Source organism: Cervus elaphus, chromosome 9 (assembly GCF_910594005.1).
Source record: "Cervus elaphus chromosome 9, mCerEla1.1, whole genome shotgun sequence".
NCBI lineage: Eukaryota > Metazoa > Chordata > Mammalia > Artiodactyla > Cervidae > Cervus > Cervus elaphus.
The window spans coordinates 18,660,407-18,941,903 of NC_057823.1; the positions used below are offsets into that span (position 1 = coordinate 18,660,407).

General features: G+C 47.3%; 2 protein-coding genes and 1 non-coding gene across 8 annotated transcripts; 1 reads left to right on the top strand and 2 right to left on the bottom strand.

Moving 5' to 3' along the window:
* Positions 1-461: 461 nt before the first annotated feature.
* On the bottom strand, positions 462-141,963 carry INSR (insulin receptor). 4 transcript variants are annotated; one of them, XM_043911642.1, is made up of 22 exons: positions 141,362-141,963; positions 122,801-123,352; positions 56,302-56,623; positions 50,452-50,600; positions 49,407-49,551; positions 48,018-48,232; positions 46,905-47,031; positions 45,662-45,912; positions 43,661-43,828; positions 37,949-38,150; positions 35,993-36,028; positions 29,827-30,101; positions 28,763-28,902; positions 22,396-22,555; positions 16,527-16,626; positions 15,111-15,178; positions 12,247-12,491; positions 10,414-10,524; positions 10,161-10,320; positions 8,710-8,839; positions 8,258-8,392; positions 462-5,424 (listed from the first exon to the last, which is right to left on the bottom strand). In XM_043911642.1, the coding sequence occupies exons 1-22, from the start codon at positions 141,459-141,461 to the stop codon at positions 5,070-5,072; spliced, it is 4,146 nt and encodes a 1,381-aa protein (XP_043767577.1). In that variant the 5' UTR covers positions 141,462-141,963; the 3' UTR covers positions 462-5,069. The 4 variants fall into 4 exon arrangements, with proteins under 4 accessions (XP_043767577.1, XP_043767576.1, XP_043767579.1 ...); XM_043911641.1 differs by having other exon boundaries at positions 16,527-16,629; positions 141,362-141,931; XM_043911644.1 differs by lacking the exon at positions 35,993-36,028.
* TRNAR-GCG lies at positions 34,630-34,701 on the bottom strand. The gene has a single exon. It is a non-coding gene; the product is annotated as a tRNA-Arg (tRNA).
* A 46,546-nt stretch (positions 141,964-188,509) lies between the features above and the next one.
* Positions 188,510-281,001, top strand: ARHGEF18 (Rho/Rac guanine nucleotide exchange factor 18). 3 transcript variants are annotated; one of them, XM_043911638.1, is made up of 30 exons: positions 188,510-188,755; positions 194,032-194,117; positions 205,961-206,082; positions 212,915-213,180; positions 214,193-214,343; positions 214,997-215,111; positions 216,120-216,177; positions 216,510-216,554; positions 217,114-217,191; positions 219,033-219,135; positions 219,276-219,417; positions 259,711-259,849; positions 261,595-261,707; positions 261,851-261,991; positions 263,640-263,890; positions 264,609-264,734; positions 266,683-266,800; positions 267,652-267,900; positions 269,356-269,432; positions 270,817-270,995; positions 271,983-272,062; positions 274,296-274,478; positions 275,575-275,664; positions 275,974-276,095; positions 276,698-276,754; positions 276,852-276,899; positions 277,033-277,503; positions 277,874-278,207; positions 278,850-278,966; positions 279,043-281,001. In XM_043911638.1, the coding sequence occupies exons 3-30, from the start codon at positions 206,068-206,070 to the stop codon at positions 279,195-279,197; spliced, it is 4,023 nt and encodes a 1,340-aa protein (XP_043767573.1). In that variant the 5' UTR covers positions 188,510-188,755; positions 194,032-194,117; positions 205,961-206,067; the 3' UTR covers positions 279,198-281,001. The 3 variants fall into 3 exon arrangements, with proteins under 3 accessions (XP_043767573.1, XP_043767572.1, XP_043767575.1); XM_043911637.1 differs by lacking the exons at positions 188,510-188,755; positions 194,032-194,117 and adding an exon at positions 197,353-197,468; XM_043911640.1 differs by lacking the exons at positions 188,510-188,755; positions 194,032-194,117; positions 205,961-206,082; ... (6 more) ...; positions 219,033-219,135; positions 219,276-219,417 and adding an exon at positions 229,187-229,323.
* Positions 281,002-281,497: the final 496 nt, after the last annotated feature.

Consider the following 281,497-nt stretch of genomic DNA (forward strand, 5'->3'; position numbering starts at 1 on the left):
ACACCCTCAATCAAAACCCTCAGACAGACCTCCCTCCCCTGAGGCTGACTCTGGGCTCATCTCTGTGACTTCCTTTGGGTAAGCGGACAGTAGCAAACACTGAACTGGCCACCTACTCCACATCTAAGTCTCCAGCATGGTGGAATGGAGCAAGATCTTGGGGTTCCCTGGTATTCTTAGGGTTAGTGTTTGGAACCTGGGGAGGTTTGGGGTCCCTGAGGTCGTAGGTACTTACCAACTAGTATGGAAATAGTTCAGTATGTAAAGGGTTGATTCAACTGTACAGGTATGGATCAGTGAATTATCACTAACCCTGATGGCAACAATATTTAACCTCCTGATTCACTGTTATGAAGAACCTAGGGATTTGTCTTCTCTCATAACAAATACCCACAACACCCCAGGGATTTGCCTTAACACAGTTCACAAGTCCTGGCTTGGACACCACACAGGAACAAGAGTATTCTCAGATAATTTATTCCGAATTTTCATATAAACAGGTAATTATCCCATATTTTACATGCAGAGCAATTTTGATATTCAAAAAAAAAAAAAGGCATATTCTGTATATGGTGCTACTTGGCTCTTGTAGGAAAACATTGAAAATTCTAAGAATTGAGCTCTCGGTGGGTCTTGTGTCTCTGAGTTGATTTCCGCGTAAGCCGAGGCACAGGAGGTGTCTGCTGCTGACGGGCAGGGCTTGGACCCCCGGCCCCACCCCATCGGGGACACAAGGTAGACAGACAAGCCATTCCTGAATGGGTGTGGACACGCACGCTTTGGGGGCGGGGGAGGGAATCCTGTTTCCTTTCTTCTCAAATGGGACCAAGAGCCCTGGGTTCCTGATTTGAGTTTTAACAAGGATTTTTAGGGCCCAAACCCAAATAAAAATGTGGCCAGAGCCTGGTTCTGGACCTTGACTGGTATGAGAAGATGACAGTGAGCTCAAGAAGTCTTTGGTTCCCTCTGTCTCTGGGGGACCCCTAAGGAAACATTCACCTCCAGGTACAGCCTCGGAACGTCCATTGCATTCCTTTACAAAGTCTTTTAAAGAACAAATGCCCATCCGTACTTTCTATTCCCAACCTCAATATTCTCAAGAACATTCCAGAAGGTTTTCTGAAGGGATATCATTCTATGGGCATCATTCATATATAATCAGCGCAACCCCATCCCCCAACTCCGAACAAAATCATCATTTCTGAATCACCTGTGGTGTCAAGTGGCACTTGAACCCCAACCTCTACCAACCACAAAGAAGAAAAAGATTGTCATTTGGGGGACTACAGCACATCCACTCATGTACCCAGATGGAGAGCATGGGCCAAACCCTGCCCACTGATCAATCCTATGGCTGTTTCAGATAAACACCTCCCAACCCAACAAGCGCATTTCACGGCAGATCATCTGCTCCGGTTGGAGAGACAGAGATCTGCCTAGCAATTGGAGGCAGTCTCCAGTGGTCTCAGATTGTTTGTGCAGACCTTTGCATCAATTCCCACATTTTCTTTCAGTTGTGCTCAACATCTATCCAGAGAACCAGCAACACTTCTCGCTTCTTACTAGCTTAAAAGGACAGAAAAGCACCCAGGACAGCTCCCAGAATACAAACATTTCCAGACGTGCGTTTGACATCACTGATCCAGGGAGGAACTACTATATGTTTATTTTTGCCACACAAATAAAAAGGGGTTTTTAAAATAATGAGACACCTTTAAAAACAAAAACAAAAAATTCAACCAAAGCTGGCTTTTGTTGCTTAAAAAAAAAATAATCCATCACTACAATCCTCCAGGACATCCGTTTCGAGGACTGAATTCTGTTGTGACAGAGTCCACATTATCTGATGCAAAAGGAGGCTATGATCCAAGCCTGCTTGTTCTTTCACTGCTGCAGCAGAGATAGCTAAATGAAGTCAGGGGAATTCCATTCACAAAGGGCAGACCCAGCACTTTACAGTACCTCTCCAGGGCAAGTGGAGAAAGGTGACTCTGCTGGGGTGGTGCCTACAGGTATGGGAAGGGCAGTGAGGTCTGGTGCATATAACAGCATTTCTGCTGGCCCCATCTAGGCTTACACATGGGTTGTCAAAGTACCTAAGGTCAAATAGCATCATCTTGAAGTCAACCAAACCAAAATGAGAGGGTCCAAGGTTTTGTTGCTAAAAAAATGTGCTTAGCCTCTCAGTGGGTTTAGGGTTGAGATTTCTCAACATCTCCCTTCCCACTCAGAGAATGACAACAGACACTGCATTGAGTGCTTGTGTGTGAAGTTCCTAAGACAATGATATGTTCCCCAAAGCATCTCAGCCTAAAAAGAGAGGAAATAAACCATGGAGAGCCTAGGGCACCTAGATGCTTACACCACGGAGATTCTAAGGGGAAGGGAGCATGCTGGCTGGATCAAAGACTGTCTCTGTCTCAACACTGCAGCTTCCCTCATCAGCTAAGGGTAGCTCAGAACTGGATACATCAGATATATCGTGATGGCCTGAAACTTGCTTCATTCTTAAAGGCCACGGTGTCAATGGATGGAGGATCAAACAAAAAAAAAAAAAAGGAAGATTAAATTCAGAGGCGAATATTATCAGCCAGGAAAAGGATCTATGCTCACATGAAAGCCATACTTCAGCCCCACTCCCTCCCCTCAAAATTCTTACTGGTCCCTGGCATTCGGAATCAGCTGATATGAATCTTCCCTGATTCAGATCGGATCCAGACAGAATTCTGAAGTCTCAAAGATGTCCGTTATTGAACCACATCCTAACAATACACTGAGGTAGACTGTGCTGGGAAAAAAAATCATTACCCCACATTCACCTGTTTATTTTTCTTTGAAAAAAAATTTTTTACATGCTCACCATTTCTTATGAAAGTGATTTTTTTTACAGTGATTTTTATATATTAAAATAAATAATTTCCCCCTAATATAAGAAAACCTTTCTGAATTAGAAAAATGTGAAAATTGCTGCTACCGTTGTATATGGCCACTACAAATTTACTACGAAAAGAACAAAATACCTAGATCTACGTGTTTCGTTCCTTTTTGACTTACATACAGATCCTTGTCTATGTACAAAATAAATTTGGCGAAAATAATTTCTGTGCTCCTTGTACCCAATCACTGAGGCTCCCTGGAAATATACTGACATGCTGTCATTTCTGAAATTGTATAAATAAGATAGCCAGAGGCAACTGGGATGCGTGTCTACCTGTGTTCTTCATCAAGAACTGAGAAGGTTTGGAGGTCACCATGGCATCCCAGGTGTTCTGAAGCCCACAGTTCTTGAGAAGAGAAGGAAAGCAGTCTAAGACTTGTGAGAAAATGCACTCGAGAGATAACCTGTGGGTGATGATTTGGATGAACCATGGCAATGAGTCCATCATGTCCTGTATTTGAGCAGCGGTCATTCGTCCCCCAGAAGGGAAGCAACTGTGGCATCGCGCCCATTCTCACGTTCTCCGTAGTGTGAAGGTCCTTAGCGATTTCTCCTCCGGACTTGACTCTCTTAGGGACTGCACGATCGTTAAGTACCTGAGAATTCAGCTCAGGCTCCACACCTGGTCCAGTTGAAGTCACTGGGCGCAGAGCAGCTTCTGGGAGCTCAGTTCTGAGGACGGTCGGATGCCCTGAGGGCGGAGGGGACCGACAGGCACGTCTTCATATTGCTAGTGTTTTCAAAGTCCACTCGTGCTATCCCACTTTGAGATCTGATGGTGCCGAATTTGCACAATCCCTGTGGGACATGGACACCCCGCTGAGGAAGCTTGAGAAGTACACACAGGGAACCAGAAGATCCAGGAGCCACAAGTGTGTTCGAAGGCAGGGCTCAGCTTTTCAGAGCGGAAACCAAACCATCCATCAAACCCCATCGCCCACACGCTCAGCGTGGCCTCACCATGATGTCCAGAGGATTAGCAGCTAATGTGGCTTTAGTCCCAGAAAAAATGGATGCCTTGAAGACCAAGCAAAGAGGCCACCGGTGCCTGGCTCCTCCTGCCCCACACAGGCAGACAAACCCACACGCCCTACCTCCCACCCCAGGAAATGGTCAATAATTTATGAGGCGGATGCTGGAGATTCTTTTTAAAAATTAAATATGTTACAAATATATTCTCAAAACTCTTCATCATCTCAGTTCTTGTTTTTCTTTTCTTCTTTTTTAAAATCTTTGCTATGTCCTGGCTTTGTTTGGTCTTGAAAAGATCCATTATCACTCCAATGACTCCCACGGCTCCCAGAAAACATTTTTCACCAAAGTTAAGGGAGAGAAGAATCCTGAGGCTCCATTTGGGACAGAAGAATTTGTTGAGGGCACAGTCTCCCAGTAGAAAAGAAGGAAGGGGTGGGGAGGGAAGCAGGGACTCACGTACTCCAGAAGAGCTGAACCTTCATGGGCTGATCCCCAAAGTGTCCACTCAGCACACATGATTTGTGCACGTGCACACACACACACACACACACACACAAGTGCACACAGGAACCACACATCGGGACTGCAGACCCATATCCAAAGTACAAAAGCAGCAGCTATTGGTCAATTTGAGGAACTGGTTTTGTGAAGGAAAAAAACAAAAAACAATCCTTCAGCCTGGATGAAAAAACACTTTCCTGAAGCCCACTCAGTAAAGCTTGGAATTCTACTAGAACTGGGTTTGTTTCTTTCTAACTTTTGCTTCATAAACAAGATTTATGTTTTCTACTGTAGCTCAGACACCAGCAAAAAAAAAAAAAAAAACTTTGTAAAAATAGGTGCTTTCTTTCAAACTACTAGGGAAAATAATAATAATAATAATAACATCTGGGCTTGAAATCTCGGTGGCCCAAAAGGACAGCAGCCGTGGAAACCCCTTCCCCATCCAGGTTCACAGTTAAGTGCTCAGATGACAAGTCAAATAGGCAATGGAACCACTGCGTTTGAAGTCAGAAGAGGAACAGAAATGGATAGTCGTGATCTCTGAGCTCTGTTTGACACTGTGGCAGAGTTAGGTGGAAATCCTGAGTTTTCTGGAGGCCTTCGAACCAGAAGGAAGTGAATTCAGGAACCCTTCCCCCACTAGCAGGGGTCGTTAGGAAGGATTTGACCGGGGCAGAGTAAGAATCCGTCCATTTTTCTTGCCCCCGTTCATGTGGGTGTAGGGGATGTGCTCGTCATAGTTTCGCTTTAGCCCCAGCGCCGACCCTCCATCCCGGCCCCCGGCCTCCTCTCTCTGCGCGTGCGAGGACCGGTCCAGGGGCACGCTCTCCATGTCCTCAAACTCCATTTCCAGCTCCTCGCTCTCGGGCGCCTTGTTCTCCTCGCTGTGGAAGAAGGACACTTCAGGAAAGCTGGGGTGCAGGTCGTCCTTGAGCAGGTCCACGATCTCCAGGAAGGTCGGACGCATCTTGGGGTTGAACTGCCAGCACATTCGCATCAGGTCGGTGCTGCGGGACAGAGAGGGGCACGTGGAGGGTGAGGACCCGGGGCGCCGCCAAGCGACCCTCCTTCCCCCACCCCGCGCCTGTGGGGCGCTCACTCCCATGCGGACAAGTGCTGACCTCCAGGGTCAAGCAGAAGCAGCCATCCGAAGGGCGCGAAAGATGGTTTTAAGAAGAGAGCCAAGGGTTTCCCAAACCAGATCCACAAGGGCCTCTCCTGATATTGCCACTTGGTGAAGACCAGCCAGGTCCATCAGTTTTTTGTTTTTTTTTTTTAATATTAGAGTTGATTTACGATGTTGTGTTAGTTTCAGGTGTATGGCAAAGGGATTCAGATATATATTTTGTTGTCGTTGTTGTTGTTCAGTCTCTAAGTCATGTCCAACTCTTTGGGATGTCCAACATCCCACAACTACAGCCTCCCAGGCTCCGCTGTCCACCCACGTCTCCAGGCAAGAATACTGGAGTGGGCTGCCATTGCCTCTTTCAGGGAATCTTCCAGACCCAGGGGTTGAACCTGCATCTCCTGCATTGGCAGGCAGATTCTCTACCACTGAGCCCCCAGGAAGGCCCTCAGATAGATTGGGTTGGTCAAAAAGTTCATTCAGATTTTTCTGTAAGACGTTATGGAAACAAACACTTTGGTCAACCCCGTGTATATATAATCATTTTTCAGATTCTTTTCCCTTATAGGTTATTACAAAATATTGAATATAGTTCCCTGTGTTATGCAGTAGGTCCTTGTTTATCTATTTTATATTCAGGAGTGTGAAGCTATTAATCCCAAACTCCTAATTTATCCCTCCCCGCCTCCTTTCCCCTTTGGTAAGCATAAGTCTCTTTTCTGTGTCTGTAGGTCTGTTTCTGTGGGTTCATCATTTTATATACACATTGATGCTCAGAATGAGGGCAGCTGGGTGGGCCCATCGTAGAGGGCCAGCTCTGAGCAGCTGTCCGCAAGCCCAGGCCCCACTCTCTGGAGAGGGAAGGAGAGGAGGGGTCAGGGGACGATGACTTTACTTAGGATAGGACCCAGGGGCTCAAGATTTCCATTTTACCTCTTCCTTTCACTATTGTAACTTCTTCCAGGGCAGGAGTTGGCAAACTTCACCCCCTGGACCAAATCTGGTCCTCCAAGTGTTTTTGTAAATAAAGTTTTATCGGCACGTAGCTATACCCATTCAATTATGCATTGTCCCAGGCTGATTTGAACTACAAGGCAGAGAACTGCCAGGCCCACAAAGCTGAAAATACCATATGGCCCTTTAGAGGAAAACTTGGCAGGTCTCCACCCTAGGGGCACTAATTTCCTCCTGACATAGCCATGAGAGAAACTTCATGGAGCAATGTTTAGAAATATTTTGCTCCGACTTTCCAAGGAGCTCTGCTTCATACTTTTTTGCATGTGAGATTTCTTCAAATTAGGTTTTCTAAACTGATACCTTATTCTTTTGAGCATCAAAATGGCCTTCTTCCATGCATTTTTTTCAGGAAGGCAAACTTTTTTTTTTTCCCCAGAAACACTAGTAAAGAAATATTACATGCATTAAGCAATGCATAGTAAATGCTTATTGTAGAGAGGTAGAAAACACCCACCAATATAGTGAAAATACAGCTTGCACATAACTCTCTTTCAGATATAATCTCGTCTTTTCTGTCTGGATACATTTGGAAATGCAATTTATACACATTTACTACCCTTAATATTTTAACATAACCTAGACCACTGAGTTACAAAATATTTCATAAGCATCATCTGAAATGTCAATTGCTATAGTGTATTATTTTATCAAATTACTTTATTGATTATTTTATCAATTTACTTGCCAATTCTCATATTGTTGGATGTTTAGATCATTTCTTTCTTTCTTTTTTTTTGGGAGACTTAAAATAAAATTTCTGTGAGTAGTTATTATTACCATGGGCTTCCTTGGTGGCTCAGTGGTAAAGAATCTGTCTGCCAATGCTGAAGACTTGGGTTTGATCCCTGGGTCAAGAAGATCCCCTGGAGAAGGAAATGGCTACCCACTCCAGTAATATTGTCTGGGAAGTCCCGTGGACAGAGGGGCCTGGAGGTTCATGGGTCATGAAAGAGTTGGACACAACTTAGCAACTGAAGGACAACAAACATTCTTACAATTCTTACAATAGAGTGACATGAATGACTATCTAGCCATACCACTGAGAGCAGTGAATATCATAACTCTTCCTTCTTTCCTTGTCTCCCTCCCTTCTTTTTATTGCTAATTTAGGAAGATAGTACTTTCCTTTATTTTACTTTACATTTATTGGACTATTACGATGCTGGACAATTTTGCAAGTGTTTATTGATGTGCATTTGATGTTTGTGTTGTACATCTGCTCCTGCAACAAAAATTTAAGACAAATATTGGAAGGGGATATGGTGTATGTACCCCTGAAGCTTTAGTGTTTACAATTTGTGATTTCTTTTTTCCACTTTCAATGAGATATAAGAAGAAAATGTAGTTAAATGTAAGTCTCCACCCCAGCTCTCCAGTTTTATTCCCCAAATAACCACTGCTCTGCAGTGTCCTACACAACCTTCTGAAGATATGAAAGGCAATAAAGCACACATGTAATGATATAACACACAAGCATGTAGTAATATGTAGACACAATATGCAAATCCAAGTGTGCATGCAAAAGGCAAGCAAAAACACACATACAGACATCATATAAAACACAAGTGTGTATTCAAAGATAAAACTTGCAAACACAAACACACATAGACATACAATATGCAAACATGAGTATCCATGCAAAAGGCACAGACTTTTGAACGAGCACCCCACACACTACACCACCTTTCTACACTTACACTCTCTCTGGACAATTGTCAGGTTGATCCAGGTACCCTCCATCCATGACAAATTTCAGCACCTGCTCATTTGATAGACCTTGGTAAGGCTGTTCTGCCAAGCTGGTGATTTCCCAAAGGACCACACCAAAAGACCTGCCAATGACAGTTGGGAGTAGTAACAATGAAGCCATTCAAATAAACACACACGCCCTTTCTTGGCTTACTAGACCTGGTTGGCCAGTTCTGTAACCAGCTGATGCTGCAGTTCAGAGATTCCTATGAGACTAATCTTCATTGGAATGTCATAGTAGTTGTGCAAGGGTCCCCCCGACATGCTATCCCTTCCTTTTCTTGATGGAGAAGCCATGAAGAAGTCTGTTTTTAAGTGACTCCTCTCTTACTGGTCATACTAGCAGAGCAACCTGGAATTCAAGTGCAGTGTTCCTTCCGCCAGCCCACACATAACTCACCACATGTCCGAAGAGGTGGTGAAGACTCCGTCCTTCAGGGATTCAGGTGCCATCCACCGCACGGGGAGCAGACCTTTGCCCCCTTTCCGGTAGTAATCCGTTTCATAGATGTCTCTTGTCATTCCGAAGTCTGACAACAAACAGTTCACATGCTCTTAGCCTTCAGCTGCGCCCCAGCTGTCTGCCGTCTTTACTCCCCCACCCTTGGCAGAGCTCTTGAGTTCACCTGCTCCAGGGGTGAGCTCACCTGCTTCAGGGGTGTGCTCACCTGGGTCACAGCCAAATTCAGTGAGAATGGATTCTGAGGGTACTCAAGGGGTATGGAGGGGGAGGGTGGGTCACCATTTAAAAGGAAAGAAAAGAACCACCAAGCAGCAAAGCAGTGATGTTCTGACCTGCAACTTGGGGATCTCAGTCTCAGCAAAACTCCCTTCCTACCTGCGACCTCACAGGCCACCCATGCAGACTTTTCACCCTCTGCAGCCAACCTACTGCTCCCCGTTGGATCTGGCCCCACTATCCACCTAGCTGCGCAGCCAGAAACCGAAGGCAGGGTCCTCCCTTCACAACCCCTTGTCCTCACACCCCACAGACAAGACAGAGTCTCAGCCTCCTCATGTGTGAGTGCTAAGTCTCTTCAGTCGCATTGGACTCTTTGTGACCCCACAGACTGTAGGCTGCTAGGCTTCTCTGTCCATGGGATTCTCCAGGCATAAATACTGGTTTGGGTTGCCGTGTCCTCCTCCAGGAGATCTTCCCAACCCAGGGATTGAACCTGCATCTCTTATGACTCCTGTCTTGGCAGGTGGGTTCTTTACCCTGAGTGCTACCTGGGAAGTTCTAAATTAGTTCACTGAATTTTAATTATTTTATTTTACTGAACTAATTTTATTTTATTTTACTGAATTAACCTCATTCTATTGTACTGAATTTAAATTAATTTAAATTAGTTCACTGAATTTTAATTATTTTATTTTATTGAATTAATTTTAATTTTCCTAAATTTAAAAATTTTGTTTTACCAAATTTAAATTATTTTTATTTACTTTTACTGAATTTGTTTTATTTTACTGTGCTGCATGGTGCAGATAAAAACTACAAGCTGCAGGGAATTCCCCTGGGGTCCAGTGGTCAGGACTCTGAGCTGGGAACCAACATCCCAGAAGCCATGTGGCCAGGCCAAAAATTGCAAGTTTCTCAAGGGCAGAAAAATTATGGTGACTTACTCAACTTTGCCCCTGTAACACCTCCTGCAGCCACCAGCACAAATACTACTTAAAGAAGTGAATGAATGAAGTAAAGGACAAATGCAATTAAACTACAGTATGAGGGTGAGCCCCCATCCCTAACCCTGCCCCTTCCCACTACTAGAAAAGATTGAAGTGCTCGCTATAGACAACTGAAGCCAAAAAGCCTGGGTCACCCGTTTCAAGGCAGAAAGCCAGACGCACCTCCAATTTTGACAGTAAAGTCGTGGGCGACCATGCAGTTCCGGGCTGCGAGATCCCGGTGCACGAACTTCTTAGCGTTCAGGTATGCCATCCCGTCGGCGATCTCTGCCGCCATCTGAATCATTTCTTGCAGGGTAGGGGGAGGGCGGCCGGGGTTATTCTAAAGTTGAAACAGGGAGGGTGTGTTCAGCCACACAGGTGCCCAAGGCCCGTGAGCGCTGGGCGCCCTGCCAGGTAGCTGGAGACAGCTCACCTCAGCCTCAGGCCGCAGGGAACGGAGGTAACTCTTCAGGTCTCCGTGAGCCATCAGCTCCATCACCACCAGCGTTGGCTGGCCTTTGGACACCACCCCCAGGAGGCGGACCTGTGGAATAAGCAGGGGTGGGGGAGATTCTTGAAATAAGGGTCTGTGAGAAGATGTCCACCCACCTGGGTCTTTCTGTGTGGTACCTACATCACACCCAGCACCCTGGTCCTGAGCGGCCTGTAGGAAGCCCTGGTCTGTTCCAAAGAAACACCAAGGTCAACATCTTGTTGGATTTGGGGTGGGGAAGTGAGTGGCCACTGTCCTGGATGAAAGTGAAAGTGAAAGTTCCTCAGTCGTGTCCATCTCTTTGCGACCCCGTGGACTACACAGTCCATGGAATTAATTCTCCAGGCCAGAATACTGGAGTGGGTAGCCTTTCCCTTCTCCAGGGGATCTTCCCAACCCAGGGATCGAATCCAGGTTTCCCGCATTGCAGGTGGATTCTTTATCAGCTGAGCCACAAGGGAAGCCCAAGAATACTGGAGTGGGTAGCCTATCTCTTCTCCAGCGGATCTTCCCGACCCAGGAATTGAACCGGGGTCTCTTGCATTGCAGGCGGATTCTTTACCAACTGAGCTATCAGGGAAGCCCCACTGTCCTGGATGGTACAGATGAAAATTGCAAGCTACGGGGAATCCCTGGCAGTCCAGTGGTTAGGACTCTGTGCAGGGAACCAAGATCCCATAAGCCATGGGGCGAGGCCAAAAAAAAAAGAGCAAGCTGCACAAGGGCCAAAAGAATCACAGTGGTTCATTCAACCTTGTCCTTGCAACATCTCCTGCAGTGGCCTGCACAAATACTACTTAAAGAAGTGAATAAATGGCTGCTCCCAAACAGCAACATGCCAAGGCAAACCCTTGTCTCTCTGAGCCCACCTCCAGAACTTTGCATTAACTGTTCCCTCTGCCTGATGCTCTGTCCTCTCACCTGTCCCTCAACCCAGTCCCTACATCCTGGAGCCTTTGCTCAAATATACCTTTGCCACTGCTGCCTTCCCAAATTCCCAGCTCCGCCCTTCTCTCCCCTGTTGCCATAGCATCGTCTCCTCATGGGATGACATCATTAACTTGCTGGGCTTAGATTCTGTCCCCACCTCTGGATTGGGAGCTCCAGACAGACATCCGCTGCATTCCAGAGAGGAGAATGGAGCTCATATAGAGCAGGTGCTCCAAGAATATGCTTGGGGCAAGGATGAAAGGACACAGGCTCAAGGGGAAACTAAAGGAGTAGAAAGGCAGGGAGAGCCTGTGCCGACTGGGGAGTGGGGGGCAGGGATCGGGTGGACCACAGTGTTTAAAGGTTACATAGGAGCCAGGAAGAGGGAAGAGATAGAAGATTCTAGAAAGTGATGGGAGAGCGAAAGGGTCTCACTCTAGGTGAGGTGGGAAAGGATGGGATTGGAGAAATGAGAAGGGAAGGGCCACCTTTGGGATGCTCAGCAGAGTGGGGGCTGGGCAGAAGGTCCACACTCAGCATCCTCAAGCTCTATGCATTAAGAGGAAGGATGGAGGAGACGGGACGAGAGAATGTGTGTTAAGGAAGCCTTTGCACTGTTGTGTTGGTTTCTGCCACACAACAAGCAAATCAGTCATAAGTATATATAGGCTCTAGGTCGTCACAAAGCGCTGGGCTGGGCTCCCTGTGTTATATAGCAGCTTCCCACTAGCTATCTATTTTGCACATGGTAGTGTATTATCCTCCAACTAAAATTTAAAAAACTAAGATAAAAATTAAAAAATAAAGCCTTTGTCTGCTCCCGGAGCCAGCAGGGGGACTCACCACATGGTGGCAGGTGAAGCCCTTCATGACCGAAGCCTCGTTGAGAAACTCGATCCGCTCTCGCAGGCTGGCCGACTCGTTGACCGTCTTCACTGCTACACGGGTCTCCGCCTCACCCTTGACAATGTCCCTGGCGTTGCCCTCGTACACCATGCCAAAGGAGCCTTGCCCCAATTCTCGCAGGAGCGTGATCTTCTCTCGAGGCACCTCCCACTCGTCCGGCACATACACAGAGCATGGAAATACTACTCCTCACTTATCTACACAGCACTCTCAGCAGATCCCTTGGGGGTCCTGGCCACCTCCCACCCAACCTCCTCCTTGTAAATGTTCACTAAAGTGGTTCCTGTGGCCCAGACCTTGTGCTGGGCAGTGGGCACAGGGCCAATAACAGGATGGACAGAGGTTCAGGAAGGAGCCATAATCAGTCCATGGTCCTGGCCAGTAACGTGCCGAGCTGAGCCTGCATCCTGTCTGATTTCACAGTCCCCTTACCAAAGGATGCTACTTCCCTTCTAAGCCTGTTGTTTCTGCAAAGTACCAAAAGGAAGGGGGAACACCCAGCCTTGCCTGCCACCAGATAGGTGAGTGAGCTGATTCAAGACAACTCAGTGCCAGTGGATCTGCAAAAGGGCTACAGCCATGTGAGTGAGACCAGAAAAACCACCCAGCTGAGCACTGCCCAGGTGGCAAACCCACCAAATTTTGAGCCAATAGATAGTGGTTGTTTTAAGCCCCTAAGTTTGTAGTGGTTTGTTACACTGCAGCAAATAATTTGCAGACAAATACACAGTCTTAAGAAAAACCATGATGCTTCCTGCTCTCCTCTGCACCTGTTGCGTGCTAAAATTGTATCTTTCACCAATGTATATGTTGATGTCCTAACCCAAGTTTTTTCAGAATGTGACTGTATTTAGAGGTGGAGTCTTTACAGAGATGATCAAGGTAAAATAAGGCCATTAGAGTGGCCCTAATCCAATCTGACTGGAGTCCTTGAAGAGATTAGGATACAGACACAGAGGGAAAACCATGTGAGGACACAGGGAGAAGATGGCCATCTACAAGCCAAGGAGAGAGGACTCAGGAGAAACCCATCCTGCTGACACCTTGATCTCAGAGTTCCAGCCTCTAGGACTGTGAGGAAATCAAACTGTTTTCTAAGCCACCCAGCCTGAGTACAGAAGTCCAAGCAGCACAACACCATCACCAATGGCTCTTGCAAGGACATTGGATCATACAAGAGCTCTGAACCCAAATGAACTTACACATACTCACTGGGGAGTCCCTCCCCCACCCCCCCGAAAGCCCTGAGCTTCGACCTTTCCCTCTGTGTACCTCTTGGCCCAGAACTTCCTGGCCTTAAAGACCCACGAGCTGCAACTTCCAGCTTTCACTGAGCACCCCCGTGCCCTCCGCCGCTGCTGCAGCCCCAGAAGGAAGCAGGATAGTAGAGCGGATGCACAGTACTGAGGGAGCTGATGGCAGCCCTGGGGCTCAGCTTTCCCGTCTCTGACATGGTTAACAATGCCACTCCCCAAACAGAGAGAGGAAGGCTCTGGATCAACACTCACCCCTTCTTACTCCTGGACTCTGTGCCTAGTCCCACCTGGAATAACTCCCTTGTCTAGTTTCTCTATTCTGATGCTTTGAGGTCTTGCTGACCCTGGAAGGACTGCCCTTCGCAGGGGTGGCCAATTCACAGATAGTAAATGAAGTGCCTGTGAGTCCACCTTTCATATGCAAACCAGCCAGTCCAGAGCCCACATCCTAATCCCCTCCATCATCAGGCTTTCACACTCTGGGTCACCATCCCCCTGCCCTGATCATCCCAGGTCCAGTTAGGAGACAACCAGGGACAGTTCCTATGCCCCAGATCCTGCTGAAATAGTTTAGCTTGAATTAGCCCCTCCTAGGTCTTACTTCCCCTTTCCCATGGAAAAGACAATAAAGCCTCTTGCTCATATTTTTCTCTCACTCCCTCTGCCTGCTGACCAACCCTGGTGCTTCCCCGTGTGGCCCTGCCTCCTGTTTTTCCAGGCTCCGTGAGTCTACACTTCTTCCTCATGACAGTTACTTCCATGTCTGCATGTCTTATCAGACTTCTTTGAAATGAATCCCAGGTATCCTTAAAAACACCACCCCTGTCTCCCAAAGCAGCATCCTGCCACGCAATAGTGTTCATGCCTTGAAAGTCGCTCTTTGATTTTTTTTGCTGCATGAAGCATTTTAGAAGGTTGTAATGCAATAGCTGCCTTCATGTCTAAAGGAACAGTCAAAGCTTTATCTACAAGGGTCACTCACTGCCCTTTGGTACAATCAAGGGAATATGGTCATCAGTCCTATGCTCCTGTCACCAGCATCAGCATTTCACCCATGTTCATTGGCCACCAACGGCAGAGGTGCTGGTGGTACCCACCCAGCCTCCCATATTCCCCATCTGGTCCTTGCTTCTTGTCTGCCCCATCCCTCATCTCCAGTCTCCCATCTTGGCTTCTGACCCCACCTCCCAGCCTGGATGGCCTGTTTTGTCACCACTTTCCGGCTCTGACCCTCGGCACGCTCTCTAGCATAGGACCCATGCTCTATATCTCTACCTGCAGCACCAAGTTCAGGGTGTCTCAGCCCAGCCCAAGCACATCTAGACCATCTACATCAGCCCATCCAAACAAGTGCCAGACGGCAGGTGTCTAATTGCTCCTGGTAACAGGGTTTCTGCACAAGGGGCAGGTGTGCCGACTCAAGGGAACAAGAAGACTCTTCTCAGCCCCCCAGGGTACCAACCCTTGACTATCAATTGATGGAGATGGCACAGGAAACCAAACAGAGGGGTTCCGGTCACCCATAGGCAAAGGGATAGAACTCACCATCGCTGGCACTGAGGTACTCTGGGTTTGAAGAAGCATACAGTGGTCCCAGTGGCCCATCTGGCTGCCTGGATGAGAAAAATGGAGACACTCCTTCTTGATAAACTCACAGGACTCTGTGGGTATCTAGCAGGAGGATATAACCTCCCCAGAGCAAACAGCTACCCTTATTAGCAGAAGCCACATAATCCTGGATACAGTCTGCGGTGAAGATGGGGGATCCTAATTTTTTTTTAGCAGAAGCCCATCAGATGGCTACTTAAGTGCATCAGCATGGAACAGCTTACCCATAAACTATAATTTATGGTTGTCATTATAACATCTAAAAACTATTCACCCGCTGCTGTTCTGAAACCATCTCATTCCAGCTTATGAGAAACAACTGTTAAATTTTCAGGAAATTTGCAAGCCAGTTGTTAAATACAACCACCGCTTAAAATTAAATTACATAAGCCTACAGTTAAATATATTATCTTCAAAGCAAATGTAACACATACTCAAAACTGACCCTTCCTAATTATCACACTGTATCTTACTATATTGGACACTCTTCTCTCCATCTCTGTTATCTTATTTATTTAGATGATTGCATACATATGGCAGAAATACTATAGGTTCATGAGTGACTGCATTGTGATAGTTATTTAGTTGCTAAGCTGTGCCTGACTCTTTTGTGACCCCATGGTCTGTAGCCTGCCAGGCTCCTCTGTTCATGGGATTTCCCAGGCAAGAATACTGGAGTGGGTTGCCATTTCCTTCTGCAGGGGATCTTCCTGATCCAGGGATTGAACCTGCATCTCCTGCATTGGCAGGTGGATTCCTTACCACTGAGCCTCTGGGGAAGCCCCAGTAGAAACATGTCATTGTATTATTTGTCCAAATCCATACAACGCACATCACCGAGAGTGAAGCATAGTATAAATTGTGGACTTTGGGTGATAATGATGTATTGATGTAGGTTTATCAGTTATAACAAATAACCACTCTGATGGGGGATGTTGATAATAGGGGATCATGCATGGGTCAAGGGGTGTATGGGAAATTCTTATACTTTTGCCTCAGTTTTGCTATGAACTGAAAACTAAGAAATCAAGTCTATGTTTAAAAAAAATGGATAAATTAAATCCTATCATAATGCATATGGCTTTCCCTGTTGGCTCAGATGGTAAACAATCTGCCTACAATGCAAGAGACCTGGGTTTGATCCCTGGGTCAGGAAGGTTCCCCTGGAGAAGGGAATAGCTACCCACTCCAGTATTCTTGCCTGGAGGATTCCATGGACAATGCAGTCTGCCAGGCTACAGTCCATGGGGTTGCAAAGAGTTGGACACGACCATGAGACTAACACACATGTAGACATACTTTTCCCCAAGAGAGCTGGTTGTTAACCACTTACCAGCATATCACCACACTCACCTCTTTCTCAGGAATAGATAAATACTTCCAATCACAACACTGAAGAGAAAGACAAAGATGAGGGGACCGATGATGATTTTTGCAATATTTGATGGCACGTCTACTGAAATAGAATAAGAAAATGTAGGGTTCTCATCAAAATGTGTTCACATCAAAGGTCACGCCAGAAAGCATATCTATACATCTAATGGGCCACTCACCCTTGTTCCCCTTCTCTAGTCCCTGAGTCAGTATCCCCTGCAGTGACCCCAGACCACTGCCCAGCGCCAGCTTTCTCCCTTCACCACCAGCTTCATAGACATGCAACCCAAGCCATCAGCTAGGTCCCCTACTCAGAAGGTCCTTGTTGATTTTCAGTCACTAAGTCATGTCTGACTCTTTGAGACCCCGTGGACTTTAGCCTTTCAGACTCCTCTGTCCATGGGATTTTCTGGGCTAGAATACTGGAGCAGGTTGCCATTTCCTTCTCCAAGGGATCTTCCCAGCCCAGGAATTGTACCTGGATCTCCTACATTGGCAGGAGGATTCTTTACCCCTAAGCTACCAGATTAGAGATATTAGAGATACCAAGAGATACCAAGGGAACATTTCATGCAAAGACAATAAAGGACAGAAATGGTATGGACCTAACAGAAGCAGAAGATATTAAGAAGAGGTGGCAAGAAGAATTATACAAAAAAAGATCTTCATGACCCAGATAATCACGATGGTGTGATCACTCACCTAGAGCCAGACATCCTGGAATGTGAAGTGAAGTGGGCCTTAGGAAGCATCACTATGAACAAAGCTAGTGGAGGTGATGGAATTCCACTTGAGCTATTTCAAATCCTGAAAGATGATGCTGTGAAAGTGTTGCACTCAATATGTCAGCAAATTTGGAAAACTCAGCAGTGGCCACAGGACTGGAAAAGGTCAGTTTTCATTCCAATCCCAAAGAAAGGCAACGCCAAAGAATGTTCAAACTACTGCACAATTGCACTCATCTTACATGCTAGCAAAGTAATGCTCAAAATTCTCCAAGCCAGGCTTCAACAGTATGTGAACCATGAACTTCCAGATGTTCAAGCTGGATTTAGAAAAGGCAGAGGAACCAGAGAGCAAATTGCCAACATCCACTGGATCATCGAAAAAGCAAAAGAGTTCCAGAAAAATATCTATTTTTGCTTTATTGACTAAGTCAAAGCCTTTGACTGTGTGGATCACAACAGACTGAAAAATTCTTAAAGAGATGGGAATACCAGATCACCTGACCTGCCTCTTGAGAAATCTGTATGCAGGTCAAGAAGCAACAGTTTGAACGGGACATGGAACAACAGACTGGTTCCAAATTGGGAAAGGAGTACGTCAAGGCTCTGTATTATCACCCTGCTTATTTAACTTATATGCAGAGTACAACATGCAAAATGCCAGGCTGGATGAAGCACGAGCTGGAATCAAGATTGCTGGGAGAAAAATCAATAACCTCAGATACACAGATGACGCCACCCTTATTGCAGAAAGCAAAGAACTAAAGAGCTTCTTGATGAAAGTGAAAGAGGAGAGTGAAATAGTTGGCTTAAAACTCAACATTCAGAAAACTAAGATCATGGCATCTGGTCCCATCACTTCATGGCAAATAGATGGGGAAACAATGGAAACAGTGAGACACTTTATTGTCTTGAGCTCCAAAATCACTGCAGATGATGACTGCAGCCATGAAATTAAAAGACGCTTGCTCCTTGGAAGAAAAGCTATGACCAACCTAGACAGCATATTAAAAAACATTGCTTTACTAACAAAAGTCCATTTAGTCAAAGCTATGGTTTTTCCAGTAGTCATGTATGGATGTGAGAGCTGGACTATAAAGAAAGCTGAGCACCAAAGAATTGATGCTTTTGAACTATGGTGTTGGAGAAGACTCTTGAGAGTCCCTTGGACTGCAAGGAGATCCACCAGTCAATCCTAAAGGAAATCAGTCCTGAATGTTCATTGGAAGGACTGATGCTGAAGCTGAAACTCCAGTACTTTGGCCACCTCATGTGAAGAACCAACTCATTGGAAAAGACCCTGATGCTGGGAAAGACTGAAGGCGTGAGGAGAATGGGATGACAGAGGATGAGATGGTTGAATGGCACCACTGACATTGTGGACATGAGTTTGAGTAAGCTCCGGGAGCTGGTGATGGACAGGGAAGCCTGGCATGCTGCAGTCCACGGGGTTGCAAAGAGTCGGACACAACTGAGCAACTGGACTGAACTGAAGCTACCAGGGAAGCCCTCAGAAGGCCCTGCTCTCTGTTCAATGCTCTGCTCGTCCTGTCTTGAAAATCTTGACACTTTTTAAACAAGGGATCACGTCTTTTCAGTTTGCACTGAACCCTTCAAATTAAATAGCTTATTTCAATCCCAGCAGCATCTCTGGCAGATGAAAAATCCATCGGAAGTGCCCTGTGTGTGCCAGGGGGTCGTCCCAAAGAACTAAACCAACTGAAGAAACGTTATGCAGCCTTAATTCTTTCTAATTCTCATGCAAGGCTGAATTGTCTGTAATTGCAAATGCACCCATGTATTCAGATGCTTCCAAGCCAAGGAAGAAAGTGAGTCCTGGGAAACCAGAGAAGGAACCTGGTCCTTCGGGTCTTTAATAATAACAGTTTACTGAACACTTATGAACATACCAGGCACTGTTTGAAGCATCCTGTCTGGGAGATCTTAGTTAATCATTCCATAAGCCAAAGTGGCAGGGATGGGGTGGGGGTGGTGTTAACATCAATGCCAGTTAACAGAATGGGACACAGAGGCTCAGAGAAGTGAGAGTTCTTGCCCAAGTCTAACAGCTGATTCATGGTGGAGCAGGGATTTGAACCCAGGCCATCTGAGCAAGTTTTTGACCACTGTTCCATGCTGCCCTTAGGGGTCAGCTCTATCTGGAGACATCTTGTCCTCCTGGACCTCCCTGAATTGACAGCAAACTGCCTCCTTCCACATGGAGAAAGCCTCTCTAAATATTTGATGATTGGATGTTGTTCAGTTGCTCAGTCATGTCTGACTCTTCGTGACCCCATGAACGGCAGCACGCCGGGTTTCCTTGTCCTTCACTGTCTCCCAGAGTTTGCTCAAATTCATGTCCATTGAGTTGGTAATGTCATCCAATCATTTCATCCTCTGTTGCCCACTTCTCCTCTTGCCCTCAGTCTTTCCCAGCATCAGGGTCTTTTCCAATGAGTCGACTCTTCACATCAGGTGGCCAAAGGAATGGAGATTCAGCTTCAGCATCAGTCCTTCCAATGAATACTCAGGGTTGGATGGGACATGAAAAATGGAAACCATCTGGTCACGTGCTGTGGTGGGCACATCCCTCCTCCTTTTTCTTAGGAGGCAGAAAGGTGGAGGCTACTGATTGCCCAACACCCGGCACACCTGGGAGCCACGCTGCCCACCCCACCCCACCTCTGCTTCCCAGACCCACAGACCAGTTCACTCCTGAGATTCCAGTGGCCACCAGAACTAGGATTCAGGAAGGGAGGCAGCCAGGATGCAAAATTTGAGAGGAACTCTTGCTTTGGGCCATGCCAGGGCAGAGTCACCCCCAGAGGGTGAATGCCTCTTTAAATTTTACATCCTGGGTGCCATGTCAGCTTCCTTATTATTTAAGAAAGAGTTGTTAATCGAATGTGTTGAATATTTAATTCTCCATTGTTAGCTACTGTTAGTAAGCTGTGCTGAATTTCCTCAATCATTTATCTTTTGGTGACATCTCTGATCATTTCCTTAAGATGAATTTCTAGAGGCACCATTGCTGGTTGAAACAGTAAAACCTTCTAGAAACTTTTTTTTTGGATATACATTATTAAAGGACTGTGGTTTAGGACTCACCCACCATGAAAAATAACATCCATGTGTCCTCACTCTTGGACAACACTGTGTGTAACTAAGTAACAGAAACAAGCAAAACACTTGCCAATTTGATAAGTTAAAAATTCTATTTCATCTTGATTTGCTTTTTTTCCCCTTTTTGGTGTGGTTTTGAGTGAAGTTGGTAATTTTTTCCCTTATGTTTTCTATTTTTTTATTTCTTTTAAAATTGGCTATTTATATCCCTTGCTGATTTTTGTGTGAGGACATATATCTTTTACTCATAGGAGACATAGATACATATTCATTTTGTATTAAAGATATGATCTCTTGGTCAATGAGGTCACAAATATTTTCCTCATTTTTCATAATTTCTTTCGAATTCTGTTCATGGTTTCCCTCTAAATCCTTGAAAAATCCGTGTTAGCAGTGTCTTTGTTATTGATGAAGTCCTTGGAACACACTTGAGTTTATGCTAAGAGATAAGATAGTTTGAGATGGGGTTGGCCACCGGAAGACCACGTGTGTGATTAGAGGGGTTGGACTTTCAGCCTGGCCTCCAGACAGGGGAGAGGGTTTGGAGATGGAGTTCAGTCATGTGGTTAATGACTTGATCAATCTCACCGATATAATGAAACCCCAATAAAAACTCTGTTCACCAAGGCTCAGAGAAGCTTCCTGGCTGGTGGGCACATTGATGTGCCAGGATGGTGCTGTGATGTGTCCTGATTCCACGGAGAGAAGACACAGGAGCCATGTCTTCCAGTCCGCCCATGTCCTCCATGCTCTTGGCCCCCGCCCTGTGTGGCTCTTTATCTGAGTGGTCCTGACTTACATCTTTTATAATAAAGCCGTCACTGTCCCACAGCATTTTCCTGAGTTCTATGAGCCATTAGGTTGTCATTTGGTCATTTAGTCGTGTCTGACTCTTTATGACCCCATGGACTGCCAGGCTTCCCTGTCCTTCACTATCTCCTGGAGTTTGCTGAAACTCATGCCCATTGAGTCGATGATGCCATCCAGTCATCTCATCCTCTGTCGACCCTTCTACTCCTGCCCTCAATCTTTCCCAGCATCAGAGTCTTCTCTAGCAAGCAACTAAATCTGAGTGGGTTGTGATAACCCCCAAATTATAGCCAGCCAGTCAGAAGTGCAGGTGGCGTGGAGAACCCCCAAGCTTGCATCTGGCATCTGAGGTGAGGGTAGTTTTGGTGGGAACCATGCTCTTTAACTTGTTGAGTCTGAGCTAACTCCAGTAGAAAACATCAGAATCATACTGCTGTGTGCCTGGTTATGTCAGAACACTCATCCTGATCCTGACATTGGCCAGAACCAGCCCAGCAAGAATCCCTTTCCACTTTCCACAGTCTCACCAAGCCTGGTAGATGAAAATCCAGCCAACTAAGCAGAAGCTCTATCTGCCCCTCTCCCACCCAAGTTTCCATTCCTCCTGGTCTAGAATTGCCCCTCCTTCTAAGTGTCTGGGTTCCTACTCTCACTGGTCTGTCCCCTCTTATACATTCTTCCAGGTTTCAGCCACGATGTCACCGCCTCCAGGAAGCACTCCCTGGCCAGCTCAGCTCTCCCCATCTCTCCCTATTCTACTGTCCATAGTGTGTCCAGCTTGCTCAGTGGCAGCATTTCCTGCCAGCACACCCAAGGCTGAGTAGATAAGCTTCCACATACTCCATTGGAGGACATGACCCATCTGAAGACAAAGATGGAGACCCCAATAACAGGAGCGAACGTGCTTATCTCACGTGCCCTGTGCCAGCCACTTGACATTCATGATGTCACCGAAGCTTCCCTTCACCTCCAGTGGTGGTCCTAGTATCATACCCATAGTCGGATGAGGAAGCATGGGCTCAGAGAGGGCAAGCATCTTGCCCTGGTGGACAAGACAGCTGGTGGACCCCAAGGTCAGGTCAGAGGCAGTACCCACAGCCTCCAGGCTTCCCCAAGCATCCTCTGAAATGCCCTGCCAGGCCCAGCGCCAAGCACAGACTCTACCAGTCGAAGTGGCCGTGCAGACTTACAATAGTCTGTCACGTAGAAATAGGTGGCTTCCGTCCAAGACCCGTTGCCTGCCAGGGACGTGGCCCGAACTCGCACGCTGTAATTTCCAGGCGGCAGCCCGCGTAACCGGCAACCGCGCTCCAGAGCATAATGCCGGCGGGAGACGCAGAGGTGCAGCTCCTGAAAGACAAAGATCCCACTCAAAAACGACATGGAGGGAGTGAGGCATAAACACTGCAACATGTGAGCGACTCTGAACCTCGTGGGATTCCAGAACCATAGCTCTATGGATAAGGCACCGATAGAGAGGTTATCGGGCTTCCCTGGTGGCCCTGAGGGTAAAGAATCCACCTGCAATGCAAGGGACCCAGCTTCGATCCCTGCATCAGGAAGATCCCCTGGAGAAGGGAATGGCAACCCACTCCAGTATTCTTGCCTGGAGAATCCCATGGACAGAGGAGCCTGGTGGGTTACAGTCCAAGGGGTTGCAAAGAGTTGGACACGACTGAGTGACTTTCACATTTTCACTTTCAGAAAAGTCATTGTTGTTGATAATAGCCAATATTCCAAAACCATAACCAAGCACATGGCTTAGCTCATGGCACTTAACCCTTATGATGTCACACTTAGCTTAGTTAGAAACAAGGAAAGTGAGGCTTAGAGCAGAAGTCAGTGAACTTTGGCTGTAAAGGGCCAGAGAGTAAATTATTTTTAGCTCCAAGGGGGCCAGGTGGTCACTGTTACCAATTCAACCTTCAACAGCTCAAAAGCCGTCAGAACCAGATCCTGAATCTCTAATTCCGTAGACAAACAGGCGTGGCTGTGTGCCCATAAGACACAGTGGATGCTGAAAGCTGAACCTCGCAGAAATTTACACATGTGAGATACTAGGGCTTCCCTGGCGGCTCAGACAGTAAAGAATCTGCCTGCAATGCAGGAGACCCAGGTTCAATCCCTGGATCAGGAAGATGCCCTGGAGAAGGGAATGGCAACCCACTCCAGTATTCTTGCCTGGAGAAATCCATGGACAGAGGAGCCTGGCAGGCTACAGTCTATGGGGTCACAAACAGTTAGACACAACTACGTGACTAACACACACACATACACACACATGAACTACAGTTTTTCTTTTGAATTTTTTTCAACTGTTTGAAGATGTGAAATTGATTCTTAGCTCTTGAGCTGTACAAAAACAGGCATTGCATAAATAGTTTGTCTTCCGCTGCTGGGGGAGTTGAAATGATTTGTCCCAGATCTCATAGCTGGTCATTGGCAAGGCAGCCCTTGAACCCAGAACTGTCTGGCTCCAAAACCACCAACTGTCTGGCTTCCTTGAAACCACCACAGAGTATTTTCACCAGGACTCCAGGAGGGCAGGAAAGAAGGAACCCAGATCTCCTAAATCACCTAAGAACCAAACAGATACATGGACTTAATGTCTTAAGGACAAATTTTAAAACAGCTTCCTTGTCACAATGTAGCCTTTTGATTTATTTATTAAAAGAGTTTGTGTGTGTGTGTGTGTGTGTGTGTGTATATATGTGCGCACACATGCACATTCAGTCATGTCCAACTCTTTGTGACCCCATGGACTGTAGCCTGCCAGGCTTCTCTCTCCATGGGATTTCCCAGGCAAGAATACTGGAGTGAGTTGCCAATTCCTTCTCCAGGGGATCTAAAAGAGTTGGGATCTACTTAAATGTCTGGCAAGAAGGGTAGAGATAAGTAAGTATACATACCCCAGCAATAAACATGTAAAAAGAAAGAAACCCAGGGCTTATTAGGAGAAGCATAAGGCTCACTGGGAAATATGATCATGAAACTTCTAAGCATCAGCCAGTTTTAAAACTTTCCAAAACAGCTCCAAGTTCATAGTGCATGCAGGGAACTGGACTGGAAAATTTCAGGAGGGAGTGGGAGGAGGGAGAGAAACGTAAAAACTCCCGTGCTTATCATGTGATAATAACAGCAAGAAAACAGATCAGGCTAGTGGTAGGGGTGGGGAAGTCTAGTCCAAAGGTTCTTCCAAGTCGAATGAGTCACCAAGTGGAAAGGGACAAATAAGCAAATATAGAAACCAAAGGGAGCTGCTATCCGGGGAGAAAGGGAAAATATAGCCTCCAGTGCTGATCGGGTACCTCGAGGGGTGAGGACAGAGAAGGGAGCCTGCTAGAAGGACCTAGACACACCAAAAACAAAAACAAAAACAAAAACAAAAACGAAGAAGCAAGTCTGATGAAGAGTGAAGAAGCCAATTACAGAAAAGTTTGTGCAAACAGGGGGAAAAAAAAAAAACAGCTCAAAACTGCAAAAACATGCTGAAGCAAAGATGTTAAGTGCACAGAAACTGAAAATTGATGCTCTTTCCAAGGAGATGGTTCCTGGGTCCAGGGTGTCCCAGGATGGGAGGGGAAGAGGCGAGGGGAGAAATGACTGATGCGAAGTTCAAGGAGAGGCAGAATCAAAAACAATGGTGATTTTGGCTGTTCAACTAGCAAATAAGGGGAAAAAATTACCTCCCACCAAATGCTGGAGAGAATTTTGTAAACCTGGCAAAATTACATCCCAACAGTACAATTGGTGTAATAAAACTTTTTTTTTACTTTACTTTTTACCTTATCAAGGGTTTTCCAGGTGGTACAGTGGTAAAGAACCTCCCTGTCAATACAAGAGTTGCCAGAGTCATGGGTTCAATCCCTGGGTGGGGAAGATCCCCTGTAAGAGGAAATGGCAACCCACTGCAGTATTCTTGCCTGGAAAATCCCATAGACAGAGGAGCCTGATGGGCTATAGTCCACAGGGTCACAAAGAGTCAGACGCAACTGAGCATACACACACATTATTCAAAGCAATGCTAGACAATTAAAGAAAATGGAAATAACAGACCAGTTTTGTTCATGAAGAGTTTTTTTTTTTTTCTTTTAAGGTATTACAACCTCTCCCTCCTAACCTTCCCTCCAACTCCCTGTTCCCCTAAAGAGCAAATAGGGCTGGTCTGTCTGGGATCAGGGTCAGGCAGAGATTTCGATGGGGACTGGTGGTAGGGATTCCTACTGGTGACCCTTGGGTTCCAGAAATGAGAGAGGCAGGCCAGCGACGGTGGCTGGGAGAAGTTAGGGTTGGATCCAGTGCCAATAGGGTAACCCAAGTTATATTGGGATGCAGGAATTTAGTGTTCAAACCTGGGAAATTCCAGGCAAATGAGGATGAGATGGCCACAGTAGCAGAGACCTGTCTCCATAGAGACAGAAAGCAGATTAGCGATTGCCAAGGGCTGGAGGGAAAGGAAGTAGGAAAGACTGGGGGTTTAATGGCTGGAGGTGGAGGTAGGCTTTCTTTGAGAAGTGATGAAAATATTCTGGAATTGTGGTGATGGTAGCACAACTTTGTAACTATATTACAAATCACTGCATTGTATTAATATGTGTTCAGTTCAGTTCAGTCACTCAGTTGTGTCCGACTCTTTGCAACCCCATGGACTGCAGCACACCAGGCCTCCCTATCCATCACCAACTCCCAAAGTCCACTCAAACTCATGTCCATTGAGTCAGTGATGCCATCCAACCATCTCATCCTCTGTTGTCCCCTTCTCCTCCCACCTTCAATCTTTCCCAGCATCAGGGTCTTTTCAAATGAGTCAGCTCTTCACATGAATATATTAAGTGGTTGTGTTTCACCATGTGTGAATGTATCTCAATTTAGCTGTTATTTAAAAACCCTTATGCCTAAGCCAGTCAGCACACTGTCCTGGTTGTGTGACTAGGTGTCATGTGACCTCAGCCTGGCTGGAAATGCTGGGACACAGACTCTCTTCTTCCAGGCTTGGTGCTGAGAGAACATGAGTGTTGGAACCTCTAAAATCACAGCACAGCCAGGAGCTACTGGGCTCACTGCAAGGACCCTTGAGACACAAAAGAGCCAAAGGAATCTGGATCCAGCTGTGCCTGAACTCCATCAGCTGGTTGTGGAAGCCAATAAGCTTCCCTTTTGTCATAAGTTACTTTCGTGGCTGCTGGTGGAAGATGAAGTGTAATGGCTTAGAGAATCTAAAATCCAGAGCTGGAAATCCCAGTCTCCTCTTTCTACTGGACCATGATCACCCCCAACATAAAAACTTTAAAAGGCTGTATATCCACCAGTTTTATGTATGCACCATCTTCTATGTATCCATTCTTCTTCTAGTGGCTTGCACTTTTTGCTAGTGGTGAAATTTTTATGCATAAAGCTTTGCTACCAACCCAAATCTGAACTATTTCTTTAGAGCAAATGGGATTAATATATATGGGATGAGATATTAAATTTCACTAAAATCACTAATGGCTCCCTGTGAATTGTGCCTCTCTTTATATACCCCTGAAGGCTCCTCTCCCACACTGATTCTGGGCTCGGCCACTAGACTCACACTGGTGCATATTTTTCCTTGACAAATGTTTCTTTTGACAACTGTCTGCAGGACATACAAAAACAGGCCAGGGGCCAGTTTGGCCCGTAGATCATAGTTTGCTGATTTCAATTCGAAATCATCATCAAAGCTGAGTATCTGGGCATCCAGAGATGTGGTTCCAGGAAGGATCAACAGATGGAGGTCCATTTGTCATCTCTGGCTTGGGGAAGCTGAGCTGTGCCCACCAACCTCTGTTGCGTGCGTGCTAAGTCAGTTGTGTCTGACTCTTTGCGACCCCATGGACTGTAGCCCACCAGGTTCCTTTATCCATGGGATTCTCCAGGCAAGAAATCTGGAGTGGGTTGCCATGCCCTCCTCCAGGGGATCTTCCTGACTCAGGGATCGAACCCACATCTCCTGCAGCTCCTGCATTGCAGGCAGATTCTTTACTGCTGAGCCACTGAGGAAGCCAACAACCTCTGTTAGTGGTTGGCAAACTAGAGCCCACAGGCTGAATCTGGTTCATTGCTTGATTTTGTAAATACAGTTTTATTGGCAAATGGCCATGCCCATTCATTTTCATTCTGTCTGTGTCTGCTTTGAAGCTATGATGTCAGTGTCAAGCAATTGACCCAGAGACTGTATGGCTCCAAAAGGTGAAAATATTCACTTTCTGGCCCCTTATAGAAAATTACCTCTGATCCACGTGATCACCCTCAATGGCAGATGGCAGGTGCCAGAGTCCAAGGGTCTGGGTTTGAGTGTTGGATGTGTAACCTTGAGAAAGTCTATTTGGCTCCCTAAATTTCCATTCTCTCAGCCATAAAGGGAGACACTCACCAGCAGATTCTACCTTGTAGGGTCATTGTGAGGTATAAACGGATCCTTGCAAAGGGCTCAACTGATGGCAGGGTATACCCCCTGGGTCAACTCAGGGAGGTGACCTGACATCCACCTGAAGTCATCCAGTAAATGGGAGAAGTGGCCCCAATCAGGCCAAGCCTCAGCAGTGCCTCTCTGGCGTGCGTGCGTGCTTAGTCATTCAGTCGTGTCTGGCTCTTTGCAACTCCATGGACTGTAGCCTGCCAGACTCCTCTGTCCATGGGATTCTCCAGGCAAGAATCCTGGAGTGGGTTACCATTTCCTCCTCCAAGGAAACCTTCCAGACCCAGGGATCATGCCTGCATCTCCTGTGTCTTCTACTTTGGCAAGCGGATTCTTTACCACGGAGCCACAGGTAGACAATAAGCCACATCTGAGGATAGAGACTTGCCCCACAGTGGTTACTAGCTTAGAATGGGGGCCAGCAAATCCAGCCTGCTTGCTGCCTGTTTTTGCAAATAAAGTTTTAATGGCACACAGCCATCCCCCTTCATTTACATATTATCTGCACATGGCTTTCACAATGCAAAGGCAGAATTGAATAGCTGCAGACACCATCTGACCACAAAGCCAAACATGTTTTGGATCTGGACCTTTACAGAAAGAATTGCCAACCCCTGGATTAGAACATCAGATAGCCTTGGGTTCAAATCCTGATTCTATTCTTATAAACCTTGGATGCAATTTAAATTCTGGGTGCCTCAGTCAGTACTAAGCTCACTGGGTTTTCTGAGGATTTATTGTATTTCATTGATCCCAAGAGACATAGTATTTCTACATTTGATGTCTCTGAAATCTGAATGCATCTTATAGTTAGAATGGGCAGCACCTTTTTCTTTCCAAGCAGTCTGTGAGAATAACAGGGCTTCTTATCACATGTTAGATGTGGTAAAATTGGATAAATGAGATACCATGTACAAAGCATTTAGCATGCATGGGGCACATAGTCCTGGGGAGAGTTTAGCTACAATAAAATGTTGGACCTGACCCATCTCCCTGGAAAGTCATATATCAAGGCCTTGAGTCTTCATAACAAAGCATCTAATGAGAGAAGCATGGGGGCCAGAATTTACGAAAAGGAAGGAGGTACCAATAACATCCCCGGGCATTAAGGATCTTACCTCTTCGCCGTATCGTCGATAACTCACTTCATACAGCACAATCAGGCCATTGGGTTCCTTGGGCTCCTGCCACATCAAGTGAACGACGTTGTTCTCGAAGATTTCATGGGTCACGGGGCCAACAATATCGTCTGCCTTGGCTGTAAGGAGCAGTGATTAGTGTTGGGGACTCCATCCCTGGATCAAACCCCGCCTCCACCACTGAGCAGGTGAGCGACCTTAAACTGGTTGTGTAACTTTCCTGTGTTCCATTTCCCTTATTGGAGAATGGACATTCTCGTGGAATTCTTTACATATTTATGTCTATCTATCCATCTATCTATCTATTTATGTATCTATTGATCTATCTTACATACTGTTGGTTAGGTTTCTCTGGAAAACCCTAACATACTATATATATACATATATATATAGTATATATTATATATGTATGTATTTCTTAATTTCACTTTATTTTTCTTATGACTCACATACTGAAAAAGAGTCAGACACAACTTAGCAACTAAACAACAAGAAAGATGATTATAGTTAACAATGTATGTGTGTGTCGCTCAGTTATGTGTGACCTCTGTGAGGCCATGGACTGTAGCCCACCAGGCTCCTCTGTCCATGGGATTCTCCAGGCAAGAATACTGGAGTGGGTTGCCAGTCCCTTCTCCAGGGGATCTTTCCAACCCAGGGATCGAACCCAGGTCTCTTGCACTGCAGGCAGACTCTTTACTGTCTGAGCCACCAGGCAAGCACAAAGTTAATAATACTGTGTTTTATACTTGAAAGCCGCTAAGAGAGTAGATCTGAAATCTTCTCACCACAAACAAGAAATGGTAATTATGTGCCTTGATGGAGATGTTAGCTAATGCTATTGTGGTAAAGATTTTGCAATATATAAGTGGAGCAAATCAACACATTGTACACCTGAAATTTACACAATGTTTTATGTCCACTGCATCTCATGGGAAAATGAAAAATGATGAAGGCAAATAAAGTCTCATGTATGCTGCCTAGAGAGTGGAGAGCTTCCTTGGTCAGCCTGCAAATCTTGGCTCTGCGATGAGTCGACCTACCTTCAGGCATGGTCCTGGCGCTGACGTAGGCAGCCACGCTACACCTCTCCTCGGGAGAATCTTGGTTGCAAGCCTGAAGCTCGATGCGATAGCCAGTAAAGTGACGCAGGCCGGAGATGACCAGCGACTCCTTGTTCACCACTTTCTCGAAGGGTCTGTGCTCCTCCGAGCTCGTGGGCGTGCTGGTGGAGGAGGTATTGGGGAACCCCAGAAAGGTGGGTATGGCCGCTGTCACATTCCCCACATCACCAAGGGCTCTGCGTTTCCTTGATGGCCTGTCATGACAGGGGGACACACCTGGTCATACAATCACCATCTTTGAAAAAATGCTGCTGGAGAATAAAAGGCTTAAAACCAAAGACTGAGATGCAGTGAGATTCAAGGGGAGGAGCGTGTAGATTACAACGTAAATTTCCAGGAATTATAGCCCAGAGTCACTTTTAAAGAAGATGCCCTCCTAGGCATCATGTCAGGCAAGCCCGCCCCAAGAGAGGAGTGGGGAGGCTCTGGGACCACCCATAGTAGACACACCAATATTCCCCTCAACATGCTTAATTTCAGATTTTCATTTTGCAGATGAACAGTCCAGCCAGAGTCAGTGTCAAAAGTGAGATGCCAAAAGTGTATGAATCTAACCCTGCCAAATGGTTCAAGCTACTTGACACCATCACCAGTTTAACCAGGAGAAATACATCTTCTTATTCTTAGGACCCTTTAGGACAATGGCATAATCTAAGTGATTAAACTTCAATCCTTGGTAAAAAAAAAAAATCTTAACACTCAGGTTGCTAAGGGTAACTCCCAAAATTGCCTATGCGATTGGCACGTTTTCTCCCCTTTAAAAGACGAAGAAAAATGTTCATAGCCTAAAAAAATTATAAATCCAAAAAGAAAGGTGTAAAGAAAATTTGAATTCCTCAGCATTCCACTGACTGCTTTGTCCTTTGGGCAATTATTTTTTCTGTGAATGTTACATATGGGTATAATGGGAGGATCAAGCTAGTTCTATAATCCACTTGGCTCACTTGTATTAGAAACAATCTCAAATATTTTCCTGAAAACATAATGTCTCAAGTAGGAAGGAATTTACTTTTTTTTTCTTCTTCAACATGAAGATATTCCCTGCTTGTTATGAAAGTGCCACATGCTCATTGCAGAAAACTTGGAAACCTGTAGAATATTCCATTTAATGCAAGAACCATAATTTACTTAGTCATTCTCCAATTTTTAAAATATAAGCATATTCCCCATTTTTTTTTGCTATTATAAATATTACTGTGATCACTGTCCACATGTCTCATCAGTTCCTAAAAGTAGTTTCTAAGAAATTGTTAGATTATGCCTCTTCATACCTATGGCTAAATTGCTATCCTCCAGACCCTTTAAACTGACTTGTGGTCTCACCCATAAAGGGGCTTCCCAGGTGGCAATCGTGGTAAAAAAACCTGCCTGCCAACGCAGGAGATGAGACGTGGGTTCGACCCCTCAGAGGAGGGCATGGCAACTGGCCCCCAGCATTCTTGCCTGGGGAATCCCAGGGACAGAGGGGATTGGCAGGCTACAGTCCATAGGGTCCCAAAGAGTTAGACTCGACTGAAGCAGCTTAGCACACTGATATATCTTGTCTCTTTGTTTATTTATATTGTACCTACTTTCTGAAACTCATTCTAAGAGTTTCAGGGTTGATTTTCTTAGGTTTTCAAGGAATACTCTTGGATAAAGGGTCAGTAAACTTGTCCCATAAATGCTAGATAGTAAATATTTGGGGTTTTGCCAGACATGTGTTTTTTGTCACAGCTGTTCAACTTGCAATGGCTTTCAAGCCATGGCAGCTTGGAAATAGCCAGAGACATGATGTAAACAAGTGGGCGTTGGCTACATTCCAATAAAACTTGTTGACAAAAACAGGCAGTCTGTCTACTCTTGAATAAGAATACCTGAAAATGTCAATGCTTTTGTTTCCCACAATCCATTCCAATTCTCATTTCTGCATTACTGCATTGGCTAGATACGCAGAGAATTGTTAATTAGTTATGATGAGATTGGCTTCCTTCCAAAGTAAACAGGAATAATTTTAAGAAAGATGTTACTTTGGATGTTGGTTTCATCTAAATAATATTTATCTTGTTGCTGAAGTTTTCTAGTCCTAGCTTTATAAAAGGCCTCTCCCCCACCGCCTTTCTTTAAGTTCAGTTCAGTTCAGTCACTCAGTCACATCTGGCTCTCTGAGACCCCATGGACTGCAGCACACCAGGCTTTCCTGTCCATGACCAACTCCTGGAGCTTACTCAAACTCGATAGTCAGTGATACCATCCAACCATCTCATCCTCTGTCGTCCCCTTCTCCTACCACCTTCAGTCTTTCCCAGCATCAGGGTCTTTTCAATGAGTCAACTCTTTGCAACAGGTGGCCAAAGTATTGGAGCTTCAGCTTTAGCATCAGTGCTTCCAATGAATAGTCAGGGTTGACTTCCTTTAGGATTGACTGGTTGGATCTCCTGCAGTCCAAGGGACTCTCAAGAGTCTTCTCCAACACCACAGTTCAAAAGCATCAATTCTTTGGTGCTAAGTTTTCTTTATAGTCCAACTCTCACATCCATACGTGGCTACTGGAAAAACCATAGCCTTGACTAGACGGACCTTTGTTGGCAAAGTAATGTCTCTGCTTTTTAATATGCTGTCTAGGTTGGTCATAGCTTTTCTTCCAAGGAGAAAGCATCTTTTAATTTCATGACTGCAGTCAACATCTAAAGTGATTTTGGAGCCCCCCAAAATAAAGTCTCTCATTGTTTCCATTGTTTTCCCATCTATTTGCCATGAAGTGATGGGACCAGATGCCATGATCTTAGTTTTCTGAATGTTGAGTTTTAAGCCAACTTTTTCACTCTCCTCTTTGACTTTCATCAAGAGGCTCTTTAGTTCTTCTTCACTTTCTGCCATAAGGGTGGTGTCATCTGCATATCTGAGGTTATTGATATTTCTCCCAGCAATCTTGATTCCAGCCTCTTTAGGTTAGTAATTTAAAAAATCTTAGTTCCCCAGCCAGGGGTTGAATCTACATCACCTGCAGTGGAAGCACAGGATCTTAACCACTGGACACCCAGGGAACACCACCCCCCCCATAATTTTTAATAAATGTTATTTAATGAGATTATTATGACTTTCCTTATTGAATCTCTTGATTAATTAGATTCTACTATCAGAACACCTGATCTTGAACCATCCTTACACTTATAAGATTGATGGTATTGCAAGCAGAGTGCTTTGTTTAGGACATTTGGATCTAAAATCCCATATTAGTTGGTCCTGGGGTTTTCTTTCAATGTAGAATCTTCATCAGGTTCTGCTTAGGGATGTTGTTTTACAAAATGAATTGGGAAGATTTCCATATATTTATATGCTCTGGAAAAATTTCTGAAAATAGTTTCTCTTTGAGAGTGTGAAAGAATGCATGTAGAAAACTCTCCAAACCTGGGGCCTTTTTGTGAAGAAATTCATTGACACTTTTTTTTTCCAGTATTTTCCTGAGGTCATTAGGATAGTTAATATTTCCGCTGCTTCCTGAATTAGCTTAGACAAGTTAAAATTTTCACCTCTCTGAAACTTTCAAATTGGAGAGCTCATGGTTATCCAGAGAATTTACCACAAATTTAGCTATATTAATTTTCCCTCCCTCCCTAACACATTATATTTTACATTTTATAGTTTTATTTTAATTTAAAAAATCATTTAAGTCTACTAATTTACAACAAAGTCCAGGTTTGGCAATATTCTACAAGTGAAGGTATATGATGGTCATGTCTCTGATATTTTCCAAACAAATCTTTTCTTTTTTGCCTGCACCATACAGCATGCATGGGATCCTAGCTCCGAGATCAGGGATCAAACCCAGGCCTCCCTGCACTGGAAGCATGGAATCTTAACACTGGACCACCAAGGAAGTCCCTCCAAATGGATTTGTATGAAAATTTCCATTTCAACTTCCACCCAATAGAAATCTAAGTGATCCACTTTTAATCACCAGGAAGTAGAGTTTTCTGTTTGAGCTCTTGAAGTTTACCTTTAGTTTTTGTTGTGTTGTCATCAGCAAAAACAAACCTTACTTTGGGGGGTACTCACTAAGATTTTCTTTGTGGTCCTTTTGTCTGAAAAGACCATTGACATTCCTGAATGGAAACCAAAACTAGTAAGCCAAAGATACACCCATGCTAGCAAGATTCAAAACATTGCTATACAAGCACAGATGAGCTTTCCAGAAATGATGGAGACCCTGGGGTCTCACAAATAACTACTGAAAAATTGATTATCTAATAAAAAAGAAACACAAATGGCCTCTAACAGGCCAAATATGCATACACCAAAAGGATTATATCCAATAGGACAAGACCACCACGTGGTCACAGAAAACCCCCATGATTGGATCAAGGTCTCACATTTCTAGATCTTTGTGTGTGGGTGTGTGTGGGTGTGTGCGGGTGTGTGCCTTGAATGCTCAGGTGTGTCTGATTCTTCAGACCTGTTGGAATTTTAGCCCTCCAGGCTCCAGTCTGTGGGATTTTCCAGGCAAGAATACCGGAGTGGGTTGCCATTTCCTCCTCCAGTGGATCTTCCCCTCCTAGGGATGGAACCTTCACCTCCTGTCTCCCGCATTGTAGGTGGATTCTTTAGCCACTGAGCTATTGTGCTACAGTCGTGTCTGACTCTTTGCAACTCCATCAACTGTGACCTGCCAGGCTCCTCTGTCCACAGGATTTTCCAGGCAAGAATACTGGAGTGGGTTGCCATTTCTTGCGCCAAGGGATCTTCCCCACCCAGGGATCGAACCTGGGTCTCCTGCATCGCAGGCAGATTCTTTACCATCTGAGCCATCAGGGAAGCCCAGATCTTTCTTTACTACAGATTATATTCCAAATGGCCACTAGAGGGCAGACTGGGGTCGAACATTGCCTGAAAATAAATAAACCCTCCCTTGGAAGAATAATCGTTTTTCATAGCTCTTACCCTGCCTTTCCAGTCTCCCCTCCTGTTCTTCCCAAGAGTCCAGGATTCTTTCCACCGACTTGCCTTTCGCCACTTTCTCTCTGCCTGTCCTCTCCTCCAGGACACCCCCTCAGCCTTCAATCCCTCTCTCTCTTTTTTTAAAAAATTGAGACGTGCTGTAATTAGTTGGTCAGTCGTGTCTGACTCTTTGCAACTCCATGAACTGTGGCCCACCATGCTCCTCTGTCCATGGGATTCTCCAGGCAAGAATACTGGAGTGGGTAGCCATTCCCTTTTCCAGGGGATCTTCTCAACTCAGGGATCGAACCCAGGTATCCCGCACGGTAGGCGGATTCTTTACCGTCTGAGCTACCAGGGAAGCCCATAAATCCTGGAGTGGGTAGCCATTCCCTTTTCCAGAGGATCTTCTCAACTCAGGGATCGAACCCAGGTATCCCGCACCGTAGGCGGATTCTTTACCGTCTGAGCTACCAGGGAAGCCCATAAATCCTGGAGTGGGTAGCCTATCCCTTCTCCAGCGGAATGTTCCCGACCCAGTAATCAAGCCGGGGTCTTCTGCATTGCAGGTGGATTCTTTACCAGCTGAGCCAGCAGTTTCCTCACATTGAAGCATAGTTGACTCTCTAAGACACACGTCAAAGGGGAGCATCCCTGACTGTCCTCAGCGGAATACAGGGACATAGCACACCTGTGCTCAGGCCTGCTCGTCATCCCGCACTAGTCACCCCAGATAAAAATGTTCCTCTCCCGGATCAGCTTTCCCCACGCCCTGCCGCTAAGTGGTTTCGCCTGACTGGGTGCCCCGCACAGTTCTGCACAAACGGCAGGCTTGATAAATAAATGTGTCACGGCATGGAGGAAGAATGGGCAGCATCTTGGAAGCCCCCTAGGAAGTACACCCTCGATTCTATGTTTTAGTAAGAGTGTGTTAGTTAGGATATTCCCCCCCACAATCATGCCCAGGTTCCATCTCAGGGTGAAGGTGTTTAACGTGTGAATTTGTGAAGCGCCCCCTCTCGGCAGAACGGCGCGATGCATGCATCAAACCACAGAAGGCCCCCGTGGATCTCAAAGGGGCTCAACATGCTTCCTGCCCCGCGAGCCCACTGGCCCTGCACTGTGCAGCCACCAGGGGCCACGCGGACGTCCCACAGGTGAGTCGTACCTAGCGTCCTCGGCAACAGGGCCTGAAGATGATTTTCTGTGAAAACAAAACCAGCCGCTTTGAGGACAGACAGAACTTCAGACAGACCTCTTCCTTCTGACAGCCTGTGCCAGCAGCCCGAGGGCGCTTGCCCCAGACCACGGGTCACTTGTTCCCATCACTTGAACCACATCTTCCCCAGCAGGTGTAGGACACGGCAAGCAGTTGGGAGGAGGGAGTCAAGAAAACACCCCCGAGACCTAGTCATCAGGGGTTCCCATGAGATGTCAAAGGTAACACTACTTTTTTCTTTTGGGTCATGCCATGGCTTCCCCTGTGGCTCAGTGGTAAAGAACCCGTCTACAGTGCAGGAGATGCAGGTTCGATCCCTGGGTGAGGAAGAACCCCTGGAGGAGGGCACGGCAACCCACTCCAGGATCCTAGCCTGGAGAATCCCCTGGACAGAGGAGCCTGGTGGGCTACAGTCCATGGGGTCGCACAGAGTCGGACACGACTGAGTGCCTGAGCACATAAGCACGCAGCACGTGGGGTCTTCCCCGACCAGGGATTGAACCCGTGTCCCCTGTATTGGAAGCCAAGAGTCTTAATCACTGGGCCACCAGGGAAGTCCAGACTAGTTTTAAACCTCATGATTGACACTGCCACTATCCTTGAGTCTGGTGGAGTTTTAATGGGTGTAACAATAACTGTCTCCACACCTGGTCTGTGCCATTCAGTGTTCTTTTGGACTCAGGGTCAGATAAGAAGGCAAGAAAGAGAAAAGAAATGTTATATATTGACAGTTCTGGTGAAGTCTCTAGCAGGAGCAATGCTGAGCCTCTGAAGAGACCCACTTTCGAATCTTGTTTTATCTCAGTGCAACCTTTGGGGGCGGGAGGTTGATCCACTTTGGAAATGACTTGGAAATGTATTGGACACTTCTGGGTAGCCATCTGGTGAAGTCCGTTAGGGGGAAGGGTCAAGAGTGGAGCAGGTGGGGGCAATTGAAAGCTCCCAGCACATTTGCTTTGTAAACCTGGGCAGAGTTAGGGGGGATAAAAAAGGCTTTGGACCCATAAAAGGGAGTTGGCAAGCGCTTCAGTGGGTTAGCAGACTCATGAGCTTATTAAGATGCAGACAGTGCTACTGCCACCTACTGGCTGGAGGCCCAGGATGCAGCTCAACATCCTACCCTGCGCAGGATGGTCCCACCCCAGAGAATGAGCTGGCTCTTCATGTCAACAGCAGCAAGGCTGAGAATCCTTGTGAGACTCGTGTAATCTCACAGCCGTAAAATATAGGAACCACTTTTCTCTCCATTCCTCAGGTGAATAAACTGAGGCACCGAGAGAGGTAGAACAACCTGTGACCCACAGAAACTTGCCTTCTACCTAAGTGTCTCAGCTTGCAGGAGGGATAAAGAGGTATGAAAAAACCAAGAGTCATTTTTACTGCAGACCCTCTGTTTACTTCCCCTTCACTCACTAAAGGAAACACGTTTAAACAGTGAAGACGTTGGGGTTTTGACGAGGCCATGGAAAGTTCTGGAAGGATGAGAAGTTTCCTTAGATTAAAAAAAGGGAATGCACTGAGCTTGAGATTCAGCCATAAATCAAGCATTGGGCTGGGCACGCAGCTCTCTGTCATCTAATCTAATAATTGAATTTATTATCTATAATCAATTGATTAGGTAATAATCAACGATAATCTAATGGAATTCATCAGAACTCAGACTGAGACCAGAGGTTGGGTTCATGAGATATCAGAGAGCAAAGGCTGAATTTTTTAAACACTCCTCCTTTTGAGTGGGGAGGGGGAGCAATTCCTCTTCCTGGTAAGGCACTTGTTATAATCTCAAAATCTCTTCCTGCATCCAGGGAAGTGGCTCAGCGTGGACTCTACCTATCCTCTGAGTCTGCCCCCATTTTGTCTTGTTCCCTAAAGACCTGAGACCCCAAGCCAGTAACACATCCTGACCTGGGGATGAAAACCACGTTGTGCAGGTAGTCTTCAAACGTTTTCCTGAACGAGGACTCCTCCAGCTCTTTGAGGATCTGAGAGTCGGTCTTCGGGCAGGAGCAGCATTCGCCAGCAGATTCCTCATACTCACTCTGGTTGTGCTTCTGGGACCCCTCCGCCTCGAACGGCGGAGACCAGGTCCGGGAGGGCAGCTTCAACCCTAGGGAAAGGCAGAGCAGGGCTCAAGACCCCATCCCGTTCCCCCCACCACCACCTACACACACATGCAGAGCAAGGGGGACCTTTTCAAAGCGGCTGGTCACATGGACAGAGCTCAGCGCAGAGATTCTGCAGAGAAGGTGCCCGTCAGCATGCAGCCCCGTCAGCATGCAGCCGGACACTGTCGGACACCACAACCCCACAAGGCTGGAGGCAAAAGGTAACTGTGCGTGTCCCTGCCCTTGGGGAACTTAACATTCCAGCCGATGAGGTGCATGGGAGTGGGAGGAATATACAGTAAACTAAGAAATGCATATGCTGTGTGTCAGATGGCAGGGGAAAAGGACAGAGGGTCTCTGGGGCGAATGTCTCAGAGAAAGTGATGCTAAGCAGTCCCCAAGTAAGTAAAAGGATGATCCATGCACATGTCTTGTGTGTGTGCTCACTCAGTCTAGCCCAACTCTTTGTGATGCCATGGACTGTAGTCCGACTGGCTCCTCTACCCACGGGATTTCCCAGGCAAGAATACTGAAGCCGGTCGCCACTGCCTCCTTCAGGGGATCTTCCATCTCCAGCACCGGCAGGCGGGTTCTTTACCACTGAGCCAGCTGGGAAGCCCATGGAAGATGCAGGCTACTCTTTAAAGGCTTAAAACCATGCCCTTGATACCGGGTGCCTACTTGTGTCTATTGAGCAAGGGAAATTCCATCTCTTCCTCTCCCTTTCAATGGCTCCGGGAGACAATGAGCTCTAAGTATCTTCCTGTGAATGCTGAGTACCCACTTGGAAGCTTTGCAAATCCTTAAACATACCTCTTAATGTTTATTAATAGACACAGAATAGCCTATGTAGGTTTTAGCTGTTAGAGGGGTTATTGATGGCATTATAGACAGAAAATAAACTTAGGATTTCCTTAGTAAAGGGTGGTGGGGGCAGGCTCCTGATTTTTTCTGGGGAGGAAGGGACTTTTGATTGGACACAGACAGTGCTCCTGACACTTGTCACCCTTTCTGCATGCCACTTGGTGCCCTGTGGGTTTCTGTGACACATCTAGTCAAGTCCACAGGGTCAAAGTGGGAAGGTGGGGAGTGGGGGAGTCAGTGTTTCACAGGGACAGAGTTTCAGTTTGGGGAGATGAGAACGTTCTGGAGATGATGGTGGCGATGGTTGCACGGCAGTGTGAATGTGCTTAATGCTGCTGAGCTGTGCGCTTAAAAGTGGTTCAAATGGTCAATTTTATGTTATGAAAGTTTTACAATTAAAAAACCGTATAGTTGATAAGACTGTACTGTATAGTTGAAATATACAATTCAATGTCAGCGTAGAAGCTAAAAGTTCTCAATAAAAAAAAGAGGGGACTTCTCTGGTGGCTCCGTGGTAAAGAATCTGCCTGCCATTGCAGTACACGCAGGTTTGATCTCTGGTCCAGGAAGATTCCACGTGCCAAGGGGCAACCAAGCCTGTGCACCCCAGCTACTGAGGCTACACTCTGGAGCTGGTGCTCTGCAACAAGTGAAACCCCCACCATGAGAAGCACCACAAAGAAGAGTAGCCCCCATTTGCCGCAACTAGAGAGAAGCCTTTGAGTAGCAATGAAGACCCAGCACAGCCAAAACTAAGTAAATAAACAAAGATTTCTTTAAAAAAAAATAATAAATATGTGAAGTGATAGATGTATTAACTAGGTGGGAGGAATTCTTTTCCAGTGTGTATGCACAAAAAAGTCATCACAATTTACATTTGAAATGTCTTACAATTTTACTTGTCAATTATATCTCAATAAAACTGAAAAAAAAAACCCCACTTCTGATTCTAAAAGAAACTACTACTGATCACAGTTACTAAATTATTTGTCTCGTGTGTCTTATCAAGTTTATTTATTTGTGTGTGTACTGGGGTTTTTTCTTTGTGGCAAAATACACATAACAAAAAATTCACCATCTTACTCATTTTTAAGCACTGTGATTCAGTGTCATTAAGTATATTTACATTATTGTGCAACCATCCCCACCATCCATCTCGAGAACTTTCTCATCTTCCCAAACTGAAACTCTGTGCCCATGAAACTGACTCTCCATCTCCTGCCCCACCCCTGGCCCCCACCATCTGCTTCCTGTCTCTATAGATCTGAATCCTCCAGGGACCTCCTATAAGTGGAATCAGACAATATCTGTCCTTAGTAAGTTTTTTTTTTAATTCCATAAACTTTGGGCATCATGACAAATAAAATCATGTCAAATCATCACCTTCTAATGACAGACTGACTTCCAGAATAAAAGTTGTTGCTTTAAAAAAAAAAGAAAGAAAGAAAGAAAACACTGCCTGCCCCGATGATGGTGGCAGTTCTAGTTGGTGGTTTCAGTTACTCGAATGCAGGGCCAAGAGTGCACATCTGAGCCCATGACTTTGCTTGCTCTCGAGTTATATAAAGCATCCGAGGAGATAAATCACGTTTGCAACCCTCTGCTCAGGCGGGGGATGAGGTCACAGGCATACATATAGCACATGATCTTAGAGCTGGGACAGCTCCCGGAGATCATCTGGCCTCCTGCCCCTTTTCCCCAAAAGGAGGCAGCCAGTGACAAGCTGGGTGACTTGCCCAAAGCCCTACATCAGGGCAGAGAAAACCTTAGTTTCCCAACCTCAATCACATGTCATCAGCTGCCCCAAGGTAGGAGGATACCAGTAACTCACAACATCTAAAGGAAAATAAACTCAGACCAGAAAGCAGAGACATCACTTTGACAACAGAGGTCCATCTAGTCAAAGCTACGGTTTTTCCAATAGTGATGTATGGATGTGAGAATTGGACTATAAAGAAGGCTGAGCACCGAAGAATTGATGCTTTCGAATTGTGGTGCTGGAGAAGACTCTTGAGAGTCCCTTGGACTGCAAGGAGATCAAACCAGTTAATTCTTAAGGAGATCAACCCTGAATGTTCACTGGAAGGACTGATGCTGAAGCTGAAGTTCCAATACCTTGGCTACCTGATGTGAAGAGACAACTCATTGGAAAAGACCCTGATGCTGGAAAAGATTGAGGGCAGGAGGAGAAAGGGGTGACAGAGGATGAGATTGGCTGGATGGCACCACTGATTCAATGGACATGAATCTGAGCAAACTCCAGGAGAGAGTGAAGGACAGGGAAGCCTGGCACGCTGCAGTCCGTGGGGTCGCAAAGAGTCGGACACGACTTAGCGACTGAACAACAACAAAGCAACAAACAACAACAAAACAACTACAGGATAAATCAGGAGCTTGGGATGAACATACACACATGATTATACGTGAGCGATAACCAACCAGGACCTACTGCCTAGCACAGGAAACTCTACTCAATATTCTGTAATAACCTATATGAGAAATTAATCTGAAAAAGAATCAGTCTAGGGACTTCCCTGGCGGTCCAGTGGCTAAGACTCTGAGCTCGCAGTGCAGGAGGGCTGGATTTGAGTACTGGTCAGGGAACTAGATCTCACATGTTGCAATGAAGACCCGGAGCAGCCAAATAAATAAATATTTTTTGAAAAGAATGAATCTATGCATGTGTATAACTGAACCACTTTGCTGCACACCCAAAACTAATACTAAATTGTAAGTCAACTATTTTTTTAATACTCAGTCGTGTCTGACTCTTTGCGACTCCATGGACTGAAGCCCACCAGTTTCCTCTGTCCATGGGATCTTTCCCGGCAAGAACACTGAAGTGGGTTGCCATTTCTTATTCCAGAGGATCTTCCCAACCCAGGGATCAAGTCCCCATCTCTTGTGTCTCCTGCATTGGCAGGCGGATTCTTTAGCACTAGCGCCACCATACTCCAATAATTTTTTTTTAAATAAATAATAAAACAGTCTAGGGATTGGGGGGAAAGCCTTTTATATAGACTCAAACAAAACAACTAAAGGGGGGAAAAAGACTTCCGTTTCTTCAGTTTGATGGACTTTCTTACAACCCAGTTTTAAAATAACGTAAGATTAATTTATACACACCAGTTTGAGGCTTCAAATATTTTTTTCCTTTTTCTGTAGATGGATGCAAGCCCATTAAGTAAATGAGATTAAAGACTGGAAAATATATGTCATTCATATACATTTTTAATGGAAAGCCTAGGGAGGAAGAAATTGGAGACTCTTTGCTGTCTCCAATCCTTAAAACTTAAGGGTCTAAAATTAGGGGCCAGGTCTTCCCTGGAGGTCCGGCAGTTAGGACCTTTCCAATGCAGGGTGGGGTGGATTTGGCCCCTGGTCGGGGAGTTAAGATCCCAAATGCCATGTGGCCAAAAAAATTAAAAGTAAAAAATAAAAATAAAATTAGAGACCAAAAAAGTCGATGTATGTATAACTGATTCACTTTGCTATACACCTGAAACTAATAAAACACTGTAAACTACACTTCAATAAAAATTTTTAAAAATAAGGGACCAAAATTCTTCCCTGACTTTGTCAATCACCACTCCACACATTAGTTATGTTTCTAGCTAAGCAGGGAAGTCTTGCGTGGGTTAACACAGCTACATCCCCACCAGGTGGACAAGCAAGGGGAAGAGGAGAAAATTCCAGAATGCAGTGATGCCAAGACATGGGGAGTGTCAGGTTTCAACATGAGTCTTCAGAGCTTGTCCGCACCCTGTGATGTTTAGAAATGTGAAAAGTCAGACAGACCTCCTCTTACTGTGCTTTTTACAAATCAAAGGTTTGCGGGAACCCCACGTCCAGCAAAACTATTATCACTGTTTTCCCAGCAGCATTTGATCACTTTGTATCTCTATGTCATGCTTCAGTAATTTTCACAATATACCAAACTTCTTCATTTTTGTTCTACTTGTTATGATGATCCATTGTCAGTGATCTTAGATGTTACTGTTGTAATCATTTGGGCATTTTTTTAAAGCAATAAAGTATTCTTTAATTAAGGTATGTGCACTTTTTTTTTAGTCTAGATTTCTTCTTTTTAAAATTTTTATTGAAATAGAATTGATTTATAATGTTGTGTTAGTTTCCAATGTACAGCAAAGTAACTGTCATATATACATATATCCTTTTTCAGATTATTTTCCACTATAGATTATTATAAGATATTGAGTAGAGTTCCCTGTGCTATACAGTAGGTCCTTATTGATTATCTATTTGGGGTAGCAACGAGTCAGATATGACTGAAGTGACTTAGCATGCATGCACACATATATTTCAAGCATATTTTTTCTTAAACATAATGCTATTGTACACTTAATAGACTATAGTAGAATGTGAATATAACTTTTATAGGCACTGGAAACCAAAAAATTCATGTGACTTGATTTACTGCAATGTTTGCTTCGTTTCCAGAGTCTGGAACTGAACCCTCGGTATCTCTGAAGAATGCCTGTGTGTGTTTTCATGTGAGATAAAATGGAGTGTGTGTTCCCACAAGCACATGCTGGAAATGGGAGGGGAAAGATGTGTCCCAGAAAACAAGAACATAGTGGATCTGGTATGGAAAACCAGCCCCTCCCTGACCCCTGTCTGCACTCACCTTTGAGGCAATAATCCAGTTCATACAGCTCACTGTCTTCCGCCTGCCTCTCCCAGAACACCAAGTAGTGTGTGATATTGCCATTGGGGTCGGAGGGAGGCTTCCACTTCAGAATAATCTGGGATGAGGAGTTAGAAACTGAGATGGGATCCAGGGGCACGGAAGGATCTGCCAAGGAGAAAGGAGACACAGATCCACCGTGAGGGTGAAGGTGCAAGTGGTCAGGTGGGCATGAGAGGGAACAGCCAAGTTAAAGAAATCCTGAGGATGTTCTCTGCAGTGTTATTTAACATTAGAGACAACTGGAGACACCAGGACATGTGGAACACTTGCCTAATAAGAGCATGGGTTACAAAACTACAATCCATGCAATACCACAGACTTTATAGATTTCCATGTTCCACCATTTTTGCCACAAACATTTACAGAGCTCTAAGAAAAGGCAAGCTTTCTTTTTTCCAGGCACTGGAAAGGTGGTGGGGAAAAGGAGGGTGGTGGGAATAGATAAAGTCACATCTTCCAGTTAACATTAGCCCCAAACCGAACCCAGTCATGGGGCAAATTTTGGCAATGGGATGCCATTCAAACCTATCACTGAGCTGGCAGTCCATTTCACATCCCCCCAAAGGCATGAACTTTGGGCTCCACAAAAGCTTCTCCTGGAGAACGGAGGTGGCTGAGAGTCAGAAAGGGGTAGGGGTAGGGGTAGGAGTCTCCAGACAGAAGACACAGTGTGTACAAAAGCCTGGAAGCTGCAAGTTTCCGGAGCTCTAAGTCCTTTGGTTTTGCTGGAGGATACACGACAAGAAGGCAGTAGTCACAAGAGCTGGTTCATAAAGCCTGGGCTCTGTCCTATAGGATGGGACTTCTCTCTGCTGATTTTGTGAGGCTGGATAATTGCCGTGGGCACTGTGCTGTGCATTGTTGTATATTGAGCAGCATCCCTGGTCCCACCTTCTAGAAAATACTCCAGTGGCCCACTCCTCCCCAAAGAAATGGAGATGTGGGGGAGATTTCCCTGGTGGTCCAGTGGTTAGAACTTTGTCTTGCAATGCAGGAGGTGCAGTTTGACCCCTGGTCAGGGAGCTAAGATGCCACATGGCTTGTGGCCAAAAAACCAAAACATAAAGCCAAAGCAATATTCTAACAAATTCAATAAAGACTTTAAAAATGGTCCACACCAAAAAAAAAAAACCAAAAAACAAACAAACAAAAAAACCTAGAGCCTATTACACAGAGTGAAGTGAATCAGAAACAGAAAACATATCATAATTAATGCATATATAAGGAATCTAGAAAGACGGTACTGATGAACCTATTTGCAGGTCAGCCGTGGAGATGCAGACCTAGGGAACAGACTTGTGGACCCAGGGAGAGAAGGGGAGGGTAGGATGATTCCCGAGAGTAGCATGGAAATATGTACATTACCATACGTGAAACAGATAGCCAGCGGGGATTCGCTGTAAGTCTCGGGGAGCTCAAACTGGTGCTCTGTGACAACCTAGGGGATGGGATCGGGTGGGAGGTGGGAGGGAAGACCAAGAGGGAGGGGACATATGTATACCTATAGCTGACTCATTTGATGTATGGCAGAAACCAACACTGTAAAACAATTATCCTTCAATTAAAAATAAATCAATTAAAAAATTTTAATTTCAAAAAAATGGAGAAGAGGAAAGAAACAGAGATGAAACAAAAAATGGCAAAATATTGATAATTATTGAAGGTAAGAGATGATTACATAGGGAGGGGGGCTATTTTTTCCCTACTTTGTAAATATTTGAAAATTTTCCACAATGGTAAGAAGAAATATATGTTCCTCTCTGATGTCTTGTTGCTACTGCCTCATCTTCTGAAATTGTAAATCTCAATGCCTGGCTCTTTTAGAAACCAATGACCATGCAGGAAAAAAAAAAAAAAAAAAAAACGACACAAGCATTTCATATGAAAGGCAAGATGTCTGAGTTCACGCATAAGTTCACATTCACAAGAAATGCTTACTAGTGGCATCTGTCTGGACATAGATGATGTCACTCTTGGCCCCGTATGTACGGCGTTCATCAGAAAAAGTGACCAGGGTCTTGACAAAGATGGCATACTGGGTCCAGGGCTTGAGACCACGCATCAGCCACCCAGGATGGTTCTGTGACTTGGGGTCGTTGGACCTTGTAGGCGGGTCAATATCCACCACTGTCCAGCTATTGGAGCCGCACGCATCCTGCCCATCGAATTCTGTCACGTTCTGGTAAGGGCTGTCAAGACCAAACAGGCAAAGATGGTTACCACTCCTTGACTGTAGCTCTAAAGACCAGAGCGATGTGACTGGGGGAAGTTACCTCCTACAGGCTTGCACCCTGCTCACCAACAATCTTCTGCCACAAGGAGAAAGGACAAGGAAACAGTCAAAGAGAAAGGGATTGCTTCCCCTATGTCTCAATTTCCCAGTAATAATAATAATAGTGATCATGATGATGATACTATCCGAGTAATTGATAAGATCACATGAGAGGATGTGGGCTGACTCCTCCACACACAGCCTGACACATAGTAAATCATAAGGGATGGAACAGTTATCCATGTTAATATGATCACCACTTTCACTGTTTCCTTTTAAAACTCCAGCACAGTCATATACTCAAGATGACTAGGTGTCATTGAATGACGACACTGTTTCAGCATAAGATGATGAATAAATTGTGGGGAGGGACAGTGATGATGGTCACAGAACATCATGAATATACTTAATGCCACTGAGCTGTACATTTAAACATTACTAAGATGATCAATTTCATGTTTGTTTTACCATAATTATTTGTGTTGGAAAAAATCCAAAATAGATTTTAAAATAAACTTAAAAAAAAAAAGACACCTACTAAGTAGATACCTACTAAATAGAAATACATACTAAGACACATACTAAGTAGACTTTTTAAAAAGACACCTCCTAAGTAGACTCGGTGACTTTTTGTTGAGAATGTCTGGTGAGATGTACATACAAGGTGCAAAATGGAATATTTCTATAGGAGATTGCCCAATCTAGACCTTCAAAAGAAACCTGCCTGCTTCAATTTCTGGCTTTCGACAATAAGAAATGTTATTGATGTTATACACCATCAACTGGTGAGATCCCACCAAGGGATCTGTGATATTTATTCCACAGATAAGAAGGAGATAGAAAGGAACCTCAGTGGGGGAACCTCTGAGCACAGATGTAACACACACACCTCTTTATCTTTCTACTTACGCCTCTTTGTAGAACAGCATGAACCCCAGGAGGTCTCGGAAGTCAGGAGGCCAATACGGCTCCCATTTCAGCAAGATCTTGTCGTAAGATGTCCGAATGTAAGAAAATTTAAGTAATTCATTTTCACCTAGAAAGGTTTAAAAAAAAAAATCCAAAACACCCAGTATCAGAATTTTAAATAATTTGTTTCAGCCCAAAGTAGGTGATCCCATACTTCCAAGAGAATCCACAAGAAGGAAGATGGCAATCTGCTGTTTCCTGGTGAGGTCTCATGTCCACGTGCCTCTCCCTTGTTCAGAGGCAAGAACAGATCATATAGGTTGGCCCCAACTGCAAGTCAATTACTTGAGCAGATGCTCAACTAAAGAACTGGCACCGACAGGGAAGGACAAGTGGCCAATTGGTGCTGGGAAAAGGACACTTTCAAGATTAACATTTGTCCTAACACAATTTGTCTTACATGTGGCTTTTCATGCCTGACATGTCAGAAAAAGTAACTCCAGTGCAAATGGATACAAGCTAACTGGGTTTAGAGAGAGTGCAGATCATTATATCTTGGAGGGAACACTTTTTGGAAAGACAATGCCTTGGAGACAGTTAATTCCCTCTGCCTGGAATATAAGCCCTCCCTTAAGCTCCACCCCAACCTTGCTCTCTCCTTTCCCTGAATTCCCACAGTTTGGACCAAATTGTCTCATAACAAAATAGCTTCACATGAGGGTATCATGGAAGCCTTTGCACCTCAACGCTCAGCTATTTCTTCAAGAGAAATCTCGTCTTAGGAGGGTGGTCACCTCCCAGTCTCCAATTGTAGCAATTGCAGAACTTTGCTGTAGCATTTGAGTCAAGGCCATATATAATAAGGGAGATGACATTCATTCATTCATTCAATGTTTATGTGGCATCTTCCAGCATCAGGCATTGCATTTGGTATTTGGCAAAGAGATTAACGTGTACAACACTTGTCCTCAGTGTTTCAGAAAGTCTAACACACACTTAGCTGTTTTAGCTCATTGGGGGTAAGTGACACCCACCCTGGGTACCAGTGTGATGGGGGAGGCAGAGGAAGTCACATTATCTAGCCCATGAAAGGATGAGAGCATTGCCACTTACAGGACGCCTGGTCCCCATTGGTCTTTAGAGCAATGTCATTTCTCTCCTGGCGCCCCTTGGTTCCTGAAACTTCCTCCATCTTGTGAATTTCCGACAGGCAGAGTTTGGGGTTATAGTGGAAGAAGAGTTTCCCCTGAGTGATGGTGAGGTTGTGTTTGCTCCAGTCCCATAGTTGCCTTAGGTTCTGGTTGTCCAAGGCGTAGAAAGAGTAGTTCCTATGGAAACACACACATACTTAATCATTCATCAGCTCGTCATCTCCACCTTCAAAATGGTGGGACCATGGCTGGAATTGACCTCATTCAGTGCTCCATCCCCAGTTCTAACCACTTGCTTGACACATACTCATCACGTGTTGAACGGAGGGTGAGGGGTATAGGGGAAGCTGAGGAGGTCTTCAAGGCCAGGAAGATACATGAGATCAGTCTTGTAGGGGAGGAGGGCAAGACTGTGATGGATTGAGATATGCAATCCATATCTCATAAAGGAAAGATTGAAGACACAGAGGCACCTGAGCTGGTCCCAGGGAAGAGCAAAGTAGCTTGTTCTGAACAACAGGTGAGAGGCAATCCTGAAGAGATACCTGGGCCAAACCCTCAAGTATACTGCATGCTAGACCAAGACCAAGAACACATGTGCCTCCTCGGCAGACAGAGGGGGGCCACTGAAGGTTTTATAACAGCTCAGTAACTCAGGTAGACCTATGCCTTAGAATTACGAGTGGGCCACCAGGACACGATGAATGGGAAATGGACAGCAGCTTGACCGGCGTTATCCAACACAGAAACCACCAGCCACGCTTGCCTGTTGAGCCCCTGAAGCGTGGCCTTTCTGAACTGTATCAGAAGTAAAAACAACCCCCCCACACAGATTTCAAACACTTAGCGTGAAATAAAAGGATGTAAAAGATCTTATTTATCATTTTGTGATATTGAGTCCATGTCAAAATAACATTTCAGATTTAATGGGTTCAGTAAAATGCATTATTAAAGTTCATTCCACCTATTTCTTCTAAAATTTTTAAAATGTATCTACTAGAACATTTAAAGTCTCATATGTGACTTGCATTATATTTCTGTGGGATGACCCTAGTAGTTCTAGAACCAGCAAGGAGGTCATTGGAATAATCCAAATGAAAGGTGGGACCTTTGGCAAAAAAGGTAGTTTTATGGTTATATAATATTCTGTTACATATATATATACATATACACACACACACACATATATATATGTGTATATATATATATATACACACATCATGTTTTCTTTACCCATTCATCTATCAGTGGATACTTACATTGTTTCCAAGTCTTAACAGAAAAAAACCCAAGATTTTCTAACTCACAAACTTCCTAGTAAGGCCACAGATACAGCATCAGGCCCACATACCCAATTTCCAAGGTCTCCCCTCGAATCAGACGTAACTTCCGGAAGAAGGAAAGTGACACCAGGGCGTAGGACCGGCGGATTTTCAGATATCCTGAAATTTCTTCAATGAGTCCAAGGTTGGCCTCTAGCTCGGCTGCCAGGTTGTCTAAGGAAAAGAGAGAATGAATATCCAGTGGGTTGCTACCAAAATATTTTAACCTTTCCAGAATTCCCCATGGTCAAGAGTTAACTTCCAGGCTGAAAATGATTTTTGCGAGCCCAGCTCCAAACACATTCATAAGGCAGTGTGTTTATGACAGAGGTTGTCCTGCCTTAAAAGCTGAATGTATTTATTACATGTCCGACCCCCGCTCCCTCCACCCCCTGTTTTGTTTCCCTTCATAGCAGGAACCACTGCCTGGGTTTATATTATACATTCATTTGTTTATTTGCAAGATCCACCACGCATGGACTTGGCCTTATTCACTGTGAGTATTCAATAAACGTTTGCTGAATAAATAAACAGAGGAATACTTTTTGCCTGTGACAGAATTTCTGGAAACATAGTCCCCAGACCTGCAAAAGAGGTCATGCTATCTGCTTGGGATGGGATGGGGAGGGAGGTGGGAGGGGGGTTTGGGATGGGGGACACATGTACACCCGTGGCTGATTCATGTCAATGTATGGCAAAAATCATCACAAAATTGTAAAATAGTTAGCTTCCAGTTAAAATAAATAAATTAATGTTAAAAAATGGAAATGCCTGAGGTCCCAGCTCAGTCCTGGACCCACTTCCCTGGCCCTCTCCCTGTCCCCACTCCAAGATTCTTATTTTCCAAGCTGAGAGTTGGGACATCAGGCATTTCCATTTTTAAAAAATTTATTTATTTTCATTGGAAGCTAATTACAATATTGTGATGGGTTCAGGACTGAGCTGTGAACCCCAAGTTTGGAAGCACATTATTCCTTGCATGACTCCACTGATGGGTCTCCAAGTGTTGTTCTGGTGTGCTCACAGGGAGAGTGGATCCCAGGAGGCGGCAACCCCTCCCCCCAGAGCACTCACTGCCCCCTCGAATGTTGATGATTAAGCTTCCGTTGATGATGGTGCAGCCACGGAGCTCCTGGGCAGATGTCACTGAATCGATGGTCTTCTCGCCTTCCAGGAGGTGGCATACCTTGGGACAGGGGCCCAGGCAAGGGGTACACATCAAGCTGCATAAAGGGTGGAGAGAAAGATCAGGAAACGTGCGCGCGCGCGCGCACACACACACACACACACACACACATCAGGAAACGCGCGCGCGCGCGCGCGCACACACACACACACACACACACACCAGAGAGCGTGCTGCACAGGGTCCCAAGTGACCATAAGGCAGAACGCTTCAACCACAGCACTGCTGACACTGAGGCTGGAGAATTCTCCATTGTTGGGGGCTGTCCTGCACATGAGGGGTGTTAAGCGGCATCCCCGCACTCCCATACTATGCTAACACCACCTCCCATCCAAGGCATGACAGCCAAAAATGTCTCCAAACATTGTCCCCTGGGGAAGGAGGTGCAAAAAACCCCTCCAGATAAGAACCACTGTCTAAAGGCCTAGGGCATTTCTCCAGGTGACAGGTTCTACAGCATTACCCCAAGGTCAGGGTACTCATGCCAAAATGATGGGGCTCCTACCTTACCCCAAAGAGAGGGGCTTCCCACTGTACCCCATGGAGAATCATGTTCTACCCTGGAGACAGAACTCACACTATTACAAGGAACTAATGGGACTCCTGACATAACCGTAGTGACCAATTATGCAGAGCTAATGATTTTACCCCAGCTAGTGGTAGTCAGGCTGCTACTGCAAGGTGGTGGAATATCTGCTGTTTTGGGTGGGGTTTGACCTTCCCTGGTGGCTCAGCTGGGAAAGAATCCACCCGCAATGCAGGAGACCTCGGTTTGATTCCTGGATCAGGAAAATCCACTGGAGAAGGGATAGGCTACCCATTCCAGTATTTTGGGGCTTCCCTGGTGGCTCAGTTGGTAAAGAGTCCATCTGCAATGAAGGAGACTCCCTACAGTGCAGAAGACCTGGGTTCGATTCCTGGGTTGGGAGGATCTCCTGGAGGAGGTCATGGCAACCCACTGCAATACTCTTGCCTGGAGAATTCCATGGACAGAAGAGTGGTAGGTTACTGTCCACTGGATTGCGAAGAATCGGACATGACTGAAGTGACTTAGCAGGCACACACGCTGTGCAATAGAGACGATAAGAATGTCTGCTTCACAGGGCAGGTGGTGATGAGAACTTAATGACTGAATGATACATGCCATCTAAAGTACTTGGCACATAGAAAACAAAAACCATTAGTCCTTTGCTATGATGATCACTTTTTACTAGTGGTTATCATTGCTACCCTTGTTATTTCTACACTGCTTCCTACTCAATTTTGCAGGAGGATCTTTGTCATGGTGGTATAATAAAGAACACATCTGGTGCCCAGCTCCTGGCACAGAGCTTCAACAGCCTTGGAATTTCCTGAGTGATAGAAACATCTTTGTTGTGCTAATGAAGCAGTGACCCCTAGTTGCTTCAGGATGAGGGCTGGTCACAAGAAAGATCAAATGTGTGATTTGGAGGGTTGCCTCATCGCTTTGACCTCCAGAGAGAGAAGGAGGCTGGAGATGGAGCTCAAATCCATGGCCAGTGATTCAGTTGATCATAGCTACATAACAAAATCCCAAGAAAAACTCTGGACACCAACTCAGTCCATTTTTCTGGCTGGTGAGCACACAGCTGTGCTGTAAGGATGATGCTTCTGATTCCACGAGGGGATGGGAGCCCTGCATCTGGAACTCTCCCAGCCCTCATCCTCTGTGCCTCCTTAATAATAAAGCTGTAATTGTAAGTGCCTGACATGAAGCGTTTTGACTGCTGAGGCATCTATTTCAAAAGACATCTGTCTTGAGTAAAATGTAATGAAAACAACTAGATAAGGAACAAGGCTGCCCCCACCCCTGAAGGTCCCTCTTTCAGAAAGCCCTGAGGAACCTAGATAACTGACCACTTGACGGACACTGCCTCTCTCTTCCTGTGCCCCAATTCCCACTCTTGAGCTTTAAATTCACCAGAGTGAAGCCATCAAACCCCAGACACTCCGCCCTCAGACCCTAAGAAAAGCAGACCTCCCAAGGGCCACTTCCTCTCTTTCCCTTCCTCTCTCCCCCTCTTTTCCTCTCTCTCTCTGACTCTCTGTCTCTCTCTTTCCCCCTCTCTCTTTTCCTCTCTGTGTGTCTCTCTCCCTTCTTCCTTCCCCCTTCCCATAACCTCACTGTGTGGCCCTCCAGGACCTGTGAATAACAAACCTTGTTCCTTAAAGTTCCCTGATGATTTCTTGCTGAAGCAAAACAAGAGTTGGCCCGGCCATAAATAGGGCCCCCTCTGGGGGCAATGTCTGCAGAGCTTGCTACAGGTGATGTGTGCTTAGGTGAGCTCTGTAGGCATCCCTAACCCAGGGTGCTACCATCCATAGGCTTGAACCAACAGCCTTTTTCTTTTAGCTCTGTGAGTTGCCCCAGCAAGTTATTGAACCCAGTGGGTTTGTGGGAGCCTCAAAATTTATAGCCAACCAACCAGATGTGTGGGTGCTCTTGCATGCGTGTGTGCTAAGTCGCTTCAGTCATGTCTGACTCTTTGCGATCCCGTGGACTGTAGCCCACCATGCTCCTCTGTCCATGGGATTCTCCAGGCAAGAATACTGAAGTGAGTTGCCATGCCCTCCTCCAGGGGATCTTCCCAACCCAAGGATCAAACCGGCGTTTCTTACGTCTCCTGCATTGGCAGGTGGGTTCTTTACCACTAGTGCCCACGTGGCTGCCCTGGGGACCCCAAAACTGTGGCTGGCATGTGAAGTAAATTCAGTCTGGTGGAGGACCAAGCCTTTAACTTGTGGGTCCGATGCCAACTCCAGGTGGTTGATGTTGACATCTATTGTAGTACACCCAGCTGGTGTCAGAGCAGCTGGGGTGGAAACAGAATAATGAGCAAATGTTTGGGTTCTTTTGTTGGTTCTACAAATATTCACTGAGCACTTATCATGTGACAGATGATCCTCTGGGCCAGGGATAAGCAAACTACGGCCCACGGGTCAACTCCAGCTGGCCACCTGTTGTTGTTACTTGCAGTGTATCAGAACACACCCATGGGTTTGAGTACCATCTATGACCATTATCACTCTATAAGGCTAGAGTAGCCGCAACCATATGGCCCTCAGAGCGGAAAATATTTACTATCTGGCCCTTTGCCAATGCCGGTTGTAAACCACAGGCACACACAAGTGAACAAACAACCGACTTCCCCTGTAGGAAATCCACACATCCTTTTCCAGCCAAGAAGTGGAGTCTGCCTCCTCATCCATGGAATCTGGGCGTGGCCCTCTGAATTGCTTTGGCTGATGAGGCATTAGCACATGCGACACTGCAGTGGCTGAAGAACTTACACAGTTTAAAGCCTGCTGTTCCTGGCTACACATGGAGAGAGGCCCCAGCTGCCCATGCAGGGTACGAGAGGCTAGGCTGTACCATCCCATCAGAGCCGACCCATGCCGAGCCAGATAAACCTCTGGTCAACCCACAAAATCAATAGAAACCATAAATGAGTGCTGTTACAAGTTACAAAGTACTGGAGAGGTTTGTTACACAGAAAGAGCTAGCTGATACATCTCTGAAGCATATGGTCTCATTGGCGAAAATTAACAAACGGATGATGAAAATATCAGCTAGTGGTAAAGAGCATGAAAAGTGTTAAAATGGAGAGATGTGCCAAAGAGTAGCCAGATGGTTAATTCGGGCAGGGTGGTCACACAGGAAAGAAGTCTCAAAGGAAGTGAATTTTAAGTTGTGATGCCCTGGGTGACCAGGAGAAACCAGCCATGCAAAGATCAAGAGGCAGAGAATTCTAGAAGGTGGGCAGGGGGTGGGGTGGTGGGACGGACAGGGATGCCCCATACCCATCACACCCTTAATATGCACCCCAAATATCTAATACTCCTCATCTCACTAAAGTGCACCCTACCAGGTATCTTGGAGTGACCATGGATGGAATATAATGAACCCACATGGGTTCACAGTCCTCTGCTATAAAAACATCAAGAACGACTTCCCAGATAAAGCCACAAGAAAGAAAGAAAACATATCTGGCCCCATTTGATATCAAACCACATAAGAAAACATGACAGCACTGAAGTCTTCCACAAAATAAAAGCTTCAGAAGGAAAAAAACTTTTTTTAACTGACAAAGTAACATACTGCCATGTTGCGACTGCTAGGTCGCTTCAGTCATGTCCAACTCTTTGCGACTCCATGGACTGTAGCCCGCCAGGCTCCTCTGTCCATGGAATTCTCCAGGCAAGAATACTGGCCTGGGTTGCCATGCCTTCCTCCAGGGGATTTTCCCAACCCAGGGATCAAAACCAGGTCCCTTATGTCTCCTGCATTGGCAGGCGGGTTCTTTACCACTAGCAACACCTGGGCAGCCCTCAGCTACTGCCAGAATGGGTCATCATTAACATCCCTCTCTTTCCCCTCTTTCATTCAGTAGAGGTCCCAAGCATCATGGGACAAGACATTAATTTCCTGGGGCTTCAATCCTGGGGCCACTCCCATCAGGAAAACATCAAAGGAAGTTGCTCTATTTTTCATATCTTTGTTATGATCAGAAAAAAAAAAAAAACAACAACCTTCTTCTATTTAAAGCCAGTGTCTTTTAGTGGAAGATGTTGATATCGTTGCTTTATTTCAAACATGAAAAAAAAAATAAATCATGAGGAACATGGTCATTTTCCCAATCTTACTGATAAACTGGCCCCCAAAAAGAAAAAAATAGCTCTGTCTGGAATGCAAAGGTGATTTATAGGAGCCTATTTTTGGTCCACAAAGCCACTTGATAGGTTTTATCAAAAACAGTGAAACAAAACATATTGTACTTGCAGGTTTCACAAACACTCAGAGAGCAGCTCCTAGGATCCAGAATAAAGGTTGTTTTCCTTCCCACCCTCCCCACCCAGGGAAAGAAAATTTCCCACCAGAACACTCTCACTTGGCTCATTTCCAAGTCTGAAGAGGGAAGATGTTTTACGTAAGCAGGTCAGCTCAAGGCCCCTCGACGTGCATCTATCTCTGATTTGTTTTTGTGTTGTTTTGTGGCTTTTTTTTTCTCAGACCCTCAACACAAAAACCAGGAAACGGATTTTTTTTAAACTCTGTTCCAGCCCCAAGCCCCCAAAATAGCTCATCTGAAAAGCTAACAGTGTGAACAAAAAGTCTGAGGTGTGGGGAGGAAATCTGACTCACCCCTGGGGAGAGAAAACCCTGCTTTTTCTCACCCAAATAGTAGGAAATGGTTTGATGGTATTGTCCTTCAAAAGACAACAAAGCCTTGAGAATAATCTAGAATTGAGTCCTTCTTCCTTGCACTCCAGGCTAACCTCAGGATACGATCCAGATCCAGTTTGGAGAAAACATTTAAAAAATCTGAGCTCTGACCTGGGTTGTGATGGACAGTTCCATCAGTGGGAGCAATCAGGCCATATAAAGGACTGTATATGAAACTAAGGACTTCTGTTTCCAATGATAAGCACAGAAAGCTTTCAATTTTTGGTATGCAAGATGCCAAAAATATTTACTATCTGGCCCTTTGTGACAGAAAGGTCATTGATTTCCTCTCCAAAGGCCAGTGCCCAAAACCAGGAGGCCAGAATGGCATCTGAGAGACCCAACTGTGTCACTCATCATCAGCAGCTTCCTTGCTCATAGCCAATCAACTCTAGCTTCTCACACAATTTTAACAGGTGGTGCTACCAGCCATGCTCCTTTCCCTCTTGACAACCTGCCCTCCACCCCCTTGGAACCCACACTCAGGACTCACTTGCTGGAATTCATCGTGTAGCCAGAGGGGCACTCAGGGACGCACTTGTTATTGTGAATGACATACTGGTGGCAGCCTTGCCTCCGAGAGTTCTTGCATTTGTTGTGCAGGTCCTGGCAGAAGCTGAAGTTCACGCAGCGCCAGTCTTGGAAGTGGTAGTAAGGGGGCGGGCAGGTCTCCACGCACCTGCCGTCCAGGTAGAAGTTGCGACAGGCCACGCACTTGGTGGGGTCGTCTGGCTCTGAGCAGTTGCCCAAGCACTCGCTGTGGCAGCAGAGACCCTCAGAGGTGCAGCCATGTGACTTACAGATGGTCGGACACACTGGAGAGAGAAAGAAAACAGCGGGTCAATGGCTTTACCCAACGCCGCGACAGCAACTCGAGAGGAGGAAGTGCAAGCCAAACAAAATCATGTCAGCTCCGGCTCACTTCTATAGCACATGTTGCCTGCTGATTAAAAATACAAATTTATGGACTTCCCTGGTGGCTCAGTGGTAAAGAATCCGCCTGCCAACGCAGGGGACTCGGGTTCCATCCTTGGCCCAGGGAGATCCCACGTGCCAAGGAACAACGAAGTCTGCACTCCACAACTACTGAGCTAGTGCTCTAGAGCCCAGGAGCTGCAACTACTGAGCCCGTTTGCCACAACTACTGAATCCGGTGCGCCCCAGAGCCCATGCTCTGCAACAAGAGAAGCCACCACAATGAGAAGCCGATGTAGAACAACTACAGAGGAGCCCCCGCTTGTCACAACTAGAGAAAAAGCCCACACGGCAACAAAGACCCAGCACAGCTCAAAATAAATAAATATGTGTTTTAAAAAATGCTAGTTTCTGATGTCCCAACTCCCAGGCATAACTATTAACTCGTTTCAGCCCCCAAACCAGTGATGTGCTCTTAAACGTTTAACAACTTCTTCGTTGAGTGGGGCAGAGAACCTCTTGCTTTAGAGCACTGGCCAATTTCCATGGTGTAAATATTCTCACCAGGGTCCTTTTCAAGCTACCCCACCTAAAGTTACTGCATGTGAAGCCAGAGAGAGATCTACAACAGCACAGCATTAAATAATACATCCAATCACATAGAAACAGTAGTAGCAAACAACCTCAAAAACACAATCATAGAAAAAGGTACTGAGATGATTAGGAAGTGGTAAGTACAAAGTATTTATTTTCTTTGCTTTTTAACATAATTTAATTATAAGTTGATGTTATTTAAATTTTAATACCAGCTTGCTGGGAGACTGGGATTGACATATATACACCAGGGCTTCCCTGGTGGTTCAGATGGTAAAGAATCTGCCTGCAATGTGGGAGACCCGAGTTCAATCACTGGGTTGGGAAGATAACCTAGAGGAGGAAATGGCAACCCATTCCAGTATTCTTGCCTGGAGAATTACATGGACAGAGGAGCCTGGCAGGCTACAGTCTATGGGGTCTCAAAAAGTCGGACATGGCTGAGTGACTAACACTTTCACTTCCACACGATTGATATTGTGTATAAAATAGGTAACGCATGAGAACCCACTATGCAGCGCAAGGAACCCTACTCAGGACTCCGTGGTGACCTTAATGGGGAAGGAAATCCATGAAAGAGGGCATATGTGTATATGTATAGCCGATTTATCTTGCTGTACTGTAGAAACTAACATGACACTCTAAAGCAACTGTACTCCAATAAAGTTAAAAAAAAAAAAAAAGGCTAGAAACAAACAGAATTACCAGCTTGTTTAAGAAGCAGTCTGCACATTTCCTGAAAATTACACAATTGCCTCGAGCAAGTCTGCTCCTGCACGTAGCTGCCATACTGGCACAAACAGATATATCCTGATCTACATTTTCTCCATTTTACAATGAGGAAACTGAGGTGAGAGGAGATTAAGCAAATGTCCCAAAGGTTCATTTGTGCTTCAACACACATTTGCTTACACTGATCCAGATATTTACAACCCCTGTGGGAACACATTGGCCACAGAGTTTGCCTTTAGGACCACGAGTCTAATGGAGAAGGCATATTCATTATTTAAAAGTATAACTGCAGGGACTTTCCTGTCGTCCAGTGTTTAAGAATCCACCCTCCAGTGCAAGGGATGCAGGTTCAACCCCTGGTTGGGGAATTAAGATCCCACACGTGGTAAGGCAACTAAGCCTGTGCACTGCAACTAGAGAAAGCCTGCACTCCACACTGAAGATTTAGCATAGCCCAAAAATAATAATAACAATTTTTAAATTAAAAAAAAGAAGTATAACTGCATACACAGCAAGCACTGTGCCGAAGGTAAGTGGAGGTGGTATTTCTGCTGTGACCTGCAGGAGGTGATGAACGGGGCAGGAACTGTACTTGGATTTCTATGCCTGGAGTTTCTTATTTGATGCAACTGAACTTGTCCACTGAAGGCTGGACTCCACTCTGGCGTTCTCCAGCAGCTTGTAACACACTCTTTCTCCTGACATCTCACTACTCATGACTTCATGATTGCCCCTGATTTTAGTCCCTCAGTATCTGGCCTGGACCTCCATGACCAGCCTTCCCTTCCCAGGCTGCCAGCAAATTTGTCCCTGGACCGATGGTTCCCCTGAGGCCACAAGCAGAGCCTGTTCCCCAAGGATGCCTTCTTTGCTCACTTCCTGCATAGCTCAAAACACGGTTTGGAAGCTGGGACATGTTCTTCACCCCCAAATCCCCAGGCCCCTTGAGAGCTGCAGTGAACATTACGGCCCACGTGGACACCGACCAGACCCAGGAAACTTAAAAGGCCTCTGAAGCTACATTTCCACGTAAGGATCAGTGTCGGGTGGAATTTTCTGCGTTGACGGAAATCATCTTGATCTGTGCTGTCCAACACGGTAGCCACTTCCCTGTGGCTGCTGAGTGTGGTGAGTGCAACAAGGAACAATTTTTTTTTTAAATCGTGGCAAAATATGCATAAAACTGACCATCTTAACCAATTGCAAGCACACAGCTCAGTAGCATTAAGTACATTCACACTGTTGTACAACTATCCCCAGAACGTTCTCGCCTTTCCAAACTGAAACTGTCTCCAAGAAACACAGACCCCCCCCCCCATCCCCTCCCCTAGCCCCTGACCCTCACCATCTACTTCCTGTCTCTATAGATCTGACTCTTCTCGGGACCTCCAATGAGCAGGATCAGACAGTGTGTGTCCTTTTGTGTCTGGCGTATTTCACTGAGCATCACGTCGTTAGGGCTTCCCTGGTGGCTCAGTGGTAAAGAATCCACCTGCCTATGCAGGAGATGGAGTTTCGATCTCTGGGTTGAGAAGAACCCCTGGAGAAGGAAATGGCAACCCACTCCAGTATTCCTGCCTGGGAAATCCCATGGACAAAGGAGCCTGGTGGGGCTTCAGCCCACGGGGTTGCAAAGAATCAGACGTGACTTAGCAGCTAAACCACAACACATCCTCAAAGTTGATCCATGTTACAGCAGGTGTCAGAATCTCCTTTTTAACAGAGGCAGAATTCCCACTGACAGCATCACCAATAGGTGCTTGCGTGCGTGTGTGCTAAGTCACTTCAGTCGTGTACAACTCTTTGTGACCCTACGGACTGTAGCCCACCGGGCTCTTCTGTCCATGGGATTCTCTAGGAGTGGGAGTGGGTTGCCATGCCCTTCCCCAAATGGGTGCTTGACTACAACTGAAAAAGGAGGAAAATGTCTATACACAATAAGATGAGCTTGAATAACTGTAGCTGCTGAAGTTTATACAATGAAAATCAATCCTATAGGTCAAGAAGGGGGAAAATACAAGCTTTGCAAGGGGTTCTTAGGCAAATTTTTATGGAATTTTAATTCTTCCCAAGATTGTCACAATCCAAAGATGTCGAGGGGGAGGGAAGCCATTGAATAAGAGATGTGAAGGGACTTCCCTGGTGGTTAAGAATCTGCCTGCCAGTGTAGGGGACACAGGGTTGATCCCTGATCGGGGAAGGTTCTACATAACTCGAGGCAACCAAGACAGTGCACCACCACTGCTAAAGCCCATGCACCCCGGAGCCCGTGCTCTGCAACAAGAAGCCACGGCAATGAGAAGCTTGTGCACTGGAGCTAGAGAGTAGCCCCCACTCACTGCAACTGGAGAAAGCTCATGAAGCAGTGGAGACCCAGCACAGTAAAGAAAAAATAAATAAATATTATTATTTTTTTAATTACATGGAAAATTTGGAGCATCTGTGCCCAGGTGCATCATCTGATTTTTCTGTGTGGATCCAGAAAGAACTAAGAAACTGTAACAGGAGCAGGATGGAGTTAACCCACCAATGTCTATGGAGGCTCTTTAGGGTTTACATACCCCCCATTAGATTCTTTGTTATTGTTCAGTTGCTCAGTCCTGTCCAACTTTTAGGGACCCTATGGACTACAGCATGTCAGGCTTCCCTGTCCTTCACTATCTCCCTGAGTTTGCTCACACTCATGTCTATTGAGTTGATGATACCATCCAACCATTTCATCCTCTGTCGTCCCCTTCTGCTGTCAGTCTTTCCCAGCATCAGGGTCTTTTCCAATGAGTTAGCTCTTTGCATCAGGTGGCCAAAGTATTGGAGTATTAGAGTCTTACTTAATTATAATAAAGACTCCAGCAGGGAGAGCAGGTAAGTAACATTATCTCCATCTCACAAAGGAGACTTTTACTCAGCTGAGCCCCAGCAGGGCGAAAGCCATAACTTCGATCTTTTGGCTCTGAACACGATACTCCTAGGTTTAAACAATGAAACAGGCATCCACAGGGTCCACCCAGTCAGGAGTGACCCTCATACAGTTCTCCACCCACAGGCATGCTACAAAGGTTTTTGTAAAGAACCCATGACAGCCTCAGTTTTCTTGTCTGTCAAATGGGGATGATAACAACCTCTTAACTCTTTCTCACACCTAAAAGAAGGGATGTGGGCAAGGCACTGGATTATTTGATAGGCAAGTGTAGATTTGATAGCAGTTATTGTGGGCAATAGTATTCTCATCATTATTAATAATCTGTCCACAGGAACCGAAGGAACTCAATGGCAGGAAGCAATACAGAAGGCAGACAATTGTCTAGGATCCATGAAGACTCCACCCTCTGGAAAAGCACACGTGTGAGCAGGAAGGAGTCTGTCTCCTGGGCTGGGGCTGCCTCTGAGGGTCAGCACTTCGGCTCAAAAGAGCTGTCGGCAAAGACCTACCAAAAACTTCCCAGACACATAAACCTTCCTGCCTAGACAATGCTCAGAAAAAAATGACCCGAAGCTCACACACAAGGCCAGAGGCTGCCCACAGAGCCATTCAGTCTTCTTCTGGAGCCCTGCCTACGAGGTCCACCTGAGAACAATTTCCTTCTCCAGCAAAAGAGCTGGCAAGATTTTCCCACAGAAGGTCACAAAGCAAATGTTTGGGCCATATGTTCCGGCCACAACAAGTGCACTCTGTGAAGACAGTCTCAGAGGAGACCTATGGGTACAAACACATTGTGTCCAATAAAACTTTATTTACACAAGCAGGCAACGTGCTGGATCATTTGCCAACCCCTTCCCCCGTGAAACTTACCTGTGATTGATTTACTATTTCTGTTAGGGCCTCAACTCCAAAGCCAGATGTTACCTTAGAGATGGATATATTGTAAATCATTCTTATCCCAGAGAAGAAATAATCTGCAATGATGACAGGTTTATTGCCCCTAGGACATTAACGTCCTCATATCTACCTTTGTGATCCTGGTTTAGTGATGACAAATGCTTTGGCTTTACCATCCCGGCTAGTGCCCTTGCTAAAGGGTTAAAAGTGCTGCCTGGTATTCTTTTTCGTTTGTTTGACTGGTTGGTTGGGGGATTTGTTTGTTTTTTTGCATAAGAGTTGTGTTTTTTAACTTTTGAAGACTATATTCTGATAATAATAAGCCAGCTCTGGGTGTCTTCCATTCTGTTTCCAAGTACTTTATCTTATTTAACAGAAGTGCCACTGGTGATTCCCCCCACCCCCATCCCCCGACCCAGGTTGAATTATGAAAACCAGGCATTTGGCAAGATGGGAATGGAGGAGGAGTCTGACTGTCGGCTCCCTGTGCCCCTTGCCCGGCCCCCGTTCATAGATACCAAATGAGTCCGCAACACACAGCAGCCCTGGCTCAAAATGTCATGCCCTCCCCTCCAGGCTGCTCCTTCCAGAGAGGATGGCAGGCTTTTCAAGAAAATGCCAAGAAGCCCAGGAGCTGTGGACCTTCCCAGGACAGGTTCATGACTCGTGTGTAATGGAAAATCCACCCAGAACTCCCCCTTCCAAACACACAGGTTCCTTGTTCACCCATCTCCCGTCCCCCACCCTCCCACCCTAGCTGCCTCGGGCTGCTGGCCCCAATATCCTCCCAATTCCCCCTAAAATTTCCAAAAGCTCCTGGCCTCCAACTTCACTAGAGCAGAAACAGCCACTACCTTCCTGAAACTTTCACCTCAAGTGGCTTTTTCACTCCACCCCACTGAGAAGGTTGAAAAGTGAATTCTAAACAAACCGCAAGAGGGCCTCCTCCGGTTGAACTTCCTGAAGTAAAGTGGAAGGCTCCTGACCAAATGACTCTTTCTCCAGAGAGAAATCTACAGAAATCTCAGTTGGGTTAAGACAGGTGATATGGGGGACTGCCCTGGTGGTCCAGTGGTTAAGAATCTGCCTTCCAATGCGGGGGATGCCGGTTCAAACCCTGGCCGGGGAACTAAGAGCCCACATGCCATGGGGTCAACTAAGCCCATGTGCCACAACTGTGTGCTCAAAGCCCTCACGCCACAACTACACCCCACAACGGGAGAAAAGCCCCCATGACACAACCAAGACCCAGAGAAGCCAAAAACAGAAAAAGGGAGAAAGAGAGAGAAAGGGGTGGTATGAAGCAAAGGAGGCAGGTGCAATTTGACCCCAGTATACCTACTGCTAGTAATTATCCTGCAGACATATGTGCACCTAGACACCCAGACAAGGATATTCTGTGCCCCACAGGACATCAGCCATTGGGCTTTACAACAGCAAAAGCCTGTAAGCAACATAAAGGTCCAAGACAGGAGACTGTGTAGACAAATTAATGTGGATCAAAGAGGTGGAATAGTACACAGCAGTGAAAATGGAGTCAGCTTGATGTATTTTAATGTTGGAATCACTTCCAAGATAGCATTAAGGGGAAAAAATCATCTAAAGAATATAGCTTGTTAGTGGAAAAAAGAAAGAGACATACATTGTGGGACTCTGAAATGGACAGCTAGTTTGGGAAACAGTTTGGTTATTTCTTATAAAGTGAAACATATACTTCTGATCCTTACCACAGAACCTAGGGGTTTACCCAGGTGAAGTGAAGAACAAAGCAGAACATTTAGGTTCACAGAAAGACCCACGGGAATGTCTACGGTGGCTACATTCGTCATCACTGAAAGCTGGAAACCAAACTAAATATCCCTCACAACTGGGGAACGGATAAACATTGTATCTCCATACAATGAACTCTAGAGAGCAGTCAAAGAAGAATCAAATCCAAATCTCCCACCATCACCACCCGTTTTCCCCCTGGTGTCCATACATTTGTTTTCTGTTTCTGCTTTGCAAATATGTTCATCTGTACCATTTTTCTAGATTCCACATACATGCGTTAATATCTGACATTTGTTTTTTTTTCTTTGGGATTGACATATAAACACAATTAAGTATAAAATAGGTAACTAATGAGTACCTACTGTATACTACAGGGAACTCTACTCAGCGCTCTCTGGTGACCTCAACGGGAAGGAAATATAAAAAGAAGGGGGAATATATGTATACATGGGGCTTCCCAGCCGGCACTAGTGGTAAAGAACTCACCTGTCAATTCAGGAGATGTAAGAAACACAATTTCAATCCCTGGGTCAGGAAGGTCCCTAGAGTAGGAAACCCACTTCAGTACTCTAGCCTGGAGAATTCCATGGATGGAGGAGCCTGGCAGGCTACAGTCCACGGAGTCGCAAAGCACATGACTGAGCACACACGCGCGCACACACACACGCGTTCATATAGCCGATTCACTTTGTTGTAGAGCAGACACTAACACACCATTGTAAAGCAACTTTCCTCCAAAAAAATATATTGTTTAAAATTTAACTGCTGATTCCCATGGCACGGAGATGAATTTCAACTGCATCATTTTGAGTGTAAAATGCTAGTCTCCAAAGGTATACATTCTATGATTCCCTTTATGTGACATCCTGGAAAAAGCAAAACTATAGGGGCAACGAACACATCAGTGGTAACCAGGGGCTGGAACTGGGGAAGGCTGACTGCAAGCAACAGAGAGAAATTTGGAGTGGGGGAGTGACCAGACCGTCCCACATCTTGACTATAGTGGTGGTTACATGACCATAAAGAAAAAAGTCTTAGTCGCTCAGTTGTGTCCGACTCTCTGCCACTCCCTGGACTGTAGCCCACCAGGCTTCTCTGTCCACGCAATACTAGAGTGGGTTGCCATTCCCTTCTCTAGGGGATCTTCCTGACCCAGGGATCGAATTCGGGTCTCCTGCAGTGCGGGCAGACTCTTTACCATCTGAGCCACCAGGGAAGCCCAATAACCAGTCAAAATGAGACTTCCCTGGAGGTCTAGTGGTTAAGACTCCAAGACTTCCAATGCAGGGGGCACGGGTTTGATCCCTCGTCAGGGAACAAGGATCCCACAGAACATCACACTGAAACACATGAATTCTGCTGCATGTAAATTACATTTTCAAATGAGGGGGAAAGAAAAGGATGAATGTGACATATGTACCCCTGGAAGGGACACAGGAAATGAGCCCCATGACTTCTTGTGGAAAAGGAAATGTGGATGAAGTAGAGGGTGGGTAGCGGCATACTCACATATAAGCACAAGTTGATTTTTCATTTTTCCTATGTATGGGTACGCCCTTCTGAAATTGCCAACTATTTAAAAATACATTTTTTAGTATAATTGAATCACTTTGCTGGACACTTGAAACTAACACAACACTGTAAATTAACAATACTTCAATAAAAATTTAAAAATAAAAGTACATTAAAAAAAAACTCTGCTAGATGATTAAGAAAGGGTTTTGATCCATTATATCATTCTACTCCCAAATATTCCGCTAGTGACTATCAGAATAGCTGACAGACATCTGAGAGAGCTTTACAAAGTTTTCTCTTAGGATCTTTTTTTTTTTTTTGCCTTAGTACAAAATCAACAATCAAAGTAACTGACTACCAAGTGTTTTCCAAGATTGGAATCTGGACTAGGAACAGGAAGTAATATTATTGAGGACAGGCAACACTGGGACAAGGGATGAAATTTATTTAATAGATTGTGGATTCAAATATTGCATCAGTGTTAATGTCCTGATTTTAAACATTGTACCACGGTTGTGTAAGAGCGTTTTCTTGTTCTTAGAATATAATCCCCAAGGAATTAAAGGCAAAGGAACACTGCACCTGCCTGCCTCTGACTCTCGGTTGATTCAGGGAGGGGTAATCTCTGTTTATTTATTTATTTATATATATATAAATCCACGAGACAGATAATAAAATCAAAGAAGTAAAACTAGTGGATTTGGTACAATTCTTGAGACTTTTCTGTCAACTTGTAAACTACATCAAATTAAAAGTTACCGATTTATATCCAAGTAAGGTTAAAAGCTGAAATAGTGGGACAAAAACCAAGAGGTAAATGACATACTTATAAAAATACAGCCACTTTTGGTTTCTTTGCCTTTTTAAGTTCAAATCGACTTGGTTTTTCTCAATTAAGACGTTATATGGTAAAAAGAAAACTTAAAAAAAAACCCACTATTAAATTTTTCCATATCACATCATATGTTAATAGCATTTTGCTACATTGCCCTCCTTTCCAAAGCCTATAGTTAAAAAAAAAAAAAAAAACTCGATTTATTATTCCAAAAATTACTGCTTTCCAGAAATTTCCAAAGGGAAGAGTGGCGTCATAGACCGGCGGACACATTAACCACAGGGCCCCGTGGCCCTCCCTGAAAGTGTGAATTTTATAAACTCCTTAAAGTCCATCCTACGACGTTCTCCCTCGCGTCCTCCCCAGACTCTGACAGCGGAGGTTCGAGTCTCCGAAGCCCCCGGGCGCGGGCAGCACCTTCTCGGTAAATTCCTCCCTTGGAATCCAGTTAATTTAACGGTGGGATGGGGGAACTGAGTGACTTTTGACAGCTAGATGGTCAACTGTCCAGACGCCCTTTCGGGTCTGCGCTTCTTGAGAAGCCGCGACCGGCAGGAGCTAGCGTTCTTGAAGCAAAGCAGCCCCCCACCCCGCAACCCGCTTCACTTTCCTCCTCCGACAATGCCGCCCCCGCCCGCGCGAATATCTTCCCAGATGCGTTTGGAATTGAGTGGCGGAGCTTGTCGCAGAAATGCGGCGCCTGCAGAGGAAGGCGGAGCCTCAAGGGGCGGGCGAGGTGGCGGGGGCGGGGGGGGAGGGGCTCCCCGCTACGGCAGCCTCAAGATTGGTTGGTTCCAAACAGCTATGTGTGTGTGTGTTCATGAGGGGTGGAACCACGGTGGGAGAAGCCCCGCCCCCCGCAAGCTGGCCCTAGCAGAGAAGCACAAAGCCCGAGGTGAGCTCCGCTCCGTGGAATCCGGGCCGGGCGGTGGCGGCAGCCTCAGCGCCGCCCTACCGCTCAGCCAATGGGCGGGCGTGCTGCTGGGGCCCTGGCCCCGCCCCCCGGGCGCGCGGGGCTCGGCTAGCCCGACTGGCGCTCTGGCTGTGACCGCCGCCGGGCGGTCAGCGCCGGGGGCCCCAGGAAGGGGACCCTTTCGAGGGTGCAAACCTTCCAGGGCAGGCCCGCAGAGGATGGAAGTTTGGAAGAAATTAAAGAAAAGGAGAAACCGAGTGTGCGGACCGCCTCAAGCGGCCGCCGGGTGGCTTGGGCCGCGCGCTGAACTGGGCGTGTGCCCGGGAGGAGATCGGGTCACCGCGTGGCAGGCAGCGCCCGGGGCCGAGGGGAGCCCTGGCCCCAGGCCTCACTTGGGAGGGGCCCAGAGAGGGGCATCGGCTCTCCAGGGTCCAACAGTAAAATCTGCCAAATTGGGGGCTAGGGGGTGTGGCAAGGAGAGTCCGCACTCTTCTCGGACCCTACCCTCCACGCGCCCAGAATACCAAACACCATGCTCATAAATTACATTCCTAAGAAAACTTACAAGGTTTGTTTTCGGAGTGTCCTCCAACCAATGTTCCCTCTCGCCCCCACATTTGAAGATGTCCACCTACGCTTGCTTGGGCTTCCTCGGTGGCTCAGAATCCTGCAACGCGGGAGACCTGGGTTCAATCCAAGGGCTGGGAAGATCCCCTGGAGGAAGGGCATGGCAACCCACTGGACTATTCTTGCCTGGAGAATTCCATGGACAGAGGAATGGAAGGCTGGCAGGCTACAGCCCATTGGGTCGCAAAGGGTCAGACATGACTGAGCAGCTAAGCACGCAGCACACCTTTGCTTGCGATACCTGTAGACCCAAGCGGTGAATGGGCATTCTCTAATGTCCCCCCACCCCCACCCCATTCCACGTGAATACACTTTAAGATGTATATTCCATTCAACCTATATCAGTTAATAAGCTCTTATTAACACTATTATTCGAACAACCACCACCATTATAGATGGAGACACTGAAGCACATAAACGCCAGTTCAGCTAGCAAGCAGCAGGACCCGTTGGAACCCAGGTCTCCCAGGGAGACTAGGACCAGATGCGGCAGCATGGATACACTGCGGGTTTAATTCATGGTGTTTCTTACTCTGGCCCACCTGAATGTGGGCCCTTCCTGGCACTGGGTTGCAGAAAGGGATGGAGACATTATCGCTTCTTTCCTAGGATACACAAAAGAGACAGGCAAGCCACAAGAAAGTGAAAAGTGAAAGTGTTATATAGTCAGTTGTGTCCAACTCTTTGGGACTCTATGGACTGTAGCCCACCAGCCTCCTCTGTCCGTGGGATTCCCCAGGCAAGGATACTGGAGTGGGTTGCCATTCCCTTCTCCAGGGGATCTTCCCGACCCAGGGATCGAACCTGGATCTCCTGCACTGCAGGCAGACTCTTTAGCTTCTGAGACACCGGGGAAGTCCTGAGAAGGGGAGGTTTATTACTGCATCCCAGTACCATGCACACACAGTAGGTGCACAGAAAAACTCACAGGGAGAAAAAAAAAAGAGGGAATCAGGTGACTGGTTTTACCCAGCAGGAGAGGGACAGTACGTGCAAATGTGTGAATCATCAGGGCTGCCTTTAAGTATAAAGAGTTCAGAGCTGATGAAGGGCAAAGTACAGAGGAAAAGGTGTGGGACATCGGGCCAGACAGGACGGTTAGGGAGCCGAGGGGCTTGGACTTCGCATCGCGGGAGGAGCCAAAGAAGCCCTCCTGGGCTTCAGCCAGAAAAAGGTACCACCAGATGCACATTCGGGCTTCCCTGGTGGCTCAGATGGTAAAGAAGAATCTGCCTGCCAATGCAGGAGACCTGGGTTCGATCCCTGGGTCGGGAAGATCCCCTGGAGAAGGGAATGGCTACCCACTCCAGTATTCTTGCCTAGAGAATTCCATGGACAGAGGAGCCTGGAGGGCTACAGTCTGTGGGGTTGAGTGACTTTCACTTTCATATCCACATTCAGGGTCAATATTTTGGCTCTCTGGTAGCTGGATAAAGAAGACAAGAGAGAACAGGGAGAAAGAGGCTGACTTCTGAAGCCATCAGGGGAGGTGGGGTTATCAGGCTTATCAACATGGATAACTCCCAAGTCTCCACCTTGGGCAGGTGCAGAAGACTCACAAGAAGAACTAAGAAAAGAAGCTAGGTACTCAGACATGGACCATCTGGATCTGCAGTGTGAGTCCAGGATGTCAGGGCTTCTGTACATGATTGACTGTGTCTCCCGTTGCTAACCCGCACCTCAACTCCCCGCCCCTCCCCCCCACAACCTGCTCCTTAAAACTACTCTTGTTAAAGTGCCTTGTTTGTTATGGATATTTTGGAAAATTTCCCTCATGTATATATGAAATCCATATACATTTTAGGCAATTAACTGTAGCAATGACTTTTTAAAAGTTACTGAGTTTTAGCCTACTGCTTCTTGAGTCAATGTAACTTTTACAGGCTATTTAGAAATTAACAACAAAAGAGCACAACTTATGAGATTCAAGCATAGCTGTTCTTAGGGGCAAATTCAGAACTTTAATTTCTTGTGAAAGGAAATGACTAACTTAAATTCCTGGTGGCTCAGAGGTAAAGAATTCGTCTGCCATGCAGGAGACACAAGTTCAATCCCTGCATTGGGAAGATCCCCTGGAGAAGGAAATGGCAACCCACTCCAGTATTCTTGCCTGGGAAATCCTATGGGGTCACAAAAGAGTCAGACACAAACTATCAACTAAACTAAAAACTTAATCTAAATAAGATAAGCACTTAAACCAGTAAATGGTTATTTTAATAATATTCTGCAAGTTATTTATTACCAGAGTTGGCTTTATAATCTTTTCATGGGTTTCGTTACATTTCCATGTTCTGTCTTTATTTTATTAATATATATTTATTCCTCCCACATATTTTTCCCTTAGTTACACTATAGTCTTCCTGCTAAGATAGCACTGCCCAATAAACAGTCTTCACTGACAGAAAAGATCTGTATTTGTACTGTGGAATTTGGTAGTCACTAGGGGCTTCCCTCTTGCCTGGAGAATCCCAGGGACGGCGGAGCCTGGTGGGCTGCTGTCTGTGGGGTCACAGAGTCGGACACGACTGAAGTGACTTAGCAGCATCAGCAGCAGGGGCTTCCCTGGTGGCTGAGACAGTAAAGAATCGGCCTACAATGCAGGAGCCACAGGTTTGATTCCTGGGTCAGGGAGATCCCCTGGATAAGGGAATGGCAGTCCACTCCAGTATTCTTGCCTAGAGAGTTCCATGGATGGAGGAGCCTGGCCAGCTACAGTCCATGGAGTCGCAAAGAGTCAGACACAACTAAGCAACTAACACTACTACTGCTAGTCATATGTAGCCACCAAGTGCTGGAAACCAACTGATGTGACTGTGAATTAATTTTGCTGTGGCTAACGGCTACCCTATTGCATATTGCAGCTCTAAAAGATCCAGTTTTGAAATTGTCAGTTCTGTTTGTTTTCCAATCACTGAGTCCCCACTAATTTATTATTTCCTTCTTCCTGTGTAGATTTGTTTCATTATTCGTTGTCTCGTTTCTCTGATTTCTCTATTTAATCATTTAAGTCTGTATTCACATCTCCTCTGTCTTCTAAAACATCTATCCTTGCAGTGCTGAGTTCTGTCTTTGACCAAAGTTAAAAGAGTTATGTATTGTTTTTAATTATCACATGGTAGGAGCTTGTCTTGAGTGTTTGTTTGGTTAAGCTTTTAAAAATTAATTTCCAGTTATGTTTACTTACAGCCAGAGATTAGACAGTTCAATGTCTGCTTTTTGGAAAGTATTGGGGTTTTTTCCCCCTTGAGATTTAACAGATGATTGGTTTTTCTAAATATTCCAAGAGCACTTTAAAATGTGTATTGTTTGCAGAATACGAAGTCCAGCCCATATCTGTTACCATGATCTTATTAACCATATTATTCAAACTCCTTGTTGCTTAATTGAGGTTTATCTACATGATCAAGGCTCTGTTTGTATCTCCCCTGAGGTTTCTTAATTCTCTTATTTCCTGCAATTTGTTCTCTGAAGTTGGTTCTATGCATACCTGACCCTCATTTAAAGATTGTCCCTTCACTTAATGCAAAACCTCTTTCCTTTCCTTGATAATGTCTGCTGCCTTGAATTCCATGCATATTTTTCTCGTTGATATTTGCCCACATGTTTACATTTTCTGTGTCATTTTTGGGATTAGGTATAACCATTTTTCTTTTTTTTAAAAATCAAAGTAGAGTTAATTTACAATGTTGTGTTAATTGTTGCTGTTGGTCAGTCGTTAAGTCGTGTCTGACTCTTTTTCAACCCCATGGACTGCAGCATGCCAGGCTTCCCTGTCCTTCACCATCTCCCCGAGTTTGCTTGTCCATTGAGTCCATGATGCCATCCAGCCATCTCATCCTCTGTCGCCCCCTTCTCCTCTTGCCCTTAATCTTTCCCAGCATTGGGATCTTGTATAACCATTTTCTAGTGGGGAGAGGTGAGAGAGAGAACCATAGCATCCATGGGAACAACAGAGTGGGAATGAGAAATGTCAGAGTCTGAAATCTGTCACCATGGAAGGTCTGAATTGCAAGGAGGGTTTCCCTGGGGACAGTCTCAACTATAAAAAGGTCCATTCATATGACTGATGGCTTCCCAGTAACAAGAACACGGTGGTCTTGAATAATGTACAGGTCACCAGAAGCCAGTTTCCCGGGAGCTGCTACACCCACGGGCTGGCAGGGTCTAAGCAGAGTGACAGGGAACAGATAAAATATCCTCAACTCCTGAAGGACGAGAGTAAACAGGAGAACGTCCTGCCTTTCTGTGGAGACACCGTGAAATGGACTCATTCGTCAGAATGAAAAAACACCTATTTGAAATTCCATCGTGACCAAAGAGACACAACACTCGACTCATTTCCTTATTGAGTTGGTTCTTGAAGCCAGCCTGGCTGCTTTATTTTTCCATCTAGAAGAAACGAGAAGCTCCATGTGGCGTGTCCATTCCAGGAGCCCAGCAGGTATTCCTGGGCGCCCCCTCCCCCGCCCCCCCCATGCATAAACTTCAGACACGGCTCTTCTATTACAAAAAGATGGAGTTCTCCAATGCGGATTGGGGGGCACCCATTTCCTGCCCACGTTTATTTTGACTTATGAAAAGAATGTGTTTGTCCCTTTGCCATTGGACCCTCAGACTTTACTGGCTCTCTGGATCCACTTTGCAGCCCTCCGTCTACCTCAGTAAACACTTTGTACACCTGGAACTTCCTGACTCTGCTTCTGTTTATGCTGCCAAGCCCCGGCACACACTTGGGAGAAACGCATGAAGGAAATTAAAGCTGTGTAAATGCTTGTCTGACTCGGTGGACGGGAGTTGGAGCAAACTCCGGGAGATGGTGACGGACAGGGAAGCCTGGCATGCTGCAGTCCATGGGGTCACAAAGAGTCAGACATGACTGAGCGACTGAACAACAACAGCAAAATGCTCGTCCATCTGACTGGATGCAAGGTATCTTCTAAGACCATTCTAAGAAAGATGAGTAGCATTTCCGCTCTCAAACGAAGTCCCCTTTTGGGGGGAAAGCTCATTGATAAGAAGTCTCTTTTACATGCATACAGGACCATGGAGGAATTTTCTTTCCCCACCAGGATCAACAGTAGCCACACCAGCTCTCCAGCCAGTATTTACTCACAGGTAGATTGTTTTCCGCACCCTGGAGATGTCCTAGAAAACCCTTTGACCTTTACAGACAGGCTCTCTGACTACCAATTCTTAGTTTCTCAATTAAAAAGTTGACTAGGGAGCAACACCCACCGTGTTGCCAATCCTATCACCATCTTCCTTCTAGGTCCCTGGATCAACAGCTTTGAGCTCCTGCAGAGAGGCAGGCAGCATCCAGAGCTCTGAACAGGAGACTGTGAATAGAACACACACAGTTCCACCGCCTCCTGGGGAGACAGACAGAAATCAGTGCACCAGCACAAGAACGCTTAGTTACAAATCAAGAACATTTTGTAACAAATTGTGCTGATATTCCAAGCAAGTTCATGGTGGGGGGGAGGGGGGCTGGAACACGCCTAACCTGTTAATTTCCTCAGATTATTCTGCAAAAGCTAAAGTGTTTTCTTTCTTGCACTGAACAGCCAGAGAGCCAAATGCCTTCTGGCTGAGCCTTCTGCCTTGCCTTAGTCCTTCCAGTTCTCCCTTCTCCATCTTTGTCGAGTGATCAAGCTGATAGACAGATGGACCGTCCACCAAGCACCCTGGTCCCTCAACCTCCAGGCCTGGGATGGGGAAGGTGTGATGTGCTCAGATTGTCTCAATCTGGTCTCTCAAGGCTCTTCCATCAGACCTGGGATCGACAGCTTCACATCACCCTGCATGTGGAGCACAACGAAGCATGGAGTCAGGCAGACCTGGGTTTGGAGCGGAAGCAGCCACTTCCTGGTCACGTGACTCCATTTTCTGTGCTTTGGTCCCACCATGCATACATAGGACAGTCATAGGACCTTGGGCTCTCTTGAGCATCAGACAGGATAATACATGAAGTGTGCTTGGCCCAGCAACTGGTCCCTTGGAGGGTATTCAAAGGTGTCATCAGCTCTAGCCACAATTCAGCAACAATTTCAGCTATCTGATCACTCAGTCTCCTTTGTAAAATAGCTATAACAATCTCCAACATGGGATGGGGGAGGGGCATTAGAGGGATTCAGTTCAGTTCGGTTGCTCAGTCATGTCCGACTCTTTGCAACCCCATGAACCGCAGCACGCCAGGCCTCCCTGTCCATCACCAACTCCCAGAGTCCACCCAAACCCATGTCCATCGAGTCGATGATGCCATCCAACCATCTCATCCTCTGTCATCCCCTTCTCCTCCTGCCCTCAATCTTTCCCAGCATCAGGGTCTTTTCCAGTGAGTCAGCTCTCTGCATCAGGTGGCCAAAGTATTGGAGTTTCAGCTTCAACATCAGTCCTTCCAATGAACACCCAAGACTGATCTCCTTTAGGGTGGACTGGTTGGCTCTCCTTGCAGTCCAAGGGACTCTCAAGAGTCTTCTCCAACACCACAGTTCAAAAGCATCAATTCTTTGGCGCTCAGCTTGGATGGATTAAGTAACCACATTTTTTATTGTTTATTTATTTATGTGACTGGGTGTTAGTTGTGTCACAAGGGATCTTTAGTTTTGGCCCTGAAACTCTTAGTTATGGTGTGTGGGCTCGAACCCAGGCCCCCTACATTGAGAGCCCAGAGTCTTAGTCACTAGACCACCAGGGAAGTCCCCAAAGTGATCAAATTTAAAGCCCCCAGAACATTTGTCTCCTCCCCCTTGAGGTGTTCTTGGGGAAACTGTGTTCATCATCATGTTTGCATGTTGCTCCTCAAATCTGCCAGGTATGGGGGGAGGGACAGATTGGGACTTAGTATCACTGTTGAGCTTGACTGATGGTTGACCCTGCAAATCCAGCTTGTCACCTTGCTTCATCCAATTCAACAAATGCAAATGCATACATACCTGCTCTTCGCCAGGCAGCCCCAGGCCAGACATGGGAGGTAGCAAGGAATGGGCTGTCCCTGCCCTCCTGGAGCCCCATAGCTGAACTCAGAAAGGTCTCAGCTGAACACCTTTACATGTCCATACAGATCCAAACCCACAATTTCTGCACATTCCCATCAACCCCACACTGACCTCTTCCTCCAAAGGAAATAGACTAAAATAATTGTGCAGGGCTCGAAATAAAATATTACTCAGCCACAAAAAAAGAAAAGAAAAGAAATTGTGCCATTTGCAGAGACATGGATGGACCTAGAGACTGTCATACAGAATGAAGTAAGTCATTAGGAGAAAAACAAATACCGTATATTAACACATATATGTGGAATCTGGAAAAATGGTACAGAGAATCTATTTGTGAAGCAGAAATAGAGACACAGACATAGAGAACAAACATATGAGTGTCAAGTTGGGAAGGGGAGAGTGGGATGAATTGGAAAATTGGGACCGACATATATACATTATTGATACTATGTTGTTATTATTCAATCCCTAACTCCTGTCTGACTCTTTGTGACGCCATGGACTGCAGCACGCCAGGCTCCTCTGTCTCCTCTGCTATCTGCCGGAGTTTGCTCAAATTCAGGTTCACTGAGTTGTGATGCTATTTTACCATCTCATCCTCTGCTAACCCTTTCTTCTTTTGCCTTCAATCTTTCCCAGCATCAGGGTCTTTTCTAATGAGTCAGCTCTTCATATCAGGTGGCCAACGTATTGGAGTTGCAGATACTAGGTATAAAATAGGTCACTAATGAGAACCTATTGTATAGCACAGGGAACTCTACTCAATGCTCTGGGTGACCTACTTGGGAAGGAGATCCAAAAAAAGAGGGGATATATGGAAATGTGTAGCTGATTCACTGTGCTATACGGCATTGTAAAGCAACTATACTCCAATAAAAATAATAGAGAAAACACTCCCTATGCTGTTTCTAAAGCCCAGCTCCATCGTAAAATAACTGCACTTCCCAGTGATATCTCGATGGCCTCTGAAACCACTTGGAAGTTTCTAAAAAGGCTTACCCACAGTAGCAGAACACTAGGGCTTGAAAGGGAAAACACGGGATGCCCAATTTTCCTCTCAGAAATCAAGATTTAATAGCCTCCTAAGGAAACCATAATTGGAGGGCAATGGGATGCATTCCTCCCCAAGGCCTGTGATTATGGAACGCCAGGAAAGGTTGAGAATTTGGGCCACGAGCAACTTCGGGCTCAAACTAAGACGAATCTGACCCAACACAAGAAGTATAGCTTAGTCACTTCACGTACACACACAGACACCAAAAGAAAGCTGGATGGGGGGCCTGGAGCTTGCGAAGAAAGAAATTCTCATGCAGAGGATCAAAGCTGAGCTAAAGTACAGGTCTACCAGTTATGGGTCCTCACCCTCTGCTAAGGAAAAGAGCATTACAAGGAGTTGGGCCTTGAACGTGGAAAGGGATTTATGATGAAGACCTGCCTCCACCCTCTTCCTGCCCTTACACACCCTAGAAAACCACCACCGTGTTTGGCTTGCAAACTTTTGCTTCTTGGGACTGATCTAAGGGAAAGACAACACACCCCACCTCTGAGACATTGCTGATCCTGGCCATGTGAAGCTAGTGTAGCTGCCAGGAAGAACTGTGCACTTGACCTTCTTGGGTTTACTCCTCACCCCTGCTCCCACATCACCTTGACTTTCCCACTTTGAAATCTCAAGATCAAAAGTGCACCTTTGTGCTCAAATAGACATCCCCCACCCAACACAGCCTGAATTTCCTTCCTATCTGTTTCCTTGGCAATCCTCATCCCCAGTTGCCCATTATTCACAGAGTTCCACAGGATGCAAAGATAAAATGTAGTGCATTTTTTCATTTTGTGGTGGCGGGGAGCCGACCTTGAAAAATTAAACAGCCGATATCCAAATAGAAACTTTGTATTCAAATTAGGGGGACACACACACACACATATGCATATTCACAAACGTCTTACCCTTGACCAGCTTTGGAAGACAAGTCTCAAATGTATGAAAAACTAAGGGTCAGAGCCATGGAAATGGTGGTGGGTGGGAGGCAAGATAAATGCTGGCCCACTGGTACCAGACACAGCCACCCCTCCCAGAGCAAGGCAGAGGAGGCAGCTGCCAAGCTGAGGGAGGGTGGTCTAACAGAGGGATGGAAGACAAATGGTCTTTATATCCCACTTGGGATTCTACCAATATTTAGGGCTGGGCATGCCAGTGGTTAGAAACTAGGCCATCGAGTAAGATCCAAGGTAGGTTCTGTGGCTCCCAGGCTCCAAGCTCTTGGGTAAGTGTCTTAGCCTCTCCAAGCTTTGGTTTCCCCTTTAGAACTGATAAAATGGAAGATCCCTAGGCACTCACTTTATAGAGTTGCTATGAGGTCCATTCTGTGCCTCAGTCATGGCACAGAAAAACCAAGCAATAAAAACCTGTTCCAGCGAATTCCCTGGTTGGTCTAATGGTTGGAACTCTGCACTTTCACCACCAAGGGTCCAAGTTCAATCCCTGGTCAGGGAACTAAGATCCTACAAGCTGTCCAGCACAGACAGAAAAAAGAAAATATATTCCTTCAAAATCCCCAGGCAACCTCAGGGCCTTTGCACATGCTGTTCTGAGCACCTAGAATTCACTCTGCTCCCCAGGACTCCCATGACAGCTTCCCCTTCCTCCTACTGGTCTAAAGCTCAAAGCTTAGTCTCAGACTTCTTTATTCTAAAGAATAAAGAGGTTCCATTCCCCAACCTCTATATTCTAAAGGAGACGCCTCTCAGCTCACCCCATCTTGTCACCCCAACATAATTCCTTCCAGGACTTACTGCCACCTGAAGTTATAATACCATGTCCATCTCTCTGTGGATGTGTTTACTACCACCAGATCCATGGGAGTGTGGGCTGTAGGAGAGCAGGTACCTTGCATTTCTGAATTCACTGCCAGACCCCAAAGCCCTGCACAGATGACGCACTGCACAAACAGTGGCTACTGCTTCTAACGATGTCCTCATGTGGGCTAAGTGTTCTCCTCGGCCATGGGCTGGGCCATGGGGTGATGCCACATCATGACTTGTTGTCACTAGTATCTGAGAAGTGAAGGGTAGCCCCTTCTGTGCCAGAGTGACAGAAGCATTCCTAAAACCCACCACACTTATGGGAAAAACGAGGTTAGGACCAGAGCGGGCAAGGACATCATCAGTGACACATAAGAAAACAAGAATCTAATTTTTTTTTTAAAAAAAGAGTAACAGTTTTACACATGTTAAGAAATATACAACCAGGCTTCCCTGCTGGTCTAGTGATTAAGAATCCATCTGCCAATGCACGGGACGAGTCTGATCCCTGGTCTGGGAAGATCCCACATGCCGGGGAACAAGCAAGTCCATGTACCACAATTACTGAGTCCTCTCTGTAGAGCCCACGAACTACAACTACTGAAGCCTGCACATGCCCTAGACCCCACGACCTTCACACTGCACTGAAGACCCAGCAGAGCCAAAAATAAATCAATATATCTTTTTTTAGAAAAGCAAAGAAATACACAACCACAGCAAGATATAAGACGCTTAACCTTGAAAGGGCCTGAAGTTTACTTGTGCAGAAGTGGGTGTTGGAGGTTTGTAGCCTGTGTTGTTCAGTTGCTAAGTTGCGTCCAACTCTTTGTGACCCCATGGACTGCAGCACACCAGGCTTCCCTGTCCTTCACCATCTCCCAGCGCTTGCTCAAACTCATGTCTACTGAGTCAGTGATGCCATCCAACAATCTCATCCTCTGTCACCCCTTTCTCCTCCTGCCTTCAATCTTTCCCATTATCAGGGTCTTTTCCAGTGAGTCAGCTCTTTGCATCAGGCGGCCAATGAGTGATGGTGAAAGATGGAGGGTTGCCTGAAACTGGATGCCAAGTCAGAACCTCAGATGCGATCAGTGGTGGCTCATAACCCAAGAAGGGAAACGAGGGAGCTGGTGGATGTCTGAGGTGCGTGCTTGTGTTTTGTGTCAGCTGAATGCAGTTTTCAGAGTCCAGCTCCTCTAGTGTTTCTTGGAGACAAGATGGCACAGAAGCAAACTCAAAACCTGCAATGTGGACTTCCCTGGTGGTCCAGTGGTTGAGTCTGCCTGCCAATGCAGGAGTCACAGGTTCAAGCCTTGATCCAGGAAGATCCCACATGCTGCAGAGCAGCTAAGCCTGTGGACCACAACTATGAACCTGTGCTCTAGAGCCTGGGAGCCGCAACTACTGAAGCCCGCGTGCCCTAGAGCCTGTGCTCCACAACAAGAAAAACCACTGCAATGAGAAGCCTGTGCACCGCAACTAGAGAGCAGATCACACACACCAGTGAAGACCCACACAACCAAAATAAATAAATAAAAATAAAATTTAAAAAAATCTGCCGTGTGCTCAATTCGGTCCCTTAAATTGTGTTAGAGTGAATTCAGGTCTTCACATGGAGCCTTAGAGCAAGGCTGACTGTACAATCTTGGAAGCAGCTCAGACCAGGAGAGAGCGTGGATGGGAATGTGATCCACCTGGAGCTCAGATGCATGGCCCACCCGAGATCCGTGTGGTCTCAGCACCAGCCTGGCATCGCCTTCATAGTTAAGGCTTAATTCAAGCACACTGTGCAGAGAGCAATGAATGTGCAACACACCTCACCTGAGATGTGTGCAGAGGCCGGGCGTTCATTCGGCATCTCTGGCTTCCACTCTTAAATGCATGCAAATATTGACTCTGCAGAAGTCGTATATTTGACGCCATGAAAGAGCCACGTGGATTTGAGGATAAAAATAAATAACTCCAGGTTAAGATACAGAAAGTCCTAACCCTCTGCTTTGAATACAACTTCCCTTGCACTCCTCCAGTCCAAGAGCAAGGGCTCGGGATGCTGGGAGCAGTCCCAAACAAAACCCTACACTGCTCACGTGTACCTGGACAAAACTGTAATTCAAAAAGATACACGCACACGAATGTTCACTGCAACACTGTTTACAATAGCCAGGTCACGAAAACAACCTAAATGTCCATCAACAAAGAAATGGATAAAAAAGGTGTAGTACATATATATGATGGAATATTACTCAGCCTCAAAAAGGGATGATATAATGCCATTTGCAACAACATGGATGGACCTAGAGATGATCATACTAAGTGAAGTAAGTCAGACTGAGAAAGACAGATACCATATGATATCATGTGTATGTGGAATCTAAAATATGGCACAAATAAGCCTATCTACAAAACAGAAACAGACTCACAGACATAGAGAACAGGCTTGTGGTTGCCATGGGGGCGGGGAGTGGGGGAGGGAAGGACTGGAAGTTTGGGATGAGCAGACAAAAGCTGATATGGATAAACAAGAATGGATAAACAATAAGGCCCTAATGGACAGCACAGGGAACTATATTCAATATCCTGTGATAAACCATCATGGAAAAGAATGCCTTTTTAAAAAAGGAATATATGTGTATAACTGAGTCACTGTGCTATGCAGCAGAGTTTGACACAATATGGTAAATCAACTGCACTTCAATTTAAAATTTTTTTTAAATCCTGTGCCTTTCTCAGCAGCTTCACCATTGATAATAACAAAGATCTGGAAATGTCCATTGTGTGAGTTTGATAAGCACGTTACCAATGACTGTGGGCACATAAGAAAAAGATTCAGATGACTTCCAGGAAATGTTATTAAGGGAGAAAGCCGAGGCACAGAGCAACAGAGAAAGTGTCTTTGTGTCAAAGACGGGCAGGCAGGTGTGTGTGACGTTCACACATGTGTACACATCCAATTCCTTTCTGGGGTGAACAAGAAACTCAGACTGGTGGTTGCCTCTGGGGAGAGAGTGGACATGGAAAAGCCTTACTTTTCCTTGTAAATCTCTTTAAAATGGTCTTAACCGTTGTATATATGATACTCTTTAAAAAAAAAATAGGTTGAATGGGGATTTCTCTGGTGGCCCAGTGGTTAAGAATCCACCTTCCAATGCAAAGGGCATGCATTCAATCCCAGGTTGAAGAACTAAGATCCTACATGCCTCAGGGCAATTAAGCCTGCCTGTCACAAACTATGGGCTTCCCAGGTAAGCGCTAGTGGTAAAGAACCCACCTGCCAATGCAAGAGACTTAAGAGATGCAGGTTTGATCCCTGAATTGGGAAGATCCCCTGGAGGAAGACATGGCAACCCACTCCAGTGTTCTTGCCTGGAGTATCCCATGGACAGAGGAGTATGGTGGGCTACAGTCAATAGGGTCTCAAAGAGTCAGACATGACTGAAGTTACTTAGCATGCACATGTGCCACAAACTACAGAGCCCACGCACTGTGGAGCCCAAGATCTGCATCTAGAGAGAAGCCCACACACTGCATCAAAGATCTCACGTGCCATAACTAAGACCTGATGCAGCCAAAAATAAATAAATATTAAAAACAGGTTGAATGGAGGGAAAGAGAAGGGATAACAGAAGGAGAGGGGATTAAGAGGTACAGAGTATTGTGTATAAAATAAGATACCAGGAGAATTCTCTGGCAGTCCAGTAGTGAGGACTCCATGCTTTGACTGCTTGGGCCCGGGTTTGAATGCTAGTTGGGAAACTAAGATCCCGAAGGCCAAGTACTGCGGCCAAAAAAAAAAAACAAAAAACACCTTTAAATTAAGACACAAAGATATCTTACATATCAAGGCTTCCCTGGTAGCTCAAACAGAAAAGAATATGGCTGCAATGCAGGAGATCTGGGTTTGATCCCTCGGTCAGGAAGATCCCCTGGAGGAGGGCATGGCAACCCACTCCAATATTCTTGCCTGGAGAATCCCATGGACAGAGGAGCCTGGCAGGCTACAGTCCATGGGTTCACAGAGAGTTGGATATGACTGAGTGACTAACACTCACCCATATATATCACGGGAAATATAGCCAATATTTTACAATAACTCTAAATGAAGTATAACTTTTAAAAATTGTGAATTATGATATTGTACACCATTTGTTGTTGTTCAGTTGCTCAGTCGTGTCGGACTCTTTGGAACCCCACAAACTGCAGCACACCAGGCTTCCCTGTCCTACACCATCTCCCAGAGCTTGCTCAAACTCACGTCCATTGAGTCAGTGATGCTATTCAACCATCTCATCCGCTGTCGTCCCCTTCTCCTCCTGCCCTCAATCTTTCCCAGCACACCAGTAACTTAATATAGTATTATACATCAACTACACATCAATAAAATTTGTTAAAAAGAAAGAAAAAATACTATATTAAAGTACTGAGGTGGTTTTTTTCCCTCTGATGCTGCCTTATATTTTGTGCCCCAAGGTCCCCCATCCAGAAACTTTCATCAAACTGCCCTTGAAACAACTGGGTAATTCTAGAATAATTGACCCCTTTGGGATCAAGTTGTTTCTTTGTTTAGAAATACGCTGAATTCCACTTTCAGGAGTTGGTCCTGCCAACCCTTGTGTCCCCGAGAAGAATTTCACTCCATCCTCTACCTAGTTCACAGGCAGCCTTTGAGAAGGACGTGTGTACCAAGCTTCTTCAATGAATGACCCGTGGCTTCAGGGCCAGGTAAGTTCCAGATTTTATTATTAGCAACAAATTAAGTTAACTGAGGACAAAGCAAAGCACACAACCCACTGACCGTCAGAACCAAAACATGCACAAACGCATGTACACAGGAGGCCCAAGCAGGGAACAGCTGTCTCCTCTCCCACGGAGGGAGAGCTACAGGGCGGATGGTCATGCAGCCAGAAGCTGTCCCCATGGACGTGAGCTGGACCAATCTGCTTATCGAGGGAGCAGCCATGGGCAAGAGGTGGCAGACACCTCTTCTGCAAACAGGGCTCTGGAGGGGATAGTGGATCACGGAGGAGGGACGGGACCCCTGCTAACACCCTCTCCCTTTATTCTTGCCAGTTTTACACCTGGTGATTTTCCCAAGTCACAGACTTGGACCAGTCTCTCAGACTGATGATGCCATCGCTGCGGTCTTAGAGTGCGGTTTCTTAACTTGGGTTGACATGTGGGGCTGGACCATTCTCTGGGATTGGAGGTGGAGGTGGGCATTGCAGGATGTGGAGCAACATCCCTGATCTTCCACCCCTCACCACCAAATGCCAAGAGCACCCTGTCGCCCCCAGTTGTCACAACCACAGACATCCCCAGACATTTATTTCCATGATCACCCTCTGGTGAGAACCAGAATCACCCTCTGTGCCCCCGGCCTTGGAGCCTAACCAGAGGTGTGCATGCGTGCTAAGTTGCTTTAGTCGTGTCTAACCCCATGGACTGTAGCCCACCAGGTTCCTCAGTCCATGGGGATTCTCCAAGCAAGAATGCTGGAGTGGGTTGCCCTGCCCTCCTCCAGGGGATCTTCCTGATCCAGGGATTGAACCCAAGTCTCTTACGTCTCCTGCATTGGCAGGTGGGTTCTTTACCACTAGTGCCGTCTGGGAAGCCCCACCAGAAGTAAAGACAGAGGGAATTCAGAGCAGCAGATGGGGCTGAAATGGCTGTGCTTGTCCACCCCTGACTGACAGTTCAGAGATATCCTTCCCCCAAGCCTCCCTGCAGTCACACCCCAGTTTCTGGTTGTCCGCTCACCCCACGTCTTGCAACTCCAGCTCAGCTCGCAACTTGCACATATTTGTGAAGCACCATTCACTCGTCGGAATTTGGAGTTGCCCACAGGACATCTGTGGCCACTGCCCTCATGATGCTTCCAGCCTAGCAGACAGGCATGCAGAATCAGAGAGAAGTTTCTGTATTTAACACGTGAGGCTTGGAATGAACATTGAGAATTCCTCAAACCACTACAGGGCACTGAAAGAACCCACTGATGAGGAAGTAGGCAGAGAATTATTATCGGGGCTTCCCTGGGGGCTCAGTGGTAAAGAATCTGCCTGCCGATGGAGGAGTCACATGTTCCCTCCGTGATCCGGGAAGATCCCACAGGCTGTGAAGCAACTAAGCTTGTGCACCACAACCACTGAAGCCCAAGCGCCCTAGAATCCGGGAGCCACAGCTACTGAGCCCATGCGTAGCAACTACTGAAGCCCGTGAGCCCTAGAGCCCATGCTCCACAGCTAGAGAAGCCACCACAATGAGAAGCCGGAGCACTGCAATGAGAAGTAGCTCCCCCACCGACTCTCCACAAACAGAGAAAGCCCACGTAAAGTGCCAAAGACCCAGCATGGCCAAAAATAAGTAAATGAATAATCTAAAAAACAGAAGCTATATTGTAATAAATTACAATAAAGGCTTTTTAAATGGTCCAAATAAAAACAATAAATAAATACAATCCAAGGAGCACCATCGACAGATGACCAAGTAAACCCAGCGTGGTCCATTCATGCCAAGGAATATTATTCAGCCTTAAAAAGGAAGGAGGTTCTGACACCTGCTGCACCATGGGTGATCCCTGAGGACATGATGCTCAGTGAAAGAAGACAGACACAAAAAGAGGAGTCAGAGCCGTAGAGACAGAAGTTTAGATGGTGGGGGCCAGGAGCTGGGGGAGGGCTGAGAAGCTTATTAATGGGGGCAGACTCAGTTTGGAGAAGATGAAAATGTTCTAGAGATGGATGCTTGCACAACCGTGTAAATGGAGTTAATGTCACTGAAATGGACACTTAAAATAGTTAAAATGATATCATTCTCATTACATGTATCTTACCACCATTAAAAAAAAAAATAACTCGGGGAGCAATGATGGTAGCCAGCCGTATGCCAGGCATTGTAATAGGAGAATCTGCATCCTCTCATTCACATCAGGTCTAAAATTATCCTCACATCAAGGTCATGGTGGATGGAGCCAGGAGTTGAACCCAGGCAGTCTGGCTCTGGGGCTGGAATTTTTAATTGTAGAGTCTTCACACTCAGCCTTCCTGATTCTTCACATCCACCAATCCCTGGTGTGCTCCAGTCGTTTCTGACTCTTTGCGACCCCATGGACTGTAGCCCGCCAGGCTCCTCTGTCCGTGGGACTCTTCAGGCAAGAATACCGGAGTGGGCTGCCATGCTCTTCTCCAAGGGATCTTCCGACCCAGGGATGCGTCTCTTGCATTTCCTGCGTCGGCAGGCAGATTCTTTACCACTGAGCCACCTGGGAAGCTGCCTTTCAGTAAATTCCTTGCATTTCCTCGAATGAATCCCCGATGGTTGCTTTCAGCCTGTAACCTTCTCAACAACACATGGGAATTGTGACAACCAGAGGACCCTAGCCAGACCTCACATACTTCTTTCGTTCAATTGGCCTTGAGCTGAGCCCTATGACATACAGGGGGAATAGGGGCCCCCAGTGCAGTGGGGAGCAGGACAGAACTGCCACCAATTAGGGCTCAGAGCTCAGACTGAGGTCAGGCAGATCTGGGCTCAATAAACAACTCTACCTGCCCTTCTGTGAGGTCCTACAAATTCTCGTGCCTCAGTTTCTTCACCTGTAAAACAGGGGTAATGACTAACCCTCTCTCCATAGCAACTGATTAGCAAATTGAACATTCATAACCATGGAAAGCAACTAGCTCAGGTCCTAGAAAAATCAGAAACCCTCGATCAACAGAAGATGCTACTGTTTTATATCATATTACAAAATGTAAAATCTCCAACAGACTTCCCCGGAGGGTCAGTGGTTAAGAATCTGCCTGCAAATGCAGGGGACATGGGTTTGATCCCTGGCCAGGGAAGATCCCACATGCTGTGGAGCAATTAAGCCTGTGTGCCAACAGCTACTAAATCCATGATCACTACTGAAGCCCCTGTGCCCTAGAGCCTGTGATCTGAAACTAGGCAAACCACCACAATGAGAAGCCTGTGCACCTCAAATAGAGAAAACCCGTGAGTAGCAACAAAGACCCACTGCAGCCAAATAAATAAAATTAATTTTTTAAATATCTAAACAAAAACAAAAACAATCTCTAACAATACTGCTTAGAGTCAACAGGAAAAACCTATGAACTCAAACAGGACCCAGAGTAAAGAAACGGAATTCTTTACCTCTGAGGAGGCGTCCTGAAGGAGGTACATATGAATGTGGGTTTTTAAAGGAAACCATGGCTAGTACAATGCTTTCCTGGTGGCACTAGGGGTAAAGAACCCACCTGCCAACGCAGAAGATAAAAGAAAACACGTTCGATCCCTGGGTCGGGAAGATCCCCTAGAGGAGGGCTTGGCAATCCACTCTGGTGCTGTTGCCTGGAGAATTCCATGAACAGTGGAGCCTGGTGGGCTACAGTCCATAGGCAGTGTAGAGTCAGATATGACGGAAGTGACTCAGCACTCATGCATGCATGGCTAATACATAGGACAGAGGTACTTGAACTTCCTAAGACCCAGTGAAAGTGAAAGTCGCTCAGTAGTGTCTGACTCTTTGCGACCCCATGGACTATATAGTCTGTGGAATTCTCTAGGCCAGAATACTGGAGTGGGTAGCCTTTCTCTTCTCCAGGAGATCTTCCCAACCCAGGGATCGAACCCAGGTCTTCCGCATTCCAGGTGGATTCCTTACCAAATGAGCTATCTAAGACCCAGGCCGGTCAGCTATTTAATATCTTCACCAAACATTCTACGAATCAGCTCCTTTCAAGGATGGCAACCTGGGGAAAGTGTTTTCTCATGGTAATTAAACAGTGTGCTCATCCAAAGAGGGGAGTTCAGTCTCAGAAGTGAACCACCTAAGACAGAAACAAATCTCTCCCTTCCCCCATCCCCAACTCACTCCTTCCAAGACCTCATCATTTACATCCACTGCAAGGCCTGAGAAAGCAAGGCCTGGGTCAGATTTCCTCCTGTGCCCACCTTCCACACACGTTTACTGAACAAATACGCCAGTGGGTTGGAGGCAACAGAAACCTCAAGACCTGGGTCGCTAGCCGCCTGACCCGAGGGAGCCAGTTGTAAGCACTCAAGTTAAAAGTGAAAAACCTCCCCAAGGTCATGAAGCCAGGTCTCAATCCTAGCCTGAGGTCCTTGCTCCTTTCCTCTGGGCTTATACCCAGATTAGACAAGGATCTTCACTGCAGGTAGGCAGACTTCGGAGGTTTTAAACCCACCATAGCTAGAGCCCAAGGAACCGTAATGGAGGCCAGCTCCATGCCGGACACTGCATCAGGGAATTTTCAAATACTGTCTTGTGAAATCCATTTGACAACCATACATGGTGGGTGTGATTTTTAATACATCAAGACAAAGACTGTTTCAATGGGCAGATGTCAGGGCCAGAGCAAGAGGGGTGGGGACTTAGAGTTTAATGGGGACAGAATTTCAGTTTAGGAAGGTGAAAAATTCAGGAGATGGATGATGGTGAGAATTGCACAAGATGAATGTGTTTAATGCCACTGAGCTGTAGAGTTAAATATGGTTAAATGTGTGTGTGCTCAGTCATGTCTGACTCTCTGTGGCCCCATGGACTGGAGCCTGCCAGGCTCCTCTGTCCATGGGACCTCCCAGGCAAGAATACTGGAGTGGGTTGCCATTTCCTCCTCCAGGGGATCTTCCTGATACAGGGATTGAACCCACATCTCTTGTGTCTCTTGCATTGGCAGGTGGTTCTTTATCCCCTGAGCCATCATGAAATATGTCTTATTTCATAATGTGCCACAATTTAAAAAAATGTGCCACAATTTAAAATAATGTGCCACAATCTAAAAAAATACCCCAAGCAAATAAAGAGTGCCTCTCTGAGTGCCTCAGAGAGGATGATTTCAGAAGCACAAATTGCAGATAATTGGCCCACATTTAGAGTCAGACCAACCCTGAATATTCATGGGAAGGACTGATGCTGAAGCTGAAGCTGAAGCTCCAACACTTTGGCCACCTGATGTGAAGAGCTGACTCATTGGAAAAAAACCCTAATGTTGGGAAAGATTGAGGACAAGAGAAGGGAGCAGCAGAGGATGAGATGGTTGGATGGCATCACCAACTCAATGGACATGAGTTTCAGCAAACCCTGGGAGATAGTGAAGGACAGGGAAGCCTGGCATGCTGCAGTTCATGAGGTCGAAAAAGTCAGACACAACTAAGCATCTAAACAATGACAACAGCAATCCTTAGCCCGGTGCATAGGCTGCTGAAGAACTCATGGAGAAAAAGGATTATTTCTCCCAATTTTATAGAAGCAGAAACAGAGATGTTAAGTAAGTCCCAAAGTCACACAGAAAAGACATGGTCTAACCTGGATTCAAACCTGGGACTACAGCTCCTGTTCACATATGTTAATGTCATCGCCCATCAGCTTGGTCAGCCTCAAGCTTCTTTCCCAGAGTGTCAAAAGTTTCCAGCTGGAATGTAAGGGAGCCCACTCCACATCATCACCTCTCAAAAGACAGAGAAAAGACTCAAAGTGCGATGCTTTGTGTGAACGGTCAGCGAGCCCCGGGAAATACTGAGCCTCCTATCCTCAGGACGTCACCCCTTTATGCTTCCTTCCCCCTACCTCCAATGACATGCTCACAACATGAGGCACAGCTCTGTTGGGAATAGGGATGAAAATGAGCTTGTTGGAGGGGGAAGTGGTGAAGAAAAAAGCATAGCCCTGTGTCCAACACAGTAAGCACCCAAGAAATGGTCGTTCTGCACGACACCATTTGGTCCAGAGACTGTATCAGAGTCCAGGTGGACTAAAGGATGGAGGACACAGTAAGCCCACATCCTCAATAAACCGGCAGAGTGCCTGGCTGTCTGCTGAACAGCACTGGGAAGGGAAAAGACACGAGAGCAGTGCGAGGAAGGAGAAGTGACTCTTAACCAACATCTGACTCTGCCTGACCCTCTGGGTTGCAGCCCGCTCTCAGCTCCCTGGCCTCCGATGACCTTGAGCTGTCTTGGCCCTGAATCCTAGCCCTGAACCTGTTTCCTATTTACTCTGACACTTGACACAGACGGCTTCCCTGGCGGATGGTGATTATGCTCAGCCCTCACTCTTGTGGGGACGCAGCTCTGTCCTTGGGGAGAGCCAGGCTGGAGGAATTAGGCTACAAGGAAGCCTGCTCACTCCAAGGGACAGGGGTGCCAGCTCCCACTCGAGGCAAAGAGGGAGGTCAACGTCCAACATGGACTAGAACCTCAGGGTTTATCATATGCTAGATGCTTTGCTTAGCTTATTGAAAGAATTAATTATCTCATTTAATTCTCACCCAGACCAGGAAATGGAACCGTCCTGAAAAAGAAGCCCAGTGTGAAGATATGAGGGGGCATTTGGGGAGATGAGCATTGTTGGGAATGAGTCAGAATCCAACAGATCTCTGCCTCTGGTGTAGGAATCTGCTGCTGGGTGAAACCTAGGGTGACCAAATGTTCTGATTTGCCTGGGACTGATGGGTTTCCCAAGAAACAGAGCTGTTAGTACTAGAACTAAGAAAAGTCCTAGGCAAACCAGGGCAAGTTAGTCACCCTAGTGACCTAATTCTGGCTTCTAGGTACTGGCCCCTGGCCAGCTTTAGGAGGGGCAGGGGGCTAAAGTCAGTACAGGAGGTGGGTCTTCTTCATAGAACTCCTATTCACCCTTCAAAACCCAATGCAAAAGGACTCTTCCTGTATAAGGCAGAGTGTAGCAGGAAAAAGGTGAGGGTCTGAAGCCAGGCTCTAACTTCAAATCCTAGGTCCATGAAAAAGTTGTTATGAGGACCACAAATCTGGTTGCTATTGTTGTTGTTTAGTCACTAAGTCTTTTGTGACCCCATGAACTGTAAACTGCTAGGCTCCTCTGTTCACAGGATTTTCCAGGCAAGAATACTGAAGTGGGTTGCCATTTCCCTCTCCAGGGGATCTTCCCCACCCAGAGATTGAACCTGTGTCCCCTGCATTGCAGCTGGATTCTTTACCACTGAGCCACTAGAGATGCCCATGTACCTGGTAGATGGTGCTTCCGAGACCTTAATCTGCTGTATCTGTTACCTGTCCTTATCCTCCTTTAGACCTGAAGTTCCCCATCTTCCCCTCTCTGAACCACCGAAACAGACAAGCACCCACTTAAAAAAAAAAAAAGTAATCAAAGATAAAATCTTGTTACTTGCGCAAACCAGTTAATGCAAATCCAGTCTTTCCCCATCATCCTCAAGCCCTGACACCAAGCAGGGTTGTTTTTCACTTGGCTTCTCCTCTCCCGACGATTTCACAAGAGCCCACAGAGAGGCGTGCAGCGAAGTAAACAAGAGAAGCTCTGAAAACCCATTCATGGTCAGCTCAAAGGTGTCAAGCAGCCCAAGAGCACAGTCCAGGCATGGGGACAAGGAGGCTCCGTGAGGCTGAGGAGACTGCCCCGCTCCAGGCGACCAAGCCACGTCTGGATCAGAAGAACAAGAATGCACAAAGCAAGACCCTGTCAGAAGATGGAGGTCTTAGGCAGCACCCGGCAAGGGGCGAAGTCACAGAAAGACAGGCAGTCTCAAGGAAACACACTGATTAAATACAGCCAGGGATGTTTTGATGAAGCTCATGTTTGAATGTGGAGACCGTCTGGGATAATTGATCGGGGGTGGGCTTCTGCACAAATAAATCCGGGTTATTTTTTTACAACGACTGGGGACTGTGCAGAAGATTCTAAAGTCCATGAAATATCGAGGTTATGCTTATCTCTACGTTGCCTGGCTATGAAAAGCCTTAGGCCAAACTGCACCAGAAAAGGTGAGAGAGAAGAAGCAGCAAGGTTAGGGGGCAGAGGAGAGGGAGGTGGGGAGGTCACAAAGTATACAGAGGAGAGAAAAGAGGACCGTGAAGAAAGAGGTGACTGCCCACTAGGGGCATCACGGGAAAGAAGAACCTTGCCCATGCACTGCCTAGCACTTTGATAGTGTTTCCTATGTGCCAAGCACTGTTCTGATGGTTAACCATCCATTCCTCCCAACAACCATCGGCACTACTGCTGTCCCCATTTAACAGATAAAAGAGAGGCACAGAGAGGTTGAGCCACTGCCCATCGTCACAGAGCTCGTGAGCGGTGAAGCCACAGTCAGACAACCCAGTGCTGCCAAGAGCCAGCTACCGTCGTGAATATGAGATGACTTCTTTTCATTCTGCCCTACTGTGGGTGATGCCCTCAGGGGAAAATGCTGGAAGTCCCTCTGCCTGTCTCTTCCTTCAGATCAGTTTAGGGGTTCTCTAGCTCCCAGCACCCACCCTGAACCAAATCAACCTGACTCACGTCCAGGGCTTTTCTAGTCTTCGATGTCACTGATCAGGTGTTTAACGGATGGTTTCCAAGGGGGCAGGCACCTGCTTTTCTTGCTTCTCACTACTGTGTCTTTCTCGACTCCTCCCATAGCACCTAAGAAATCCATAACCCCACACGTGTTGGATTATAATCACATTTCCTTAGATTTCATGGTCTCTCAAGGGTGGAGATGTGGTTTTTGTCAGCCGGCATCACTGTGATGCCAAAGCACTGATTCCACACACACACGGTGGACAACTGGCCCCCGGTTTCCATTTTGCCGTGAAAAGGAGCAGAAGACAACTGCAGGGTGCCCTCCCTCTCCCAATTCCATCATCCTTCTTCAGTGGTCCTCAAATGGGAGTGAGTCTGCCCGCCCCCCAAAGGGACATTGGTGATGTCCAGAGACATCTGTGGTTGTCACAACTGGAGGGAGGGCTGTTCCTGGTATCAAGAGGGTAGACACCAGAGATGCTACCTAACAGGAGAGTCTCCACCACAGGTAATTAGCCTGCCTTGAATGTTGTGAGTGCCAAGACAGAGAAATCCTATCCCAGAGAGAGACGATCCCCTCTCAGTGGCATCAAAGCTAAGATCTCAATGTTTCCAATTCTGAAACAAGCTTAGGGGGAAAAGTTTTGTCTTTCAAACGGCTGGCTGCGATACCTTTTTTTTTTTTTTAATGCCTGAAACTAGCCCAATTTGACCCCCTACTGCAAACAGGTTTTCAAATTGCAAAAACACTGATTAAAAAAAAAAATCCCTTAAGCTGACAGGACACACCCCACCCTCCCTTCTGTTACTCTTAAGCAACATCTCAGCAATTCCACTTGGACACTGGAAATATATGCCAGAGGAGACTTATTACGCTAATTTCCTTTAGTAAACAGTTCAAATCTTACCTTGGAAATGCATGAAACAAGGCAAGCCAACCATGGTGCCCTGCAGGAGTCTTTCCTCGCAATGCTAAGCATCAGACTTTCTGTGACTTTTGCCCTTGAGGTGGTAAATATGTATGTTTGTTTATATATATGTATGTTTCAAGAACAGTTTTCAAGAGGCCATGGGATTTCCCTGGTGGTCCAGTGGCTAAGGCTCTTGTTTCCAATGTAGGGGGCCCGGGGTCGATCCCCAGGTTGGGGAACTAGGTCCCACACGCTGCAACTAAAGATCCCACATCCAACTAAGACCCAGGGCAGTCAAATAAAGAAAGAAAGAAAGAAAAAAAAAATTTTTTTTAAAATAGGAGGCTTTGGTGTGAAAGATTAGATGACCAGGAAATAAGCAATGGAGAAGATTAGAAAATTAACACATTCACTGTTGACAGTGAATGGGCTGCTAGACAGCCCATCTGGGATAAAGCGAGCTCCGAATTGAATGTATTGTTAGTCGCTCAGTCATGTCTAACTCTTTGGGATCCCATGGACTGTAGCCTGCCAGGTTCCTCTGTCCATGGGGATTCTCCAGGCAAGAATACTGCAGTGGGAAGCTGTTCCCTTCTCCGGGCTAATCTTTCTGACTCAGGGATCGAATCTGGGTCTCCTGAATTGCAGGGGGATTCTTTACCATCTGAGTCACCAGGAAGTGTGTTAAATAACCACTTCAAAATCTAGGGAAAACTTGCATTCCTGCCTAAGGATCGCTCGAGTTTCCCCAAAGCTCTTTGACTTTCACATTGTTTCTAGATGGCTTGGTTCCTGACATTAGTCTCTCCTTTCACCAAGAGGACCGCAGTTCTTACACACTGTCTTGAAAGTTACACAACAATTTCTCCATCAAGATACACACCAGGTTTGGGATTAGAAAGGCAGCCCACCTCCATGATAACCACAGCAGCAGTTTCAGTTTTGTTGTATGTGTGTTTCCTGAAAATTGTCTTGTATTGTCAGCTATTTAACACAACACAAGATTCTGAAAGGTACTTTTCTGTTTCTTAATATACCTGGGACAAGGTAGTCTTTTTTTTTTTTTCCTGAGTGTGAAACATTTAAAATGTAGAACAATGACATGAAATGAAAAGGTAAACAAAAGAGCAAATAATTGAACTAAAGCTGGCTAAGTATTCAACAACATGATACATGCATGTCGTGATTGCCATTTAGTCGCTCAATCATGTCTGACTTGTTTGCAACCCCATGGACTGTTAGCCCGCCAGGCTGTGCTGTCCAAGGAATTTTCCAGGCAAGAATACTGGAATGGGTTGCCATTTCCTTCTCCAGGAAGGAAAAAGGTAGTCTTGACACCTGTACCTTCACACGAAGATCCTGTTTCAACACAGCCTAGAAAACCTGCTGGCCAACCTTGACCGGACTGTCCCAAACCCAGAGCCTCTCTCCAGGCACAAGGAACAGCCATGAAGAAACCCCATAGGTGCTGCTCACAAAGGCAGTTTGCCTCTGAGGCACCATTGCCCAGGGCAGCTCTGAAACCTACTCAGGGGGGTCTCAAGAGTCTGGAGTCCAGGAGACCCCACCCTCCATGGAAAGCTGCCCTAGAATGGATGTGGCCACTTGGCCAAGTCTCCAATCTGCTTGAAACACCGGGGTGGGGGTTTAAAGGCTATTTTAACAGCTTAGCACATCGGCTCCACCATCCTCATAAATGGACAAATGCCATCTGAATCTCCCGGATATGTGAGGTGGTCAAGAGTTCCTGATTGCCTCCCATTTACTGAGCGAGGCTCAAAACAGGAAGGTCAAGCGTCTTAACAATTATATAATTATCCTCTGCAGTAAAACAATTGAAGCATTCCACTCCAATTAGAAGCCAGCCTGGGCTGACCACACTCAAATCTGTCATTTAACACGGCTCTGGAAGTCCCGGCCCTAACGGGGTGAACAGCCATAACCGATGTAATTATTGGTAAAGGACAGCAAATCACCATTATCTTCAGGTGCTATGATTGTAGAGTTGGAAAATTGAAGAGAACCGAGCGCACGGCTTTTAAAATTAGTAAGCACTTAATAAAGTAGTGGTGAAATGAGAAAACACAATCTCTGACCCATATGCTGAAAAATTACCACTTTGAATGGCTTTTTTTTTTTAGATTGCAAACTGATTTTTTTTTTTTTTTGAGCAAAGTTGATTTATACTGTTGTGTTAGTTTCAGTCTACAGCTAAGTGATTCAGTTAGGCACTGTTAGTTTTCAAATTCTTTTCTGCTATAGGTTGTTCCAAGATACTGAATACAGGTCCCTATACACTAGGGTCTTGTTTAACTATTTTATATGTAGTAGTGTATATATGTTGATTCCAAGCTCCTAATTTATCCCTCCACCCCCAACCCCTTTGGTAATCATGATTGTTTTTATGTCTGTGAGTCTGTTTCTGCTTTGTAAATAAGTTCATCTGTTTAATTTTTTTAGATTCCACACATAAGTGATAAACGATAGTTGCCTTCATCTGTCTGACTCTATTTAGTATGCTAATCTCTAGGTCCGTCCATATTGCTGCAAATGGCATTGTTTCGTTGAATGCTTTTTTAAAAAAATGTCTCACATTAGATAGATAGATAAATAGATAATAGATTTATGATCAATAGATAGGAATGTAATGGAATACTACTCAGCCATGAAAAAGAACAAAACATTGCCATTTGTGGCAGCGGGAATGGACATAGAGATTAGCATACTGGTGAAGTAAGTCAGAGAAATATAGTGTGATATTGCTTATATGTGAATTTTTTTTTTAAATGGTACAAATGAACTTATTTACAGAGCAGAAATAGAGCCACAGATGAAGCAAACAAATTTATGGTTACGGGATGAGGGGAGGGATAAATTGGGAAATCAGGATCGACATACACACATTACAATATATAAAATAGATAACTAATAAGGACCTATGGAGAGCACAGGGAACTCTACTCAGTACTCCGCAATGACCCACAAAGAAAAGAATCTGGAAAGAATCTGGGTGGATAGGGGCTTCTCTGCTGGTCCAGTGGTTAAGACTCCATCCTTCCAATGCAGGGGGTAAGGGTTCAATCCCTGGTTGGGGAACTAAGATCCCACACGCCATGCTGCATGGCCAAAAAATAAACAAACACATAAAAAGGAATCTAAGAATAGAAAGCATGGATGTACACATGTGCATAATTGGTTTACTTTGCTGTACAGCAGAACTTGGCCTTCCCTTGTGGCATTAGTGATAAAGAACCCGACTGCCCATACAGGAGACACAGGAGACGAAAGTTCAGTCCCTGGGTCAGGAAGATCCCCCGGAGGAGGTCATGGCAACCCACCAGTATTCTTGCCTGGAGAATCCCTTGGACAGAGAAGCGGGGCTACAGTCCACAGAGTTGCAAAGAGTCGGACAGGACTAAAGCAACTTAGCACGCAGGCGCAGCAGAGACTAACACAAAATTATAAACCAAATATACTTCAATAATTTTTTTTTTTAACCACGCCACACAAAAAGGAGATAGGAGTGTAAACTCCAGACTCTGGTCACATGAATCCTATTGAGGTTTCCAACCCTCTTCTTTTCAGAGATGGAGCCTGCATCCATTTTCTAAGGGTGCTGTAGCAAAGTACCACAGATGAAATGGGTAAAACATGTTCAGGTCAATTCAGTTGCTCAGTTGTGTCTGACTCTTTGCGACCCCATGGACTGTAGCACGCCAGGCTTCCCTGTCCATCACCAACTCCCAGAGCTAGCTCAAACTCACGTCCATTGAGTCGGTGATACCATCCAACCATCTCATCCTCTGTCGTCCCCTTGTTCTCCTGCCTTCAATCTTTCTCAGCACCAGGGTCTTTTCCAATGAGTCAGTTCTTCACATCAGGTGGCCAAAATATTGGAGTTTCAGCTTCAGCATCAGTCCTTCCAATAAATATTCAGGACTGATTTCCTTTAGGATTGACTGGTTTGATCTCCTTTGCAGTCCAAAGGACTCTAAAGGGTAAAACATTAGACACTGACCTTCTCATAGCTCCAGAGACCAGAAGTCTGAAATCAAAGTGTCAGCAGAGCTGGTTTCTATTGAGGGGCCATGAAGACAGGATCTTCTATAAGTCTCTGTCCTTCATTTAGAGATAACTGACTTCCCTCTATCTCTCATCATATCATCTTCCTGAACATGTTTATCTGTGTCCAAATTTTCTTTTCTTATAACGACACTAGTGTTCCTGGATTGAGACCCACCCTAATGACTTCATTTTGATTTGGTTGCCTCTCTGAAGAATCTATTTCCAAATAAGGTCACATTCTGAGCTCCTGGAGGTGAGGAATCTACCGTATCTTTTTGGAAGGCACATGATCCAACCCAGAGGGGAGCCCTTTGGGGCCACAGTGGTGGGTGGGGTCCCACGATGTGGCACTCGCCACCCCCAGACCACAGCAAGCCTACCGGCAATGAACAAGAACCCACCTTTCTTTCCTTCATTTTCCAGTCCCCCCTTGTCCTGGCACACAACAGTACCTACTTCTCTCCCCACAACAGACCCGAATTCCTCACTCCTTCATCTACTGGATGTCACTGTTGATTGCCACGTTGCAGCCACCAAGTGAATACTAGAGACACAAAAGATGAAAAGGGCACAGGCACTTTGCTGGTGGTCCAGGGGCTAAGACTCCATGCCCCCAATGCAGGGGGCCCGGATTCAATGTCAGGGAGCTAGATCCCACATGCTACAACTCAGAGCTGGAGTGCTACAACTGAAAATCCCTCAGGCTGCAAAGAAGGTCAAGGATCTTGCCTGCTGCAACTAAGACCTGGTGCAGCCAAATACATATATATATATATAATGGTGCAGCAGAATAAATAAATAAAAAGATTTTTTTTAAAAGGGAGAGAGACAGGCTTTGATGATTGATCAGGTCAAGGATAAGGGAGAGAAGGGTTTTCTGCTCCAGGCCCAGGTCAGACTGTGAATGGGGGAGGGGAAAGAGCATCATTAAGTTACCCATCTTGGTAGCAGCTGGGTCTCCTTAAGTGCAGTCCTGATTTTTCCCGAAGCCTCAGTTTCTTCCTGTATAAAATGGGAATGCTAGTGGTGTCTACCTCATTGGGTCACCAAAGGGCTGGTGAGACAATTCAAGCAAAGGGTCCATTTTACAGCAAGACACACTGCCTTCCATCCACATCGGCTCACAGACTCTCCTAGGAGAGATGAAATCAGGCTGATCTTCACACCATGAGGCTCTCCAGCACACCCGAGAACCCCAGAGGTCTGTGCAGAAGAGAAACTATCCAGGGAATGTGTTTTCAACAAAGCGAACGCCAAAGGAACACGTGTCTACAGCCGGAGCTGTGGCCTTTAAAAGCCTCCAGCTTCCACGCCTGGCTTGGGGCACTCACTCCCTAGGCTGGTCCAAGACCTTGGGCGGCCTCGGGAGTGAGAGCCAGGAGCCACGAGCCACATGAGCCTGCTGAATTGCAGAAACTCAGAATTGCCCACTTAATCTGCATAGCCTGCGACGAGGAAACTGAAAAATCTCCATGGAACATTCTGACTGTTCAGTAAAGAAAGGAAAAAAGTTCCTGATCCTGAACTTGCTTCTGCCAATACTGTTCCTATTCAAATATTTCCCGTTGTCTTGATAAAGTTCAAAGTCTGGGTGTATATCTACCACGTAGCAATCCTTTCCCCCTCCAACAAATTCTTGGTTTTCGAATCCTAATGGCTCATGGCAGTGAATCTCATTGACCACAACCTGCCAATGTCTCTCAGACTTGTCCAGTGAAACTTTTCTTAGGCTGGGTCTCAGGCTTGGCCGTGCACTTTTTGCATGAAAGGTATGAGAAGTCTGAGTGACAAGAAATTCATTGGAAAGGGTTCGAGAGAACTCCTGGGGTGGTGGCATCTTGATTCCCCAAGGTGGTTATACCTGTTAAAATTCACTGGATTTAAGATCTGTGCCTTTCATTATATGTCAAATGTCTCTGTTGTTAAAATTAACTGAAAGGAATTACACAATAGCAACAATATGACTATGATGGATAATTACAATATAAATACAATGATAACAGCAATGTAACTACAATTTATAGTCACAATATATTACAATAACAACAATGTAACTATAATTTATAGTTACAATATATTACAATAACAACAATGTAACTATAACATCTACCATTCCTGCATTTGACACAATTTGTGATTTTTTTCTGGAACAGTCTCCCCACTTATTAACAGAGATACTTTCCAAGGCCCCCAGTGGAAACAAGCAGAGTACCAAACCCTGTACATACTATATTTTTCCTATACCTACATAACAATATAATGTTTAATTCATCAGTTAAGCGCCAAAGAGAATTACCTGCATCACTACTCTCCTGTGTTGGAGCCATTATTAAGTAATCATCCTGACCCAGGGATTGAACCTGGGTTTCCTGCATTGCAGACAGATTTTTTACCATCTGAGCCACACTGAAGCCCATTTAGTAAAATAAGGGCTACTAAAAACAAGTATTGTGGTACTACAACTGAGATGGCCACGAGGTGACTCATGGGCAGGTGGTGTATACAGCATGGACATGCTGAACAAAGGAATGATTTATGTCCTGGGTGGGGACAGAGTGGGACAGGGCAAGACTTCATCCTGCAACTCGACACTGCATGCAATTTAAACTTGTGACTTGCTTATTTCTGGAATTTTCCATTTAATATTTTTGGATCTCAGTTGACCGCAGAAAACCAAAACTGTGAGGACTTCCCTGGTGGTCCAATGGTTAAGAATCCACCTTGCAATGCAGGGGATGCAGGTTCAGTCCCTGGCTGGGGAACTAAGATCCCACTTCCCTCAGGGCAACTAGACCCTGGGCCACAAATAGAGAGCCCAGGTGCCACAACAAAAACCCACCACAGCCCAAAAAAAAAAAATATATATATATATATATATATATATATATATAATATTTTTAAACAGTGGACCGACCATGAAACCGCAGATAAGGAGAGACTAGTGTTTTCCCATTTTACAGATGAGGAAACTGAGGTGCCCCAGAGAATTCTGGTAACATGCCTGGGGTCCCACAACTAGTAGGTAGCAGTGCCATGTTAAAAGACATAATAGGTCCCTGTGTGCCCTGCTGTGTGCTAGGTGGGAGGATTAAAAAAGTAAAACATGACTACAGGTTTCAAGAGATGTCCGCACTGAAGCCAGGGCTTCACTAAAGCCCTGAAGCCAGGTGCTCTGAGCACTTCCAATGACAGAATCTAACCAACAAAGAGAGAAACTCTATCACACACACACACACACACACACACAGCCCGCTGAACTTCCCTACCATCTTGCACATCGAACACCTTCATACCAAGGCTGTCTAGTAATTTGAGCAGCTCAGGAAAGCTATCTTTTATTGATTTTCTCATAGTTATTAAAAAAATCTATTTATTCTGATTCTTAACAAAGTTCTTAAGTAATCCAAAACTACAGAACATACATGTCTATATGTATGTATGTCATGTTTTGCTCTTAACACAACAAATATAGACTACTATTTTTCTTTGTCCATGCAGCATGCAGGATCCTAGTTCTCCAGTGAGGAATTGAACCCATGTCCCAGCAGGAGATATGCACAGCATTTACAGTCGTGTCTGACTCTTTGCGACTCTTTGGACTGTATAGTCCATGGAATTCTCCAAGCCAGAATACTGGAGTCGGTAGCCTTTCCCTTCTCCAGGGGATCTTCCCAACCCAGGGACTGAACCCAGGTCTCCCGAATTGCAGGCTTATTCTTTACCAGCTGAGCCACCAGGGAAGCCCAAGAATACAGGAGTGGGTAGCCTATCCCTTCTCCAGAGGATCCTCCCAACCCAGGAATTGAATCAGGGTCTCCTGCATTGCAGGCAGATTCTTTACCAACTAAGCTACCAGGGAAGTCCCCCAGCAGGAGAAGTGGAGGACACTGGGCCACCAGGGAATTCCCTAGACAACTATTTTTCTTAAGTACAGTTGATATACAACTGCTTTCTCTTTCACAAGCCTTCATCTGAACTTCGATATTGTAAATGACTGCTTACTACATCCTAAATATTTTATGTGCATTATTTTCAACTCCACGAGGAAGCTTGGATTGTAAGTTATCTTTTACAGTTAGGAAAGCAGAGACTCTAAAAGGATAAACAGTGTTGCTCCATTAATAACGAGCTGAAATTTAAAGTCACTCCTTCATCATGAAGCCAACTTATTAGAAAAGACCTTGATGCTGGGAAAGAGTGAGGGCCGGAGGAGAAAGGAACGACAAAAGATGAGATGGCTGGATGGCATCACTGACTCAACAGACATGAGTTTGAGCAAACTCAGGGAGATAGTGAAGGAAAAGGAAGCCTGGCATGCTGAAGTCCACGGGGTCGCAAAGAGTCAGACACGACTGAGCGAATGGACAACAACTTCATCCTGACAACAGAGTGTTTCCTTGAACTAGACTGATGTGTTGTTTTATCTAAAACAAAGTATCTTTAAAAATTTTTATTTCTTTAATTGGAGGATAATCTCTTTGCAAAACTGATGTTTTTGCCGTACATCAGTTTGAATCGGCCATAGTATACATGTGTCCCCTCCATCCTGAACTCCCGTCCCACCTCCCTCCCCACCCTATCCCTCCAAATGGCCCCTTAGCACTGGCTTTGTATGCCCTGCTTCATATATCAAATTCCACACTGGCTCTCTGTTTTACATATGGCAATGTATATGTTTCAATGCTCTTCTCTCAAGTTATGCCCTCACTCCTCCCACTGAGTCCAAAAATCTGTTCTTTATACCCTATGTGCAGGGCAGCATGGGAGACACAGACGTAAATAAAGTATCTTTAAATTTGACAGTTTGATGTTTGTGGACACAACCATGTTGATAGAAACTTCTGAACAGCTTTAAAGACACAGCCTTTGGGAGGAGGGGTAAATCGGGAGACTCAGATTGACATACACGTACTACTATGTATAAAATAGACAATTAATAAAAACCTGCTGCATACCACAGGGGACTCCACCCAATACTCTGTAACGACCTATATGAGAAAAGAATCTTGAGAAGAGTAGATATATGTATGTGTATAACTGATCCACTTTACTGCACACTTGAAACTAACACAGCATTGTAAATCAACTACACACCATTAAAAGTTAATTTTTTTAAAAAGAAAGAAAAATGCATGTCAAAGGCATGGTATACGCTTCCCACATCCTCCACTATGACCCAGACTAGAAAGTCTGACCTTGTTGATCTGGGGGAAAGATGTGGGGGCAAAAAGATGTAGTTTTATTTACTACATCTGTGTTCAATATTTAATAGTTTTAAAGTTTAAACCCGTCTATAATTCTACATTAAATGAGACAAAATTTATGATTTAAAATCGACACTGAACACACTGCATGTTGCATGTCTTTGTTATTGCTGTTCAGCCGCTATGTCGTGTCCAACTCTCTGTGGCCCCATTGGACTCAGCACGCCAGGCTCCCCTGTCCTCCACTGTCTCCCAGAGTTTGCTCAAATTCATGTCCATTGAGTCAGTGAGGCCATCCAACCATCTCATCTTCTGTCGTCCCCTTCTCCTCCTGCCTTCAATCTTTCCCAGCATCAGGATCTTTTCCAATGAGTCGGCTCTTTGAATCAGGTGGCCAAAGGATTGGAACTTCACCTTCAGCATCCAATGAATAAGGACTGATATTCCAATGAATATTTAGGATTGATTTTGTTTAGGATTGATTGGTTTGATCTCCTTGCTGTTCAAGGGACTCTCAAGAGTCTTCTCCAGCACCACAGTTCAAAAGCATCAATTCTTCGGCGTTCAGCTTTCTTTATGTTGTATGTCTTAGGGGCTGTTTAAAAAAAAGGTTTTGCGGACTCCCAGACATAGAGAACAGACTTGTGTTTGCCAAGGGGACGGGGGGTGGGGCAGGATGGATTAGGAGTTTGGGGTTAGCAGATGCAAACTAGTATATATAGGATGGATAAACAACAAGGTCCTACTGTATAGCGCAGAGAACTATATTCAATATCCTGTGATAAGATAAGTCATGATGGAAAAGAATATGAAAAAGAACATATATATATATATACGTGTGTGTGTATCTGAATCACTTTGCTATACCACAGAAATGAACACAACACTGTAAATCAGCTATACTTCAAAAAACATTTTTTAAATAATAGGTTATAATAGGTAATAAAAAGGTTTTGGTCTAAAAAGAGAAAGAAAAATACAAAGGAGGATTCCTTTATGATCAGCAACCCACCCTGAGTCTCTGGCTGCAGCCAATACAGACAACATGAGGTTTGGGTAACCGACCTGATCCTCTGGGTGGATGTTAAGTCTATGGCCAATCCCACCCTCCCCAACACCACTCTGAGTCATGAACAATAAAAACATGTAAGGAATACAGATTCCAGATGGCAGATTAAAGCCTCTATTAGATTTCAAATGAAAACTCCTACTGTAATACTTCGAACGTGATACAGTCCCACAAAAAGAAAGATGAATCACAAGACCGTTTTAAACGAAACGTTTGACTGAATTACGTCACAGCAAGTCACACTGCCTTTCAACATCCTCACGCTGAGAGCAGGACCCAGAAATAGAAACAAGGGCCAAGCGGCAGGTCAGCCCACAGGTCAGGTTCAGGCCTGGCCCAGCCCTCACTCTTTCAAGCCAGCATCACAGAACCGTAAGCACAAGAGGAGGCAGGGAGAGACAAAGTGTGTTTGGAAAAAAAAACAGCTGTCCTGAGAGGTAAGTCAGCTGGGATAACAGGGAGCGTGGAATAAGAACTCCCCAGAAACAAGCCCTATCTCTCGAAGTGCAGATATTTTCCCAGTGGAGTTAAGCCTTTACTTTCACATTCCACACGCAGGTGGGTCCAGAACACTTCCCTGCAGAACTGTAGATTCTGAGCTCTGATTCTAAATTCACTGGTGCTTCCAGTTTCCATATGATATTTACAGGTGCCGAATTAAACAGTCACTCAGCTACTGGGAAACCACAAGCAAATATAAAATATAGAAACTCTACAGGTCACAGCAAGTTAAAAAAATTTTTTAAACCCCACCAACTAGAGATTGAAACAACTCACTAAAATGAACAGTTAATTTTTTTTTTTTTAAACCCTAACTACTAGTGATTAAAGCTCACTCAACTGGAGAGGCAGTGTAGCATAGTCCAAAAGGCACATGATTTAGGGGGAAGAAAAAAAAAGACTATGAACTAAATTCCAGTCCTACCCTACTTCAACCCCATTATCTGTGTGACCTTGGGCAAGTCACTTTACGGCTCTGGAGCTGTTAAACCAGGCTGTAGAACAAGGATAATTATTAGGGTAGCTATGAAGACAGAATGAGATAATTTATATAAAGTGATTAAAAGAGAGTAAACAGCTCTCATGAAAATGATTATCAAAAATAACAAATCAGGGACTTCCCTGGTGGTCCAGTGGTTAAGGATTTGCTTTGCAATGCAGGGGACACAAGTTCAATCCTTGGTCGGGGAATCAAGATCCCATATGCCTTGTAGCATCTAAGCCCATATGCTGTGACTCCTGAGCCTACGGGTCACACTAAAGAGCCTGTGCACCACGACAGATTTCACATGATGCAACGAAGACCTGATGCAGCCAAATAAACAAATAAATATTTTTAAAATAACAAGTCAAAATTGTCTTCAGAAACTCTTTAGAAAACAAAAATGTTATATAGTCAAAATCTGTGAGGGCAGCCAAAGCCATGCTCAGGGGTGCATTCATGGCCTTAAAATCTTTAATTTTATTAAAAGTGTGTTATTAAATTATTCACTCATTCATTCCCCAATTTATTCAAGAAAAGATAGGCATCTGGTGAGTCATCTAAACACTTCACACCAAAAGGAGAAAAAAAGCAAAATGCATGCCTCATAATAATCTAAAAATGAAAAGGATTAATATTATAACAATAACTAATGAATTGTGGGGAAAGAAAATTGATACATAAATCCAAGATCTGCTTTGCTAAAAAAAAAAAAAGTGGCAAATCTAAATAGAAGGAAAGGAGAATATGCCAACAAGATATTTATTTAATGGCACACTATTAAATCTGATCATTTCAATGAAGTGATTCCTAATAAAATACAAATGACAAAAGTTGACTCAAAAAGATCTCATCAGAGGTTAAAAAAAATTCTAGACTGCATTCTATAACAAACTAGTATAAAAAATTTAAAGATATTAAAGAATTACTTCCTCAATAGTTTATTGCACCATGGGATTTCTCCAACAAATAATCATTTTCAAGGAAGTGTTAGTTCTGATGCCGTAATTCTAAAACATTTAAAATGAAAACTTGCCTAGTTCATTTTAGGTGGCTAGGATATCAGATAACAAAACTTGATGAAGAGATTGCAAAGTAAAACAGACCAAAAAGATAACAGAGTTTCACTCTTGAACACAGGTGGCAAAGATCCATAAAAACAAAGCAAATCAACTTCAACACTATACTAAAAGAATAATTCATCACAACTGGGTAGGGTTTACCACAGAGGAAAGCAAGGTTGATTTTATGCTAGGAAATCTATTAAACACGATTGTCAGATAATACCATTATTAAATATTTAATATGAGTCTTGGTCAATAGAATAAGATTTTAAATGAAATGAAAGGTACAACATTTAGACATGATTTTTTTAATTTGTAGATAATAAAATTGCACACAATAAATAAAAGTATTTAAAACTTACTAATTAATTTCACTAAAGGATCTGAATTCAGGATAAATATACTTATTTACAGTACTACCACCAACAAAAACTGTGTTATAGGAATTAAAAATCGCCACAGCAAGAAATATATGGGATAAATATTTTTCAAAGCATAACATGAAAAGATTTGTAAAAATGGAGAAACTGATCACATACCCGCATGGAAAGGGAAAATATTAAGGTATTGATTACTCAAGTTAATATGCTGCTGCTGCTAAGTCGATTCAGTCGTGTCCGACTCTGTTTTGACCCCATGGACTGCAGCCCACCAGGCTCTGCCGTCCATGGGATTTTCCAGGCAAGAGTACTGGAGTGGGTTGCCATTGTCTTCTCCACAAGTTAATATACAGATTAATAGAATTTTTCATCAAAATTTCAATGGATTTCATGTGTATGGGAGGAGGTAAATTTGTAAATTCTTAAGTTTGACAAGAATAAACACTTTAAAAAAGTATAATAGGAAAAAACTGAATCTACCATCAATAAAACATACTCTAGATCTATAATAATTAAACCAGCATGGTACTGAAGAGACACAGATGAATAAAATAGAACTGATATCTCTGAAGCAGATCCTGGTTTTTGACTGAATTTAGTGTGTGCGTGTTCAGTCATGTCCGACTCTTTGCAACCCCATGAACTATAGCCCTCCAGAGTCCTCTGTCCATGGAATTTTCCAGGCAAGAACACAGGAGTGGGTTGCCATTTCCTACTCCAGGGGATCTTCCCAACCCAGGAATCAAACTCTCATCTCTTGCGTCTCCTGCATTGCAGGTAGACTCTTTACCACTGGTGCCACGTGGGAAGCCAGGCATTTTGTAGTAGAAGGCGAAAAGAATGGCCACAAGTGCTTTTCCACTAATCAATACATAGCATCTATATCCACCCTCTTCCTTCAAGCTTTTCTCAACCCCATGACTTGCTGTGTGCGACCAATGGGGACTTAGCACATGGGAAGCAGAAAGAGACTTGAAAAACACTTGAGCATTGGGGAACTATGTCTTGTTACTCTGGGAGACTTGAGACCGTCACATAATCCAAACCCAAGCCAAGCTCATGAAAGATGAGTGACCACAGGGAGAAAAAACCAGCACCCCAGCAGACAGCCCATACCAAAAACCAGCCACACGGGTGAGGCCAAGCTAGACCACCCAGCTACCAGTCATCCCACCAGCTGATCCCAGAGACTGGAGATAACCAAGCCTGTGTCTTTGGTCAACTTGGGTGGTCCAACCCAGAAAACCCACTTAGAAAACTTAACTCACAGGATCATGAGCAAAGTAAACGACAGTTATGCTGTGGAACTCTGCTCAATGTTATGTGGCAGCCTGGATGGGAGGGAAGTTTGGGGGGAAATGGATACACGCATATGCATGGCTGGATCTCTTCACCGTTCACCTGAAACTATCACATTGTTTGTTAATCAACTATACTTCAATACAATGTAAAAAGTTTTAAAAAAATGACAGTTGTGCAAAGTCAGTATGTTTCGGAGAAGGTCTGTTATGCAGCAAAAGCTAGCTGATACAAGTTCCAAGAGAAGATCCCCTGTCATCCCAATAATGGAGAAGGAAATGGCAACCCACTCCAGTGTTCTTGCCTGGAGAATCCCAGGGACGGGGGAGCCTGGTGGGCTGTCGTCTATGGGGTCGCACAGAGTTGGACACGACTGAAGCGACTTGGCAGCAGCAGCAGCATCCCAGTAAACCACCCCCTTGTGGTTTAAGTTAGTCTGAGTAGACCCCCATCACCAGCAATCATAAGTTGACTCTGACGCTCAATGCTGAGCCAGGAAGACAAACTCAGGCTGACGTTCCCTCCCTTACTGCCTTACTCATCCTGAGTCCACTTCCTCTCTACCCTGTTACCTTGAAAGTACTCTGTTCCCCAGAGAAAGAGGAGAAGTCAAGAAGGAGCTGACACATTCCTCGTTCGAAGTCACCCATAGACATGATGACACTCTCAGCCCTGGTCAACACACCTACCCCTTCCTTGTTCCTCTTCTCGATTAGAAGTCCCTATAATGGCCTCTTTGTTAGGCTCAACTTTCCCAAGCTACTCCTTCCTCTATTCCAGGGCTTACAAAGCTTGGCGGGGGGTGGGGGTGGGGAACTATTCATTGTTATACCTTATCTTTAAGGGGGAAAAAAATCAAACTCAAAGTAGAGAAAAGGAATAGGATTTTTTTTTTGGGGGGGGGGGCAAAAGAAGAGATATCAGCTAAAAATTAAAGAAAAAAACTTTAAGTCTGAGTTCCTTACCATTTCCTCATTTTACGTGAGGAAACAGAGGCTGAGAAGAGCTAGTCCAAGGTCACACAAGAGACTCAAAATTCAAGACCAGGTTTGCCTGACTTCAGAGCTAACTTTGGGCTTCCCTGGTGGCTCAGATGGTAAAGAATCTGCTTGCAATGCAGGAGACCGGGGTTCCACCCCTGGGTCAGGAAGATCCCCTGGAGAAGGGAATGGCAACACACTCCAGTATTCTTGCCTGGAGAATTCCATGGATAGAGGAGCCTGGCAAGCTAACTTTAATCATGAAGTGAAATGCTCCAGAACAGTGCTACCCAACAGAACTTATGACAGTGATGGATAAGACCTACATTTGTGTTGTCCAAACATAGTGGATGCAATCAAGGGAGAAATGCTTCATTTTTATTTCATTGTAATTCATTTTAACTTAGCCACATACTGGACAGCACAGCTCTAGAAGAACACTAAGTTGGTTCCACACCACCATCAAAGGGGGGACCTTCAACATCCTTATGCTCCCTGAATCCCACCCACCCAACCAGGAGAAGTGGCAATCGAAAGATGATAAGACCTTAAGGGGAAAAGACCATGAGGGCATTAGGTTACAACCAAACCTAGTAAAGTACTCTATAAATATTTTAATGTCTTCTAAAATAAAACAGACAGACAATCTGTTACCCAAAAACTGAGTTCACATCTTGGTGGGTGTTGAGCCAATGGACACAACAAAGCCAAAGATCATAAGAAAGGATTTATTACTTGTTCCAAGTAAAGAGAATACCAGGGATCCCTCCCAAAGCAATGTCTCCCCCAAATTGGGGAAGTTTTAAGTTAAGGGCTTCCCTGGTGGCTCAGTGGTAAAGAATCCACCTGCCAGTGCAGGAGAGGTGGGTTTGATCTCTGGGCTGGGAAGATCCCCTGGAGAAGGAAAAGGCAACCCACTCCAGTATTCTTGCCTGGGAAATTCCATAGACATAGAAGCCTGGTGGGCTACAGTCCATGGGGTAGCAAACAGCTGGACATGACTTAGAAACTAAACAACAACAACATGCATATTCATGAGGGGGCTTGAAGAGAGGAGAATTCAGTGAAACATTGAGACAAAGGTAGACAGATTTTTAGTTGGTTGAAGTGGGGGGTTGGTAAGCAAGAGCCAACATCATCCTTCTATCCTCCACCTGGATGGGGGCTTTAGTTCCTGCAGAACTCAAAGGTATATGATTATGTATACAGTATAATGCATGTGTGCATGCTAAGTCACTTCAGTCATGTTCAATTCTTTGTGACCCCATGTACTATAGCCCACCAGTCTCCTCTGTCCATGGGATTCTCCAGGTAATAATAGGCATGTATATTATGAAGAACCAGGACCCTGCCCCAAGGCTGCACTGTGGATTCTTGACTGCCTCCCTTGTTTCTGCATTCCCTCCTGTAACATCACTAATTACTGGGAGTTCCCTGGTGGCCTAGTGGTTAGGATTCCAGGCTTTCACAGCTGTGGCCTAGGTTCGATCTATTGTTGAGGAACTGAGATCCTACAAGCTTCATGGTCAGAAAAAAAAAACAAACTTTAATTACTGAGACCTATTCAAGGGCAAGCATTGCAGCCAGGCTTAGATCACAAAATGGGTTAGGCAAAAATAGGTTCTCTTATGTCCAGTAAGCCACCCCTTGGATCTCTTTTTTCCAGGAACCCCCTACCCTATGTGTTTATAAACTGATGCCATGCTATGTTTATTCAGCTAGCAAGAACAGATTCTGAACAACGGATTCCCATTGTCCACTCCTGTTGGCTAGACCCCTTTCTAGAGCTTTCACAGAGTTGGGGAAAGCTTAGAGGAAAAAAAAACTCTGTGTAGGCAATATTTGCACTTTACATCAAGTGGGGGATAGAATCAATGTCATCTTCTGACTTCTTTTATTCTGAATTTGTAACTCTTATGCCCTGGGTCTATGTTAGCTTCCTTCATCCCTCCTCCCAAGATGTCAGGGTCAATATGCCAAGGTGTCCTTCACTTTCTATCCCATCAGTCCTATTTTTCATCCTACCAAATGCCCATTGCTGTTATCTGCAATCCCCAATAAATAAAACACTCCCAATGGCCAGGACTCCTCAAATAAAGTCAGGCAGTGCACCAAGCTAGTGGGCCTCAAAGACATCCTTTCATAACTGTGAAAATCTGTGAAGAATTATGCCCTCATCTGAACCACATGGGCCTCTTTAAGACAATTCTCCAGCTTTTTCTTCATCAAACTCATGCCCATATGGGACATCTTTCCTTTCTTGGATTCATCTACTGTTTTACTTCCAACACGTGTCTCAAGGTCTTCAGACTAAGTTGTCTTCTGTACAACCACAAATCCTAAGATCAACTTCTTGCTTTTTTTTTCTCTCTTGCCCTTGTAAAATTCCTTTGCAAATAACCTTCATACCTTCCTTGCTTATAAAAATAATTTTCTTAGCAAAACTTGCCTTGGTTAAAGAACATAGAGTTTTGTTACAAAGTTCAGCCTGTGCCTTGTTTATCATAAACTAAAAATGGGAGGCCACTGAGGACTGTTTGACTACATAACAAAATTTTCAGGTTTTCGAAAAAGAAAAAAAAAAATTCTCGGAGAGCCCACCACCACCCATACCCGTGCTCCAGAGGAGGAGCGACCAGAATGATTGCTTCTCAAAATGGTCCGTTCCAAGTAGTCCTAGGGTGGAGCTGGGGGGTGGGCCAGATGTTAAATAAAGTCCACTGAGGGACTAGAATCTGAGTCTGACCCTGACTCTGGAACCAGAGGACAGAAAGCCAAGCTGAACTGTGCCATGAGAGAGCAGTCAGCATCACTCAGATGGGGGGACATACCCCCAGGTGGAGCAGCCCGGCTCTCCAACAGGGAGAGTGGAAGAAAAAGAAAGGGATGGAGGAGGGTGCTGTCGATGAGGATTTTTACACTCAATGCTATTCACATGTGGCGCTGGATCATTCTAGGAGGTAAGGGCTCTGTCTGCATTGTAGGGTGGCAATCACTGCAGATGGTGACTGCAGCTATCAAATTAAAAAAGATGCTTTCTCCTTGGAAGAAAAACTATGACAATCCTAGACAGTATATTAAAAAGCAGAGACCTCACTTTGATGACAAAGGTCTGTGTAGTCAAAGCTATGGTTTTTCCAGTAGTCATGCATGGATGTGAGAGTTGGAACATAAAGAAGGTTGAGTGCTGAAGAACTGATGCTTTCAAATTGTGGTGCTGAAGACTCTTGAGAGTCCCTTGGACTGCAAGGAGATAAAATCAGTCAATCCTAAAGGAAATCAACCCTGAATGTTCACTTGAAGGACTGCTGCTGAAGCTGAAGCTCCAATTCTTTGGCCACCTGATGCAAAGAACCGACTCAGTGGAAAAGATCCTGTTGCTGGGAAAGATTGAGGGCAGAAGGAGAAGAGGGCAGCAGAGGATGAGATGTTTAGATGGTATCACTGACTCAATGGACATGGGTTTAAGCAAACTCCAGGAGGTAGCAAAGGACAAGCCCTGCATGCTTCAGTCCATGGGGTTGCAAAGAGTCAGACATGACTTAGCAACTGAACAACAACAACAAAGACAATTCAAGATGGGGGCTGGTCACTGGAAGACCAAGTGCATAATTAGAGGGGTGGGATTTTCAGCCTGGCCTCCAGACAGGGGAGGGGTCTGGCGATGGAGTTCAGTCGAGAAGCGGGTGGCAGAGTATGAGATGGTTAGATAGCATCACTGACTCAATGGACATGAGTTTGAGCGAATTCCAGAAGATAGTGAAGGATGGAAAAGCCTGGCATACTGCGGTCCATGGGGTCTCAAAGAGTTGGACATGACTGAGCAACCAAACAACAATAATAACTGCATTGTAGGGTACTGAATGGCATCCATGACCTCCACCTACTCGATGTCAGTAGTATCACCCCCTACAATTTGCAACACCCAAAAATGTCTCTAGACATTGAAGAATGTCCTCTAGAGGTCAAAATCACCCGCAGTTGAGAATCACTGCTATAGACCCAAAGAGACAGATCCATTTTTTTTTTTTAATGGTTGAGACTAAACTGTATTGTCTAGAGATTCACATTCGAGTGATCAAAAAGAAAGATGTGACTAGTAGAAAAGACAGGATAGTGACCATTTGGGGATTGGAGGGAGAAGGGGGACTGTGTCTAGAGTGGGGACCATGGAAGGACTTCAAGAGGCAGCATTGCTGGCAAAGTACTATTGCTCAGCCAGGGTTGGGGGGATTATAAGGTTGCTGTGTGCACACTCAGTCACTCAGTCATGTCTGACTCTTTGAGACCCCATGGACTGTAGCCCACCGGGCTCCTCTGTCCATGGGATTTTCCAGGCAAGAATACTGGAATAAGTTGCCATTTCCTGCTCCAGGGGATCTTCCCAACCCAGCAATCAAACCCACACCTCTTGAGTCTCTTGCATTGGCAAAAGGATTCTTTACCACTGAGCCACCTGCATACCACAACTGAAAGATCTCACATGCTGCCACTAAATATTCCACACACTACAATGAAAACAGAAGATCCTGAATGCTGCAACCAGGACCCAGCACAGCCAGATAAATACATTTTAAAAAAACTTCTATAATAAAAAGGTCAAATGATCCTCTACCCCAAACCTTCCAGGCATTTAACAAATGTGGGCTCTATCTCTCAGGTGCCCCACAGTGCCTAGTTGATGAACACACTTTACCCTGTGCTTCTATGTCTTGTGGCTTGAGTTTGGGCTGGGCGATCTCAGTCCATTTCCCAAACCTGGAATCCAAGGAAAGTAGCCCAATCTGCTGCTACTCATATGGTCCCACCCATGATGGACAACAGGAGTCCAAGGAAAGCGAGTCTTTTTTTTAATCTGTTTCCCTGCTGTTGTTTAGTTGCTGAGTTGTGTCCGACTCTTTGCGACCCCATGAACTGTGTCATGCCAGGTTTCTCTGTCCTTGAGACTTCCCAGGCAAGAACACTGGAGTGGGTTGCCATTTCCTTCTCCAAGGGATCTTCCTGGCCCAGGGATTGAACCTGCATCTCCTCCTACATTGGTAGGCAGATTCTTTACCACTGAGGCAGCTGGGAAGCCCCATTTGTTTCCTACTCTTGACTTTATCTCTAAGTGTGGGCAGGTATTTAGTTTGAGCTGCCGAAAGACTCTATGCTCAGTTCCTCAGTCATGTCCAACCTTTTGTGACCCTGTAGACTGTAGCCCGCCAGACTCCTCTATCCATGGGATTTTCCAGGCAAGAATACTGGAGTGGGTTACCATTTCCTACTCCAAGCAAAGACTCTAAGCCCAAGACAAAGAGAGGAAGAGGGAGAAGGGGAGGTGGGGGACTGGGTCAGGGGTAGATAAAGAGAAGGGAGAGTTGAGGTTAAGGGGGAGAATAGGGAGGAGAGGCAGAGGAGAGAGAGGAAGAAGGAAGAGGAGACAACGGACACAATTTTGAAACCCCACCACCCACATCAGTTCTCTTTTACTGGGAAAGGGAACATTCTATGAGGCACAAGTGTGTAGAGAGAGAAGTACTGACCACAGTACTGACCTGGGCTCCCAGCCTGACCAGAGCTAAGGTCCCCAGGACAGCCGTGGGGCATTTCAGGTGTTCAGCTACAAAGAAGAGATTTTAATTCTGAAAAAGGGTACGGTGACGGGATGGGAAATAACTGGTCAACAAATTTCATCAAGGAGGTGGGAGAAAAAGAAAAACTCATCAGACCAGTTACCACATTACCAGTCAGCCACCTTTCCATAATTATGTATTTAACTCTACCCCACCTTTTCCTAAAGGACTGGGTCAATTTATTTCTCTAAGTTAAAAGGTAGTTGAATGAGTATCCCTAAGCACCGCCCCCCCCCGCCCCATCCAGGAAGGCAAGAACTTGTGAAAACTGTAGGCCTATATCTTCATTAAAAAATTTTCAAACTATACTGTCCCTGAGATGCCAGGTGACTATGCGGTCAACTGGTCTACCTTTCTTCAGTGCCTCAAGCCTACTGAAACACTTTCTGCCTACCTAGCTTATCTCCTTATTGCTATTTATTCGACTTTCTCCCAGACTCAGCAAGGACTGTGTGGTCCCAGTAGCAAGCCTAGCTCAGCACAGCTATCTACTCAATATCAGTGGAAAACAACCCATCCTGATTGTAGCCCCAAGTGTAACCTCTGTGATCTCTCCACCATACCTGCAGGAAAACTTCTAGCACTCAGAGCACATGATTGCACAAGCCTCTCTTCACAGTAGAAGCAGCCTTCTTACTCTCGCCCTGAAGACCTCTGTGCTTTTGTCACTGCCTTTCCATCCATCTGGAACACCCTTCCCTCTTATCCGCCAAGCATCATTTGCCACACAAACCAAATTACACCTTTTCAACCACTCCAGCCTGAGATAATCTCTCTCCTTCTATGGATGCCATGGCAAGTTATCATCAATACTGGGGAAGGAAGTTCTACTCTCTAGAACTATATATATATATGCAATGTTATTTACCTATGTATTTTATCTTTGGCTTCACTGGGTCTTTGTTGCTGCACATGGGCTTTCTCTAGATATGGCAAGTGGTGGCTACTCTTTGTTGCGGTGTGCAGACTTCTCACTGAAGTGGCTTTTCTTGTTGCAGAGCATGGGCTCTAGGGTATGGGGGCTTCTGTAGTTGTGGCACTCAGACTTAGTTGCATGTGGAATCTTCCCGGGCCAGGAATCAAACCCATGTCCCCTGCATTGGCAGCTGGCTTCTTAACCACTGGACCACCAGGGGAGTCCATACTCTCTAGGTTATTTGTTCTCTCCTGTTATACAAAACCCAATCATTTCCAAAATTAACAGTTTACTTTAAAAATTCTAATCATATCAGTGATCAAGAAATTATGAAGACCACAAAACTTTTTTAGTATAGTGCTTTTAATTCTCTTCTAGATTTTAAAACAAAAAAGAATACAAATGAAACACTCAAATGGGCCTCTGTACTACATGATCTGTTGCCTTTTTTCTAATTATTATTATTATTCGAGATCCTGTACACATTAGACTTTTCTGTTTTCTGCATGGACTGCAATGGCATAGCCACAAAGGAATTTAATTTATCAACATTCTGAAGTGTTATCTAGAGAACATCATGATTTCAGGTGCCCCGGCACCAAACATGTCTAGAATCACTGGTCTGATGACTCACTTAGGGGGGGAAGGGGGGGTCTCTCTTGCCTTGTGACATCTCCTGCTCACTGGGCTGCCTTGAATGGTTAATTGGCTCCTGCCTTTTAACTCCCCAGCCACATTGAGAGCTCCTGAGGGGCAAGGATGATATTCCATTCTTTCCAGCTCCCTCACGTCAGTGCCAGCAAGGAACAGAGGGACTGCTTTGGCCTGATGCTAAGATGTCCCAACTTCCACTGAAAACAAGCATCTACCTTCAAAAGTCCTCCTCATTTTTATAAGAGGCACAGCCAAGAACAGATGATGGTACATTTTTTTTTTTCTTTAAAGAGCCATACAATTTTGGTCCATACAACTGCCACAGGCAAGACATAAATGAATAAACGACCAAGCATGACTGTATTCCAATGAAACTCGATTTAGGGACACCAAAATGTTAATTGCAGATAATTTTCACCTCTCATAAAATACTACTCTTTAGATTTTCCCCTCAATCTTTGTATTTTTTAAATTTATTTTATTGAAGTATAGTTGATTTACAATGCTGTGTTAGTTTCTGCAGCACAGCAAATTGTTTACATATACATTCTTTTTTATATTCTTTTCCTTTATGGTTCATCACAGGATATTTCTAATATGGTTCCCTGTGCTGTGCAATAGGACCCTGTTATTTATCCGTCCTATATATGAGTTTGCATCTGCTAATCCCAAACTCCCAATCGATCCCTCCCTCACCCGGCCTTGGCAACCACAAGTCTGTTTTCTATGTCTGTATCTTCAATCTTTTTAAAGTAGAAAAAAACATTCTTAGCTCATGGGCCACACAAAAATGCTAGAGGACTGAATTGGCCCATGAGTTATAGTTTGCTGATCAGTCAATGGTTTTAGACAAGACAAGTCTGAGATCAAACCATTTCCCAGCCAAGTCTCCTAGAATAAGTTTCTGAATTACTATCCAAGCCTGAGTCTCCCTTTCTGCAAAATGGGAATAACATCTTCTCATAGGCTACCATAAGGATTCCATGAGTCAGAGCTTGTCAAATTCTTAGCACAGAGCTTAGTGCATTGTAAGCGCTCAATAAGCATTAGCTAGTAATAAGTGGTCAAAGATGTCATTGTTTATCTTCGTGACGGGGCCTGAGGACACAACTATAAATGCCATGGTCCCTGTATTCAGGAGAACTCAGTGTGATGGAGGAGATAGCTAACTTAAGATGGGATGAAAGAAGACATACAAATGGCCAAGAGGCACATGAAAAGATGTTCAACAGAAATGCAAATCAAAACTACAACGAGGTACTACCTCACATTGGTCAGAATGGCCATCATCAAAAACTCTACAAACCAATAAATGCCAGGGAAGGCATGGAGAAAAGGGAACTTTCCTATACTGTTGGTGGGAATGTAAATTGGCAGCCACTACAGGCCCTGGTGGCTCAGATGGTAAAGAATCTGCAATGCTGGAGAGCGGGGTTCAATCCCTGGGTCGGGAAGATCTCCTGGAGAAGGGAATAGCTTCCCATTCCAGTATTCTTCCTTGGATAATGACATAGACGAGGAGCCTGGCATGCTACAGTTCATAGGGTCACAAAGAGTCGGACATGACTAAAGCAACTGACACGGGCACGCACAACGGAGAACAGTATGAAGATTTCTTTAAATACTAAAAACAGAGCTACCATATGATCTAGCAATTCCACTCCTGGGCATACATTCAGAGAAAATCATAATTCGAAAAGATACATGTCCCCAAAAGTTCACAGCAGCACTACTTACAGTAGCCAAGACATGGAAGCAATCTAAATGTCAATCAACAAGAAATGGATAAATAATGTGGTGACTTATCTACAATGGAATATTACTCAGCCATAAAAAAGAACGTAATAATACCATTCACAGCAACATGGATGGACCTAGAGATTATCACACTGAGTGAAATGTCAGACAAATGTTATATGATATTGCTTATATGTGGAATCTAAAAAAAAAAAAGGTACAAATGAATCTATTGACAAAACAGAAAGAGTCACAGATAGAGAAAACAAACCGATGATTACCAAAGGGGAAAGCTGGGGAGGGGTAATTTGGGAGGCTGGGATTAACATATACACATTATTATATAAAAAATAGATAACGAAAAAGAACCTACTGTTTAGCACAAAGAATTCTAATCAATACTCTGTAATGACCTACAGGGGACTAGAACCTATAAAACAATGAATATATATATAACTGATTCACTCTGTTATACAGCAGAAACCAATACAACATTGTGAATCAACTATGCTCCATTAAAAACTAATTTGAAAAAATGATGAGATAGGAAGGGTGATAGGAAAAGGCAGCCAGAATGTTGGCAGGGCCAATTCTAGGACGTCTCCCCACCCCAGATTTCTTTGTTCTCTGTAGTTCCCCCAACTTTCCACAATGAGCACAGGTAAGCCCAGTGGTTAAGAGCTCAGATTCAGAGCCAGAATACCTGGGTTTGGGGATCAAAGCCCATCTCTACTACTTATGAATGATGTGACCCTGGACAAGTGGCTTCACCTCCTGGGGCTCCCAGGACCTCATCTGTAAGGAGAAACCATTGGAAGAGCTTGCTGCCGTATCATAAGCAAAGCAACTTAGTGTCTGGCACAAAATAATTCACTAAGAAGGCTCTGTTTATTACAATAGCAGAGGCAAAGTTAAAAAATGGAAGAAGCGGGGGAAAAGTTTCAACCTGAAGTTCAGACCTCTGCCTCAAAGCAAACCCTTCAAGAGTGACTGTGTGCATTTAAAAATGTCGTGCTTAACATCAACAGAGCACCTTAACCTTCAGAGAATCTGAAACACAGCATGCCTATGTCACTTCAGTCATGTCCAACTCTGTGTGACCCCACGGACTGTAGCCCGCCAGGCTCCTCTGTCCATGGGATTCTCCAGGCAAGAATACTGGAGTGGGCTGCCACACCCTCCTCCAAGGGATCTTCCCAACCCAGGGATGGAACCTGCATCTCTTGCATCTCCTGCATTAGCACGTGGGTTCTTTACCACTAGTGCCACCTGGGAAGCCCTCCGAAACAGATGGAAATGCAAACTCAGGGAGAGACTCACCTCCCTCTGCCTCCTGCTCCTTCCTGCTTTCTTACAGATGTCCCTGTGGCACCAGCCAGCTTCCTGGTACCCAGCATGCCCCAGACTCACCCTCTCCTCTGACTGGCAGAAGTGGTTGGGGTGGCCTCCCAGGGGAAAAAAAATACCAGTGGGTTTGGCTAGAGCAGCTGGTCAAGCAAGTCCTGTGGTTTCTGATCTCCCCAAAAGCCCAAAGCAGAGGCGCCAAGTGAAGAAAATTATTTTCCCTCTGGGGCTGTACGTCCAAGCACCCAGTTCTCATGGTGGGTTTTCGTCTGCCTGCCCCAAGACCAAAATCAGAAATGGAACCAAGCTTTGGCAGACACTCACCCAGGAGCTGGTCTGCCCAGAGAGGCTGGTGAACTCATGGCACCTAGGAGAAGCTTCCAGAACATTCACCAAGTGCCAAGTGCTGGGATAAGTGTACCCCTAGGTATCATTTCATTTATCCCCCAAACTGCAACCCTGACAAGCAGGTGCCACAATTATTCGAACGCTTCAGATGGGGAAGCACAGGTTTAGTCCAGCTCATGCACCATGAACTGCGGGACAGGACTCCGAACAATTCCTGTAACTGCTTGAAAATGGGTCCAGCAAGGCCAATCTTTGAGGTCTTTTTTTTTAAACTGTTTTTATTCATCTTCTAGGCGGTAACCATTTCCTTTTAAAAAAAATTTTTTTTTAATTTATTTATTTTTGGCTGCACTGAGTCTTCATTGCTCTGTGCGGGCTTTCTCTAGTTGCGCCTCACGGGCTTCTCGCTGCAGTGGCTTCTTTTGTTGCAGGGCACAGGCTCTAGAGCAAGGGTTCAGCATTGTGGTGCACAGGCTTAGCTGCTCCTCGCCATGTGGGATCTTCCCGGACCAGGGATTGAACCCATGGTCTCCTGCATTAGCAGGCAGATTCTTGACCACTAGATCACCAGGGGAGTCTGACTTTCAGGGTCTTAATGACCCATCCATGTAGAGGGCAGGGAGAGATTTTCTGATCCGGAAGACTAGAGCGTCACCCCGTGCTTTCACCCACAGATCCTCCCTCTTGTCACTCATCCCACAAGTGCATTCAGTCACATGTTCAATGTCTGCATTTGCTACCAGAAGTTCCTCTCCAAGGAGACAGGGGCTGGTCACTTCTGTGGCCCCAAGGACCACAAGACCTGGCACACAGTAGGTTCTCAATAAACACATCTTGTGACCCAGCTTACACAGACTCCATCTCCACTCTGCTCATTCAGAGTTCCTTGTATTTGACCTCCGTTGGCATCTCCACCCCAAATACGTAGACAGAGTGATGGAGAGGAAGCAGCTCAAGACACACGCCAGAGTGATTATCCTTTTAATTTACTTTAACCATTGAGAACCTTATTTTCTCTCTTTGCCCAAACCATCATTGTTTAGGGATCAGGTAGAAAAGGAGACATTGTAGAGAATGTTTGAACTGGGTCCAGAGGACAACCCAACACCTTCATCCCAACAGTCTGTCTGTCTGGTCTGATCTGTCTTTTTTCTTTAGAGTTAAAAATGTATTTTACAAATTCTTGGGTTTTTTTTCCTAGTTCTACTTGAATATATACATAAAATCATTATGAAATTAGCTATCCATTCTTCATAAAGTGCAAATATGATTTTCCAGGGATTTTCTTTTCATCAGTGTGGTACCTATGATATTTCAAAACTCCATTAAAAGATGTCCCCCTCTTTAGGTCTTATTTTGAGATAGGTTAATTTGCTACCCAAAAGTATACATTATTCCTGTCCCTGAAAGTTTCTGGTTCTTTCTAGCTTTCACAGATGCAATCATCCTAACACTCTTAATATCCTGTTTTCTAATAATTATGGATGTGAATTAATGTTAAAAAGAAGAACAAATAATGATTCACTCTGCTTAATTGATTGTCCACGCGTATGGGTGGGTCATTATTGCAACACAGAATATCTACACTCCAGATCCCTAGAAGAAAACAAAATCTTAAACTCTTTGTTTTTGAATTATACATCTGATCTGGAATAATGATCTTTATGGAGGACTCTCTGAAAAGGATGCAATCTGTCCTTTTCTCTAGACTTCTGGTCTGCTGACAGACCTTGGAGATTTCCAGAACCTGGCAATCATGCAAGAAAAAGGCTCAACGAGGTGTTGGAGAGGACTGGAGGGAAATTGAGGACTTGATGGTACTTTTCAAAGGTTTGTATCTGTTGCCTAAGACAGGGTGGGAAGAGTATCTTCTAAAGATTCCTTTCAGTCTGTTTCACCTTGGAAAATCCCACACAGTGTTGGGTAAGCCTTCTAAAGCCACAGCAACAAAGTAACATAAACATTTTAAAAGCCAGAGAGGTATGCCCATGTTCATAGCAGCATTGTTCACAATAGCCAAAAGGTGGAAATGACCCATATGTCCATTGATGAATGGATAAACAAAATGTGGTCTATTCATACAATGGCATATTATTTAGCCCTAAAAAATAAGGAAATTTTGACACCTGCTACAACATGGATGACCTCAAGAACATTATATTCAATGAAGTAAGTCAGACATAAAAATACAAGTGAAAAAAAAAAGACAAATACTGTATGATTCCACTTCTATGAGATCCCTAAAGAAGTCAAATCCATAGAGACAGAAAGTAGATGGTAGGGGCAGGGTGCTGGGGGAGGGGATGGGGAATGAGTGTTTAATGGGGACAGCATTGCAGTTTGGCAAGATGAAAAAGTTCTGGAGATGGATGGTGGGGGTGGTTGCACAACAATTGACTGTACTTAGTGTCACCGAGCTGTGCATTTTAAACAGTTAAGAGGGTAAACTTTATGTTATATATATTTTATCACAATCAAAGAAATTGAAGGGGCAAAAAGCCAGAGCTGACTTGTACTGGATAGACAAGAGTGTAGCTTCAAAAAAACGGTCATTTCTTGTCATCTGTGACCAGGACAGGACAGTGCCTTCCTTGGTACCATAAGAATTGATGCTTTCAGACTGTGGTGCTGGAGAAGACTCTTCAGAGTTCCTTGGACAGCAAGGAGATCAAACCAGTCAATCCTAATGGAAATCAACCCTGAATATTCATTGGAAGGACTGACGCTGAAGCTGAAGCTCCAATACTTTGGCCACCTGATGCGAAGAGCTGACTCATTGGAAAAGACCCTGATGCTGGGAAAGATTGAGGGCAGGAGAAAGGGGTGACAGAGGATGAGATGGTTGGATGGCATCACTGACTGAATTTGAGCACACTCTGGGAGATAGTGGAGGACAGGGAAGCCTGGCATGCTGCAGCCCATGAGGCTGCAAAGAGTCAGACACAACTTAGTGACTAACAGAGGACGCCACCAAAGGGTTACGAACCAGAAGCAAACACTGCTTCCATATGCCAGGAACCAGTACCTGGCACAGGGCTCAGCTTCTCAGCTGCAACCTTATACGCAAAGCCACGCCTTCTCTGGTGCTGAAACCCCCAGGGTAGAAAAACAAGCCTTGTTCTCCAAAGCACAAGATTAAAAACAAAACCTACTCAAAACATCACGGACATTTTTGCAGATAATACCATCCTGGATATTTTGACTAAAATGGGTACAGAAATAAATCCACAGAGGAATGTCTTAAATTATATCTCAAGACGTGTGAGTATGGAGCAAAAATAAGAAACTGATTTTGGAGAACGGAGCATTGGGATAAAAGTGTTCACTGTTTTCCCCCAATGCCCCAGCTACTAATAAGCTCCCCACCTCTAAACAGAGCAGGCACCCCTGCCCCCAAAAGACACACACAGAGGTGCTATTTTTGTATCTCAGATGTGGTGCAAACTCCAGCCATCTTTTATTAGCTGTGTGACCTTAGGCAGGTTAAAAACCTCTCTGGTCTCTAAAACAAGGATAACAGAATTCCCGTTGCAGCTGTGTGTCCTTGTAACATGGTAGGGCCTACACGGCCTCTCCTCTCCTCACCACCAAAGAAGGTAACCCCCTTACCTCCAAATTCATCAGGATATTCACTCCCACCCAGATTATTCAACCCCACCACCACCTCAGAAATCTCCCCGTTCTTCTCTGAAGTTCCAAACCCATGGGTGGTCCTCTATTTCCGCCAAGACTTTGCCCCAGGTTTGATCCTTCTTCTTGATCACAGCTTGGCTTCTCTGTGTCCCTACCTACCGACGTTCTCAAGATTCTTCCACGACATAATAACCATTGTTCCCTCCTCCATCCACAAACCACCAGATTCTCCCTCCCCTCACTGGCCAAACTCTCAAAAAAGAGGTATCTTCTCTCTTACCTCCTGTTTTCTCACATTCAACATCTCCATCCATGATGACTCCTTCCTGGAACTTGAAGGACCCCTCCCTACTGAGTCTATGGATTCTACTCAGGACTGACTTCTCTATAGCTGTGTGGCTTCTCCATAGCTTTGGGCTCAGGTGAGAAAACCCTTTCTCCCTTCCCTTATCTTTTGTGATAAAATCATTAAGCCACCCACTCACTTTCTCCTGTCTCCATCTCACATTTGCTAATTCCTCCCAGGGAATTTCACAGCATGTGAAAGAGTCAATAAAACAATAAACAATTAACAAGTTTGTGTTGAGAACTAGCTTTCTTGGATATCAAAACATTATAAAACTACATGGATTAGAACGGTAATAACTTCAGCACGTGGAAAGGCAGACATACTTATAGAAACTCAGAAACAGACCCCCAAATCAATGATGAAGGGGTAAATTTCTGCAATAAATGGCCTTGAGCCCCCAACTAATTATTTGGGGGAAAATGGATACCCTTGACAAATTTTTTAATGATAATAATTAAAGTTAAGAGAAAACTTGGAGGAAAAACACTTTCATTTTATGGATAGAAAGGGACTTTCTAAGCATAAAATAATATGAGATGCATGCAAAAACTCAGGTCTGAACTCCATAAACATTTTAAGCTTCTCTGGCAACGGACAGCCAGAGTATTTTCATCACTGAACAAAAACATCTGAAAATGTAATTGGCAAAGAGTTAACAGTCTTTGCTATGAAAACCACACGCAGATTAATATTTCAAAAACCACTAAGGCACTGAAAGACAAATGGACAAAGGATATGAACAGGAAGAGAAAACCTAAATGATAAATAAACATGTTTTAAAAGGCTCAACCCTGATAGCAATCAAAGAAATGCAAATAGAAACAATGACAACACACCAGCTCCTCCCTCCAGTAAATTATGAAAGATTTTTCAAACAACACTCCAAGCTGGCCAAGGTGTTCCCTCTCAGCCAGCACTAGGAGGAGTGCCCATTGGTACAACATTTCCGGAAAGCCATTTGGCAATCAATATCAAGAAACTTTGACCCAGAAATTTCACTTCTGGAAAACCAAAACCTGAAGGGGGAAAAAAAATGCTCAATAAAGCTTCCACACCAAAATGTTCAACCCTCTTTGTGAAAACTAGAAATAATTTAAATACCCAGTGACAGGGAAAGTTAACTAAATCCAGACACAACAGAGCCACTAACGGGAAATACCCCCAGTAATCATGGAATAAGGATGGCTGCTTTGTTTTTATCCTTTAAACATTCCTTTTTCCAAATGCATACCATGAGCAATCTTAAATCAGACAAGAAATATATTTCCTTTCTTCAACAGCAAAATCCATACTCATCTGCTCTGTCAAGCAAGAGGAACATTCAACCAGCTAGCTCAGGTGTTGGCAAAATCAGGCCCACCACTTGGTTTTGTAAATAAAGTTTTATTGAAACACAGCCATGCCCGTATATTTATTGCCCATTGTTGCCAGGTGGCTGCTTCCCCAGTCCAATAGCAGGGTTGAGTAGTTGCAATACAGACTGTATAGACTGCAAAGTTTAAAGTTTATTTATTATCTGAGCCTTTGCAAAACAAGATTTGTCACCACTTGAGCTAGTGAACATTTCCAGCATCTTTTTAATGAATCAAGTCACAAGAAATGGTTTAGAATCCAGAGAACTCTGACATACCTTTCTGGCAGTGGCTGTGTGTCCAGCACCGCTCCACAAATTGCCCGTTGATGACAGTGGCAGGGCAGTTGGTCTTGCCCTTGGCGGTGCCTGGACAAATGTCCCCACACTCCTCATTGTCATCTTTGTTCAGCACAATGTAATTATCCTCCACGGAATCCAGGATGCGAGACCAGTCAATGGTGGCCAGGTAGCAGAGTTCATTGTTCTTCTCGATGCGGACGGAACCCCGGGTGATGTTCATCAGGTTGTAGAGGCCAAGCTCCTTCAGATGAACCATCTCAAAGATGACCAATGCATAGTTAAAGAAGAGGCGCGAGCCTCGGATGACCGTGAGGTTGGGGAACAAGTCCTTCAGGCTCTCCAGTCCATAGACCCGGAAGAGCAGCAAGTAATCAGTGATCATGATGAGTTTGGGGAAACTGAGGTCTCGGAAGTCCTCAGGTCTTGTTTTGAACATCAACAGAATCTGCAAATGTCCTTCAATGACCGAGCAGTTGGCCAGCTCATGCAGCCGGGTGAGATTATTCCGGATATCCATACCGGGGCACACTGGAAGTGCAAACAAGCAGAGAGCAAGACAGGTGAGCAAACACCCCATGGATGGTTTATAAGAATGAATGGCAGGGCAGCCACGTGGCCACGTGACCTGGGTCCTACGCCTGCTCAGAAGGGCCTTGCCCTGGGCTTAATGTTCTTTCATCCATCTTGAAATCCTTAAGCATTTTTGGGTGAGGGGGTCCCAAGATTTCATTCTGCACTGAACCCCACGGTTTCTATAGCCAGCCCCCATCAGTGGGTTTCTCTGTGAAGTGTCCATGCCTAAGTAATTACTCTCAAAAGGCAAAAAACCTGAATAATAATAATTCCTTTGGCAGTACCTGTTTAGAAACCTTAAAACCATCACATCAAATATGATGCAATGGAGACATTGGGATTACAGGGGGTTGAGTAATGCAGCAGGTGCCGAAGGGGAAAGGGGAGCCGTCCCCAGTGAGTCAATGTGAAACATCTTCAGGAAATGGATTTATGGGGATAAAGGTGCCCACATCAGAAATGGGGCAAGGAGACCTGGCTGTGTTTTGTCAATTCTCTCATTTTCCTGACTCTCCTTCCCAACCCGCCCTCCTGGCAGGCAGCCACAGTCTAATTACCTTTTATCCAAGTGTGTCAAGGGCTTCCCAGAGTCTGATCTCCCCAGTACAAACACCCTGCACACCTATTCTCCTGCAGGTGGTCTCTCCCTTGCTCTGACACCCTCTATGGCTCCCCAGCACCCTGCACTTTCTCTCTCACAGCTCTCAAGGTTCTGCCCCTCCATCCCCTGCACCACGTAAAACAGGCCTGTCCACTACTCTCCAATTACAAGAGGGTCTTCCAAACCCCACCCCTCCCATAACATGACCTATGAAGAGAAGGGAATGAAATAATGCAGACACCCAAGCAGTGACTAGCACACAGTAGGTGCTCAATTAATGTCAGCTATTTTGTTGCTGTTTATTTCTCCCAAACACATCATGGTGTCACCTCTAGGCTCTGTGCTTTCACCCCCCCTAGACCAGGGCGGGCAAATATTTTCTATAAAGGTTCAGATAGTAAATACATTCTGCTTTGCGGTCAGTCTCTGTTTAGACTATTCCACTCTGTCGTTACAGCTCAAAAGCAGCCCAGAGACCACTAGCGGCTATGGCTGTGTTCCAATAAACCTTTATTATAAAAGCAGGCTGTGGGCTGGTGTTTTCCCTTGAGATGGTAGTCTGGTGACCCCTGCCTTACTCTGACAAAGTCCAACGGCACTTCTGCAACAATAGAGATGTTCTACATATGTGCTGGTCATATGGAAGCCACCGGCCATTCGTGGTTGTCAAGCACTTGAAATGTGGCTTATATAAGACTGAGGAGCTGGGTATTTGATTTCACTTTAGTTAGTATGAATGGAAATAGACATGTGCACCAAGTGGCCACTGTTCTGAATACAGTAGCTTGAGTCCCTTTGACTGTCAAAGTTCTTTACACCTTAGCTCCCTACTTTGAAATCCAGCTCATCATCCTTCAAGATCTAGTTCAGAGGCCACCTCCTCCAGGAAGGCTTCTCTGATTTCCTTTCCTCCATATACTTATTTAGATCTTTCCCTCCTCCTGTGTTCCTTATACTGGAGTTAACATTCATCAGATGTGAACTCCTTAGACAGCCTCTCCTTGCCAAAACACACACACTCACTCACTCAGAGGTTGGGAGACACCATCGAGAGGACTAGGATGTCAGTTCCAACACCACACACTCATGCCACCCAAGCCTTGTCTAAGGTTCCCAGCTTCAGTCACATCAACAGCATCTACACACAGAGGTCTGTCCAGACAGGTACCGCACCTTGATCCCTCCCAACAGGCTCCATCTGCACCCCACAGATGAGAAAACTCTGAGGGGCAAAGCAGGTCAGCCAAGGACATATGACCTACCAGTAACATTCAAGGTTGCCAGATTTAGCAAATAAAAATGAAGGACAGGTCTTCCCTGGTGGCTCAGTGGTAAAGAGTCCACCATCTAATGCAGGAGACACGGGTTCCATCCCTGGCACAGGATGATCCCACATGCCTTGGAGCAGCTAAGCCCCCATACACCACAGCTATTGAGCCAGTGCTCTAGAGCCCAGGAACTGAAACTACTGAAGCCCAAGCACCCTAGAGCCTGTGCTCTGCAACAAGAGAAGCCACTGCGATGAGAAGCCCTTGAACTGCAACTAGAGAGTGGCCCCCACTCACTGCAACTGGAGAAAAGCCCGAGCAGTAATGAAGACCCAGCACAGTCATAAATTAGTTAATTAAAAATTTAGAAAAAAAATGCAGAAAGCCCAGTTAAATTTGAATTTCAGATAAGCAAGGAGTACTTTTTAGGTAAGCCTGCAATGTTTGGGACATACTTATCCTTAAAAATTACTCATTGTTTATATTAAATTCAAATTTAACTTGGTGTCCTGTACTATATCTAGCAGTGTACTTAGACTTGGTCACAGGTCTGGGCTTCTCAAGCCTGAGCCTCATAACTCTATGTTACCTGCACGCACACACACACACACACACTTGTGAAATTGGTGCAGATACACAAACACCATCCTTCCCAAGTTGTGGGAGAAATCAGATATGAACATGCATTCAAAGATTAACCAGCTGTTGAACATCATGGAAATGCAAATCCAAACCAAAGTGAAATACCACTTCACTCTGACCAGGATGGCTAAAATTAAAAGGACAGACAATTACAATAGTTGACACAGAAGTGGAGAAATTAAAACGCTTGTACATTACTGGTGGGAATGGAAAATGGCTCAGCCGCTGTTGTGGAAAACAGTCTTGTAGCCCCTCAAAAGATTAAGCAAAGAGTTACCATATAACCCAGAAACTTCATTCTTAGGTGAAATGAAAACATAGGTCCAACCAGAAATGTGTGTACAAATGTCCATAGCATCATTATTTATGATAACCAACAAGGGAGAAACAAGCCAACATTACATGTCCATGAAATGTAGCAAGTCCTTACAGAGGAAGATTGTTCAACAATAACAGAGGAGAAAACCCTGACTCTAGCTACAAAACCTTGAGAACATGACGCTCAGTGAAAGAAGCCAGTCACAAAAGACCACATGTGGAATGATTCCATTTACATGAAATATCCAGAATAGGCAAATCCATAGAAAGTAGATTACTGGTTTCAAAGGGTTCAAGAGAGGGAAATGCAGAGTGGCAGATAAAAAGTATGGGATTTCTTTGGGAGGACTTATGAAAATGTTCTAAATTGATCATATTGATGGTTGCCCAATTCTGTGAATGTACCAATGTACGAAGAACCTCTACATGGTAAATTTTAAATAGGTGAATTGTATGGTATTTAATTAGCTCTCAATAAAGTTGTTGTTGAAAAATTAAATGACTACAACTACCCGGGACAACAAAGAATTGCTTTATTTTTTAACCTCCAATGACTCTAACTCAAGTCATTAAAGCCATAGTGGTGGTGGTCATTGTTTAGTTGCTCAGTCATGTCCGACTCTTTGCTACCCCATGGACTGCAGCCCACCAGGCTCCTCTGTCCATTGGATTTCCCAGGCAAGGATACTGGAGTGGATTGCCATTTCCTTCTCCTCATTAAAGCCGTATGTGTCCCTATTAGTATAAGACAATAGAGCAATTTACTGCGGGGACAGAAAATACCCAGAGGATGTTAGAAGTAGTGCCAGCAATATATGTAGGACCCTGCACTGGTTTGTAATACCTCTGGGTGGGAAACTTAAGGATGCTTCAGGCCCTCAGTAAGTGGTACCTGGCTAACCATCACTCTAGACACAGATAGGGAAGGACCACGGGATCAAGGGAGGAGGGCAGTCCTGGTGACAGCCAACACACTCACTATGTGAAGCACCTGGCCATGTTCTGGCAGACACACTCTCTCTCTCTTTATTAAATTATTTACTTGATTTTTGGTTACATTCCGTCTTCACTGCTTTGCACGGGCTTTTTCTAGTTGTGGTGACCAGGGGCTACTCTCTAGTTGCAGTGCTCAGGCTTCTCATTGCGGTGGCTTCTATTGTTGCAGACACAGGCCCATGGGCTCAGTAGTTGCAGCTCTGAGGCTCTAAAGCTGGGGCTCTGTAATTGTGGCACTGGAGCTTAGTTGCCCTGGGGCATGTGAAATCTTCCCAGACCAGGGATCGAACCCGTATTCCCTGCACTGGCAGGAGGATTCTTATCTACTATACCACTAGGGAAGTCCTCTCTTGATGAATTCTAAAACTAATCCCAGAGGAAGTAGATAAACAAAATGGTCCATGCTCATTTTTGTGGTGAGCAAAATTCAAGATTCACACAGAATGAGTTGTAAGGGGTAACTGAGATTTCAATCCAGCAATTAAAGGCAAAGTTTATGCTGTAACTATGTTACAGTTTCTCCACTTCTGTTTTATCAAAAACATACCTAATGAAGAAGCAGGTGAATGTGACTTAAATAGGAAACAATGAAATAATGTCCATGCGGTGACAACCTGGAGGAAGCTTGCTAAAGATGGTTTTCTTCGTTCACTCCTGTAGCACCTATCTGCTGAAAACCTGTTTCCACTGTTCCAAGGACTGGAAGTGCTTAAAAGAATAGGATACAGGCTGCCCTGGGTCTCAGAGACTATAGTTGCTATTAACTACTCAAATCAACTGAAGGTATAACTGAGGAGGATATCTCAGTTAGTTAAGGACAGCATCAAAGGCTAGAAGAAATCATAAAAAAACAAGCTACTTGACTAAGCCCAGGACAGTCAAGGAGGGCTTCCCAGAGGAGGTGACACCAGGACTAAGACCTACACAAACAGAGCAATAAGAATTATTCTGTTCTGCCTACTTCATTGGAAGGTCAAGAGTGACAGCAAGCTACAGCCCATCACTATAGGTCACCAGGGTGTGTAGGGTCTAAAATAGCCTTCTCTGATAAAAACATGATAGAATTTTAAATTTTATCTAAAAAAGTAAAAAAGAAACACTGAATTAAATATACTTAATCCAATGTATCAAAAAATTTCACTTCAACATGTAAGCAATACTAAAAAAAAAAACTACAGGATTTTTTTCACATTATGCCTCCCAAATGCCATGTGTATTATACACTTGCAACATGTCTCAATTTAGATGCTAAATTTTGATCAGAAATACTCAATCAGTATATGCATATTCCACAAAATGAATCATTGAAAATGTAGGGTTCTTTGTATCCCCCTAAAAAACAGTTGTTCAATAACAGAATCAAGTACTGATTTTCTGACATTTCAATCAACTAAAGTTAAACAAGGCTTTATGTTTACATTTTTCACATTTACGTTTCAATGAATTAAAGTTTGTTGTTGTTCAGTCTAAGTCGCATCTGACTCTTTTTGACCCCATGGACTGTAGCACACTAGGCTTCCCTGCCCTCCACTATCTCCCTGAATTTTCTCAAACTCATGTCTATCGAGTCAGTGATGCCATCCAACCATCTCTTCCTCTGTCGCCTCCTTCTCCTTTTGCCTTCAATCTTTTCTAGCATCAGGGTCTTTTCCAAAGAGTTGGCTCTTCGCATCAGGTGGCCAAAGTACTAGAGCTTCAGCATCAGTCCTTCCAGTGAATGCTCAGGACTGATCTCCTTTAGGATGGACTGGTTGGATCTCCTTGCAGTCCAAGGGACTCTCAAGAGTCTTCTCCAACACCACAGTTCAAAAGCATCAACTCTTCAGCACTCAGCCCTCGTCATGGTCCAACTCTCAACCATAGCTTTGACTATACAGACTTTAACGTAAAAACCTATTTGAACAATTTCAAGAGCACCATGTGGATAGTAGCCACCATATTGGATAGTGCAACTGTAGACTATTTCCATCAAAGCAGACAGTACTAGTCTTGAAGTTCCCCTCTTGGCCAGAAGAATCTATGAATTTCGCAGTTGGAGCGAAGACAGATAGAAGAGCCATCTTGGAAAGTGTCCCCTCTCCCCTGGCTTTCTCTTCACCATGAAAACAGCAAATAAATACTGAGGATCTGGGAGGGAGATGTCTAGAAGACTCTGAAACTTCTTTACAATGCTAAGAGTTATACTTTTTGCTTTCAAGCCTGTACGTTCTTCAAACATTCTTCAAATGCTCCCTTGTGGCCTCTTCTGGGGCCACATGTTCCTCTCTACATTCTTTCCAGTCTTAACACTGCTTCTTCCAAAATTCAGGAGTCCTGGCCAACAAGTCTTGGGTTCAGGTGTCAGGCCACCACGCACACCAGTTTCAGGGCACACTAGAAACCCAACAGACCTGGGAACTTCCCTAGTGGTCCAGTGGCTAAGACTCCACACTCCCAATCCAGGGGGCCTGGGTTCCATCCCCGATCAGGGCACTAGATCCCACACACCGCAACTGAGAGTTCACATGCCGCAAGTGAAGATCCTGAGTGCTTCAACAAAGATGGAATATCCTGTGTGGCACAACTAAGAGCTGGTTAGCCAAAATAAACAGGCAATTTTTTTTAAAAAGAGAGAGACAGAAACCCAACAGATCTGGCCTCCCACTCCAGCATGGGCCCCTGCCAACAGTATAATCCTGAGTCATATATTTAATCTCTGTGTGCCTCAGTTTCCTCATCTATGAATGTTGCTAAGCACGTGATGATGGGTAGGAAGAATAGAGGAGAACAAGTGTCCGGCCACATACACATATCAGTTCTTCACTCCAAGCTACTTTCAACCAATTCCCAGATTTATTCCCTTCAGAAATTAGAACTTGGGCACACTGAGGTGCCAGATATCCTTATGAGTCTCCACCTGCCTGCTCTTAAGACTGGCTCTTAAAACTGACTTCAGCCAGAACCTAGACAGCATATTAAAAAACAGAGACATCACTTTGCTGACAAAGGTCTATATCGTCAAAGCTTTGGTTTTTCCAGTAGTCATGTACAGATATGAGAGTTGGATCATAAAGAAGGTTGAGTGCCAAAGAATTGATGCTTTTGAATTGTGGTTGTGGAGAAGACTCTTGAGAGTCCCTTGGACTGCAAGGAGATCAAACCAGTCAATCCCAAAGGAAGTCAACCCTGAATATTCACTGGAAGCACTGATGCTAAAGCTGAAGCGCCAATACTTTGTCCACCTCTTGCAGAGAGTTGACTTATTGGAAAAGACCCTGATGCTGGGAAAGATCGAGGGCAGGAGGAAAAGGGGATGACAGGGGATGAGATGCTTGGACAGCATCACCAATTCAATGGACATGAACTTGGGCGAACTCCAGGAGATGGTGAGGGACAGAGAAGCCTGGTGCGCTGCAGTCTGTGGGGTCTCAAAGAATTGAACATGACTTGGCAACTGAACAACAACAACGAAAGTGTGTGAGATGGGTTCTGCTGGAAATGGCTGGTCACAGAAGGGCAGTAAATACCCTGAGGTGTGAGATGCACAAGATTGGGGTCTGGGCAACAGGCAAACTGTCACCAAGACAGATTTCCTCAAAGAGGAAAGAAACTGAGGCTCAGAAAGAAACATGTCCTCCTCAAGGTCACAAAGCCAGAAGGAGACAGAGCTGGGATTTAAACCCAGCATATTAGTCTACTGTGCCATCCCTAACAAACGACCACAGACCAGGTGGCTTAAACAAGAGGAATTTATTTTCTCCCAATTCTGGAGGCCAGAAGTCCAACATTAAGGTGCCAGCAAAATGGATTCTTTCTGAAGCCTCTCTCCTTGGCTTGTAGACTGCGTCTTTGCCCTGTGTCCTCACATGCTCTTCCCTCTGGGTGTGTCTGTCTTAATCTCCTTTTATAAAGACATCAGTCTTATCAGCAAATGGGCTTCCCAGGTGCCTCACTGCTAAAGAACCCACCTGCCAGTGCAGGAGATGTGGATTTGATCCCTGGGTCGGGAAGATCCCCTGCAGGAGGAAACAGCAACCCACTCCAGTGTTCTTGCCTGGGAAATCCCACGGACAGAGGAGCCTGGCTGGCCGCAGTCCATGGGGCCACAAAGAGAAGGACATGACTGGACACATGATTAGCTTAGAGGCCATGCTGATTATCTCATTTTACCTTGACTGTCTCTTTAAAGACCCAATCTCCAAAGACAGTCACATTCTGAGGGGTTAGAGGGTTGGGACTTCAACACGTGAGTTTGCGGGGTGGGGGCGGGGGCGAGGTTACAATTCAGTACATCACACGTAGGTCCTTAGGATTCCCACACCTGTGTCCTTAGCCATCACACGGCATTTCTCAAAATATTCAGTGGAGGACTTCCCTGGTGGCTCAGTGGTAAAGAATCTGCCTGTCAATGCAGAAGGCACAGGTTTGATCCCTGATCTGGGAAGATCCCACATGCCTCAGAGCAACTAAGCCCGTGTGTCACAACTACTGAACCTATGATCTAGATCCCGGAAGTCACAACTATTGAGCCCACGGGCCACAACTGCTAAAGCCCAAGCGCCCCAGAGTCCATGCTTTGCAACAAGAGAAGCCACTGTAATGAGAAGTCTGCACACCACAACTGGAGAGTACCCCCTCTTTACCAAAATGAGCAAAAAAAAAATGCCCACACAGCAACGAAGATCCAGCGCAGCCATAAATAAATAAATAAATATTTTTAAAAATAGAGTATTGCTTCCATTAATAAAAATTCTCTGTGGACCGTCAGAATTATCTGGAGTGCTGGGGGCGGGTGGTGTATGTTAAAATGCAGATTCTTAGGCCCAGCTCTGGACCAAATGAATCAATGTCTCTAGGAGCCCAGCCCATGAATCTGCATTTTAAATGAGGTCCCCAAGCATATGACAGGGACTCACGTAGGACAAACATACCGTCTACCCAACCTGGGTCACCTCTCCAGCCCCACCTGTTCATCTGAGCACTCTGTTCCAGGATCAATACCATTAGGTGCCTTCTTTGGGGTTGGGGTTGTTCATTGTTGTTTTGTTTTTTAATTTACTTGGCTCCACCCCACCTTAGTCACAGCACATGTGAGCTTTAGCTGTGGCACGTGGAAACTAGTTCCCTGACCAAGGATCGAACCTGGGACCCCTGCATTGGGAGGTCAGAGTCTTAACCACTGGACCACCAGGGAAGTCCCTCCTCCTTCTGAGGCCACCAGTCCTATCAGTTTAGGACTGTCCTCTTATGACCTCATTTAACCTTAATTACCTCCTAAAAGCTCTCTCTCCAAATACAGCCACGTTGAGGAGTTAAGGTTTCAACCGATGAGTGGGGAGCGGGGAGGTGGCAATTCAGACCACAACAGTTCTTTTCCCCTCCTTTCCAGGACCTGCCTACTCTGGGATAGACTGCTTTCTACTTTAGACAAACATGCATCAAGCCCTTCTCCGATCCACACTTAGAGTACGGTTTCATTTACCGTGTAGTCAGCATTTCGCTAGAACGCATCTCCACTGGGCAGACCAGTGTCTGTGGGGACCCAGACAGATACACCCAGTCTGTGCGGAAAGGGAAGGAGAACGGGGTGGGCGATGAAGCCAGAGAGGGGAGGAAAGAGGCCTCTGACCCAGTTCCATGAGGAAAAAGTAGGAATCCATGGGGGAAAAGAAGGAAGAAAGGTCCTTGGGGCACAGGAAGCAAACGCAAGCACATAAAGAAGAGAGAACCCCAAGGAAGTGCAGTCATGAAGTCAGGAACTGAGACCACACTCTGCCCAGCTAAGGCCAGGCTCAATTGCCAGGGGGATGGGTTGATTGAGCTGGCAGCTGTAGACGGACGGAAGCAGCAAGTAGAAAAGTCTCTTTGGTAGTAGGGGAGAGAAGGTACTGGACAGGGCACTCTGGAACCACCTCTGTGGCTTGGCCTAGTGGGCCTGTCATGGGGTGGGTGGGTGCAAAAGGAAACAGACAAGACCACAGAGTCATCTAAGGAACCAGCATCAGTGGGGACTCGGTCCCCAGGGAGATGGGGTGGGGGCGGGGGGTGAGGCACCATTGTTGACGAACCTGGAGAGGGCCAGATAGAACCAGTGACAAGGACAGCAGGCTCAGACTGGGGCACAATGAGTCTGGGGGGGCCTTTGGGATGCTCTGGGATGTGGATCCAGTGGGTGTTCGGAGCTTGGGGAGAGGGGTGGATGCAGGCAGAAGTGATAACAGTATGTGATAAAACCAGGAGGATAAAAGGATGGAAGGGGTATGGGAGGTCTGCAGAGCACAGTATTTAAGACCAGGGAACCAGAGAGAGGACCAAAGACCCACAGTCACCCTGACACCCGTATCTTCCACAAGCTTCTCTGAAAGCTACAGAACAGCTAGGCTAAATCCCTCCAGTCAATTCCATACCTCTGTATAGACCACCTCAAGGACATCACCCATCAAACCACAAGATTACAAGGGGCTTCCATGCCATTTCAAGAGTCCTGCCTCCTGTATACAGATGATGCCACAAAAGACACTGGAAAAAATACCAAGAGAAGTCTTGGGACTTTCTTGGAATCAGCCTGCCAATGCAGGGGACCCAGATTTGATCCCTGGTCCGGGAAGATCCCACGTGCCGTGCAGCAACTACTGAACCCGAGCGTTGCAACTGCAGAAGCTTGCACACCCCAGAGCCTGTGCTCCGCAACCAGAGAAGCTGCTTCGATGAGAGGTCAGCGCACGGCAACTAGAGAGTAGCCCACATGCAACAATGAAGACCCAGTGCAGTCAAAAATAAATAACAAATTTTTCAAAAAGAAAACCAAGAGAAGTCTTGCAACAACAACAAGGACAAAAAAAGTAGCAGATGTCTTCAATACCGTGTAACTGAATATAATTAGGAAGAAAAGTCTCAGTGAGAATTTATCCGTTTTCTGACCTCCTGCAAGGAAACCAGATCCATGGTTGAAAACAGATGAGCAACGAGAAGTCACAGACAGGCCATCAGAAAACAGGGGGCGCCCTGCTTTCTTTATCCCTTTGTGTCCAACCACTACCTTTTCCCACACTCTTAATATAAAACACAGTTTTTCCAAAGTACCTATGTTTTCCACCTTCTCACAAAGGCATGGGAGAGAAGCGAACACCTCCTGGCAACAGCCTGCTCTTCCTGAACACGGAACAGAAGGTACCTTCTCATCCTGATGGGACCCCATCCCCTGAACAAATTGAAAGAAAGGCTCCAATTTGACATCAAATTTTAATCCTCAGTCTGCCTCGAACTCCAAATGGAACTCATAACCAGTCTGCACTGGGCAACACAGAACAAACCTCACGCTGCTGGAAACAAAATAGGTTTCTAGAAGCCCCGATGGCCACTGGGGAATGGCTCAGCGCCGGGGTCAGCAGAACACAGGAGGACCTCCCTACTCCTTGAAACACAGGCCAGGGGCTCTCTGCCATCTCTCATCTCTCAAGGGCTTCCCAGCTGGCTCAGCGGTAAAGAATCCACCTGCCAATGCAGGAGATGCGGGTTTGATCCCCGGGTCAGGAAGATCCCCTGGAGGAGGAAATGGCAACCCACTCCAGGATTCTTGCCTGGGAAATCCCACGGACAGAGGAGCCTAGTGGGCTACAGTCCATGGGGTTGCAAAGAGTTGGACACGATGGAGTGACTGAACAACAAATGTGCACGTATATAGAACTGAATTACTTTGCTGTACACGGAAACTAACACAGCATTGTGAACCAAGTATACTTCAATTAAAAAAATTTTAAGGATGTTGTAATCCTTGGGGATTTATGAATCCACAACAGGAGAGATGCAACGAGAAGGCAAGATGTCACCTTGTTTGATCTGAGCTGGAACATGCCTGTCAGATGATCCCAATTTTTTGCCACTTGTGCCTTCTGGTGCATGGCCAGGAATAACCATTAAAGCTCTGAGTATTTATTTTGGAATTACAAATGTGCTATACTGTGCTTAGTCACTCAGTTGTGTCTGACTCTTTGCGACCCCATGGACTATAGCCCGCCAGGCTCCTCTGTCCATGGAGATTCTCCAGACAAGAATACTGGAGTGGGTTGCCATGCCCTCCTCCAGATCTTCCCAACTCAGGGATTGAACTCAGGTCTCCCACATTGCAGGTGGATTCTTTACCATCCGAGCCACCAGGGAAGCCAAATAAATTTTCACAAATAGTTGAATTCACAAATATGGAATCCAGAAAAAATGAGAATCTTATGAGCACTGAAGTTTTCAAGCTTAAGACTATTGACTCAATTATAATATACTTATTAAAAATATTTATTCATTTATTTGGCTGCCCTGGGTCTTAATTGTGGCTTGTGGGATGTTTGGTTACAGCATGCAGGATCTTAAGTCCCTGACCAGGGATCAAACCCAGGCCCCTTGCACTGGGACTATGGAGTCCTAGACACTGGACCACCAGGGAAGTCGCAGGAATTAAGACACTTTTAAAAGTCTAGCGAAAACTATAGGGATGCCAAGTGTTGCCAGGGCTTTGAGGTAGGGACAGCATAATGACAAAGGGGTGGCTAGAAGGAGTTTGGGTGGTGGTAGATGGGACACTTCTGTGTCCTAACTATGGGGACAGCTACACAATTCTATGCAGGGGTTAAACTGCAAAAACTGTACACACACAAAAAAGGTCAGATTTACTGTACCACCATTTTAATAATAAAAATATTTAAAGATCCACACCAAACAGGGACTTCCCTGGAGGTCCACTGGTTAAGAATCTGCCTTCCAATGCAGGGGATGCAGGTTTGATCCCTGGTCGGGAGAACTAAGATCCCACATGCTGCTGGGCAACCATGCCCATGTGCCACAACCACTGAACCCCCCGGCTCTGGAGCCCACCTGCCACAACTAGAGAGAAGCCCATGCACCACAACTAAGACCTGAAGCAGCCAAATAAATAAATAAATATTTAAAACAAAACAAAAAGATACACACCAAAATAGCACACGCCCCTGTGTATGTGTGTGTGTGCATGTGTGCATGTGTAAGCTCAGTCATATCTGACTCTTTGTGACCCCAGGGGACTGTAACCTGCCAGGCTCCTCTGTCCGTGGGATTATCTAGCCAAGAATACTGGAGTAGGTTGCCATTTCCTTCTCCAGGGCATCTTCCGGACCCAGGGATCAAATCTGCGTCTCCTGCATTGGCAGGTGCATTCTTTGCCACTGAGCCACCTGGGAAGTCCAAACAAAGCATAGTCATCTCCCAAGACAGAAACACAATGGTTTTAGGGGCAAAAGGGAACTTTTATTTTTCCCCCTCTAAACTTGTGCAATTTTTTTTTGCAATGAGAATGCAGTTATTATTTTAACTTAAAAACCATAAATATGGTCCAATTGCAAAACATAAACCAAGTCACTCCCACTGTGTTCTTCATAGAAATTTACATAAGGGGTTCTCAAGAGGCCCCTCAAGTGGTATCTCCCAGCAGATACCACTTTCTCTTGGCACTAGAGACAGGGCGGATAGCACAGAGTCCTCATTCAATGCCAAGAAGACCGTTTAAACAAATAAATCCAAAGATCTCTCATTCACACACACACCCAAAGAAGGAACATCAGTTATTTTCTCACCATCAGAACCCATACATTCAGCACAGCAAATGGTATCAGTTTCTTTAATAAGGCTTTCTCTGTAAAGGGGAAAACATGGTGTTTTTCCCGGGAATTTCATTTAACTTGATTCATTCAAAGTCGAACCAGAGACCACACAAGCTATGAGGCATGTCATAACGATCCTTGAGGAGTTTGTTCTAAATCCAGAGTCGGCAAACTTTCTCTGGAAAGGGCCCAAGTGTAAATATTGTTGGGAGCCACGCGATCGCAACCGTTCAACTCTGCCCTTAGAGCACAAAAGCAGCCTTAGAGGATGCGTGAACCGATGGGCATGGCGGCATGCCAATAAAACTTTATTTACAAAAACAGGCGTGGGCGGGCAGGGTTTGACCCCTGTTCTAAAGACTTTGACCGCATATAAATTAAAAAGTGAGCGTGAGAGAGAGAGTCAGAGTAGGGAATGGCCCTCGATGAAGACTAAAGATAATAACAGCCCGGAAAAGGAGCAGAGGAAAAGAAGAGAGAGGATGGGAGGAGCCAGGTTCAGGTGAAAACTCATCAGGAGAGGGGAGGCAAAACCCAGAGACATCAACTAGGGTGAGGCTGCCATTGGGAGGTGAGGAAGGACTTTTGCTAGCACCATGGGCGAAGCAATGGAGACACAAGCCAGATGCTGTGGGTAGAGCAGTGGGTGAAAGGTGAGAGAGCAAGGGTGATGAGTGCCCAACAGCGGTTGGGGGAGGCTTGACAGAGGAAGGCAAAAGGTGGGTGGTGGGTAGCCAGGCCCTGGGGAGTATTGAGTGTTTATAGGCTGAAAAGAAAAGGCTCCTGGGCGGATGGAGATCCCTGAACAGAGGGGAGAGAGGAGGGGACCTAAGTGGATAAGTGTCCTGCATACTAAGTCACTTCAGTCGTGTCTGACTGTTTATGACCCCATCGACTGTAGCTTGCCAGCATCTTCTGTCCATGGGATTTCCCAGGCAAGCATACTGGAGCAGGTTGCCATGCCTTCCTCCAGGGGATCTTCCTGACCTAGGGATTGAACCCACATCTCATATGTGTCTCCTGCATTGGCAGGTAGGTTCTTTACCACTAGCACCAAAAGCAGTGGTTCTCAACTCCGAGGACAGTTGGTGGAGACATTTTTGGTGGTCATGACTTGGAGAGGAGCATTGCTACAGGTCAGAGACCACGGACGGTGCGCAACATCTTAAGATACACAAGACAGCCCCCTGCAACCAAGAACCATCCAACCTCATAGATCAAGAGCACGGAAATCGAGAAGGTCTATTCTAGCCAAAAAATAAAGGATTTCAACGAGGAAGTGGGGTGAGGCTCGCCCCCAGTGACCTCTATGAATGAGCAGGGCAGGGTCGAGGGTCAGGTCATCAGGAAGGAAGCAAAGACTAGGAAGAACTTCATAGAACTGACCCAGAGAGCAGAAGTTCTGCTCTGAGGGTCCCAAAGTGCACCAGAAAACCCACAAGAGAAACATCAGATTCCACCCTCGAGAGGTAAGGGGGATCCAAAAGCAACATCTAGCACCTCAACTCATCAATTCACTGCCCCCGCCAAGATTCGGTTTCCACTATAATTAATCCCACTTTGCCTTCATTCTCTGACTTCGCGGTGCTTCTGGGTCATCTCGGGCCAGAGTGGGTCAACCCAAGGAGACATGGGAGGGAAAACCACTGCCCAGTTCAGCCAAGCCACAGAGACTCCACAGCGGGGATGAAGTGGGCTGGCACATCCCACGTGATGTCGAGGATAGAGTCCTCAGTCCTTCAAAATCCCACTGATCTCCCTTGACCCCACCCCCACCCCAGACAGAATGCCACACTGCTTGCTGCTGGAGATTAACCAACAATCCGGAAAGTTCCTCGCCCCTCCCCAAACCTCCGAAGAGCATCACATGTCATTTATTTGAGAGTATTTTGTTAACCTTTATACCACAGGAGTTGGGGCGGGGAGGCTCAGAGTCCCAAGAAGAACCTTCTGTTAAGAAACCTTTTATTAACAAACTGGGGTTCTCATCTCAGCACTGCCACCTCATCCAAGTTCCTCACCTTCGAAATGGATAATAAACCTTGCCTCAGAGTGCTGTGGTGAGCATTAATCGAGATTATCAATGCAGAGTGTGTAGGATAGCACCTGCGGAGCCTTTGCTTATATTTGTGTCAGTTAGGTTTTACTGAAATGTTGTGAAGTAATTAGCCTCCAACTAATAAAAATAAATAAATAAATAAAAAGAGAAAAAAAAAAAAAGAATAAAGGAGACATGACTTGGACTCCTACGGAGAACAGGAAGGATAGGAGTTGAATCTAGAACAAATATTTAGGACTTCCCTGGTGGTCCAAGGGTGACGAATCCGCCTGCCAATGCTGAGGACAGGGGTTCGACCTCTGGTGCGGGAAGATCCCACGTGCTGCAGAGCAGCTAAGCCCGAGTGCCACAGCTACTGAGCCTGTGCTCTAGGGCCAGGGAGCCACAAGTATTGAGCACACGTGCCACAACTACTGAAGCCCGCGTGCCCTAGGGCCCGGGCTCCACAATAAGAGAAGCCACCGGAATGAGAAGCCCGTGCACAGCAACTAGAGAGTAGCCTCGATCATCACACCTAGAGAAAAGCCCAGCACAGCAATGAAGACCCAGCACAGTCAAAATAAATAAATTTATCAAACATCTACTGGGTGTCAGGGACTGCTCTAGGCTCTGGAACTGTGGCAGTGAACAAGAGAAACATAAGCCTCTCCCTCGTGGAAGCTATATACATGTAAGAAGTGGTAAATCCATCCACTGACCCCTGAAAGTGAAAGTCGTTCAGTCCTATCGGACTCTTTGGGACCCCACGGACTGTAGCCCACCAGGCTCCTCTGTCCATGAGATTCTCCAGGCAAGAACACTGGAGTGGATAGCCATTCCCCTCTCCAGGGGATCGTCCCGATCCAGGGATGAAACCCAGGTTCCTCCAGGCAGATTCTTTACCATCTGAGCCACCAGGAAAGCCAGCCCAGGCACAAATCCACCATTAATTACTAAAGCTACCAGGAACAGAGGAGCAAGGAACCACATACATATACAGGTGTGCACGCACACACAGACACACATGCGCATGGGCGTGCAAAGCCTGATACAGATCTAACAGCTGGTCTGGGTTTTTGTCTTTTTATAAACAAGAGCCTAAATCCACTGTTCTCCTTCCTTGGAGGAGCACCCACTGTATACCAGGCACTCGGGCGCCTGGAGACCTTGCCTAATTGGCAGAGGTGCTCCACAAACCCGGTTTGTCAACTCCAGAGCCCCCAAGTGCTCTCTCGTGCATCCCCACTCACCTACAGGCAACTCAGGAACTTCTGCTCCTTCCCTGCCTGACCCCTTCCTCATCGGGACTGATTTCCTTTTATGGAGAAATCTGAAGAAGTAACCCAACACATATTTTGAAAGCAGGGCCTCCGCCATCATGGTGGGAAACCCCAGTTACATTCTCTTCAAGGATTTTCCATCCTTGACCTGCAGCCAGAAAGACCTGCTGTCAAGCCCAGGGAAAATGCTGGGACTTGCCCCCTCTCCCCAGCCCAGGGACACTCATGAGGGAGACTTGAGGAGGGAGGTAGGGGGCGGGGTGCTGGGCTGACCCCAGGTTAGAGACCTGCCCAGCCGACAGGTAAAGGGGTGGAGGAAGGAGGTTACCAGGGGCTCCTGGGGCGTCGGCAGCTGGGCAGAGCCCTGGGCCCTGGCACCACCGGAGAGGTTTGTCTTCTCTCTAGCTCTGATTGTGGGGCAAGTGAATTCTGTGTCCTTCCTGAGCCTCAGTTTACGCCTCTGTGAAATGGACCAACAACAGTATCGGCCTCCACGGGCTGCAGCAGAGATCCGGAGAGTTAAGACCGGCCAGCCCAAGGCATCTGGTAACCCTAGCTATAATAATCATAAAAGCCGACATTACTGCTGTTACAGTTGCGCTGTTGCCAAGGGCTAGAGCTTGCCTCCGACATCTGGAAACAGAATTCCAGAGTATAAACATGGAACTGAAGTCAGGGGTAGCCGTGGGTCTAGATACCAGAAAGAAAGAGGCGGGTTCTACAATTCCTCGCCCCCTGGGGGAGCGTCACCAAGCTGCTGGGATCCCAAGGGACCACCCTGCCTTCAGTCAGTCACTCCAAACCGTCTGTGCCCGGGGCATCTGGCTGTCCGAGAGTGTCCGATGACCCCACTTCTCGGAGGCGACCCAGAGAGGACGCGTGTCCCGTCTCTGGAGCCAGGTGGTGGGCTCGGAGAGGCCCAGACACGGGGGTTCGAGGAGCGCTCTCGGGAGAGGCGCCCGCGGAGGGGCGGGCACTAGGGCAAGGTTCCTCCAGCCCGGGGCCCGCTTGCGGGTCGTGGAGCCTCGAGCCCAAGCGGGCAAAGGCCAAGGTCAGCGGCTTCCCGCCCCCCGCGAGGCCGGAGAAACCGTGCGGGCCACCCGCCCTCCGACGGAGGACGGCACTCCGTCCACAACGGGGGGTGGTTCCATTTTGGCAAAGGGTCCCCTCCCCACCCGCGCGGCTTCCCGCCCACCCCGGGACCCCCCAGACTCACCCTCTCCAGGGTACAGGTGGCCCGCGGCGCCCACCAGCAGCGCGGCGACGACCACCATCAGCAGCACGGCTGCCGACCCCCGCCGGCCCCCGGCGCCCATGGCTGCGGGAGCGCGGGGTGCCGAAATTTCAGAGCGCGAGGCGCTGGCCGGCGGGGTGCATGCTCCGAAACGGCCGCCCCAGAGGCGCTGGGGGTCGCGCGTCCTTCTCTTCCACGCAGGCCGCCCAAGGTCCGCAGCCTGCGCCCGGGAGGGCTCTAGAAACGGCCCCGGGAGGGGCGCGCGGCCTCCGCCGCTACGAATCCGGCAGTGCGGCGGGGTGGAGACGGTCCCGACTCCGGGCTCCCGCGGCCCGGGCCCCCGTCCCAACGATCTTAGGGCCCAGAGCCCCGCGCTGTGCCCCCCTGACTCTAGGCTCTTGGCCCCGAGCGCTCTGGAGCTCCGATCTTCGGACGCGCGGACAAACGGACGTGCGGACAGGCGGGCGGGCACCTGGGCTGGCGGGTGGCGGGCGGGCGGCGGGAGCCAGGGCTGCTCGGCCCGTAAACAACGCGGCCCGTCAGCTGGGCCCCGTTCGGGCCGCGGGAAAAGGCGGCGCGGATCTGGGCTCGGAAGGGACTCGGCGCCCGACAGAGGCCCGAGAGGGGTGGAAGGAGGACGGGCAGGGGGGAGGCGCCGCCCCGCCCGCCCGCCCGCCAGTCTCCCTATCCTGGGCCCCGCGCCGGAGGCCCCCGTCGCGCCCTAGCCGAGGGGGCGCCCCAGATCCCTGCCCAGCCCCAGTGCCCCGTACAGCCCCAGGGCTCCTGTCTCAGAGCCCGGGAGCGCCCCAGATTGACCAACTCAGCAAGTCGGATCCCGTGTTTAAAACATTTTGCTAGTTTGTTCTTCGTGGGACTTTGGAAAATTCATTTTTTTTTAAATATTGCATTAAAATCTTGTTTATCGTAGTTCCTCGGCTTTTTGGTACTCCCTTAAGTGCTGCGTTCACCTCCCCCTCGTCACAGTCTGGCCAGTGAGGATGGCCCTCGAGCGCCCCAGATGTCCTACCCCGGAGGGCGCCGCCGCCCAGAGCCAGGCCCCTGGGGACAGCCACGTGCACGCGCCTGCCGCGTGCGCTCAAGTATTCGGTAGCCTGGGCCCCTGCGCACGATGCGTGGTTCAAGGTGGAGAAATGACCCCTTGGAGAAAGTGTAGAAACTCTCAAAAAAAAGTGCAAACCAGGCGCTGGAGATCTTGCGTGGGACACAGGTGGACACACCCCATTTTCAATACGCAGACCCAGAGTCCATGTGTGTTTGAATGTCGGTCAAACGACTGCGGCCACCCCGCCTTGCCGAAGAGGGGCCTTAAATACAGAAAAGCCAGAACCGAGTGAGAATCTGGTCGCTCCACTTAGGACTTCCGGTGCGGCCTTGAATGAGTAATTTTACTGTCTGTCGATGAGCCTCATCTGTATGATGCATGTAAGGATACCTGCAGGTCAGATTTGGTGACTTGTAAGGGCTTCCCAGGTGGCTCAGTGCTAAAGAATTTGCCCACCAATGCAGGAGAACTGGATTCGATCCCTGGGTCAGGAAGATCCCCTGGAGGAGGAAATGGCAACCCACTCCAGTATTCTTGCCTGGGAAATCCCATGGATAGAGGAGCCTGGCAAGCTACAGTCCATGGAGTCACAAAGAGTTTGACATGACTGAGCTGGTGTGCGTACACACACACAAACACACACACAGACACATGACTGAGCACGCATGCACATGCACACACACAGTCTCACAGGGGAAATAAAGCATGCCAAAGCACCCAGCACAACGGTCGGCTGAAGGCATTCATTCTTTCTTTCATCTATTAAACAAATATTAGTTTGCCAGTAGCTGGGCCCACTGTTCTTCTAACTCAAATCTATTCCTGCCTCCCCGTCCCTCTGGTGTCTGGCTCCACTTGTCTGTTCCAATGAGCCTTCCCTGACCACACTTTGCAAACACTCCCTCTCCCTTGCTCCATCTGCTCCTGTTCCGGACAACACACTGGTGTCTTGAAATTCTGACTTATTGTATGTATTCACCCCTTCCCAGGAAGGCAGAAATCCTGTCCATCATGTTCAGTATTTTACACCCAGTGACTGACATATCCATTGCTTAATAAATATTTGTTGAGTAGAAAAATCAACATGCAGTAAGCAGTGGGGATTTGCAGGGAGCCAAATAAATACCATTCGTTTCCTTGTAGACCTCACAACCCAGCATGGGGAGAAAGCCATTAAGTTACACATCAGATGTTTTATAAGGTGGGGCGGGGAGAGGCAGAGGATTCTCCAAAGAGGCGATTTTGAACTGAAATCTGAGGAGGCAGAGCCAGCCCAGGGAAGCATCAAGAAAGTGTTCCAGGTGGAGGGAACAGCATGTGCAAAGGCCCAGAGGACAGGCCAGGGTCCTCACAGCTGAGCCAGGCAATGTAGCTGGAGCAAAGAAAGAAAAGAGGGAGGCTGGGCTGGTAGGCGAGACTAGAAGGGATATACCATGTAAGGGTTGTCTTCAACACACCCTTTATCCTAAAAGCAACAGGGATGCATTAAAGGGTTTATATCGAAGGGTCGGCTTCCCTGGTGGCTCAGACAATAAAGAATCTGCCTGCAATGTAGGAGACCCAGATTGGATCCCTGGGTCAGGAAGATCCCCTGGAGAAGGGAATGGCTACCCACTCCAGTATTCTTGCCTGGAAAATCCCACGGACAGAGGAGGCAGGCGTGCTACAGTCCATGGGGTCGCAAAGAATCGGACACAACTGAGCAACTGAACTGAACTGATTGAAAAGCCACCAACAATTTCAGGCAGGTGGCATTTGCTAAAATTCCAAGGGACATACTGCCCTCTGGAAATCCTTCAGGATGCAAGACCTCCACATAAAGTTAGGCATAAAGTCAGAAGAATCATTGTAGTTGTGACTTATTGGGAGAAAATGAAGACACCTTCACTTCCAGGAAAAAAAAAACTCACTATTTCTTCTATAAGCTCCCTCCCTCCCCCCCCAAAAAAAATACCAGGATGTAAAAAATGAAAGTCAACCTCTGACTTTTCTTAAAAGCATTGGAGTGGAAGTAGAAAAATCACCATTTGCTAATCTCCAAAATAATTGATTCTGACAAGAGCCATCAATGAACGCTAAAAGTGATGGTTGGAAGCTTGAAAAGTAATGGGGTATTTCTATGGTCTGCAAGTATCTCTCCGCAGCATACTTGTCCAAAAAAAGAAAAATGGTAGCTTCATGGAAGAAAAACCTGGCTTAACAAAATGATCAAAATTACTCCTGGATTTTCTTTTGTAATAAAATAAATTATTGGGACAGTTGGGGAAGATTGAAAAGAGTCTATCAGTTCCACAGTGATACTGTATCAATATTAATTTTGATCCTTTTACAGAAGTGATGTAATAGAATGTCCTTGGCTTTAGGTAATAAACATCAAATGAAGTATGTAGGGGTTAAGGAAGGTAATATCTGCAACTTACTCTCAAATGGTTCAGAAAAAAAAGAAAGAGACAGAGAAAGAACAAAGCAGGTGTGATTTTTAAAAGTGTGATGAAATTGGTAAATCTGATAAAAAATGTGTATATAAGGATTAATTGCACTATTTGTGCAACTTTTCTGGACGTCTGTGCAAGTGTGTACTGAGTTGCTCAGTTGTGTCTGACTCTTTGTGACCCCGTGGACTGTAGCCCACCAGGCTCCCCAGTCCATTGGATTTTCCAGGCAAGAATACTGGAGTGGGTTGCCGTTCCTTCCTCCAGGGGATCTTCCCAACCCAGGGATCCAACCCACATCTCCTAAGTCTCCTGCATTGTCAGGCAGATTCTTTACCACTGAGGAAGTCTGACATCATGTCAAAATTATTAATAAAAGCTTTAATAGTTTTGAAAAACCACTTGGGACTTTCGTTTGGCTTTGTTTATCTTAGGTTGGCTTTGGTCTGACATTTAAACACATACCATACTTGAAGACATGATGGAAAGAGAGAGATCATTTCACGGTTCATGAGTATAAACACCAAATACTGTACTTTTGTTATGCATCGAGGAGGGCTTGGAGAGACACCACCACCACCTCGCTGGGTCTTCCTTTAGCAAGTCCCTTTGGGACAATCTCCCTCAACCGTGCATTATGTTATGTTAAAGTTTTCCGTTATGTTAAAGCAGGAAGCCCAGTGTAAATCCTGACTCCTGTGTTGTCATGGAAACCTGCTTTAATAGAGTACATTTAGGAGTATGGAGGGGGAAACTACAGATGGACCTGCCTTTCGGGTAGCAGTGCAAAAACCCAGCAGCGAGAATTTACTAACAGAACCAGGCAGAAGCTTGCATGAACATGACACCCACACCAGGATCAAGTGGAACTTGGGCCAGGAGGGCAAAGATGGTTCAACGCTAGCAAGTCTAGTCATCAAGATCAGCGTTTTCATAGATTTAGGGTACATGAGCATCTCTATGCTACTAAAAATGTCTTTTATGAAACTTCCCTGGTGGTTCAGCAGCTAAGACTCCACGGTCCCAATGCAGGGAGACCAGGTTCAATCCCTGCTCAGGGCACTAGATACCACATAACCCAGGTAAAGATCCTGCAGGCTGCAACAAAGATCAAAGGTCCAGAGTGCTGCAACTAAGACCTGGAGCAGCCAAACAAATAAATAAATATTTTTAGATGTATTTGATGAATTCCATAGCTGCTCAAAAAAGAAAGCATAAGACTCTGCAGTATGGAAATTTTGTTTTATAATTGCAAAGTAGGGAACATCTCTTCAAGCAAGATGCAAATCTAAAATCTAAAAATAACAAATCTGGCTATGTAAACATTGAGTTATATGAATAGTGAAATAAAATCCTGCGTAAAACCGAACGTCAGATTTTTAAAAGTGAGAAAAACATATGCAACTTAAGTGACAGATAAAGGGCATGCATTATGGCATGTTACATAATGTATAATACATAATACTAATTTTTTCAGTGAGAAGAAAAAGTCCAAACTTTTATTTGCCAAAATAAAAATGGCAGAGGACATGAATGGGCACAAAGACGGACCACTGAAAAGAAAAGAAAAAAAAAAGATGGAACACAAAAAATATTGAAATATATAAAAGGATGTTCAACTTTCTTCATAGATAGAGATATGCCCATGTCTTTTTCAACTGAGTTTGCCAACAGTCAGGAAAATGGTAACACAATGTGAAGATTAGTGAGAATGCACGCACATAAACACTGGTATAAACACTGGTGGTCCAGGGGCTAAGACTCCATTCCTCCAATGCAGAAAGCCCAAGTTCAATCCCTGGTCAGGGAACTCAATCCCACATGCTGCAACTAGATTCTTATCCCTCAACTAAAACCCGGTGCAGCCAAATAAATATTTTTTAATGATATTAAATTTTTTATTTAAAAATTTTTTAAATTAAAAAAAAAAAACAACCACTGGTATAAATGAGTTCAGCCAACGAGGGGGGTATATTTGGCAATGACTTTCAGCATATAAATTGCATTGATGCTTTTTCCCACTGGTCTCACCTCTAGGAAATTAGATGCTGCACAAATATTCTCCATGGGTGTAAAAAGAAGTATTCTCAAAGATAGTCATTGTAACAAAGACTGAAAGCAACCTAACTAAATTTTCCCCCAAGAAACAGGGAGACTTTTCCATTCTCCTCAAAATGCCTCATCACTTCAAATATTTCAAAATGTCCTTGTCTTTTCTCTTTTCTTTCTTCTCTGATTCCACTCACATATGATTTACACTGACAAGTTGTAGTAACTTCCAGTATCTTCCTACTTTTTCCTGGGTTTTATTTTTCCTTTGAGACTATAAAGGCAGGGTGTGAAAATTGATATAAAAACAGACATCTTATACTTACACAGCTTGATGTCTGCCTGTCCTGTTCTCATGGGGGGTTATTTCAACACTTCCACAAAGCACCGTTATTCATAAAATCTCCATGTCTGACCCTTAGTCAAATATACCCGGCTATTGTTTTTGTTTCATTTTTATCTTAGTAAAATATATATAATATAGAATTTACCATTGAAACCATCTTGAAGGGTACAATTCAGTGACATTCAGTATGATGTTGTGCAACTTTTACCACTATCTTGTTCCAAATTTTTTTCATCATCCCAAACGGAAACGCCATACCCGTTAAGCAACCACTCTTCGTTCTCCCTCCCCTCAGCCCCTGGCAACTGCTAATCTAATTTCTGCCTACATGGATTTGTCTAGCCTGCACATTTCCTATAAATAGGATCATATATTATGTGACTTTGTGACTTCCACTACTTAGCATAATGTTTCCGAGGCTCATCCATATTGTAGCGTGGATTAGTTGTTCAGTCACTAAGTCATGTCCTACCCTTTGTGACCCCATGGACTACAGGCACCAGGCTTCCCTGCGTTTCACTATCTCCCGGAATTTGCTCAAATTCATGCCTGCTGAGTCGGCGATGCTATCTAAACATCTCATCCTCTGTCACCCCCTTCTCCTTTTGCCCTCAATCTTTCCCAGCATCAGGGTCTTTTCCAACGAGTTGGCTCTTCGCATCAGGTGGCCAAGGTGTTGGAACTTCAGCTTCATCATCAGTCCTTCCAATGGATATTCAGGGTTGATTTCCTTTAGGATTGACTGCTTTGATCTCACAGCCCAAAGGATTAGTTCTTCATTTTTTTAATGGCTGAATGACATTCCATTATCAATAGATGTGGATACGGATTTTGAATCATCAGGCCCTTCCATATTCCCATTTTGCACCCACACTCGAATCCACATATTCCAAAATCTATAGCACGACCGAACTGCAACCCATGGGAATTTTTAATATTTACTTATTTATTTATTTGGCTGTGCTGGGTCATAGTTGTGGCAAGCAAACTCTTAGTTTCACGTGGGATCTAGTTTTGTGACCAGGGATTGAACCAGAGCCCCTCCATTGGGGATGCAGAATCTTAGCCACTGGACCACCAGGGAAGTCCCAGCTCCTGGGAATTTTGGAGTAATGGGTTTCTCCTGGTTTCTGATGCATTTTCCAAATTGAAGCTTCGTCTTAACCAGCTTCAGAGAATTTAGATTGTGGCTGAACTTAACAAATAAAATGCTAAAGAGATGGAAGAGCTGCTGAGACAAACTGTTTGTTCGTCCTGAATAAGACAAAAAATATTAAGAGAGTACTGGCAACTAATGTGAACGTCTTACCGCTGTGATGTTTGCGTCTCTTGCCTCCTTCCTTCCTCCCAGTGTAGTTTTCAAGAAAGATGAAAGACGCGAGGGAACACATATAAAATATTTTTATTTCTCAGAAACATTTCCTTTCACTGTGGCAAGGTCCAGGACTCTTTCCTATTGGCTGAGAGTGACAGTTACCTGAATCTAGGTGGAAAAAATTATATAAAAATTACAATTTAAAGAAAACTGTTTTCCAGACTCACAGACATAAAAAACAGATAAGTAGTTGCCAAGGAGGACAGATGGAGTAGGAGGTGGGGATTAGCAACTGCAAACTATTACATATAGGATGGATAAATAGCTAGGTCCTACTGTATCACACAGGGAGCTGTATTCAATATCCTCTGATAAACCATAATGGAAAAGAACATGAAAAAAGGATGTGTATGCATATATGTGCACGTGTGTATATATTTCCGCTGTATAGCACAGGGATTTAGATATATGTATATATCACATGCCACTTGGTATGGCCAAAAAAAAGGGGGCTTATTTCTGGACAAGAAAATAAGGATAGTCTAAGGACCATCCCTCCTCCTCCAAAAAAAAAAAAAAAGAATTTCTAAACCCAATTTAAATCAAAATCTGTACCTAAAAGAATAGAGGAAAATTATTCTGATATTCATCTAGAAAAGGGTTTCTCAACCTCAAGATTTACAGACATTTAGGGCCAGATCATTCTTTGTTGCAAGGACTGTATTATGCATTATAGGATATTTAGCAGCGTCCTTGGTCTCTGTCGGAGAAGGCAATGGCACCCCACTCCAGTACTCTTGCCTGGAAAATCCCATGGACGGAGGAGCCTGGTAGGCTGCAGTCCATGGGGTCGCAAAGAGTCAGACATGACTGAGCGACTTCACTTTCACTTTTCACTTTTATGCATTGGAGAAGGAAATGGCAACCCACTCCAGTGTTCTTGCCTGGAGAATCCCAGGGATGGGGTCGCACAGAGTCAGACATGACTGAAGTGACTTAGCAGTATCAGTAGCAGTTGGTCTCTATGCCGTTATATCACCTCATCTGTGACGACTAAAACTGTCTCCAGACACGGCCAAGTGTTCTCTGGGGGTGCAAAATACCTACTGAGAGCCACTGGTCTAAAAGAATGATTAAATCAGCATCAGGGGACTTGCCTGGTGGTCCAGAGGTTGAGAATGCACCTTCCAATGCAGAGGTTGCAGGTTCCATCCCTGACCAGGGAATTCAGATTCCACATGGCCCAAGGCAAGAAAGCCCACACGTCACCCACTGCAACTCCGGAACCTGAGCACCACAAGTAGAGAGAAGCCTGTGTGTTGCAATGAAGACCCAGCTAAGGGGAAAAAAAAAAAAACTAGCAATGAGAAGAAAGATCTGGAAAAGATCTTTTACTGAGTAATCAGGAAAGCAGTAACACTCTCACACATCAAAATATTAAAATCTTATAAAGCTAAAAAGGAAATGAACCTGGGCAAACTCTGGGAGATAGTGAGGGACAGGGAGGCCTGGCATGCTTGCAGTCTACGGGGTCCCAAAGGGTCAGACATGACTTAGCGACTGAACAACAACAGCAAAGTTAAAGTAAGTTTGAACAGACCCAAGTGTAGCCAGTTTTATATCAGGAGTAACCTAGGAGGGTGCTCCCATTTTTAATCACTCTAAAGAATTTGTATTGGAGTATAGTTGATTTACAATCATTTATTTTTAAGGGTCACTCCCCCCAAAAAATAAATAAATAAAGGTCACTCCCAGTTAACTGAAAAGTTAAAAATCTTCAACATTGTCATTCAATAAAAGTGGCCAGGATAATTGTTTAGTAATTTGAGGAGGATAATCTATAGTCTTTAATGAATGGATTTTAAAACTTAAAAAGTGTTTTTAAGTTTAAATGTAATTTACTAAATGGAGAATTTTAAATCGTTCTATTCTTCTGGGACAAACTAGAAGAATGTAGAATTGGGTATGTATCCATCTTTCTAGAGAGAGCCCTTGCTAAGTCACCAAAAACATGACAATAACAAGTTCAGGATTTCACTCCACGAAAATGAAAAGGTCGACATATTAAAAAAAAAAAAGAAAAGAAAAGAAGAAATGGCCAAAATGAAAGCACAAGTAAGAGAGAGAGAAAATATATTCAGCAAGCATGACACAAAAGAGGTTCATACCTGCCTTACAGAAAGGGTGTTTACAAATTGATAAAGGGGAAAGAAAGAGATCCTATTAGAGAATAAGCAAATGGTGTGAAGGGACTGTTCTCAGAAAATAAAATTGCCAAGAAGTCAAGCGTTCAGGTTTACTCTTAAGCAGAGAAATGGCGTGAGTGAAAACAACTTAGGTGGGTGCCGTCATTCACCTATGAAATTCACCAGTTTAAAACTAGGACACAAGGGACCTTCTGGGGAGTCCAGCGGGGGCACTGGTTCAATCCCTGGTTGGGGAACTAAGATTCCCCTTGCTGTTCTGAGCAGCCTTAAAAATAGAACAAAAGAAGACCCAGAGATTACTGTGTGTGTGTGTGCTCAGTCGTGTCCGACTCTTTGTGACCCTGTTGGACTGTAGCCCACAAGGCTCCTATGTCCACGGGATTTCCCCAGGCAAGAATACTGGAGTGGGTTGCCATTCCCTCCTCCAAGGGATCTTCCCAACCCAGGGATTGAACCCAGTTCTCCTGCATTGCAGGCACAGTCTTTACCATCTGAGCTGTCAAATCATCACATCGCACACTTAAAATGTGTACCGTCTTATTCATCCGCTGCACCTCAATAAGCTGGAAAACAGATATTCTGCAGCTGGACAGTGGTGATGGTTGCATGATATTGAGAACATTATTCAGTGCACTGAACTGTACACTGTATGACAGAAATCAACACAACATTGTTAATATTAAAAAACAAAAAAAAATTTTTAAAAACTTCCAAAAAATCAAGATGGTAAGTTTCACGCTATATATTTTTGTCTATTTTTTTTTAAAGAACAAAAAAAGTATAGCCCTGAGTGAAAGAAGTCAGTCTGAAAAGGCTACATATGATTCCAACTATGTGAACTTCATTTTGGAAAAGGCAAAATTATGAAGATAGAAAAGAAGATCAGTGGTTGCCAGGGGCTCAGGAGTGGGACTGGGAGAAGAGGGAGGGATGAAGAGGTGGAGCACGGGGGGCTTTTTAGGGCTGTGAAACTATTCTCTATGATACTGGAATGATGGGTTTGTGTCAAAACCAAAGAAGATGCGACACCAAGAGTGAACTCTTGGGCAAACGGCCAACTTGACTTCAGTGTTGGCCCATCAGTTGTAGCAAACAGAATCCACTAGTGCAAGATGCTAATAATAAGGGAAATTGAGGGAGGGGGAAAAGACAGTATCTGGAAACTAATTTTTGCTCAATTTTTCTATAAAGCTACTTTACGAAAACATTTTTTAGAATAAAAGTATTCAAACTTTTAAAATATATTTAAAATGGAAACAGAAGAACACCTCTCTTGGATGCCCAGCTAGCATCAATGAGATGCCGTGAAAACAGCAGCCGGGGTGGTGGGGATGGGGGATTAAGAAGCCTTCTCCTGGAATCCTCCTAGCCTGTGGGTGGGAATGTAAGCTGGTACAGCTACTATGGAAAACAGTATGGAGATTCTTTAAAAAACTAAAAATAGAGTTACCATTTCATCCAGCAATCCCATTCCTGGGCATATATCCAGAAAAAGACAAAAACTCTAATTTGAAAAGATACGTGCACCCTGGTGTCCGTTGTTGTCGTTACTCCGTTGCTCAGTCGTGTCTGACACTTTGCGACCCCATGGACTGCAGCACGCCCGGCTTCCCTGTCCTTCACCAACTCCCGGAGTTGCTCACACTCATGTCCACATGTCCGGTGTTCACAGAGGCACTATTGACAATAGCCAAGACACGCAACAACCTAAATGTCCCTCAACAGAGGAATGGATAAAGAAGACAAGATACCTAAATATCAAATAGTATGTGTTTGTAAAAATAAAATATGTAAACAGCCACAAAGGAAAAAATAATAAAAGGATGAAAAAAGAACAAAATACTGCCATCTGCAGCAATATGGATGGACCTAGAGATTACCGTACTAACTGAAGTAATTCAGAAAGAGAAAGACAGAGATGTGATATTGACCATACGTGTAATCTAAAAAGATTATACAAATGAGCGTGCATACAAAACAGAAACAGACTCACAGACACAGAAGATAAATGTCTAGTTACCACAGGGGGGCATAAATTAGGAGCTGGGAATTAACATATCCACACTACTATGTATAAAATAGGCAACCAACAAGGACCTACTGTATATAACAGGGAACTATACTCAGTATCTTATCATAAACTATAATAGAAAAGAATCTAAAAAGAATTAAAGAATCCTAAACCCTTTTCTGTTTCTGAACTGCTTCCACGAGGGGCACTGTGGGAACACCCCCTGATGCCCAGTAGAAAGGGCCTGGACTGACCCGGGCATCCAAGACCCCCACACCTCTCCTGGCTTCCTTTCAGCCACTTAAGCTTTGCAAAATCTTCTCCATGTCTGAGTCTGGAGACCACTCCTCCTCCCATCAATCATTTTACAAACATTTCCTGAAAATTTACTAGATGCCAGGTTGACTGTATCTATTTCCTGGGGCTCCTGTAACAAACTGCCACAAACTCAGTAACGTAAAACAGCACATTCATCTTCTCAGGGTTCTGGAGTTAAGACGTCCAAAATCGTCTGGATAAGCAAAAACCAAGATGTCAGCAGGCATAATGAAAAAGAACACAAAAAAGAATGTGTATAGTATATAACTGAGTCACTTTGCTTTACGGCAGAAATTAACCCAACATTGTAAATCGGCTATGCATGCGCGCTCAGGAACTCCGTCGTGTCTGACTCTGCGACCCTATGGACAGTAGCCCGCCAGGCTCCTCTGTCCATGGGGTTCTCCAGGCAAGAATACTCCAGAGGGTTGCCATGCCCCCCTCCAGGGGATCTTCCCCATGTCTCCTGTGTCTCCTGCATTGTCAGGCAGATTCTTTACAACTGAGCCGCCTGGGAAGCCATGTTTTTATTAAAAAAATTTTTTAAAGATGTCGGCAGGGTTGTATTCTTTCAAAAGTTCTAGAAAGTCCATTTCTTTTTCTTCTCCAACTTTTGGAGGCCACCTGCATTCTTTGGTCCATAGATCACTCCTCCGTCTTGAAAGCCTGCAACACCGGGCCAAGTCCTTCTCATGTTGCCATCCCTCTGGTTCTCTCTCTCCCACCTCTCTCTTCCATATTTAAGGACCCTTATGATTAATTACACTGGGCTTTGCCAGATAAGGCAGAATCATATCCCCATCTCAAGGTCAGCTGACTAACAACCTTCATTCCCCTGTGCCATAAAATCTAACATATTCACAGGCTGACTTAGGAAGTGGACATCTTTGGAGGGGCCATTATTCTGCCTACTACATGGTGGATGTGGCCTTAAGTAAAAATAAACAAGATCGCTGCCCTTGTTTGTAGAGTTGATAGTCTAGTGGTAGAAAACAAGCCATAAACACGGAGAGGGGGAGGCAATAATAAAGATGACTGAGAATAGCAGTGAGAGCTGTGAACAAAATAAAACAGTGAAGTCTGATAAGAGATCATAAAAACACACATGCTGCTGAGTTAAGGAAAAGCCCTGTGGCATACCGCAGGAGACCATCTTCGCAGTGCTAAAGAATCCACCTGCCATTGCAGGAGACACAAGAGATTCAGGTTCGATCCCTGGGTTGGGAAGATCCCCTGGAGGAGGAAATGGCAACCCAGTCCAGTATTCTTGCCTGGAGAATCCCCTGGACCGAGGAGCCTGGTGGGCTACAGTCCATGGGGTTGCAAAGAGTCAGACATGACGGAGCGACTTCTCTTTCTTTCTTTCTTTCTTCCTTCCTTCCTTTCTTTCTTTCAGTATTCTTACCTGGAGAATTCTATGGACAGAGGAGCCTGGTGGGCTATATAGTCCATGGGGTTGCCAAGAGTCAGACACAACTGAATGTGCACACATACACACACACACACACACACACACACTCACACGCTAACTCTTAGTTGCAATGAGCAGGGTCTAGTTCCCTGATCAAGGATCAAATCAGGCCCCCTGCATTGGCAGGGTAGAGTCTTAGCCACTGGATCACCAGGGAAGTCCTCAAACTTGCAACTTATTTATAGTAGATAAATAAATCTAGAGATTCAATTCACAGCATAATCACGAGTCAACGATACTGTCTTATAAACTTCAGAGTCTTTAAGAGACCAGATCTTAAGTGGTCCCATCACACACACATACACACACACACACACACACATACAAATTATAATTATGTAATGAGATAAGGGTGTTAGCTAAGGCTATGGTGGTGTTCCTGTTGCAATATATAAATGTATCAGATCAGCGGAGTACATCTTAAACTTACACAACTGTGTTTCATTTAAAGAGACTATTTAAGGGAATGTATTATCTCATAGAACAAGAAGTTCTGATGTTGAGTGGCTCCAGGATTCCTAAAAACAGCAGAATCAACATCCAGATTCTTTCCACGTGTCACCCTTCTGTCTGCAGCATGTTGAGTGAACAAAGATGCTGAGTTCAGTTTTAGGATGTGCTAGGTGGGGGTGCTGGGGGGGGAGGCGGTGTGCTGTCAGGAGGTAGCTAGAGCTCAGGGCAAGACGTGGAGCCAGAGTCATTCCTCCACTGTGGGAGAGGATGGGCAGACCCTGGGAAGGTGTGTGGAGTGAGAAGCTGGCCTCTGATGCAGCAGCACTGCACACACCTGCATTCATGAAGCACCTGCTGTATACCCAGCCCTAGCTGAGCTCCAAGCAGTCGGGGGTTCCGAAGGATGGGGTCTCCTCCTGGCCAAGGATTTGGATGCAAGGATTGATTACAGAGAGGTCACCAGGAAGGGAGGGCGGGAAGCAGGATAGAGCAGGGGAAAGCTATGCAAGTGAGTGAGTCCATGTGAAGTCCCAGCCTGGCCTCAGCCTGATGCTGCTGAGAGCCCTGAGTATGATGGTATCTTGGAGTTTGTTCTGTCTCCTGAAGGGCGCTTGGCTTTGACTCTCTAGACATTTGCTATGGGGCATGACAGATGAGGAAGTAGGGAGGCTCCAGACGCTCTGGCTCGCCTCTGCAAGACCACTCCAAAGAGCAAGGCAGTGCTGAAGGCCACAGGTGTGAGTCTTAGCAGGAGCACAGGGGAGATAAATATTTATATATATATACATATATATAGGCTTCTCAGGTGGGGCAGTGGTAAAGAATTCACCTGCCAACGCAGGAGACATAAGAGATGCAGATTTAATCCCTGGGTTGGGAAGATCCCCTGGAGTAGGAAATGGCAACCTACACCAGTATTCTTGCCTGAAAAATCCCATGGACAAAGGAGCCTAATGGGCTACAATCCATGGGGTAGCAAAGAGTCGTACATGACTGAGCAGATCCATACACACACACACATGTTTAAGTATATACATATACACACATAGCTGCAAGTGATGAATCAGAATGAAATGATTCTTGTACACAGTGCAAAGGGTCATCCCAAGCCTCTCCAACAGAAGACAGACATATACATACAATGGAATACTACTCAGCTATAAGAAAGAAAGAAAGAATGTCATTTGAATGACATGGATGGACCTAGAAATGATCATACTAAGTGAAGTAAGTCAGAAAGAGAAAGACAGATACCATATATTACTTATATGTGGAATCTAAAATATGGCACAAGTGAACTTATTTATGAAGCAGAAATCGACTCCCAGACATAGAGAACAGACTTGTGATGACCAAGGTAGGGGGCAGGGAGAGATAGACTGATAGTTTGGCATGAGCAGAGGCAAACGATTATAAATAGAATGGATAACCAACAAAGTCCTCCCGCGCAGGGCAGGGAACTCTGCTCAATGTTATGTGGCAGCCTGGGTTGGGGAAGAGGATGGGGGAGAATGGGTACGTGTATACGTGTGGCCAAGTTCCTTTGCTGTCCACCTAGAAGGATCACAACATTCTTAACTGGCTATACTCCAATATCAAATCAAATTTTTTAAAAATTACACAGATATATTAATAGAGTATATTATAAGCATATTAATTACATTATGTTATACTACAAACATAATAAATGACTGCAAATGTCATTTATTTGTCCATTCAACTGCACTATGCTAGTGATCAGTTCTAAAACACAGTAGGTCTTTCATCTCTCTGTGGCTGGTGTCTCAACTGGAAAGAACTTCTTCTCCATCTAGAAATCTCCTATTCATCCTTCAAAGCCAAAATTAAAGTCTACTTTCCCCGACTCTCCTCTCTCCCATGCCTTATGAGATAACACCTCCCTCTACCGTGCTAGTGTGGAAATGAAGGAATTGCTGCAGCATTTAGTTCAATAAGTCAGAAAGAAAAAACAAGCCTAGGAAGGAATTTGTAATGAGTGACAGAGTAGAACTTCATCAGGGAGAACACATAAAAACGCTAGAATAAATAAAAAGGAATTCTGGAACAGAAGAGTCATATTTCTAGGCAGTTAATTCAAGAAACAGAAAAAACAAATGCAATGTATGACAAAACCCACTGCAATGTTGTGAAGTAATTAGCCTCCAACTAATAAAAATAAATGAAAAAAATAAATAAAAAAATAAAAACTGAAAAAAAACAAATGCAATTATCTAAAACCAGATATAGAGAGGCTCTTTTAATAGAAGAATATGACATGCAACTCTAAGCTGAAAAATTTGAAGATCTCAGTGAAACTGAGCTTTCTACAAATATATATGTTACCAACATTAACTCAAGAAGGCACAGAACACCTGAATGAATAAATAATGATGGAAAAATAAAACCAAAGATATTATCAAAAAAAAGTCAATCTCAAACGATTTTGCCACTCAACCTTCAGAAGCTCAGTCTTCAAAAGGTCAAGAAAGAGGTAAAGTTTTCTAAGTTAGATGGAAAATTTCCTAATCATTCTGTAAACAGCCCAACCCCAATACAAAACCTGGCAACCTGGGAAAAAATGTTCAAGGACTAAGCTCATCCAAAAAAAAAAAAAGAAGAACAGAAGTACTAAACAAAGCCCAAGATCACAGACTCGTGTTTGTAATTCTGAAAAAAACAAAAAGTTCTGCAAAGTGTTTTTTTTTTTTTCTAAGTTTGGCATCAAAATGAAGTTGATACTCTCTTGGCAAATGTCACATTGCACTTGAAAATATGTGGGTTATTTTCAAATATCTTTTGGTGTTGATTTCTCACATAATTCCACAGTGATAAGAGAATGGACTCTATTTTCGATACCTACACCTTTAGACCATGAAATTTTTGCACCTGGTTTTATGTCCCTGGATATGTTCCAGTGTCTCCTAGTTTTTATAGACTATGGGGACTTGAATAAAACTTATATCCTACTGTTTTGTGAAAATTGTATAAATCCTAATTATGTTGAATTGGTTCATGGTGCTTTTCAGGTCTCCTGTATCTTTCTACTTTTCTGTACACTCATTCTATTGATTTTTGAGAGCTTGATACTGAAACTCCAACTAAAAATCTTACTTTTTCTACTCAAAAAATAATTGTAATATATAGTGAACTACAAGTAACTTTGTTCTGTATTTTCCAAATCTCCTGTAAATGTGTTATCATACTTTCATAATTTAAAAAAAATTTTAAAAGAGAGAAAATCTAATTTGATAGCCAACTTGACCCACAGTGATATGAGCTTCTTTATAATATTTATGACCCAGAATGTGAATAAATTCATGCACCTTTGCTGCTGAAATATATTACAGGTTCTCCAACAACCCACTAGTGGTGTTGTGACAATACAGAATATGCACTCTATTTTGTGTGTGTGTGTGTGTTGTGTGTGCGTATGCAAAAATAGCAATTTGCTGTGACCTTAGAGATTTATGCCAGGAATGCAAGGATGAATCTATGTTGGTGGTTGGATCACGGGAAGCATCAGAGTGCGTTTCTCTCTCTCTTTACTCAGTGATACCATCTGGTAGCCTGAAACCATCCATGGGGAGAGTATTTGTGTGGGTCCTCAGTCGTGTCCGACTCTGTGACCCCATGGACTACAGCTCGCCAGGATCCTCTGTCCATGAAATTTTCCAGGCAAGAATACTGGAGTGGGTTGTCATGCCCTCCTCCAGGGGATCTTCCTGACCCAGGGATCGAACTCAAGTCTCTTGTATCTCCTGCATTGGCAGGCAGTTTCATTACCACTAGCACCATCTCAGGAAGAGTATTTACACCACAGCAATTGGCAAATTCTTCTGAACCTTCCCCTCCCTCCTTCCATCTACCAGCACTCTACTGAACATTGAAAAGTTTTAAATAAAATTCACTATCAGTTAGTGCAAGGAAATAAAACAGTAGGTGTTCGGCTCCAGAGAAGTCAGAAAGTCATTTGGTAAAATCTTGATCCATTACAATATAAAAATTTAGTAATGCAAAGACATTTTCATGGTCCAAGAAGGTATCATAGCATTGTTAAACACATGCGCTCAGAAGTTCTGAGAATTCCCTGTTTTTGTTTTTTTTTTTTAATTCTCAGAATTCCCTGTTTTGTTTTGTTTTTTTTAAATTACTTTACTTATTTGTCTATTTGACTGGTCTGGGTCTTAGTTGCAGCATGCAGGATCTAGTTCCCTGACCAGGGTTGGAACCTGGGCCCCTGTATTGGGAGCATGGAATCATAGCCACTGGACCACCAAGGAGGTCCCTATTCCCTGTTTTTAAACCTTGATGCTTCCATTGACTGTTTTTTCTTGGGTTCTCTGAACCTAAGATTCCTCCTGTGAAAACGGGTATAGCAATAGCACCTACCTCTGAGGACTGTTGAAAAGAATTAAATGAAACAATCCTGCAAGACATATAGAAAAGTGATCAGCAATAGTAAGAACCTCATCAATGGTAGTTATTGCTACTGTGTTTTTTTGTGAAAAAAAAATTTTTAATTTTTATTTTATATTAGATTATGGGCTGCCCACGTGGCTCATTGGTAAAGAATCTGCCTACCAATGCAGGAGATGCAGGTTCAACCCCTGAGTCGGCAAGATCCACTGGAGGAGGAAATGGGAACCCACTCCAGTATTCTTGCCTGGAGAATCCCAGGGACTGAGGAGCCAGGTGGGCTACAGTCTATGGGGTCCCAAAAATAGGACACAACTAAGTGACTGAGCACACACACACACACACACACACACACACGTAGTTTTGATCCACAATGTTGTGTTAGTTTTAGGTGTACAGAAAAGTGATTCCGTGATACATATACATATAGCTATTCTTTTTCAAATTTTTTTTCCTATTTAGGTTATGACAGAGTATTGAGGATCGTTCCCTGTGCCATGCAGTAGGTCTTTGTTGATTATCTAGTTTACACATAGTAATGTGTGTATGTTAACCCTAACCTCTTAATTTATCCTCCCCCCTCCACCTTTCCCCTTTGGGAACCATAAACAATTAATTTTTTTAATGTATTTATTCTAATTGGAGGCTGATTACTATACAATATTGTAGTGGTCTTTGCCATACACTGACATGAACCAGCCATGGGTGTACATGTGTTCCCCATCCTGAACATCCCTCCCACCGCCCTCCCCATCCCATCCCTCTGGGTCATCCCAGTGCACCAGCCCCGAGCACCCTGTCTCATGCATCGAACCTGGACTGGCGATCTGTTTTGCATATGGTAATATACATGTTTCAATGTTATTCTCTCAGATCTTCCCACCCTCTCCTGCTCCCACAGAGTCCAAAAGATGGTTCTATACATCTGTGTCTCTTTTGCTGTCTCGCATATGGGGTTATTGTTACCATCTTTCTAAATTCCATATATATGCGTTAGTATACTGTATTTGTGTTTTTCTTTCTGGCTTACTTCACTGTCAAATAATTGTTAAATATGAAAAAAGATAACACTTTCCTCAAAAATGAATTATTTTAACTCAACCAGTCTATCGTGTTTAACAGAGAAACACAAGCTTTCTAGCTACAATTAAGGAAAGAATACATTGCCATTATTAGTTAACTCTTGGATGTTCTAATCACCTAGTAAAATAAGAAAAAATAATTATCAAGAAAAAAGGAGATCAAATAATCTTTATTTACAGGTAATAACCATATTTGCCTTAGAAAATCTAGCTGAAAAACTGTTCAAGCTAACAGGAAGTCAGGAAGGCAACAGTGTACCAAAAAAAAATACACAAACATTAATCACTTTCTTATTGCTATTATTGCTATTGCTTAGTCGCTCAGTTCTGTCCGACTCTTAGCAACCCCATGGACTGTAGCCCACCAGGCTCCTCTGTCCATGGAATTTCCCAGGCAAGAGTACTAGAGAGGCTGTCATTTCCTTCTCTAGGGGATCTTCCCAAGCCAGGGATCAGACCGGAGTCTCTCGTGTCTCTTGCACCGGCAGACAGATTCTTTACCTACTAAGCCATCGGGGAAGCCCAATCGCTTTCCTAAAGCCCAGCAGTTGCCAAAAAATATAAAAGGGAAACGACTCATTTTATAATAGCAACCCAAACATATATAATCTAGGGATACATTTGATCATAACTGGATAGGGTTAATGTGAATGAAATCATTAAAATTGTAAGGAATATTAAAAAATGAAACAAATAAATATTCCTGGAAGGGAAGAATATCATGAACTACTAAGGTACAGAAAACAAAAAGAGACAGATTTATATGGGAAAAAAGCAGAAGAATAATATGTTCCTGAAAGGAAAGAATATTATGAACTACTAAGATACAGAAAAAAAATTTATAGGAAAAATTAAAAAACCAGAAGATCCTTAAAGAGACCCAAATATAGATAACTATTTGGTATTTCCAAACGAAGTTCTCCAAATCAGAAGGCAAATAACTACTTATTCAATAAAATGGATCTGGGACAACTGACTAAATGTTTGGAAAAAAAGTTACGTTTGACCTTCATTTCAACCCTCACAACCAAATAAATTCCAGATGGATAGAAAAGTAAGATTTTTTTTTAATGTGGTAACACACACATTAGAAGAAAATACAAGATGAATATTTACCAAAGATATCAATAATAACGGAAAAGACTGAGAAAATTGACTAGATAATTTTTTTTCACTTTGGGGGCCAAAACCAATTTCAAAAAGTTAAAAAAGAATGGGAAAACTAGAAAAGGCTATTTGAAATGTATTAGCCAGTGGATTATTTTATATGTAAGAGATCAACAAGGAAAAGAAAAAATCATGGGCAAGAGACATATAAAAAATGCTGAACTTCATTAGATATAAAAGTTTTTTATAAATTAAAATAAGATGCAGTATTTGCCTTTCCATTTGGCCAAACATAATAATACCCACTGCTGGTGAGGATGTGGGGAAACCAACTCATATACAGAACATGAGAGAATAAGTTTGCTCTATTTTTCTGAGATCAATTTCACTTTAGGTAAAAATATAAACACCATTCAACCCTGAAGTTTTCCAAACACTCATCTCTGTGACCCAACAGTAGATATTCATTCAAAAGAAATGAAAACAATATTCACCAAAAACCTATATGTATGCTATGGTGTATTGTAGCTTTATTTATAGTTCCCAGAAACTAGAAACAACCCAAATGTCCTTTCAGGGAATGAAAAGACTGTGGCATACTCCACACACTAGCATTCTTCTCAACAACAAAAAAGGAACCAATGACAGGACTTCCCTGGTGGTTGAGTGGTTAAGACTCCAAGCTTCCAAGGCAGGGAGTGTAGGTTCGATCCCTGGTCAGGGAATTGAGATTTCACATGCCATGCAGTGTGGCCAAAAAAAAAAAAAAATTTTTTTAAAGAACAAATGGCAAATGCACACAACCATAGGGATGAATCTCAAGTGTATTCTTCTGAGTGAAAGACACCAGGCTCCATAAGCTAAATATTGCATCCATTTGCATGACATTCAGCAGAAAGCAAAACTGTAATCACAGACATCAGAGCAGTGGTTTCCAAGGACAAGAGTGAAGGGAAGAAATTGAACACAAAAAAACTGCAGGAATGCGAGCAAACAACAAAATATTCTGCAGGAATTTGCTAAAACCTATAAAATTGTAGACTGAACTGGGAGACTCTTATTGTATGTAAATGACACATCAATAAACCTAATTTAAAAAAATCATCTTAAGGAAGATCATATGCAAAAGAATTGAGTATATGGATGGTTGTCATAGCATAATACATAACACATAAAAAATGAATCATTTAGAATAACCTAAGGCTTCCCTGGTGGCTCAGAGGTAAAGGATCCACTTGCCAATGAAGGAGATGCAGGTTCGATCCTTGCATTGAGAAGATCCCCTGGAGAAGGAAGTGGCAACCCATTCCAGTATCCTTACTCGGGAAATCCCATGGACACAAGAGCCCTGCAGGCTACGTACAGTTCATGAGGTTGCAGAGTCAGTGACTAAACAACAGTGTACTGATGCCAATTTCTTAGTTTTGACAAAAATACCCTAGTTGTACATAGGATGGTAACTTTAGGGAGAGCTGAATATAGGATGTATGGAGATGCTCTGTACTGCTTTTTCACTACTTTTCTGCAAGTCCAAAATTATTTACAAAATGATTTTTAAAGACCATCTAAACATTTATTGTACAGACATAGATAAGAACTCTGCATGTGAATGCCGTAATCCTCCCATAAAATCCCAACTGGCTTTTATGTTATCCCTTCCATTGGCACTTTTATTTTTTCACAATAAATATACACTATAATTTCTTTACAGGGTTATAAAAACAAACAAGAAGCCAGTGTGGTCTTGCACGAAGGCTTGGTCTCGGAAGCTCACCTTATGAGGTTTTCAGTCATAAAGCACCTGCTATGTGTCAGAGACAGAGTCAACCTTCGGAGAGATGTTGTCTTCACACACACTCAAAAAAAAAACAAACCCAGAGTAATGGATGGTATGTTTTCTGTGCCAAGTCATCAATTTCATGAGACAAGTGAGTCAGAGCCCATGGTGTCAGAATTGTATTCTTAAGCTGTGAATAAACAGTAATTTCCTTAAAGACCAAGGGAGCACAATTTTTCAATAGTCTTTCTTCTTCTCTGCCTTCACCATCTCCATGGACTGTCAACTCCAAGCCCCTAAAATCTGTTCAGGTTTTTTGAATAATTGACTCCAATTCTTGCTGAACGTTGTGCAGGGCACACTTTCAGTTTTATGCTATATGGCCCAAAGACAGCTCACAGTTTGGCAGCTTACTTCTTCAGCATCATCAAGGGAGACAGAGAGGGAGGCTTCTAGCAGAGGACAGTGCCATCTTAACATCACATAATCTTTAGCACATAATCACAATCATCCCGAGCTTCCCTGGTGGCTCAGTGGTAAAGAACCCACCAGCCAATGCAGGAGACTTGGGCTTGATCCCTGGGTTGGGAAGATCCCCTGGAGAAGAAATGGCAACCCACTCCAGTATTCTTGCCTGGAGAATCCCACAGACAGAGGAGCCTGGAGGGCTACAGGCCATGGGGTGGCAAAGAGTCAGACATGACTGAGAAACTAAACAACAAGAACGCAAGCATCCCATCATTTTTGCAATGTTCTATTGGTGAGAAGTGACTCACAGGTCTAGCTTCCACTCAGAGGAGAGGCTGATGCAAGGATGCGAATCCCAGAAGGTAGTCACTTCAGGGGAGTGAAAGTTGCTCAGTCAAGTCCGACTCTCTGTGACCCCATGGACTCTCCATGGAATTCTCCAGGCCAGAATACTGGAGTGGGTAGCCTGTCCCTTCTCCAGGGGATCTTCCCGACCCAGGAATCGAACAGGGTCTCCTGCATTGCAGGCGGATTCAGGAGAGGGGAGGGTACAATCTGGAGTCCGCTTACCTATGTAAATCAGATCCCTGCTCCAGCCCCATTCTAACTAAGAATCTCAAACCCAGCAGCCAAGAGAATGCTTCGGGGATTAAGCCTGGGAACTCTCCGAATGTTATGAGCTGCTTGAGAGCACACAGTTCACAAGTATAGCCAAGCCTGATAAACACAGAGATACGATTCTGACACCACTCCCCGATTGTGGGGTCTTTCCTCAAACCAGTCTCAGACAGCAGCTTGGTGTCCTACCGCAAAGTTTAGTTGTCAGACTCATTGTCAGAATTCCCTTCCTTCTTAAAATGGAATAATATTCCATTGTATACGTATAATATTTTGTTTATCCACTCATCCACCAATGGCCGCTTGTGCTGCTTCCACGTTTTGGCTACTGTGAATATATAAATCTACATATTTTTAACGATTATACTATTGTTATTGTTACCAGGGGGCCTCCCTGATGGCTTAGACGGTAAAGAACCCACGCACAGTGCAGGAGACATGGGTTTGATCCCTGGGTCAGGAAGATTCCCCTGGAGAAGGAAATGGCAACCCACTCCAGTGTTCTTGCCTGGAGAATCCCATGGACAGAGGAGCCTGGCGGGCTACAGTCCATGGGGTGCAAAGAGTCGGACTCAACTGAGCAACTAACACTATTGTCACCAAGTCCAAGCTTGCTTTGCTTGCCGCACAACAGGTCAATAAATCCAAGAGAGAGGTGTGGAGGCAAGGAACACGACTTTATTTGGTGGCTTACAGAGATGGCAGACTATTGTCTCAGAGTAAGCATCTTATCATGGTCTGAATGCCAGGTTCTTTTATAAGAGAGAGATGGGGGGTGGGGAAGAGAAATAAGAAACCCATGAATCTTGCAAACATCTCTTAGAATGGCAAATCTCAGAGAGAGGATGTGTAGCTTCCTTCCTGTAGTCATCCACAGGTGGACAGGGTCCTGAACAAAGGCACTTGGCTTAATATTTAGAGAGGGGGCAGAGTTCCCCGAGGCAGGCCATTATGTATAAACAATATCCTTTCAGTGAACAAAAGCAACAAGAAGCAAAGGTTCAAGTAAAAGAAACAGATCTAAACAGGGAGTCAGAATTGGCTCTTTCCTGCAAGACTATAATAGGGTTGTCTGTATTCACTACACCATGCATTAGGTTACTAGGTTATTCTTGTCATTGTTTAGCTGATCAGATGTTTCCAACTCTGTAGACCCATGGACTGTAGCCCTTCAGGCTCCTCTGTCCATGGGATTTCCCAAGCAAGAATACTGAAGTGGGTTGCCATTTCCTTCTCCAGGGGATCTTCCCAACCCAGGGATCAAACCCACATCTCCTGCATTGGCAGGCAGATTCTTTACCACTGAGCCACCAGGAAGGAAAGCCCCATGCTTCCTAGGACTTTTGCTTATTACTTGTTGCATGTTTTTACCCTTTAACAACAGTGTCCTACATGTTCCCACTCCACTCCCCTCACCTGGTAACTGACATTTTACTCCCTGTTTTTACAGCTTTGCCTTTTATATATTCCACATATAAGTGATATCATATAGTACTTGTCTTTCCCTGATTTATCTCCCTTTGCATAATGTGCTCAAGGTCCATCCATGCTGTGGTAAATGACAAGATGTCTTGTTTTTTTTCTCATGGATAAATAATGTGTTTTTATGTCACATCTTTTTTGTTGTTAAGAACCAAGATTTATTAATACATGCATATGTGTATATAAGGGCTTCCCTGGTGGCTTAGCTGGTAAAGAATTCGCCTGCAAAGCGGGGAGACTTGGGTTCAATCCCTGGGTTGGGAAGATCCCCTGGAGAAGGGGAAGGTTACTCACTCCAGTATTCTGGCCTGGAGAATTCCAGGGACTGTATAGTCCATGGAGTCGCATAGTCGGACACAACTGAGTGACTTTCATTTTACTCACATATGTGTAAAATGGAATCACTTTGTTATATGCTTGAAACTAGCACAATACTGTAAATCAACTATTTCAAGAAAAAAGAAGCATATTTTTATCAAGTGTAAAGAATATTCAAATGCAATATGAAATATTAAAGATGAATTTGAAATAGTAGACTACATACATGATACTTCTCTTTAAAATATCAATAGTTTGGTCTATGACTTGAAAAGACCTAGAAACAAACAGATGAGTCTAGGCTATCTTTTTGTGCTAAGAAGCCAGAAAAGTCCAATGAGTCTATGTATGTCACATCTTTTTTATCCACTCGTCCCCTGATGGGCACTTAAGTTGTTCCCATATCTTGGCTCTTGTGAATAGTGCTGCAATACTCATGGGAGTGAGGGCTTTCCCGGTGGCTTAGTTGTAAAGAATACGCCTGCCAGTGTGGGAAACAAGGGTTCCATCCCTGGGTCAGGAAGATCCCCTGATGAAGGAAATGGCAACCCTCTCCAGTATTTTTGCCTGGGAAATCCCATGGACAGAGAAGCCTGGCAGGGTACAGTTCATGGGGTTGCAAAAGAGTTGGACACAACTTAGCGATTAAACAGATGTAAGACAGGGAGAGATAACTACCTTCTCTGAGACTTGGTGGCCTCACTAGGAAAATGAATATACCTCCCAAGGAGGGAATGAAAGCTGAACAAGATTGGCATATAGTACATGCTCAACAAATTCTCACTGGTATCATGATTGCGAAGTGAAAGTTGCTCAGTCGTATCCACGGACTGTAGCCCGCCAGGCTCCTCTGTCCATGGAATTCTCCAGGCAAGAATACTGGAGTGGGTAGCCATTCCCTTCTCCAGAGGATCTGCCCAAACCAGGGATCGAAGCCAGGTCTCCTGCATTGCAGGCAGATTCACTACCATCTGAGCCACCAGGGACCCCAGTATCATGATTACTATTATTTTTAACTTTAGCCTCTACGGTGTGAACTTACTGGTCCATGCCTCTTTTGCAGTTGACTCATAGCAGGTTTGCAACTAACATTTGTTGAATGAATGAATCTGTGCATTAATGGAGCTATATAACCAGGGAATCTTCCTTCCTTCATTCCAGCAAGTTTTTTTTTTTTTTTTTTTTGAGGACTTGATAAAATAATGGACAACTTTTGAGCTCATATGCACCAAGACACCATATTCTAAGCATTTCCCATGGGTTTACTCTGAATTAAGAAATATTACCAAGGGACTTCCCTGGTGGTCCAGTGGTAAAGACTCTGAGATTCCACTGCAGGGGTGAAGACTCCACCCCTGATAGGGGAATTAAGATCCTGCATGCCACATGCAGCAGGGCTAAACACTAAAAAAAATTGTTTTAAAAAAAGAAATACTATCATATCCATTTTACAGACCAGAAAAAAGAGGGTGCAGAGATGTTAAAGTGATTACCCACATGGATGATAAGTAACGGAGTTTGAGACTCAGTTGGAAATAGACCAGGCAGGACCCTGATCACACCAAGCTTTCATTTTAACTGCAGAGAGAAAAAAAATTAGATCAGAAACAATAAAGAATCTCAAAGTGTCATAAATGTAATAAAGGAAATAAAGTCAAGTGATGTGATAGTGAGTGATGGAATGGGAGTGTTTCCACTTACAAAGGGGAGGGGGGTTGTGTAACACTTGACCTAAGACCCAGAGAATGAGAAGACACCAGCCATGAAGATCTGGGAAGGAAAAGGATACCAAGGAGGAAAAAAAAACAGTAACTGCAAAGGCTCTGAGGCTGGAGAGAGGTCTGTCTGAAGGGCAAAAAGGCAGCCGGTGTGGCTGGAGGCCTGTGAGCAGGAGAGGGGTCCAATTTGTTGGGAGGAAAATATAAAACAGAGTTTATAGCATCTCAGGGCTTTCCCGATGGCTTAGCAGTAAAGAATCTGCCTGCAAGGCAGGAGATGAAAGAGACATGAGTTCGATCCCTTGGTTGGAAAGATCCCCAATGTAATGGCAACCCGGCAACCCACTCCAGTATTCTTGCCTGGAAAATTCCATGGACAGGGGAGCTGGGCAGGCTACAGTCCACGAGTCACAAAGAGTCGGACACTCCAGAATGACTGAGCACATAACATCCCAGCCCTGGGCCTGGCACACAGCCCGCACTCAATAAATATAACGATTGTTATAACTGCTTCAAAGGGCTGGGAGCTGCATTTGCTGCCCCCAGAGGCTGAACATCAGGAAGTTCCTGGCCTTTAGGTGCAGCCAAGGTGCAAGAATGGGCCGTGGGAACCTCTCCAGGATCTGGTTCAGGAAGACCCTGCCTGGGAAGAGCTGACCAGCTGGTGCATCATCCATCCTTCCTCAAGTCCTCAAACACTGCCCACACCCTCCTGCCAGGAACAGGGTTGGAGTCAGCACCACCTTCCCACTCGCCCAAGACACTTTTGTCAGAGGTCGGTGACTTTTTTTTTACATAATAGCAAAACGCAGATCACGGCATCTGGTCCCATCACTTCATGGCAAATAGATGGGGAAAAAATGGAAACAATGACAGACTTTATTTTCTTGGGCTCCAAAATCACTGCAGCCTGTGACTGCAGCCAGGAAATTAAAAGACATTTGCTCCTTGGAAGAAAAGCTACGACAAACCTAGACAACATGTTAAAAAGAAGAGACAGCTCTTTGCTGACAAAGGTCCGTATAGTCAAAGCTGTGGTTTTCCCAGTAGTCATGTACAGATGTGAGAGCTGGACCGTAAGAAGGCTGAGTGCTGAAGAATGGATGCTTTTGAATTGTGGTGTTGGAGAACTCTCAAGAGTCCCTTGGACAGCAAGGAAATCAAACCAGTCAATCCTAAAGGAAATCAGTCCTGAATATTCATTGGAAGGACTAACGCTGAAGCTGAAGCTCCAATACTTAGGCCACTGAAGAACCAACGCATTGGAAAAAACCCTGATGCTGGGAAAGGTTGAGGGCAGGAGGAGAAGGGGATGACAGAGGATGAGATGGTTGGATGGCGTCATCAACCCAATGGACATGAATTTGAGCAAATTCAGGGAGATAGTGAAGGACAAGGAAGCCAAGCGTGCTGCACTCCATGGGGTCACGAAGAGTCAGACATGACTTAGCAACTACACAACAACAAAATTCAGGAAAATAACAACCAAAGAGAAGAAAATGGAGAAAGAGGAAGAGGAAAAGGAGGTGGGAGGAGAGAATGAGGGGGAGGAATAAGGAGAAGAGGAGGAAGGGAAAGAGGAAGAGGAGATACAGGAAGGGGAGGAAAAGGGAGAGGAAGGAGAAGAAAGGAGTGAGGGAAGGAGAGAAGGAAGATTTCTTGCATCTCCGGCATTGGCGGATGAATTCTTTACCACTGAGCCACCTGAAAAGCCCCAGAGTGGTCCCAAGCTTGGCTTCAGTCCCTCTGGGTCTCCCTAGCTCTGAACTTTGGACACCCCTGAAGACGCCTCTCAGGGCATGCTGAGGATTTGGCACATAGCCTCCCAGGTGCAGCATCCAGGTACAACACGTCACCTCTGTCTTGTTGACTACCATCCAGTTCCACATGTGAACTCAGCCACGCATTCATGGAACTGGATCCTGCCAGGGAAATCAGATCTGGAACATCCCAGAATTTGTGGTCCCAGCTCCTGCCTCCAGGGAGCCAGGGGCCCCGTCCGGGAAGATGGTTCCCACTCCGGACAGCTCTGGATCCCTCCGTGGGAAACACTGAGAGGCCCAGCAGCTGCCGGAGGAATTTCTTCCCCTGCATCCTGGTTCTTTGAAGGCGAGTTTGTCTTGGGGGATGGTCAGAGTGGCTCAGGGCCAAGGCTGGGGGAGAGAGGAAGTCAAGCTCTTCTCTGGGTCTGAAATGAGCCAGTACTGGGGTGATGGGGGGGTCAGGAGATCCCTTGGCTCAGGACAGGCCAACTTTGAAGGCTCATGGGCATCACACATGGACATACTTAGACCTGGGTACACATGCAGATATGCTGGGGACACACGTGTGTTCACGTGGGCACACGCACAGACATGCTCAAGCACACATCTGTGTGTTAATAAGCACACAGGCAAGAAGGTGCTCCAAGGACTTCCCTGGCGGCACAGTGAACAAGAATCCACCTGCCAATACAGGGGACATGGGTTCGACCCCTGGTCTGAGGAGATCCCACAGGCCGAGGGATTGCTAAGCCCATCCGCCATAACCACTGAGCCCTCACTCTAGAGCCCATGCTCCACAACAAGAGAAGTCACCTCATCAAGAAGCCCAAGAACCGCAATGAGGAGTATATCTCCTGCTTGCTGCAACTGAAGAAACCCTGAGCAAAGCAAAGAAGACCCAGCACTGCCAAAAATAAATAAATAACTTTGTTTAAAAGAATACACTCCAACACACCCATGCAAACTGTAGAGTCTCCTCTGTCCATGGGATTACCCTGGCAAGAATACTGGAGTGGGTTGCCATATATATGAATCCCTTTGTTGTGCACCTGAAACTAACACAATACTGTAAATCAACTATATGTGCTTCAATTTTAAAAAACAGAAAGAAAAGCAAAAAACAAGGGGGCCTTGCCCTGCAGGAGTGTAGAGACCAGAGACGAACCCAAAGCTCAAATCCAGCCAGCCACTTGCCAACACAGACAGGAAAAATTTTTGCGCAAACTTTTGTACACCCCACCCCCCAACAGTCTGTCCTCAATCTTGAATTGTACCCGATTTCAAATCTTAACACCTGCTCAGTCTTCAAAGTATACCCAGAATCCAACCACTTCCTTTTCCCACGCTCCCTCACCTGGTCAGGCCCCAGCATCGCTCACCTGGACCAATGCAGTCCTCTTGGCAGTGTTGGTCCCCCGGGCTCCCACCCTAGCTCTCACAGTCTGTCCTCCCGGAAGCAACCACCGGAGGGCGCCCGTGAGCACCTGAGTCAGGCCCCGCCTCCTCCTCTGCCCACAGCCCTCCAGGGCTCCCATCTCGCGGAGAGCAAAAACCGAAGTGCTCCTGCAGCCCACAAAGCCTTGCACAACCTGGTCGGTCCCCTCCCTCCCTTCCCCTCCTCCCTCTGTCCCCTTGCTTACTCTGTCCAGCTGCATGGGCCTCCTGGCTGTTCCTCCAGCACTGCAGGCCCGGTCCCTGCCCCGGACCTTTGCGCAGGCTGTGCCCTCTGTCCAGACCTCTCTTCTCTCAGATATTTGACTCCCTCCCTTAACTTCCTTCAGTTTTCATTTCTATTCTCCCTTCCCTACTACCTGAAAGGTCGCTCCAGACAGGAATGTCTGTGGGCTTCGTGCTCTGCTGGTGTCTCAGTTCTAAATGGTGCCAGCGTAGAATAGGTGTTCCATAATTATCTTTTGTTGTTGTTCAAGCTGAGTAAATATTAGACAATATTATTTCTGTTGTTAACCTATTATCTATCTCTTGCTCCCTTGGGGACAGAGGGTTTCTCCTTTCTTTTTGTTTATCGTTTTCTTTAATTTTTTTCTACACTGGGTCTTTCTCTGGTGCTTGAGTTTCTCCTGTGGTGGCATCTCTCATTGCAGAGCAGGGGCTCTAGGGCACACGGGCTTCAGTAGTTGTGGTGAGTGGCCTTAGTTGCCCCGTGGCATGTGGGATTTTCACTGACCAGGCCTCAAACCCTCATCCTCTGCATTGGCAGGCAGATGTGTTAACCGCCGGATCACCAGGGAAGTCCTCCTTCTTTCTTTTACCAAATGTTTGTTGAGCACCTCGTGCATGCCTCGCAGGCTTAGGAAATAGGCAAAAAGGCCCTGCTCCCCCAGAAAACTTGCATTCAAATGCAGAAGGCAGGTTAACATGTGCAGAGCAAGAAATTATTTCCGATATAGCAGAAACTAACACAACACTGGAAACCAACTGCACTCTAATAAAACATTTTCTATTTATATATTTATATATATAACAGATAATTAATAAGAACCTGCTGCATAGCACAGGGACTTTTACTCAATACTCTGTAATGAGCTGTATGAGAAAAGAATCTTTAAAATAATGAATGGATATACGTATAACTGATTCACTTTGCTATACACCTGAAACTAACACAAGATTGCAAATCAACTATAATCCAAATGAAAATTTTTAATTTTACAATTAAAAAAATAAATGTAAATCAAATGTAAAGAGTGAAATAAATGATTTCAGACAGTGGCAAGAAAAAGTAGACAGCAGAGAAAATAAAACAGGAAGAGAGTTTGGAGAGGGAGCTGGGGAGAGATGGAGTAGCTGAAAGATGGGAATCCATCTTTAAGTCAGGCTGGTACAATGTACGATAGCCAGGACATGGAAGCAACCTCGATGGCCATCGATAAAAGGGTGTATAAAGAAGACAGGGTACGTGTATACAATGGAATATTTCTCAGCCATAAAAAAGGAAGTATTTGAGTCAGTTCTAGTGAGGAATGAACCTAGAGCCTGTTATACAGAGCGAAGTAAGTCAGAAAGAGGAAAACAAGTATCATATATAGACATATAGAATCTAGAAAAATGGTTTTGATGAACCTACCTGCAGGAAGGGAATCGAGATACAGATGTAGAGAACAGACCTGTGGACATGGGGCAAGAGGGAGAAAGTGGGACTGATGGAGAAAGTAACATCAACATATATACTCTATCACGTGTAAAATGGATAGCTGGTGAGAAATTGCCATATAACACACAGAGCCCAGTCTGACTCTCTGTGATGACCTGGGGGGTGGGATGGAGGAGGGAAGGGAGGCTCAAAAGGGAGGGGATATATGTACAATTATGGCTGATTCACATTGTGGCATGGCAGAAACCAACAAAACATTGCAAAAATTTGAAAAAAGAATTGTCCATGTGATACTTTCACAATAATGACAAATGTTAGATTTTAAGGCCAGATATCTGCTATCTTCATTGTTTAAAAAAAAAAAAAGATTTCATTTAAAACAAAATAAAGCTCAATTTCTCACCAAAAACCAAAAAACAAAACTCAGGTTGGTGCTATATTGCAGTTCCAGCTGTGATGGGCAAATGATATTTAAGGCCAAATATCTGCTATCTTCATTGTTTAAAAAAAAAAAAAAAAAAGATTCCATTTAAGACAAAATAAAGCTCAATTTCTCACCAAAAACCAAAAAACAAAACTCAGGTTGGTGCTATATTGCAGGTCCAGCTGTGATGGGCAAATGCAGGCACGCACACCGCAGAAGCGCCCTGCTCCGGCAGGTAAGATCCCCTCCCCCAGGGCAATACGCACATGCACGCACACAGCCAGATGACCAGCTCCCCAGCCCCCCACCGCAGACCCGGCTTCCTTGACCCCTGAGTCCATGAGTGCATGGGAAGAGAGGGCCCCAAGGCTGAGACGCCCTGCCCTTCCTCCAGGGTTCCCAGATACCCTGCCACGGGCTCCCGGCTGGAAGGAAAAGGAAGAACGTCAGCCCAGGGCAGCCTCTGCCTTGTAGAGTGGGCCAGCCGATGGGGTGGGGGAACTTCTTCCCAGCCCCCTCCCTTCCAAGGTGACCAGAGGGTTGCTGGAAAATTCCAAGCACGGGAAATACAAACGGGCAGATGGCGGGAAGCAGGCAGGGACGTTACACCCATAGACTGGCGGGAACTGAAGCCCTGCATCCCAAGCGCGGAGGTAGTGGACTCCGACCCCCGACCCCGATCCCCGCCGGAGTCTCCCCCAGGGCCTGTCTGCTAGGGAACTAGGCTGAAAGCCAGGAAGCACCCTCTTTCCCTACCCCGCTCCATACCTACACCAAACCCAGCTCATTCTGCCGCCTGAATGCCCCTCAAAACCACCCACTTCTATCCCTCCTGCACCCCCGCTAAGCAACCACCCTCTCTCCCTTGGATAATAGCCCTCCCCCAACCTGTTCTCCACTTGCTGGTGGCAGCCTCTGTCCATTCTGCCCCCACCTAGCTACAGGGATTTCTTTCTAAAACAAGCCCCGGACCTTGCCGCCTGCCGCCTGCCGCCTGCATAAAGCCTTCCATGGCTCCCCATTGCCCTTACTGCCAAACCTACACTCTTTTAAAACCCCACCGCCTCCAACCCAGCCCACTGTGGCCTCTGTCTCTAGCATCCTTCATCATGGTCTCTCCCCCGCGTGGTTCTGCTGGCGGCAGACAGGTGAATTCACTTTGGATTCCCCTGCAGCTTGTCCCAGCATCCCCCGGTCTCCCCCATTCTTTAAGAGTCTGCTGAGCATGGCTCCTTGGAGACACCTCCCTGGACTCCCAAGTCCAAGTTCACCTGGCTCCCGCTAGACCTCAGCCCATATTGCTTTGTTCTTGCCTGTATCTCTGTGTCCTTAGCAGACTTGAGTTCTGCAGGGGTCTCCCACACCTGGCACTTCAAAATAGGTGCTTAATAGATACCACAAGATATACTGTACAGGGAGGTGGGTTTCAGGCTGACTGTGCCTGGCAGGGGGCAGTCTGCTGCTGTCCTAACCACTGTTCCATGATCGATGGGGCTAGGTGGTTACCAGGCACTTACAAGTTGTTCTTCATGGTTCACACGGAGGGTGGACATAGGTGATCCCTTGCTCTGCTCTCTTAGCCAAGATGAGCTTCATGGGCCAAAAAAGAAAAACTTTCTTAGCTGTGCCCAGGGCAGAATCAGCATTTAAAAGTTCAAAGCCTAACTTTGCCTAGAAGGGGACTTGATTAGCCCAGGTGTGGGGGGTGCTCACTGCCTCTCACCATGGATGACCTTGATTAGCCCTGGTGTTGGGATGCTCACTACCTCTCACCATGGACGACCTCGGTTGTGTGAAGGCAGCTTTTGGAACCATCTTTCCCGAGCCTCTCTGTGCCCCACCCAGCAGTGGAGGCTGACCCCTGCCCCCACTGTAGACACGCCTCGAGAGGGAGCTTGGGCTGAAAGAAGCTGGAGGACACTTGAGTCCAGGTTGCTAGCAGAGACAGGCAGGGCCAGCTACTTCAGAGCTCATCTTACAACTGGAAGTATGTAAAGAAACCATGCTGTGCTTCTGTGGGCATCTCATTGTGAGAACATTGGGTTCTTGGGTTATATTAAGATGTGGTTTTCCTGTTGGAGCCTCTCGCGTCCTCTGTGGTTTCTCTGGGGGTTCAACAGCAAGGGGAGGAATGGGTTCTCAGTAAGGAGTGGGCACAAGAGGGGGCCCAGCCAGCATCCCACACCTTGTGTTGCTGTCTAAACTCGGAATCCAGCCCCCAGGGGGTGGGGAGTCACCCCCAAATGTTCCCCGAGTAGGGCTGCCATATAAAAATATAAGACGTCTGGGGACTTCCCTGGTGTCCCTGTGGTTAAGACTCCCTGCTTCTCCAAATAAGCAAGGGTGATTACTGGGGGTGCCTGTAATCATTGTTCTGTTCTGAGTGATCTAGAAAAAATGAATTGTATTTAATAGAAAATGTAAACAAAAGTCAGGGAAATGTTTAAAAAAAAAAAAAAAAGACTCCATGCTTCCAATGTAGGGGGCACGGGTTTGATCCCTGGTTGGGGAACTAAGATCTACATGCCATGTGGTACAGCCTATATATATATACAAGTGGTAGTAGCGGTGAAGAGCCTGCCTGCCGATGCAGGAGATGTAAGAGATGCAGGTTCGATCCCTGGGTCGGGAAGATCCCCTGGAGGAGGGCATAGCAACCCACTACAGTATTCTTGCCTGGAAAATTCCATGGACATAGGAACCTGGCAGGTTACAGTCAATAGGGTCGCAAAGGGTCAGATAAGACTGAAGCAGCTTAGCACACATATGTATACACATAGGTGGAGAAAGAGAGAGACAGAATCTAGCAACTTCTATTTTATCTAGCAAGCCTGAGTCTAAAAGTGCAAAGTGAAAATGTTAGTCACTCAGTCATGTCCAACTCTCTGCGTCCCCATGGACTGTAGCCCGCCAGGCTCCTCTGTCCATGGAATTTCCCAGGCCAGAATACTGGAGTGGGTAGCCATTCCCTTCTCCAGGGGATCTTCCAGACCCAGGGATTGAACCCAGGTCTTCTGCATTGCAGGGGGATTCTTTACCATCTGAGCCACCGGGGAAACCCTGAGTCTACAGTTGGGCAAGGGCCCCTCTCCTGTGTGAATAGATAATGTGTCCTGCATATAGGTAGGTCTGTTTTTATAGTGAGGGCAGGTGCTGCCTTGTTTTAAAAATACAAATGGATTGAAGATGCTGATGAAATCATCTTAGCTCTTTGCCTGCATGCGCGCGCGTGCACACACACACACACACACACACATACACACACACACACACAGAATTACGTAGTTGAAAGGGCACCAGAAGAGGACTAGTCCAAGAGAGGGATCTGCAGGTTCAGAGACCCCGAGGCTAGAAGGCTGTTGGGAGCAACGGAGAGGAAACCTCCCTGATGCCTACAGTGAACCATATCCTGTTCTGAGCACTTTACCTGCGTCACCTCATCAAAACCTCTGTTATGGGGTCGGGGGCATACCTGTGGGACAGACAGATATAGGCACTTGCCCACTCAGCAAGTCATTGGCAGGATCGGAAGTTGAACCCAGACTCCAGACTCTTAGCCCCTGCAGACTCTATTACCTTCACTCTCCATCCAGGAATATTAAAAGACCCAAGAGTAATCATTCAAATTGTCTGATGTTACAAATGTAGAGAACAAATTAGTGGTTACTAGTCAGGGGGAGGGAAGGAATGAGAGGAGGGGTAAGAGAGGGGTAGGGGATTAAGAGGCACAAGCTACTATTTTTTTATTATTTATTATAAAATTATTTATTATATATATATATTTATTATATTTATTATAAAATAAATAATCGGGACTTCCCTGGTGGTCCAGTGGTTAAGACTTCGCCTTCCAATGCAGGGGGTGTGGGCTCCATCCTTGGTCAGGGAGCTAAGATCACACATGCTTCTGGGTCAAAAACCCAAAACATAAAACAGAAATAATATTATAGCAAATTTAATAAAGACTTTAAAAAAGAAAATTTTTAAGTTAAAAGATTAAATATCTTTAAATTTAAAATAAAAGCATTTTAATAAAATTAAAAATAAATAATCTACAGGGGTATATTGTACAGTACAGGACATATAGCCAATATTTTATAGTAACTTTAAGTGGAGTATAATTTACAAAAATAGTGAATCATTATGTTGTACACCTGAAATTAATATAATACTATGAATCAACTATACTTCAATTTAAAAAGAAGGAAATCAGCTTTGGTAATAATGTAACTATTTCTAAAAAATTTTTCTCATGTTATAAAGGGGCCCTAACACAATGAGAGACCATGACTCACTGTTTGGAATGGCTAAAATTAGTAAATAATACTAAGTGTTGCCCAGGATTTGGCGCAACTAGAGCTCTCAAATGTTGCTGACGGGGATGCAAACTTGTGCATTATTAACACTACTTTGTAAAACAGTTTACATTTTTCTTATCAAGGTAAATACACATTTACAGCTATGACCTAGCAATGCCATCCCTAGATACTGTCCCAAGAGAAATGAAAACTTGTGTCACATAGAAACTTCAACACAAATGTTTATAGTGGCATTATTCTTAATCACCAACCACTAGATACAGTGGTTTAAAATATGTATTTATTTATTTTCGACTGTGCTGGGTCTTCATTGCTGCACACGGCCTTTCTCTAGTTGCGGCGAGCAGGGGCCACTTTCTAGTTGCAGTGTGGGGCTCCCTGCAGCATCGTCTTTCATTGTATAGCCTGGGCTCTAGGGGTGCAGGCCTCAGCAGTCTCAGCTCATGGGCTTAGTTGCCCCACGGCATGTGGAATCTTCACAGACCAGGGATCAAACTAGTGTCCCCTGCATTGGCAGACAGATTCTTAACCACTGGACCTCCAGGAAAGTCCCAGGATACACTTTAAATGACCTTCAATGGGTGAATGGGTAAGCAAGCAGCCGTATATATCATACAATGGCGCACTACTGACAGACAGAAAGGAATCACCCATACACATCGCAACAGAGATGAATCTTGAATGCACAAGCAGAAAAGGTCAGACTCAAGGCTAAAACACTACATGATTCTGATACTTCCCTGGTGTTCCAGTGGCTGAGACTCGGTGCTCCCAGTGCAAGGGGCCGGTGTTCAATCCCTGGTCAGGGAACTAGATCCCACATGTTGCCACTACAGATCCTGCATGCTGCAACTAAGACCCTGGCACAGCCAAAGAAACAAATTAAATAAATAAGTGGGTTTTGTTTCGCTTTAAAAAAAAAAAAAAGCTGAATAATTCCATTTATATAATATTCTGGAAAAGACAAAACCATGGAGGCAGAGAAGATATCAGAGATTTTCAGGGCTATGGAAAAAAGATGCCTACCAAATTCCCAATCCATTCCTCCCCCACCCCTACGCCCTTGGCCACCGTATGTCTGTTCTCTATCTTACTCCATTTTTAATGAGCCTTCTGTTTATCAGTTTTCACAGAGATAGCCTCAGCTGTGACTGTTTATGGTCTATACATGTTACAGGAAGAATAACTAAATATTGATATATGATAAGATGTGCCAGTAGCTCTTTCTCTTCATCTCTGTCAGCAGCAGGTGTTGCCGATTTTTAATGTTTTTTTCCTCACTTTTTAAAGTATTTTATCTCAGCTCAGTGCTCTGTGATGGCCTAGAGTGGTGGGATACAGAGGAGTGAGAGGCGGACTCAAGAGGGAGGGGATGTGTGTCTACTTACGGCTAATTCACATTGCTATGCAGTGGAAGCCAGAGCTACATTGTAAAGCAATTGCCCCCCATTTAAAAATAAATTTTTATTATTTTTAAATGGAGGAATGGATTGGGAATTTGGTAGGCATCTTTTTTCCCTAGCCCTGAAATAAATTTTTAAATTTACGATAATTGCTTGAAAGATCTTTGCTTGAAAGATCTTTGCTCACTTTTAGAAAATATCAGATTTCCAATGTGATGGACAAGTTGCGCATGTAGGATTTCACAGACTTTATGATTTCTGCTGCAATTTAACTACAACAAGTGAAAGTGAAAGTCGCTTGGTCCTGTCCAACTCTTCGCGACCCTATGGACTATAGCCCAGGGAGTGGGTAGCCTTTCCCTTCTCCAGGGGGACATTAAATACATGCTTTCCCTCTTCTTGATTGTTGTTTTTGCCACTTGCTTGGATATGAAGTGATAGTTCATTATTACTGAAATTGGCACTCTCTGGGCTCCTGGGGGCTGTATTTTGACATGTTCTTTGGCTTTAGGGTCTGAGAAGTGTCTGCTCATATCCTTTCTAAATTTCCTGTTTATGTTCTTGTTCTTTTTCTTACCGACAGGACAGGTAGAAACTCTTTATATATGAAGGTACTAACTCTTCTCAGACTAACTGATTTTTTCATTTATTTATTTTTGGCCACAAGGGGTTTCCATTGCTGCGCGCCAGCTTTCCCTAGTGGTGGCAGGAGGGGGCTTCTCTGGCTGCAGATCACAGGCTTTAAGGAACTCGGGCTTCAGTAGTTGTGGCTCACAGGTTTGGTTGTCCCAAGGCATGTGGGAACTTCCCCAGACCACCACCAGGGATCAGACCTGTGTCCCCTGCATTGTCGGGAGGATTGTTAACCACAGGACCACCAGGAAAGTACCTACTAATTGATTTTCTACTTGTTGCTTTTATTATTTCCCTACGATTTTGTAGGCTTATATATAATCTTATATTTCTTTCATTAATGCCTCCCAAATTTACTGTCTTAGTTTTAAAAAACAAAACAGCAGCAACAATAACAAAAACAGGTTTTTAAGCCTAAGTTGTAAAAGTAGCCTTGAAATTCATTCTACCATAATATGTTGAGTTGGGTGGGGAGGGTCTTGTTTTTTACATTTTATCTTCATCCTTCTGGATTTTTTTTTCCTGTAACACAGAAATATTTCGCCGCATCACATCTCTATGAACAGTGGGAGAAAGAAAGGTAAACATAATGTCCACCTGTGTTCCACACCCGTACATGCTAAGTCACTTCAGTCGTGTCCGACTCTTTGCGACCCTATGGCCTGCAGCCTGCCCGGCTCCTCTGTCCATGGAGATTCTTCAGGCAAGAATACTGGAGTGGGTTGCCATGCCCTCCTCCAGGGGATCTTCCCAACCCAGGGATCAAACTCCTCCACTGGCAGGGAGTTCTTTACCACTAGCGCCCACCTGGGAAGCCCCTCCATACCGACCTTCCTCTCTAACTCAAGCCATGGCCTTAACCCTTCCGCCTTGGGCGTCCTATCCCTGACCTGGCTTCCCCTTTTGTCTCACTGTGGTCTTAACTTAGCCAGAGAAGCCCCAGGAAAGCACTGCCCTCTAGTGGTTAATTCAGTAATAGCACCTACAGCCTGGAGATCCAGCTGTTTGCCGGCTCCTTGTGTCCTATGCCCCGGCAACCTCTTTGCTTGGAGCATGCCAGCCTCACAGCCCATACCTGCCAGCTCCCCCTCCTTTCACCAGTGGCCAGGAAAGGCACTTGCCTTCCACCCTGGGCACACAGATCCCAGCTGCCACCTCACCGTGTTCCCACTGGAGCCTCTGGCGCCCGGAAGCAGCTAGGCCTGTGCTCTGTAGCTGCAAAGGGTCGCTGGCATCACTGAGTCCAGCTGCTTCGCCTGTCTGACCTGTGAGTGAGGACACAGGTGGGAACGGGGGCCTGCCCAGGGGAACAGAGGGCTCCACAAAGGACCCTGTGCCTTGGTCTGGGGCAGCATCCACCTCAGCAGACAGCTGTGCCTGGGCCATGCTCAGCTCCACGAGGAGGAGTATGCGCGTGCATGCACTCCCACCAGTGCCTGACCCACAGGCCTGCCCACGGCCCCAGGCCCCAGGAGGCAGAGCCGGGGTCTCGATCATGGGTGCCAGCTTGGCTGACCTGGTAAGTCCAGGTCAGGGTGGGCGCCAGGACAGCTTTGGGAAGAAAGAGGCAGGCACCTGGGCTGGGTGCTGACGGCTGAGGATCCCCCCCAACATGGAGGGGGGATGATGAAGGATGACCAGTGGGCCCACGTGGAGGGAGTGCCAGGCATCTGGGGAACAGGCAGCAAGGAGCAAGGGGCTAGCAGGCTCCTCTCAGGATGACCTGGGACTCGGGTGTTTGATGGGGCTCGCGAGGGCCTCCTTGGAACAAGAAGGTGCTGAGGCTTGGCTCCTCTGTGCCCTCCCCACATCAGGGTTGGGAACAAGAGCTGCTGTCTCTTTGGAGGACTGCTGAGCTGCTCCCACTTCATCTCAGGAGAGGCCACATCCTGGAAAAGCCATGTCTAATGTGTATCTTTGTTTGTAACTACAAACAAAGCTAGTGCAGGTGATGGAATTCCAGTTGAACTATTTCAAATCCTAAAAGATGCTGCACTCAATATGCCAGATCTTTTTTGTGTAGTTCTTCTGTGTTTTCTTGCTACCTCTTCTTAATATCTTCTGCTTCTGTTTGATCCATACCATTTCTGTCCTAATGTTAGCAAGAATACACAGAAGAACTATACAAAAAAGATCTTCATGATCCAGATAACCATGATGGCGTGATCACTCACCTAGAGCCAGACATCCTGGAATGTGAAGTCAAGTTGGCCTTAGGAAACATCACTATGAACAAAGCTAGTGGAGGTGATGGAATTCCAGTTGAGCTATTTCAATCCTAAAAGATGATGCTGTTAAAGTGCTGCATTCAATATGCCTACAAATTTGGAAAACTCAGCAGTGGCCACGGGACTGGAAAAGGTCAGTTTTCATTCCAATCCCAAAGAAAGACAATGCCAAAGAATGTTCAAACTACCACACAACTGTACTCATCTCACATGCTAGTAAAGTAATACTCAAAATTCTCCAAGCCAGGCTTCAACAATATGTGTACCGTGAACTTCCAGATGTTCAAGCTGGATTTACAAAAGGCAGAGGAACAAGAGATCAAATTGCCAATATCTTTTGGATCATCATAAAATCAAGAGAATTCCAGAAAAATATCTACTTCTGCCATGCCAAAGCCTTTGACAGTATGGATCACAACAAACTATGGAAAATTCATAAGGAGATGGGAATACCAGACCACCTTACCTGCATCCTGAGAAATCTGTATGCAAGTCAAGAAGCAACAGTTAAAACTGGACATGGAACAACAGACTGGTTCCAAATAGGGAAAGAAGTACGTCAAGGCTGTATATTGTCACCCTGCTTATTTAACTTATATGCAGAATATATCATGCAAAATGCCTGGCTGGATGAAGCACAAGCTGGGATCAAGATTGCTGGGAGAAATATCAATAACCTCAGATACACAGATGACACCACCCTTTATGGCAGAAAGTGAAGAACTAAAGAGCCTCTTGATGAAAGTGAAAGAGGAGCGTGAAAAAGTTGGCTTAAAACTCATTCAGAAAACTAAGATCATGGCATCTGGCCCCATCACTTCATGGCAAATAGATGGGGAAACAGTGGAAACAGCAAGAGACTTTATTTTTGGGGGGGCTCCAAAATCACTGCAAATGGTGACTGCAGCCATGAAATTAAAAGATGCTTGCTCCTTGGAAGAAAAGCTATGACCAACATAGACAGCATATTAAAAAGCAGAGACATTACTTTACCAACAAAGGTCTGTCTAGTAAACAATAGTCATGTATGGATGTGAGAGTTGGACTATAAAGAAAGCTGAGCACCAAAGAACTGATGCTTTTGAACTGTGGTGTTGGAGAAGACTCTTGAGAGTTCCTTGGACTGAACGGAGATCCAACCAGTCCATCCTAAAGGAGATCAGTCTTGAATATTCATTGGAAGGACTGATGCTGAAGCTGAAACTCCAATACTTTGGCCACCTGATGTGAAGGGCTGACTCATTGGAAAAGACCCTGATACTGGGAAAGATTGAAGGTGGGAGGAGAAGGGGACGACAGAGGATGAGACAGTTGGACGGCAACATCAACTCAATGGACATGAGTTTGAGCAGGTTCCGGGAGTTGGTGATGGACAGGGAGGCCTGGTGTGCTGCAGTCCATGGAGTCACAAAGAGTGGGACATGACTGAGCAACCGAACTGAACTGAACAGAAAGCTATTAATCAAAGCTTCCCAGGCAGCTTAGCAGTAAAGAATACGCCTGCCAATGCAGGAGATGCAGGTTTGATCCCTGGGTCGGGAAGATTCCGCTGGAGAAGGAAATGGAAACCCACTCCAGTATTCTTGCCTGGGACTGAAGGAGCCTGATGGGCTATAGTCCAAGGGTTGCAAAGGAGTCGGACACGACTTTGCAACTAAACAAAAACAGCAAAGCTAAAAGCAGAATCCCTTCCCATGTCTGGGTTTAAAACTCACCAGCAGAAGATACCAAAAGGATTGAAAATCAGAAGTCAAACTGATATTTGTACACCTGTGTTCACAGAAGCATCATCACAATAACCAGAAGGTAGAAACAATTCAAGTGTCCATCGGCAGATAAGTGGACAAACAAAACGTGATCCATCCACATGGTGGAATATTATTCAGTCTTAAAAGGAAGGAAATTCCAGCATGTGCTACAACAAGATGAAACTTGAGGACATGACGCTCAGTGAAATAAACACGACACCAAAGTATAAGACACAAAATCCTGTGTGATCCCACTCTCAGGAGGTCCCTGGAGGAGTCAGATCCACAGAGACAGGAAGGAGATGGTGGGGCCAGGGGCTGGGGGAGGGGACGGGGAGTCAGTGTTTCCTGGGGACAGAGTTTCAGTTTGGGGAGATGAGAAAGTTCTGGTGATGGATGGTGGGGATGGTTGAGCAACAGTGGGAAGGAACTTGATACCACTGAGCTGTCACTTAAAAATGGTTAGAATGATGAATTTTACATTATGTATATTTCACCAACAAGGAAAGTGGGAAAGGGTAGTGCAGGCAGGGGTTGGGGGAGCTTTGTGGAGGTGAGCCGGCTTTTTGGGTGGGGAGAGGGGAGCCAGGTGCACATGGCTGAGCCTCCAGGAGGTAGGCGGGGACCTTGGCAGGGAGGTGATGGGTCTGTGGGGGTTGAGACCAGGGTGCAGCTGGAGAGGAAGCCCGGATTAAGTAGTCCCAATAGCACTCTCAAGCATTTTGGCCATAAGAGGGAAGAGCAGGACCCCCGGTGGGAGGGAAGGGGGGCTGCAGGAAGGGGACAGTGGAGTCAGTGGAGAAGCTTGAGAAAGTTTAGATTCTGGGGGAGGGAGAGCCCGGGGAGGGAAGACTCAGAAGGAGAATGTGTGTGTGCTAAGTTGCTTTGGTCTCATTCTTTGTGACCCCACGAACTGTAGCCCGCCAGGCTCCTCTGTCCATGAGATTCTCCAGGCAAGAATACTGGAGTGGGTTGCCATACCCTCCTCCAGGGGATCTTCCCAACCCAGGGATCGAACCTGTGTCTCTTACATCTCCTGCATTGGCAGGCGGGTTCTTTACCACTAGTGCCACCTGGGAATAGAGAGGCATGGAGAGAAAGAGAGGAGGAAAGACTGTGATAAAGATGAAATGAGGGAAAGATGGGCAGAGGCAGAGAGCAGTGCTCCCTCCCTGCAGCAGGATCCTGAACCCACTTTCCCTCCCAGCGCCGCCCTGTGACCATCTCTGAGACTCTCTGGGACTCCCCCATCCTGAGTCACCTTGTCCCCACCCTTTCCAATTCATCCCCTGCCTGAACCCCCCTGGTGGTGCCCAGCAATCGCACCTACAACCTGGACCCCCAAGGCTCCCCCAAACTCCAGCAGCCTCACAGCCTCTGTCACCGCCAGCCTCCCGCCAGTCACGTGGGCCTCCTCCTACTCCTCAAACATGCCAAAGCTCAGACCTGCCTCTGAGCCTTTGTCCCTGCAGTTCCCGCCACCGGGAATGCCCTTTCCCCACAGCTCTTCATTTCCAATTTCTGGCCACTGGGCAATCAGGTCTCAGCTCTGAGAGCCTTCCCTGACCTCCCCTCCCCCATGCCACCCTCAGCTGAAGCGGCCACTGCCCCCATCCAGTCTCTGTCACATAACAAGGTTTACTTCCTGTCGCAGCAGTGAACACCATCTGAAGTTACCTCGCGGGTCTGTTTCCTGATTCACAGTTTGCCTTCCCCACTGAACCGTGAGCCTCCCCCCACCCCAGCAGGGAACTGCATCTGTATTATTTATGGTAATCCCACACCCACAAAAGTGCTCGGCATACAGTAGGCGCTCAATCAATGTGTGTTGCATTAAACAAATAATCGGCCAGTTTCAGAATGGATGGGTGGTGCACGTCAATCTGTGTGCTTTCCTGTCTGCTCATGTCCCGCATGTTTCTTGTGGTCGTGGTCTTCTATGGCCGGTCCCGTGTGTGTCCCTGAGGACAAGAGTGAAGTTCTGGACCAATGAGGTTTGTGTTGAAGGGCCCCTGGGTCTGCGTGTTTGTGGCTTTGGGGAAGATGTCACAGGATAGGCAGTGTGTCTGTGTCTCCGCCTGTGTCCTCATGGGTGCCCAGTGCCTACATCTGCGTGTGTGCATGATGTGTGTGTGTGGCATTGCATGACCTCCTTGGTAGCTCAGCTGGTAAAGAATTGGCCTGCAATGCAGGAGACCCCTGTTCGATTCCTGGGTCGGGAAGATCCCCATGGAGAAGGGGAAGGCTGCTGCTGCTGCTAAGTCACTTCAGTCGTGTCCGACTCTGTGCGACCCCATAGAAGGCAGCCCACCATGCTCCCCCGTCCCTGGGATTCTCCAGGCAAGAACACTGGAGTGGGTTGCCATTTCCTTCTCCAATGCGTGAAAGTGAAGTCACTCAGTTGTGTCTGACTTGTAGTGACCCCATGGACTGCAGCCCACCAGGCTCCTCCTTCCACGGGATTTCCCAGGCAAGAGTACTGGAGTGGGGTGCCATTGGAAAGGCTACCTACTCCAGTATTCTTGGGCTTCCCCGGTGGCTCAGATGGTAAAGAATCCACCTGTAATGCGGGAAACCTGGGTTCAATCCCTGGGTTTCGGAAGATCCCCTGGAGGAGGGCATGGCAACCCACTCCAGTATTCTTGCCTGGAGAATCCCCATGGACAGAGGAGCCTGGAGGGCCACGGGGTTGCAGAGAATCGGACACCACTGAGCAACTAAGCACAGCGTGGCCCCATGTAAGTCCAGGGGTGTTCACTCTGTGTGTGTCCGTCGTGTCCCGTCGTGATGGCACTTGCTCATGTGTGACCATGTGCGCATGAACACAGGGTCTGTATTAGTGTCTCCTTGCACGCCCCTCTCGGAGTGGGTCTCTGCAGGCTCATGTTTCCAGGTGTCCTGGAGCCTGTCAGGCTTGTGCGTGTCTGGTGAGCTGTGTGTGCCCCTGTAGTCTCCTGCATTCATGTATGCAATGTCGCATGTGCAGGTGTGCACACTCCGTACAGTGGTGTGCTGGTAAATAGTCAACAGCCAGCTCTTGGGTGGAAAGTGTTGATTTGCCCCTTTGCATGGTATAAATACCCTCAATTTCAAAGTACCAATGTGATTTCACCAAACACAGAATTACAAAGATGTAGTCCAGTATACAAATAGATACCTTAATAGAGAGATAGCTCCATACAGATATATAGATATGGACTAGTGTATAATGCCTTTATATACTGTTTCCATTGAGCAATTTCAGTAGCCATAAATAACCTCAAGAGCATGAATAAGAGAAAAATGGACCAAAATAATTAGGAAGTGATGAGTTTCTTTTCTATTTTATTACGGTAAAACATCGTGACACAAACTGTACCAATGAATCCATTTTTAAGCATGCAGTTCGGGAGCATTAAGTGCATGATGACAGATTTAAGTGGCTATTACTTTTGTCAATTCATATCATCAAATTTTTACGATACCTGCATTTAACAACCGGCTCTCGAAATTCCTAAACATTTTAGAATATGGGGCTTCCCTGGTGGTCCAGTGGTTAAGAATCTGCCTGTCAATGCAGGGGACACGCGTTCCATCCCTGGTCTGGGAATATCCCACATGCCACAGGGCAACTAAATCTGCATGCCACAACTATTGAGCCCGTGTGTTGCAACTACTGAAGCCCCCACGCCCTAGAGCCTGTGCTCCGCAACAAGAGAAGTCACCACAATGAGAAGCCCACTCGCCTCACCTAGAGAAGTTCCCAGCACCGCAGCAAAGACCCAGTATAGAAAAACATAAATAAATAAATAATAACTTTTTAATGTGTTTTAAAAGAATAGGCTTTTGTGAGCTGGGACAGCGGGCTCTGCCTGTCTCCGTGCTGTTATGGGCTCCTTCTAACCTTAGCCTCAAGGTACATGTCCCCCCGCTTGAGTTTTCCTGAGTCTCCACGATTATATCTTCTGTGTCTATACACCACCTGTCTCTGAGTGCCAAGGAGCCCGGGTGTACCTTGCATGCACCCGGCTGTGTCTGTAGGCAGACTGCTCTGTCCACACACTCCCACATCTTGGGGACAGATACCTACACAGCTGCAAACTTGGGGGCACATCTCTGGAAGATTCCAAGTGCCCGGGTATCTGCTCTAGCGGCATGCTGGAGGCAAGCCTGAGCATCTTTTCCTCACCCCACACGGAATGACATCAGGTTGGCGGTTGAAATCAGTCATCACCATGGGAGTATTTACACCACACGCATGCATGCACGCTCAGTCGTGTCCGACTCTTTGCGACTCCATGGCCTGTAGCCTGCCAGGCTCCTCTGTCCATGGGATTTCCCAAGCAAGAATACTGGAGTGGGTTGCCATGCCCTCCTCCAGCATATCTTTCCAACCCAGGGATTGAACCCTGGTCTCCTGCGTTGGCAGGCGGATTCTTTTCCACTGAGCCACCAGGGAAGCCCCTACAAAATCAACAGATGCTATGCATCACCGCTTTGAGTGTGTGTGTCTGTGTGTGTGTGTGTGTGGTCAAGAGAGGTGGTTGTTAACCCTCTACCAGTGCACCCTAGGGACCCAGGTGCCTCCGTAGGCCCCATGTAACCATTGCCGTGGGTGTGCATGAGTGCCTGTGTCTCCGTGGATACACATGACTGGCGTGTCACCGTGCATCTCTGTGTGTGTACCCTTGTGCTGGGGTGAGGCCCCAGCCCCCTACACCTCTTAGGCAGTGGGTTCCACAGGAAGTGAGGGGTGGGGAGAGTGCCAAGGCTCCTCCCCACATCCCCAGTCTGCTACCCCACCTCCTCAAGATGCCTGCATGCACGGGGGCGGGGTGTTGCCGAGTGGAGGCGGCAGAGCTCCCTCTTCTAAAACGCTGTCCCGTGCTGCGCTGACATCCGTGCCTCAGCCCACCGCAGGGGCGTGGAGGCGCCAGGCAGGCAATTGAGGAAGAGGAAGTTAGGGCACAGTTGGGTCACCCTGCGGTTTACCCCGGGCTCTGGCCCACAGATGCTCCCCCGGGGCAGCTCATAGCCCTAGCCAAGAGTCGTGGGGGCTGCGGGAGCTAGGACACGAGCTGGGGCACCCAAAGCAGTGAGGACCAGGCTCCATCTGGTGAGTGACCACCCCTGGGGAGCGTGGGACGGACGGATGAGCAGGGGGCAGAGCAGCTGTGCGGCCGGCGGTGGGAGGCGGGCCTCGGGGGCAACAGACAGGCCATCTTCAATTTCTCTCCACCTTCTCGTCAGCCCGCTTCCTGAGTGGGTTGGGGAGGCTGTCTGACTTGAGTCTTTGCTCTGCAAATGTCTGTGGTTTTAAGAAGTCAACTCAGCGGGCTGGGGTCCGTGATCAGCAATAGAGTGAGACAGAAGGATGGCCCCCTTGTAGCCAAAGTCTGCTCGGGGGACAAGGAACGGGGGATAAATTGGGAGATGGGATTGTTAGGCTCCCTGAGGCAAAGTCAGTCAAAGATGCTTTTGTTCTTAAACTAGAGACGTGGGGTGAGAAGGGAGGTTATGTCTGTGCTGTGCTTAGTCGCCCAGTCGTGTCCGACTCTTTGCAAGCCCACAGACCCGCCAGGCTCCTCTTTGCAAGCCCGCCAGGCTCCTCTGTCCATAGAATTCTCCAGTCAAGCATACTGGAGTGGGTTGCCATTTCCTCCTGCAGAAGATCTTCCTGACCCAGGGATCAAACCCACATCTCCTGCATTGACAGATGGACTGTTTTACCACTGAGCCACCCTGGAAGCCCGAGTGAGGTCTCGGACCTCCCTGAAACATAATCCGGAGAGTGGCGTTGGGGGAGTCTGACTCTCAGAACAAACTCCCACTGATGACTGATGTCCGAGCTCCAGTCCTGAGGACATGCTCATCCTAGTCTTCCAAGGTCATCAAAGAAGGAGGACCCACCACCCAGGCAGCCCTCCTGGTTGGAGCCCTCCACTTGGGGAGGCGCCCCGGGTCCCACCTTGGCCCTCCAGGGGGAGCCTTCACACCCAGCTGCCTGGGGTGGGGTGAGGTTGGGTAGAAAGGATGTGGTTTCTGAAAGGGCACACCCGTGCCTGCTGCTTCCTCCCCAGTGCCAACACGGCCATCAGGGTCTGGGAAGGTGGCCCAGAAATAGCCAGGAGGGGGGTGGATTTAGAGTGGAACAGTGGAGCCAGGGAGGATGGAGCTAGTGGGGTTAGGCTAGGGGCACATCGGAAAAGGCCGCACTCAGAGAGCAGAGGCTCCTCGGAGATTTCCACTGGCCAGGTCACCCGCGGGTCTAAGGAAAAGCTTGACAACCGCTAGCAGCCAAGGGAGCACTTCCCCTACTACCAGCCACCTTGAGCTCCCCGGCCACTGGTGTGAGTGAGTCCATCTGGGAGGACTTCTTGGCAGAGGCAGGCTTTTCACTGGACCTTGAAGCACCAGTGGAATATCAACCACAAACCCATCAGTGTATCTGGTCTGGGACACTGCCCCCACCCCACCCCCCCAAGCCCCAACACAGCCAGACACCTGCCAGCGCTCAGTCCTGCTGTGGATGGAAGGGTGGCTGGGTGGGTTCAGAGCCCCGCTCCCCAGTGTCTGCGTGGCTGTAGGCAAGTGTCCTCCTCACTGCTCTGGCTTTGTCTGTGCTCCTCCATAGAAGGGTTGTTGTGGATCTTGCACGTGAGAGCATGGCTCAGTGCCCAGCATACAGTAGGCACTCTGAAACACTGTCCACCTTGCCCATTCTCTCGTATTTTGTCCCTGTCCCACAGCCTGGCTATCCTGAGCAATCTCCACTCATGCCACATGTGTGCATCTGTAGAAACGCTATGAGTCACATCTAGAAAGAGGGACTAGTCATGGGTATCAATCTCCATCAAGCATGCAGGGAGTAGTCTGTTATACAGAGTGAAGTAAGTCAGAAAGAGGAAAACAAATATCACATGTTAAGGCAGCCAGTTAAGGCAATCAAACCAGTCAATCCTAAAGGAAATCAACCCTGAATATTCACTGGAAGGACTGATTATGAAGCTAAAGCTCCAATACTTTGGCCACTTGATGCCAAGAGCTGACTCACTGGAAAAGACCCCAATGCTGGGAAAGATTGAGGGCAGGAGGAGAAGGGGACAACAGAGGGTGAGATGATTGGATGGCATCATCAACTCAATGGACATGAGTTTGAGCAAGTTCCGGGAGTTGGCAAAGGACAGGGAACCTGGTGTGCTGCAGTCCATGGGGCCTCAGAGAGTGGACATGACTTATTGACTGAACAGCAACATATTAACACATGTATATATATATTCTAGAAAATGGTACTGATGAACCTATTTGCAGGGCAGTAATAGAGACACAGACGTAGAGAACAGGCTTGTGGACACAGGGGGAGAAGGAGAAGTTGGGACAAATTCAGAGAGTGGCGTTGACATATACACAGTTGTTGTTGTTAAGTTGCTAAGTTGTGTCCGACTCTTTTGTGACTCTGTGGACTGTGGCCCCCAGGCTTCTCTGTCCAAGGGATTTCCCTGGCGAGAATATTGGAGTGAATTGCCATTTCCTGACTCAGGGCTCTTCCTGACCCAGGAATCAAAATCGGCAGGCAGATTCTTTATGACTGAGCCACCAGGGAAGCCCAACATGTGTCAGTACCAGGTGTAAAATAGCTAGCTAGTGGAGCGCTGCTATATAGCACAGGGAGCCCCGTTCAGTGCTCTGTGATGACCTAGAGGGGTGGGATGAGGGGGTGGGAGGGAGGCTCAAGAGTGACGGCATATATGGATCCCCTCATATACATATGGAAGAGGACTGGAGCCAGGACTTGGGGACCATTTGGTGACTCTAGACGTGGCTCAAGCCCACGGGGAATCCAGGACAACATGCTGATTTCAGCTTTAATGAGGGGATGGATATGACTTGGGAAGAAGCTGTGTTTAAGATGTTTGTCACTTACCCTCTTTGTGTCTTAGTTTCCTCATCTGAACAACGGGAATGCTGGAAGCATCAATAGCATCATGCCACCATAGGATGATTGTGACGAGTAAAAGAATTATTGATGTAAAACCTTTGGAGTGGTGGCTGGCACAACATAAGCGCTTGTTAAATGTTAGCTTGTGTTGCTATTACTTCATTCCTGGCCTTTGGGCTGGCATGACCCACACACATGGCCTTCCAGTTGGCACTCCTTCTCAATGCCCATCAGCTTACCTAACCCTACACCAGCTGGCTGGTTCTTCCAGCTTCAGTCAATCTCTGCTGGGCTCACTAATGGATTCATGGGACATGCTATCATGGAGATGTCTCTGGAATCTGCCCTTTCTAGGAGTCAGGGCACCATTGTGTCAAGAGTGGGTACCATCAACAAGATGGCAGTCACCATCAATAAAATGGTAAAAGACCTCACTAAGATGGCAGAGATCCTCACCAAGACGGTAGATGCCCTCACCAACATGGAGGCTATCCCCACCAAGATGGTGGCTACATCCATCAAGATGGAACACATTCCATACCCTTCATCTCCATCCAGACTCTCCACTAGCTCCTTCTATTATCTTTTAACACCTAGAACCAGAAGGCCACCCTTTGGCAGGCCAAAGGGCTATTTACAACATTAACTTGAGACATTCAAGGTCACTTGGCCCTGTGCCTCCAATGACTAGCCCCCATCACACAAATCAACCCAGCCTTCCTCCTCCCTGACAACATCACAATCAGCCCAACAGCTCAATATTTAACTGTGGACTGCTATGTTTATGATCTTGGGTTGGTTGAATCCACAGATGCAGAGAGCCAACTGTGGGGATTGAACACTGGAGGATTATAGTATTCATGGCAGGTCTTGGAACCAACCCCATGCAGATATAGAGGGATGGCTGTACATCATAACTTCCTACTAAGTAGGTATACCTGATCCTGTCTGTGGAGGGAATTCCTGAAAATGTCCCTTCCCTGTGACATTTTGCACCAGACCAAGCCATCCCTGTGCTATATTCTACCTTGCTTTCCTTTGCAGTATCTGTATCTTCTGTGGGTTTTTTGCTATTGTCTATTTTTCTTCTACTTTTAGTTCATGAGATCCTATTCTCTGATGTGCCTCAACTTTTGATTGAATGCCAGATATTGTTTATAAAAAACTGTAGATGTTGCTGGTTGTTCTTCATGGTGCTATTTCCTTCCAGAGAGGTTTTAGTTTTGCTTCTGGCAGATAGTGAAAGTAAAGGCAGGTGTTATGTGCATGTTCAGTTGCTCAGTCGTATCTGATTCTTTGCAACCCAACGGACTATAGCCCACCAGGCTCCTCTGTCCGTGGGATTTCCCAGGTAAGAATACTGGAGTGGGTTGCCATTTCCTCCTCCAGGGGATCTTCCTGACCCAGGGATCAAACCCATGTCTCTTGCGTCTCCTTCACTAGCAGGTGGATTCTTTACCACTACACCATCTGGGAAGCCCCCAAAGGCAGGTGACTTCAGTCTAATCAGAAATTAAGCTGAGTTGAAGCTGGGTTTTAGTCTGGGTGAAGGTTGATCTGTTTCTGGTCGCTCCCTGCTCCTAGAATGAAGTTTTTGGTGACCCCATCTTTGTGATCCTTGACTTTCAGGGTCTATTTCTCCAGCCCCAGAAGATTGCCAGAAGCTACATTCAGCTTCTCAGCTTCTCTCTGGTCTGCTTTGCACTGAAGAATTGCATTCAAATCAACAACCTGCTTGCGAGGGGGAAAAAAAAAACCAAAACACTGCATCATGTCTACTCACCTTTCTAGGATTCTGACCTCTCAAATTCTGTTTTGACAACACCTTCAAACTGAGGGTATTTTTTTCCTTCTGATTTTATCCAGCTTTTTCTTTTTTTTTAAGTAGCCTGCAATAAGGTAGTCTGCCATCACTAGAAATAGTTATCCCTGTTGTATTTTTTCTAAGTATTTTCAATTATTTATTCATTTATTTTTGGCTGTGTTCCGTCTTCGCTGCTGCATGCAAGCTTTTCTCTGGTTGCAGCTAGCGGGGGCTGCTCTTTGTTGCGGTACATGGACTTCTCATTGCAGCAGCTTCTCTCACTGACGAGCATGCAGGCTTCAACAGTTGTGGCTCCTGGGCTCCAGAGCACAGGTTCAGTAGTTGTGGTTCACAGGCTTAGCTGTTCCACAACAGGTGGGATCTTTGTGGACCAGGGATCGAACCTGTGTCTCCTGCATTGGTAGGCGGATTCTAAACCACTAACCCACCAAGGAAGTCCTTCCTGTTGTATTTTTAACATAAGACTTTTATCAAGCCTCCATTTCTAACTCTGCTCAGCTCACCATGTGTCTCTGTTTCTGGGCTCCTGGGTCCCTGCCTTTGTTGCCACCAGTTTGATGAAAGCCCCTCCTCACTTCTTACTGCCTTTGATTTCCCTGAAGTTCTCGTATCTGCTCTCTACCCAAAGGTCTGAAAGATCCAAGAGGCACTTGCAGTCTGTCCAGGGAAAGTGATGGGAGATGAGGAATTAAAACCTGGAGCACAGCAGAGGAGGTAAATTTTCAAAATCTCCTTGGGCTTTCCTCTGGATTTCTGTGCGTGCGTCTAGCTGTTTGTGTATAACTGTTCTCAGTCACTCAGTCCTGTTTGACTCTTTGCAACCTCATAGACTGTAGCCCGCCGGGCTTCCCTGTCCATGGGATTCTCCGGCAAGAATACTGGAGTGGGTTGCCATTTCCTATTCCAGGGGATCTTCCCGACCCCGGGATCAAACTCCTGTCTCTTGCATCTCCTACAATGGCAGGTGGATTCTCTACCAGTGAGCCGTCTGTTAACATGTGTCTGACTACTTACGTGTGTGTGTTTGCCATTGTCTGCAGGTGCTGGAGAGTGTGTTGGGTAGTGTTGGTGTATCGAGTATGGTGGGGTATCTTTTGAGTTTTTTTTTTTTTGATGTGGAGCATGTGAATTTATAAAGTCTTTATTGAGTTTGCTATTAATACAATACTGCTTGCTTTATATTTTGGTTTTTTGGCCATGAGGCATGTGGGATCTTAGTTTCCCAGCGAGGAATCGAACCCTCACCCCTTACACTGGAAGGCAAAGTCTTAACCACTGGACTACCAGTGTGTTAAGTCTGTAGAGTGTATTTTTATGTATTTTTGTGGTTGAAGATTCAGGTGTCACCTACTCAATGGGATAGTGGAAGTGATGAGGGAGGTGCAGATGGGGGTCACCAAGGCCAGTGGGGAGAACAAGAAGTGGCCAAGGAGAGAGCCCCGAGTACACAGAGTTTAAAGGTCAGGCAGAAAAAGGAAGAGGAGCCAAGTCAAGAAGGGAGACTGAGAAGGAGCAGACAGAGAAGCAAGAGGCCTGTGAGGGATGGATTTCAGGAAGACGGTGGTCAGAGCTGTCCCGTAAATGTGAGACTGAAAAGTGCCTGTTATAGATTTAGCCCCAGAGAGAGCTAGAAGACTGAAAGGGATGGAAATAAGACTTCGTGGGGTGGGGGCAGGGGGCGGGTGGAGTCAAGTAGGTGTGTGTCGGTAAAGACAGAAGTGTGGATGACCCTTTGAAAAGAGAGGGTGGAGGCTGAGAAGTGCCTGAAGAGAGAAGAGACAGCCAGGAATTTTTCAGACATTAGTGAAAATGCCACCACCAGGGGGCAGCACTTGTATGACCAGGCGCTGGCTGGCATCCACACAGATGCACGTACAGATAAAACCATAGACTTATAGACACGAGGAAACCCTGGGCTGATACCAAGCTCTCCCCCAAATACTGGGAGCAGATCTCCCCGAGTCCCAGGTGAGTCATGTAGATCCCATCCCACAGATATGGGCATTCACACAAACACATACAGAGGATCACAGAGATTTTAAAAACCACATAGACAGTATTATTCAGCCATTAAAAAAAAACCAACAATATTTTGCCTGTTGCAACAACATGGATAGACTTTAAAGGCATTATGCTAATGAAATAAATAAGTTAAGAGAAACACAAATGCTATGTGATCTCGTTTATATGTGGAACTTAAAAACAAACAAACAAACAATGACAACCAAACTCATAGAAAAAGAGATCAGATTTGTAGTTACCAGAGACAGGGGGTGGAGTGGGGAAATTGGGTGAAGTTGGTCAAAAGGTTCCAACTTCCAGTTATAAGATAAGTAAATCTTGGATGTAATGTACATGATGGCTATAGTTAACACTGCTATATGGTGTATTTGTTCCCCTGGTGGCTCAGTCAGTAAAGAATTCACCTGCAATGCAGGAGATGCAAGACGTGGCTTTGATCCCTGGGTTGGCAAGATCCCCTGGAAAAGGAAATGGCTACCCACTGCAGTATTCATGCCTGGGAAATCCCATGGACAGAGGAGCCTAGTATGCTACAGTCCATGGGGTTCCCAGAGTTGGACACGACTTAGCAACTAAACCTGCCACCAAACAAGAGAGTAAATCCTGCAAGTTCTCATCAGAACAACAACAAAAAAACATATTTTTTTCTTTTCTTGGTATCTATATGGGTTGATGACTTCCCTGGTGGCTCAGATGGTAAAAGCGTCTGCCTATAATGCGGCAGACCCGGGTTCAATCCCTGGGTTGGGAAGATCCCCTGGAGAAGGAAATGGCAACCCACTCCAGTACTCTTGCCTGGAAAATCCCATGGATGGGGGAGCCTGGTAGACTACAGTCCGTGGAGTTGCAGAGTCAGACACGACTGAGTGACTTCACTTTTTATGGGTTGGTGGATGCTGACTAAGCGTACTGCACTAATCATTTCACAATATATGTTACGTTATTATGATGTGAATCTTAAACTTATACAGTGATGTCAGTCAATTACACCTCAATGAAACTGGGGGGGAAACATTTATATAAACACCCCTATATACACACACCCCCATAGACAAGTTGACACTCAAGATTTAAAAACACACTATGTGCTGACACACAAAAGGAATTTATGTTCACACTCACTGAGTTGTGTCCAACTCTTTGTAACCCCGTGGACTGCAGCACACCAGGCTTCTCTGTCCATAGGATTTCCCAGGCAGGAATACCATATCGGGTTGCTATTTCCTCCTCCAGGAGATCTTCTGGACCCAGGGATGGAACCCAAATCTCTGCACCTCCTGCATTGCAGGCAGATTCTTTACCACTGTATCACCTGGGAAGCTGACCCACAGATGCACTGTCAAAAGCACGGTGTGTGCATGCTAAGTCGATTCAGTCGGGTCCAGCCCTTCGTGACCCCCTGGACTGTAGCCCACCAGGCTCCTCTGTCTATGGAATTCTCCAGGCAAGAATACTGGAGTGGTATCCCCTTTTCCAGGGGATCTTCCTGACCCAAGGATCAAACCCAGGTCCCCTGCATGGCAGGCAGATTCTTGAACATCTGAGCCACCAGGGAAGCCCTCAAAAGCAGAGACAATGACAAACACTCACACACAAACACTCAGACATTCATGCATGCCCAAGCCCACCCACCTCAGGACCAATCTACACTTGTCTCCTGAGAACCCCCTCATTGCTCTCTCTGCTCCTCCCGGGAATGTCTTGTATTAATACAGCGAGGGTGAGAGGCCTGGAGGGCAAGGGAGGTGTGGGGTGGTGCTAAGTACTTGGCCTCCCCCAAGGCTGCCGTCCTGCCTCCCCCATCCCCCCCGCCCCAGTCCCAAGCTGCCATCAGCTGATGTGTCTGGCAGCCCCTGCAGACAGTCTCCGCCCCTCTTGCTGGCAGCCCTGTCCTGGCAGGGCTTCCCGGCCGAGCGCCTTCTTCATCCTGCCGTTAACTCACACACTCGCACGCACGCACGGCCCCCATGGCCAGCTCAGCGCTCAACCACTCCTGGCCGGCTCTCTCCAAGTTCTGGCTGAAGCGATGGGCCTTTAAAAGAGGTAAGGGGGCATGCAGTGAGTAGTGGGCACCGGCCACCCAGGCTCCCGGGACAGCCTGCTGCCCACCATCCCACGCCAAGCCTTTTCTCAGCCCAGGGTACAGACCCTGCCTGAGTCAGCCCCGGATGATCTCTGCTTCCCCAGGGCCCCAGTGGAACATCACAGACTTGTGGGGTCCCTCTTGTCTCAGAGATGTCTCCCCAAGCTCTGCCAGGAGGTTGTCTTGGAAGGTAAATCTGTGGACGGACAATTAGCCCTAGACTGGGGGCAGCCTTGCGGCTTCCTGGGGGTTCCTGATGCTACTTGCTCCCTGGGTGGGTGCAGGACAGAGGTTCAGGGAGGCAGCGAGAGGAAGGTCTGAGACATCCAGAGATTCGAGTACACACGCCCTGGAATACACACACTGGTAGCCCCACCACACTGGGGCCCAGGACCTCAGTTTACCTTTCTGGGAGCTGGGGAATCATATCCCCCCCAAGGTCTGGGTGAATTGTTTTTGCAAAAAGGCACTTCTTAAATCTCAGCAGGAGTTTAGTCCTGGAAGATAGCCAGATAGTGCCCGAGGCCACGGGGCACAGGGGGACTGTGTGATAAGAACTCCCCCTACCCCTTGCCTAAGCCGGGTACTTGTTGATGCATGAGTTTCCGTGCAGGAGACGAGCCAAGGAGAAGACCCATTCGCTTCTCCATGACATAAGCTCTGGTTGAGGACCTACAGTGTGCCAGGCACTGTGCTGGCGGAGACAGGGCTAGCAGGGGACCTGGAGGCTGGGGCCAGGGAGGGAGAGGGTGGCCTGGGGACTGGGATGCAATAGAACGGTCATAGTGGTAGAAATTGCAGCCGGTTGTTGAGCCCTTGTGAAGCTGGACTCAGAAAGAAGGCGTGATGAACTCAAGGTCACATAGCAAGTATATGCTGAAAGAGCCAGGTTTTGAAACACGTTATGCTCCAAAGCCACCTCTGGGGTTGCTCTGGGCAGTGAAGGAAGCTACCAGTGTGAGTTGTGTGGAGGGCTTGCAGAGGGTTTTTAAATCCACCAGTGGATGGCAATGCTAGAGAATTAGGGTATCAGTCACGGATCACCAAGATGCCCACATCCTTATGAAGGTCTAGCCACTCCTGGCCACCCAGCCCACCCTGTCTCCCTGCCCCGGGCAGGTTGAAGTTATGATTTATAGGCTGGCAGGTGGGGGAGTGAGCTGTGGGAACCAGTGGTAACTCTTAAACCCTTTTATGGCCGGGGCTGCAAGGGTTGCTGGTGTAAGAGGCTGCCTAGAACCTGAATCCAAGCTGATAGGCGGCTCCTTAGAGAGAAGCTTGGGGGTGGGGAGCAGAGAGGGACTCCCTAACCATGTCCTACCAGTCTTTAGCCTTTCTGTGCCCTCCTCTTAAGCTCTGTAACTGGCTGTCTGGGCACCAGATGGGACCTCCTGGGAAAATAATGGAGTAGATGTGGGGAGACAGACAAGGCTAGGGAAGGGGGGTTGGGATTTGCAGCAGGGCAGAGTCCCACTGGCCCTTCCCCTCAGTTGCTCAGTTACTTATTTTGGCCACACTTTTCCACTCTTTCCCTAGTATATGATAAGCGTGTACGTCGTGAGTGCATTCTGTGTCTCAACTTGGTTTCCTTCTTGCCTGGCTTCTCTGCCACAATCCTGCCTCCTTCCATCTAGAGCTCTCCCCACCCTCGTCCCCTAGGAATACCATCTCCAGAATACAGAGGAATCACTGCCACTTGCCACATGACTTATCCCAACTATCCATCCATCCATCCATCTAACCACCCACTTTTTTATCTGTCCAACCAGTCAGGTAGCCAACTATCCATTCATGCCTCCATGTGTCCATGTTTTCATCCATCCATCCACCCATTCATCTACCCAACCAGAGAGACAGCCAACTATCTATCCATGCATTCTTGTATCTATGCATCTATCCACCCATCCATCCAAAGAACCATCCAACTAGTTATCCATCTAAACATCTACTCATTCATCCATCCAACCAGCCAGCCAGTCAACCATTCACCCATGCATCTACACATTCCTCCCTCCCTCTAACCACCCATTCATCCATGTAGGTAACCATCCACCCATCTAAACATCCATTCATCCAACCATATAGCCAGACAACTTTCCCTTCAGCCAGCCAGCCAACCAACTAGCCAACTATCCAACAACCATCTATCCAACAATTCATCCAATTCAGCCATCCACCCTTCCATCCAACCATTTATCCACCCATCTATCCATTCATCAGCTCACCACAGAATAGCCCTATGGTTAGGAGCCCTTGCTTTGGAGTAAGAAATACCTGGCTTCCCATCTCAACTCTGCCTCTTGACAGCCTGGTGTGACCTTGGACAAGTCAGTACACCTCTCTGAGCCTCAGTTTCTCCTTCCATAATGTGGGAACTCAGATGGTTGTTGTTAAGATAGAAGAATGGAAAGAACATGACAGGCTTAGCATGAAGCAAGACATATTGGAACTGATCAAGAGACTTGGGGGATGTAAAAGTGGGTTGGATACAGAACTTGCCCCCATGGACATCAGAGTGGGAGTCAGAAAACCTTTTTTGTAAAGGACCAGGGAGTAAATATCTTCAGCTTTGTAGGTCATATGGTCTCTGATGCAACTGCCGGACACTGTCGTTGTTTCATGATGACAGCCATAGACAACAGGGTACATGAATGGGTGTGGCTGTGTACTACTAAAATTTTATTTACAAAATCAGGTGTTGAGCCAGATTTGGCCTGTGAAACTGCTGGTCCAGAAGTGAACAAGTAGTCCAATTAAAGTGCAACCAGAAGTAGAAAAGGGGTGTGTGTGTGTGTGTTCAGTCCCTCAGTCGTGTCTGACTCTTTGCAACTTCATGAACTGTAGCCCACCAGGCTCCGCTGTCCATGGGATTCTCCAGGCTAGAATCCTGGAGTGGGTTGCCATGCCCTCCTCTAGGGGATCTTCCCAACCCAGGGATTGAACCTGAGTCTCTTATGTCTTGTGTGTTGGCCCAGGGGTTCTTAGCCACTAGCAAACCAATCCAAAGTCCTCTGGCTAAGACCGTCTGCAGAGGATCAGAGGGACCCCTTGCTTGCCAGGCAGGAAGAGTGGGAAAGGGTGGTGGGAACCGCACAGAAGTACGTAGGAGAATGGTGAGTTAGGAGCTCAGGCATTTTGGGGGAGTTGAGTGGGTAGACTGCAAAGTGTTCAGATGTCCTTGTAAGAGGACTGGAGTCTATGGGGTGGGGACCAGACGAAGGAGAGTGACTCTGAAATGTCGTGCCAAGAAGACACATCTTCTACTGGGATGGAAGAAGCCAACTGTCATTGGCAATGGTTTGTGCAGGAAAATCCCAACAAGAGTTACAATTGTAGGGACTTCCCTGATGGTCCAATGGTTAAGGACTCTGTGCTCTCAATGCCAAGGGCATGAGTTTGAGCCCTACTTGGGGAACTAGGATCCTGCATGCCTGGATAGCACAACCAAAAAAAACACACTTGTGGTTGTGTAGAGAGCATTGTTGTTGTGTTTAGTCGCTAAGTTTTATCCAACTCTTTGTGACCCCATGGACTGTAACTACCAGTCTCCTCTGTCCATGGAATTCTCCAGGCATCTTGCCTGGAGTGGGTTGCCATTTCCTTCTCCAGGGGATCTTCCTGACCCAGGGATTGAACCCAGGTCTCCTGAATTGGCAGGCGGATTGTTTAATGCTGAGCCAGCTGGGAAACCCAGAGAGAGCATAATGGAAGCTGATATTAAGATCGTATCAGAGGCAAAACAAAAGGAGGATGGAGGGACTGCCCTGGTGGTCTAGAGGTTAAGACTGTGCTCCCAATGATGGGGATCTGGGTTCAATCCCTAGTCAGGAAACTAGATCCTACTTGCTGCATCTGAGAGTATGCGTGCCACAACTAAGATCTGGCACAGCCAAATAAATAAATAAAGCTAAATAAATGGAGATTTTTTTTAAAAGAGGACCGAGTGGAGAAATATTGTGGGGGGGTGAAGTTGACAGGGCTTGGTATCCTGAGGGGTTGGGAGGAGGCGAGGCCCGAGTTCGGGTTTCTGGTGGGGGTCACTGGGGAGACACTGCAGTCACACTGATACACAGACCCTGAAGGAGAAAGGAAGACAAGGAGCTTGGTCTTGACAGCTTGAGGTTAGAGGGCAGGTGGGACTATCAGGCCGTGGTGACCAGAGGCCACTGAAGACAAAGTCTGGAGCTTGAGGAAGCCTGTCATCAGAATCAAGGCTCAGAGAGTGACATCAGACTCAGGGCTCAGCGTGTGACTGGGGTCAGCGCATGATGGGGATTAGGGTACAGCTTGAAGCTCTAGGACAGGAACTCAGTCCATGGCACCAGCATTGGGACTCAGTCTATGATACCCCAAGTGGGGCTTGGTGTATGACACCAGGACCGAGGTTCAGTCGATGACACTGGGACAGGGACTCAGTCTGTGACCCAAAGATTGAGGCTCAATCTGTGATGCGGAGATCAGAATGGACTCTGCCATCAGGGTCAGGCTCGGCCTGCTCCTGGATCAGAAATGACGTGAAGTGACAATTGCTTCAGTCGTGTCCAACTCTTTGTGACCCCATGAACTATAGCCCACCAGGCTCCTCTGTTCATGGGATTCTCCAGGCGAGAATAGTTACTGAGGTGGGTTACCATGCCCTCCTCCAGGGATCGAACCCACATCTCTTACATCTCCTGCATTGGCAGGCAGATTCTTTACCATCTGAGCCACGAGGGAAGCCACACCCCCTGGGTCAGAAGCATCCATCCAAAGAATCAACTCAGCCCTGGCTTTTCTACCTTTGGCCTTTGGGTCCCAGACCTGCAGGGTCACAGATGCAAGGATGCAGTTCAAGCCTCCATGAAGCCCCCATCCAGGAAAGCAGGCACACCCAGCAGCCTGTCCTGAGACCCCCTAGGATCTTGGTCAAGGGATGGAGCTACCTCTTGGGGAGTCTCCTCCTCCTTTTTCAAGCTGCCATCAGCCTCCAAGACTCGCCCCCACATCTGGCTTTTCTCGTCCTTCACAGCCTGCTTGTTTTGTTCCAACATCTCCTGAGTCAGAGAAGCTGCCTCGTGGGAGATGCAGGGCTGAATGAGAGCAGCAGAACAGAGGCCCTCACCCAACCTGGGAGAGTAGCTAGGAGAGCAGTGGTGGTTTCTAGAATATACCGTGATGGGAATTCCCTAGTGGTCCAGTGGTTAGGACTTGGTGTTTCCACTTTCACTGCTGGGCCAGGTTCGTTCCCTGGTTGGGGAACCACGATCCCACAAGCCATGCGGCATGGCCAAGGAAAAAAGGAAGTGTTGTGAACGATCACCATAATCAATTTTAGAAGGTTTGCATCACCCCCAAAAGAAGTCTGTATCCTTTATTCATCACCCCAAAGTTCCCCATTTCTCCCCAGCTTTGCATGCTGTGTGCATGCCCGCTAAGTCGCTCAGTCGTGTCTGACTCTTTGCAATCCCATGGACTGTAGCCCGCCAGGCTCCTCTGTCCATGGGATTTCCCAGGCAAGAATACTGGAGTGGACTGCCATTCCCTCCTCCAGGGCATCTTCCTGACCCAGGGATTGAACCCATGTCTCCTGCCCTGGCAGGTGGGTTCTTTACCACTAGTAACACCTGGGAAGCCTCTCTCCAGCCTTAGACAACCACTAACCTACCTTCTGCCCTTATAGATTCACCTGTTCTAGACATTTCATACAAATGGAAACCACTAACATGGGATATTTTGTGACTGACTTCTGCGACGTCACATGACATCTGTCTTCAAGGTTCATTCCTGGTATAATAAGTTTCAAAATGCCATTCCCTTTTTTATTCTTCTTTTATTTATTTATTTGTTTGTTTATTTTGGCCACACCATGCGGTTTGTGGAATCCTAGTTCCCTGACCAGGGACTGAATTCGGTCCCTCGGCTGTTAAAGCACTGAGTTCTAACTATTGGACCTCCAGGGAATTCCCAGAACTCTCCCAATTCCTTATTGTGACTGGAAAACATCCTACTGTATGGATGGACCACATCTCTTGTATCCATTCTTCCGTTTATGGACATTTGGATTGTTTCCACCAATTTTTGGTTGCGCTGGATTTTTGTTGCTGCTCGAAGGCTTTCTCTAGTTGCAGCAAGTGGGGGCTACGCTGTAGTTGAGGTGCAAGGGTTTCTCATTGCTGTGGCTTCTCTTGTTGTGGATCACAGGCTGTAGGGTGTGTGGGCTTCGGTAGTTCTGCATCTCATGGGCTTTGTTGCCCTGCGGCGCGTGGGATCTTCCCAGACCAGGGACCAAGCTCGTGTCCCCTGCACTGGCAGGCGGACTCAACCACTGGACCACCTGGGAGGTCCTATGCTTAAGTTTTTTTTTTTAATTAATTTATTTTTTATTGAAGGATAATTGCTTTACAGAATTTTGCTGTTTTCTGTCAAACCTCAACATGAATCAGCCACAGGTACACATATATCCCCTCCCTTTTGAACCTCCCTCCCATCTCCTTCCCCATCCCACCCTCTAGAGTAGTTAACACAGAGCCCCTGTTTGAGTTTTCTGAGCCATACTATGCTTAAGTTTTTGAAAAACTGCCGGAATGCTTTCCAAACTCCTTGAGTTTTTCACACCCATGTAATAGCTTTTCATTCATCTATTTATGGAATGCGTTTATTCCTGTCTTGGCTGTTTTCTGCTGTTCTTGCTACTTCCCAGTAATTTTACATTCATAATTTTATACTCTTTTTCTTAAAAAAAAAAAATAAGCCCTCCAAATTATACAAGTGTCATTCCCCCCAAAACGTAGGGCAGTGTTTGTACATACACAGCTGGGAAGAGAAGGAAGGTAAGTGGGTACAGACAGCTCATCCTACTTTGGGATAGAAAAAGACAGCATCATCCCTTCCCATCTTCTGGCCACAGTGGTTATAGGTGGAGTGGACACCCCACTGGTACCCTTTGGAGGGAGAAAGCATGGTACTGTGGGAGGTTTTGTTTTATTTATTTGTTTATTTCCTTGGCTGTGCCGGGTCTTACTTGTGGCACACGGAATCTTTTAATTGTGGCATGTGGGATCTAGTTTCCCAACCAGGGATCAAACCCAGGTTCCCTGCACTGAGAGCACGGAGTCTTAGCCGCTGGACCACCAGGGAAGTCCCATACTGTTCATCATCACTTGACTCAGCAGCGTAAACCAGGACAGTCCCCAGCAAGCCAGGACATGGGGTCACCCAGCCACAGAGGACCTGAGCTAAGGAGTGGAGGAGGCCCTAACTGGCACTGTCCAAGGGCCCCGCTGTCCCACTCCCCGCCCCCCGCCCAGCCCCTCTGGGCTCTTACTGGCTCTCACTGCAAACGTGCTGGTCTATCTCTCCGAGTACACCTCCACTGGTCTCTCCCTGCCTCCACCTTCACCCAGCTCCTCTATTGTCACCTCCACACACACTTCTCTCAGTTCCCCAGTTTCAACAGGACCTGGAATGTCAGGGAAGAGGGCGTGGAGGAGTGAAAGGAATCCAGGGGTCAAGATAACACAATGCAGTGAAGTGCAGGGCAATGCCCAGGACAGAGGCACCATGGAAGGAGGGTGGATGGACATTTCCGGAGTGAGTAGGATGAGGTCTTCAGGCGGGTGGCCCTGGAACAGGAACGGGATGCTCTTAGGCAGTGGGTCCTGCCTAAGGGGCAGGGACAAGGCACAGAGGAGGATCCTGGTGGACATCAGTGGTTGAGCCAAGACGTTTGACCTTCTTCCTCCAGGTGGTGGGGCACCTCCATGGGGATTCGAATAGGGAAGCATGATATGTTCTAGAAGCCATGCAAGGGGCAGGGGGAGAGAGATGGGACACCTGTGTCTCCCTCAGCGAAAGGCTCAGACCAGGACTTCCCTGGTGGTCCAATGGTTAAAAGTCTACCTGCCAATGCAGGGGACATGGGTTCAGTCCCTGGTCTGGGAAGATCCCACATGCTGTAACTAAGCCCACGTGCCACAACTACTAAAGCCCTCGCTATAAGGCCCTCGAGCCACAACTGCTGAGCTTGGGTCTTGCAACTACTGAGGCCCATGTGCCCTAGAGCCTGTTGCCCACAAAAGAAGCTACTACAATGAGAACCCTAAGCACCGCAACAAAGAGAAACCCTCACTCACTGCAACTACAGAAAGCCTACATGTGGCAACAAAGACTCAGTACAACCAAAAATAATAATAAATAAAAAAAATTTTTTAAAATAATGCACTGGGAAGAATTCCGAGGGGACTATGGCTCAGAAGGAAAGAGCCCTGTGCCTGAACAGAAATGTCTGCCCCAGGCTCAGGATGAGTGGTGGGGAGTGGTGTGTCATATATGTTGGCTTACAGATCATTGGTACCATCCTCCCCTGCAACCCCATTTTACAGATGAGAAAACTGAGGCCCAGATGCAGAATTTGGGGCCCAACTCTTCAGGCCTCACAGCTCAGCTCTAACACCTTGTCCCTCCTTTCCCACAGGCTCTGAGCCCAAGCCATGTGTCCAGCCCTTTGACTCTAGAGCTGCAGATTCACCCACCAAGAGCAGTGGTGGACCCTGGAGGCCTGAGGACCCAGACTTCTCCACCATGGAGGATGAGCAGGCAGGTGTCTGACAGCCGAGATGAGCAGGAGTTGATGACTCCAGGGGAGCAAGTACACTTTGTGTGCAATATTTCAGGGGATTATTAAAACATAGCAGAGTAGTTATTATGCCTTTCCACAGGTGAGGAAATGAATCCTTTATGGAACAAGAAGAGGAAACATGGGATGAGTAGAGTGGAGGGATGATGGATGGATGGATGGAAGGACATTTTGACAGAAGAGATGGATGGATGGATAGAAGAAAGAATCAAGGGAAGAAAGGAAGCGAGGGAGGAGGGAAGGTGGCTAAATGGGTGCATGGGTGGGTAGATGGATCAATGAAGAAGGGAAGAAAAGCTCCCATGAGGAGCTCTGAGCTAGAACATCCCTGCAGAGTAGTCCCAAATTAGGCTGAGATGACCAAGCCGTTGCATCCCCACACCAATAAGTCATGGCCTGTGGACTGCCCAGGAAGGGATGTGACTTCCTGGGAGGAGGCTGACAGCTGACAGCCATCTGCTGATAGCCACCCACCTCTCAGCATCTGGGGCAACACATCCTCACCGAAGGGGGAATCTGGGTGGCATTTTGGACCACCCACCACAGTAAGGAAGGAGGCTTCATTATAGTCAAACCATATACAGGGAATTCTGCGTATCTTCCCGTGTTATTAAATTTTACTTATTTATTTATCATGGCAGTGCTGAATTTTCATTGCTGCATGTGGGCTTTCACTAGTTGTGGTGATTGGGGGCTGCGCTCTAGTTGTGGTGCACAGATTGTTCATTGCTTCCCTGTTGCAGAACACGAGCCCTAGAGTGCTCCGGCTGCAGTAGTTGTGGCTCACAGCCTTAGTTTCCCCACAGCAGGTGGAATCTTCCCTGGACCAGGAATGGAAGTTCTGTGTCCCCTGCACTGGCAGGCAGACTGTTAACCAGCGGACCACCAGGGCAGTCCACCGCTTGTTTTGTAGAAGAGCACACGGGGGTCCAAGCAGGGAAGGAATTTGCCTCGGTGTCGGGAAGAATCTAGAGTAAATGAAGAGAAAACTGAGACTCAGGCTTAGCCCTGGATCCTTCCAGGGTTCTGGATATCTTGGAATAGGGACCGTGGGCAGCAGGCAGTTGGGCAGGATGGTGATGGAGAGAGCATGCATCTGGGGAAGCAGGGAGCCCTGGGTGAGCTCGGTGAGCACCTACCGGCTCCAAAGAAGCCCTGCCACCCACATCCACGTCCTCATCTAGTTGGCCACCAGAGCTGGAGGCAGCAGATGGCCATGTCCCTGCCCCTTCTGCCCAAAAGCCCTGTGAGCATCACACCTGTACAGCTCTCAGTTCTCTCCACGTCTGTCCCGGCCTTTCCACTGCCCTGGTGGAGGCCACCGTAGTTGCTCACCCAGGTGATCTGCACAGGCGTCTTCGCTGCGTCAAGCCCCTCTGGGCTCTGCATCTGGCGTCATCTTTCTGAAGGGGAATCACTGCCTCCTCTCCCCCAGCCTCCCTACCACTGCTGTTGGGAACTTAGAGATTAAATCTTTCCTTGGGCTCCCAGGCCTGCTGACCGCCCCCACCCCAACACACACACACACACACACACACACCCCTCCAGCCAAAAGGAAATCTTGCCAATTTGAGGGAAGGCATCCTGAACTCTGAAGCCTGCAGGCTTCTGAACATCCTGTTCTCTTAATGCCTGGAATGCCCTCACCCAGAGCCTCCACCTAGCGAACTCCTACTCATTGCTCAGGGCGTCCCTCACTGTCACTTCCTCCAGGAAGCCATCCCTGATTTATTCCTCCCTTCCTTTCTTTTTTTACATTTAGTGGGACTTCGCATTGAAATATACATGCATCTTAATGAAAAGTATGTATATACATATACATATATATGTGTGTGTATATATATATACAGGTAAGATATAGATTATTTTAAAATATATGCAATTAGCTATATATATTGACCTATATATAGAAATCACTTACATGTCACATAGACACTACTTTATGTGATTGGAAATACAGTTTGGGGGTTTAATTTTGGTTATGGAAGCTGCCTAAAGATGGTCTAACCTGTCCTAGTTGAGTTATCCTTAGTAGATTTTGCACACCAGTGATTACCCCAGGGGTTTGTCCATTTTAAAAGAGGGATTTTCTGTATGATCTGGCTTAGAATAAATCTAATTTTTCAAACTTAAAAAAAAATTAAGTTTTAAAAAATATTAACAAAAAAGGGATTTCCTAAGTAGAACTCCAGTCCAGGATTCTTGTCCCTCCAGAGTCAACTGTCCCCTCCTGTTCTTTCTAGCCTACTTTCTACTTTCTAGAACATTCACTCATACTTGATTGTCTTACAGGGCTTAATCATCAGTCTACTCCAATTAGCTCCATCTGGCAGGGCCCCAGAGGAAGATCCTTGATTTCTGAAGTATTAAAAACAACCACCATAATATGGGCTTGGCCAAAAAGTTTGCTCAGGTTTTTCCACAAGATGTTATAGAAAAACCCAAATGAACTTTTTGGCCAACCCCATAACTGCTTCCACTGACCAAGGGCTTGCTTACAAGATGTAAACATCGTCTCATTTCACCTGCCCAGCAATCCTACAAGAAGGCAACATAGGGCTTCCCTGGGTGGCTCAGTGGTGAAGAATCCGCCCGCCAATGCAGGAGACAAGGATTTGATCCTTGGTCCGGGAGGATCCCACAGGCTGCGAAGCAACTAGGCCCGTGTGCTGCAAGTACTGAGCCTGTGCTCTAGAGCCCACAAGCCGCAACTACTGAAGTCCCAGTGCCCTAGAGCCTGTGCTCCGCAGCAAGAGAAGCCACTGCAGTGAGAGGCCTAAGCACTGCAACTAAAGAAAAGCCCACACAGCAGTGAAGACCCAGCATAGCCAAAAATAACTAAATAAGCAAATAAAAATATATTCAAAAAGAAGGCAACATAACACCCATTTTAGAGATGACAAGACTGAGGCCCAGAGAGGGTTAGAAATTTGCCTGAGGTCACACTGAGCGAACGAAAGCCACATCAAGGATGCAAACCCTGACGAAGGCCCTTCTACCCTTCCAGCCGTCAGAAAACCCTCTGTCCCTGTTTTGCTCTTTTGTTTGAAGCTCATTCCCTGTTTTACATGATGAAACAGAACCAGAGACACGAAGTTGCTCTGGTGTGCTATTTTTTTCCTAAAGTACAAAGAGATAAATAGCCATTTACATTTTTAAAAAAACGTTGATCTGTGTACTATTTAAATCTGCACACAGCTAGCCATTTTTATAGAGTGGAAATTCCTGGGGCATCTCGCCTCTGGGTCTGCGGGGGTGGGGAGGCACCCATCCCCCAAGGTTCCCCAGGGTCCAGGGAGCAGGAGTCTGTTGATGGCATGCTCTCTGGGGTGTCAGGGCCAGCATACCTATGTTTGGGCAGATGCCCGGGGAGGCTCCTAGTGGGCTGGCTCCCGTTTCTCACCCAGGAAATGTTGGAGGAAAGATACAAGTTCCCCAGCAAAGGACGAAGCCCCCTCCCTCCCCCTCCCTCACTGTACCTGCCACAGCCATCCACCCTCCCCTTCCATCCAAAGCCCTGGCCGGGTTCCCACTTCTGCCTCCTGTGAGGGAGGCCAGATGCAGGAGACAGAGGAGGGGGGACCCAGTCCAGGCCAAGAGGCTGTCTTGACGTGTTTATATTTACAGGAGGATGAAAACCAGAGATGCGAGGAAACTTTAGGGGCTGTGGCAGAGGAAGACGGGAGTTGGTAGAGGTTGTCCAGACACCCGGGATGGGATGGGATGGGATGGGAGTGACCTCAGAAAGGCGGCTGGGGAAGTCAGAGGAGAATCAGGGGAACCCAGACCAGCCGGGGCCAGAGAGGTGGGTTTTTTGGACAGAGACTGAAGGAGAGGGATCTGGTATATGAAAGACACAGGGAGGAAGCGGGAGACAGAGAAGGAGCAGCCAGGCAGGTGGCAGGAACCAGAGCAATGGGTGCAGGAACTTCCCTGGAGTTCCAGTGGTTGAGATGCCATGCTTCCACTGCAGGGGGCATGGGTTCAATCCCTGGTCAGGGAACTAAGATCCCACATGCCACACAGAGCAGCCAAAAAAAAGAAAACAGATTAGTGGGTGCAAAGGAGAAATTCAAGAGGGGAGACCGTGGAAAATATGGCCAGGGCTCCAAAAGCCAGTCAGAGAATTGTTGTATGATCTAGCAACCCCTCTTCTACAGATCTACCCAAAAGAGGTAAAAATGGAGACTCAGACGTTTGTACACCTGTATTCATAGCAGTAAAACCCACAAGAGCTAAAAGGTGGAAGCCACTCAATTGTCTATCAAAGACCAAATAGATAAACAAAATGCAGTCTTGTTTATGTCCATACAGTGTGGTCCATCCATACAATGAAATGTTATGCTTCCTCAAAAAGAAAGGAAACTGTGACCTGTGCTAGAACATGGATGAACTTGAAAACATTAAGCTAAGTGAAATAAACTAGACACAAGAGGACAAACACTGTACGATTTCACTTATACAAGGTGCCTAGAATAGGCAGGTGGCCAAAGCCTTATGCAGACAGCCAACTCATCAGGAAAAATCCTGATGCTGGGAAAGATTGAGGGCAGGAAGAGAAGGGGATGACAGAGGATGAGATGATTGGACAGCATCATTGACTCAAAGGACATGAGTTTGAGCAAACTCAGGGAGATAGTGAAGGACAGGGAAGCCTGGCATGCTGCAGTCCATGGAGTCACAGAGAGTCAGACACAACTTAGCAACTGCACAACAACAAAGAATAGGCAAACTCAATGAGACACAGTGGAGTGGAGGTGACTAGAAGCTGGAGGAGGTAAGAACAAGCATTTACTGTTTACTGGGTACAAACCCTCCTTAGGGGGAGATGAAGAAAAGTTCTGGAGATGGAGAGTGATGATGATTGCATATTCAGTAATTGTACTTAACGCCACAGAGTTGTACACAGAATTGTTACAGTGGTGAATTCTATGTTATATTTTTGTTGCTGTTGTTCAGTCACTAGATTGTGTCTGACTCTGCGACCCCGTGGACTGTAGCCCTCCAGGCTTCCCTGGCCATGGGATTTCCCAGACAAGAAGACTGGAGTGGGTTGCCATTTCTTCGTCCAGGGGATCTTCCTGACCCAAAGATCAAACCCCAGTCTCCTGCATTGGCAGGCAGATTCTTTACCACTGAGCTGCCAGGGAAGCCCCATATATATTTTACTATAAGGCATCAAAACTGTAGAGTTCCAAGTGGGGAAGGTCAGAGAAAAAGCCAGACCCTGTAGAGCTCTTCCAACCTCATTCAATTCAGGTAGGGACACTGCCACCTGCCTTCCACCAGCCAAGCTCCCCAGCCAACCAAATGCCCAGCTCTTGGCTGGCAAGTATTTTCCTCTTTCTTTTTTAAAAATTTTGTTTATTTCTTTATTGCTTGTTTTGGGCTATGCTGAGTCTTCATGGCTGCACGCGGGCTTTCTCTAGCTGCAGCAAGCAGGGGCTACTCACTAGTCACGTGCGCGGGCTTCTCATTACGGTGGCTTCTCTTGTTGCAGAGTGTGGGCTCTGGAGTGCGTGGGCTCAGTAGGGGTGACACTCAGGCTTAGGTGGCCCACACCATGTGGGGTCTTCCCAGACCAGGGATTGAACCCATGTCCCCTGCATTGGCAGGTGGATTCTTATCCCATGGACCACCAGGGAAGTCCAGGTATTTTCCACTTTCAGTTAGTTACTTCTGAAAATTCCCCTCACCAAGCATTAGTAGGGACCTCCCTGTTCCCCCTTTCCTAGTAAAGACTGGCCATGCCCGGCCAAACGGCCCACAGATAGATAGGCTTGCAAAATTGAACAACTAAAATTATAGGATGCCCAGTTAGAATTGAATGCCAAATATTGCAATGTTTGTAATCTATTTACACTAGAAAAAAAGATAGTCATTTATCTGAAGTTTGAATTTCACTGGACGTCCAGTGTTTTATCTGGCAATTCTATCTTGGGAGCCTCTTGTAGAAACCATCAAGGGTAGCAGGTCTGCTCAGTGGGACCTTTAGGCCACCAATCAGGACAGTCCGTCAGGGACTGCATGAGCTCACATAAACGCCTAAGGACACATCTCAGGGTTAGTTTTGCCTGGAGCATGGGGGGCGGACCACCCACCTACCCACCAAACCCTGTCTGAGGACAGCATTAACAATGGCCTAGAAAGGAATAGTCCTTATCCTGCAACCCCATGGACTGTATCAGTTCAGTTAAGTTCAGACACTCAGTCATGTCCGACTCTTTGTGACCCCATGGACTGCAGCACACCAGGCTTCCCTGTCCATCACCAACTCCCAGAGTGCTCAAACTCACGTCCATCAAGTCGGTGAAGCCATCCAACCATCTCATCCTCTGCTGTCCCCTTCTCCTCCTGCCTTCAATCTTTCCCAGCACCAGGGTCTTTTCCAGTGAGTCAGTTCTTTGTATCAGGTGGCCAAAGTATTGGAGTGCAGCACTTGTACAAATTGCATTCACACACATGATCTCATAAGAGGCTTAAAGCAAGCTGGCTGAGCCGGCAGACAGGACAGAGGACAGAGGACAGAAGTTACGTGGCCTGTTTCATAAGATGATCAGACAGAAACTCAGCAATGGAGGTGGAGTCGGGGCCGGTAGCCCTGATTTCCAGCCCCTTTGTGGAGGACTAAGGCCTTGAAGGCCTGCACTGAGGGGACCACCCCCATTCTATCCCACCTGCCAAGAGCTAGGCCCAGAGCCCAGGTTGGACAAGTGGGAGATGGCAGGGAGTGTCTGGATGTGGGGGTCTTCACTGCCTGTGGGTCTGGGCCTTTTCCCCATCTGTCTCCAGGAGGATGGAATCCCAGGGCTGCTCGGCGGTAGCGAGAGTTCAGAGGACCTCAGCCTGGACTTGGGGGCCCTTCAGGGCAGTGAGTATCTCCAGGACCTGGGCCTCGAAGTCCTTTCACACAGCCAGCCTGGGGGGGCCAGGGGCAGTGGCCCCCCTAGCGAAGAAGCCAGAGGAGAAACGCCCCTCTCCAGCGCTGCGGGGTCCCGGGGCCTCGCTCGGAGACGCAGCTGGGAGAGGTCGAGGAGCTGCTCCGAGAGCAGGCAGAGGTCAGCCCCCCACCGCGCCACCGCCTTCCTGGACACACCTTCCAGGACGGCCACACGCTGCTCCTCTCCCCCGCCACCACCTCTGGGTCACCCAGCTCAAGGGCCACCAGAGGTGTCTGTGCTATCAGAGGCAGCCCCAGAGACCCCCTCCGGAGGTGCACACATGCGTGTGGGCACACGCATCTGTGTGCACGGGTGAGCATGCACACGCTGAAGGAGCGTGTGCCAGCCCAATCTGGAGGCTGTGTGAAACCAGCAGGCACGCTTGGACCCAGATGTGCACACCTGCCCTCGCACACTGGGGGTACATGCCCACACTCAACACACAGGCATGCACCCTCCCCTGCTCAAACCCAGAGACGCCTAAATGTGTCCCTCGCATTCGCGAGCACAGAACCACAGATGCGCTTCAGCTCGAAACACAATGGGTGCTTGGCACCACCCACACTGTCCAGTAGCAGCCCAAAACAGTGGAGTGCTTTAGTTGTGGGGCCCCCCACCCCCTTTTCTCCCTCCATCCTTCACATGCCGTGTGCTCAGCCACTTCAGTTGTGTCTGGCTCTTTTGCAACCCCATGGACTGTAGACCACCAGGCTCCTCTGTCCATGGGATTCTCCAGGCAAGAATGTTGGAGTGAGTTGCCATGTCCTCCTTTAGGGGATCTTCCCGACCCAGGGATTGAACCCTAGTCTTTTATGTCTCTTGCATTAGTAGGCAGATCCTTTCCCATTGCGCCACCTGGGAAGCCCGCACCCTTCACAGTTCTCCCCAGATATTAATCTAGTCTGTGTAAAAACGCAGTGGACCTGTGATGCAAATGGAACTTCAGCATCACATCCTCTAGCCGGGTTCCCCATCCACCCCCCTGGTACTGGGAGATCTGGACCACTCCCTGTGCCCTGCCCCCATCATAGGACCACCCAAGGGTTCCCCCAGGCCCCTGTGCCTCGAATGCTGGAGCTGGGGAGACAGCCCAGTGGAAGAGACCTGACTCCCTCTTGTTCTCCACCAGGCTCAGCATCGAATCCTCAGCCATGAACGAGGGGCCCTGTCTGCCTCGGACCCTGGCCAGCCTCGCTCTGAACCTGCCAGGAGAGGGCCTGCAGGCCTGGACCCAAGGGTGTCTGCCTGGGGGTGGAACCGCCGCAGAGCAACCAAGCAAGGTTGGTGCAACCCCCAACCACCCCGATTAATAACACAACTATGCGCCCAGGAACTGGCTCTGTGGTACCCAGGGGTGCCTTACACATAGCTGGGGGGACTGACCCATCATGGCAGGTGTCACCCATGACAGAGGAGTCACTGGGTCCTAAGACTCCAGCCCAAGCCTGAAGGTCCTTTGCTGGCCTGAGATCCTTGGCTGTAAGTGCCATGCCCTGGGCTAGGGAGCTCAGGCTTGTCTCTGAATCTTTGCAGCTGGGTGGAAGCCCTGTCTGTGACTGAACTTTGCAATGGAGAAGAGCTCGTCTCGGGCCTGGGATTTTAGCCCAAAGCTGGAGAATGCACACCTGGAAACCGAGGCTTCTGCCTGGGGCATCTCTGCCCCTGATCATGACTTGGGGGGGGGAAGTTTCTGGCCATGGCTGGAATTTGTGGCTCAGAATTCCAGAACTCCAGCCCACAGCTGGGGGGTGGTCCTTGGCTGGTATGGTCCTTGGCTCCAGCCCTCAGCTGCTATGGAGACCCATCCCTGCTTCCGTACCCCAAGGCTGAGGGTAGCCCCTGTCTGCAGCTGGAGGCTGGGGACCCTCGACCCAGGGAAACTGCCTGCAACCCAGGGTGCCTCCGGGCTTAGCGAGATGCTTATTCCCTGCAGGAATGTGACAGCCCCGAAAAAAGAGTGAGGTCACGGTCTGTTCCCGTGTCCTTCGATGAGATCAGCTCCCTGGAAATCTTTCCAGCTTTGGAAGTGCCGCCTCCAGCTGTTCAAGGTAGCCCAGCCTGGGGATTTCCTTCATTCAAACAAGTGGGGAAGGGGGCTTCTGCTGGAGGAGGCTTAGGGTCCCCCCGGCAGGAATTGGGCAGAATGCTGGGGGCGGGGTGACATGGCTCCTCCATCATCTGCCCTTCCCCCTCACCCTCCCAGGGGACTCTCAAGCCAAGGTGGGCACAGTATTGGAATGACCACCAGGACTCTCTTGCTCCTCTGATTCTGTCTCTTTCTTTATCTCCTTCTTTTTCTCTGACTCTCTATCTGAAGAGCTTGTATCCCTCTGGTATCAGAAAGACCTACAGGCCAAACCAGAAGCTACCACTTTCTTTTTCTTTTTTTTTTTAATTTTTATTTATTCATTTATTTTTTGGCTGCACTGGGTCTTCATTGCTGTGTGCAGGATTTCTCTAGTTGCAGCAAGCAGGGGCTACCCTTCAGTGTGGTGCATGGCCTTCTCATTGCAGTGGCTTCTCCTGTTGTGGAGCACAGGCTGTAGGGTGCACAGGCTTTAGTAGTTCTGGCACGTGGCTTAAGGGTTCTAGAACACAGGCTCAGTAGATGTGGCGCACGAGGCATTCTGAGGCATGTGGAATCTTCCTGGACCAGGGGTCGAACCCATGTCCCCTGCATTGGCAGGCAGATTCTTAACCGCTGTACCACCAGGGAAGTCCAGGAAGTTACCACTTTCTAGCAAGTCTCTGAACCTCCTCCACTTTCTCGCTAAGAAAGACAATCAGAGTATCTCCTCAGCCTCACTCTGAGATTAAAGTTCACTGACCTAATATGTGTAAAGCGTTTTGCCCTTTGTAAACTCATGACACACCCGGGACGCTTCTGTCCCTGGCTCTCTGTCCTCTTTACAACTCTCCCCCACCCTGAGAATTGGCAAGCCCCATCTGGACTGGCTCCAGTTCTGCAGGGGTGCATTCAGGGGTTGTATGCCAGGCTGGTCCTGCCCCAGGGCACTTTTCACACCTATATCTCCTGGGGTGGGGACTGCTTCCAGGCCTGGACCCTCCGGTGCTGGAGTGCATGGAAAAGGATCATGTGGAGCCGAATCATGTGTGAGTGTCTGCCCCTTAGGTGGGGGAGGGACCCCCTAGGACAGCCAAGGGGGTCAAGGTTTGGGGAAGAGGAATGCAGGGATGTAGCATCATTGGCCATAAAAGTGAGCAGGGCCAGCCACAGTCCCCCTCTAATAATCTCAGTCTCCTCTCCCACACCGACTTTCTCCCAGGCACCTCAGAAGGTTCTTGACAGCATCAGGAGAGGGTTTGGGGCTCCCAGGTAGAGGTCGCATGAGGACCAGGGCCGGGTCAGGCATTCACAGCTAGTTTGGGGGAACATCTGTCATTGGGGGCAACTGTGGACTGTTTTTATCCGACCCCCCGCTCAGGTTGATTGTCCAGCAGGTGCTTGAAGAACTCCGTCAGTACCATGGGTAAGTGGATAGGGGGCTAGATGTGGGGGAACAGGTGTGTGAGACAGATGTAGAAGACAGGTGGAGGGGGACAGGGGTGGACAGGGATGGGGGATGCAAGCAGGGAACGGATATGGGAAGACAGGTGTGGGGACAGGTGGAAGAGTGGGCGGGTAGAGGGGACATGTGTGAAGACGGGGAGAAATGGGAGGAAAACGATGACTGGAGAGGTGGGAGGAGGCACAGGTGTGGGAAGGACAGGACACAGAAGCAAGCTGCCACCAACCATGCTATACCCACAAATGGGAACAGGTGGCCCTTTCCCAAAATGCTGCCATCTGTTGGAAAAATCTTCCCGACATTTTGATTTTGTTTGACTGAGACTTGTTGCTACCCTCTGCTGGAAAACCCATCACAATGACCATGTATCCAAGCCCACATGTGGAGGGATGACAGGATCCCTGGTCATGGGCTGCACGCCTGTCCATGGAGCCCCAGAAGAGAGGGACAGATGAGGGGGCTCCTAGGGGTCAGGGGGAAGGGCTGCCGACCCTGGTGTCTCTCCCCTCTGACCCTGCAGGGCCCGGCAGCGGGCTCGCTTGTCCGTCTGCCCCGGAGGAGCAGCTTCGAACCTCACCTGGTTTGAGTTCCTGTCTGAGTGAGTACCCCGAGCCGTGGGCGAGGCCGGCAATGAAGTGAGAGGGCAGGGGCCTGAGATGGGCTGAGGGGTCGGGGTCCCCATCCTCTTACTGGAATCACCAGAGCAACAGTGAGGGCGGCAGGGGGCTCCTCGTAGTCCCTGGGAGGGCAGGGGAAGACTTCTCGGAGAAGGTGACAGCTTGAGCTGGGTTCCAGTGGAAAAGTAGGAGTTCGCCAGTGTGCTGACATGAGATGGGGAAAAGAATTAGGTGCCTTCCACAGGAATGGTGTCGGGATGGGGCTGGGAGGAGGGGAGGGGAGTCAGCAAAGGCCAGATTGCCCCTGGGAAGCAGAAGTCTACAGCCCTGTGGTGACCACTGATGGTGAGCACCATCAAGGGTGCAGACCAGAGGCATGGAATCTCCCTCCAGGGACTCGATTCTGCAGGGGTTGGGTTTCTTACATATAATGACTAAATATGTATTTATTAAATGAGAGTGTTCTGGTCATCCAGGAGAGGTAAGATCTAGGGCTGGAGTGTTGGGGGGGAAGAGGGCAGGGGGATTTGAGAGACATCCCATGGGAAGAATGGACAGGGTTTCAGGCTGATAAGATAGGAAGCGGGTGTGAACCAGAGGGAGGAGGCAGAGATGGACAAGGTCCATCAAGGCACCTCAAGCTTGAGACCATGTCACTTTCCCCTAGCCAAACCCTGTCCCCAAGTCCGCTGGAACTTTGCAAACCTCCATAAATGTTTTGTGTGTGTGTGTGTGTGTGTGTGTGCTGTCACTCAATTGGGTCTGACTCTTTGAGACCCTGTAGACTGTAGCCTGTAGGACAGGCTGTAGACTGTAGGACAGGCTCCTCTGTCCATGGGATTTTCCAGGCAAGAACACTAGAGTGGGTTGCTATTCCCTTCCCCAGGGGATCTCTCTGATCCAGGGATCAAATCCGGGTCTCCTCCTTGGCAGGCGGATTCTTTACCACTGAGCCACCTGGGAAGCCCTACACACACATATGAAAGTGAAAGTGTTAGTCGCTCAGTCGTGTTCGACTCTTTGTGATCCCATGGACTGTAGCCCACCAGGCTCCTCTGTCCATGGAATTCTCTAGGCAAGGATACTGGAGTGGGTTGCCATGGCCTTCTCCAGATCTTCCTGACCCAGGGAGCAAACCCAGGTCTCCCAAATTGCAGCAGATTCTTTTACCATCTGAGCCACCAGCGAAACTCTCTCTATATATATATGGAGAGAGATATCTATATCTATCTCTCTCTCTCTATATATATACACACACATATATACACATACTATATCTGTATGCAAACCATAGTATATACATATAGTGTGTGTATATATATAGTATATACATATGGTATATACATACTATGTATGTGTATATATACAATTGCACTCAGTGCTTGCTGCTGCCCAGGCTCTCCTCTCGTCGCGGTGCTCGGGCTTCTCACTGCAGTGGCTTCTCTTGTTGCGGAGCGTGGGCTCTAGCTTTGGTCACTGTGGCCCCAGGCCCTATAGCACAGGTTCAGTCGCTGTGGCACACTAGCTTCGTCGCCCCACAGCATGTGGGATCTTGCCGCACCAGGAATTGAACCAGTGTCTCTTGCATTGGCAAGCAGATTCTTATTCATTATGCCACCAGGGAAGCCCGGTGAATGTGTCTTGAGTGAATAAGTGAGTGGGAGGAGAGAGAAAGAGTTCAGGACCACAGCGAGGGTGGGACAGGATAGAGAGGCCACAGGTAGACAGATTCTAGATGGATCCCAGGAGTGATCTGCAGAACTGGCCAGAAGGGCCTTGTGGGTCTGCTGTAACCCTCCTCACCAAACTCTCCCCCTCTTAGGAGCGAGGACAGCATGGGGAAGACGGAGAGAAGTGACAGGGGCACCCGGGTGAAACGCAGCCTGAGCTCCCTGCGCAATCGAGTCACCAGGCAGAAGGAGAAGGTCAGAGGGCTGGGCCAGGGGTTGGGGGGACCCTCTCTGCCTTCTCCAGCTTGCCAGGGTGTCCCCGGCCCCAGAGCCCTGTGATTCCAGGTGGGAATGGACACACAGGGCATTCTAAGGTCCACCTCTGTCCCCAACAGGGGAAGACCCCAGTGCATCAGAAGGACAAAGGTCAGGATGCGCGAGAGAGGAAAGAATGTATCAACGGGCACCAGCTGGCTCGAGGAACCTTCTCTGGCCACTCCAGCTGCCCTCTGTGTGGCAAACCTTTTCTGAGTTCTGGTGAGTCCAGTGGCCCAGCCTGTCGCCCTGGATGGCAGCCACTTTCTCTGCCTCACTTCCCCTAAATTGCTCCCATGTCTTCCTTCCATCTTTGCGTCCTCTTTCCAGCTGAAGCCAACCATTGCTTCCTGGAGGTCACCAGGAATCCATCCCTAAGAGCAGGGGGTATTTGGTTAGCTTGGACTTCCCCCCACCAACAAGGTCTTTTTTAAAAAAAAAAAAAGCTTGTTAATCCATCTATTGGGCAGCACCAGATCTTAGTTTCAGCGTGCAGGATCTCTAGTTGTGGCATGTGAACTCTCAGTTGCAGCATGTGGGATCTAGTTCCCTGACCAGGGATGGAACCCAGGCCCCCTGCCATGGGAGTGCAGAGTGTTAGTCACTGGACCACCAGGGAAGTTTGGGACTCCCAAATTCCCTTTAAGTTTCAGCTTTCGTTGTTGGCAAAATCCAAATTCAGTGTATTAGTTAGCTACAATCCAGCCAGCCTAAACCACAGAAATGCATTGTCTCAGAGTTCTAGAGAAGTTCAAGATCGAGGTGTCAGCTCCCTCTACAGGTGCTGGGAAAGGGTCCATCCCAAGCGTCTCTTGTGGCTTCTGAAAGTCTGATGGCTTGTGCCAGCAGAGCTACGGTCTTCGTGTGGCATTGTCCCCGTCCTCATGTTCACGCCTCAAATTCCCCTTTGCTTAAGGATTAGGGGCCAACCCTAACTCAGTATGACCTCACTGCACTAAGTACATTAGCAATAAGCCTATTTCCAAATAAGGCCACCTTATGATGCCCTGATGGGGCTTCCCTAGTGGCTCAGTTTGTAAAGAATCTGCCTGCCAATGCAGGAGAACTGGGTTCGATCCCTGGATCAGGAAGATCCCCTGGAGGAGGAAATGGTAACCCACTCCAGTATATTTGCCTGGGGAATTCCATGGACAGTGGAGCCCCGAGGGCTATAGTCTGTAGAGTCAAACATGATTTAGCAACTTAGCATGCACGCAGGCATGATGTAGTGAAAGGGGTTAGGTCTGTAATATATGAACTGGAGGGAGAGAGAGAGGGAGAGGAGGCAGGATCAGCCCATTAACAGGCAATTTCCTGCCTCCCAGCACTGTCTCGGGAATAACAGTCTCTGCTCAGGAAAACATTTTGTTTGCTTTGTTTAGCTGCTAAGCCATGTACAGACTCTTTTGTGACCCCATGACTATAGCCTGCCGGGCTTCTCATCCATGGGATTCCCCAGGCCAGAATACTGGAGTAGGTTGCCATTTCCTTCTCCAGGGGATCTTCCCAACCCAGGGATTGAACCTGCGTCTCCCACATTGGCAGGCAGATTTTTTTTACCACTGAGCCACCTGGGAAGCCCAACACAGAAATGAGGAAAAAGTTCTGGGTTCCAAAGGCCTTGGAGGGAGATGACTCTGGTCTTTTATGAGATTTAGAACTTTGCTTTTTTGACAAGGGGCAGAGAGGAGGCATTGGCAACTGCATGCTAGTTGCAAATTCAGGCTGCTGCAGGGTTCCTCCACCTTGGTCCTATTGCTCCTTGAGGCCTGGTCATTCTTTGTTGAGGGAGGGGAGGGCTGTTTTGTGCATTGCAGGATGTTGCGCGGCGTCCCTTGCCTCCACCCACTAGATGCTGTTAACGCCTGCCTCATGAGTCATGACAACCAAAAATGTCTCTAGATGTGGCCAAATGTCCCCTGGGGGCTAAGACTGCCTGGGTGAGAATCAGTGGACGAGTGCAATAGAGAACTGGACCCAGGGTGGGCCATGCAGTGAAAGCGGTCCCTCCACCCTGGGGGCAGGTGCCTCCTCAAGACCTGAGCCACAGGTTTTGCATTTCTGCCTTGCCTGGCCCCACATGTGGGCATTTTCCTTCTTCCTCATTCCTCCCGTTTTCCGGAGTAGTTTTTGCTGGTGGCGGGCCTGTTGGCTGCTGCAGTCAGGAGTGGACCCATTTGGAGCTTTCTCTCCAAAGATCTCCAACCTGCTTTCTGACCCTGTGAAAGGTCTCTCCAGCGGAGGCCACCCAGGCTTTGCAAAGTCTTCAGCATCTTAAAGTCCTTTTCAGCAGTAGGTGTGTGCTAAATTCACTTCAGTAGTGTCTGACTCTTTGTGACCCCATGGACTGTAGCCTGCCGGACTCCTCTGTCTATGGGATTCTCCAGGCAAGAATACTGGAGTGGGTTGCCATGCCCTTCTCCAGGGAATCTTCCTGACCAGCAAGTGACTTCCTGTTTCTGCTGACTTCCTCATCTCTTCATCTGGGTGGTGTGGGGGTGAGGTCTGCTGGATACTGGGACCTCCCTGGAAGGCCAGGATCAAGCCCTGAGGGGCTCCATATCAGGCATCAAATCCAAGGAGCAGGTGGGAAGTCGGCAGAAGGAAGGGTGAGGGCAGAGATCCAGAACTGAGCCAGTACTGATTCAGTAGAGAAATGCATCCATGTTGATGCAGAGTTGAGTATTTTTAAATAAATATATAGATATATTCAAGCTACTGCACAATTACAGTCATCTCACACATTAGCAAAGTAATGCTCAAAATTCTCCAAGCCAGGCTTCAATAGTATGTGAACCATTAACTTCCAGATGTTCAAGCTGTATTTAGGAAAGGCAGAGGAACCAGAGATCAAATTGCCATATCTGTTGGATCACAGAAAAAGCTAGAGAATTCCAGAAAAACATCTACTTCTGCTTCATTGACTATGCTAAAGCCTTTGACTATGTAGATTACAACAAACTGTGGAAAATTCTTCAAGTGCTGGGAATATCAGACCACCTTACCTGCCTCCTGCGAAACCTGTATACAAGTCAAGAAGCAATAGTTAGAACTGGACATGGAACAACAGACATGGAACAATGGACTGGTTCAAAATTGGGAAAGGAGTACGTTAAGGCTGTATATTGTCATATTGCTTATTTAACTTATATGTCGAGTACATCATGTGAAATGTTGGGCTGGATGAAGCACAAGCTGGAATCAAGATTGCCAGGAGAAATATCAATAACCTCAGATATGCAGATGACACCATCCTTATAGCAGAAAGTGAAGAGGAATTAAAGAACCTGTTGATGAAGGTGAAAGAGGAGAGTGAAAGCTGGCTTAAAACTCATTAAAACATTCAAAAAACTAAGATCATGGCATCTGGTCCCATCTCTTCATGGCAAATAGATGGGGAAACAATGGAAACAGGGACAGACTTTATTCTCTTGGGCTCCAAAATCACTGGGGACAGTGACTGCAGCCACGAAATTAAAAGACACTTGCTCCTTGGAAGAAAAGCAATGACAAACCTAGACAGTGTGTTAAAAAGCAGACATTACTTTGCCTACAAAGGTCCATATAGTCAAAGCTATGGTTTTTCCAGTAGTCATATACGGATGTGACAGCTGGACAATAAAAAGGCTGAGTGCTGAAGAACTGATGCCTTCGAACTGTGGTGCTGGAGAAGATGCTCGAGAGTCCCTTGGACAACAAGGCCATCAAACCAGTCAGTCCTAAAGGAAATCAACCCTGAATATTCATTGGAAGGACTAAAGCTGAAGCTGAAGCCCCAATGCCTGATGCAAAGAAAAAAGACCCTGATGCTGGGAAAGACTGAAGGCAGGAGAAGGGGATGATAGAGGATGAGATGGTTGGATGGCATCACTGACTCAATGGACATGAGTTTGAGCAGACTCTGGGAGATGGTGAAGGACAGGAAAGCCTGGCATGGTACAATCCATGGGGTGGCAAAGAGTTGGACATGAATGAGTGACTGAACAACAACAACAAAGGTAAAATTTTATATTTTAAAAGAAAATTAAATTACAGAAGAGCAGAAGTCTAATATGCCAAAGACACTTTGTTTGATGCACTTAGTGTCAATATTTGGGGCACTTTTTAAGGCTTTTTTCCTACAAAAAAAAAAAGGCATTGATAATGGCTCTGTACAGTAATATTTAAAATATCAGGAAGATGGAAACACTTTCATACCATATTTTGGCAAACAGTTCTAAAGACAGCAAACACATGCTCAGTGGGTTTTCCTTTGCTTTAAAATAAGCTACCAGTAATTCTAAACCAAGCAAAAATGCATTGTTCCTGGATGGAATATAAGCAGTCATACTCGCAAAAATGTTTTGCAATGAGTTCTTGGCTTCTGTGAAAATCCCAAAATAGCAAAGGAGAGACTAGAGTTTATTTTCAGATTTTATGACTGGCTTCCAACCATCTTTTATCAGTAGACCTACAGGCAAAATACTAGACACTCAGGATCAGATTCCATTCCTTGATGTAAGGAAGGAACTGTTGTGGATTGCTGTCCTTGGCTAGCATAAACCAGCGAATAACCACGTGTAAGATAAAATGAAAGACAGGCAGGAGGGATAGCTTAGTGTTTTTGTTATTGTTGTTGCAGGAAAAAAAAAAGAATCCATGCTAATACTATGGTGAAACTAACGCTTACTTAAGGATTTTAACATTAGAGTAAGACAAAAGATCAGACTTCAAAGAGACCAGATCTGTAACTTGGAAGTGAAGTCTTGCTGCATTTTGGCAATGGACTCTAACTTGGCGTATGCTCAGTCGCTTCAGTCATGTCTGACTCTTTGCAACCCCACGACTGAACCCCAGCTCCTCTGTCCATGGAATTTTCCAGGCAAGAATACTGGAGCAGGTTGCCATTTCCTCCTCCAGAGGATCTTCCCAACCCAGAGATCGAACCCAGATTGCTTACACTGCAGACAGATTCTTTACCACTGAGCCACCTGGGGGAGCAACTTAGACTATACAACTATCTATTTGAGGACTCTCCTACCCCTCCAGTGGGGGGCAGAATTCTATCCTCCTGGAAACTTTTCATTTTAGATTTACAGAAAAGCGCAGAGAGAGCTCCCATGTATAGTTCACCTAGTTTTCCCTCATGTTAACATCTTGTTATTCAGTCGCTAAGTCATGTCTGACTCTTTACCACCCCATGGACTGCACCACACCAGGATTCCCTGTCCACCATCTCCCGGAGTCCACTCAAACTCATGTCCATTAAGTCAATGATGCCACCCAACCATCTCATCTTCTGTTAGCACCCTTCTCCTCCTGCCCTCAATCTTTCCCAGCATGCGGGTCTTTTCCAGTGAGTCAGCTCTTGGCATCATGTGGCCAAAGTATTAGAGCTTCAGCTGCAGCATCGGTCCTTCCAATGGATATTCAGGGTTGATTTCCTTTAGGATTGACTGATTTGATCTCCTTGCAGTCCAAGGGACTCTCAATAGGACCATGATACATTTGTCACAACTTAGGAACTAACATTGGTACAGTACTATTAACCCAACTCTGGATTCTTTTCAGATTTCACCAGGTTTGGTTTGGTTCTTTCATTAGTGTTCTCCTTGTTTCAGGATCCAACTCAGATACTACATTCTCTTCAATCGTCCTGTCTTCCTAGTCTCTCTGGTCTGTGAGGGTTTCTCTGTCTCTTACTATTCATAACCTTGACACTCCGGAGAAATACTAGCCAGGTGTCTTGTAGGATGTCCATTAATCTGGGCTTGCCTGATGTTTGGGGGGAGGTTATTATCATTATTGGTTTTTGGGTCTTGATGGGGTTTTTTTTGCCATGCCTCTCAGCTTGTGGGATCTTAGCTCCCCAAATCAGGGATCAAACCCATGTCCTCAGTAGGGAAAGTACGGATTCTTAACCACTGGATGCCCAGAGAATTCCCATGTCTTATATTTTCTTTTTTAATTGTGCTTAATTGCTCAGTCATGTCTGACTCTTTGCAACTCCATGGACTGTAGCCCGCCAGGCTCCTCTGTCCATGGGAATTCTCCAGACAAGACTATTAGAGTGGGTTGCCATGTCCTCCTCCAGGGGATCTTCCCAACCCAGGGATCAAACCCAGGTCTCCCACATTGCAGGCGAGAGGGAATGCATCTGAGCCACCAGGGAAGCCCGTTTTAAAATTTTATTTACTTATTACTTGTTTTTGGCTGCACCGGTTCTTTGTTGCCGTGCACGGGCCTCTCACTGCGGTGGCTTCTCTTGTTGCAGAGAACGGGCTCTCGGTTCTCAGGCTTCAGGAGTTGCAGCACAGGGGCCCAGTAGTTATATCACATGGGCTTAGCTGTCCCACAGTATGTAGAACCTTCCCAGACCAGGGATCAAACCTGTGTCCCCTGCATTGGCAGGTGAATTCTTTCCCATGGCACCATCAAGGAAGTCCTGGTGTTTTCTTAAAATTGGAGAGGGGCTATGGGTTTGGGGAACCTTTCCGCCTCATCAGATCAGGGGGTAAGTGCTATCGACATGACATCCTTGAGGATGTTCATTTTTATCACTGGGGTAAGGTAACAACTGCCAGGTTGCTATTTTTCCCGTTTCTCTTCTCTATTCTCTAGAAGTAGGTCACTCAATCCAGCCTACTCTCGGGATGGCAGGAGTCCAGTTCCATGTTCTGGAGACAACATTTGACTTTCAGAACAATCCTTTGAGATCAAGGGAGATTGGAGTTCGTGTCACAGAAGTGATGAGCACTCAACGTGGTACATACAGGCAATGGTAGCACCTATTGTCATCATCATTTGGCAATATCTCTCTTTTTAAATTTTAGTATTTATTTATTGGCTGTGCCGGGTCTTCGTCACTTTGAGTGGACTTTCTCCAGTTGTGGCAAACGGGGGCTACTCTCTAGCTGCGGTGCACGAGCTTCTCACTGCAGTAGCTTCTCTTGTTGAGGAGCACGGGCTCTGAGGCAGGCAGGCTTCAGTAGTTGTGGCACACAGGTTTATTTGCTCCATGGCATGTGGGATCTTCCCCGACCAGGGATTGAATCTGTGTCCCCTGCATTGACAGGCGGATTCTCAGCCACTGGACCACCAGGGAAGTCCTGGTGATAGCTCTTGTTATGGAGGAAAAGCTAGCCTTTTAGTCACAGACCCTAACCCTAGGCTCTGACCACAGTCCCACACCTATCTAAAGGAGCAGCGTGAGGCTAGAACACCTGTGTCTCGCTCCAGCAGGCTGAGAGCAGGCACCACCCGGGTGTAAGTCGCCACAAGCCTACCTCCCATCACAGGTATTCAAAGCTAGACGTGACTGACTGTCCCCTTAAGGAAACAGCCCCATTGTAAGTTGAACAGAATAGGAAGTGAATCATGTTCCAGGTAATTAGCGTCTCCAGGGTAAAGCTCAGATGCTTTCCCAGCGACCAGCCCCACTGATGGAACACCATTCCTGACAGTCCTGTTCCTAGCCTTGATCTTTGAGGTCCCTCTGTGGTCTGACCCCACCTAGCCCTCCACCCTTCTTTGCCACTACTCAACCACCAAGATCCCCTCGCCCGGCCACCCTGAAGTCTCGTGGCTGCTTGTGCCAGTCACGTGCGCCTTGCTCATTCAGTTCTCTTCCTGGAACTCCTTCCGCCACCTAACTCTTAATCATTCTCTAAGGCAAAGAGCAAGGCCACCTCCCCCAGGAAGCCTGCATGAGGTGACTTTAAGTTCTGAGTGTCTCTAAGGCCAATGGCTGTCAGCCAAGAGCCACTGTGTCCCCCCTGAAGAACATTTAGCAATGTCTGCAGACATTATGGGCTTCCCAGGTGGCTCAGACGGTAAAGAATCTGCCTGCAACTCAGGAGACCTGGGCTCGATCCCTGGGTCAGGAAGATTCCCTGGAGAAGGGAATGGCTATCTACTCTAGTATTCTTGCCTGGAGAATCCCATGGACACAGGAGTGTGGCAGGCTACAGTCCATGGGGTTGCAAAGAGTCAGACGCCACTGAGTGACTGAGCACAAGCATGAACTGTCATTAGTAGCAAGACTGAGAAACACAGATCCTTAGCTCTTGGCAGAGTCCCTGGCCCATGATAAGGACTCAGTGAAAGCAGAAAATGGTTGGATGGATAAAAGGAAGACAAGCGATGCCTCTTCTTTCTGACAGGCTCCTTGAAAGGGTTTAGGGGAGAACTTTGCCAACCTGAAGGTTTCTGTAACCAAGGGAGCTATAGATATAAGGATCATGCCACTCTTCCCACTTAAAATCTTTCCGTGGCTCCCCACTGCCTTTGGGATAAAGTCCAAAAGTTACAGGCATTCAGAGATCATTTACAGATTCATTGAGATCTCAAAAGTACCTGTGTCTGGGCTTCTGACCTCAACTGGGGTGGGTGTATGATGACATCCACTGGGGTGGGATTCTTGCACTTCTGGACCCTCCAACTCCCTAGACATGTTCCCTCTTTTGATCATGAAGTCTGGACTTAAACCGAAGGCAGGTCACTTGGGAACTCTGCCACCCAAGTTCTAAACTGATAGCTCTCAAACACAGATTGTGTGTGGGTTTATTATTATTACTTATTTATTTGGCTGCACCAGGTCTTGGTTGAGGCACGTGGGATCTTTCAGTTGCAGCATGCAGAACTTTTAGTTCAGCATTCGAACTCTTAGTTGTGGCATGTGGGATCTAGTTCCCTGACCAGGGATTGAACCCAGACCCCTCGCATTGAGAGCACGGAGTCTTAGCCATTGGATCACTAGCGACATTCTGATTGTGTGTTTTTTGAAGTAAGTTTATTTTGGGGTGATCTTGACCTGGTTGACTAGCTTGGACCTGAGGTGAAAGCTCTTTGGCTCCTCTCCTGGTTCCTACTCACCCTCTTTACCTATGGAGGGCCTGGATTAGACAAGTCTCAGGACTGGGGTGGCTGATGGTATCTGAGGGGATGCTAGCATGTGGAGAGGCATCTGGCATGTTTATAGGTGTCTGAGAACACCTCTGTGGGGGTGTCCAGCATGTGTTCCATCCTCTGAACACCCCTTTGGGGGTTTCTGATAGCATCTGTGTTGGAGGGAATCTAGAAGTTTCCATGTGGGGCTTTGATATATTCCAGAGTATCTGAAAGCCTGTTTGTGGGTAGTTGATGGCTACTGGATGAAGGTGTCTGGTACTTTTGAGATATTTGACATGTTTTTCAGATTTTAGTTTGGGGGGGGGGGGGGTATTTAAGGCACCTACAAGGGGTGTATATTTTCCCTTGCCTGAAAGTGAGTTTTGAGTATCTGATGGTATCTGTCTGGGTGTCTGAAATGTGTTTGGGGTATCCGGTGGTACCTATGTTGCAGTGTCTGGGATTACCTGAGAGATAAATGACTCATGTTTTCAAGACTTGTAAATTTTCACTTCCTGTAACCTAGGGTGCCACTTCTTCGCAGGAGATAGACCTGTTCTCTCCATTTCTTGCACCCTCCCCTCTCAAATTTCTCTCCCCCGGGGTTAATCCCCCTTTGATGTCCCCAGGCTTCCACTGTACTCCTTTCTGCCTCCAGATACCCCTAACTCCCCAAGTCGCCCCCCCTCCCCTGCTATCCTCTATCAGGAAACCCCTCCCAGACCTGCTAATCACCCAGGTCCCCGATGACCCCACAAAACGCCCCTCAACCCCAAAGATCTCTCTTTAAGATTTCTTCTAAGCGCCTCCCAGTCCCGCGAATACCTCGGGGCCCCACTGACCCCCTCCCCCCAAACGGCTCCCAACCCCGCTGCTTTTCTCCCAGAACCTCCCTCCCCTAGACGCAACCTCTGCCCGACTGACCCGCCCCTCAAGGGTCGCCCTCACCCTCCTCGCAAGTACCTTTCAGTCCCCTCACTTTGCCTAAGCTCGAGCTAAAGAGCCCTGCCCGCATCTCCAGGCTGAGCCTCTTAAGTCCTAGGTTCGTGAGACCCACCGATCCTCGATTCACGCCCCCTTCCGGGCCCACACCCTCTGACCCGCCCTTGAGGGCGGGGCCGCGCGTGCGCACCTCGCCCCCGCGGCTTCCCGCTTCCGGCTCCGAGCCGAGGGCAGCAGTGGACCCCGGGAGGCCGGGCGGCCGCGGCGGCACGGAAGCTAACGGAGTTGCGGGCGGCGAGTGACCTGCGGCGGACCGAGGTGAGGGCGGCGGGGCAGGTCTGAGGAGAACGAGATTCGGGAGGAGGCCTCGGGCCCCACGAAGGCGCCATCGGTTCCCGGGGGTGGCCTCGGGCGCAGGACCCCCGTGGCTGCCTCGGCTTCGGGGCCGGCCCCCGTGGGCTCGTCCAGACTGGCGGGCGGATCCTGCAGTGCAGGCTGTCCCTCCAGTGCATGCAGACTCTGGAGAAGGCACAGTTCAGACGATGCCCACCGGCTCCGGCCGAGCCCCAGCCCTTGGGCAGTGCAACCTCCCTGGTTCAACAGGGAGAGGACTCGGCGTCCGGAATCTGGAGCTCCCGGGGCAGGACCTGAGATGTGGTGATAATTCAGCACCGGGGGACTTGAAGCCTCCGAGCATCGCTCACTCCGTGGAGCCCAGTTGGTTGGTCGTTAGGGTCGCAAAATCATAGAAAGTGTGTGCGCTTTGGGTCTGTAGTTCTCCCTCCAGTTTCTTGTGGAAGAATTTAGATGGTGCGGTGCAGGGATCAGAGGCCCTTGGTTCTTGCACGGTTTGTTGTAGCTATCCTCTCCTCCTCTCTTCTGCCTGGTTCTCAGTTGAGATCGAAGTGATAGAAGAGATGGCTGGCCCAGGGGATCAAAAGTGTTGGCGAAGTTTTACCTCGGAAATGAGGGATACAACTTTTTTCCTTTTGTCGCCGTTTGGGGGTGAGTGGAACTCCAGCCAGGATCGTAGAGGGGCAGGTCTCTTCTTGTTGACTAGAGAAAGTTCAGGACAGGTGAACAGCCCTATGGCCAAGGGCGATGTGGGGATGGTTTTGCAGGTATCCGGGTGAATAATTAATTCTGGAGCTGTATGGAGAAGTGTCAAGAGCATAGGCTTGAGTGTCAAATCACATCTGGGTTCTTCTGGTCCCAGTTTCCACCACTTAAGTCACAGTCTCCCCGTCTTTAAACCCAGAATGAGGATCGGTTGTGGATTTGATGAGGTAATACATGTAAGGTGGGATGCACAGCCCCTGGCATATGGTAAATGCTCAATAAATGTTATATATTCTGTGCATGTGGCATGCCCCCAGGTCCGTATTTTAATTTTTTAATTTTTATTGAAGTATAGTTGAGTACAATGCTGTTTTAGTTTCAAGTGTACAGCAGAATGATTCAGTTATACATATATATATTTGTTGTTGGTTAGTCGCTAAGTTGTGTCCGACTCTGTGACCCCATGGACTGTAGCCTACCAGGCTCCTCTGTCCGTGGGATTTCACAGGCAAGAATACTGGAGTGGGTTGCCATTTCCTTCTCAAGGGGGTCTTCTCAACCCAGGGATCAAATGTGCATCTCCTGCATTGCAGGCAGATTCTTTACTGCTGAGCCACTGGGGATTCCGTATATATAAATATGTTCCCGTATATGTATATTCCTATATATATACACATATGTACATTCTTTTTCATACTCTTTTCCCTTATAGTTTATTACAAGATAGTTCCCTGTGCTATACAGTAGATCCTTGCTGTTTACCTGTTTTATATATAAACAGGTTTTATATGTAAACAGGTAAACAACAGGTGTGTGTATGTTAATCCCAAATTCTTAATTTATCTTCCTGCCATCCCCTTTGGTAACCATAAGTGTATTTTCTATGTCTGTGAGTCTATTTCTGTTTTGTAGTTAAGTTCATGTGTATCATTTTTTTATATTCCACCTGTAAATGATATCATATGATATTTGTCTATCTCTGACTTACTTTACTTAATACTCTAGATCCATCCATGTTGCTGCAAATGGCATTATTTCTTTTTTCTTTTTTTTTTTAATCTCAGGCCCGTATTTTTCAGTCGACATTCCAACTAATAAAAAGTCTGGAAAATGTGAGCAACTCAGTTGTTGTTTGGACCAGGTTGCAGTTTATGTCTTATCAATAGTTTGCTAGTTCTGTGAGTCAAGCCCTTCTAAGGGGGTGGAAGAAGCTGTGCTAAAAGGAGTAAGAGGGGCTTCTCTGGCGGTGCAGTGGTTAGGGCTCTGTGCTTCCATTGCAGGGGGCAAAGGTTTGGTCCCTGATCAGGGAACTAAAATCCTGCATGCTGCACAGCTCAGCCCGAAAATAAAGGAGTGGGTAGTTTTTTTTAATTCTTGCCATTCTAACTTGTTTGCATTGTGTATCGCTTACTTCCCGTTTCAATGGCATGTAGGAGAGAAAGGAGAAAGGAATTCTTTGAATCTCTTTTCTTTCTCTTGTTTTCCCTCAGTCGACTTGAGAATGCCCCCATGTTGAAAGCTGTGCTCCATGTACATCGTTGCTGGTGGAAACCTTGGTATACTTTTCATTCTTGTCACACAGTAGCGATTACAGCCAGTTGCCCTTGTCACCAGCGCACCCCCGCCCCCACCGGACTAGGGCTGTGGTCACCAGCTCTGCCTCCCTGGCTGTTTACCTTCCACGTGCTTAGCATATTTCTGATCCTCATGTCAAGGTCTCCTTCATTTTTCCTCACTCATCCTGGGTCCTGTTTCCAGTTCCGCAAATTCCACCCATGACTTTTTAAACATTTTCCTCTCGACTCTCTTAAGTCATTTTAAGCCCAGAGGCTTTGTTAGGTCCAGCTAGTCACTGTTTCTTCATTATTTGTGAGTTAAACTTTACTTTGCCCCTCAAAGTGGTGAAGAGCTGCTCTTGGTTTGTAAACCCTCTCTCCAGGTACAAAGCAATTGCCTGCACAGCTCCTAAGCGGCCAGTAGGAATTTTTCTGGAGGAGGAATGTGGCTGACGGGGGAGGGGCAGGCTGATTCAAATAATGTCCTCCGGGAGGCCTCAGTGAAAGGACCTCTGCAGCTAGGCTCATCTTGTGTGTGTGTGTGTGTGATTAAAATTGCCTTGGGTGTAAGCGGTAAAGAATCCACCTGCAGTGCCAGAGACACAGGAGACTCAGGTTCAGTCCCTGGAGAAGGAAATGACAACTAACTCCAGTATTCTTGCCTGGAAAATCCCATGGACAGAGGAGCCTGGCGGGCTACAGTCCATAGGGTTGCAAAGAGTGAGACACAGCTAAGCACAGAGGCAAGCAAGCTAACTAAATTCAACTGGCCTGCTGCTTCTCTGCTTTGGTTCTTAAGTAGATTCATAGTTGCCATTGAGATTAAAGTTGCAGTTGGTTTTGTTCAAAGTTATCACCATATCTTGAGAAAATTAATGTAAAGATTTTAACGAAGGGGATATATATTGAACAGACTGCAGGTGGTTGCATTTTAAATGCATGTCAATTTTTTACACTGGCATGTAATTGCTTTACAACGTTGTGTTGGTTTCTGCTGCACATCAACGGTGAATCAGTCATATGTATACATACACCTCTGCCCTCTTGGGCCTCCCTCCCACGCCCCCATCCCACGGAGCCGGGGCTGAGCTCCCTGCGCTATACGGCAGTTCCCAGCAGCGTCTTACACGTGGTAGTGCATACATGGCTTCCCTGGTGGTTCAGCAGTAAAGAATCCACCTGCCAGGAGATGCAAGCTCGATCCCTGGATTAGGAAGGTCCTCTGGAGGAGGAAATGGTGTATCCGTCAATGCAACTCTCTGTTCGTCCCCCCTTCTCCTTACCACTGCCACCACGTGTCCACTAGTCTGTTCTCTACATTGGTAAACGCATGTCACTTAAAAAAAAAAAGCTTCATTAAGACATAATTCACATACCATAAAATTCACCCTTTTCAAGTGTGTGGGTTTTAGAACATTCACAGGCTCATGCAGCTGCCACCACGGTCAACCGCCGGGACATTTTAGCAGCTGGTCATTCCTACAGATGGGTTTCAGGGGGAGAGAAAGGCCATAAGTGGGTGCCCCCTCCATCACAATGTGGGGTGGAGGGAGGGCAAGACCCCATCAGACTGCTTGGCTGGAATCCAGTGTGGACAATTTGTTGTTCAGTCACTCAGTCGTGTCTGTCTCTTTGCAACCCCATGGACTGCGGCACACCAGTACAGTTACACTGTTTATGGATAACTCTTGATTTGCTGAGATTAATTTTCAGAGGGAAACTGAATTTAGAAGAATAAACTGCAAAGTCATCCACAGTAGAGTTAGTGTACTCCTCGTCCTCTCGTAAGAGTGAAATGGACAGTAACTGACCAGATACAATGTGGAGCATCCCTGGGCATCATGGCAGTAAGGGAGTCAGCTCTGGGTCATCTGGGAGTCAGTGCTCCCCATGCCAGGACGTGGGACTGATGGCAGACCCTTGTGACCCTTTGCGTCATCCCCTCAGGGACTCTCAGTCTAAGAACTGAAAGAGAAACAGGAAGATGGAAAGATGGAGGCCCTCAGACACTGCTGGTGGGACTGCAGAACAGGGCAGCAACTGTGGAAAACAGTCTGGTGGTGCCTCTAAAGGTCAGACATAGATTTCCCATAAGATCCAGCAATTCCACCCTAGGTGTGTGGCAAAGAGAAAAGAAAGCCTAGGTCTGCACAAAAATTGGCACAAAAACATCACAGGAGAAACAATCTCAATGTCCATCAGCTGATGAATGGATAAAGAAAACGTGGGCCAGGAAGTTCCCTGTGGCCTAGTTTTAGGATTCCGGGCTTTCACTGTTGTGGCCCCAGTTCATTCCCTGGTCAAGGAACTGAGACCTCGCAAGCCACGCAGTGTGGTCAAAAGAAAGGAAGAATGGAAGAAAGAAAACGTGGGCCATCCATGCAGTGGACTGTTCTTTAGCAGTGCAAAGGAATGAAGCACTGACATACTGTACAACTTGGCTGAGTCTCAGAACTGTGTGAAAGCCCAGTGAAAGAAGCCAGTCCCCAAAGGCCACGTAGTGTCTGATTCCATTTACGCGGAATATCCAGAATGGCAAGTCCATGGAGACACCAAAAAAGTAGATTAGTGGTTGCCTGGGGTGGAAGGAGGGGAAAATGGAGAGTGACAGCTAAGGGGTCCAGGGTTCCTTTTGAGGGTAAGGAAAAAGTTCTAAAACTGAACACAACTCTGAATAAACTGAAAGCCCTCAGACGGTACACTTGAAAAGGATGACTTGCGTAATATTTTAATTCCATTTCAAGAAAGCTATTGAAGGGCTTCCGTGGTGGCTCAGTGGTAAAGAATCCACCTGCAATGCAGGAGACGTGGGTTCTATCCCTGGGTCAAGAAGATCCCGTGCAGAAGGAAATAGCAACTTGCTCCAGTATTCTTGCCTGGGAAATGCCATGGAGAGAAGAGCCTGGTGAGCTACAGCCCATAGCATCGCAAAGAGTTGGACATGACTTAGTGACTAAATAACAAGAGAGTTGACTACAGACCCAGGTCCCCGCCATGTGGGAGATAGTTACAGAGTCCCCAGTGCCGTCCGTCGGGACAGGCCAGTTGAGGCAGAGACTCAGGGTCACAGTGTCACCATGGCTGTGTCCCAGGTGGGAGAGTCCTCTGTGGAGGGGTGGTGGCCAGGCCAGGCCTCAGTGGCTGTGAGCAGAGGGAGAATGGTATGCAAAGGCTCAGAGTCAGAAAATGATGTGCCATCCGTCCTATCTTATGGGCCAGGGTGGACCCCATGGCTGCCTCCATCCTCGGGTGGAGGATCAGGAAAGCGGGGAGGCTGGAGACAGGGTGGCCGGAGAGGTGATGATCAGTTGGACCCAAACAACAAGGACTGTAGAAAGAGGACAGAGTTCAGGCCACTTCACAGGTAGATGAGTGGGGGCTTTGTCACTGCTGGTGTGGGAGAGAGGGTGATGGAGGTGACCAGGTGGATGCTGACCCCAACATCATCAGCTAGGAGAACGCTTCCCTACGCAGCCTGCAGCTCCCGGGTGCCGACCCTCACTGGTCTGGCCAGCTGGAGCTCTCTCCAAGTTTGTCTTGCTTTGGGGAAGACTGTGCCCTCCCCTCAGATCAAGGGTCTCTTCTCACCTCCCCACCTCCACCCCATCCCAGGGTCTTTCAGAGTTCAAGAACATGGAAAAGTATTCATCTGTAGACCACCAGGGACCCTGAAGTTGTAGCTGTTTGGGGTGGAAGGGGAGCGGGGCAGAAGGGTAACTCGTGGCACTCAAAATCTTTAGGTGGGGCATGTGGAATCAAGTTCCCCAACCAGGGATGGAACCCCGGCCCCCTGCATGGGGAGCGAGGAGTCTTAGCCAGGTGGACCCTCAGGAAAGTCCCACGGTGTCTATTTAGAAAGCAGGCATTGCCTGCTAGGGGTTGGGGGGCGGGGGGAGAGACCTTCAGAAATGAGATCTGACAGCAGAACAGCAACCCAGCTCGTGTGCTTATGTAACCAGCCTCAGGAGCCTGATGCCCATCAGCCGGGTGGTTTCCCATGCTTGCTTTTCTGGGCTTTTCTGGCCATTCCCAGCAGGCATCAGCTAACACACACACACACACACACACACACACCCCACACACACACCACACACACACACACATCACACACACACACACACCACACACACCCCAAGGTGTTATTCGTGGAGAGTTATGGTTCTGGAGATCAAGGAGACATCTACATCTCTTCTCTGTTCTGGAACTATAGTGGGCCCCTCCCACCCCGTTGATCCTGTGGAAATATGGCCCGAAGATGCCCACGTCCTAACCCCCAAGAACTTTGAATAGATGACCTTCCATGGTCAAAAGGAATTTTGCAGGTGTGAGTTAAGGATCTGGAGGTGGGAGATGATCCTTGGTTATCTGGATGGCTTCAGTGTCATCACTGCGGTCCTTGTGCATGGGAGGTGGGAGGATCCGGGTCAGAGAAGGTGATGCTATGATCAAAGCAGAGGTCAGAGACAGGTTAGAAAATACTAGCTTTAGAACTTCCCTGTGGTCCAGTAGTTAAGAATCTGCCTGCTGATTCAGGGATCACAGGTTCAATCCCTGGCCCAGGAAGATTCCACATGCTTCAGTGCAACTAAGCCTCAGTGCCCCAGAGGCTACGCTCTGCAACAAAACGAACCACCACAGTGAGAAGCCCACACACTGCAACTAGAGAAGAGTCCCAACTCGCTGCAAGTGGAGAAAGCCTGTGCATAGCAGTGAACACCTGTGCAGCCAAAAATAAATAAATAAAAATAAACATGTTTAAAAAAATTTTCAAAAGAAGATGCTGGCTTTGAAGATGGAGGAAGGGGCCACGAAGCCTCTCGAAGCTGAAAGAGGTCAGGAAACATTCTACCCTGGAGCCTCTGGCAGGATTGCAACCCTGCTGTTTTAGACTTCAGACCTCCAGAACCAAAAGAGAATATATTTGTGGTGTTCTCAGCCAGTGTTTGTGGTAGGTTGTCACAGACGAAATAGGAAAATCGTACGCCTGGTTTCCCATGCGGCTCAGCAGTACAGAAGACACCTGCCGATGCAGGAGACACGGGTTTGATCCCTGAGTCAGGAAGGTCCCTTGGAGGAAGACAGGGCAACCCACTCCAGTATTGTTGCCTGGAGAATCCCATGGGCAGAGGAACCTGGCGAGCTACAGTCCATGGGGTCACAGAGAGTCAGACACAACTAAAGTGAGCCCACAACACCCCTGGTTTTCCTTCTCATTTGACTCGGGAGCCCCCGGCTCACAGCCCCGCCCTACCTCACTTTCCCTTCTCACTCCAGGCCTTTATCAGGAGGCCACTGTCACTCCTTCGCTGACCTGCCCCGAGGCCCCTTCTCTGTCCACAGGACCACGAGCAGCTGAACGCAAAGAGGACAGCAGGGCACTCAGGTCTGCTGCTGTCCTGCTGGAGATGCTCCCTCAACTCTCTAATCCTTGGTTTCCTGTCCATCGAATTACAAACACACCACTCCTTGTTTCCTAGGGCTGTTATTGCTGGTGGAGTGATCCCACAGCGTCTGGGTGTGTTCGTTCATTCACTCACTCGGTCATTCATTTATTCAGCAGATTATTTATTACCCGGTACCTGCTGTGAACCAGGTCCTAGAATTGCAATGGTGAATACAACTTTGCTCTTTTTGTTTTTAACTTAAAAAATCACTTCTTTCAAAATGAATATATAAATGGATAATTTTTTTCTTAAATTAAGTGCAACCACAGTGGTCTCCTCCAGAAATCCAAGGAACAGTTATCGTAAGTCCCACCAGGTAAATCAGTGCTTCCAAATCTGTCACCAGGTTCCCCCTCCCACCCCACCCCCGCTGATGATCAGGAAGCTAAAACCTTCCTTGTGGTGTTTTTCCTTCTTCTAGAATGTTCCCAGAGCTTCAATCAAAGGGGAAGGCCCCCAGCTTCCCCACCTGCTGGAGTGAGCTCTGCCATCCACAGGCTCAACCATTCTGCTGCTGCTTTTTTTAATTGGGATATTATAATTCATGGGGCTTCCCTAGTTGCTCAGACGGTAAAGAATCTGCCAGCAATGAGGGAGACCTAGGTTCGATCCCTGGGTTGGGAAGATCCCCTGGAGAAGGGAATGGCTGCGTCCTCCAGTATTCTTGCCTGGAGAATTCACGTACCGTAATACTCACCCTTTTAAAATGTATGAGTCAGTGGTTTGTGACAGTCACAGTGTTGTGCAATCATCCCCACTGTCTTAACTCCAGAACATTCTCATCATCCGCAAAGGCAGTCTTGTACCCATTAGCCATCACTCCCCTTTTCCCCATCCCCAGGCACAAATCTACTTCCCACCTCTCTGTATTTGCCTATTTTGGACATTTCCTATCAATGAAATCATAACAGGTAGCCTTTGGCATCTGATTTCTTTTACTTAACGTAACGTTTTCAGGCTTCATCCACGTTGTCACCTGGATCTAGCTGTGTTTTGTTTTGTTTTAAATATTTATTTATTTTGGCCACACTGGGTCTTAGTTGAGGCATGCAAACTGTTAGTTGCAGCATGCAGGATCTGGTTCCCCAACCAGGGATCAAACCCAGGCCGCCTGCATTGGGAGTGTGGAGTCTTAGCCACTGGACCACCAGGGAAGTCCCTATATATTCTTTTCCACTTTCTTTTCCCTGGTGGTTTGTCACCAGCTATTGAATGTAGTTCCCCGTGCTGTGCAATAGGGCCTTGTTAATCCTTTCTTCTGCCTCCATCTTCACGTGGCCTTCTCCTCTGTGCCTGTCTTCATATCTGTGTGTCTCTCCGCGTCCAAGTCTCCCTCTTCTTTCCCTTATAAAGACACCGTCATTTGGATCTCAGGCCCACCCTAAATCCAGGATGATCTCATCTTGAGATCCTTGACTTGATTACATCTGCAGAGACCCCATGTCCAAATAAGGCCACCTTCTGGGGTTCCGGGTGGACATGAAACTGGGGGGGATTTTATGCCACCCACCACAGGAGCTCTCTATTTCCAGTGACTCGTAAATGAGAACAGGCTTACAGGAGTTGTTAGTACTTAATCCGTACATTCTTTAGAACACATCGTAACTTTCAGGTATTTTAAAATTAAGGGTTGGACTCGCGCTCGCTCTTAGGAAGCCAGTTTAAGTGAGGAGAGGAAAGAGATTGACCTTAAGGAGAACTAATTCCTCACTTGGGAAGCATCTGAATCTGAATCCTCTGTGGGTACAGTTTGCTGTCAAGTATAAATTGGTGCCTATACATTACAGTGGGTCAGAATGTTTGGCTATTTGCCTGTCCTCTGTATAATCTGCTCCTTCTCCCTATGTTCAGATACCACCCTCTTAAATACAAAAGTCTCGTTGCCTTAGAGAGGGAAAAAAAGTTCTGTCTGCCTAGCCCTCCACCTAGCTTACATAAGCACATGAAAAGTGTTTTCTTCCTGACCTTGAGACATGAGATATATTAAAATGTATTCAAGCTCACAGCGTTGCAGTACTAAAAGGAATACTAATGAAGGTTTTGCAAGGTTCTGGAATTTTCCAAATGTAGGAGCCAGTTAGAACCAGCATTCTCAGGATAGTGGGGATCATGAGATGGTCAGAAACCCACCCCTCGTACCTGTTTGCTACCAACATGAGCCGTTTCAGGGCTCTGGAATTCAGTAATGACTCCACACAGCTAAACCACTTCCCTGCTTCCTTTGTTCCATTCCCTGTGTGTGTCAGGAATTAAAAAGGGGAGCATATCGTGAGCCCTTCTGGGTGCATATTGATTGCAGGGAATAGGCCCTCCTTTCCAAAACAAACCAATTAGATGCGGTAGACCAGGGCTCAGCATTCTTTTTCTATAAAAAGCCCAGGAGTAAATATAGCCTCTGCAGGCCACAGGGCCTTGGTCACAGCTGCCCTACTGCTAAAGCAGCCCCAGATGACAAGTGGGTGTGGCCTGGGTGCCGATAAAACTTTATTGACTAACACCGGTTGCTGGCCCAAGGGCCAGAGTCTGCCACCGCCTGATTTTACAACAGACTCCTGATTTTCCCTGTTCTCTTTCTAGGCCCATGATTCTGATCCTGTAAATATGGTGAGGGACACACCTGCAGAGGGGACGAGGGTTCCTGGCAGGTGTGAGTGTGCGCTGGGAACTCCCCATGAAAGGTCTTGTTCAGCCTCCCCAACCTCTCACACCATTTCAGTTGTCTTCACAGACATTCAGTGCCCTTGAATAACTTCCCAGGCCATTGCAAGCCAAGTTCAGTTTTGTTTTTCCTTTTAGCATTGTAGGTTTGTGTTTCTCTTTCCTGCCCTCCTCCTTGAACAGAATGGTTTTTATCTACTGAAAGAGAAACCCACTGACCTGCGTCGAGTGTTTGATTTCCCCTGCCCTCCTCACAGCTACCTCTGCTGATGTTTGCTCTCTATTTCCCGCATTAAAGGTTTTACAAATAATACTATTATATAATCAGGCCAGTTGGGGTTTTCTGCAAGATTTCAGATGCGTCGTAGCTACACCTGAATTAATCTTTTCAAAATCACTTTGTTTTCATTAAAATGTTTTTGTCACGTCATTTTGATTTCTGGACAGCCAGTTGAATTAGCGTAATTGTTTAAAAATGCCAGTGAGGAAAGCCTGCCGACTTGCTAGCCGGGCCTCAGGGGGTGGAATGGTTTTGCTGGGGCCCCTACAGTCCAGCCTCTGGCCTTGCCCTCAGAGGGATGAAATAACTTATCCACAAAGCGCATGCTTTTTTTAGGGTCTGAATTCCTTGTGAATGAGGCTGAAGGTGCCTCTTTGCCTGATACCAGAAAGTAGTGGGAAATGGAGCGAAGGGAAGCGGATAAGCTCTGGGACAAGCCTGGGCTGTGCAGGGGCGTCCTCCTCACGTCGTTCCCAGCCGTGTTCATATCGAAGCGTTGCAGTCACACCTTTGTCCAGTTCATTTACAATATCATGTTAGTTTCAGGTGTAGAGCAAAGTGATTGAGTTAGATATATATGTGTGTGTATGTGTGTTCTTTTTCAGATTCCATTATGAGTTATTACAAGATACTGAGCATAGTTCCCTGTGCTGTATAGTAAGTAGGTCCTTATTGTTTACCTGGTTAATATATAGTAGTGTGTATATGTTAATCCCAAGCTCCTAATTCATCTCTCCTACCTGGCACTCTCCCTTTTGGTGACCATAAGTTTGCTTTCTATGTCTGAGAGTCTGTTTCTGTCTTGTGAATAAGGTCGTTTGTATCATTTTTTTAGATTCCAGATATAAGTGATGTCCCATGATGTTTGTTTCTCTCTGTCTGACTTACTTCACTTAGTACGGTCATCTCTAGGTCCATCCATGTTGCTCTAAGTGGCATTATTTCATTGTTTTTTATAGCGGGTAATATTTTGGTGGGTGGATGGGTGGGTGTGTACCTCTTCTTAAGCCAGTCATCTGTTGACGGGCACTTGGGTTGCTTCCATGTCTTGGCTATTATAAATAGTGCTGCTATGAACATAGGGCTGCATTGTGTCTTTTCAGATTAAACTTTTCTCCAGATATATGCCCAGGAGTGGGATTGCTGGATCACATGGTAGTTACTAGTTTACTCTTGGTAAAAAGTTCCAGAGACACCCTCCCTCCCCCTCCCTACCTGCTGCCTCCCCCTCCCCTCCATGCAGTGGTTAAACTTGTTCATCAGAATGACTCAAAAATACTATACATAGCAGTTTTGTTTCCTTATTTCCCTGAACCACCCTTGTCAAACGCTAAGGGACCTCTGAGGAGTGACCACTAAAAGTGGGCAGCAGGGACCTTCCGGGCCACTTTTAGAGCCCTGACCAATTCCCTGGGTGTCAGAACCAGTTTCTTGAGGAAGCTCTCAGGGCCCTGTCCCTCATGCAAGATAGCTGTCAGTAGAGAGGAAAGACACCCAGGATGTCAGGTTTATGAGAGGAAGCTGAAATCCACAATGGCTGAGCTGCAGCCTCACTCTGAAGGGCAAGGCACCTCTAGCACTAGTTGTACCTTTTTTTTTTTTTAGGAAGCATTTTAACCGGTTTTAAGTGTAGATTCCCATTGCTATACCACCACCTCCACCATCCATATCCTGGACTTTCTCATCTTCCCAGACCCTGTTCCCGTGAAACACTGGCTCCCCAGTCTGTGTTACCCACCATTCTACTTTCTGTCTCTGAGAATCTGACTGCAGTCCGTCTCTCATGTATGTAAAATCATGCAGTATTTGTACTTTTGTGACTGGCTTGTTTCACAGCACATGATGTCCTCGGGGCTCATCCAGGTTGTAACAGGTGTGAGAATTTCCTTCCTTTTAAAGGCTGGGTACTATTCCATCTTATGGATATATTGCATTTTGGTTATCCACTTATCTGTTCATGGGCCCTTGGGTTGCTTCCACCTCCTGGCTATTGTGAATCATGATGCTATGTACACGGGTGTGCAGATGCCTGTTTGAGTCCCTTCTCTCAGTTCTCTTGGGTCCATACCCAGAAGTGGAATTGTTGGACCACATGGTAATTCGTTTGACTTTTTGAGGAACTGCCAAACTTTCCCACGGCAGCCGCACCATTTTACGTTCCCGCCAGCAACGTGTGAGGATTCCAGTTTCTCTGCATGCTCCCCGACCCTGTCATTTTACATCATCCCATGCTAGTGGGCGTGAAGTGGCATTTCATCGTGGCTTTGATTTGTATTTTCCTAACAACAGGGATGTTGAACTGCTTTTCACATGCTTATTGGCCACTTCTGGCTATCTTTTTTTAAAAAGTATGTATTTATTTGGCTGTGCTGGGTCTTGGTTGCAGCACACAGGCTCTTTTACCTGTGGCATGCAGGATTTTAGTTACAGCATGCAGAGTCTTTTAGTTGCACCATTTCTGTATGTTCTTTGAAGAAGTATGTATTCACACCCTTTGCCCATTTTTGAATCAGTCATTTGGTTTTTCATCATTGGATTGTAAGGCTTCTCTACGCTAGTTGCGCCCGACACCAGAGGGTTATAAGAACTTAAAAGCAAGTCTCAGATACCCATGACCTCTGACATCTTGGGCATCCTAGCAGAAGCGTCTGGCATCTGGCAAATGTGGGAGGAAGCAGAAGGATTGGCCAGGGCCATCCCCCAGCTAGAGACCAGCCGACCCCACGTCACCCAGAAGAGTGGGTCATTGAAGCTGCGGTTGTGAGCCCTAAAACCAGCATGCATCTCTGGGAAGAAATTGTGTCACAGCAGCCTCATTTCCTCCTCTGGAAGGTGACGGTCTGGTCATTCGACTAGGAAAGTGGGGTGGAACACCGGGCCATGGGAAGGTCAGATCTGGTCCTAGACAACATTCTTGGGGCAGAGGAGAGAAGTACATGGAGACGTTAAGATGATTCTGAGCTAATCACCCTTTAGCCAGCCTTATAATAAGTTGGGTGAAAGTTTCCAAAGGGCATTAATTAGTAAGTTAATTCCCCTGGAGAAGGAAATGGCAACCCACTGCATTATTCTTCCCTGGAGAATCCCATGGACAGAGGAGCCTGGTGGCCACAGTCCATGGGGTCGCAGAGTCGGACATGACTGAGCACATGTGCTCACGTACTGAGTTACTTAGAGGGAGACCTCCTGGGATCCATCTCTGCTCTGTCCTGACCAGTCATTTACCACGTAATTTAGAAAGACACTGATGTGGAAGGTTTGCTTATCAAAGCTTTAGGGTGGCCTCCATCTCTGCCATCAGAGCTCCCAAGTCTCAGTGACTGAAGCCAGCAAGGTGGGCTTCAGGGCAAGGAATGTTTCAGTTTCCATGTCCAGGTCTCACTTGGCATTTCCCACCCTGGGCGCTGTGGCATTTGGGGCTGGATGGTTCTCTGTGGTTGAGGTGCTGAGCGGTATCCTAAGTGGTGAGCCATTGGATGTCAGGAGCACCCCCGACCCCCGATGATGATCTCAGCTGTTTTCAGATGCTGCCAAATGTTCCCCAAATGCCAAAATTACCCCAGGATGAGAACCACTGGTCTCAATTAGCAACTAGGGAAATACAAGATGGAGAAAGAGGACTGAGTGACAGCCTGTGAGAAAACAGCCTACAGATTTCAGTTGAGGAACCAGTGCTTCTGAGATGAACTCCCTGTTCTGCACTACATGCAGCAAACCAGGGACCCTAAGGGCCATCATGTCTTGTCCCATCCAGTCCCCAGGCAGCTCTGCAAAGCAGTCTCCAGCCCTGGAGTCTCGTCCACTCCTTGGCTTCAGGTACTGTCCTCTGCCCAAGTCTCCATCCCTCTTCTGGACTGTCTCTTGAGGGCCCCACTCCTGCATCTAGCTGTCACCTGAGACCTCCCGAGCAGCTTGGGCGACTCCCATCCGAGGTCAGTGTCACCACCTCTCCCCCTCCCGGCCCTGAGTCTGCCCCTGCCCATGCCCCGTGTCAGCCGTCCTGGCATTCTCCACCCTTGCCTCCTTCCATCACTGCTCCCTGGTTGCATCAGCTGCTTCAAGAGGCAAATCTGATCTAAGACCCTCATGCATAAACTTTTCTGTAGTTTAAGTTTCAAGGATAAAGTATAAACCCGAGGGGCCTCTAAAGGCCCATGACAGTACCCCACCCCCCCGCCCACTTTGTTTCTCCTTGTTTCTATCCTTCAAACCCTGAGCCCTCTGCAGTGGAAGCATGGAATCTTAACCACTGGTCCACTGGGGAAGCCCCCAGCACTTCTTTTTTAAAACTCATAGACCTTCAATATTTAAAGTAGATAAATGCACTTTTATTTGCCTGCCATTTGGTATAGATCCAACAGCCTTTCCATTAATGGAAATTTGTCAGGTTTCCTGCTTGAAACCAAACCTATGGCAGAGACTCTCCTCTCTAATTTCCTTTTAATCAGAAATTTAAAGAAGCCTCCAGCCATCCAAATGCTAAATCATTTGAAATAATTTTAGATTTTTGAAGAAAATCTAAAAAAAAAAAAAAAAGATCATGTAGAAATTCCCTGGCAGTGCAGTAGTTGGGACTCAGTGCTTTTATCACCAGGCCCTGGGTTCAATCCTTGGTCATGGAACTAGGATCCCATAAACCATACAGCTCCAGCAAAAAAAAATAAATAAGATTGTGCAGAGTTCCCACACACCCTGCACCCAGCTTCCTCCTAATATTAACCTTTTTTTTTTTCCTTTAAACTATAAAGGTCATATGACCATCACAGGGAATTTGGAAAGCAGAAAAATGAGGGGAAATACCCACAATCCCTTGCAGCCGCGGTTAGCTGTCATCCTGTCGTGTCCCCTCCCAGGATTGTCTTTCCTTCCTCCTGTTTTCCTGCAGTGTTGTCCCCGTCGGTACATTTATTTGGAAAAGCAGTTTATTGACGCAGATCTGAAATCATAAAGCATTTTCTAACCTCTGCCTCTGCCATTCTGTCCCCTTGAGGCTTGTGTATGTTATTGGAATACATGGATCTGACATCTGACAACAGGGAAATGATTAAAATGATACAAAAACCATGCCCTGTGCTGTGCTCAGTCATGTCCGACTCTTGCGATCCCATGGACTGTAGCCCAGCAGGCTCCTCTGTCCATGGATTCTCCAGGCAAGAATACTGGAGTGGGTCGCCATTCCCCTCTCCAGGGGATCTTCCCAACCCAGGGATCGAGCCTGTGGCTCCTGCACCGGCAGGCAGATTCTTTACCTTCTGGGGTATATTCACTGTGATGACAGCTGCCAGCGTACCACCCAGGCAAACAGATACTGGGGCAGAGTCATTTGTAAATGATGACAAGAGTATTGGCTGGTTTTTCATTTTATCTTAATTTTCCCTTTAAAAAAAATTTTTTTTTTAAATTTTATTCCTCTACTATAATTGAGGGATCAAATTCAGATAACAGTGACAAAGGTGACATTTTTTCATGAGCCCTTACACGAGTTTCAGGAGGACCATTTCTTTTCAGGCAGCAATCTGTGCAGGTAAGGAGTTTGGACTGCATTTTTCTCCAGGAGCATAATATGCAGCTGCCTGGATTTAAGCCCAAGAATGTTCTGCTTTGTTCTTTTTTTTTTCCTTTAGGATGACTCACCAATAGCAGTTTGCCTTAGTTAGCTCTTATCTTTACAAAATAAGAATAATTTAGAGAAATGCCATCTTGACATTAGATATTAATTTAGAGATGTACCTTATTTATCGATGGAATAATTAAGCCAGTGTTCCCCTCCACCAAAAAAAAACCTTTGAAGTTAAGGTTTATTAAGAATGTTAAGAACTGACTGGTAGGCAGTACACCAGCTGCTTAATTGACATCTACTGACTGGGCACTAGAAGCTAGCTGTGCCTAACTGCCCTACCCCAGCCTCTTTTTTTCCCTGCAGTGTCAGAGTAATATTTTTCTACACATCATGTCCCTATGAGGAAATGATGCTAAACTACTTGAGGGATCATGGGGACAGACTGGCCCACTTCTGCCAGAATAAAGGTCTCACATGAATGTTTCCAGTTAGCGTATGTTTTAAACCACAAAGCATCCCTAACTCTCAGATGTCCCAGAAGGAAAAGGAGCTTTGAACAGTTTTCGTGGAAAAGTGTGGTTTCTCCTCACGCACCCGAGTTTTTCCTTAGTGTGCCATCAAAATTTCCTAATCAGAGGTCACCTCACAGTGTGGAAAGAGCCTCCTCCATCCCTCAGAATTCTGGGGCTGCAGGAGCCCGAGGGAAACCAGGTTCTGATCTTGGAAGGCTAGAGACAAGACCACCCACAGCCCCTCACTCATCTTTCCCCTGACAAACTAGAGGCGGCCTGGCCCACCACCCTGATTCCAAATGGGTAGTGGGGTTCCATCTGGTCTGCTTTTAGACCTGCCAGGAGGAACTTCCCTGGTGGTCCAGTGGTTAGGTCTCCGAGCTTTCACTGCTGAGGGCCAGGGTTCAAACTTTGATCTGGGAACTAAGATCCCACATGCCTCAAGCTGCACCTAGATAGGTAGATAAGTAAATAAATAAACCTGTAACAAAGGCTGAGCGCCGAAGAATTGATGCTTTTGAACTGTGGAGCTGGAGAAAACTCTTGAGAGTTCCTTGGAGAGGAAGGAGATCAAACCAGTCATTCCTAAAAGAAATCAACCCTGAATATTCATTGGGAGGACTGATGCTGAAGTTGAAGCTCCAATACTTTGGCCACCTGATTGGAAGAGCAGACTCATTGGAAAAGACCCTGATGCTGGGAAAGATTGAGGGCAGGAGGAGAAGCGGGCAACAGAGGATGAGATGGTTAGATAGCATCACTGACTCAATGGACATGAATTTGAGTAAACTCCAGGAGATAGTGGAGGACAGGGAAGCCTGGCATGCTGCAGTCCTTGGCCAGGAGATAGTGGAGGACAGGGAAGCCTGGCGTGCTACAGTACTTGGGTTTGCAAAGAGTCAGACACGACTCAGCAACTGATCAAACAACAACAAAAATAAATCAAACATGCCAGGAAAGCTGGGTGGGCCAAGGGCAAGGACAGACGTGTCTGCCCAGTTCCCAAGGGTGGGGGTGTCTCTGGGCCATGTGTAGGGGGGTGAGGCTGTCCTCATGAAGTCAGCTAGGGTAACAAGAGAGCCACAGAGACCCCTGGAGAAGTGTGCAAAGGTGACCACGTGTCTTTAAAGGGAAATAACCAAGAACAGGCTTGTGCCTGACTCCTGCGGCCTCACCCTTGGATGTCTGCCTTTGACCTTCCCAGCAGGGCTGAGGTCTGCCTGTGTACCTGTGCCCTGAGCCCAAAGATGGCCAGTGATGTCACACAGAGATGAGTGACACCCACCCCTTACCCTCGAGGGGGTCAAGGTTCAATGAGGCCTGAGTAATGCAGTGAAAGCGGGGGAGGGTAAAGAAACCACTGAAAGGTCTAGACCTTGAGGGTAGGGAGCAGGGCAGGGCAACCCAGAGGGACTCTGGCCTGGGCCCAAAGCTGGCAAAGCAAAGGGGCACCTGGGCAGGGGTCCCCAAAGCCTCCGAGGGTGCACATGGTGGCAAGAGGTGAGGCCTAGGAAGGGCCCATATCCCAGAGAGTCTGTCCCGAGCAGGCCGGGGACTCAGGACTTCATCCTGAAGCCATGGGGATGCTAACCAGGTGCGTGGGAAGCCGCACAGGCAGCAGGTGGGGAGGGACGGGGCTGGCAAGTCTGGGCGGGCAGCCTCAGGGAGGTCACAGCCTTGGCCAGACGGCCAGGGCGTGTCTCACTGGTACAGAGGGAGGGCCCTACACAGAGGGGCAGGGGCTCCTGAAGAGCCCAGGGAGGGGCCCCAGGGACAATGGGGGAAAGAATGGGTGTGTGCAGAGGGACCCCGCCTCTCCTGGGAAGTGTGTCAAGTCCGAGTTCCCTGGTCGGGGGAGGCCACGTACCCCCGGCTCACCAGAGTGCTCTTGGCTCAGCAGAGCTCTTTGAGCTTCTTTTTTTTTTGGCTGCAAGTCTTGTGGGATATTAGCTCCCCGCCCAGGGATCGAGCCTGCAACCCCTGCATTGAAAACACAGGGTCTTAACCCCTGTACTGCCAGGGAACTCCCTTTTTTCCCCACTATCAGGAAGCTTCCAGTCTGCATTGTGATGGGGGGAACAGACTGTGGAAATGGGCCACAGGGGATACCCAGCTGCTAATAAGGATCTATCCCAGGAGAATATCCACTGCTGATGGAAGTGTGTCATGCAGATGTCCATCACAGGAAACATTACAACATGACATTAGAGGAGCATGCATGCTCAATCTCTCAGTTAAGTCTGACTTTTTACAACCCCCATGGACTATATAGCCCACCAGGCTCCTCTGTCCATGGGATTCTCCAGGACAATACTGGACAGTTCTCCAGGAGAATACTGGAGTAGGTTGCCATTTCCTCCTCCAAGGGATCTTCCCCACCCAGGGATCAAACCCACATCTCATTACGTCTCATGTACTAGCAGGTGGATTCTTTACCACCGCGCCACCTGGGAAGCCTATGAGAGGAGTGGTTGTCTCTAATAAGTGATTTTACAGCCATTGCAGAAGATTTCCGTACGAAAGCTTTCCGCAGTGTGGTTCACAGGCAGACAGAATGTTTATGACAGATCTTCAGCAGAAAGGCGGGATGCAAAATTGAGTTTGGCAAGAGTTCACCCCCATGTAAGGTCCGATTGTGGAAAAAGGTTGTTTTTGCAGATCAGAAATGGTTGATGGTGGGAGACAGCATGACCTCCTCATTGAAATGAGCAGAAATAAAGATGGAAAAGAATGTGCTGAAACAGGAGCAGTGGTTCCGTGTGGTTTGTGAAATCCTGGGCGGTTGCTATTAAGCGTTTAATAATTACAGGAAAGCGGCAATTCCTCACCTGTGTTACGTCACCTGTTGCGTACGGCAGCCCCCCATACCCGCCCACAGGCCTGTCCTGCATGGGCACCATCCTGCGCTTTCTTTCCTCCAAGCATCGCTCCCAGCCTTCCACCCCTTCCTTTCCAGTCACAGCTGGGACCCCTTGGTGGGTCTGTCAACCTTCCAGGCATGCCCCACTGGGCCCTCATGGGGGCCTGGGGCCCCCTGTGTACCACCCTCTATGGTACTTTTTAGAAGACCGTGTGGCTTCCTGGGTGCCACTTTGGGGCAGTGAACTCACTGGACTTGGCCCTGGCCCAAGGTAAATGCCCAGGCAGGCCTGGCTGGCCAGCGGCTTAGCCCTCCTGGCTCTGGTTATCGCATTGACATTGCTGTGACCTAAGGTGACCCCGCCCTGCGTGCACCGCGCTGTTGGTTTCCTGAGCTGCTGGCAGGCACCTGGAACGCCCCCCTGGTTTTTCACCTGTGCTGCTACTAGAGGTGGGAGCCGCCCCACGCCCCCCATCTTTGCTGGATCTCTTGGTATTTCCTCTATAGTAATTTCTCCAAGACGGTTTTGTGTTAATTCATCTCTCTGTCTTTATTTACAAACAAAATCTGGGGCAACTTCTCTGTTCCCTGTCATCTGTGAATTTGATAAGCAAGGCTCCTATGGTCTCATCTCTGGCAAGGCCAAGGACAGAGCCCTTTGGCATTCTACTGGAGACCCTCTTTCTTTGTAAGATCGGTCCACTGCCAAGCTTGAGTGTGTGTGGACACCCAGTAAATTTTTTTAAATATTTATTTATTTGGCTGTGCTGAGTCTGAGTTGCAGCACGCGGGATCTTCATTGCAGCTTGTGGAATCTTTTTAGTTGCAGCATGCGGGCTCTTACTTGTAGCGTGTGGGATCTTAGTTCCGTGGCCAGGAATTGAACCCGGGTGGTCCCCTGCATTGGAAGTGCAGTCTTAGCCACAGGACCAGCAGGGAAGGCTGGCCCCAGTAAATTTTAAAGTCGCTCAAGCTGTGCTCATGGGTTCTTAATCCCCCTGTGAATTTACAAGGATGTCACAAGGGACTCAGCCAGCACCTAGCTTATACCCCAGGGGCCCGTATCCACTTTGTCTCCCCACTATGCCCAGAACTGCCCAGGGACCAGCAACCCATTTGCTGTAGCGACCATGAAAACCTTCCCTCTATCTCCTCTCCTCTAGACCTGCAGAGCACACCTCTCGGAGTTTAGTCTTGATTTGTTCCAAGAAACAGGAAACCTGAGATTCTCAGCCTATTATTTCCCATGCTCACAGCCCATAAGGCTTTTTTTTTTTTTGCTGCAGGTTAACATTGAGTTTGTAAGATTAACTTCCTTCCTCTTTGCCAATAAGGATGGCTTTGCCTTTCTGTCATCTCTGTCCTCCCCAGCTCCCCCAGAGGCGCTCCACACAGACCCAGCCAGCTGTCTCCATGTCCGACTCGAACATCATTCAGTCTAGAGACTTCACTCGGTGCCCTCTGCGTCCCTGGGCTGCCCTGTGCCGGGCCCTGAGGAGCTGAGGTCGGGTACACGTGCCTTGTCCTGCCTCGAGCCTTGATGATCTTCGAAGTTGTTTCTGTTCCTTCTCGGTCCAGGGGCTATCTCACCTAGATGGGAGGAAGAAGGAAACCACAGTTAAGGAGTCTCATTTCTTCTCCATCACATGGTATTGTGTGGACATACTCTGAGTCCCTTAATGGGATGTTAATAGCCATAAAATATACCAAAAACTTGTCATCTTAACCATCTTAAGGGCATGATGCAGTGGCTGTAAGTAGTGCAACCATTCCCACCATTCATCTCCAGAACTCGTGTCTCGAAATATTGAAACTCCGTCCCCATGAAACACTCACTCTCTGGCCCCTCGCCCGGCCCCCAGCCCCACCATCCACTTCCTGTCTCTGTGGCTGTGACTTCTCCAGGGGCCACCTGTGAGCGGGGTCAGACTGTGTGTGCTTCTGTGTCTGGCTTCTCTCACTGAGCATCATGTCCTCAAGGTTTATCCACAGTGTAGCAGGGCTCAGCATCTCCTTCCTTTTTTTAAGACTAAAATAAAGTCCCAGTGATGGACTGCATCTGTTTGTCCATTCCTCCATCTATAGATACTTGGGTTGCTCCAGCCTCAGCATCACTGTGAAGAACGCCACTGCTGAACATGGGTATCCCTAAATAAATATTTTCAATTGCTTGTCTCCTCCCTCTGCCAAGAAGGGCCTGGTGCATTCTAGTCCTTTTTTAATGTAACTCAGAATGCCCACACACATACCTTTTCAAAAATTATTCTTTTGTTTTTAACAAGGCTCAGTTCTTCCCGAACTTTAAAAAAAAAAAAAAATTAACTATTTGTTTGGGAATAGTCTTCAATTTATAAAAAAAGTCACAAAGAGAGTACAGAGTTTCCATATATCTCCCACTCAGTTTCCCGATGCTTACATTCCTGCAGGAATTGTTTTTTTTTTTTTAATCTTACTTTATTTGCATATTTACTTTAATGCCTTTATTTATATTTATAGAAATATAAATATTTCTAATATTTATTTATTCCTGGCTGTGCTGGTTCTTTACTGGTGCACTCAGGCTTTCTCTAGCTGTGGCAAGCAGGGGCTCCTCTCTAGAAGCGCAGGCTTCTCACTGCGGTGGCTTCTCTTATTGCAGACCACAGGCTTCAGTAGCTTCAGCTCGCACACTCTAGAGGGCAGGCTCATTCATTGTGGCACCCAGACTTAGTTGCTCCAAGACACGTGGGATCTTCCCAGAGCAGGGATCGAATCCATGTACCCTACATTGGCAGGTGGATTCCAATCCACCGCAGGGAAGTCTGAGGTTGGCCCCTTTATCTCAGTATAATGCCCATGAGATCCACCTTGATTGTTGTGTGTTGTATTCTGTTGTCTAACCTTTTACTCAGCGGAGGACCTCTGTATTGTTTCTAGTGAACAGTGGTACATAGGTTTTTGTCTGGACTTTGTTTTGCGTTTCTCTGAGATAAATACCCTGGAATGCAATTGTTTAGTTTTCTTTACAAACCGCCCAATTGTTTTCCAGAGCGACTGCACTCTCTTACATTCTCACCAGCCATGTATGAGCAATCCAATTTCTCCACATCCTCACAAGTAATTAGCATCATCACTTTTTTTTTTATTTTAACCATCCTGGTAGTGATGGTCCCTGGTGGTTTTAGTTTGCATTTCTCTGATGGTTGAATGATGTTGAACATCATTTCATGTGCTTTTTTTACATCATCATTCAATATCTGCTTCAAAGAAATGTAGTCTTCATCTCTTCTGCTCATTTTTCTAAATGGGTTGTTTGTATTTTTATGGTTGGATTTTGAGAGTCCATTATATATTCTAGATGCTAGTCCTTCATCAGGCAGTTTGCAAATATTTCTTCCCACTCTGTAGCATGTCTTTTCATCCTTTTAAGAGATCTTCCACAAGCAAACATTTTTAATTACGATGAAGACAGTTTAAAAAAATTTTTTTTCTTTTGTGGATCAGGCTGCTGGTGTCACAGCAAAGAACTCGTCACCATTTCAGCCCCAGTTCCTAAAGATTTTCTCCTGTGTTAGCTCTGAATAGTTCTATGGTTCTAAATCTGTGGTCCATTTTGAGTTTTTATGTGTGAAAAGCATGAAGTTTTTAGGTTGAATTTCATGTTTATGCCCACAGACATGGCCATTTGTCCTTTCTATGTTTAACTTACAGAATTATCCATAGAGTAACATAGAATATTTTGTATGATTGTGATTTGCAAGCATATCACTTGATGGTATAACCCACATGTCCTATAAAATATTTATGCAAAATATATATATGTATTTGCTATCATATTATCCTTTTGCTATACATGATGGAGCTTTCAACATGGCTTTCTAAATTACTCAGTATAAACATTAATTCTCAAGTTACAAATCTTCATTCCAGTACCAGTTAACTGTGGATGGTGGCATTTTGGGTTATTTCTACTTTTATACTGTTTTGTGATGCTTATGTCTTCTGCACACACAGTCAAGAAAATACCACTTTTTTTTATATATATATAGTGGTGTTTGCTGGTTTGACATAATTGGGAGTAAGGGGACTGTGTATTTTGTTAATTGGGTAATTTCAGATCCACAAAGAATATTCTTTCTGGCTTACACTTCTAAACCACAGTATGCCCTTTTTTAGTTGTTTTCTTTGTCCTTTGAGGCGGGGGGTTAAGATTTGGGGTTTGGCTGTTGGTTTTGTTTTGGGGGGTTTTTTTGTTGTTTTTTTTTTTTTTTTGCCTCCTGTATTTTTTCTTTTTCTTTTTTATGTCATCTCTGTTGTATAACATACAATGAAACAAGGCAGAGAAATCAATGAGTTGTCTCAGCATCGATTCAGTCTGTTCTCAGGCAGCCGCCAAGCCTGGAGCTGTGAACTGAAAACTCCACTTGGCACCAGATTTTCTTAATTGTCTCTGGAACACTCTCCCTGCAACCTGTGCTTGCTAGAACCCTCTAGAGACAGGCTGCACTGGCAGCCTGGGAGAGATGTTCTCGCAGACACAAAGAATGGGGGTGGTGGGAGGAGGACCCAGGACCTCACCCAAATGGGAGAAATGGGGGAGCTGTTCTGAAGCCAAGCCTCCAAAACTGCTGGGCGGCTGGGGAAGTCTGGTCCTGCCTAAAGATGCTGCCGGTCTGATCCACCTGCTTGGCCTATAGCAGAAAACTGCAGGGATGTGGTGCCCCGGCCCAGCTGCCTCCCAGAGATGTTTCCAGTTGCTTTCCCATCGAGTGACAGGAGGAGTCTGCCATTTAGAATATTAAAAAAAATTTAAAGTGTAGTTGATTTGCAGTGTTGTGTTAGCTTCAGGTGTCCTGCAGATGATTCAGTGATACCAGGTGGCTCAGTGGTGAAGAATCCACCTGCCAGGGCAGGAGACTTGGGTTCGATCTCCGGGTCAGGAAGATCCCCTGGAGAAGGAAATGGCCACCCACTCCAGTATTCTTGCCTGGGAAATCCCATGGACAGAGGAGCCTGGTGGGCTACAGTCATGTCATGGGGTTGCAAAAGAGTCGGACACGACTTAGCAACCGAACAATAACAATACATGTATATCTGTTTTTCAGATTCTTTTCCATTACTGGTTATTATAAGATATGATTATAGGTCCCCATGCTATATAGCAGGTCCTTGTGGGTTAGAATTTAAAATTCTTATTTGGAAGTCAGTGTTTCTGGAAGCCAGTGTGGGTCTAGATGATATAAGGACAGTTTAAGTCCAATTAAGATGGTCACTTGATGGGTTTCCTTGAAAAATGACTTTCAACAGGTCTGTAACTATTAAGTCATATTCATAGACTTTCTTTGTGGGTCCTTACGATTCCCCTGGGGGCTGATGGGGTCCTGCTGGTGTATCGGGGGATTTATAGACAGCAGGTCACTCGGGAGCCTGAGTGCGATAGAAATTAGCCCCTTTTCACCTGAACTGCACAGCATGGAGTCTGTCATCCAAGTGACATCTCAAGGCGGGATCACTACAGCCCTCATACCAGCTTCATTGCCTGATTTGCTCAGAGATCACTCTTTAAGAAACCAAGACAAAACACGGGTTTTTGTTGTGGTGTTTTGGCAGCGAGGACATTTTTTAAAGTGATTGCATTATTTGCTTTTATTCATTGAAGAACATGAGGAGGGATATGATTCATAACCCAGGGTGTGTGGGTGCTAAGTCACTTCTGCAGCCCCGTGGAGTGGGTTGCCATGCCCTCCTCCAAGGGAACTTCCCGACCCAGGGATCAAACCCTTGTCTTTTGTGTTTCCTGCATTTACAGGCAGAATCTTTACCATCTGAGTCACCAGGCTTAGGATATATACCTGTATGACCAGTCTGTCTGAGGCTGTCCCAGCTGGAAGCCCAACCCAGGGTAGCATCTTTTTTTTATTGTTATTATTACTTTTCTTTGGAGTGTAGTTGCCTTACAATGTGTCAGTTTCTGCTGTACTGCACAGTGACTCGGCTGTATGTTTATATATATCCCCCTCTTTTTTGGATTTCCTCCCCATTTAGGTAACCACAGAGCATTGAGTAGAGTTCCCTGGCTGCATAGTAGGTCCTCATCAGTTAGCTGTTCTATACCTACTGTCAGCAGTGTATATATGTTAATCCAAAGCTTCCAGTTCATCCCGTCTCACCCCTTTCCCCTTTGATATCCATCCATCTGTTCTCTATGTCTGTGTCTATTTCTGCTTTGCAAATAAGATCATCTACACTATTTTTCTCGATTCCAGGTTTGAAAAAAAAAAAATTCCTGAGAACGGACTGCTGTCTGTGTTTGTGGCTCAGAGCAGGGTGTGTTTTTTCCTGCGGGCCAAGAACTTTTTCCATTTTCACCGTTCACTTCTCTTCATTGTCCCTCCCTCTCCTCTGGGTCCCCTCCATGGTGGACGGGTCGCCGCAGCGGGCCAGGAGCACAGCGGTCGATGGCACCTCTCAGCGGCAGGCAGAGGGTGCTAATTAAGCTCCCGGGTGGCAGTGGAGATAGCTCCGCCCAGATCCCAGCGCCCGGCCACTGCTCCTCTGCCCCACCTTGGCTGAGCTGGTGTAGGAGAACACAATGGCAGTGTAAATACAGATTCCTGGCTGTCTCAGAGCCAGGGACAGCAAGAGTCACTCACAGTGGGTGTCAAGCCTGCAGATCCCTCGGCTCCCTCTCCTCCTGCAGAAAGATGGCCCTTCCTCTAGTTTACCTGTTAACCAAGTTGCAATGCACATAACATACAGTCCAGCAATTTCACTGTGCAGTGCAGTGGCTTTTAATGTTCTCAGAGTCACCGCAATCAATTTTATTGAATTAAAAATTTTTTTAATTAAAAAGTGTTTGGCCACACCACGTGGCTTCAGGATCTTAGTTCCCCAACCAGAGATCAAACCCCAGACCCACGACAGTGAAAGCAGCAATTCCTAACCACTGGACCATCAGGGCATTCCCCCGCTCTCTTTTTTTTTTTCTGCAGTGAAGTTTAGAACGCCCAGAAGAAACCCCACACCCATGAGCTGTCACCCTCCAATCTCCCCCAGTCCTGTTGGTGTGCTTAGGCGCTTCAGTCGTGTTCGACTCTTTTTAATCCTATGGACTTTTAACACACCAGGCTCCTCTGTCTGTGGGATTTTCCAGGCAAGAATACTGGAGTGGGTGGCCATGCCCTCCTCCAGGGGATCTTCCCAACTCAGGGGTCGAACCCAGGTCTCCCTCATTGTAGGTGGATTCTTTACCATCTGAGCCACCAGGGAAGCCCCCAGTCCTAGGCACCTGTTAATCTGCTTTCTGCCTTTGGGGATGGACTTATGCTGCATGTTTTCTAGAGGTGGGATCCTGCACTGAGAGGTCTTGTGTGCCTGACCTCTTTCACTCAGCAGGGTTTTTCCCAGGTCCATCCACATCGGAGCATGTTTCAACCTCTCATTCCTTCTTTGGCTGAGTACCTCGTATTCCACTGTGTGGACGGACGACATTATTCTTGGATTCTGTGTTTGCAAATTCACCTGCTGGCTAAAATGTATATGTAACCCTCGAATCAGTACTTGTGGGGTGTTCACAATCACGTGCAGAGATAGTTGAGGTGAAAAATGTGAGTCACTTAGGAGTTCACTAGTGGTCCAGTGAGTAAGGCTCCAGCCTAACCATTTTGAAGAATACAGTCCAGCGGCATTAAGTACATTCACAGTGTCAGGCAACCATCACCAACATCCATCTCCAAAATGCTCTTCGTTTTCCCCAATTGAAACTCTGTCCGTTTTAAGCAAGATTCCTCATTCCCCTCCCCCATCCCGGGAACCCACCCACCCCATCCTGCATTCTGTCTCTGGGAGTCTGACTCCTCTTGGGACCTCTGAGAAGAGGAATCTGACCGTCTTTGTCCTTTCGTGTCTGACTTACTTCGCTGAGCATCATGTCCTCACATTTTGTCCACATTGCAGCAAATGTTGGAATTTCATTTCTTTTTCTGGCTGAGTAAAATCCTGTGAAACAGTGATTTCTCGGTGCCTATTTTGTGAGAGACCCTTCCTCCCTCCTACCAGGGAGACAGTAATGAGAGTAAATGAATAAATCGTGCCATACGTTGAGGGGGCCAGCTCATCATTGTGTTACCTGGAATTTTGTCCCTTCTCCCCTTTTGAGAGTCTGGGGGTACCTGGGATCCCTAAAGCAAGACTGTAAGATGCAAGAACCTCAGAGTGTCTTCCCACCAGCCCAAGGAGGCTCTGATTCCACTTACTGTAGACTTAGTGTCATCCATCATTTTCTAAAAATTCTCTGGAAGCGGTGATTCTTCGAGGGTGTTCCTGGTTACCTTTTCTTCTGTGGGCTGTTCGATTACAGCAGAATCCATCCGACTTCAGGCAGGACCTTGGGTCACAGGAACAACCTACCAGCCACACCAGGACACTGGGCGAAGGCTTCGTCTCTGCATTTGTCCCGTCTGTATGTCCAGATAGATCATAATTGCAGGGGTGGAGTTCACCGGCTATAGAAAGCCAGGAATCGCTTGCCAGGGACTGTGGAGTCCTCGGTTTACGATTTTCACCTTTGCCAAACAGGTGTTGGTATATGAGCAACAGCTTGGTCACCTGGGTCTACCGCAATAACAGACACCGTTAGCCATTTACAATCTCCACATCAGGATGTCTGAGATCACCGAGCACACAGCACCACCCAGTCTCCATGCTGCTCAGAACCAGAATCCCAACTACTTTCCTCGAGTGATGTAGAGAAACCAGGAGCCGGGGAGGGGGTGCGTTGGGGACCCAGGAGCCAGATCTGGAGTGCCACTGGTCAGATTTCTTTTCAAGGCTGCTGTTTGTCTTAGAGCAAAGCTTTTAAATGTGGCTTTTACCCTAAGAATAGATAAATTAGCCAAGTAGGCTTGACTTACATGGTGGATTTGTCAAAAAAGAGGAGGCAAAAAATCAGCCTAATTAATGACAGCCTGGTTTTCTAAGAGCTGCATCTTTCCATGGGTGGGGGAGGGATCAGTGGGAACAGTGCATCCAGATGTTCAGCGCTTTTTCTCTTTTCCTGTACATGTTTTTATCTTTGGCTGTGCTGGGTCTTTGCTGCTGCTTAGGCTTTTGTCTAGCTGCAGCAGGCGGGGGCGGGGGCGGGGTGGGGGGGTCTACTCTCCAGTGTCGGTGCTCTAGCTCTTACTGTGGGGCCTTCTCTTGTCCCGGAGCGCAGGCTGTAGGCACGCAGCTTCAGGAGCTACAGCGCGCGGGCTCAGTAGCTGTGGCTTGCAGGCCCTAGAGCAGTGGCTCGGTACTTGTGTGCACAGGGTTAGTTGCCCCATGGCATGTGGGATCTTTCCGGACCAGGAATCGAACCCCTGTCCCCTGCATTGGCAGGTGGATTCTTAACCACTGGATCACCAGAGAAGTCCTTCAATACATACCTTTAAATTAAAGAAGGCAAAAATTACATTCACACTTTTTAAACATTAATTCTAGCATCAACATTTTTTTAAATAATTTGAAATTATTTTAATTTCAGGTTTCTCTCGGTTTCTTACTTGTGTTCAACATCCTTTCCGCTCGACATGGAGTCTGTTGCTAGATTTCTGGGTTTGTTTTTTTTTTTAGATTTCTGGTTTTGTTGTTGTTTGTTTTTGTTCTTTATTTTTGTCTGTGTATTGATTGTGTTTGGGGGTGTGTGTGTCCAAAATCCAGTATAATCATGAACTTCAAGTATAGTTATAATAGATCAGTACTCGCCCATAGATTGTGACCTTAAAGTAACATACAAGGCATTGCTAGTAGCAAGTGTGAAAAAATTGTAGATTTGAATCAGGTCGTCTTGTGAGTTTATCATGGACTGTCATGTATCAAATATAAGTGGCACTGGACATTGGACTTCTTAATTGTCAGTGTCCTTTTTTATCAAGGTGAAGATAAGTGTGCCTACTTTGACACTTATGGAGAGGATTGAATGAATTCACATATGAGTAGAACACATTCAAGTTTATGATCTGTGGCAGGATTGGGGGGGATAAGTTGCTATCAACAGTAACATCCCAACTCTGAAATTAACGAGCTAATGAGCACAGACAGCCCTGCTGGGCCCCTGTCGTGTGTTCAGTTGGTTTCCGATCACCTTCTACTATAGGATCAGAGCCTCAGATTCTGTTAGTGATACGAACATCAGAGACCCCGTGGTCTCCACATCTCAGAATCACCCTGACAGCTGGTCTCAGATTAATTACAATGGCGTGTGTGATGTCGGTACAAGCTCCCTAGTCCGTGGCGGATATAAGCTGGTCCTTGCTACCTGCCCCCTCTCCCCACCAAGACAGAAAGGGCCTGGAGCGGGGGAGTTGCCATGTTGGTGGTGTTTTACCCAAGGAGAAAATCCTGTGCGATTTCCACACTGAACGGTCACAGTGGGGACCCACTTCCTGCCCTCCAGACCCGCGGCTTCAGCCAATACAGTAAGAGAACCAGCTTTCCATTTCTAGAAGCATCCCCCCCCTCCTTCGGGGTATAAAAACAGCACAGAGCAGCCGGGTCTCAGCGCCCAGAGCGTGACCATGGGGAACGGGCATTCCAAGAGCGGCGACAGGGAGGGCGCGCCCCGCAGCCGCCCTGAGCTCTCCTTCTACGGCTCTCTCCCCAGGAAGTGGAGCGAGAGCATCTTCCTGGACAATGAGCTGCTGACCTCCAAGATCCTGTCGGCGCTGCGGCCTCAGTCGGAGCAGGGCCTCCCGACGGGCCACCTGCGCTACCCCGCCCACTTCCTCAGCACCCACTCTGTCTTTGCCTCCGTCGCAGCATCCCTAAAGGAGCACCCGAGGGCCACCCTCCTGTCCGATGGCAGCCCGCGCCCGACCAGGAATGTCGGCATGACGGTCTCGCAGAAGGGGGGTCCACAGCCAGCACCCAGCCCAGCGGGAACCGGGACAAGACTTGGGTGAGTGGGGTCCCCCCTCTGCCACCAGGGACTGGCGAAGGGAGGGAGGTGGGGGGGGCTTCCTCAGGGACCCCTCGGACAGCCTCTCCAGAAGGAGACCCTCGGCAGGACCACCCCACCAAAAGGCAAGATTCCCGTTAACACCTACCTCGGAGATTCACTCCTCCTCCTTCTTCAAAAACGGTGTGTTCTGCACTGTTATATTTTAAATGGATAACCAACCAAGACCTACGGTATAGCACAGGGGACTCTGCTCAGTGTTATGTGGCAGCCTGGATGGGAGGGGGGTTTGGGGAGAATGGATACATGTGTGTGTATGACTGAATCCCTTCACTGTACACCTGAAACTATCACGACACTGTTAATCGACCATACGCCGATACAAAATAAAGTTCAAAAGGGAAGGGAAAAGAGGTGTGTTCTGGGCTCCCCAGCCATTTGGAGCCAGTTTGCTTCCTGCTCTTGAAGGACCCTTGGACAGGGCTCCTTTCTGTCCTGCAGATCAGGCAGGAAGTCTGCTGAGGTCGCTGCGGAGTCTGTATCCTATTATTTATGCTTTAGACTGATTTTCCTAGGGCTTCGAGATGGTTCTCGAAGTGTTGCATTCAGCAGTGTTCAAGTAGAAAACCTCATGTTAAAAAAAAAAATGTTGCTGCATGAGTCAGTGGGGCAAGAAGCTAATCTTCTTTCCCCTAGAAAAGATTCTCCCTCCAGTCTGGACTAGGAATGAAGCTGTGTCCACCCTGCTCTGGCCGGAAAGAATTCTGGGGATTCCAGAGGGCGCCAGTGGCTAGGAAAGGAAGCATTTAATTAGTATACCCTTAGAATGTGCTTGGGTGGCTTCCCTGATGCTCAGATGGTAGAGAATCTGCAGTGCAGGAGACTGGGGTTTGATCCCTGGGTCAGGAAGATCCCCTGGAGAAGGGAATGGCAGCCCACTCCAGTATTCTTGCCTGGAGAATCCAATGGACAGAGGAGCCTGGCGGCTACAGTCCGAGGGGTCGCAAAGAATCAGACACGGCTGAGTGACTAACACTTTCACTCACTTTTTCATAGAATGTACTTGAACATCAAATTAGTTTTGGTGCAGATACAGAGAACAAACTAATGGTTGCCAGTGGGGAGAGAGAAGCGGGGAGAGGCAAGATAGGGGCAAGAAATTAAGAGGCACAAACTACTACGTACAAAATAGATAAGCTACGGGGATGTATTGTACAGCACAGGAGATAGAGCCAATATTTTATAATAACGAAAATGGAATATAACCTTTAAAAGTTGAGTCAAAAAAATTGTGAATCACTATGTTATACTCCCATAACTTACATGATATTGTACATCAACCATACCCTCCCCCTCCAAAAAAAAAAAGTTAGTTTGATGGAAGAACTCATCATGTCACATTCACAGGTAGTGTCCTAATTTTCAAAAATGATCTGTGACAAGGACTTCCCTGGTGGTCCAGTGATTACGACTGGGTGCTTCCATGGCAGGGGGTACAGGTTCAGTCCCTGGTCAGGAAACTAAGATCCCACAAACCATGCAGCACAGCCAGAAAAAGGAAGAAGAAAAAAAAAAAAAAGATTTGTGACAGAGTTAAGGTTTATATTGACATCCAGAAAGTTCTCAAATAGTATCTAATCAAATCAAATAACAGCCTGATTTGCTCTTATAGACTGTGTGTTTGTATGAGTGTGTGTTTCTGTGTGTGCTTCAGCTTTTTTAAAGTTGGTTTTATGTCTGTTTAGACCACTAACAGGAGAAATGGATGAAACTGACACATTGTTTCCGAAGCTCAAGCAGGTGGCCGAGGAACCTCTTTTTCTTACATTTTCTAGCACTGAGCCCATCTTCATAGACGGTACGGTCGCCCCGATCCTTTCCCGGGTGTCACTGGGAGGCATCGAGACCCACATGCAGGCGTCCAGGGGGTGAGGGCGGCGGGTAGCCCCTGAGCCAGGCAGGCCCCAGCCCCCGAGCAGCAGCCTCCTGTCCTTCCCTCAGACCCCTACACTGCCTCGCTGAAGAGTGAGATCGAAGCGGACGCCCGTGAGTTCGAGGCTGAGTCCTGGAGCCGCTCTGTGGACCCCGAGTATGTGAAGAAACAGAAGAGGGAGGTGGTGAAAAGGCAGGATGTGCTCTATGGTAAGGAGGCCTGCGCCCCTTCTCTTTCTTCTTCTTTTCTAGTTTGTTTTTAATTGATTACACTGGGGAGCTGGGGCTCCACTGTTGACCCTCGCTGAGACCACGTGGCCCCTCCACTTGCTCCCCCCTCCCCCGCCCCGGGAAGCTGGGCCTGCCGGGCTAGGGGTGAGGCGGCCGGGCAAGACTTTGTGAGAATCAGTCCCCGGGGACGGGAATGGCCCAGTGCCCAGCCCTGAGTCATCCCCACCGTGGTGGTGACCCCGAGGGAGAAGACCACCCGAGCCCATCCCAGCCGTCCCCAGTCAGGTGACCGCAGACAGGCCCGGACAGAGCCGCAACAGGGGCTCTGAAGGCAGGCCTGTCCATCTGAATGTGACCGTAACACCGGCTCCCAGGTGGGCACCCCTTCCCAGTAACCATCAGAGAAGCTGGCCGTGAGCAGCCACTCTCCTGAGACTGGCTGTCATGGTCACCATGGAAACCATAGCTCCCAGACACTGCCCAAACCTGGGCTGGTGCTCCCCGCAGGTCCCTCCAGGCCTCCCTCCCTGCTGCTCAGTGGTGTCCACTAAGCAGTGGACACTCAACTCCTTCCGCGTTTTACACACTCAGCTCCCTGCCAGGGCCAGAGCAAGTGGGGGTGTGGGCAGGGAGGAGAGCCAGGCCAGCCAGGGGTCCTGCAGACAGGGCCAGTGGGGGGGCCAGTCCACCGCTTCCATCTGGACAGCTCTTTGCCTTGCTGTCTCCACTGCTGGACAGCACAGAGTCCTTCCAGCCCCATGGCTGGCAGCCCTGGAATGGGCCGATGCTGTTAGGGGGTTCCCTTTTATTTTATGTTGGAGTGTAGCTGGTTAGCGGGCTTTTCTGGTGGTTCAGTGGTTAAGAGTCTGCTTGCCAAGCAGGAGACACGGGTTTGATCCCTGGGTTGGAAAGATCCCCTGGAGAAGAAAATGGCTGGCTACCCACTCCAGTATTCTTGCCTGGGAAATCTCATAGACAGAGAAGCAGGGCTCCAGTCCATGGGGTCACAAAAGAGACACAGCTTAGTGACTAAACAACAGCAATAGCCGATGAACAACATGGTGAGAGTTTCCGGTCAACAGCATCAGGAATCAGCTGTACGTACATGTGTCCTGTTGACTTCTGTCCCACCTCTGACAGCTTCAAGACCTTGAGTTAAACAACAGAAAGCCTTCATCACAAAATCTCATCTTTCTTTGCTTTTAACGTGAATTAAAAATCCTCCCTTGAGCTTCGCTTTTCCCATCAGTTACAGTCTGGGGTGGGTGTCTGACACAGCACCAGCGTGTGAGTTTCACATCCCAGGGAGGGATGTCCAGCAGAACAGTCTTGTTTCAAACAGCCTGAAAACATCTTCAGTTGACAACAGACAGAAAACCCTCCTGTGAAATTGAGGTCTGGGCACACATCCGGTCCTCTCTTTCCTGGTGTCTGTCAACCTCCCTAAGCTGGGCCCTGGGCAGTGCTGGGCCAGGGAGGACGGGAGGCCTGGCCCCTGGGAGGTCCAACCTCCACGATGAGGGCTTCGAGGAAACCTGAGAGGCCAGACTGGCCCATGGTGAGACAAGGGAGGGCTTAGCCAGGGTGTCCACCTGCACCACTAATTCCTGCATCCCCGTCCCCGCAGAGCTGATGCAGACAGAGGCCCACCATGTGCGGACGCTCAAGATCATGCTCAAGGTCTACTCCCGGGCCCTGCGGGAGGAGCTGCAATTCAGCCCCAAGGCCGTCAGCCGCCTGTTCCCAGGCGCGGACGACCTGCTGGAGATGCACGGCCACTTCCTGTGTCGGCTGAAGGAGCGCCGCCTGGAGTCGCTGGAGGAGGGCAGTGCCTGCAACTACGTCATCCAGAAGATCGGGGACCTCCTGGTTCAGCAGGTGGGTATGGCCAGACCCACCCCCACCCTGCTCTGTCCTGTTTGCTGAGCGCCCAGCCCCCGAGAACAGTGGTCCTGGCCTCTCACAGCTGCCCACGCCGCCACCAGCTCAGAAACACAGAGGCCTGAACAGCCAGCGTGCTTGTCGAGACACCGTCCGGTGTATATGCTGTGCTTTCGTTTGGTTGGTTGGTTGGTTGGTTGGCCAGTTTTTACTTTTTTTTGGTCTTGACACCTGCGTGGTGTTTGAACCACTGCCATGGATGGCAAGGCCATTGACCCCAAACTGACTTTTGAGTGGACTTCTGGGCCAAGCCCAAGATTGACAGAGGGGACCCAAGACCCCTCATCTGCCCTCAAAGCACCCGGAGCATGCGAGTCACCTAAGGAGAAGACGACCCTGTCATGAAAAGAAGACCCTTTTCACCTCTGAATTTTTTCTGATATTCTCTCGCTCAAATGTATTCTTCCTGGTCGGATTTCAGGGTGTTTTACAAGTGCCTGTGTGACATGCAAAAGTTTTCTCCTTTGCCCTTTTGGTGCCCTGTTAATGAGTCGCCATGTGCCGAAGCATTTTGTTTGGGGCCAGCGAGCCAAACAAGAGAGTGAAACCCCAAGTCAGGTCAATCTGTGGTTTAGCAGAGTCAGGCGAACGAGGTGAAGACGTTCCCCGGCGGTTTCCGTGTTTCCCCTAGTAACATGTCCACACCTCTCTTCAGTTTTCAGGTGAAAATGGGGAGAGGATGAAAGAAAAATACAGCATCTTTTGTAGCGGTCACAACGACGCTGTCAGTCACTACAAGTTGCTGCTGCAGCAAAACAAGAAATTTCAAAACTTGATCAAGGTAAAAAAAAATTATTTCTTTATACTAAAAACGTTTTTTTGTTTTTGTTTTTCACATAAAACTGTAGGCATTTGGAGAACTTTATAAATGACTTGTTATAAAACAGTGATTTTCCAGGTTCTGCCTCATTTTTAACCACAAAGTCATTCAGGACACGGCCATGAAAGCTCTGGAAAATCCGCGGGTGTAAAGCATAGCAGGCGTGGTGTTTGTTTCCACCACAGCAGAGTGGCCCCTGAGATGCCACTCAGTGGGTGACCACCGTCCCTCAGACTGTCGAGGGGACACGAGTGTCATCACACGGGGCCACCCTGCCCCTCCAGAGCCACCTCCCCTGCCTCAGATGTTCTAGCAGACACAAGGCCTGTAAGCCTTTGCCTCTCTCTGTCCTCCGCCCATCTGCTCCCCACCCGTCCCCATCAGCCCATGGAATGACCCACACCTGTCTTCTGCCTGACAGCATGTGGGTGCTCAGGGCCCGGGAGCCAAGACCCCTGCCTGCCGCATCCTGGGAGGTGCTCCTGGGCCAAGGCCATGGGGCGCAGTCAGTGTGTGCCCTGCAGAGGTACCGGCACACTGTGCCCCAAAACAGCTCCACGCCTGCAGCCTGTGCCCCAAAGTGACACCCAGTAAATAGCGGTCTAGAGTGAAGGGCGGAGAGTCATTAAATTTCACTCCATTGTCCCAGCAGCAGACCGATGGGACAGGGAGAGGGTCGTCTAGTGGTCTGAATTCATCTGGTGATGAGCGCGGGGCCAGGCCGCCTGGCATCCTGAACCAGAAGCCCCTCGCAGGTGGGGGTTTCCCACGAGACAGAAGGGAACAGAGCCAAGTCTCAGGTGTCTGTCCCCTCCCCTCCTCTTATGAACTGGTGCCCAGGACCTCCCCGGCAGTCCAGTGGTTAAGACTCCACGCTTCCGATGCAGGGGGCGCAGATTTGATCCTAGTCAGGGGAATTAAGGTCCCACATGCCACCATGGCACAGTCAAAAATCCGATGGTTCCTGGCCTTCCTAAAACACAAACCAGAGCAGTGGAGACAGACAAGCAGAAGGAAGCACGGTAAGCTGCCCTCGGCCCCCACCAAGAAGTGGCTTCAGGGGTTTCCCTGGTGGTCCAGTGGTTAGGACTTGCCACCTTCACTGCTGTGGACCCGGATTCAACCCCTGATTGAGGAACTAAGATTCTACAAGCTGCACAATTCAGCCAAAAAAAAGAAAGTATGGCTTCAGATGATCGCCTCCTTGGGCTGTTAGCCAGAGGCATGCACCAGCAGCCCCAGGGAGCTGCTGCAGGGACCGCAGGCCCAGCTGCATCAGAAGGCCTCCATAGCCATCAGCAGTGTTAGGGTCTGCACACGTGCATGTGTGCATGTGGACAGCTCTCCGGCGATCCCCAAAATCCTCACCAGCTGGTTTCTTCCTCATGGCTTTTGCAGAGCCCTGCATTTTACAGCGAGTGAGTCAACCTCTGGCTTCTTGGCCTTTCTGTAAACAGCAGGCACTGCTTGCTTTCTTTTTTGATTTTTTATTTGGTTAGTTATTTCTGGCTCTGCTGGGTCTTCATTGCTGCATGCTGGCTTTCTCTAGTTGTGGCAAATGGGAGCTACTCTTCATTGTGGTGCATGGGCTTCTCACTGCAGTAGCTTCTTCTTGAGAAGCACAGGCTCTAGGGCGCACGGGCTTTCGTGGTCACAGCACGTGGCCTCAGTTGCTCCACGGCATGTGGCATCTTCCCGGACCAGGGTTCAAACCGGCGTCCCCTGCATTGCGAGGTGGACTCTCGACCACTGGACCACCAGGGAATCCCGGTCCCTGCTTTCAGCTGCCTGGTGAAGCAACAAAGAAAAGGTCCCCGTGAACTGATAAAGGAAAGGGTGCCCAGCCCCCCGTGTCCCACTGGGAACGATTTGGCCCACACGGCATGGCTTTGTCCTCTCCATTTCACAGAGAATCGGCAGCTTCTCCATCGTGAGGCGGCTCGCTGTGCATGAGTGTATCCTCCTGGTCACCCAGCGCATCACCAAGTACCCCGTGCTGGTGGAGCGAATTATCCAGAATACAGAAGGTATGCCAGCCCTCCTGCCTTGCCTGTCCATGTTGGGTGGGGAGGAGGGTCTCGGTCTCCCCGCCCCCTGTCCTAATGGTGGATTAGACAGTCTACTCTGCAATCTGTCCTGGATTCAGCTGGGCTTAGTGATCATTAATTGAGCTCCCGTCTTGCAGAATCTACCCTCCTGGGGGCTGGGATTTCCAGCTTGAGAAACAGGGTGTTTGGTCTCCCCTGCCTGCATCCCCCCTTCAGTTCCTGCTCAGTCTCGACTGGAGCAGCCCCCAGTCAGTATTGAAGAGTCAGTGTGCTCTGGCTAAGGTCACTCCTGGGGGACCTCTGTGTCACATGCGTGGTGCCATGGAGGGCAGAGAAGATGAGCGTGTAGCCCAGCCCAGGGTTCCCGGAGGCCAGGGCAGTGCTGACCACACCTCCCTCATTTTCTCCAGGGAATTTGGGCAGTGGGAGGATGCAGGAGTGCCGCTGCCCTTGGAGTGAGAGGAACCAGCCCTTGGTGATGGTGGGGGGACAGTGATGGGAGTCTTTTATGGAGAGCTGGAGGGCAGGGGGAGGCTGGTTACCCAGGAGCGGCCAGCAGGGCTGTGCAGGGCCGTTGTAATCGCTTGACTTGCGCCTCAGCTTCTACATTGGACAAACACTCTATCTTGGTGACAGCCAGGCACTGGGCTGTTATTACCTTTACTTAGGAGAAGCGTTTACCTCTCAGGAGATTTGAGCTAGGAGGTGATTCTCGAGGCCGCTCTGAGCCATGGCCTCGGGAGACACCTCCTCGACGCCATAGCCCGCCTGCCTCCATCATGTTTGTGGACGCAGACCAAGGAAAGCGCTAACTCTGCTATGTGTGGTAGCTGGCTCCGAGGACCACAGAGACCTGACCCAGGCCCTGAACCTCATCAAAGACATCATCTCACACGTGGACGCCAGGGTCAGCGAGTGCGAGAAGGGCCAGCGCCTCAGGGAGATCGCGGGAAAGATGGACCTCAAGTCCTCCAGCAAGCTCAAAAATGGGCTGACCTTCCGCAAGGAGGACATGCTGCAGAGGCAGCTCCACCTGGAGGGCACGCTGTGCTGGAAGACCGCCTCCGGGCGCCTGAAAGGTAAAGCCCCGCCCCCGCCGCTCCCGCGGCACCACCACGGGGCGCTCGGCACCGTCTTGGGCTGGTGGATGTCATCCTGGGTTGGTGGTACCATATTAGAGTAGTGGACGCCATCTTGGATCAGTGGCACCATCTTGGAGTGGTGGGTGTCATCTTGGAGTGGTGGGCACCATCTTGGAGTGATGGGTGCCACCTTAGATCATTGTTACTGCATTGGAGTGGTGGGTGTTATCTTCGAGTGGTGGGCACTATCTTGGCTCCGTGGCACCATTTTGAAGTGGTAGGTACCAGCTGACACAGCCACCACTTCACAGCGAAAGGGAGGTTACATACCAAGTTGGGACGAGCTCAGAATCAGAGCGGGAGCGAGGTGGAGGCGGCTGTGGGGCGCCCTCTGTCAGTGATGGAGACAGTATGGTGCACACAGCAAGGGCCACCAGGTGAAGGGGGTGCAGCGGGTCACCGACTCCTGAAGAGAAACCCAGCGTATCATGACTGCCTGATTCAGCAGAGGCCTCAGAGTTCTGAACAACAGTAGCAGGCCCCAGTGGGGGTAGAGGATGCGACCTGGGTGGCCCACCCCCCCCACCCCGCTGCTTAGGTTGAGCTCCAAGCCCTCCTTTCGAGATCTGCTGTGCAGTTCCAAACCAGAGCTCACTCAGGGCTCATCCCTGAGTGTCCTGTCCTTTCCATGAGCCTCTGGAAACAACCATCACCTATCCTTTGGCCTCAGCATCTTTAAAGATCTCTGGGGAAGTGTCACAGGTGGCCAGATGACAGGAAGTGTCTGTTCTCCATGTGAGCAGGTGAGCAGTGAGAAGATACGGTTTACAGCTGAGACCCCCTCTGTGCCCAGCACCAAGGCAGGTGGCTGAGGCCATACCCCCGTGGGGCTCAGGTCAGTGGGCAGACAGAGAGAAGTAAACAGGCAAGCAGTGAAAAGCTCAGTACGTGCTGCAGAGGAACCCCACAGGCTTCAGTGCAGGAGGATTCTGTGGGGAGGGTATCTAACTGGGGTGGGGAGTCCTGAGCAAGCTCCCCGAGGAGGCGGTGTCTTCATTTCCCACAGCGCTAGTGCCGCTGTTGGAGACACAGCTTAGGATTCGCACCCCTGTGTACCAGCTCTGCCAGGCAGTCACCTCACGATGTCCCCACAGGGACAGGACTCCAAACCTGCTACCACCATGAAGCTTGGGCTTCTGGGGATGAGAGTGTGGCTGCAGCAGGAGGCAGGATGCGAGGGTCCGGGGGTTCACTGTTAAATGTTGAAGCCAGGAGCGGGGAGGCGGGGGTCAGGTCGAAGCCGGAACACCCCCGACATCAGGCTCCTGCAGAAGCATCATGGCACCGACTTAGCGCCACAGGGCCGAGGCCACCTGGGCTTCTGTCTGCCTGGCGGGATCCACACGGCCACGGGGACCCTGAAAGACGTCTCCTCTCGTGCCCTCCCCTTAGACGTCCTTGCGGTCCTGTTGACAGACGTGCTTCTGCTGCTCCAAGAAAAGGATCAGAAGTACGTCTTTGCATCCGTGGTACGTGTCCTGTCCCTTCACTGCTTGAAACCTGCCTGCATGGAGGCGGCTGAGGGGCGGGAGAAGCCAGGGGCTACCTCAGTGCTGGCCGGGGGTGGCCCAAGAGCATGGGGCTAGAAGAGCACACCCACATGTTACCCCGTTGTCCCGGGACCTCCCAGGGCCAGAAGGTGCCAGCAAGGCAGGAGCAGACTTTGCCAAAACCAGGGTCCCATGCAGTGGCCTGAGGGGGCCTCAGGGTCATGCCAGTGATGCCCGGTCACCCCTGAGGATGCGGCTCAGGCAGCCGCCATCCTGTGAGCTATGGCTGCGTTGGCCCCATGGCCCACTAGTCCTCGAACAGCCACACTGCAGGAGCTTCCCGCTGGGGAGGACTCGGAGTCAGTCTGGGGTCCATCCACCCCACCTGGCCCTCATCCACCAGGGACTTGGCCTCCTCCCCCGCTCGCCTGGGTGACCCGTGGATACCCATGGCTGAGTTCCCCTGGAGAGGAAGGGGGACTTTATCACTGAATTCTGGAGTCTTGTCCCTTTCCCAGAGACTTAAACTGGCTTCTCAAGAAGTTTCCAGAAGTGGGTCACACTGTCACACCCTTGAAAATGGTCTCACCCTGACCCCAGCAAGCCCCATGTGTGCCGTGGGGCCTACGAGGGTGACACCACGTCTGCTGCTCCTGTCTGCCTGGATCCTGATCACCACCTCTGCTCTCTGAGAGCAGTCCTGCTTGGGTCAGGGCCACCCCCTCAGCCCTCACTGCAACTTAATCACCCCTTGAAGCACATGGGCCTTCCTGCCGCCCACGGCTGCTCCCTCGGCCGTGTTGTTGCTCACTCAGTCCTGTCCGACTCTTTGCAACCCCCTGGGCTGCAGCCTGTCTCCATATACCATCATGTTTTCTGAGGTTAGGACCTCAGCATATGGATTTAGCTAGGGTCAGTGGCGGCTGGAGACCAATTCAGCCCATAACAGCCAGTTAAAAGCGTACCTTTTACTGGTTGGTCAGAGCACTGCCTCTTGGGGGACGCCCAGAGATTGGGAATACTGCTTGGCTCTGGTTGTTTGGGACACAGGTTTGGGAGGAAGATGTGTTTATTACTATAGACCACCAGCTCTTGTATTGCTGAGTTTTGTACAGCGTACATGCATTAGCGATTATAAAACATCTTTTAAGCACATTGAACAGACACATGAAAAAGGATGTGAGGATATCATCACCATAGTGCCTTTTTCCCCCTAGATGGCAGAACCTTTCTGCCTTGAATTAGAGGATAAGCGGGGTGCACGCCCCCACCCCCGCCCCCTTGCCCTCCAGCTCGCGGTTCCACCTCTGGGGGGCAGCAGCAGGTACAGGGTCACCCTCCTGTCCCCCTCCCACCCGTGCAGGACTCCAAGCGCCCCGTCATCTCGCTGCAAAAGCTCATTGTGAGGGAGGTGGCCAACGAGGAGAAAGCCATGTTTCTGATCAGCGCCTCCCTGCACGGGCCCGAGATGTACGAGATCTACACCAGCTCAAAGGAAGACAGGAACACCTGGATGGCCCACATCCGGAGGGCCGTGGAGAGGTGAGGGGCCGGGTGGGCCTCCCCGCCCCCACGGCTGCTCCCTCGGCCGTGTTGTCGTTGCTCAGTCACTCCATCGTGTCCGACTCTTTGCAGCCCCTGGGCTGCAGCCCACCAGGCTCCTCTGTCCGTGGGATTTCCCAGGCAAGAATACTGGAGTGGGTTGCCATTTCCTTCTCCAGGGCATCCTCCCGACCCAGGGATCGAACCCCCATCTCCTGCATTGGCAGGCGGGTTCTTTACCACCGAGCCACTAGGGAAGCCCTTGGCTTCAGCGGCTGGCAAATCGGCAGAGGCCTAGAAGTGCCTGTGAGGGTGCTGGGGTCACAGGCAGGCGGGAGACCTCTGGGCTTTTCCCCTCCCCCTCACTCCACCTCAGTGCTCTGTCATCCCCTCATCTGAGGGCAGACAGACAGGACCATTGGGCTCCTTCTGACGTGACTAACAATGCATGTCTCTGGGACAGGGTTGCAGGGCTGGCAGCTCTAATCTTCTGTATTGGTGGGCTGTTCCCCTCCCACGGGGGTGGGGGGTGGTGCTGTCCCTCCTCCTCCAGCCACAGACCCCAGCCCTGTGGCTCCGTGTGATGCCTGGCTCATGGTCCACAGATGGGGATGGGGGTCCAGTCCCCACACCCAGCCTGCTCCCTCTCTACGCGCAGAAACTTCCCTTAGTCTGCTCAGCCTCCCCTCGGTACTCAGCTTCAGCTTTGCTGGGCTGGCATCCTCCCATATGTGGGAGGTCCCCAGGGAATGAATTGCCCCAAATAGTATCCAGGTATTTAAAACCTGTGGCCGGTTGTTTCCCAACACTTGGAGACTGGATGCATGCTGATGGCTGTATCTCCCCTTCAAGGTTGACCATTAACAAGCTACATCTCTTAGCACATCAGAGATGCTTTTTGCAGTGGCTTGTCCAGGCAGACCTCTGCCAGCTCAGAGGCAGCCAGTCCCTGGGGTGCACTCACCCATCCGTCCTCTCTCCCTGCAGCTGCCCAGATGAGGAGGAAGGGCCCTTCAGCGAGGCCGAAGAGGAAAAGACCCGTGCTGTGAGGCTGAGGGACTTCCAAGGTGAGGGGGGAGGGAGTCAGTCCAACCTCCGCACCCATGACGCAGCCCTCACCCAGCGACACAGCCCCGGGAGCCCTCCTGGGCCCAGGGTGGCCCTTCCCTTCTGTCCCATGCGGGCTGGCCATGGAGCGGATCCCTGCCCACACATCCAGGACTTGAACTGTGGGATGGCCCGTGCCCTGGGGCAGTGACCTTCCAGGGAGCATGTGGGAAAGGGATGGGGGGGACTCTGGGACTCCTCCTGGGGTCCTCGCTCAGGAAAGGACTCGACGTGGTATCCCACTTCAAGTGCGCCAGACCCTCCGGGTCCCTGTGAGAGGTGGGACTCCCACAGCCTCCTCCTGAAGTCGAGTGGACTCAGGCCATCCTGGTTTTGCAACCAGTCACACCGGCTTCCTCTTTCATCTGGATATTTTTTTAGCTATGTTATCGAACTGTATTTCACATACCACACAGGTCACCCATTCACAGTATGCCATGCAGTGGCCTTTAGTCTATATCAGAAGGTGGTGCAACTGTCCCGGCAGTTTCAGGCTGTTTTCATCACCCCAGAAAGAAACCCCATCCCCATTAGCCATCACTCCCATTCTTTCTCCACCTCTAGACCCTGGGAACCTCTGTCCTACTGTCTGTCTGTGAATTTAGCTATTCCAGACACCTCGTATCAATGGGGACATTTGTCCCTTTGTGACGGGTTTATCTCACTGCATGATGTTTTCAAGGTTCATCCGTGCAACAGACTCTTTCCTTTTTTAAAGCTGAATAATATTCCATCTTATAGCTGGACCACATCATTCTTATTCTCCTCCCCAGTTTTCACAGCTTCCTGTGCAATTCAGCAAGGTCATTACCAAGAATAAGTCCACGTACTTTGTGATCTCAGTCAACTCCCCTCTTCTCCCTTGCTTACACAATCTTTATATTCTACTTAGATAACATTGAAGCAGTAAGCACCTAAAATTAGGTAGTGCATATTTTATTTCTCTGTGTGGGGAAAGATGCACGTTTGAGGGTATTCAGGAATAAAATTATTCAAAAGAAAAGGGAAATCCCCTTGACCCCGAAAGTATCATGCTAACATAGTGCTCATTTCACCCCATCCTCATCCCGTCTTGTATTCCTGCCAAAGGGTAATAAAGTACAGGCCTTGCCCAGACACATCTCCACAAACACCTCAGAGTCATCCAGGAATGTCTCATTGTCACCCATTCCTGACAAGAGTCATGATGAATTAGAAATAGCTCTTCTTCACTGAGCTCTTCTTTCCCATCTTGGACCAAAAGCCAATCTCGTCCTTCACACCGGAAGGTCAAGGACCCTCCCATCAAAGCTAGGATCGAGACAGGGCCCCCACCGCCACCATCACCACCATTAGTATCTCCACCCTGGACTTTCCAACCAGGGTAATAATGGGAAGACTCAGAAGTAAGAGATCATAGTTGCAGGAATTCCCTTGTGGTCCAGTGGTTAGGACTCCACACTTTCACTGCCAAAGGCACAGGTTCAATCCCTGGTCGGGGAACTAAGTTTCCACAAGCCATTCTGCACAGCCAAAAAGAAAATGGGAAAAAAAAAATCACAACTGGAAGGGAGGTGGCAGAATTATTTTTTGCAGGTGACAGGATTATCTGCCTAGGAAATCCGATAGAATCAACTGGAAAACTATTGGAAATGGTAAGAGAGCTCAGTAACTTAGCTAAATAGGTGTATATATATATTTATACTAGCAGTCACCAGTGAGAAAGTCTACTAAAATAAGTCATAGTCACAGCAGCTAAAAAAGTTATAGGGACTTCCCTGGTGGTTCAGTAGTTAGGACTCCATGCTTCCGTTGCAGGGGACTCAGGGAACTAAGGTCCCACATTCTGTGAAATGTGGCCAGAAATAAAAATTTTAAAAGTATAAAGCCCTGAGACTTGTAAGAAGGCGTTCAAGATTAGAAAACTAAGTCTTTAAAGGCTCTCGGTTTGTCCCAAACTAATAAATTTAGTCTGCTGTGGCCCTCCCCCACACTCCCACCACATTTGATCTTTTTATAATCGAGGAAAGCAAGCAGAAGACAGGGCCACACCCTTGCCTGCCTCTTGGGAGATGAAGGGAGTGGTTCAGGACAGGAAGAGGGTCAGCGGGAACACCGGAGGCCCGCCCGGCCCAGCGAGGCATCACGACAGCCGGCTCCTGGGGGGAAACCACCCCAGAGGAGGCTGACCACCGCCTCGTGGCTGCTTTGCAGAACGACTGAACAGGAAAGACCAGCAGATCGCCCAGAGCCTGAGTGAGAAGCAGCAGATCTACCTGGAGATGGCCGAGATGAGCGGGCTTGAGGACCTCGCCCTGTCTCGGCTCCTCTTCCGGGGAGGGGACCCTCCCGAGAACCTGCAGGGCGAGCTGATTCTCAAGTCAGCCATGAGTGAGAGTGAGTAGCCACCAGCCCACCCCCATCCTTCGTGAGGTCTCCCAGGAGACCCCAGGCCAGGCACACAGCCCCATGTGGCCTACAAGCCACCCCATCCCCACGTGCTTCTGCCCGCTTCTGTTCTGTTAGAGCTGGAAGGTCCCTGGACAGTCGGGTGCCAGCCCCTCGCTGCAGACTCAAAGCACCGTCTCACATTCACTCAGTAAACACTCCCAGTGCCTGCTGCGCTCCAGGCCCCGTGCTGGGCACGGGGGATCTCAAATTGACTGAGATGGTTCCTCTTCTTTCTGATGAGTGGATCACTGATGCTCTCCCCAGAAAAAGGCACACATACAAGTTTGGTGGGTCATTTTAGGGGCTCCTGGTCCCCGTAGCCGAGGGATGGTGCTGGCCGATAAGCGGCCTGCTTCCCGGAGCTATCAAGGCCCTTGTGGAGCCCCTAGCATCTTCCATGAGGCTGCTGAGTCCTGTGCCAGGCCAGGGGGTTTGCTGGGCAGGATGGCCAGTGCTTGTTCAATCTGACAGCACAGCCAGGGCTATTCTTTCATTAGCTGGCAAGACAGACACAGCCCTGCCCTCCAAAACTTTCCATCAGAGTGAAGAGAACAGGCGGGAAGGGTCCCACGTGGACTCTCAGTCTTGCTCCCTCCAGCCAAGCCGACATGTCTCTAGTCACCACTGTTCCTGGGCCCTGAGACCCCCTCATGTCTCGTGCCTCAGCCTAGACTCTCCCCACCTCCTCACCTGGCCAGCCTGTGTGTCCTCAAGCACCTTGTGTGACCACCCCTGCCCCCTCCCCTCGAGGCCACCTCCCATGTCTCCTGACCGTCTGTGTGACCGTCAGCACACAGGTAGTGGCCATGCTGAGTTCCCTCCCCGGCCCAGGGCCCCCCACCTCGCACCCCATGGTCCCCTGAGATCCCACCTCTCCTGTAGATTGTCATGTCCTAGGTGCAACACCCATGCGGGGGGTGCACAGGCTAGGGGGGTAACCGACACCCTGTGAGGCCTCTGCCTGGGTCCCTGAACTTGGCTCTGAATGCCAGGGCGGAGCCATAGGCTGACTCGGTGCCCCTCCGTCCCCTTCCTTCCACAGTCGAGGACATCCAGAGTTTCATCTGCAGGCGGCTGGGCAACGCCTACGGCCAGGCAGAAGACAGGGGCAGTGCTGGCAGCCCAGGCAAGGGTAAATGGTGCTGCCACCTTCTGGGGACCCTGGAGCTGGGCGACCACGGGAGGGCATGCCTTTCCATGGCATCTGGGCATTTGCTCTTCAGCATCTCTCTGCTGCTTCCCTCAACCTTCTGTAAACACCAGGGTCAGCTTTCTGGAACTTGCTGGTGCTTGTCAGTCATGTTCTGGCAGCAGCATCCAGGCCAGTTCCTGCTGCTGGTTTCTGCGGCCCAGGTTCCCTACCCGGCCAGAGGATGGGGTAGGGCCGGGAGCAGGGCAGGTGGGATCCGAGGCATCTCACACGCCTGGCTTGGGGTTTCAGACGGCAGTCTTCAGAAGAACATGTGCAGCAGTGACCTCAGCCCCCAAGACTGGCAGGGCCTGGTGAGCAGCCTGGACTCGAGGCCTGGAGACACCCAAGGGGCCCCCGAGGAAGCCTCGAAGGTAGTGCGTTGCCTCCTTGGGATGTGCCTGAGCTCAGTACGGAGTCGGCCCATGTCCCTGTAATTATCCTGAGACCGAACAGCCTGTGCTTGGTTTGTCTGGGGCAAACAGCAGCCAGTGCTACCCCACTCGGCAGTGACTGATAGTTAATGTGCAAATGGACATGCGGGTCCCTCCTGCAGTTCCAGGAAGGGCGGGGTGGGAGGCGCACACGAGGGAGGCAGGGGAGGGGACCGGCTCAGGGCATGGCCTCATCAATAGGTGAGAGGTACTAGGCGGGGACCACCAGCTGTCAGTCTACACAGGTGTCCACCTTCCATGGATGTGACGTCACTGGCTGTTCCCTCTCTATGGCTCCGAAGGCCCACCCTTGCCAAGCACTGGGCTCCTCAGAGCCTCGCACATGATGGGCCCACAACCCCGCACCCTCCTACCTCCCAGGAACCACACTTTGCCAATTCTCCAGACACCAAGGCTGACAAGTCAGATGAGCAATGGGGGGGCCGGTCTCATGCTAAGGGGATGTCTTATCAATAATGAGTGGGTCCCACTCGAGTCAGATTGGTCTTTAAAAGCTCTCTGCATTGATGTTGTCTCCCCAGGCAGAGTCACCAGGTGCAGAGCCCGGCCCCCCGCCACCTGCAGTCCTGGAGTTGGAGGTAAGTGAAGGCTTGTGTGTCCACGTCCCCACACCCACTCCCTGGGACCCAGCGGGGCTTCCTGCAGCGCCCAGTGGCCCTGTCCCTCTCTCCGCAGCTCGTCCAGCGGATCCAGACGCTGTCCCAGCTGCTCCTCAGCCTCCAGGTACAGGGCCTTTGGGGAGCACAGCGGGCCACATGTGCCCTCCTCCTTCAGGTTGAGGCTGGGGTCTAGGGGACGGCTGGGCTCTTCCTAAAGCTGGCCGTCCCCTCCCCTCCCCTCCCCTCCCCTCCCCCAGGTGGTCATCACCCAGCAGGACAGCTACGTGGAGATTCAGAAAGCAGCCATCCAGGAGCGTGAGAAGCAGTTCCGGCTGCAGTCGACGCGCGGGAACCTGCTGCTGGAGCAGGAGCGGCAGCGCAACTTCGAGAAGCAGCGGGAGGAGCTGGCGGGCGTGCAGAAGCTGCAGGGCCAGCTGCGGCTGGAGCAGCAGCGCTGGGAGCGGGAGCGGGAGCGGCAGCGCCGGGAGCTGGACCAGGCCTCCGCGCGGCTGCAGCAGCGCGAGAGTGAGTTGCTGCGGCTGCAGGAGCGGCTGAACCAGGAGCGCGAGGAGCTGGAGCGCCAGCGCCAGGCCTACCAGCACGACCTGGAGCGGCTGCGCGAGGCCCAGCGGGCCGTGGAGCGGGAGCGCGAGCGCCTGGAGGTGCTGCGCCGGCTCAAGAAGCAGAACACAGCGCCCGGGGCGCTGCCGCCGGAGGCACTGGTGGAGGTGAGCGCCGGCCTAAGGTGCCTGTGCCTGAGCGCCTGAGTGTGCACGTGCGTGGGTGGGGGCGTGCCTGCGTTTTCGGGACAAGGGAGGAATGTTGACTCCATCAGGCCTGCACCAGGCTCTATGCCCAGATGGGACCCTCCGAGCTAAGAGGCTTCAGTTAAGCCACGCCTGGCCTGGGAGGTGGGCGGGCATGCCAGGTCCATCCAGCCTCCAAAAACCCCACCCCCACCCTGGAGCCTGCGAAGGGTGGGCGGGGCTGGTGCATGGCACCGTGCTGATCCGCGGGGCGCGGCCTCTCCTTGGTACCCCAAGAAGGGCTTCCAGCAGGAACAGCGGCGTTGGGATGTGTCTTCTGTGGCTTTTTCAGACCCCGCCTCTAAGCCACGCTCCCAGCTTCAATGGGAACGGGCTGGAAGGATCCATGACCCTGACCAAAGCACCGGGGCCCCGACCCAACTCGCTGGTGTCCAGTGCGGGGTCCGAGTACGCTGAGCGCCCCGAGGTGGCCCGCAGGGACAGCGCCCCGGCCGAGAGTCGGCCGGCCAAGAGCGACGTGCCCATCCAGCTGCTGAGTGCCACCAACCAGATCCAGAGGCAGGCAGCTGTGCAACAGCAGATCCCCACCAAGTTGGCGGCCTCCACCAAAGGCGGGAAGGACAAGGGAGGCAGGAGCCGGGGCTCCCAGCGCCGGGACAGCTCGGGTGAGCGGGGGCTTCCTGGCACCCCCCTGCCCTCCCCTCGCCTGGTGCCCGCCTGGCCCCTTACCTCTGGCCCAGACACCAGCAGGAAACCCCAGCTGGTGGTGGAGCTGAGGCCTGCCTGCACACACAGACACACACACACAACCACCTCGCCACCCCCAGAGACGAGAGCTCAGTTCCTGTTCCCACCTCGGCCCTCACACTGGGATCAGACACAAGGGAGCACCTTGGTGATTCAGAAATGGGCCTCGGAAACCCTTGTGCAGGGGCGGGAAGTCCGCCAGTGACTGACGCTGCTACTCCCCACTGAGTCCTCGCCCCCGCGCCAGTGTTCCCCAGTAGGAAGGCCCTGGGACCCTCCTGGGGAACAGGGCCCGGGTCCCAGGACCCCTGGGCTGCAGCATCACAGGGCCTGTTGTCCGAAGATTGAATGAGTCCAGGGGCCCCCTCTGGTTCACCAGGGGTGTCTGCTCTGGGTTTTGTTGGTGAATTCGGGGCCTGTTGTCTGAGCAGCGTCCCTCCCTGGGAACCAGCACTGGAGGAAGTGTGGGCCAAGAGTGGGGCAAGGCCCTGGGCCGAGGTCTGGGTGCTCCGGCGCTGGGAGCGAGACTGCAAACCCCAGTATCTTCCACCCTCTTTCAGCCTCGTTTGACCTGAGGCAGCCGCTGCTTCTCAACAAGCTCATGGGCAAAGAAGAGAACACCTCTCGGAACCGCCGCTCACTGAGTCCCGTCCTGCCCAGCTCCACGCCCCCCCAAGGTGAGCCAGCCCGCTACCCCCTGGCACCCACGGTGCCTGGCTGATGCTGACACCCACCACCCCGTCTCTCTTCCAGACCCCAGCCTCCCAGCCCCGACCCCAGGCCCAGCCGACGTCCCCACCGAAAACCTTCCCCTCAAGGCCCGAGGGTCATTCTTCCAACCCGGGGCCCCATCCTCCACACCACTCGACAAGGAAGAAACCGGCAAGGAAGACGTCATCTTCTTCTAGGGGGCATGGCTCGGGTGCAGACCCCTCCCTGCACTGCCCACTCTTCATGCTCTGTGGCCCCACCCCACCCCCAGGCCCACCCTCTCCGCTTCCCAGGCAGGCCTCCTCTGACATCTGCCAGGATGGGGCAGGCAGGGCTGGCCTGCTGTCTTGAGGCTGCTCACTCTGAAGGATTAGCAGTGGTGCCTGGGCTACTTTGTAAACCTTTTTTTTTAACATGAAAAGGAAAGTTTGTAATGGAAGGTTGAAGCAAAGCTAACCCACGGAGCTGCCATCTGCCATCATAGCGCCCCATTCCAGCAGAGGAGAGTCCCACTCCGCGCTGTCTTTCCAAGGTAGTGACCAGGGCCACCGGGAGATCCTGGAGCGAGCCACAAGGACACCAGCAGGGGCCCGGTGGAGTTGGCTCTGTCCACAGAATCGGGCCGAATTGACTTCTAAAGCAGAGACCTCAGTGGGTTCATGGTGAACTTCTAGGCCAGGATGTGAGCCCACCCAGGGGTGGCCCATGGTTCACCCAGGACAGAGGGCCACAGGGCAGGCAGGGTGGCTGAGGGGCTTGGCCGATGGCATGCCCGGTATGTCCTGTAGGTTCGGAAGCTCGTCCTGAAAGGGGCTGACCGGCGGGGACAGACCACAGCTCATTTTAATCTGGTGGAGGTTTTTAAAACCCACTCTTGTCGAAGTTGGTGCTTTCCCAAAGCGCCTCTCAGACTCAACGCCTGGCAAGCCAAGCCCAGGGCTTCCACCAGGGCTGGCGCATGCCTGAGGGTCCCAGCCCCGAGTAGAGTCCTCCTTCCCCATGAGGTGGCCCCCAGCTGGTGTCCCCAATGGATGGGCAGATACTGGGGTGACACAGAGCAGTGGGAGCAGAGCTTGGAAGGGACCAGTGTGGCCTGGGCGGTTACTGCTGCCAGCGAGTGCACAGACCGCCGCCTCACAGGCACCTCACATCCCGTGAGCTGTCGCAGGTTGTCATCAGCTCCCCCAGAGGAGGGCGAGGACCACCAGTGCAGCCTCACGGTGCAGCCGCAGGTGTTGGGGTGGTGCGGCGCATCCATAAGCAGTCCTGGAGTGACAGTGGGTCACACCCACATTCCAGCTCTGGCCAAGTGCAGGCTCGGGGCCAGGGAGCATTCCAGGCTTTTCCTGCACCCCAGACTCCCCTGCAGAAGACAGTATCCCGCCAAGCACTGGTGGGAAGACAGGGTCTGGGGCGGAGCAGGAGCCTGGGCACCATAGCCCACGGTGACAAGGTACTGACACAGCCCTGGAGCTCTCCAGAGGAGCAGCGGCCCCCCTCCCCCGGGACATGTCCGACGGTAGCCCATGCCACATCTGTAATCACTGTGTTTGGTCCTGAGATGCATCGGAGCACTTTAGAAAAGCTGACTACATTCCTGTCCTGTCGTGAAGAGGACATTACTGGGCCCCGTGCCCCCACGCACGGGATCCTCTCTCACCCACCCAGGGGATTCCTGCAGGGATAAGTTCAAGGCCACGTGGTGGGAATCAGCCAAGGAGGCTTCAGGTGGTGCCTGAAGTGGGGCAGCACCATGGGCCCGTCCCACCAGGACCCCGAGGTCACTCCCGGGTACAGCCCAGTCTCGTTTGTAAAGTTAGGAGTTGAGCAAACATTCCTACTTCCGTGGGGTCTGTACACATCTTCGTTAATTGTGACCATGACCTTAGTCAACCCGACGATCATTTTTTACAATGATAGCAGCATTTCCTCACTGGGGGTTATGTCTGAACCGCTCTAGAACTTAAGACCTGACTCTAGCAATAAATGTGTCTAAAGGGAGCTGACCAGAGTCACTTTCTTTGGGGTTTTGTTTTAGGATAACCTGCCCAAACTTCAGTGCTGCAGGCTGCATGGCCGGCGGCAGGGGCACTCAGACCCTCTGTTTTGCTAGGAACTTGGGGAGCCCTGGACACTAGGCCCAAGGCCTTCTTGATGACCAGGCTGTGATTCTCCACCTCTCCTGGGAGGGGAGAGTATAGGGAGGCAGGGACATGTCCCAGGCCAGTGACAGCCCTCACCCCCACCCCCACTTGGCATCAGCTCAGACTAGTGACAGGATGGACCGCACAGACAACCCCGGCCAGGCAGCCTGCTTTGGTGCCGGTGAGGAAGCCCCCGACAGCGATTCCACCTGGACAGTCAAGGCTGGAGGCAATGGCACTGCTGAGGTGGCTGCGGGAGTCCCCCAGCCTCCTGCGCTGGCTGGGTCCCCACCCATTTAGGCTGCCCCCCGCCCCCACCATGGTCCAGAGATGTCAGCCTCCTCGACGAGGGG

What these genes read in the sequence shown, in the direction of transcription:
- INSR (XM_043911641.1), bottom strand. Translation starts at nt 141,461, where the DNA reads ATGGGCGCCGGGGGCCGGCGGGGGTCGGCAGCCGTGCTGCTGATGGTG. An exon ending in GCTTCACCTGCCACCATGTG is followed by an intron (nt 10,525 to 12,246) that starts GTGAGTCCCCCT and finishes CTTATTCCACAG; the next exon opens with GTCCGCCTCCTGGGGGTGGT. An exon ending in CCCTGCGGCCTGAGGCTGAG is followed by an intron (nt 10,321 to 10,413) that starts GTGAGCTGTCTC and finishes TTTCAACTTTAG; the next exon opens with AATAACCCCGGCCGCCCTCC.
- ARHGEF18 (XM_043911637.1), top strand. Translation starts at nt 197,393, where the DNA reads ATGGCCAGCTCAGCGCTCAACCACTCCTGGCCGGCTCTCTCCAAGTTC. An exon ending in AAGGCAGGATGTGCTCTATG is followed by an intron (nt 261,992 to 263,639) that starts GTAAGGAGGCCT and finishes CCGTCCCCGCAG; the next exon opens with AGCTGATGCAGACAGAGGCC. An exon ending in AATTTCAAAACTTGATCAAG is followed by an intron (nt 264,735 to 266,682) that starts GTAAAAAAAAAT and finishes TCCATTTCACAG; the next exon opens with AGAATCGGCAGCTTCTCCAT.